Genomic DNA, 288358 nt, shown 5'->3' with positions numbered 1-288358 from the left:
TAATATACAATCAAAAAATATTAAGCAAAGTAAACACAAGTAAACCATGATTATACACTGGGAATATGACTGTAGCCAGGGTCAGCCCTACGGTTTTTGGCGCCCTAGGCAAAGTTTGACTTTGGTGGCCCTCTCCTGCAGTGATGCCATGCATAGCCCCAGCTTTTACTTGAGCCGTGCAGGCAGCTCATTCACCGAGTCACGAGATCAACCAGAGGCTAGCCAGCAAATGACTAGACCATGAAGGTTTGGGGATACAATGGGAGAGGAAAAAGAGTTGAAGCTCTCGAACTCCACCACCTCCCGCCCTTCCTCGCTTGCGGCTGTTCCTCTCCTCTGCTAAATGAGGCACCATTTAAAAGTGGTGATTCTCTTTATGAAGCTGGGGGAGAGCAGCTGGCCCTATCCAGCCCCAGCACAGCATCCCTCCAGTGGCTGTAACTGGTGCCTGTCTTATGTTACTTTTTAAGATTGTGAGCCCTTTGGGGACAGGTGAGCAATTTTATTTGTTTGTTTGTTTGTTTGTTTGTTTGTTTATATCTATACAAACCGCTTTGGGAACTTTTGTTGGAAAGCGGTATATAAATATTTATTTATTTATCATATTTTTTTATACCGCTTGATATGTAAATCTCTAGGCAGTGTACAAATTTTAATATTAAAAATCACAAGTTAAAACAGAATAAAAGCAATATAAGAGAAATTATTAAAATTATTAAAATTCTAATTAAAAGGTTGCGGGAACAGGAGAGTCTTGAGAGTCTTCCTGAAAACCAACAGAGAAGAAGATGCGCTTATTTCAGCAGGGAGAGCATATGCCAAAGCCCTGGGGCAGCCACAGAGAAAGCCCGGTCCTGAGTCGCCACCAGACGAGATATGAATATCCATCATATTGGTCGTATTCAGCTGTGCAGGACCTGCCATCCTCGGGGCCAAGCAACTTCTCAGCTGCCCTAAGGGGCAGCGTTTAAGGGTGTTGCAAGGAGCTTCCTTCTGTAACCAACCAGGCCCAACCACAGCCGAGCCAACCACCATGTGCACCACTTACTTCCTATTTGGGTCCATCCACTTGAGAAACCAGGATAGAGGTTCCTGCCTGAGCAGCCACAGCAGTAATAGAGTGGAGCAAGATGGGAGAGATGTGTGGACAGAGCACACTGAGTGGGGAGGGAGAGGAAGAGGAAAGCAAGGCAGAGACCAGCAGCGGGGGGGAGGGTCCTGCCCACTTGACTTCTGCCCAGGAAGCTGGGGCGCCCCACAAGAATTGGTGCCCTAAGCAACCACCTAGGTCTGCCTAGTGGACAGACCTAAAATATATTTAGGCACATCTTTAGGCTACAGATTAAGTCGGGGTTCCCAACCTGGGTTCCTCCAGATGTTGCTGAACTACAACTCCCAGCATCCCCAGCCACAATTTATGGAGAGAAGTTGGGTGGAGAATCTTAGGGCAAAGCTGGGCACATTTTGAGAGGTAACACTGTGTGCTTCATACTTTCATTTGGGGCACAATCTTCAAAATTTGTCTGGGGAGCATAAATGCCTTGTCCCAGCTCTGCACAGTGATATTGGATCATGCAAATGTATCACTATGCTATACTGATGAGAGAGGGAGGATGATGGAGTGGGGGGGTGTTGGTTTTGGCAAGAGCCCCATATCTGCAGCCCTAGCTCTGGCCTGGACTCCAAATGCAGCGGAATGAGGTGGACGAATCACCCGGCGAGAGAGTGGCTTGTACCATTTCAAACTTGCAGGGGGTCTATTTCATTTTTAAATACTCTCCCGTGTAAACACTCCTTGCAGATGACCAAAATAAAATAAAATCTAGCACCAGAGGGAGAAAAGCTCTACTCTAGCCCACTCCCTGCTGCGTTTTTTTTCTATATGCAGGAGATTTTTATTCCAAAGGAGAGCATTTAAAATATTTTTTCCGTCCCCCCCCCACCCCACGGGGTCTGAAAAGACACAGTCATTCTACCACCTGAGGGTTCTGCCACCTCATAACTATCACAACTGCTGCACATGCGGACCAGGCAAGTCAGGGAGAAGGCCCGGAGGGGGAGAACTTGTGCTCTTTTCTGGCTCAGATTTATACCCAGGCTCAGACACCTGGCTCGGAACCAGACAAAACCCCAGAGCTGGTCCAGTATTTGTGTAATTGGATCATGCAATGGGTAACTGCATAATTTGTGTAAATGGGTCACCACGACAGCATCCATGGCTTCCAGTTTGTTTCCAGGCAGTGATGTTCTGTAAAAGGTATGATGTGGAGAGAGAGAGAGAAATTTTTCTCCCTCCCTCATAACACGAGAACCAAGGGTCATCCCTCATAAATGATTGCCAGGATATTTAGGACCAACAAGAGGAAGTACTTTTTCACACAACACATAATTAACCTATGGAATTCTCTGCCTCAAGATGTGTGACAGCCACCAGCCTTGATAGCTTTAAGACTGGCTTAAACGAATTCATGGAGGACAGGTCTATCAGTGGCTACTAGTCTGAGGGGGCTATAGGCCACTTCCAGCCTCAGAGGCAAGATGCCTCTCAATACCAGTTGCAGGAGAGCAACAGCAAAGAGGGCATGCCCTCACATCTTGCCCATGGGCTCCCCGTGCACGCTCTTCATCGCCGGGTGGTGGCGGCTAGCACAGGTGGGCCTCCTTGGCCTGCACAGACCAGCCTCCTCAGCCTGCACATGCGCGCAGGCCAAGGAGACCGGTCTGCACAGGCCGAAGAGGCCCACCTGCGCCTGCCACTGCTGCCACCGCTGGGGGGGGGTGTGTGTGTGGCCTGCTCTACTCACCCACCCACCCCGGCAGTGAAGAAGGGGAAATAGCAGCGGTACGCATGGGGGGGGCAGCAGCAGCGGAGCATCAAGGCTCTAGGGAGGCCCCCCAGAGCATTGGGGGGTGGCAGGAGACCACGGACCCCCGCCTGTGATCCGTGCCTAAACATGCCACTGGGTAGGCCACTGTGTGAATCAGAATGCTGGACTAGATAGGCCTTGGGCCTGATCCAGCAGGGCTGTTCTTATGTTCTTATGAAATTCATGAAGATGCCTGATAGTAAGTCAAACCATTGGTTCATCCAACCTATTACTGTCCCTGATTTCCCCCTGATTTGAGGAAATCCCATTGGAATTAAAATGTCATCCTACGAAAATAAGCTCTGTGGAGCTGTAACAGCTGCACTCTGGAAAAGACAAGCCTCCTTCGGAGCACCTAAGGATTCGCCTGCTTTGCATGCTGTATATTGCATCCCTTCTGGGAAATCAAAACTGGAACCAGTCAGTAGTTGGGTGTGCCGGCATTAACTACTCCCCACTACTTTTTGAAAGCCCCATAGAGATTAAAATGGTATCATCCTTTTATGGTCGCTGAAAATCATCACTTTAGGGATCTATAGGAGAGCTGCAGGAGAAAGCCGTGAATCACAACCCCAGAAACAAGTGAGATGGATGTTCTGTTTAAACCACATCAATTTTAACAAGGCTAAACATAAGCACTGTCACATGCTACCGTTTATTTCTGGCACTAGCGAGGCATTTCCATCACGGCACACAGAAATTTTCCCTCACTCTGGTTTATGACCTCAGCCCAGTTCTTTCCATGCTTTCAGTTTCACATATGTTTGCCTCCAACTGTCCCTATATACCAGGGACAGTTCCTATTTCTTGCAGTCTGCTTCTGATAAACCACAACCCTCTTTTGTCTCTAATTTTGCCTCTTGGGGATGCCTTGTTCAATTTTTTTCAGGTGAGTTGCTGAAGTTACGAATATGAATACAACTATTTATATAACACTTTTCAACAAACATTCCGAAAGTGGTTTACATAGATATGAGAGAGAGAGAGAGAGAGAGAGAATGGCTCCCTATCCCCAAAGGGCTCACAATCTGAAAAGAAAAAATACATAAGATAGACACCAGCAAACAGCCACTGGAGGGATGCTGTGCAGGGATGGATAGGGCCAGTTGCTCTCCCCCTGCTAAATAAAGAGAATCACCACTTTTAAAAGGTGCCTCTTTGCTCAGTTAGCAGGGCAAAGGAGCCCCTGGTGGCGCAGTGGTAAAACTGCCGCCCTGTAACCAGAAGGTTACAAGTTCGATCCTGACCAGGGGCTCAAGGTTGACTCAGCCTTCCATCCTTCTGAGGTCGGTAAAATGAGTACCCAGAATGTTGGGGGCAATATGCTAAATCATTGTAAACCGCTTAGAGAGCTCCAGCTATAGAGCGGTATATAAATGTAAGTGCTATTGCTATTGCTATTGCTATTCAGCAAGATTTAGCTCCTTCCCCAGAGTCTCCAGAAATTAAATCTCCAAGTGGGTGGGCAGATGCATTGTATCTTTAATGCACCTGCATTTAAATGGGTCCACAGCACTAAGACACTGTGCAGTGTCCAACACATAAGGGGTGGAATCCAGTCTTCAGCAATGTGTAGCAGTGGATGGGAGTCTTGGGCAGTAATCCTTGGTATGAGAATTGTTAAAAGTGTCACCCTATATTCATCTGCAAAATGTTGAAGGCTGTGGGCTTGGCGCATCTATTTTAGTAATCTGGAACCATGTGCTCTGCATGAACGTCATTACCTGCTTTCCATCATGCTTGTAGTCAGAATTGTATGCCACACCTCCCAGGTTGTTTGGCCACATGCCCTAGCCCCTACACATTCACAGGCATGTCCTGGTTTTCACTGATATCGTGCTGGAGGATACTCAATAAATAGCCCACAATAGCTGGTACAGATCGATATTCACAAAGGCTGCATTCTCATGATGAGCAGGACTGTAGTTAGAGAGTTAAGCATGATCAGGGAGCTCCACATACTCCCATGAAGCATGGTGTGAAAATCCGGAATATCTGCGCTATCCCAGTCAAATTGCTGGAGTAATCCAGCATTTCACCAAGATCACTAACCAGTATGGTTATCGATCATGGTTAAATGCTGGTTCACTTCAGCAGTTCAACCAGGATAGCCTAGATATTCCAGATGGTCATTAGATGCTCAGCAAGAACATGTCGAGCTCATCAAACTCAGTTAACTCTAACCAGGATCGTGCTAGTTAGACACCCTCTGATAAATTTAGTCAGGGTGTCAGTCAGTTATTTATTCCAAATTCAGTACAAATTCCAACAGCAGATGTAAGGAGCTGTCAACATGATGTTCCGGGAGATTTTTTGCTACAGATGATGATGATGATGATATAATGTAATGTAATGTAATGTAATAACAGCAACAATATTGATAATAAAATTCAGCCATCCCAGGTCCTTGGGAAGGACTCGATGTCTGGATAAAACAAACCAGACAATAACACCTGTCTGACTGTGTAAACAACAACAACAACAACAATAATAATAATAATATACAACAATAGCAGCAGCAGCAGCAACAACAGCAGCAACAACCTTTTCCAAGTTATGTCATGTAAGTTCTTAGCTCCATCTGCTGGCAAATCTATGAAACGTTTTGTCTTTTTCAATAAAAACAGTATTGATAAGACCTGTCTTTTTCACAGTTCTTTCACAGAGAATCCCACCAAAGACCCTATAATGTACCAGGAGCAGGGGTAACCCAGAGATCATACTCCAGGAGGACGCCCAACCCAGGAAAATCTGTGAACTGAGAAATCTGATGCGATCTGACTGGACTCTTCCCCCCCCCCCGATCTGTGCCCAAAATGCTCACCTCCAATATCTTGAAGAGAAAAAGTGAGGAATCCAAACCAAAGATCAGATCAGGTCTCACTGCCGAGTAGTATCAGGGTGTCTTTGCCAATTCAAAAGTGCATGCATTCTCCAGGGCAGCCCCCATGGCCGAACCCACCTCGACAGCCAGAGAAATACTGGCACTCTGTCCCTGCACATCCCCACTCGACTACAACCCTGGAAGCATCCCTTTCAGAGTCCTACTCAGGAGGAGGAAGACTTTAGTACTGTCAAGCTGGGGCGGAAACAGCAGTTGTGGTGCACATTGGCACCAACTATGGTGGGAAATGCAGTTGGGTTAGGTTGGGTTACAGTGGTGGGGTTAGTTTTAAGGAGCAGGGAGGATGCTCTTCCCCCCTCCCCTGCCCGCCGCATTTCCCCTGCTGGCGCTGTGATAAAAAAAACTGTCTTGTCGGGCAACAGCATACTTCCTTGCTGCCCCAGTGCGCAATGGACCGGAAGTGCCCAGTGCACGTGTGACATGTGCAAGTAAGATGTGTGCATGCATGTGCGTGATGTGCATACATCATGTGCAGGTGATGCACACCAGGCACCTCCGGTCCACCACGCAATGGGATATCAAGGAGGTACACTGCTGCCCCGCAGGACCATTTTTTAATCACAGCACTAGCAGGGGGAACATGGGGAAAAGGTAAGAGCACGCTCCCTGCTCCTTAAAGGTAACCCCCACCCCACTGTCGAACCAGCCGAACTGCCGGAACTTCGAAGAGGTTCAGAGGTCCATAAAAGGGCCTCCAGACCAGTTCGTGCACATCCCTATTGGGAGATCCTGGAAGCCAAATTTAGGCTGCTAGGTTGCAGATTGAAGTCCAGGACCCACAGGGTAGAGTTCTCTGAAGTTCTACCTGTTTCACTCACAGGGCCAGCGAGACAGGCAGAGCTGAGGGGTCTCAATGTGTGGATAAGATGGTGGTGTTGGGAGGACGGGTTTAGATTTGTTAGGCACTGGGATACATTTTGGGGAAAGCAAAGCCTGTACAAAAGGGACGGGCTCCACTTAAACCGAGATAGAGCCAGATTGCTGGTGCTTAAAATTAAAAAGGTCACAGAACAGCTTTTAAAATGATATCTGGGCGTTGTCAACCAAAACTGGGTGATAGCTGGTTCAGCAAGCAAAATCCCCCAAGGTGTGAGAGTGCAAATATTTCAGATAAACCAGAAGGGGACAGAGTAGAGCCAGGAGTAGAGCAGATGGACAGCTGGTCAAAAAGGTCAGATGACAATAAGGGAGACAGCACACGCCAATGCCAGGTAGGATACTTGGCATATAGGTATCTATATAGCCATGCCAGAAGCCTCTGAGCCAAGATGGGTGAGCCGGAGTGCTAAGTTGCTAATGAAAACATAGATATAGTGGGAATAAGGGAAACCTGGTGGAATGGTGAGAATCAGTGGGACACTGTTATTCATGGATACAAACTCTACAGAAAGGTCAGGGAGGGGCAGATTGGGGGTGGAGTAGCACTGTATATTAAAGAAGGGATAGAATCCAATGAGCTAGAAAACTGAGGCAGACCGGAGTCCTAGGAGGACTGGAAACAGAGAGCAGGAATAAATGTGGGGCGTAGCCACCATTGTGCGAACGGGTTCAAAGAACCCGGGCTGCCAATGGAAAAAGCTGCTGAAGCCCCATGGCTCAGGCTCCAGAGGAGCCCAGAGAGAACTCCCCACACTCACGCCCAGGCCACCGAGAGCTCAGGCGAACTCTGCGCCAAGTGCTGACTACCCAATGGAACGGTATCCCCTTCCTCTCCCTCTCTGGAGGGAGAGAAAAGGGATAATGTCCTATCAGGCAGCCGATGCTGCCTGAAATGACGAGCTGAGAGCTCGTTCAGGCTCTCCACAGCCCAGGCCACGACCCCTTTGTGTGTGCAAAGGGGGCGTGGCCTGGGCTGCAGAGAGCTCTCAGCTCATCATTTCAGGCAGCACCGGCTGCCTGACAGGACATTTCCCCCTTTATCTCCTTTAAGAGAGGGAGAGGAAGGGGGAAACGTTCTATCGGGCAGTTGGGCGCTGCCTGAATTAACTGGCAACGGAGTTCGCCCGGGCTCTTGGCAGCCCGGGCATGGGAGATGGGCGTTCACTTTGGGCTCCTCTGGAGCCCGAGCCATGCCCCCATGTGTGCAACATCACGCACACGGGCATACTTGAACTGGAGGGGGCTGCCGAGCGGGGCTGGACCCAAACCGCTGCTTGGCTGACTCAGCGTCTGAATAAATGGACAGTATTCACAATGAAGGGAAGTAAGAAGTGGAGTCCCCCAAGGATCTGTACTGGGACCAGTGCTTTTTAATTTATTCATAAATGATCTAGAAGTTGGGGTAAGCAGCGAGGTGGCCAAATTTGCAGGTGACACTAAATTATTTTGGGTAGTGAAATCCAAAGCAGATTGTGAAGAGCTCCAAAAGGATCTCTCCAAACTGGGTGAGTGGGTGACAAAATGGCAAATGCGGTTCAATGTAAGCAAGTGTAAAGTGATGCATATTGGGGCAAAAAGCCTCAATTTCACATATACGCTGAAGGGATCTGAGGTGTTGGTGACTGACCAGGAGAGAGATCTTGGGATCATGGTGGACAGCTCGTTGAAAGTGTGCAGCTGCTGTGAAAAAGGCAAATTCTGTGCTAGGGATCATTGGGAAGGGGACTGAAAATAATATTATAATGCCTTTATATAAATCTATGGTGCACCCACATTTGGAGTACTGTGTGTAGTTCTGGTTGCCGTATGTTAAGAAGGACATTGCAAAACTGCAAAAGGTGCAGAAGAGGGCAACCAAGTTGATCAGGGGCCTAGAGCACCTTTCTTATGAGGCGAGGCTCATAAGCATCTGGGGCTCTTTAGTTTAGAAAAGAGGCGATTACAGGGAGACATGATAGAGGTGTATAAAATTATGCCTGGAGTGGAGAGCGTAGACTGAGAGAAATTTTTCTCCCTCTCTCACAACATTAGAAATAGGGTTCGTGCCATGAAACTGAAAGTTGGGAAATCTAGGGCTGACAAAAGGAAGTACTTTTTCACACAATGCATGGCTTTAAAAGAAGCTTAGACAAAGTCATGGAGGCCGGGTTTATCAATGGCTACTAGTCTGGTGTCTATGGGCCACCTCCAGCCTCAGAGGCAGGATGCCTCTGAATTCTGGTCGCAGGGGAGCAACAGCACGAGAAAAGGCATGCCCTCAGCTCTTGCCTGTGGGCTTTCCAGAGGCTTCTGGTGGGCCACTGTGTGAAACAGGATGCTGGACTTGATAGTCCTTGGGCCTGCTCCAGCTGGGCTTTTCTTATGTTCTTATGACATTTATGAACCTCTGACCATCACTGGAGCTGCTCCAGGGATAGGCTTGCCAACCAGGAATGAACAGGGGTGTGCATGGAACCAGCTGACCCAGTTCGGTTCGAGTCCGGAGTCCGGACTAGACTCAAACCTGACCGGCCAAGTTCGGTCTGGCCCCCATCGAAACCCCCGCCCAGTCCGGTCCGGGGGGTGGTGGTCGCGAATTTTTTTAAAAAATTAAAATAAATTTAAAATACCTCTAGCCCCTTCGGGGGGGCTTCCTGTAGGCTGGGGGGGTTGTCCGCAAAAGTTCCCCCTCCCCTGCCGGCCTCTTAAATCACCGTCGCGGCCCAGGAAAATGCTTGTTTGTGGCCCATTCTGGCCTCTGTAAGTGAGCACAGTGGCCATTTTGGCCACCGCCGCACATGCATAAATGGCATGGCCCAGGGCCTCACAGAGGTCATTTGCGCATGCGCGGTGGCCATTTTCCCCCAAACCTATCTGTGGTCCTGTATAACGTGGCTATGCAACCTGCCACTGAAGCAGAACCTCCCCTCTGGCTTCCCCCTGGAAGGATGGTCAGCTGGATGCTGGCAGGGGAAGGAAAGAGAGGAAGAGAAGCCGCTCGTGAGACCCAAGTGTTCTGAGTGAACAAAATGTTCCCACTGCTCCCTGGAACTTCGGAGACCACAACACATGCAAAAAAAAGTTTGGTCCCCAAAATAGTCTCTTTCCATGACTTGTATACATTCATGTGTAAGGCCCTTGACATTCGGCCCCAAAAGCTTTGTTATCAATCGGAGAATTGGCTATAATAATTCAGGTCTCCACACTCCTAATGCAAACAAGAAAGAAAAAAGTCATTTGGTCCCCAAAAGAGTCACATGTCCTCTAGGAAAGTCCCTAGTTGGCAACCCTATCCCTGACTCACTGTTTTATAGGGCCTATGGGAAGCTTCAGCCATAGGAACATAGGAACATAGGAAACTGCCATATACTGAGTCAGACCATTGGTCCATCTAGCTCAGTATTGTCTTCACAGACTGGCAGCGGCTTCTCCAAGGTTGCAGGCAGGAATCTCTCTCAGCCCTGTCTTGGAGATGCTGCCAGGGAGGGAACTTGGAACCTTCTGCTCTTCCCAGAGCGGCTTCATCCCCTGAGGGGAATATCTTGCAGAATATCACACTTCAAGTCTCCCTTTCATATGCAACCAGGGCGGACCCAGCTTAGCAAAGGGGACAAGTCATGCTTGCTACCACAAGACCAGCTGAACACTCTGCACAGTCTCCCTGGCACCATCTATTCCCCACCGTGCAGTGCTGCGCTTTTGCCCAGCACCTGTGGAGGCTCCTTTAAGGAACACCGAGCTCGCTTGAACGCCTGCACCATCGTGGAAGGCATGCGCCATCTTGTGGCCTTTCCCAGCACTTGCCCCACAGAGCTCTTAAGAGAGGGCTCCGTCTCTCTTAAAGGGCCCTTCCAGCACTGAGAAAAACACAGTACTGTGCAGAGGTCAGCACTGTGGGAAACCGCTCTCACACCAAAGGTTTTATACCAAAGTGGCCCCTACTTAGAAAATAGAGAAGATCACTGGTTTAATACAGCAGTTTAATTACATGTGGTGTGGCTGTGAATATAAGACCAAAATAAACCATTCAATTTCCTTCCTTTATCTCTCCGTTCCCCACTAGGTGGCACTCATGCTTTCTCTGATGCATTCTTCTTTTCCTTGCAGTTAACACAGCAGTCCCTGTTCATACAACCAATTTGTTTTGTTTATACTTAATTGCAGGTAGAGAGGAAAGCAGGATCACCCCAAAGGACCCGGAACCACAACATACACATGTCCAGTGGATGATCAGAACAGCAGCTGTATGCATGCAAATATATAGTTATTGGGTTTTTTTGTATATGCAGATAGAATTGTCCTTTTACAGGGTTCCTAACTGCACAGTCAGAGAGGTCATTCACACAATCAAAAACTGTGTTCTACCCAGGTTTGGTTGCTGTGTGCACTCCCAGTTTTCGATTGTGTGCAAGCAAGGTAGGAGGAAAACCTGGGCAGCTTTTCCTTCTATCTTGCTTCCACACAATCACTTCTACCCATGCTTCCCTCTGACCTTGCTTCCACACAACTGAAAATTGGGAGCACACACAGCTCCCAAACCTGGGTAGAGCACAGTTTTTGCTTGTGTGAATGATCTCAGAGCCTATGCATGTAGTTTGGTTGAAACAACATGCAAAGCATTCTTCTTTGCTTAAAGAGCGGTATATAAATATTTGTTGTAATAGTAGTAGTAGTAGTTCATATATACATATGGTCTTACACACAGTCTATTGCATGTGGGTAGGTCATCATGGGCAGGGCCTGATGTCTCACTCCGCTCGCCTGCCTCACACCTTCTCAGTATACATGCATTAGTTGTGTGCAGAGGCGTAACTAGGGAAAACGGCGCCCGGGGCAAGCACTGAAATTGCCCCCCCGCCGTGCCCCCCCCGCCGCCGCCTCCCCCCAGGATACATCTGACTGACACACATGTTTCAGAAAACTTTTATTTTAAAAATTTTAAAAATTTTAAAAATTACAAAAATTACCAAAAATTTCAAAATGCGATAAATAACCAAAAATGCGAACTCTTCCTCCAAGTAGCCCAGAGTGGTGCACTACATACTTAGGTTTTTCCTCACAAGCAACAACCCTGTGGAGTTGGCTTGTATCTCAAACAACAGAATTATGATGTAATGATGATACACACCACATTATACTTAGGTTTTTCCTCACAAGCAACAACCCTGTGGAGTTGGCCTGCATCTCAAACAACAGAATTATGATGCAATGATGATACACACCACATTATACTTAGGTTTTTCCTCACAAGCAACAACCCTGTGGAGTTGGCTTGTATCTCAAACAACAGAATTATGATGCAATGATTGATGATACACACCACATTATACTTAGGTTTTTCCTCACAAGCAAGAGACAATCTCCAAAGGTCCTGGCATATAACCCCTTCCCCCATTTTTCTTGCCAAACTTTGTGTCTTTAGCAGGATACCACAGGCACTTGTTAAAGCTAACACTGCAGGTTTTTCTGAGATGGAGCTGTTATAGGAGCACTTCAGCGTAAACTGAGATCACAAGGCAAGCTTTCACAGTGCAAAAATGAGCATGCCAGCAAGCAGAACTCATGGTAAAACTCTCTTGAAACACCTTGTAACAATGCACAGGCAGCTATGTTACACTGCTTGAGTCAACTCACACTGCTGTACTACCCAGGCTGTGGGAATTGACTCTCAGTTCCATATACATGCATGCATTTAAGATTGAGTGCCAAAGAATCTTTATGATTGTTTTTCTTTCTTTTGGGGCAGAGAGAGGAGCGTATAATGCAAACATTAACACCTGTTAGGCACCTGAGACCATAGTTGGGCAGCTAAATAAAAGCCTGATTCTTTAATATGTTTTTTCCCCACATGTGGCTTCTCTAGTTTTTGCAACTCATTCTCACCCTGACACTTGGTCTGCTGCTTCCACCCACCCGCCGCCGAATCCTTTCTTCCATGCCGGGTGTCCGTGTGTGTCCTCGTCGTCCTGCCTGCGCCTGCTGCAGTGCAGCCCCAGCACCAGTAACGACGCTTTCCTCCGCGATGGCGACCGCGCCACCACGTGCAGGTGAACAGAGGAGGACGGACACACCGCACGCATGCGCAGCGCGACTCGGCACGCCAGCCGAGTAGCGCGTGCGTCAATGACTAGAGACCCTCTGGATGGCAAGCCACTAGAGGGCCTCTTTCTGGCTGTTCCAGACTAAGCGAGCGACGGAGCGAGCGAGCCTCAGCCAAGGGCAGGCGCAGTGAGCAGCATGAAAGGCGCCCGTCGTGGTGCCCGCCGCCAAGCCAGACCACTGACTGGCCGCAAGCAAAGCAATGGGGGGGGCGCTGGCGGGCAGGCGCAGTGAGCAGCATTAAAGGCGCCCGCCGCTGCGCCCGCCGCTGCCAAGCCAGGCCACTGACTGGCCGCCAGCAAAGCAATGGGGGGGCGTGGGCGGCGCAGAAGGGACCGCTCGTGGGGGAGGGGGCGCCAACGCGCTCCCTTGACTGCTGAAGTGCTGCTGCACTGAGCAGGAGAAATATGTATTTTTAAAAATGGGTGTTTTTTTAAAAAAAAAATTGGTCATGGCGGCGCCCCCCATGTGACCCGAAAAGATGGCACCCGGGGCACGTGCCCCCCCTGCCCCCCCATAGTTACACCTCTAGTTGTGTGAAGAGGGCTTACATAACTAGCTCTAGAAACAAGCCCCTGAATTATCCATTCAGAAATATTTCTAGATTTCCTATTCATTATTTACAGAATCAGTTATTGGTAATCAGAATGAGTTATTGGTCTCCACTTTCTAAAGATTTGGCGCTCCATTTGAACTCCCCTCCAAACATCTATTTCTATATACACGCAAACTATTTTATTGTCTATTTTATATACACCCAAACTTTGAAATGTGTACTTTCGCTTTGCTTCATCACTTTGTTCTTTTAGATACCAGGTGAAATCATTTTTGTTCACTCAGGCCTTTTAAATTTTAAAATTTTGTCCAGATTTTAATTGATTTTAACGTCTTTTAAATTGTTCTATTGTATTTTGTATTTTCTCCCCCCCCCCCTTTTTTTTTTTTTGGTCTGTTATGATTTAACGTGTTGTATGTGTTTTATCCCATATTTTAATGTTGTAAGCTGCCCAGAGAACAATTTGTTTTGGGGTGGCTAACAAAATTGTTGCTGCTGTTGTTATAGATGGGGCAAGACTCTTCCTAAAGGAGCTACTTCATAGCGTGTAGGTTGGGGGGATACTCAAGAATCCACCACTGCTTTTGGACACAGGTTAATCCTGGATGCCCAGGTAACTGTAGTTGACAGCAACACCTGCTGTACCCCAAACACTGCCCCCCCCCCCGCCTTTGTGACTTCTGTGCTGGCTTAGTATAATGTGTTCTATGGAAGGGGAGGCTGTCCTTGAAGACCGGAGACTTCGGCTTCTAGAATGCAGATGCCTGCCTGTTAATGGGTATTGGTTGTTCTGAATGTATAGTTCGTTTACACCGCTCAAGCTGCCAGTTTCCTTGCACCTGCTCCTTCTCTGGTGGGGCCCAGGCTGATCTTCCCCTTGCCATGGTGTTCCTTATGGGAAATATTATTATTTATTATTTCTTGTTTACGTAGTCAGACAGGTGTTATTGACTGGTTTGTTTTATCCAGACATCGAGTCCTTCCCAAGGACCTGGGATGGCTGGATTTTATTATCAATGTTGTTGCTGTTGTTATTATAGATATCATAGCAGAATATAGGCTGTTCCCAGTAAAGCTGATTTTTGTAATTGGCTGATGGTGATTTCTGTGGCCCCTATGGTGTTGAGGTGCTCTTCAAGGTCTTTTGGAACTGCACCCAGGGCGCCAATGACCACTGGGATTATTTGGGTCTTTTTCTGCCACAGCCTTTCAATTTCAATTTGTAGATCTTTGTATTTTGTGATTTTTTTTCTATTTCTTTTTCTTCTATTCTGCTATCCCCTAGTATCGCTATGTCAGTTATTTTAACTTGTTTTTCTTTCTTCTCGACTACAGTTATATCTGGTGTATTGTGTGGCAGATGTTTGTCTGTTTGTAGTTGGAAGTCCCATAATATTTTTGCATCTTCATTTTCTTCCACTTTTTCAATTTTATGGTCCCACCAATTCTTGGCTACAGGTAGCTTGTATTTTTTGCAGATGTTCCAGTGTATCATCCCTGCTACCTTGTCATGCCTTTGTTTGTAGTCAGTCTGTGTGATCCTTTTTACAACAGCTGATTAGGTGGTCCACTGTTTCGTCTGCTTCTTTACAAAGGTGGCACTTGCTGTTTGTTGTTGATTTTTTGACTTTTGCTCTTACTGCATTTGTTCTTAGTGCCTGTTCCTGTGCAGCCAGTATTAAACCCTCTGTTTCTTTCTTCAAGTTGCCATTCTTAAGCCATTGCCAGGTCTTGGTGATGTTTGATTTTCCAGTTATATTGTGCAAATATTGACCATGCAGGGGCTTATTTTTCCATTTTTCTGCTCGGTTCTTGACTTGTTCTTTCTTGTAGGCCTGCTTTGTTTCATTGGTGTTTAATAGTTTTTCGTTATTGATCATTTTAAGCGCATCTTCTTCACTGTCCTCGATATATTCTTCAAGGCCTCTTTTCTCCTCCTCTACTGTTTGATGGACTTGTAGCATTCCTCTTCCACCTGAGCTGCGCGGGAGGTAGAGCCTATCTACATCACTGCGGGGGTGCAGAGCATGATTGATGGTCATGATTTTCCTGGTCTTACGATCTAGCGTCTCTAGCTCTGCCTGGGTCCAGTCTATTATTCCTGCAGTGTATCTGATAACAGGTATAGCCCAGGTGTTTGTGGCTTGTATGGTGTTCCTGACATTGAGTTTGGACTTGAGGATTTTTCTAACTCTCCTGATGTATTCACTTCCCATTTTTCTTTTAACTTCAGTGTGTGCAATGTTATCAGCCTGGAGAATGCCCAAGTATTTGTAATGTTCTTTCTCTTCCAGATTCTTGATGTTGCTTCCATTGGGCAGTTCTATTCCTTCTGTTTTTCTTATTTTCCCTCTGTTCATTATTAATGCAGCACACTTGTCTAGTCCAAACTCCATTGCTATATCGCTACTGAATATACGGACAGTGTTTAGCAGTGATTCGATTTCTGACTGGGACTTTCCATACAACTTCAGATCGTCCATGTACAGCAGATGGTTTATTTTACTTGATATTTTAGATGTTTGGTATCCGAGGCCTGTTTTGTTTAGTATTTGTGAAAGTGGAGTCATGGCGATTACAAACAATAGAGGGGATAGTGAGTCCCCTTGGAAAATGCCTCTTCTAATGCTAACCTGTCCAAGTGTCTCGCCATTGGCTGTTAACTGTGTGCTCCACATGCTCATTGCTTTTAAAAATAAATATCTTAATGTTTTTGCTGACACCAGTTGTTTCTAAACATTTTAGTATCTTTATCTTTATTATTATTATTATTATTATTATTATTATTATTATTATTATTTACAGTATTTATGCCCCACCCTCTCTAGTACACTGCTGCTGAGTACTGCTGGTATACCAGCTGAGGAGAGCTGGTCTTGTGGTAGCAAACATTACTTGTCTCCTTAGCTAAGCAGGGTCTGCCCTGGTTGCATATGAATGGGAGACTAGAAGTGTGAGCACTGTAAGATATTCTCTTCAGGGGATGGAGCCGCTCTGGAAAGAACAGAAGGTTCCAAGTTCCCTCCCTGGTATCTCCAAGATAGGGCTGAGAGAGATTCCTGCCTGCAACCTTGCAGAAGCTGCTGCCAGTCTGTGAAGACAATACTGAGCTAGATAGACTAATCGTCTGACTCAGTATATGGCAGCTTCCTATGTTCCTATGTTCCTCAGGGCAGCTCACAAAAATCAGTAAAACAAACGCTATAAAATGATATAAAATTAATAAAAATTAACTAAAAATAAGTCCCAGTTCAAACCAAATTTAAAACCACAGGTTAAAAAGCTGAAATGTTAAACAGGTAAAAACCACCAGATATAAGCTGCAGATGAAATGTTAAAATGCCTCTCTAAAGAGACGGGTCTTCATCAGTTTCTTAAAAACCCTTAGAGAAGGAGCATGGCACAGCTCTTCTGAGAGAGTATTCCAAAGCCGAGGGGCCACCACCAAAAAGGTCCTGTCTCTAGTCCCCACCAATCAGATCTCCATTAGTGGAGGGGGCAATAAGCAGGGCCCAAGATGCCGAACAGAGGCCCCTGGCAGGTTCATATGGGCAGATGCGGTCTGACATATACTTCAGTTCCAAGCCATATAGGGCTTTGAAGGTAAGAAATGACCCTTTGGTGGCTGCTGCCCTGATTGTCCATCCCACTATTCAAGGATGGAGAGGTGTGTGTGTGTGTTTTACCACTTTATGAACCATGGATAAAAAGCCACTGGAGTTATGTCAATGCCTATTTGCTGAGGGATGGCTGCATATACTGTGTGTACACAGGGCTCTCTCTGAAAAGCCTTTGGGATGAATCTTTTCTGACAGGCAGCCCCATCCAAATAAATGTTCAGTAGTCTGGTGGCAGATCTGTTAAGGCAATATTTATATAAAATCCGTAGACTCCCAAAAAGCCATCCAAAGTTTTAGCCATGAAATAGGACCACTGCTATCACTAGACACTAGCTTTGTTTTTTCTTGCTTTCTGGTGGCAGATCTGTTAAGGCAATATTTATATAAAATCTGTAGACTCCCAAAAAGCCATCCAAAGTTTTAGCCATGAAATAGGACCACTGCTATCACTAGGCACTAGCTTTGTTTTTTCTTGCTTTCTGGTTGCCCCAATAAACGTCTTGTGCCTGTTGTATGCAAAATCCCAGCCCAGGCACCAGGTTGTGGGAGCTCCTGGGGCAAAGCCCTACATTGGATTCCCTGATTGCCACATAACAGGTCAGTAACAGTCTGGAGCACTTAGTGGAGATGGCATTGCTGCTTAGCACGCTGGACCACGGCTGAAACCTGCCAAACCTGAAAGCAAGCCCCAAGGGTTATTGGTGGAGGGGACATACCTGGCTTGCAGGACAGCAGCAGTGCACAGTATTTCACAGTAGCCGCACTGACCACCTGTCAGAACCCAACCATGCCAGGACCCTGGCAAGGCTTCCTTGGGGCCAGGGGGAGGAGCAAACCCCAGCCAGACACCCAGCACCAAGGGCCACGGCCTATCTGCAAAGCCTCCTGCTGGCCAACTCTTGGTTTCTGTCATTAATCCACCATTTTTCAGTACTGCTGTATTTACCCGAACAGAAGACAACTCTGAATATATGGTGACACACACACCCCTTCTTTAAAAAAAAACAAAACTTACTAAATACAGGTTGTTAGCCTAAGGGAACAAGATTCTGAATATGATGACTCCCCAATTTCTAACATTAAAGAACTTGGAAAGAACCTAATCTTGGATTCGGTCACTGGAGTAGTGCTGTAGGGATGAGCAGGGAAGCAGTCCCAGTACTTTTTTCCCTCCAGGGTCTCAGCAGGGATGCAAATGCAGACTGCTCTTCTGGGTGAATGAGGTTCAACATGAGGTTCAAGCTCTGTGGGATTAGGACTTCTTGTGACAGAACCCACCCACCCCCCACCCCATTATTGCATTGAGTGGGTGGCTATAAAAGTGTCATGGAGAGCGCCTGCAGTTCTGAATTTGTGACTACACCACTGGATTCAGGTAAGTACGGCACTTTTCTGACAAATAGGGGAAAGAGTGGGTTAATCACAGAGAGCAAGGTTGGCCAGCAGGTGGAGCTGCAGAAATCACACAAGGTCCCTTCCAGCTGTGTCTGTGTTCAGTGCATAAAATCATGCTGGAAAGCTGCAGCTTGTCTGTAAGAGTGTGTGGATGCTGAGTGAGCTCTCACCCCCTTGCAAGCTCTTTTCTAAGTGCTCTTTATTGCTGTCTGGAAGAGCCCCCAACATGAATCCCTTGGGTATGCAGACTGTCAGCTTCAATAAGCCACACCGCAGGGGTCAGGTGACCTGACCTTCACCATCTGGTTGCATGTAATCAAGTCATTTGCTAATTAACACAACATCCATCAAAGCCATTGTTATGAACATGCTCTTTGGTCATGCAAAATGATTCCAGCCTCTAGATTTTTCTGTAGCCTGGCATGTGATAGTGGACAAGAGCATCCTGAATAATAGACTTTGATGAGCATTGGCTAGTAAGCCATTAGAATTTGTGTCATACTCCACCTGCCTGGCTGGGGAGGTGAGGGCTGAATACTTTTTTCCTTTTCTTTTTGCAGTTGGACTATGAACAGAATAAAGAAAAACTGTCTGAGTTTGTGGGTTGCTGGGGAAAGGTTTTGAGGAAACTTCTAACGAGGGAACAACTTTCAGGGATGAGGAACTACAAGGTTGCCTTGGCAGAACTCTTGCTGCTTTAGAACCACTGCTTTATGGGGAGGAGGTGTAGCTGAGTGGTAGAACAGATGCTTTGTATGCAGGATGAGGTCCCAGGTGAGGTCCCAGGTCCCTGGCATCTGCAGGTAGAGTGAAGAAAGATCTGTCTGCAACCCTGGGCAACTAGCTGGTCAGCTAGCATGAATGGTAAAGGTAAAGTGTGCCATCAAGTTGATTTTGACTCCTGGCGCCAACAGAGCCCTGTGGTTTTCTGTGGTAGAATACAGGAGCGGTTTACCATTGCCTCCTCCCGCACAGTCTGAGATTATGCCTTTCAGCATCTTCCTATATCACTGCAGCCTGATTTAGTACCAGCGGGGATTCGAACCGGCAACCCTTAGTTCATGATGAATTTGGATTTCCATAGATAGATAGATAGATAGATAGATAGATAGATAGATAGATAGATAGATAGCAAGCAAGCAAAGGAAAGAGGCTGACAGCCAGACAATAGTCAAGACTAGTCCCATTGAAATTAATGGGATGTTAGTCATGACTAAGTTGTTCTGTAATTTCAGTGGGACTACTCATGAGTAATTTTGTCTGGCGGTCAGCCAGAGATATTAAGGCCTTTGTCGGATTTTTGTATCCATTTTACTTTATATATACACAGAGAGAGAGAGAGATTCTAAACAGTGCAGTTCGAATGTCGACTTCATTCTTGCTTTGCCCATTCATTCCCTAGAACACAATGCATTCATTGTAGAGGGTGGCAGAGAAAGGAATTACACATTCTGGGCTGATTTCACTCCACCAAGCCCCAGTAGTAACAAAAGGCTCTTTAATATTAGCCTCTTCCCAAAATGTTCCCAAATGAGGAACTGCTTTATGTCTATGGGGGAATTCGTGAAAACAAAAAGAGGATCTCAAATGCTAGAACTGTGAAATTTACAGGATATTCCTGCCCTGTGAGCAGCGTCTTTAAAACACAGTTTCATAATTGTCCTCTTTTTAGTTAGACATCTACAAGTTAGTCACTGGCATTTAGGGCTTAATTCTTAATGAGGTGTGTTAGCTACAGCAGTGATGGCGGGGTGGGGAGGTGGGTAGAGCCTCCTTCTTGTCCTGGTTTATTGATTATCTGGCTCTGTTCCCTGCCAAGAAAAACCTGTGCTACAGGTTCTATTCCTACTTCTCATCACTATTGAAAAAATAAAGTTGTCCATAGCCATGGTAGCTAGGAACAAAGCAGAGGCAGAATCTGCTTACCAGATTTATATTTGTTTCTTCATTTAAGAACAATGGATGTTCTACCTCTCCAATCATCGGTAAGCTCAAGACAACTTACGATGAGAATCAAAAGCACCACAAATCAAAATTAAATAACAGAATTTAAACATATGCAAAAAGTAGCAATCCCCCCCGCTGCCACAAACACCCAATCAGAATGAGAGAACCAGAAAATAAGACTAAGAGGTTTCCTAGACGGCAGTAAAAAATGTTAAGAAAAGAGCTCGTGAATAAATTTAAGGTGAGCACTTGCAGAGAATCCAAACAGTCCCACAGACTGCTGAAGTATTTTGAGAGGGAGGGATCTGATGGGGTGGTCACATGGGAAGAAGGCTTTTGGCACGATTTACACTGCGCCTCCTGCTGGCCAACTGTTGCTTTTCGTGATTAACTACATTCACTGGAAAAGGCTTGAAAAGGGGTGGACTAATCATGAGTTAATCATGACAATCATTTATTTATTTATTTATTTATTTATTTAATCAAATTTGTACACTGCCCCAAAATTTTTGTCTCTGGGCGGTTAACAATAGCATAAAACCAGTTAAAAACATATACAAAAAACTTAAAACCATTTAACAATTTAAAAATAAACCAGAGCTTAAAATTTTAAGAGCTTAAAATAAAACCCAAAAAATTTTAGGAAGCTGAGAAAACTTGGGCAAAAAGATGGGTTTTCGGGTGTTTTTTGAAAATTGCCAGAGATGGGGAGGATCGTATCTCAGCAGGGAGCGCATTCTACAATCTCGGGGCAGTGACCGAGAAGGCCCGTCTCTGTGTAGCCACCAAATGAGTCAGCGGTAACTGGAGACGGACCTCTTCAGATGACCTCAATGGGTGGTGGGGCTCGTAGTGAAGAAGACACTCTCTTAGGTATCCAGGGCCTAAGCTGTTTAAGGCTTTATAAGTTATAACTAGCACTTTGTATTTTGTCCGGAAACCTATTGGCAGCTAGTGTAGCTCCATCAGTAAAGGAGTAACATGGTCTCTCTGAGATGACCCAGAGACCAACCTGGCTGCCGCATTTTGAACCAACTGGAGTTTCCGGACTACATACAAAGGCAGCCCCACGTAGAGCGCATTACAGAAGTCAAGTCTGGAGGTTACCAACAGATGTACCACAGTTTTGAGGTCACTGATCTTGAGAAACGGGAGCAGCTGGTGTATCAGCTGGGCAGATAAAACAGGGGCCACACGTGTAATGAAAAGCCAAAAACAACCAATAAACCGTGTGAATTCAAAAATAGCTATATAAACATGAAAGCTTAAGGAATAATCAATAAAATAAATAATGTATTATTATAAATGTACATATAATCAATGAAGATTCGTATATCCAAATAATGAGGAATGTGCCACAAGCCATCCAAAAATACTACACATAAAAAATGTTCCATTCATAGTAAACATGCATATTTCAAGATGAAATAGTACAGGTGCAATGTCCACTATATGGACTAAATAACAATGTCCATCCTCTTATATGCAGTGAGGTAAACACTTCTCAAACTTCATCTGAAGCTCATGGAGATGATTTTTGGTGCAAGTCATATAATTAGTCCTTGAAAAACTGTCCGGATTCCAGTGATTTTCCCTGAAGCTTCTTCATAAAGAACGTATATGTTCTTTAATTGTTCTTTATACAGACAGACACACACACATATACATATACGTATACATATACATATATACACACACTCGATTCCATGGAGTGGTCCATGGTCTGATGCTCTTGTGGAGACCCTGGCTCAGCTTGCATCAGGATCGTAAGAGCTTGTTACAAATAAATGGCTTATAGACGACTTAAGCCTCTCCTTCCAAATCCCAGCTAAATCCACACCCAGCTCCTGGCTCCCTGATCTGGTTCCTGAGTAGGCCTTTATTCCCAAGCAAGGTCATGGCGCATGATGAGGACTCCCTCTGGCTTCAGGGCACCAGTACTTGAGGGAACAGACTGCTGCTTGAAATATGCCTTCCCACCCTATTCAGCCTTTTGTTTTCTTCCACCATCCCTGTCTTGAACCCTGTTCGCATATCTGGATGCAAACTGGGCAGTGCTGCACAATTGTTTTATTTGTGATTGTTAATGTGTGTGTCTGTGTATGTCTGTGTGTCTGTGTCTGTGTGTGTTTTAAAGGTGGTGTGCACTATTTTTGAAAGAAGGAAACCAAATGATCAAGGGGACACTTTGCCCTCTCCTGGTCAGGCCAGCTGGAGAGCCCACAGATTACCATACAAAGCTTGAACAATGTTCCGTGAGAGCCTGATCATCCAGAGCCCGTCAGTGGGTATCGGGCAACAGGTATCGGGCTCCAGATTCAGATAACAGGGAGAAGCTGAGCTCTTCAGGTTCTGGGAGAGCCCCCTGGCATGACAGAGAGTTTTTTTGACAAGGTTCTGTGTTCAATGGACCACCCAAGCAGCAAAACGCGCTGGGTTATGGGTCAAAATAGACACCTTACATTAAATGCATTCCTTGAGCCTTTCAGCTCTCTCATTTTTTGAAGTGAAAATAGCACACACAGGGGCTCCAATCCATACCAGGACTTCAACACAGGGATGTCAGTTCTTTCCCACCATGGTTCCAGTCCAGATTTCCTAATATATGCCATTTATCTCACGAGGAAACATCTCTCTGAGTTGGGGTGGGGTCACATTCAGGCTGGGGCTATGGTGGGAGGGGGGAGTTAGTCTGATCTTCCACACTGCAGTCCCCATCTGGATCATGATATTTTCATTTAAAAAACAAATATGAAAGGTAAAGTGTGCTGTCGTGTCAGTGTCGACTCCTGGCACCCACAGAGCCCTGTGGTTGTCTTTGGTAGAGTACAGGAGAGGTTTCCCATTGCCATCTCCCGCACAGTGTGAGATGATGCCTTTCGGCATCTTCCTGTATCGCTGCTGCCCGATAGAGGTGTTTCCCATACCAGCAAGGATTCAAACCGGCAACCTCTGGCTTTCTAGTCAAGTCATTTCCCTGCTGCACCATTAGGTGTATAGCAGGGCTCAAATTACGTACAGTGGTCCCTCGACCTACGAACTACTCGACATCCGATGTTTTCAAGTTACGAGCGACAAAAAAGACCGGAAGTAGTTGCCGGTTTAGATTCAGCTTACTCGACCTATGAATTTTTAGATGCGGTTTCCTCGACTTACGAATGTTTCCAGACTTCCGTGGTGCGCTCTTCGACTTACGAAAATTTCGACCTCCGAACGTGCGTTCGGAACGGATTAATTACGTAAGTCGAGGGACCACTGTATTTGAAATAATGTGCTGGATTGACCCTAAAGTTTGCAGCCTTAACTGCTGTGTTAGACATTTTCTGAAAGAAAAAGTAACCATGTATTACACACTAATGCTTGCCTCCTAAACAAAAAATAAAATGAGCCCATGGAAGCAGGGGGGGAAGGGGGCTGCTTTTTCTGTATTTATTGATCTACAACAATAAAGCACACTGAGTATGTGAAAAGTGCCTTTCTTTTAAGTTACCACTTAAAAGGGTGATTCTCCCAACCCATCCATGTTGCACCTCCTATGCCAGGACTGCCGAACTCCGGCCCTCCAGCTGTTGTTGGACTACAACTCCCATCATCCTCTGCCACCATAACCAATTGCCAAGGATGATGGGAGTTGTAGTCCAACAACAGCTGGAGGGCCAGAGATGTGCAGCTCTGTCTATGCTTTCTGCACTTTAATTCATTTCCTTACTGACTTATTTTTAGATTTATAGCCCGCTTTTCCTCAGAGGATCCCAGACCAGTGTACATGGTTATGTTTATCCTCACAACAACCCTGTGAGGTAGGTTAGGCTGAGAGAGAAGTAGCTGGCCCAGAGCCACCCAGTGAGTTTAATGGCTGAAGAGATATTTGAACTCGGGTCTCACTTGTCATATATCCTCAAGCTGGTGAAAAGGAATTTAAGATACTGCCACTTTCTACACGTCAAAATCTGAACACCTCCTGAAACATTGAAATCATCAAGATGGGACTTATTCCCCACACTGCTTTGGGGCTCATTGGAGTCCCATGATGCCATCTGCATGCAGGCCAAAAAAACCCAAAAAACAACCCAGCACCCAAAAAACCCCTGACAATCTGAACGGAGGTTTCCTGTAACTTGCCAGTTGAATGAATTAGATCATTCTGGCGATGACTGCATCCCTTTCCCTTCTGGAAATGAATGAACTGATTTTCTGCTTGCATGCCCCAACATTAACTATTTTTTGTACTGGGCTTTCTCTGGCGTCCATTGAGTCGGCAGCTCCTGTGACAACCCCATTCACAGAAACAGTAATGGTTGCACGCAATAAATTAGATGTCAAATTTTCGAGCCGATAATGACTAAACTTTTGGAAAGGAAAGGAAAGGAAATGTGGGGGGGGGGGGGGAATAATCTTTCTGGGCTGCCGCAGGCTTGTACCTTTTGTTCAATGAACACTTGAGTTATTTTTATGAACAGCTGACCTAGATTCTCCGCCTGAATGAAAATGTTCCCCTGCAGTTCAGTAAAGTCAGAAATTCACATGTTGCCTGAAAGCTTTTCAGAACAGAACAAAATATGAGCCCCAACGCTGAAGGGGGGAAAGTGGTGCCCGTTAGTTTTCTGATAGATTTTTCAATATGCACATGGTGCACCACACATTTCCATGGTCTGTCGTCTCCATGTCTGCATGATTTGTGCTCATGTGTCGGGAGGCGGGGCAGGAAGTGACATGGAAACTTATCTCGTTGGGGAGAGCCCAATTCGCCCGTCGTGTGCCCCAACTGCTGTCCCGACACGAGGGGGAATGTTACCCCGATGGGGGCATTTTGGGTCCAAACTGGAACAAACAGAGAGGGATGTCCATAAGTGGGGCCAGAACTGGGGCCTTGGATGATCTGTGGGGACTCTTGCAAGATCTTGGGACGAGATCGCATTCCAGATCACGATCTCAAAAGAGTTGCCGTGATTGCCAAGAGCTATAAAGAGAGAGACTGGTGGGTGATGAGGGGCCAGTTACCGACAAGAACTCAGGCTGGCAGCAGCTCGTGAGTTGGTTCAAGAGCACACCTTGGAGGTTCTGTGAATGAATGTAGCCTTCATATAAGTGGTGCTCTTTATAACCTCTGAGACTAAACAGACCACAGACCAAAAGGGGACAGGAAACAACCTGGGAGCTACGAGACTTGACACTAGAGCAAAGGGATTATTGATGGGTGGACCACCTTGTAGGAAACACAGACTGGAGGGAAAGGACATGGCTATATATGGTACATATGCGAAACGCTGTAGGTCCATGGCTGACTTCAGTAAGGTCCCGTGTTCAATCCTTGGCACCTCCAGTTCAAACAGTTGGGTTTTCATCTGAAAAGGCTGAGGAAGACTCATGCCTGTGATGATCTTGGAGAGCCTCTCCCAATTGAGGTAGGCACGTGTTGCATGCAATTGTGTGTAACAGAACTCTGGTGTTGCTTCTTTGCGGGGAAGCAGCTTTGGGGAGGGGTGAGTGAGCACATATGTGGAGTGGAGTACAGTGGAGTACATTGGAAGCTTCTTTATATGAAGGAATGTCAATAGAGAGATTACACAGGAACTTAGGAAGCTGCCATATACTGAGTCAGACCATAGGTCCATCTTGCTCAGTATTGTCTACACAGACTGCCAGTGGGTTCTCCAAGGTTGCAGGCAGGAATCTCTCTCAGCCCTATCTTGGAGATGCTGCCAGAGAGGGAGCTTGAAACCTTCTTCTCTTCCCAGAGTGGCTCCATCCCTAAAGGGGAACATCTCACAGTGCTCACACATCAAGTCTCCCATTCATAAGCAACCAGGGCAGACCCTGCTTAGCTAAAGGGACAGGTCATGCTTGCTACCACAAGACCAGCTCTCTTCCTATTGATAGTCTATAGATAGACCAATAGTCCATGGCATCATTGGGACCAGACCTTAGGGCCCAAGTCCGAGGCACCACCTCACTGAGGGCCCCCATCAGCCCGTGGCCACCAGGAGCCAGCGCCAAGACTCTCTTCCCCTTCCTGGGCCGAGTATGGTGTGAGTTGTGGTTCAGAGAGGCAGCCGCTGCCGGCGCAACTCCTCCTTGCCAATGCCACCCTCTCCTGGGCTTTGGCTGCTCTCTCACGCTGCCAGCGTGCCTCATAAGGACATAAGAGCAGCCCTGCTGGCTCAGGCCCAAGAATCTAGCATCCTGTTCCACACTGTGGCCCACCAGATGCCTCTGGGGAGCCCACAGGCAAGAGGTATGTGCATGCCCTCTCTCCTGCTGTTGCTGCCCTGCAACTGGGATTTAGAGGCATCTTGCCTCTGAGGCTGGAGGTGGCCCACCAGACTAACAGCCATTGATAGACCTGTCTGCCATGAATTTGTCTAAGCCCCTTTTAAAGCCATCCAAGCTCGTGGCCATCAGTACATCCGATGGCAGAGAATTCCATAGATTGATGATGTGCTGCGTAAAGAAGTACTTCCTTTTGTTGGGCCTAAAGTTCCCAACCCGGACATCACTGTCGCCACCCAACCCCCCCCCTCCCGCTTGGCTCTTTGTGCTTCTGGGGCAGGCAGCTCCCCTCTTTCTAATACATTGCTTGGACATGAGTCACTCGCTTTTAGGGGCAGAGGCGCTCTTACCCCTGGACTTTGGGGCCAAAGTCCAGAGCCTCCACACCCCTTGGGGGCCTCCAAATCCTTTTTAGTCTGTCCCGGGGTGTGTGGTTGCATTAAAATGTGTTTAAGATACTGTGGGTGTGGGTGGGTGGGTGCAGGCCTGCAAAGGCCTTTCGGTCCAGGCTCCAAAATTACCTAAGTGCACCTCTGCTTAAGGGCAGTGGCTCAGCTGCACCGTGTTCAGCCTTAGATGGACCAATGGTCAGATTCTGTATGAATTTTCCCTTGATTTCATTGGGACTTTGTAATCAAGGATCAGGGGGTGTTGTGGGTTATATGGACCTTTTCTGTACCTTTGGTCAGGATCAGTAGTTTTTAGAAAGGACTTGGGACATTTGTATCTATTTGAACGAATTCTGCTTAGTTAAAGAGAAGGTGCCCATTGTTTAGTTTTCATCACAAGGGAAGTGAATCTGTTTAAACAGTTAAACATTGGCAGAAATGGTGAAGGTAAATGCCTCTGTTTTCACAAATACTTGGTGGCTGCAATATTAATGGAACCTGTGGTATGATATAATCCCCTGCTAACTAAGCAAAGATGCGTCATTTTAAAGTGGTGGTTCTCTTTATTGAGCAGGGAGAGAGCAACTGGCCCTATCCATCCCCAGCACAGCGTCCCTTCAGTGGCTGTTGCTGGTGTGGTGTGTGTGTTTTTAGATTGTGAGCCCTTTGAGCAGAGGGAGTCCTTTTTTTTTTTTTTTAATTATTTGTTAGTGCATTCATTCATTCATATCTATGTACGGTAAACCGCTTTGGGAGCTTTTGTTGAAAAGCAGTATATTAATATTTGTCAGATTCATATTCATATAATGGTATCATATAATGATAAAAAGCGTGTGATATGATATAGGTTTCAAGGTCACAGTGAAGTTTAGACAACAGCATAACAAGGAGTTACAGATAGAAGGAAACAAAAAGTTCTTGTTTATCCTCAGCTTGCATGGCTACATACATAATCAATTTTTGTTGTTATGTGCTTATTTAGTGATCTGTTGTGATTGACTGATTAACTGATTGATTGATTGATTGATTGATTGATTGATTGATTAAATGCCGTCAAGTTGGTGTCGACTCTTAGCGACCACATAGATAGATTCTCTCCAGGATGATCTGTCTTCAACTTGGCCTTTAAGGTCTTGCAGTGGTGAATTCATTGCTGTCGTTATCGAGTCCATCCACCTTGCTGCTGGTCGTCCTCTTCTTCTCTTGCCTTCCACTTTTCCCAGCATTGCGGACTTCTCAAGGGAGCTGGGTTTTCGCATAATGTGCCCAAAGTATGATAGTTTGAGGCTGGTCATTTATGCCTTGAGTAAAAATTCTGGAGTAAAAGTTGCCGAGCACTGGGCTCCTAGTGTGGCTGGGATGGCTTCTCTTTGCAGAAGAGAGGCAGGGAGAGGCATTCCCGGCCAGGCTGGGAGCTCAGCGCTGGCTGAAACCTCTAAAAAGTGGAGCCGTGCCTAGCACCCCAACAGTGGCCCTGCGCCTGATGTCAGACCAGGGGAGGGAGGGTGGCAGGGGCCGCCACCGGCAGCCTGGACCAAAGCCACCAGCGTCCTTGCTACGCCACTGCCTGGAGAACTGCTGACAGTCAGTGTAGGCTATAGGAGTTGGATTAACCAATGGTCTGACTCAGTATAAGACAGTTTGCTATGTTCCTGTGTACAGGTATGTATGTATGTATGTATGTATGTATGTATGTATGTATGTATTCTTTCTTTCTTTCTTTCTTTCTTTCTTTCTTTCTTTCTTTCTTTCTTTCTTTCTTTCTTTTTTAATATATTTGTATATCACCCAAACCTCAAGTCTCTGGGCGGTTTACAACAAAACCATAAAAACAACAAGTACAAAGGTTAAAACATTAGAACAATTTAAAATTTAAAACAACGATAAAACTATTAAAAACCATCAAACTATTAAAACAGTATCTAATTAAAAGCCTGGGTGAACCAATGTGTCTTGACTGCCTTATTTTAAAGTTGAGGGGGAGGTATCCATATTTGCCCTGGGTATTTAAGAGAATATCTTCTTCGTCATGAACCCCACCACCCATTGAGATCATCAGGAGAGGTCCGTCTGCATTTGCCACCGGCTCGTCTGGTGCCTACTCAGGGACGGGCCTTCTCCGTTGCTGCCCTGAGGCTTTGGAATGTGCTCCCGAGTAAAATAAGAGCCTCCCCATCTCTGACAATTTTTAAAAAGTCTTTAAAGACACATCTGTTCAACCAGGCTTTTAACTGATATTGTTTTAATTGTTTTAATGTTGGTTTTAGAATATCGTTTTAAATTTTTGTTTTTAAATTGCTGTGTTTTAAATTTTGTTTTTTGTTTTTAACTAACGTTTTATCTTTGTTTTTATCTGGTTGTAAACCGCCCAGAGACGTAAGTTTTGGGCAGTATAAAAATATATTAAATAAATAAATAAATATGACCCCGGAGTTGCCAGGCCCCAGTGGAGCAAAGAGCATGAGGAGGAGAGCTGGTCTTGTGGTCGCAAGCATGAATTGTCCCCTATGCTAAGCAGGGCCTGCCTTGATTTGCATTTGAATGGGAGACTACATGTGAGTGCTATAGGATATTCTCCTTCGGGAATGGGGCCATAGCTCATTGGAAGGGCATGCAGAAAGTCCCAGGTTCAGTCCCAAGTTTCTCTAGGTAGAACTGGCAAAGACTCCTGCCTGAAACCCTCGAAAGCCACTGGCAGGCAGTGTAGACAATCCTGAGCGAGATGGACCAATGGTTTAAGATAATACTGACCGAGATGGACCAGCAGTATAAGGCAACTCGCTATGCAGGGCTGGCCCTAGGAATTCTGGCACTCTAGGGCAAAGTATGACTGCGGCATCCCTCCCCCACCACTGCCACCATTCAATATTCCTCACAGCCCGGGCAAATGTGTGGCAAAGGATTATGGCTGAGCGCATCTCCCCCACCTGGCACACAATCATCTAATGGCAGTAGGGGACAGTTCCTCTCCACACACACTTCAAATACTACTTTGAAGCATTCATAGAGGAGTGGTTTGGATCAAGCACCCCGCATATGATTAGGCAAGGGTGTGGTGGGTGGGAGGAGGAAATGTGCAGGCCCAATATTTGTCCCTTGCATTTTTCTTGGGCAGTTCAGAGTATCATCCAAACCAGCCCTTACAGCGAGAGAAAGAGACGAAATTCAAGAACTGGTTCCCCCACCCTCGGCCCGCTCCAAGTTATTTGATGCTAGAAACTGAGAGATGGTCATAAATTCAGAGTCCTCTTCCTTTGGGGTAAATACAGGGATGGCCTGTATTTCACCTGTACCTTTTAAGGGGGTCATTTTCAATTCAGACTAGAGTCATCTTCTGTTCAGGTAAATGCAGTTCATGTTGGTTTTATACCAATCATCATGGCTTCTACTTCCGTTCTAAAATGTTTTCCTGGTGGTGAAAGGAATACATTGAGAAAGCCAAATGGATATTTGAAGCAGAATGTATCATAGGATTGGTGCCACAATCATGAAGGCCCTGCTCCTCTGTCCATGGACAGTTCTGGCCTCTGTGAAAAATGAAGCCACACCACCAGGGCCTTGTATATACTGACCTGCTGAGGAAATGGGGAGGTACATCTGGACTTGCCCTAGGCAAGGTGATCTATACATCTTGCAAACAAATGCATTTTTTGTGCTATAAAATGACTTTCTAGAAAGGCCATAACAAAATTCAGTCAAACGTAACAATTATTGTTCCCCCTCACAAGTTGTATATTTGCTAGCACTTGGATAATAAATTGCAAAGTAGGCCATGTATTATTTTCCTGAAGAACTTGCCAGAGAGCTGTTATACAGGTTTCTAAAACATTATACAGGTCTCTAAAAATAACATTCAGGATTATTTCTGTGTAGAAAAATGTGCTGAATATTTTGTTCTCTTCTGTCCCTTGCTCCACCAGCGCATCTCCCCTAAGTTTCTCACTTGGATAAGGCTTTCCTTCTTCTGAAATAAAGGCTTAAATTTAGAAGCCTAGAAAGTCCAAAGGCATGGATGCTCTGTCATGTACCCCAGCAAAAGAGGCTGTAAGTCAATGACTGCCTGACAGAATTATTGACAGCCAGGAGGAATTACAAGACAGGAAAAGGAGAGTAGGAGTTGAAGGAGCAAGTAGCTGCTTATCAGAGAAGGGTAAACACACATTGCCAGAGGGCACAACATAGAGAGAAGAAGCCACCCACTCACCAGCATACTGGAGAGAAACTTTGCAAAGAGGACAGAAGGAAAACAGAGCACATACTAGGAGTCAAAGGGACAAAGCAAAGTGACAACAGCCTAGCCCCGAAAGCACTCTAGAGCCTCTTGTTGATGGTGGAGTCATTTTTCAGGATTTATCTCTCAGGTTGTCTGGAGCAAACTGCTCACTGTAAAGCTCAATGCTTCTTTCCCTGCTAACTGAGCAAAGAGGCAACTTTTTAATGTGGTGGTTCTCTTTACTGAGCAGGGAGAGAGCAACTGGCCCTATCCATCCCCAGCCCATCTCCATTGGCTGTTGTTGGAGTCTATCTTGTGTTTCCTTTTTAAATTATGAGCCCTTTGGGGACAGGGAACCATTGTGTTTGTTTGTTTGTTTGTTTGTTTGTTTGTTTGTTTGTTTATATCTATGTAAACTGTTTTGGGAACTTCTGTTGAAAAAATTATATATAAATATTCATCATATTAGTATTCAATGTGGAGCCCCACAGGGATGTTTCACACTGGACATTTTATCCTCATGCACCACCTGCATGAATACTTGCAAAGTAGGAGGCATTAGTTGTGAGCATAAGAACTGCCTTGCTGAATAACAGCTGGGTCAGGTCCTGGTTTTCTGTGTTCAACAGCAGGCACCTACATTATCTGTGTGTTTTCAAAAAAGCTGGAAATGTTATGATCCTTGGTAAAGATAAAGTGTGCTGTCGAATCGGTGTTGATTCCTGGCAACCATAGGGCTCTGTGGTCACCAGGAGTCGACACCAACTCGACGGGGTTTATGATCCTTATGGACACATAAAAGGACCACCTGCAAGCAAGAGGGAGGTACTGGCACACTTGTGGTAACCTGCAGATATGTCAGTTTCACAAAACTCTGGAGGGGAGAAGCCCTAAGGGGGCACACACCAATGGAACAGAATGATCATGCTTAACAGACAACCAGGTGGGAATTCCCAGATGTTGTTGACTACAACTCCCAGAATCCCCAGCCAAAGGCCATTGCAGCTGAGGATGCTGGGAGTTGTAGTGAACAACATCTGGGAATCCCTGTTAGAGGGAACACTGGTGGAGCTAATGGGACTCAGTGGTGAGGGGTGGGGAGAAAGGCTTGAACAAAAAGACCAGGCAATTTCTCAGCTTGAAGATTACTCCCTCAAGACATTTCAACCCCTTTCTGCTTCTGAGAGAGCAAGTGCCTAAAATTTTCACTATGCTCAGGCACAGGCTCAAGTAACACATGCACACCAGGGATACTGCTCTGCATGCATGCAGGAGGTCCCAGGTTCAATTCCTGGCACCATCTCCAGGTAGGGCTGGGAAAGACTCCTGCCTGAGACCTTGAAGAGCAGCTGCCAGTCAGTGTAGACAATACTGAGCTAGAGGGCCCAATGGTCTCACTCAGTATAAGGCAATTTCCTATGTTCCTATGTACTGCAACATTTTGTTGTGGGTCCATTATTATTATTATTGGCTGACATCCAGAGCAGCAATCTGGGGGTGTCCCGTGCAAAGAGACTGCTCTTCTCAGCCAGAGTCTTCTCAAGCAGCAAAGTGCACATGTGGGGTAAGCAATTTTCGCTGTTCTCCCTTGCCTCTGGAAGTGCTCTTTGACTTCCAAAAAAATGTCCCTGAGGCTTGTGCAGCCCTCAGAGACATATTTTAAAGACATATTTTTAGAAGCCAAACAGCACTATTGACACAAGGGGAGTAGCAAAAACTGCTCCCTCCACACATGTGCTCTGCTGCTCAGGAATACTCTGAGTCAAGAGCACCCGCACTGCACAGGATATCCCAATATTGCTGCTTTGGATGTCAGCCATTATTTTAATATTATCTATATAATTAATTCTCCAAGACATGCCAGTCCTGGATGCGTGGGGATGCGTGGCAGAACTCTCGCGAGAGCGGAGGCACCACTCGCAAGAGTTCCAGGCTTTGGGCAGGAGGCAAGCACCGCTCAAGACAGGAGGTGACTGGCCGGCAAACAACAGGCGGAGAGGAGTTTGGCCGCTTCAGGAAGCGGCAAGGAGTTTGGTGGCTAGCAGCACAAGGGTGGCAACAGGAGTTTGGCCTCTTCGGGAACTGGCAAGGAGTTTGGCGGCTGGGGGTGGCTGGCAGCTGGCCGCACGAGGGCAGCAACAGGCAGCAACGGGTTTGGCCACTTCCGGAAGGAGGAAGGAGGAGGGGCGAGGAGAAGCAGCTGTCAGCGGGCTGAGGCAAAGCAGCCACTGGCGGGCTGAGGTGAAGCATGTGCTGGCGGGCCCAGTAAAAGCAGACACTGGTGGGTTGGCCGGCAGGCTGAGGAGAAGCGGCTGTTGTTGGGTCGGCCGGCAGGCCAAGAAAAAACAGCCACTGGCGGGTCAAGGAGAAGTGACCGAGGGGAAACGAAGGGCACAGATGCTCTGTGCCCAGTCAGCTTGTTGTTGTTGTTGTTTTCAATTTTTAAAAAGTTCGCAAAGCAGTTTATATAGCAGAAGGAATGAGAAGATGGTTTCCTGTTCCAAATGGCTTCAAAATCTAAAATGAAACAGAAAGAAGACAACAGAAACAACTACTGGAGGGACATTATGCTGGGATGAATAGGGACAGTTGTGATTAGAATTGAGATGAGTCGAGTCGAGCTGAGTTGCGTTGAGAATATTTGTATACCACTTTTCAGCCACTTAAATATAAAAAATATTATGCACCACTTTTCTTTGCCAAGTTAGCAGGGGTAAATGTATCTGTACACTCAGAAAGAGCTCATGAAGGGTATTCTCTTTTCTATCCCCCAGCATCTGGTAGTCAGGTATGACACCTCAGTACATGGAAGCTCCATTTAGCTATCAGCCATGGATAGCCTGCAGCCATGGATAATCTATACTCCATGAATGCATCTAACCTTTTTTTAAAAAATCATTTATTCTTTTTCAAAAACAGATATACAACTATAATTAAAATAATGTACAAAATAAAACATCCCTTATAACCCCTGCTAACTGGTCAGAGGCTGGTAAAGGTAATGTGTGCCGTCGAGTTGGTGTCGACTCCTGGCAACCACAGAGGCCTGTTGTTGTCTTTGGTAGAGTACAGGAGGGGTTTACCATTGCCATCTCCTGCGCAGTATGAGATGATGCCTTTCAGCATCTTCCTAAATTGCTGCCACCCAATATAGGTGTTTCCCCATAATCTGGGAAACATACCAGCAGGGATTCGAAACAGCAACCTCTGGCTTGATAATCAAATCATTTTCCCCGCTGGTATGTTCCCCTGACTATGGGAAACATCTATATCGGGCAGCAGCGAGATAGGAAGATGCTGAATGGCATCATCAATCTCATACTGTGCGGGAGATGGCAATGGCAAACCCCTCCTGTATTCTATCAAAGACAACCACAGGGCTCTGTGGTTGCCAGGAGTTGATGGCAATGACACACTGGCTGAGGAGGGTGGAAAAAGCTGCTTGGAAGCTTTGCATGCTGAGTGGGGCCAGCAGCCCACCAACCAGTTCTTAATAAATTGGGACCAGGCCACACGCAGTGGATTGCGCCCAGGAATTCCTGTTGTAAATAGTAGCTGCAAGGAAACACAGTGCAAAGAAACCACTAGGCCAGGGATTCTCAACGTGTGGGTCCCCAGATGTAATTGGACTTCAATTCCCATAATTCCCAACCAAAGGCCACTGGGGCTGGGGATTATGGGAGTTGAAGTCCAATAACATCTGGGGACCCACACGTTGAGGAACCCTGCACTAGGCTAAGGGAGGCTGCAGCTGCAAGGAGCCTTGATGCAGATCAGGACCACAGCATAAAGGGAGGGGGCCGTCATCCCTTGCCCTTCCCATGCACCAGTCCGGATCAGGCCCCAGCATTGGCCCTCAGAGGAACGTTTGCATTGGCACCAATGGGTGCCCATACGTTCCTCAGAGAGACGTCTGGATGGGGAACCCTAGGCCTGGTCCTTTTGGTAATTAGCCCCTTTAACAATACTTTAAAGGCTCTCTTTTCAGAAGCTACTTTTAGGCTTTGGGTGTTTAAAAAAAAATCACATATTGTTCTGAGTTTTCAGGATAGTATGTGATGAAACTATCAATAAACTGCTCCCTGAATTAGGTTCTTCTTAAAATTCTCCTCAGCTCCCAATGTGGCGCCCTCTGGAAGAACTGCGGTACTATTTCCACACACTCAGGCATGGTTACTGGTGCATAATCTTCAGCTCTAGCAGCCGTGCCCCATGAGGGCAACCTATTTCTGTGCATTCAGGATGCCTTGGTAACCAGCCGTGAGCACAATACAGGGGCGTAACTATAATAAGGCAAGGGGAGACAGTTGTCTGGGGACCCACTGCCTTGGGGGGCACCCCAGAGGCAAGTCACATGACTGACTCCCCCAGCTGCGCACCCACCCGGGCTTCCTTCAGTTGTGTTTGTTTGTTTGTTTGTTTGTTTATTATATTTGTACACCGCCCCAAACTTTCATCTCTGGGCGGATTACAATAGTATAAAACAAGTTAAAATATATACAGAAACTTAAAACAATTTAACAATTTAAAAATCAGACACGAATTAAAATCTTAAAAATTTAAAGAACAGAAAAAGCTTGGGTGAAGAGGTGGGTTTTCAAATGCTTTCTAAAAATGGTCAGAGATGGGGAGGATCATTTCTCAGTAGGGAGTGCATTCCACAGTCTCGGGGCAGCAATCGAGAAAGCCCGTCCCCGTGTGGCTACCAGCCAAGCTGGCAACAACTGGAGATGGACCTCTCCGGACAACCTCAATGGGCGGTGGGGATCATAATGAAGACGACGTTCTCTTAGATACCCAGGGCCTAAGCTATTTAGGGCTTTATAAGTTATGACTTATCCTCTCTAATAAAACGCTTGCTGTCTGTCCGTGGACAGACACCAAGCGTGTGTTCGTGCCTCCCTTGGTGGTTCTGGGCATGCACAGAGCGCATGCCCAGAACAGGCCGCGGCAGAAACGAAGACAGGGAACAGGTGGCCATGTTGGGCGGCCAGAAGCCGCCGCCCCGAAGAAGCCAGTGAAGCCCGGCCGAGGTGGCGGTGACGAAGCCGCCGCCGAGGCCTGGGGGCGCCAACATGGACGGGCGCCTGGGAGACCTTGGGCCACTTGCCACAGCCGATAACCGCCCTCCCAGCTGCCCGACTTCCCCTTCCCCGCACCCCCCCAAGGATTAAGGGCCTCCGCGGCCGCCGCCACAGCCGCTAACAGCCCTCCCGCCCTCCCAGCTGCCTGACTTCCCCTTCCCCGCACCCCCCCAAAGGAATAAGGGCCGCCGCCGCAGCCAAAAACCGCCCTCCCGCCCTCCCAGCTGCCCGAGCCCTCCTCACCCGAGTCAGCCCGCAACAGCCGGCCGAAGTGCAAGCATGTTTTTCAAAGGTAAAGAGAGGAGCTCGCGAACAGAGCTCCTCTCTGTGCTAAGCTTCTTCTCGAACTGGTGCTTGGGCAGCGAAGGACGCAATAGGCGTCAGTGAAGGGGGTGCCTTTTAAAATCTTGTCTCTGGGCCCACTCCAACCTTGCTACACCCCTGGCACAATAGCCTACCTCTGCCACACAGATGAGGCAAGGGTAAGCTTTAGCAAAAAATTAAAGGACAAAAGACCATGGCACAGTGTCTGGACTGCTCAAGGAAGGTGAGGGTTGCAAGTTTGACTTGGTAGATGTGCTTGTGGAGGCAGGTCTCCAAGCAGGGGCGGCCCTTCCTTGAAGGCAGGTGAGGCAGTCACCTTAGGCAGCCGGTTATTGGGGTGGCAGAGAGGCAGCAAGATGCCCTCTAGTGTCCCTTGCTGATATTAAAAGAAGGGGAAGAAGGGGAAGAGGTCGTGCATACCGGGGGGGGGACACATTTGGATCCCTTTCTCAGGTACACAGAGGTCTTGAGCTGCCAATGCTTCCCACTGGAAGTGACTCTCTCTTTTCTTTTTTAAAATCAGAAACAGCTGTGCTAATGAAGGCAGAACTGGTTCGGTGTGAGAACTGGTCTTGTGGTAGGAAGCATGACTTGTCCCCTTAGCTAAGCAGGGTCTGCCCTGGTTGCATATGAATAGGAGACCACATGTGAGCACCGTAAGATATCCCCCATAGGGGATGGAGCCGCTCTGGGAAGAGCAGAAGGTTCCAAGTTCCCTCCCTGGCTTCTCCAAGATAGGGCTGAGAGAGATTCCTGTCTGCAACCTTGGAGAAGCCGCTGCCAGTCTGTGAAGACAATACTGAACTAGATAGACCAATGGTCTGACTCAGTATATGGCAGCTTCCTATGTTCCTATGTCATGCTCCAGAGCTTTCCTACTGAAGGCCACCAGTTCTCTGCCCAATAACACAGATAAACAAGACTGTGTCTGCCCCATTCATATTCTTTATCTAAACCAGGGCTGCACAACTTTGGCCCTCCAGCTGTTTTTGGACTGCAACCCCCATCATGCTCAACCACAGTGGCCAATAGAAAAGGATGATGGGAGTTGTAGGCCAACGTCTGCAGGAGGGCTGAAGTTGTGCAGCCCTGATACACAATGCCTTCCCTCTGGTCAATTTCAGCCCAACAACTGCCATACCTTACATGGGACAGGTACATAGCTTGGGGAGAGTGGGCTCTGATCCCCCCCCCTCCCCATTGGCCCCAGCCACATCCCCTGCATGTGATGTCACATGCAGGGGCGTGGCCAGCACCCAGAAAGGCCACTGTGCAGCCCTCTGAAGCTTATTTCCCAGCCAGCTTTGTTGTCATCTGGGCATTTCCTTCATTCTGCTTGGAGTGAGGGAGGGAACAAATTGAAGCCAACAACAAAGCCGGCTAGGAATGAGGCCAGCTGGAGTTTGGAGGAGGGATGAGGCAGGCGGATCCCAGAAGCCTTGTGGCTGGGTTCTTTGAACCTGTCTGCCCAGTTATAGCTCTGCCCCTGGGACTGGAGTGTGCAAGGAGGGGGAGGCGCTTCCTTCTTACTCTGTGCCCCATTTCCCCACTGAAAATGCTCCCTGCCCCAAAGCTCCAGTTTGCTTCTGAAGTAACCATTTGGAAAAGATCACAGCTTCAGGGGCAAATCATGGCACTGGATGGGCAATTTTCGGAGGGAGAACAGAGTGCAGGGAACGAGTAAACTTCCCTCTTTCCATGTACTCCAGTCCCAACCAGTCCCCACCCCACTTGGCTATTTGCGGCCAAAAAGGGGGGGAAAGGAGAAACCTTTGGATGAAAAAAGTACGTCTCTAACACATGCTTTAGTGCACATGCATTGTTTGGCCCTAAGTCTGTGAAGTGCATATGGCCTTTAACAGAAGCTAAAATAAATAAAGTGACACTGAGCATATGGCTTGTCTGCAGAGATGGAATCTTCATTCTTCAGCCGCCTATATCCTGGTGAGATCACAGCTGGAGCATGAGTGAGGTCCACGACATGGCCCCTGCCTTTTAGCCCTTGTAGTGTGTCCCTCACAGCTGCTGCACGCGAGCCGAACAAGAGCACAGAGAACCATTTCCAAGCAAACAGACTGGTATCCCCAAGGTAGCTTAGGTGAGTGTGCTATTTCCTGTCTTCACTGAAGCACAGAGCCATTTGACTATGCTTACTTTTCTTCTGCGTTACAGCCAGGTGGGAGTAGAGGTGGCAGGAATGGAGGAGAGTGGGGTGGCTCCATCTCGTGCTGCTGCATAAGGTAAGGAGAAGGGGGGGTGGACATGCTGGGCTGGGACATGATGGGCTGGAGAGAGAGGGAGAGAGAGAGCGATGTGATGGGCTGGAGGATGGGTGGGAGCTAAGGCATTGGCAGCTGAGATGGGGGAAGAACTACATGGTGCAATTTACTGGATAAGTATAGAGGTGGGAAAATCTTTGGCATGCTTTGCACCAGGGCAGAGCTAAAATAAGATGGACAGGTCTGAAGAACCCATGACCCCTGCCTCCGGAGCAGCCTCACCCTGACACAGGAGCTGCCTTGCTCTAGGGTTGCCATATTCTGGCTCTTCAAATCTGGGCACCCTAATTTGCATTTTGGTGGACAAAACATGGCCGCCGGAAAAAATGGCCGCTGCACGTGCACAAATGGTCCCTGAGAGGCCCTAGGCCATGCCAGGCCTCAGAGAGGCCATTTGAGCATGCACGGCGGCCTCCAAAATGGCCACCGTGCCAGTAAACAGAGGCCCGAACGGGCCACAAAGGATTATTAAAACGGGCCGTGGCAGTGATTTAAGAGGCCAGTGGGGGGAGAGGGAACCTTTGCAGGGGGGTCAGTTCGGTCCGGGCGGACTGGGGTGGGTGGGTTCAGTTCTAACCTGAACCCCCGAACCAGTTCACACATCCCTAAATTAAACATCATAAAACAGTAATCAAACAATCACAACAATGAAAGAACCCTGAAAAACAGGTTACAACTTTAAAACAAATTACAACTATTTAAAAACCCTGGAAGGCCAGGCCAGACAGGCTCTCCTGAAGACCAGTAAAGAATTCAAATTGCGGATTTCTGCCGGGAGTGCATTCCACAGCCCAGGAGCAGCTACAGAGAAGGCCTGCCTCTGAGTCACCACCAGACAAACTGGTGGTAACTGGAGACAGACCTCCTCAGATGACCCTAATATACTGTGGGGATCATGCAGAAGAAGGCGCTCTCTAAGATAACTCGGACCTAAGCTGTTCAGGGCTTTAAAGATAATGACCAGCACTTTGTATTTTGCCTGGAAACATATTAGCAGCCAGTGTAACTGTTTCAAAACAGGCATAATATGGTCTCTCAAGGTTACCCCAGAGACCAATCTGGCTGCTGCATTCTGAACTAACTGAAGTTTCCGAACTACGTACAAAGGCAGCCCCACATAGAGCGCATTGCAATAGTCAAGCCGGGAGGTTACCAGCTGATGCACCAATTTTTTGAGGTCATCCTCTTCAAGGAATGGGCGCAGTTGTCGAATCAGTCGGAGCTGATAGAAAGCCTCCACCTGAGATACCATGGTGAGGCCTGGGTCTAGGAGTACTTCCAAGTTGCGCACCTGCTCCTTCCGGGGGAGTGTAACCCCATCCAGCACAGGAAGATCTAACTCATCCCTCAGATTCTGAGCCCCCACAATGAGCACCTCCATCTTGCTTGGATTCAGCTTCAATCTTTTATCTCTCATCCAGCACATTACTGCCTGTAGGCAGGCATTTAAAGAATGAGTGCCATTTCCTGAAGATGAAAAGGAGAAGTAGATTTGGGTGTCACCCACACACTCATAACACCCAGCACCAAAACTCCTGATGACCTCACCCAGCAGTTTCATGTAGATCTTGAAAAGCACTGATGACAGAATGGAGCCCTGAGGGACTCCATATAACAGCTCCTGTTTTGAGGAGCAACTGTCACCAAGCTCCACCATCTGGAATCTACCTGAGAGATAGGAGCGGATGCACTGCAAAGCCATGCCCCCTATCGCCAACTCCCCCAGGTGATCCAGAGGGATACCATGGTCGATGGTATCAAACGCCGCCGAGAGATCCAGAAGAACCAGCAGAGTCACACTCCCTCTGTCGATTTCCCCGGTAAAGGTCATCCATCAGGCCAACCAAGGCTGTCTCAACCCCATAGCCAGCTCCAAAGCCAGTTTGAAATGGGTCTAGATAATCAGTTTCCTCCAAGACTGCCTGGAGCTGGTCAGCCACCACCCTCTCAATCACCTTTCCCAACCAAGAGAGATTGGAGATTGGCCTGTAACTATCCATCGCTAAGGGGTCCAGGGAAGGCTTCTTTAGGAGTGGTCTAATCAATGCCTCCTTCAAACAAGGAGGCACCCTCCCCTCCCCTCAGTGATGTGTTTATGATATTAACTAGGCCATCTCCAACAATCTTCCTGCTAGATAGAAGCAGCCAAGTCGGACAAGGATCCAGAGAACAGGTGGGAGGCCGTACTGTCCCAAGCAGCTTGTCCACATCCTCAGGAGTCACAGACTGAAACTGATCCAATCTAATACTGCAAGAGGGATTGCTGGACACCTCCTCCATAGACCTTGCAGAAATGGTGGAGTCCAAGTCCGCCCAAATACAAGAGATCTTGTTAGCAAAGAACCCATTAAAAACATCACAGCAGAACGACCCCGGGGACTGATTTGAAGTAGAAGGAGCAGAGACTAAACTCACGGGGCCGGTTGGAAGTTCGAAGGCCCCAGGGGTGGCGCTTTAAGGGTGGGGGGGGGTATACTTACCCCTCCAGCCACTTTCCTCCACCAGCGTCATTTTTTTGTAAAACCTTCAGGGCGGCAGTGTACCTCCCTGCCGCCCCGTTGCCCTCCTCGGCTGGAAGTGTCACGCACGCCTGGTACTTCCAGCCACTTCTGGCCGAGGAGGGCAATGGGGGAGAAGTGGTGGTGGGAAAGCGGCGGGTGGGGTAAATGTTTTGGAAGTGAAGGACTATGCGCTGTCTCTTGTCTCAAAGACAGTGGAGGACAGACTAGTGAGTCAGAGGGCTAGAGGGTCAAGACATTGGTCATCCTTTCTCTACTGCTCTGCCACTATCCCTTTGGAATGTAGATTGCTACTCTCAGGGGACTTCCTTCCAGCCACTTCCTTCCTCCCTTCTCTTCCTGTTCCTACTACTTTGCAACATGCAAGCTCCTCTCCCTGCACCATGTGTGCAGAGAAGATGCAGAATCCATCTGCATCCAGCTAGCTAGCTAGATTAGAGATCCTAACTCCTCACTTTCCTATCTAGAATGGAGTTCCATAATAAATTCCTTATATATTTATTTGAAACTATGAACTGGCTCCAAGTTACTTTACTCTCAGCATACACACATGCCTTACCAAATTCCGCTGTGTTGTGCCTCTGTGCACTCTGCTGTAATGAAAAAGGGATTCTCTTACCAGAGAGAATTCCCAACAAAATGCACCCTCCCCCCGCCCTTAAAGCACCACCCCCGCCACTTCCGAAAAGCCCAGCCGCGGTTCCGTGCACATCCCTACTGAGGGCTCCTTGGAGGAAGCGGCTGGAATCATGGGGGGCAGTGTGCCAAGGATCCCTTGTAACCTGGAGCCAACCCTGACTAGAACTCCACTGAGAACTAGTGTAGTGTGGCAGCAATTTATCTTCCAGGGCAAAGCACCACTCCAAGGGGGTGGTTTTCATGAGGACTACAGTATAAGTTACATGATGAACCTTCCTCCCTGAGCGCTGTGGTCCCAATCTAGATTGGGGCGGGGGCAGCTGTGGCTGCTATTTTACACACACACACACACACACACACACACACACACACACACACACACTTGTGTTTCTTGTGGCATCTAGTGTGAGACTGATATCTGAATCAGGATGGAAATGCCCGGTTCAAATATCACATCTGGAAAAGAGAGAGAGGGAATCCCTACAACTGGGGAAATTATAAATTAAATTGTTTTCATATCACATGCACATGCAGAGATATGCAATGCAATACATTTTAAAATGTATGAACTGCATCTGAACGTGGCTACTGGTTAGAGGCAATAACCTGTCTCTCCTTCAAGAAATTCTATTTTTAGATCCCCTTATACTGCAGGATTGTCCAAGCTACATCTAATTGTACCAAAAGACAAAGTTCAGCATCTATTATGCATTTTCCAGAGACTTCTTGATAGCAGTGGATTGGTTACCATGGTAAATACAACCCTGTTTGAATATATAGAGGAGCTGCGAGGAGGGGACGAAGAGAGCTTAGCTAGATAATGCCATGCCAAAACTACATTGAAACCTTTTAAAGCATTTTGCAATGTTGCTCTCTAGAGCGGAAGTCAGTTCTTCGGAACACCATCCATTATTCACTGGCTTCAGAGGCCTAGGAGAAGAGCCAGTGCATGTGCTGGGAATAGAATGATTTAATTTTGACCAGGACAGCCTAGGTTTCAGTCCCTGATAAGCCATGACGTTCAGTGGGAACTTTGAGCAAGTCACTTTCTCTCAGTCTAACCTACCTCAAAGGGTTGTTGTAAGGATAAATAGAGCCTTAGCCCAAGGGCATTGTTATACTTAAAAGATCCGGGCCCCAGGCCCGAAGCCCCCCTTTTGATAATTTAGCTCACACATTTCTCCCCCTGCAATAATAATGAAGTATGTTTTTCAAAGTCTCTAATATTATTATAATGCAGCACCTATGAAAGTGGAAGCAGCAGAGAGCCAGGTGAGGTTAGGAGCTTTGAGCAATTTGTTGGAGGCCCATACCCCATGGACCACCCCCTAATAACGCCCCTGCCACAGCCTTGTCTTCATTGTAGCACAATCCATATTTAAATTTCATTGGAGCACAGTGAAATTTGTTGTTTTTGCTGAGCAAAAGCAAAACACAGACTTCAGTGGAAATTACTGTTTATATAATAATGGAATTTCCAAGCCCTGAAAGCATTTCCCCATGCATGATCTTGCTGCATTTCTTATAGCAGTCCTGTCACTTGGATGAGTATTATCCCCGTATTGCAGGCTGCAGTCCGGGGCTAAGAGAAAGAATGGCTTGGTCTAAGAACACCCAGAGAGTTGATGGCAGAGAAAATATCTGAAGCTGAGACTTCCTGAGCTCATTCTGCTCCTCGCTACACTGCACCAGTTCTATAAGGTAACAAAATGCTCTTTAAATAGGCTGTACTTTGTGTGCAGTGGCAAAGCAGCTTGTCTAGAATGCAAGAGGCTATTAGTTCGAATCCTCACTGGTGTGCTGCCCGGACTGTGCCTGGTAAATACATTTGTGGTCACCTATATTGGGCAGCAGAGATATAGGGAGGTGCTGAAAGGCATCATCTCATTCTGCGTGGGAGGAGGCAATGGTAAACCACTCCTCTATTCTACCAAGAAAATCACAAGGAATGTGATCGCTAGGAGTTGACATCAACTCAATGACACAATCTTCCCTCTACTTTCTGATTAGGGCAAAATACGTCAGACATTTCTGAACTGGAAACCTCATACAAAATGTTGGGGGATCTGACCAGTGCATACATAAGAATGGTTATATTTATACCTGACCAGTTGTGGATGGATGGGGAATGTGGATAGGAATGAGCATGCAAATTCCTTTTAAAAAACCCATCTTTTTAGCCTGACTTTTAATGCTATCTAGAGCAAAGTTTCTTAACCTTGGACCCCCAGAAGTTGTTGGACTACAACTCCCAGACTCCCCAGACATGGCCTTTGTGGCTGGGGATTCTGGGAGTTGTAGTGCAACAACATCTGGGGGCCCAAGGTTAAGAAACCCTGATGACGTTCTCATGAACAGCCAAGCCTGGGCTTGGTTGCCTGTGCAGAGTGGCTCCTGCAGGCACCTTGGCAGGAAACCCGCCTAGGGAGCCTGCCTCTTAGATGGGATGAAGGGAGCGAGTGCTCCCTTAACCCTGTTCACCTGATCGTGTGCCAGTGGCTGGCTGCTTTCAGCCAGCGCTGGGCAGATTCCCCACAATGCACCGTGCATTAACGCAGTGCATTGTGGGATCCCTGGATGCCAAAACCCTATAAAGCCCTAAACAGCTTGGGCCCTGGGTATTTAAGAGAATGTCTTCTTCGTCATGAACCCCACTGCCCACTGAGCTCATCCATCCAGAGAGGTCATCTGCATTTGCCACCGGCTCGTCTGGTGGCCACTCAGGGACGGGCCTTCTCCGCTGCTGCCCTGAGGCTTTGGAATGTGCTCCCTAGTGAATGCGCTCTCCATCTCTGACAGCTTTTTAAAAGTCTTTAAAGATGCATCTGTTCACCCAGGCTTTTAATTAATATTGTTTTAGTGGTTTTAATGCTGTTTTAAAATATTGTTTTACAATTTTTAAATTGGTTTTTTTTACTTTCCCATGAAATTTAATTTTTATTAATTTTTAACAATAATCATAACATCCATAATAGAAAAAAAAATAAATTGTTGTAAGGTTTTAAACTTTTTGTTTTAACTAATGTTTTACTTTCTATTTTTATGTTGTTGAAAATTGCCCAGAGACGTAAGTTTTGGGTGGTATAAAAATATGATAAATGAATGAATGAATGAATGAATGAATAAAAACAAGAAGTTCTGGCCCCGGATCCCTCCACCCTGCTCTGTGCTTCATGGAGCAGGGCTGCTCATGTGGGAACACAGAGCGCACTCCCACCACCAATCCTTGAATTGTCTATGGGGAAGGTAAGCTCACTGGTGCCTTCCCTACCCCACCCCACCTCCGCCCATCCCGCTCTCAGCGATCATGAGAATCACCCCCCTAGTTTTAATTTTAATCTGGTTTTAATGGTTTTATTATGTGTTTTTGATTTTAACGTAAACCACCCTGAGCCACTTTAGGCAAGGCAGTATATAAATCAAAGAAATAAAAAAATAAATGTGCATCTGAACGTGAATCCCATTGAAAGCCAGGCTGTGTGGAAAGGCAACATCTTCATTCAAAGGCGAGCAAACAGAAAGTTTCCACTTGCAAGTCTGAATAAACCTCAGTTTCCAGTTTCATGAGTTCAGATGTAATCGCAAAGGGACAGATCCCAGCAGTCCAAAAATGTATGGCAAACCTTAACATTTGCCACAAATTCACCCTTATTCTAGCAGTTGCTAGTAGACAAACCAGGATCTGAACCCATGGCTGGTCTCTGATTTCTTTGAAACTAAACACAGCTAGAATAAACCACAGTTTCCAGAGTTCAGATGCAATGGGAAGTTGCGGTTTATTCAAAACTTAACTGGAAGCTTTGAATCTCCTTCCCTTGTGAACAGATTGGGCAAGCCCAAGGCTTGCTGTGGCTCATTCAAGATCATCTTAATGATGGTGGGCAGGTGATTGTCTGAACTGGGCCTTTGAGTCACTTATCCTCCGTGAATCTGTCTACTTTTGAAATCTTATATCTATTTCCAAGAGAGCTGGAAATGTTATAATCCTTATGGACACCAAACTGGATCACCTGCAAGTGAGAGGGACGTACTGGCAGACTCAGGGTAATCCAACAGATATGTTAGTTTCACAAAGAGCTGAGTGGGGGGACCCTAAGGGGGCAAAAAGCAAACAAACCCCAAACTGCCCCAATGTAACTCAGTGGAGCAGAATGTTCACAGACTCAGAGGGTTAACAGACAACCAGGTGGGTGGAGCTAATGGAACTCAGTGGCGAGAGGAAGGAGGGCTTGAACACAAAGAGCAGGAAGTTTCTCATCTTGAAGAATAATCCCTTAAAACATTCTCAGCTCCTTCTGCTGCTGAGGGGGAAGGGTGCCTAAAACTTTCACCATGTTCAGACATACATACCCACCAGGGATATCCTACAACCAATAGTGGCCAGTAAGCATTGCTTCAGGGGGAACAGCAAGGGCAGCACAATATAACATGAAAAGCAGTGCCTCCAGCATGTGGTGTGCTGATGCAGCATCCTTTAGTGAAGGCACTTCACCTCATGGGATGCTGGGTTGACTGCCACCAGGGCACATAGCACGCCAGGTACTAGTCTGGAGGTTTTTCACACATGGCTGTATGCCTCGGGGTATCCGAAGAATGAATCTGCTTCACAGCAGATTTGAGGCATTTTAATTCAAGGGATTAGATGGACCATTCGCATAGCCATCAGCACCTCCTTCACATAGCCATCAGCACCTCCATCAACACCTTAGGAGAAAGCACCGCTGATTTTTTTACTCCAGACATAACTTGGTCTAAGCCAGAATTCGCTTTGGAGAAAAACAAAGCCCTGTCTGTCCTGGTCCACGATAGCCTGCAGGGAGGTTGGGTTAAATCCAGCGAATATGTGGACTGGCACACTCCAAATCAGGAGTGGATTCAGGGGAAAGCCCTGTCTGTAAAACCTCCAGGGGCATAGCCACACTTGTGCAGGGAGGGTTCAAAGAACCCAGGCCGCCGCGCCCCACGCAAATGGCACCCCAGCCATGCCCACTGCATCTGATCTTTGCAAACAGGGCCATGCCATATTTGCAGCACAGCCGGGAGCGCATTTTCTCAGCTTGGAAAGGCAGGGAGAGGTCTTCCTGGCCAGGCTGGAAACCCAGCACTGGCTGAAGCTTCTCAGAAATGGAGCCGCTCGGTCAGGAATGCCTCTCTCTGCCTTTCCAAGCCAAGAAAATGTGCTCCTGGCCATGCTGTGGCGCTGGCCGAAGTTTACTTGCAAACGGAGCACACAGCCCCATTTGCAAACGTGGCCATGCCCCCTGTGTCTGACGTTGGTGCGTCTGACATCAGACGTAGGGGCCATTTGATGTCAGATGCATGGGACATGGCTGGGGACCGCTGGCAGCAGGTTGAACCAAGGGCGCCTCTGGCTTCCCTATTCCACTGGTGCTGGCAGCAGGTAAGTCCACTATTTTTGCAGGCTGTATCCTGCTAGGGATGTGCACAGAACTGGCGGGAGATGGTTCGACAACAGGGTGGTGCAGCTTTAAGGGCAGGGGAGGATGCACTTACCCCCCCCCACACACACACACACTGCGTTTCCCCCACCGGCGCTTGGTTTCTTAAACATCCATCGGGGCAGCAGTGTAATTCCCTGCCGCCCTCTTTGCTACATTTTTCGGAAGTATCCAGAAGTAGAGGATGCACCTGCACACGCATATTGCACTCGCAAGCGCAAATGTCGGGCACACTCTTGCAATGTGCGCAGGTGCACAGGAGCATCCTCTGCCTATGGGTACTTCCGGAAAATGTAGCGAAGTGGGTGGCAGGGAGGTACGATGCCGCCCTGATGGATGTTTAAGAAACCGAGCACCGGTGGGGGGAATGTGGCGGGGGTAAGTGCATCCTCCCCCACCCTTAAAGCTGCACCCCCCGCCGTCAAACCCGCAGAACCACCCGCTGTTTGAACAGGTTCAGAGGCCCATAAAGGGCCTCTGAACCAGTTCCATGCTCATCCTATATCCTGCCACCCTCACTGCCCTCTCCTGGAGCCAGCAACATACATTGCGTTGCATTTTATTGCAGCATTTATTGCACCAGTATGTAACTTGTCTTACATACTGGCATCCTTTTGCATTCCTGGTTGGATTGCATCCAACCTCCAATTCCACCAGTGTTTTATTGGAAATATCACACCATTTCCCAGCCTGAAAAATTATTTCCTAAAGCCAAAAGAAATATTTGAGCTACAAACCACTAAAGCATTCAAAGAATTTGGCAGCCTGCTCCAATCACATGACCTTTGGCTCATTATGAAAGAGTCCAGCGTTTTCACTCTGCCCTGCGGCAGCTCAGCTCAGCTCAGCTCAGCCGCTCCTCCTTTCCTCCTCCCCAAAGCCTCCCACTGATTGCGAGAAGGGAGAGTGGCATGAGAGGCAGCCAGAGTACAGAAAGAAAACACCACGATTTAATAAGAAATGAAAATGGAAGGGTCAGCAGGAACAAGACGACACTGCACAAAGCAGAATATGTCAAGCATCAGTCAGTCGGGAAAAAGAAAGATGACGGAGGGCATACCAAGGAAAAAGGAGGGCATATTTTGGGGGTGCATGTCTTGGGTTCATCTGAAATGTTTTCATCCTAGTTTTTGTTTCTCTGTTTGGAGGTTTTTGCACACTTTGGGGGGGGGGCTTAGATCAGAGGCTTTCACAGGGGCATAGCTAGGGGAGAGGGGGCCCAGGTTCACCCTCTCCCGGGTGGCCCCTCAGAGTGAGGGAGATCATGAAGAAAATAGGGAGGGGCGGAGCTGGGGGGGCCCTCAGGACCTGGGAGGCCCAGGTTCTTTGAACCCATCTCTTACACCCCTGGACCGTCACTATTTTTCAAGCAGGGGTCACTTTGGCAAAAAAAAAAAACCCACCCCACAACATGAGAGCCATTTCCCATTGTGCTGACCTCCGCACAGTCTGCATTTTTCTCAGTGCTGGGAAGGCCCTTGAAGAGAGATAAAGCTCTCTGTTAAAAGCTCTAAAGAGGAAAGCAGGGAGAAGGAGCACACTCCCCAGAACTCTGGGCAGGCCTCCCAAGATGGTGCAGGGGCCCCAGAGGGCTCTGTTTCCCTTAAGGGAGCCTCCGATGCTAGGCAAAGCACAACACTGCACGGTGGGAATGGTGGCTTCCACAGGGTGCCACAGGGGGACTATGCAGAATATTCCGCTTTGGCTGAAGCTTCCCTGAGACCCAATAAACAATTAGTCAGGGAACGGCAATTAGGGTTGATGGGGGCTGCCACCGGCCCCCAGGCTGTACAATGAAGAACCCTGGCTTAGACATTAATTTTTGTCTTCATCCAGTTCTTTATGCACACTGTCACTTTGTTTTCCCTTTTAAAAACTGTTGGGGTTGCTTTCCCCCCAATCATATTCATGTTTAGCATTCTAATTGTTGAGTAATTGTGTTTGCAAGCACCAAAATTTACTGACTAATAAAATGTCCATTATGATGATGCATGAGTGTGTGTGTAGGACTTGCATACTGCATGGATCTTGAGGTGGGCAGTGAAATGTGTCTCTGCTCAGACTGAACACATCCTCCTCCTCTGTAGGATCCCTATCAGCGAAGACCAGGCGAGCCAGTGACAGCGGGGCAGGCTAGATTTCTCTCTTACCCCAACAGTATCCCTGAGTGTAGATGTCAAGCCCTACAAGCTTGGCTTTTACAACTGAGGTGGAGCTGTGAGTGGCAGCTGCAGGGTGGTGATGTGTGTGTGGCAGTTAGAATCAGATGAGAGAGAAGCCCTATTCACACATTATGTTCAGCACTTGTACAACAAATGTTATGTTGAACACAGGTACAGAGGTAGACTGCCAATTTGTGTCCTGCACTTGAGGGACCTGTAAAAAAAGGAAAGATTGTGCTGTCGAGTCGGCCTCGACTCCTGGCAACCACAGAGCCATGTGGTTTTCTCGGTAGAATACAGGAGTGGTTTACCATTGCCTCCCCCCACGCAGTATGAGATGATGCCTTTGCATTGTCACCGAAGTGAGCATCCGCCTCCAGCACCTTCCTTTATCGCTGCTGCCCGATATAGGTGACTACAAATATATATTTACTAGGCACAGTCTGGGAAGCACACCTGTACTGAGGTTCAAATTTTAAAATAAACACAGGTACTACAGTCATTCACATAAAAACATGTATGAATGTACAGACATCTACAAACTTGTACAACATTATGTCTGAACAGGGCTAGAGTGAGGGATAAGAACGTGTTGTAAGTGGACTGAGATAAGCATGTCAGGAAGAATTTGCAATTACTGTTAATTCATAAGCTGCTTTGAACTTTTAAAAATAATATTTTAAACTTTGGATTAAGCTGTCTTTGCTCTTCTATAAATTACTCAGGACAGATATTTTGAACTTACCTATGCCTAATACTCACTTTGAGTGGCACATCAGGGAAATGCTTGACTAACAAGCAGAATGTTGCCGGTTTGAATCCCAGCGGGTACTTTATCGGGCAGCAGTAATATAGGAAGATGCTGAAAGGCATCCTCTCATATTGCGCGGGAGGTGGCAATGGTAAACCCCTCCTGTATTCTACCAAAGACAACCACAGGGCTCTGTGGGCGCCAGGAGTCGAAGCTGACTTGACAGCACACTTTACTTTACCTTATATGATTAGGTAGAAGCAGCAGGAAGCTAGGGGAGGTGAGGATCTCTTTCCCAAGCTCTGTGCTGTGCCTCCACTGCTGCGCTTCCTTTTGGGAAGAGATCATGGACAAGCGAGGTGGCTGATGAGATTCGACTTGTTGGCACACTTTACCTTTACCTTATACTACACAGCATTTTATTTGGCCATAGGAACAGATGGCCTTTCTGCAAAAAATGACATCTGGCCACAGTCACAAATATGCCCTGGTAACATCTAGGTCAGAGTACTGCAATGCATTCTCTGTCGGGCTGCCCCTGAAGACTGCTCAACAACTACAGTTCATACAGTTGTAGTCCCAGAGCATGATCTAAGGGCACACAATATAGCCACCTTGCTGAAGCCAAGCAGGTCTTGGTGTGTTCAGTGTGTGGATGGGAGACCCATGGAGGCCACCTTTGGGAATGGGGCTGTAGCTTGGTGGTAGAACATCTGCTTTGCATGCAGAAGGTCCCAGATTCCATCCCTGGCATCTCCAGTAGGAATGGGTCCTAGGACAGAAAGTGAAGATGGGCCTCTGCCCTTCCTCCACCTTCTGATTCAGAGAGGTGTGAAGGGTAGAGCAAAGAGCAAGTTGCCACCTAGCTGGCGGGCCCCCTCCCTCAAGGTTCCCAGGGACATTTGACCTCCCCCCACTGCCTGCACTACGCCCCTGTCTCCAGGTAGGGCTGGGAATTTTGAAAAATAAAAAACAAAAGCAATTGCAAACTGAAATTGCAAATTGAAAACTGAGCTGCTGCAGCAGTTGTATTCCTTATTGTGTTTTGACCTAGCAACGTGGTGAGCTGCTACCCCAAAACAATAATTACTCATTTAATTGAGTCTTTTGCAGGAATATTACAGAGTGGAGGAACAGGCTTTATGGAGTTTACTCATCCTGACTCTGTGCCTGTGGTATGCAGCAGGGCCGACATTTGAGGCAGGCTCTTTTAACTTAATACCAGTTTACTATGCTGTAAAATCAAGGCTGACTGTGTGTTCCAGCATGGCTAAATCTTATTTTGGAAAGCTTGCTCACTGTGTGCAGCAGCAGCAAATGCAGGGTAGCAATTTCCCCTTTGTGCCATACAATGGAACAGTACTGGCAGGACTGCATTTTTTCACTACTGTAATTGATTAACCAGAAGTGTTGCATTATGAAACTGAAGGAGACATTCAGCAAAAAGCCATGCAGCACAGCAGCAGAGAGGTTTCCTGCTATAGCTTCCTTGTCTATCTCTTCGGAATGACTATTTTACCTTGCAACGGTGGCCTGGTCTTGCATATTTTTTGTAGGAATGGCCCAGGATTCAATTTAAGCTGCCGTTTTGGAGTCTCCACCTTGTGCCATGAAGGATTTTGCCGCACATTTCAAGGACATGTCGAAGATTTCCCTAAGGACCTTTCCTTTTGTTGTTAAGCCTCCCTAGCTTCAAACAGCACATGTGCATATTTTATAGATGGGAGTTCTGCTGCCTTAGATACTTGCTGTTTAGCCGGTTGGAAAGAGCTGTGTATCTAGGACAGCAGCCATGATGAAGGAGGGTCTTGCCTGGGAGCAGCTTTAAAGAGAGAAAACACACATTCATTCTCTAGCAATGGCAAGAGAGTGTTCAGCTTTCTTTTTAGGGGACCTACTTAATTTTCTGTGTGTATCCAGAGTATACCACTCAATTGTACCACTCAGGAATTACTCTAAAGGACTACTAAATTTCAATAGGACTTCCTCTAGTCCAGATGTCAGCCACAGTGTATAACTGAGGGGTGCAGAGCCTTCAGAGACATATTTTTGGATGGCACAGAGAGAAGGCTTCCTGGGGAAAGCAGGTCATCAAAAATTGTCCCTTCCCTGGTGCACTGGTACAGTAACTCTGGAAGTGCTGGTAGTCTGCTCCTCTCACTGCACTGGTGCTTCCTTGCTCTGGACACCAGCCACTAAAGATATTCTGGTTTTTATAGTTTTGTTTTCCAGGTAGTTTTTTATACCCAACTTTTAGTTCGCATCTCCTCCGGAATGGAGAAAATCAGCCAAATTTACCCCGGAATCCCTGCTTCACACACAATTTGGGTTTTTCATTGCATGTTAGAGCATAGCCCAATTTATATTGGGGTAAACAAATCCACTTTTTGCATCGTTTTGGGGGGGCAACTTCAAACTCACAGTAAATCCTCGCCGAAAACCTGCTGTCTGTGAAAGCTCCAGGGGGGAAACCTATTTTACTAAATGTCTCTATTTTTTCTTCTGCCAAACCAAAAAGATGCAAGAGTGAGTCAGACACCTCCTCCCATATGGACCTATCAGCGTGTGGCAGTCCTGAGGTGAGGCCTTGTTCCAGGTCTGTCCACTGTCCGAAGATTAAACAACACATTACAGAAAACATATCGTTTGGCCCTGTATGTGTTTACATAAACAGCAGCTGAAGCGAGGGGCAGTCCAGACTGAGACCACACTGTGGAGGAAGGCGGGTACCAGGACTGGTGTCAGGGGTTGGCATCATCAGCCAGTTGAACCCACTGCCCATCCCTGAGACCACCTCTGTGGTATCATAGCCTCCATGTGATGGCCGCAGGGCAATTCTTAATCAGGAGAGCCACTCCGTAATCACCTCCTTTCTCCCATCCCATCTGCCCAAGCAAGTCCTATCATGAAGCTTAGGCAGGACTCAAATAGGAGGGGGCCTATGCAAGGCAGTTTGCCAAGTGCTTTCCAAAACCTGGAGCTGGCCCTGCCTTTTCTCCTGCCATGGTCTTGGTCTAAATCTGCCCTCTAGCACAGCTAGGATGTGCCCCAGGTCAGAAACTCCTATGAACTACCATTGGGTGGGTATGCAAGAAAGAACCCTTTCAGCATGCTGTGAAATTCATTCCGCTTGGAGGTACTCCCAGATTCCACCCCCCACACACCCTGCTTCTTTTTAGGCACCAAATCAAGCTACATTGTGACCTGAGCAGTGCTTGAAAATCCTGGTTCTTTCATTCGTTTTACTGCTGTCGCTGTTTTATTGATATAACTGCTGTAATTGGCTGGCGTGCCATTTTTTCTATCTGAATTGCATCTGTTTATGGTTATTTGTGCTGTGAGCCGCTTGAATGTCCCTTATGGACAGAAAGACAGGAAATAGAAATATTTTAATAATAAACAAGCCAACAAATAAAAGCCTATTCACGAGAAATGTCATCTCTCTGCAACTTTGAGCAACTGTAGATAAGGGATAAGAAACACCCTCCATCCGAAAGCATCCCAATTTCTTTTTATTGTAAATGTAAATCAGGGCTGGCTCAAAATATTTTGGTGTCTGAGAGGAAAAATCTAAATACACACAGGAATGCACACACACACACCACAAATTATCAAGGGAAACAACCAACTGGGAAGTCCTGCACAAGCCTTATTAAAATTATCAGGAACTGCACAATAATATTACCCACAACCCACCAGAGGCATCTGTCTTAATGGGTCTTGTAGAAGTGGTTCCATTTATTGTCAACAGTTTTAAAGAAAAAGAGTGCCTTCCTCACCCAAAATTCTATGCTTTCTATTCTCAAATCAATATTTTAAAACTTGAAAGTCTTCTGCTGAGAGTATTCATGCAAAAAGAAGTGTGTGTGTGTGTTAGAGAGAGAGAGAGAGAGAGAGAGAGAGAATATGAGCGTGAGTTTGTCTGTCTGTAAAGAAAATAGGTGATTTATAACTTTTTAATAATAAAATCTCAGAAGTGCACAGCCTATGTTCTGGATCCTTTCACGTAACTGGCATTCACTCAATCCCCAAAAGGCTGAATTCCAGTTTTACCACACATAATTCCGGCCCCAGTCAGAGAAAAATTAAACAGGACCAAACTACACACTATGACAAGAATGTGATAGGCCCTTGAGCACAAGTTTATTTTCCCATAAATAGCAGCTGTGGAGGATGGCCTGATCAAGAGCGGGACCAATTTGTTCCGTTCTCATCACATTACTGCATTTCTGCTTTAATAAGTAGCAGGGGCTAAGAGTCTCGTAACTCAATATATTTTCTTAAGAAATAAACTGTAGAATGTTTTGTGAACAACCTTTATCAGATTAACAGGCCAGGTGGCAGACAAAGTGATCCAGGAGGTTATGTTGGTTCAGGAATGGTTCCTGAAGAGAAGGAAAGCTGAACAAGAGGGCAGGAGACTGTTCAAAGCTGAAGAATTAAAAATAGGAGATGTCAAGTGCTGAGTTTGGGGGCCTGTGGTCTGGTTGGATAACTTAACAGTGTTAAGTTAATTAACTAACTGTGAGCTATGATCTACCTAGTGTTTTTCAAGACGAATTTATGTCACAACATTATATGAAACAATTATTTGAAGAATGCCACGTTTCATGCTTGAGCACTTGGAAATAATCAAGATGGCTGCCAAATTAGTTTGGCATCAGAGCAAAAAACCATGAAGTGCTGTCCACCCAGTAAATGTTTCTGTTATCTTTATATTTCAGGTAGGCTTGTCACAAAAATTAATTATGCCACCTAATTATGCCACTTTATCAACACTGAGCAATTTAAAAAAACCCAGCCATTGTGTATATGATCTGTCAAAATATGTACAGTAGTTTTAAAGAATTTTGGGAAATGACCTGCCTAGCAAGCATGAGGTTGCTGTTTCGAATCCCCGCTGGTATGTTTTGCAGACTATGGGAAACACCTATATCGGGCAGCAGCGATATAGGGAAATGCTGAAAGGCATCATCTCATATCGCACGGGAGAAAGCAATTGCAAAAACCTCCAAGCACGGGTCTCTGGGGTTGCCAGGAGTTGGCACTGACTTGACAGCACACTTTGCCTTTACTTTTCGGTTAAGGCTAAATTCTTAAATTCTCATTAAATCTGATAGCTCCTATATTATCAGTTTATGTCTTGTCTGATACTGTCAGCTTATTTCTGTGTCTCTCCTATATTATGGACTTCATTCTTTGTCTGCGCTGCCCTCCAAATAAAAAGACTAAACCTGAACAAAAGCTGTTTATTTTCATTATTGATACTCTTTTATGTTGGTTGTTATTGGTTTTAATTAGCCAGGTTAAGTGTTTTTAACATTGCAGGTTATTGTGATTAGGCAAAGTTTAACAGGACATGATATTGGGGAAAACGGATTGTTTTTCAGTGTGACTGTAACAATTGCCAAAGTGATAAACTGATGAATTTATCTAAACTCACAAGAACAGTGTCTCAACAGATACATTAGCATTCCACAGTGAATGTTATCTGAAGACACACGGAAGCACAGGAGAAGTATCTCCTCTTCAATTGTCCAGGGTTTCAGACAAGAGTATCTCCCAGCCCTACCTGGAGATGCCAGGGATTGAACTTGGAGCCTTCATCATACAAAGCAAGTACTCTACCACTGAGCTGCAGCACCCTTCTCTCTTTCCCCATGATCTCGGTTTAAACACATTGCTCTGCCATCATCACATCTAGTTTGGTCCAAAGAGGCCAACAGATTGGACCAGTGCCCCATGTGAACAGAGTATGCATCCTCAAATATGTCCCTTGAACCTCTGCACTGCTCAGGAGTTGCTCAGCAGACAAGCTGATGTGGACAGGTCTCCCTGGACTTACTATGTGGGCTTGAGTACTTCCCATTCCTTTGCTACCAGAGTCTGGAAAAGAGCTGGGTGCAAAGGCAGTGTCCTATGCACAACACATGTAGCCCATTTCTTTTAGGGCTGAAGAACATAAGAACGTAAGAACAGCCCTGCTGGATCAGGCCCAAGGCCCATCTAGTCCAGCATCCTGTTTTGCACAGTGGCCCACCAGATGCCGCTGGAAGCCTACAGGCAGGAGGTGAGGGCATACCCCCTCTCCTGCTGTTACTCCCCTGCAACTGGGGACCCACAAGACTGGGTCTTGTTCTTCAGCCTTAAAAGAAATGGGCTACATGTGTTGCAGTACTAAACTGCCTTTGCACCGGGTTCTTTTGCATAGCTCTATTATCCCGGTTCTTTCTTTTTAAAAAATGCGTCTGTGATGACAATTCTGCAACTATTGTAACGAAAGGGTGGCTAACAAAGTCTTGTGGCACTTTCAAGACTAACACTTCCATCTGTGGAAGTGGACTGTAGTCCTCGAAAGCTAACGCTACACTACAATAAATGTATTTCTGATCAACGGCACCATTGCCTTTGCTGCATTGCAACAGACATCAGGGCTACTGCTTTTGAAGAATGACACAAACCCTGTAAACATTTTATTTGCTGAAATTCGTGGCAATAGCACAACAGGAGAGGCTGTTGTGGGAAGATTATGATCCTTGCGTGTTCTGATCCGTGTTTATGTGTACATCCACACTCTCTCTGAAATCATTCAGTAAGTCAGGCGAAAAAGCAGTTTGCAGTAAGATGCAAAGGCATGCAATGTCTACGAGGGGGTTATCTCTTTTAATTACCGCCCACACCCTCTCTGACAAACTCAACTTGCCCTCGCGTTAAGGCGGGGGCGGGGAGGGAAAGAACAAATTGCATAAAGCTCCCCCCTCCCCCCAGCACTGACTCATTCTTCCCCCTCAGCCCAACTCTCGCGAGCCTCAATCCCGCCTTGTAAACGCGATGTCCTTTTGGGCGCTGGTGGTGGTTCTTCGAGCGCCGCGGCGGTGCGGGCGGGGGGAAGGGGGAGGGAAGAGAAGAGAGAGCGCGAGAACAAGAGGAGGTTACTAGGCATCTTGAGTGACAGGCGGCTGGAGCCAATGAGCCAGACCCACGGGAAGCGGGGAGCCAATGGCGCCTCGGCACGGGCGCGGCCTCGCCGGCGGCTGATTGATCCCAGCCTTGGCGACGGCGTTGCTCAGTCGGAGCGAGAACATTCTAGAGGTAAGTGCTCGGCGGCCATTGCAGCCCTGCCCCCCCCGCCTTCCTCCCCCAATGCCGCCGCCACAGCAGGGTCCAGCTGTGCGCGCGCGCCCCCGCCGCACCCCTCCCCCTCTTCCCCGCGCGCCCCCGCCGCCCATCTTAACAATGCTGCCTCAGATGGTTGTGTTTTTTTATCCCCCGGCAGTGTGACCGGCCCGGCTGCTCCCGCTGACCCCCGCCCGCCTCAGGACGCTCGGACCCCCTCCCCTCTCCTGGCGGTTGCGGCGCCCGCCTCCTCCGCCCTCGACCACCGGAGAGACAAAAGGCGCCCCGGTGCCCGGTTACCCCTCCCAGCCGCCGCCGTCGTTCTCCTCGCACCGATTCGGCTTCGTCACAGCCCGGGGCGAGCAGCGTTGGGTTTATGTCTGTATTGGACGAAAACGGTGAGTAGGGAAATGGTGGTGGGGGGCGGGCGGTGGGGGAGGAGAGAGCGAGACTCCCGCGAGGCACCGAAGACCTATGGGGGACGGGGGGGGCAAAGGACTCGCCCGCTTACGGGGAAGGCGGCCTGCTCGTCTTCTTAACACTGAAGTCGCAGGGCGCGTTTGCTCTTTTTTTCTCTTTTAATTCGTACCGCGCCAAAAAGGGGGGAAAACCACCCCACGCAGCTCTTCCTGAGGGGCAGGGAGCCGAGCCGTGTCTTTGGCGGTGGCCCCGCTTTCCTCAGCCAGCCCTGCTCAAGGCGGGGAGCCCCATAGATAATGGGGGGGCGGGGAAAGAAAGGCAAACAGCAGACCGTAGTCCCCGCACATTTCTTTCCCCCCCGCCTTTCCCGCGTCGCTCGACAAGATGGCGGCTGCCAGACCCTTACGCGCCTCCCCCCTCGTGATGCCTGGGGGGAGGGGGGAGCGCCCTGGCTGGCTGGCGGGGGGGGGGGCGCGCTCTGTGGCGCAGTTCCTAAAGGCTGGGCGGGGGCTGCTCTCTCCCTGGTGGGGTTCGGCGAGCGGGCTGGGCGCGCGGTGGGGGGGGGGGGCAGACGCCAGAGGGCGGGAAGCTGGTCAGGCGCGTGCGCGGCGTGGTGCCGCTGTCGCCGCCTCCTGTTTTAAGGCTGACTCAGTGCTTAATTGCTGCATTTCTGAGTCATGCCGGGGGGGGCGGGTAGTGGGGACGACGACATGGAAAGCGGAAGTGCCGTTGGATAGGCGACGGCCTCGCAGTGGAAGAGGCTTTGCTTTTTCCGCAGGTAAAAGCAGCGCTCTCCCTTCCTTTCGCCTTTCTTCCCCCCCACGGAGAGTCTTCTCGCACCTTCTACTGGAGGCTGACCCGACTCTGTTTTTCCTTGCTGCTGCGCAGGGAGAATGCCTTTAGGTCACGTGGTGGGGAGTTGGTAGCTCCTCCCCTGCTTAAAACACTGATAAAGGGCTCTTGGTGGGCAGTACTGAAGAAAATGGGAGTGATTATCTGGAACGGGACCTGCCACTTCCTTTATCATGAGGGATTTGTGTAATGAAGGGGTCCAAGACCAGGATTAAGTCTTTTTGAGAACCCTGGGTTTGCTACTCATTTGTCCCATGTGTTAAGAGTTGCCAACACTCTCTGTGGTACAAGGTACCTTAGAGAGTTAGAAAGTGACTCAAATTGTAGTAGGTGTCTGCTGTTAAAATTCCTATTCTGTAAAACAGTCCTGCGCTGTGAAATATTAAACAGTGTGACTTCAAATGAAAACGTTATCTGCTTGACTATGGAGCTGCTATGTAGTGGAATGTGACACATGGTTGGTTACTGGTTCAAAGTCCAGAACTGGAGCAAGTCCACATCATGACTAGCTTACAGTTCTATCAAGTTCATAGTATTCGGGATAGAATTAAGTAGAATTAAATCTTGCATCACTTCAGCTGTTTTCTGTTAGGAAAATGCAGGTTTCATGCTAAGTAACATGATAATCTGGGGTAGAGATTATTGGAATGGTGCTTCTTAAAAAACAGTTACGTGGGCTATTTAGCTTTGGTAATGTTAAAATTCAGAAAATAAGCCTGTTCTGTGACCTGTTCTCACATAGCATTATGGGATACTGTTGGAATTTATACACAATGTAAAAATACTGGCTTTTAAGCAATATCTATTGACACGGGATCAGTCATGCTTGAATAATGTTTGTGCGGTGCCATTAAACTAAATTCTCGCTTTGTTAATCTTGCAGAGCTGTTGCGCAGCCATTGGTACCTGTATTGGGGAAATATAGCATACAAGCAAGAACCTCACAGCCTCGGTGGCGAAAAATTTTTCATGTCAGAGACCGAGAACTCTTGCAGTCGTTTATGTCATCACGTCTTCTCCAGACAGAAGATACCAAAAAGTTGCAATCAAAGATCTCTCCATCTTATTGATAAAGCTACTAATAAGCCAAAATGTCTGTCAATGTCAACCGCAGTGTTTCGGATCAGTTCTATCGCTACAAAATGCCCCGTCTGATTGCCAAGGTAGCTGCCCCACTACTTAATCTCAAGATCTATCTTACATTTCAGCATACTTAAGACTGAAATTTAGAGAATTATCATTTTAACTTAACTGTATTTGGTGTGTTTGAACTTTTTTCCTAGGTTGAGGGCAAAGGAAATGGGATAAAGACAGTTATAGTCAACATGGTTGACGTTGCAAAGGCGCTTAATCGGCCTCCTACGTGTAAGTTGTTGAACATAGTGTTTTCCCTAAAGTTTCCTTTTGTTAGTGCTAGTCACTGTAAAAGAACATAATAGAGATTGCAGGTATTTATATATTAGTATTTTTGTGCAAACATGACTTGCACAAATAAGCCGAAACGAAATGGCTGTATGTACAGCTTGTGGTGATTGCAGTGGCAAACTAGAGTGCACCTTTACAGTGCCACTACGCATGAACCTGATCGTTTGTGTCTCCCTCTTTTTTTAATAGGAACACTGAACTAACTTTATTATGTGGGCTGTAGTGATGTGTAGTTTGCACATTATGGGGAGGGGTGACTTGCAGCTGGTTCTCAAGTGGCAAGTTGTAATAAATATGCGTTCAAAATTAGAGAAATCTTGTTGTAATTACTACTTTTATGCAGTCAAATATATTAAGGGAGTTGAAGGAAGTTTCAGTGTAGAAGATACAACTAGGAGGGGAAAGACTTTGCACAATCCTTGAGATTCTTTCTCTTTTCTCTTGAAAGATCCCACCAAATTTTTTGGTTGTGAACTGGGAGCGCAGACCCAGTTTGATGTTAAGAATGACCGTTACATTGTCAATGGATCTCATGAGGCGAATAAGCTACAAGACATGTTGGATGGGTTCATTAAAAAATTTGTTCTCTGTCCCGAGTGTGAGAATCCTGAAACTGATCTGGTAGGTGGTGCTTTACCCTTCTCACATTTTGATACACAGCAATCCTATTTCAGGCAGGTAGATGGTTTTCCCAGGGTGTAGTGTGAAATTGCCTGGGAAACATATATATTTTTTCATTGTGGGCAAAAAGATTACATGTAGGAAGACTCTTTCAAACATGCTCCCTTGACCCCTTGGCAGAACTCTTTTCTTTAATGTGGCCAGACAAGTTTTAGAAAAGAAGCTGGCGTTAATGGCTCTTCTTTCTGTTTTTGGCAGCATGTCAATCCTAAGAAACAAACTATTGGTAACTCATGCAAAGCCTGTGGCTATAGAGGCATGCTTGACACAAACCATAAACTCTGCACGTTCATCCTCAAAAACCCACCTGGTAAGTGAGTACATCTTGTGGATTGTTTGGACTTCTGTTAATACATGTTAAATAGCTGTCTTCTGCTAGTATAATCGATCGACACCTTGCTTCATGAGGGGCCTAGCAAGGAAACAGACTGTCTGAAAACTTAAATTGCTTTAAAAAGCAACATATCACGTGTTTTACCTGGTCTGTAAGTGTTTGTCAGTTGATGTCTGTAAACATTGCCTTGACACTATTTATGCAAGCAACACTCTGTGGTAGATAATCTAATTCTCTGCCTCAATTTAAGCTTGCTATAGTAAACATAGTCTGACCTATTCCAGTGGTCTCTGTAGGTGAGGTCATCTGTTATATAGGCTTTAACATTCTTTAACTGCTTGTATTCTCTATTGGTAAATTTCAACTTGATACGCTAGCTGCATTTTAGCTGTACCATATTGTCACAGACTGTTTTTGGCTTGTCAGAAGTGGTAGGCTTAAGTTTTGCTTATGTTTCAGGCTATGATAAATCTAGAAAGGTATTACTCAGTAAGATTAGGAATGACACCTTTATGACTAATATCTGGCAACAACTTGTTTTGGTATTAGGATTTAGTAGATGCAATAAACGTGCTCACATTTGTATGCTTCAGTATTAGCATGAAGCTAGCATGCAGAGTTTACTTTGCCCTGTAAAGCCCACTGCTTCAAAAAAATTGAATGGTATTGGGGGGCCATCTTATTAGTATTAAAAATGCATGTAAAAAGTAAACAGTATCAGTATGCTATATACTCGCTTTATAGGGATGTGCATGGAACCAGCTGGTTCAATTCGAGTCCGGACTGCACTCAAACTTGACCAGACCAGTTCAGTCCAGCACCCCCTCAGAGAAACACACACACCCTGGTTCAGATCAGTTCGGGGGTTGCGGGTGGGGGGGGATGTGTTAACCAATTTTTAAATTATTTACCTTCTCCCTTTCAGTGGAGTTTGGTGGTGGGAGGTGTCTGCGGAGGTTCTCCTTCCCCCTGCCAGCCTCAGTAATCACTCCCTCTGGCCAGGTTTTTCAGTCCGTTCAGGCCTCCGTATATTGGTGTGGTTGCCATTTTGGAAGCCGTCGCGCATGCACAAACATGGCCCAGGGCCTCGCAGAGGCCGATTGCGCATGTGCGGCAGTTTCCAAAATGGCCAACACGCTGAAAAACAGGGCCGGAGAGGGTGATTACTGAGGCCAGCAGAGGGGAAGGGGAACCTCTGCAGACACCCGCCACCCCAATGAACTCTCCTGAATAGGAGAAGGTAAATAATTTTTTTAAAAAAATCAGTGAACCATCGGGTGGGGGCGGGGTTCGGTTCGACCCTGAACGGTTGAACTGAACAGGTTCAGGGTTGAGCCTGTTTGCACATCCCTATCACTCTAGAAGATCTGCTTTTGCTTTGTCCAGTGGCAGCTTTATAACATCTATTTTACACATCCTCCTTCACATAGCACATCACTCATTGAGTTTCATTCCACCAAAAATTATTCAAATGTTCCTTAGTTGCATGTTAAGATAGAAACATACTTATGACTGTAAGAAGCTAAATATCGATACCTGCAGTCAGATGAAACTTGACAAACCTGTGTGTAGAATTCGCAGCCAGCTGCGACTCAAACTGAAAGTTGGCAGGTGCTGAGATGCACTTTGATTTATAAACTGCTATTAACGTTTGCAGAGAGCTGTGATACTGGTACAGGCAAGAAAGAGAAGGAAAAGAAGAATAGAAAAGGCAAGGATAAAGAGAATGGTTCTGTGTCGAATACCGAAACACCACCACCACAATCTGCACCACCAGAAGAGATTAGCCCCCCAAATGTAGGGGTGAGTAGGTGTGGCCAAACTTGAATGTGCGAGTGCTCTGGTGTAGTCACAAGTGTCGTCATCAAACCTCTTTAAAACGTAACATGTACATTTAGCCAGGACCCCTGAATGGCTTGGGTCCAAGATATTTAAGAGGATGTCTTCTTCATGAGCCTCACTGCTTATTAAGATTATCTGTGGAGGTCCATTTGTGGGCTACTCGAAAACGGGCCTTTCCTAGGGTTCCTTCCAGACTTTAGAGCACACTTTCTAATGAAATTAGAGCTTCCCCTTCTCTGGATGTTTTTAAGAAAGACCTGAAAGAAATACCTGTTCAGTCAGGCTTTTATTTAGTTTATAGTTCTAAAGTTTTAGTTTTTAGCGTCTTTGTATTGTGTGTTTTAGTTGTGTTGATGATTTAATTGTTTAGATTGTGAACTGCCCAGGGACTTCCAAGGGTGGTATAAAAATATGTTAAAGTGTAGAATCAAACAAGAGTGAGTAATGAGCTGCTGTGTGAAAGTGGCTCTACTTGTTTAACCTTTATATTTTCAGGAGGATGATGACGATGACTGGGGTGAAGACACAACTGAAGAAGCCCAGAGGCGCAGGATGGATGAAATCAGTGATCATGCAAAAGTCCTCACACTAACTGATGACCTGGAAAGAACTATTGAGGAGCGAGTCAACATACTATTTGATTTTGTTAAGGTAAAAGTGTGTGTGTGTACTTCTAAACTCTCCTTCCTTGTAGCTTGTAGCCTGAAATGGTGTAACTTCATGATTTGACTGCTACTCTTTAAGGCATGAGAGCTAGTAATTGAGCTAATGTCTTAGATATAGACCACAGTTTTCTTGTTACATGGTGGCAAAATATCCAATCCTGAATGTCCATGCAAAATAGCCAGGGCTTCACTTTGGTGCCTGAATACAAGAATAGAACCCTTGCATCTTTTAACAGATTCAGAAATGTCAGACTATTTTTCCTTTCTCAGAAAAAGAAGGAAGAAGGTGTTATAGAGACTTCAGACAAAGATATTGTAGCAGAAGCAGAAAGACTGGATGTTAAAGCTATGGGCCCTCTGGTTTTGACTGAAGTCCTCTTTGATGAAAAGATACGAGAACAAATAAAGAAGTACAGGCGGCATTTCTTGCGTGTAAGTTCTCTCTTTTAAAAAACTTGGAAGTCTTTGTATGGCTGAAGCATGCATTCATCTGCTGAGGGAACAGAAACTGGGAGAACTTAGCTCATCTACAATTCTTGTATTGCCTTCATCTGCTTATAGCACCTTGTTTAACTATGCACACAAATGGCCTTCTGTTTCTCTAATCCATTCTCATTCACTTCATAGTTCTGCCACAACAACAAGAAGGCTCAGAAATACCTTCTCCATGGCCTGGAGTGTGTGGTAGCTATGCATCAATCTCAGTTGATTTCTAAAATTCCACATATCCTGAAGGAAATGTATGATGCAGATCTTCTGGAAGAAGAGGTCATTCTGGGCTGGGCAGAAAAGGTACTGTCAAATTCATAATCTGTTAACTCCATAATCTGTTAAGACTCCTCTCTGTGATTAATTGCAAAAAGGAAATGCCCTATTTAAAGGGTTGCTGTCTTTCAAGGGCTGCTTTCTAAAAATAAGCCTTTTACTTGCGTTTCTCAGTTTCTTGATGCCCAAGAGCAGCTGACTAGGGATGTGCACGGAACCGGGGTGGGGATGGGAGTGTGCGTCTTTAAGGGCAGAGGAGGGTGCACTTACCCCTCCCAGCGTTCTGTTTTGTTAAAGCCCCTTGGTGCAGCAGCTTCCCTGTCACTGCATCTCCCAGAAGTAACAGATGCGCCTGTGTGCACTGGGCACAGCCACACACATGTTGCTTCCAGGCGGCAGGGAGGTATGCTGCCGCCCTGAGGGGCTTTAACTAAACGGAGTGCTGGCAGGGGAAATGCAGCCTCCCCGGCCCTTAAAGATGCGCATGCACACACACGCTGGCAGAACCGCCCGCCTATCAAACTGGTTCAGAGGCCCATAAAGCGGCTCCAAACCGGTTCCGTGCACACCCCTACAGCTGACTACCTGATATGGACTGGCTGGCCAACACTGTCCAGCATCTTATGTGGTTTTCCTCTTCTGTGGATGGGTACAGCTCAGGATCCTAGGTCAATCTAGTAATGACTTGCCTATGTAACTAATGGGCAGTCCTCAAATTAATTTGGTGACAGATAAATGTGTAGAACTCCTATTCATAGGCTGTACAGATCTAAACTGTTTAAACTGACACTCTATTCTTCTATCTACATTCTTTTGTAGGCCTCAAAGAAATATGTCTCTAAAGAGCTTGCCAAAGAAATTCGTGTCAAAGCAGAACCATTTATTAAATGGCTGAAAGAAGCAGAAGAGGAGTCATCTGGTAATGAGGAAGAAGAGGATGAAGATGAAAATATTGAGGTAAGGCCTTCAGCTACTCCTCAAATAAGCAATCTCCTTCCTCTGGAAGCTGCTCTTAAGAAAACTTTGTGTTGGAAACTGAGCTACAAGTAGGGTGTTTGAGAGAGCCGCCATTGCAACCTTAAGCTGACTGGGGTCTGCTTAGCTCTAGGCTTCAAAACCAGCCCTAATGGAAATAAGGTGGCTTCAACATGCTACAAAGGAAATCTAAATTTGTGAAAACTATAGTTGTGGGATTTCAAGCCAGCATCTGCTGGAGCTGTGATACACCTTCTTGACATGTTGCATCAGTAAAGTCCATAAATAGAGAGTTTAACCCTATGGAGATTGGAGGATTGGAACCATCCCCCAATCTCCATAGGATTAAAGTCTCTATTTATGGTTTTGTTATTTGCGGAAACTGGCGAGAACAGAACCACCATGAATAACAAGGGACACCTGTATAAACAACTCCAGTGTGCATGCCTCTTTTTTGGTTTTGCTCCTAGTCAACAGGTAACTTGGTATTATAGAAGAGGCAGATGGGAATCATGTGGATCTTTCTATTGGAAAAGCAGCATGAGTGTGTTAAATAATGCGCTCCTGTTGCTATACAGCACAGGTGCCTGGACGTTTCTAGCTAGTCATACACTCTGGCATGGCCTAAGTGATTTCACCCACAGGGCATAATGGCTGGACAGGTTTCTAAAAGATGCCTTTGCTGATGGGACTCTGTATGTATTAATTGAACTCAACCTATCTGTTCTTGCAGGTGGTGTACTCCAAGACAGCCAGTGTACCTAAAGTTGAAACTGTGAAGCCTGCAAACAATAAGGATGATGACATTGATATTGATGCTATTTAAAGTGAATGAACCTAGTTCCCAGTGTTACACTGCATACCTCTCTGCATCTCTTGCCAGAAGTGCAACATGTGTGCCCAAGCTGCAATAGCTTAACATTGTGCTACACTTCTTGAACTCAAATGTATCTTACCATGATTGGTATTGTAACTAAGCTTAACAGATGAGAGGAATTAATACACCAGCAAGCTGATCCAAGTTTGCTGAACAGCATGTTTCTTTTAAACTTGTCTTGGACATAAATACCTGGAGCACATTTATACAGTTGTGAAAATAAAAGATTTGGTTTTGGAATCTTCAGTCATGGCTCACTCTTGGTGATTACTCACTAACACTAGCATCTCTGGGCAGTACAGATAGTTGATTTTTCACTTGTAAGGGACTCTTCCATAGGGAAGCACTCAATGTGCTGCTTCAAACTGCAGTATGAAATGATAGTTTTATGCAGCTCATCACTCAGTTATGCTGCATGTGTTGCCATGGCCTGAACTACATAAGAGTGCATAGCCTAAGATGCAGCATCCTCCAGGCCCATGGGGGAGACTTAACTGTTCCACAGCACAGTGCTTGAAAATGAGGGTCTGGGTGGCAGTTGATCCTCCAGATACATTTGGACTACAGGTACATTTTGACAAAGACACGCTGTAGCAATTTCTTTTCTCTGATTCTTAGAGGAAATATGAAGTCTGCTAACATCTTGCCACGTTGAAGTTTCCCTGAGTGATCACCTGGTAAAGATGTGGGTTTCTCCTGCCCTATCCTTTGGTGCCTGTGGATTAGTTTGCTTACATTGTTCAGAAGTGGCCCATTTACAGGTTAGCTTTTGACACCAATGCAGACTACTGTCTCAGCACACGGCCTCATTTTGGGGCACATGCTGGCTCAGGATAGGTCTTCTGTGCTGTGCAACTTGCCCTGACCAAAACAAGAACAGATGATACAAAGTAGTAGGAAATGCAAAATTATGCTACAGTTGCCCTCAAAGTGACTCAAATAAATCTCACATGTCACAGTGCATCATTAAGGAACTAGAATAAGCAACAAACAGCAAAAAAGCAATATGGAATATAAACAAAACAGATGCCAGCAGTTCTCAAACTTGGGTCCCGAGATGTGGTTGGACTGCAACTCTTTATCACCCCCAGCCCCAGTGGCCTATGGTGTCTGGGGATGTTGGGAGCTGCACTCTTGACAACATCTGGGGACCAAAATTTGAGAATCCCCCCCCCCCACTTCTGGCTTAAGAAAAACATAAGTTGCCATTGAAAGTGTGGATGAATTTAGCCAGGTAACAATAGGGAAGAAGCACCTGAATTAATATGTATGAGGAGAGAGTTCCATTGGTGAAGCCACCACAGAAAAGGCTCTCTTGACCCATCTAAGCTCCAAAGGCATACACACCTGGAGAAGAGCCTCAGGAAGCAGCCTTTTCTGGAGTCACACCATTGGTCCAACTACCTGGGAAAGACATCAGACTGGGAACCAGGAAAAATAGTGCTGGTCAGTGTATTGGCTGGTAGCAGTTACTCCAGGATCTCAAATCATGGCTCTTTCCCAACCCTAATGGAGACAGGGAGGAGAGCTGGTCTTGTGGCAGCAAGCATGAATTGTCCCCTTGGCTAAGCAGGCTCCACCCTGATTTGCAGTTGAAAGGGAGACCATGTGTGAGCACTGTAAGATGTTCCCCTTAAGGGATGGGGCTTCCCTGGGAAGAGCATCTTCATGCTTGCTTGCAGAAGGTTCCAAGTTCCCTTCCTGGCATCACCAGATAGGACCGTGAGAGACTCCTGCCTGCAACCCTGGAGAAGCCACTGCCAGTCTGTGTAGACAATACTGAGCTAGATGGGCCAAGGTCTGACTTGGTATAAGGGAGCATCCTATGATCTTGAAACTGTAAGGCCTGTGTTGCAGGGAAGAAAGAGGTTATGGAATTGAATGGTGGTGAAAAATATGTGATAAGTTGCATAATGCTAATTTTATAGGTTGACAGATGTATACTACTATTAATTAAATCTAATCTTTAAAGAAGTTCCTGTCTCCTCATTTGAAGGTAGAAAAACTTGCATTGAATGTACCACAGTGTGATACTACTGGGAAGCCACTAGGGGGCAATACTATTCACAGGCAGGCAAGAGCAGTTCCTCGTTAAGAGGCATATAAAAGTAAAGTGTGCTGTCAAGTCGATTTCGACTCCTGGTTGCAGACAGAGCCCTGTGGTTTTCTTTTAGTAGAATACAGGAGGGGTTTACCATTGCCTTTCTACCGTGCAGTGTGAGATGATGCCTTGCAGTATCTTCCTATATGATGCCTATATGCCTTACAGCATCTTCCCTGCCTGATATAGCACCAGCGGGGATTCGAACTGGCAACCTTATATATATATAGAGAGAGAGAGAGAGAGAACCACTCAGGTAGGAGTGTTGCTAATTGACATGAAAAAAAATAAGCAGCCCGGCTTAAATCTCTGCTTTCCTTTTAACAGAGCTCTGATCTGCAGTAAACAGCAAGTGAAGCTCTCTGTAGCATGAAGCTATGGTGCTAAACATTATCATCTTCTGGCTACGGACAAACTGATGTTGAAGGAACAGCTACAGGGCAATTTTCAAAAGTTGGCTGTTTTTTGGCACAGCATTCAGACAACTTTTAAAAATCAAATTTCAGCCCCTGACTCATGAGGGGTGTGTTTGAACGACAGTTCAAGCACTTTTGGGGAGCAAGAACTTCAAGAAGGAGGAAAGCAGGTCCTTACTTGCTCTCCACCACTCTGTGCAGCTTCTCCTGGGGTGGCGTGCACCCCAAGCACCCCTGTGCAGCACCAGCATGCACATGGTTCCCGCTCATGCTGGCACCATGCAGGGGTACTTGTGAAGCACACTGACCCAGCAGGAAGATGCATGGGGCGGTGGAGAGCAGGTCAGGACGCGCTCGCCTTCCCACTCCCTCCTCCGAAAAGGTACTCGAACTGCGCTCCATGCACACGCCTACTGCCCCAGGGAACTTACAGTTTGGCCTGGTTCACACGTAATGCAGAACCTCTGAAGTATGCCAAGGCAGGAAACTGAAATTCACCCGGAGGCTTTACAGACAGGACTTTCCCCTGCGCACACACTGGAATCCAGGAGCATAGCCACCATTGGATGACCGGGTTTAAAGAACGCAGGCTGCCGCCCTTCAGGGGCCGTGCCTCGCGGCCCCAACACACACCCTGCGTCTGACGTCAGACTCAGGGGGGCTATTGGGGGGCCAGCTTGACTCAGGATAAGACAGCTTAGTACATATTCTAACACACCTGTGGCTCATCTTCCTAAAAAACAACCCACCCCACCGCAACCTGTAGAAGAATACGTTGTATCATAAGGCAATGGGCCCCAGACTCGGGCTATCAGGGACCAAGACAGACAGGGCTTTGTTTTTCTCTGAAGGAAGGCATTGTGTTCGGGGTAAACAAATCCTCTATTTCCAGCAGCTTTTGAAAAAAGAAAAAAGAAACTCCGGGGCTTCTGCTTTCTCCGAAGGTGTTAATGGAGGTGCTGAGGGCTATGCAAATGGTCTCTCTAAAATCCCTCAAATTAAAATGCCTCGAATCTGCTGCAAAGCAAAATGTATTGCCTGCCAGCTTACTTTATACTAAACATTTTGATCCAAAAGAGAAAAAGAGGGAACATAACATAAACAAAAGAACATAAGAAGCTGCCATATACTGAGTCAGACCATTGGTCCATCTAGCTCAGTATTGTCTTCACAGACTGGCAGCGGCTTCTCCAAGGTTGCAGGCAGGAATCTCTCTCAGCCCTATCTTGGAGAAGCCAGGGAGGGAACTTGAAAACTTCTGCTCTTCCCAGAGCAGCTTCATCCCCTGAGGGGAATATCTTGCAGTGCTCACACATCAAGTCTCCCATTCATATGCAACCAGGGCAGATCCTGCTTAGCTATGGGGACAAGTCATGCTTGCTACCACAAGACCAGCTCTCGTCTCCCATGCCTTTTGCAAAGAGCAGTAAATTGGCCACATGTCTGGTGATGTACTTTCCAAGAAGCAAAGAATTTGCAGTTCTCCCAGAATTACCAACACACACAAAATAATTTGCTCAAACATGAAGGACACTCGGTACCATCTGGGAGCCCAAGAAGCGAACTTTTAAACAGCTAAGGCATCACTTTTTATTTCTGCTCCTTTTCACCTTTGGCTGTCTTGTGTCGAACTAACCTGTGCAGGTTGATAAAGGTGAATTTCATCCAGATGTGAAGGCTGATGACATCTTAACTTTTCCAACCACCATTTAGTTGTGCAGAAGTTGAACATGGGCAGGAAGGCTAATAGCCCAGACTGGGGCCCATTGCCTTATGATACAACGTATTCTTCTACAGGTTGCGGTGGGGTGGGTTGTTTTTTAGGGAGATGAGCCACAGGTGTGTTAGAATGTGTACTAAGCTGTCTTATCCTGAGTCAAGCTATTGGTCCATTTAGCTCAGTGTGGCCTGCTTTGATAGCAATATCTCTCCAGGGACTTTTGCACATAGCAGGTTTTACTATGAGTTTACTGGGAGGCTTGACTGCAAACTTGAAGTTGTCCCAAAAATCCAATGCAAAAAGCAGAATTTTTTTAACCCCGAATATAAGTCAGGCTACACTCTAATGCGCAGTGGAAAACCCAAATCGTGTGTGAACTGCTCCCTGATAACTGGCAGGGATTTTGGGGAGAATCTGGTCGTTATGTGAATGCACACTCTCCATTCTGGAGGAGATGCGAGTTAAAGGGCTAAAGCCCCATGTATAAAACTTCCAGGGCATTTTTCACACAGCATGCTTTACTGTGAGTTCAAAGTTCCCCAAAAAAAACTGAGACAAAAAGGGGATTTTTTTCTACCCTGGGTATAAATCAGGCTAGACTCTTAATGTGCAAAGACAAATCCGAATCGTGTGTGAAGAGCTCCCCGATAGCTTGCAGGGACTTTGGGGAGAATCTGGTCATGTGAATGCGCACCCTCCATTCTGGAGGAGATGTGAGCTGAAAGCCCCATGTGAAAAAGGCCAGGGGAGCGGTTTCCATTACTTGCTTCAATTTCTTTGCATTACTTGCTACTTGATTCTCTTGAATGGAGATGCCCAGGAATTAAACCTGGGACCTATTGTATGCAAAGCATGAGATCTGCCACGGAGCTATAGACTCCTCCAGCATTCCTCCTAACAGGGAATTCCAGATGTTGTTGACTACAACTCCCAGCATCCCCAGCTGTGATGGCCTTTGGATAGGAATTATGGGAGTTGTAGTCAACAACATCTGGAATGTCTCTATCACAGTTTTTAGAAACCCAGGCTTTTATGATTGTCTCTACTGCTGCTTCTTTGTATTTTGTATGGTTATTTTATGCTTGTATTTTAAATCTTTTAAGGCAGATCTATGTTTTTATATTCTAGCTTAATATCTTAATTGTGTAATTTTTATAGTCTTGATGTAATTTTTCTATGTGAACTGCCTTGAGATTGTTTTAATGAAAAGTGGTATACAAATTTAACGCTAAAATAATTAGAAATAAAATATCCCCATTAGGGGATGAGGCTGCTCTGGAAAGAGCATCTGCATGCTTGCATGCAGAAGATTCCAAGTTCCCTCCCAGGCATCTCCAAGAAAGACTCCTGCCTGCAACCTTGGAGAAGGTTGCCAGTCTGTATAGACAATACTGAGCTAGATGGACCAATGGCACATATGACCAGAGTACATATGACTCTGTATATGGCAACTTCCTATGTTCCTATCTTTGGGATTTCTCCGTTTTTTCCTTGGCTTTTCAGTGCTGTGTCATTCCTCCCACCCCCACCTTTTTTCCTTCCTTTAGCTATCTCCTTTAGTTTTGTGTCATCTGCTGATCTGATAAGCAACCCCTCTGCTCCCTCCTCCGCATCACAGAAGTGGTACTTTTCCTTTATCTTTGATCACAGAAGATGTGGATGCCAAGTTTTTCCATCAGCAGACTTTACATGTGAACTGATAAAGAACATCTTCTCATACAGGTGGCATTCTGTTCCCCCACTCCTTTATCAGGTTTTTTTTGGTCTGCCAGTGGGAAAACACTACTGACTGGAGTTTTGGAGAAAATAACCCCTTAAAGTTTTTAATAGTTTTAATTGTTTTTAGTAGTTTCAATGTTGTTTTACATTTTAAATTGTTGTAATGTTTTAACCTTTTTAGTTGTTGTTTGTATTGTTTTGTTGTAAGAGACTTGCATTTTGGACTGTATAAGAAAGAAAGAAAGAAAGAAAGAAAGAAAGAAAGAAAGAAAGAAAGAAAGAAAGAAAGAAACTATCTTCTTACCACAAAATATATAATCATATTTTCCCCAGAGCTGATTTCTTTCACCTTGCACACTACAGGAATAAATCGTATGTTCCTTCAGGTGCAATGAAACTTTCTAGACCATTCAAAACAAGAAGTGATGATTTATATAGCCTGGAAGCAGGTCTTAAATCACAGACAGTTCCTAATTTCATTGCAGAAAATGGGTTTCAGTGGGGAGGGGAAGGACAATCAACCATTCCTAGGAAGGAAATTCATACTGCGTGCAATACTGCAAGAAGGGGAAACTCTGAAGCTCTGGAACAATTCTGAGTAACCTTTTCATAAAGGGAAGCTATTCTCTTCTTCTTCTTTTTGTTTCCCCCACCCACCCATTGAAAAGAATGACTTTGCCATTCACTTCTGCATTTAAGAAAAATCTGAACACTCAGCATCCAGAATAATTGGGACAAACCCTTTGTTCGAGTCCAGGAGTTTATTGTGGCTGTGGCTAGAACCTTGTTCTAGTCTTTAACTCTGTTCAACAGCCAAACAAAAATAATAGCATGTTTTTCTTAGCTCAAAGCCACCTAGTGGTCCGATGACATACAGAAATCGTGTGTGTGTGTGTGTGTGTGTGTGTGAGTGTGTGTGTGAGAGAGAGAGAGAGAGAGAGAGAGAGATTAGAACAAATGGATGCCACAAAAACTGATATTGTAATGTCTCCATTATAAAGTTGCTCTACCTTCCAGGAGACCCCCAGCTTTCGGGGATAGAGGGGCATAGCTTACAGCACAAGTTTTCCCTGCAGAAGGTCCGCGATCCAAATGAGCAGGGGCGGCGCCACTATTGAGCAAATGGGTTCGAAGAACCCAGGCCACTGCCAATCAGGGGCCGTGCCTGGGGCCAATCAGGGGCCCCGCGGCCCCGTTTGCAAGCAAAAATACGCCCCTGTGTCTGACAACAGACGCAGGGGCGGGTCTTTGTGTCTGACATGAGGACTGCATGGTGTGTTCACATATCGGCCAGATTTACCCCAAGTCCCTGCGAGTTATTGAGGAGCAGTTCACACACAATTCGGGCTCTTCACAGCACATTCGAGTGTAGCCCAATTTATATCTGGGGTAAAAAATTCCACTATTTGTGTCATTTTGGGGGAACAACTTCGAGTTCCCAGTAAAGCCTCCCAGTAAACGTGCAGTAAAGCCTTCTGGGTGTAAAAGTCCCTGGAGAGAGAGACACTTCCTTCTTCTCCCTTTTCTCACTTCCCGTATGTAGCTAGCAACAAGGCATGTAGGCCTTATCTATCTCTTTGTCTAAATAAACTGCTTTATTTAGAACTTTAACTCCATGTCTCCAGACAAAATTAATTAGCACTGCTCAACTTACCTACACTTCCGCTGCAGCTGGGAAAGATAAAGACATCTTCCCTCCAAGCTTTCTAACACATTTCCCATGTGGGAATTGTATACTGTAAACAGACACGTAAAAAATCTTTTTTCTGCAGTCCTGTTGCTGATAAAACACACACCTTAAGGCACATTGCCACATGTAATACATCTTATGCGGTTTATGTGATTGAGTGTCCCTGTAAATTATGTATGTGGGGGAAACCTCCAGAAATCTGAAGAAACCTAATGTAATATTAGGTAGCTACCTGACCTGGCACAGAGCATCTGTGCCCCTAGTTCTCCCTGTCTCCCCCCACTTCAGCCCCAATTTGTTCTCCCCCCCACAGCTCATTCTCCCTCTGCGGCCAGCTGGCCTGGCCACCACTTGCCCTCCGCGGCCAGCCTGGCCACTGCTTGCCCTCCGCGGCCGACTGCCGCTTCCCCTCCATGCCTACTTCCTTCTGCCTGCCGCCCTTTTCTCCAACAGCTGGTCGGCTTCCACCACCGTCTTTCCCCCCGGCCGGCACCACCGCCATTTCCCCCCCCATCCCCCTGGCTAATCGGCAGCTGCTCATGAACTCTCACGAGAGCTGCCACACATGGGATTAGCCACAGGTACGTCTTAGAGAAATATATCTATCTATATATATAGATAGATAATGTAATATTATTTATAATGTAATAATATTAATTATGTAATATTATTATCGGAAAAAACCTAATGTAATATTCAGAATAAACATAGTGGAGAACCACTAGTAGAACATTTTGTAGAACACAATCATAAATCCACAGATTCCATTTTCTTGGTGATAGAACAAGAGAGGAATCAAAATGACCAGCTGCTGCTGCGAAAAGAAATGTAATGGATTCTAAGACTTCAAGATTGTAACACCTAAAGCATTACATGAAGGACTGGATTATGTTTCTCTTTTAAAACATTGAGATACTTCTGATACTCTTTTAAAAAGTTAATTACCTCATTAGTCCCCTCCCCCCAAAAGCAACACATTAACAACAGGTGCTTGCACATCGGGAGTGTCTTTATTTAGAAAGGTGTTTTGCATCCGTGGTTCCTAAAGAGCCAGAATTGACTGCGGAGGTCATTTCTGGTGGCCATTTTGTCTGTGGAAGCCATTTTTGTGGCTCATTTCACCAAAATCTATATACTTATTTCTTGTAGACGGGCCATGCGTAGCTACGTGGTAGGAAGGAGGCGATTGGCTGAGTTTGCAAGCAGAAGCACCTGATTGGGCAGTGGGGATTCTATATGCAGAGTTTGCAAGCAGAAGCACCTGATTGGGCAGTGGGGATTCCATATGCAGATAGGGAGAAGGAGCCTGTGAGAGCAGAACCACCATGGTGATTGGGCAGTGGGGATTCCCTATGCAGATAAGGAGGAGGGGCCTGTGATGGTTTAGGTCGACAGGTCATGAGGGAGGAAAGTAGTGGTGTGCATGGTTTGGTAGCAGCGTGGTCCGGCACTTGGGGGGTGTCTCTTTAAGGGGGGGTAGTACTTCCCACCCCCCCGCCGCCGCTCTTCCCGCTCCGGCGCTGGTGCTTTTAAAAATCTTCTTGGGGCGGCAGAGTTCCTCCCTGCCACCCCTGCCCCCCTCATTGTCCATGTATGCCTTCAACGAAGAAGAGCTGACGGAGCACATGTGCCCTTCGCAGCGCATGCGCTCATCTCCGCCGCAGGCGGGCGCGCACCACATATGTCACGCTGCGCGCGTGCGCCCGCAGCAAAGGCAGGCGAGCGCGCCACAAAGGGCGCATGTGCTCCACCAGCTCTTCTTCGTTGAAGGCATACATGGACGACGATGGGGGCAGGGGCTGCAGGGAGGGGGAACGGTGGCGGGGGGGGGGTAAGTACTACCCCCACCACCCTTAAAGAGACACCCTCCACCCTTCTGAACCGCCCGACCGCCGGAATTCCGGACCAGTCCGGTGGCTTTCCCAATGGGTCCAAACTGAACCATGCACACCACTAGAGGAAAGAGCCCCTTCAGGAGAAGGAGGATGCCATTGTGTAAATGAACAAAATCTGTTAACTCAGGGAGGGAGGAAGAAAAAACATGAAGGGAAAGGGAAGGAAGAGTGGAGAAGAGCGAGTGGAGAAGAGAGAAAGAGAAAAAGAAGGGAGGGGGAAGAGAGACAGAAGGAAGGGCAAGGGATGGGCCTGAGCATGTCAGCAGCCTGAGGGGGATGAGTGGCCATGGTGGCACTGGCAGCAAGGAAGGGTCCAGGCAACCACTGCTGCTGTTTGGGGCTACTGAGGCCATTGTAAGAGGGAGGCAGTCAGGCAAGGGATGGGCCTGGGCCTGTCAGTGGTCTGAGGGGAACGAGCGGCCATGATGGTGGCAGCAGCGAGGAACTACCCGGTCAACCACTGCTGCTGCTCTTGGATGGAGGAGCAGGAGCGGGGCTCAGGTGAGGGTGGGGAGGTCTCTGGGGATAGGGGGCTGCAGCTTGGCCAATAGGCAGCAGCAATGCTGCAGCCATGACCAAGAAGGGTGAGGAGGATGGAAGCAACGGGATGGAGGAGGAGCAGGAGTGCAGCTCAGGTGAGGGTGGGGAGATCTCTGAGGTGAGGGGAGCAATCAAGTACTAACGTGCAGATGCTCTAGAGTGTGCAAGAGTTCCAGCATTGAAGCGGAGAGAAAGAATGGCAGCGGTCAGGAGGATGCAGAGGTGGAGGGCCAGCAGGCAAAACTGCTCCGGCCAGAAGAGGTGGGTGGATGGCGAGCAAAGCCCTACCAGGAGGAGAAGGTGGGAGGCGGTGGTGGGATGGCTTGGCCCCGGCCCGCCCAATGGGGAGAGCTGCGGGAGGGGAGAGCGCGAGCGAGCAAGCTGCGGGGGGGAGAGCGAGCGAGCAAGCTGCGGGGGGACAGCGAGCGAGCGAGCTACAGGGGGAGTGAGCGAGCGAGCTGCGGGGGGAGTGAGCGAGCGAGCTGCGGGGGGGAGAGCAAGCGAGCTGCGGGGGGGAGAGCGAGCTGCAGGGGATGTCACAGGCTCAGTACACAGCTGCACAGATGCTCTGTGTGGGGTCAGCTAGTAATAAATATTTTTTAATCCACGATATTTGGGACCATTGTGGGGGCCTTGCTTGATGCCAGGAGACCTGTGGAGCACTGTAGAACATTTTACCTGGCCTGTTTTTGTGGGTTTTTTGGTGTTGGGGTGGTTGGTTTTTTTAGGTCTGGGACCCTAACCCTGCATTCCCATAGACTCAATGACTCATTATTCATAGTCTTTGTTAATATGTGGGAACTGAACTCCCGCAGATAATGAGACCCACCTGTAAATGTTTTGATATTAATGGCTTATTTTTAACAGCATTTTTTTTTGTCAACAATTTTTAGACAACTGCATTATGCACTGATAATTTAATGTTTTAGATATAGAGGGTTTTTATAGTTAGGGAAGTTTTTAGTCGTGATTATTCATATGTTATGTTTTTGCAGTTGCGCATGAGGAAGAGCAAAGCTCGAAATGTGTCGGGCTACTGAATAAAGACAATATCGACTTATTCAGCACCTTTAGGTTTCTTTCCCTCTTCTTTCTTTCCGTCTTCTTGGGTCCCCAAATGTCATTGGATTCAGCTCCCATCATCCACAGCTACAACGAATGAAGGCCATTGTAGTTGGGGATGATGTGAGTAGTAGTCCAAAAGCACCTGGTGGCCTAGAGTTGGGAAGCCCTGGCCAATGAAGGAGCCGAGCAGCAAGAGAGAGAAATACACAAATGTATTATCGGCTTCGGCTGATTTCCTTTCTATTCCTGATCCTGGGACTGGTACAGCACAGTGTATGTTCTGATAACCTCTGACATGACAAGCTTCAAAAAGGGGGCTGGATTCGTGAGGGAGGGGGTTCCTCTGGCTGGGTGAAAACTTGCTTTTGCCCTCCCCCTTGCATCTCAGGGCAGGAGTGCTGGCTTCCTTTTGAATGACCATTGTCCCCAGATGTTGACTACAACTCCCATCATCCCCAGCCAAAGGCAATTGAAGTGGGGATGGTGGGAGTTGTAGTCAGCACCATCTGGGAATCCCTGTTACATGGAACACTGAGAGTGACAAATCTACGTTTAGCCTTTTTGGAGACATACTATTTAAGGCTATCTTTTTTATTTTTTATTTTAATTATTTTATTTAAAATATTTCTATACTGCCCCAAACTTGCGTCTCTGGGCGGTTAAAAATTAAAATCATTTAAAACATTAAATCTATTAACAATTAAATTTATTTAAAAGATTAAAAACAATTAAAACTCAGTATTAAAATTATTTAAAACAATAAATCTAATTAAAAGCCTGGGTGAATAAATCTGTCTTTAGTGCCTTTAAAAAAGTTGCCAGAGATGGGAGGCTCTTATTTCAACAGGGGGCACATTCCAAAGTCCAGGGGCTGCAACAGAGAAGGCCCTTCCCAAGTAGCCGCCGGATGAGTTTGCAGCGGCAGCAGGCAAACCTCTCCTAATGATCTTAACAGGTGGTGGGGCTCATGGCAAAGAAGACGTTCTCTTCAGTACCCAAGGCCTAAGCTGTTTAGGGCTATATAGGTAATGGCCAGCACCTTGTATTTTGCCCGGAAATGTATTGGTAGCCAGTGCAGTTCCTTCAAGACAGGAGAAATATGGTCTCTCCTAGATGACCCAGAGACCAGCCTGGCTGCCGAGTTCTGAAGGAACTGCAGTTTCCAGACTACGTACAAAGGCAGCCCCACATCGAGTGCATTGCAGTAATCCAGCCTAGAGGTTACCAGCAGATGTATCACTGTTTTGAGGTCATCTATCTCAAGAAACGGACGCAGCTGGCATATCAGCCGGTGCTGATAAAAAGCACCTCTGGCCACCATCTCAACCTGGGACACCAGGGAGAGGTTTGGATCCAGAAGCACCCCCAGACTGCGTACCTGTTCCTTCCGGGGGAGCGTGACTCCATCCAGAACTGGCAGATAAAACTTGTCTTCCGAGTTGCAACCCCGCACAATAAGTACCTCTGTCTTATCTGGATTCAGCCTCAGTTTGTTATCCCCCATCCAGCCTATTACTGCCTCCAGGCAGGTATTTAGGGAGGTTATGCCTTCTCCTGATGATGTTGACATGGAGAAATAGATTTGGGTGTCATCAGCATATTGATAACAGCCTGAACCATATCCCTTGATGATATCTCCCAGCGGTTTCATGTAGATGTTAAACAACATCGGAGACAGTATGGAGCCCTGAGGGACACCATATGAAAGTTCAGATTTTGAAGAACAACACTCTCCAAGAGACACCATCTGGAATCTGCCCATGAGTTGGGAATGGAACAACTGCAAAGCAGTGCCTCCCACCCCCAATCCCCTCAGATGTTCCAGAATACTATGGTCAATAGTATCAAAAGCCGCCGAAAGATCCTAAAGGACCAACCGAGTCACATTCCCTCTGTCAATTCCCAACTGGAGATCATCCATCAGGCCAAAAAAAAGCAGTCTTCACCCCACAGCCCACCCAAAAGCCAGTTTGAAATGGGTCCAGATGATCAGTTTCCTCCAAGACTGCCTGGAGATGGGAGGCCACTACCTTCTCAGTCACCTTGCCCAACCATGGAAGGTTGGAGACAGGCCTGTAATTATTTAACTCTGAGGGATCCAAGGCAGGCTTCTTCAGAAGCAGTCTAATTATTGCCTTCTTAAGTCAGGAAGCCATCCTGCCCTCCCTCAGAGAAGCATTTATAATCTCTACCAGGCCCTCTACAACAGCCGCCCTGCCAGATAGTATAAGCCATGTCGGGCAAAGATCAAGAGGGCAGGTGGTAGGCCGCACCATTCCAAGCAACTTGTCCACATCCTCAGGAGTCACAAACTGAAACTGATCCAGAGTCATCACATAAGAGAAGCTGCTGGACACTTCCGCATCAGACTCTGTAACAATTGTGAAGTTTGAATCTAAGGCTTTGAATTTAGGCATGCTTTATATGGTTCGTGTTTGCTTTTATTAGTACTCAGTTGGAAACCAAGACATCCTGCACACTTTCAAACTTTGCAGCCTTGAGGACTGGAAATGTTTAATTTTTGGAAGCTGAATGATATTCTGGTATCTTTCTTTATCAGCTGGAATGCAAGGCCATTTTTATAGCTTTGCATTTTGATTGTACACAGAGAGCAGACTCAAACCAACCGCCACCCTAGTGATTAAAGCACCAACACACTGCAGGTGACAAATGTAAAACAGCTGCTCCTGTTTCTGCCAAATCATGCTGCAGCTTGATCCAAGACAGCAACATCTGGTGTGAAACAACCACTTGTCTATGCAAGTGCTTTGCATAACGGGATCTTGAAAGTCCTTTGCAGGCTTTATCAGTGGACCAAACAGTAGTAGCCAGTTCCCCATTCAGACTCATTCATGTCATACACCAGTGATGGTGCAAAAACCATCATTTGTAGCTTTCTGTGGGGCTCTTCTCTCTCCCCACTGTAGCTTCATCTGAGAAGATCCAGTCTGAGCTGGCTCATTGAAGAATGGAGACTTTTTCCTTTTGACTCTGTCTTGTCTCAGACTGGGGCCTTGGAGAGTCTTCCAGGGGTGTGTCCTCCAAGGGTGAGTCCTCCAAGGAAAAGTTCTTGATCAGCCAACTGCCTGATCCAGAGGCCGTGACCAACCAATTAAAGAGAACGCCTCCTTTATACACCCTGCCACCTATTAAGATCATCAGGGGAGGTCCAATTACAGCTTCCACTGACTCAGTTGGTGACTACTCAAAACCGGGCCTTTCCTAGGGTTGCCTGGGGACTTTGGAACATGCATTCTAACAAAATTAGAGCCTCCCCTTCTCTGGATGTTTTAAAGAAAAATCTGAAAACGTATCTGTTTAATCAGATATCGTGCAGCCCCATTTGGGAGGGAGATTGCTCGGCCCTGCTGCATTGGCAGCAAGACTAGGAGCAGCTCTCCCTGCTTTTAAGGGAGAACCAACACAGCGCAGGCCGATTTCGGCTCCAAAAGGGGCCCCGTGGCCCCGTTTGGGACTGAAATAATGACCCGCGCTTGACATCAGATGCTGGGGGCATGTCTGGGTCTGTGTTCGTGGCCCCTGATTGGTGGCGGCCCGGGTTCTTTGAACCCATTTGCCCAATGGTGGCTCCGCCCTGTTTTGGCTGTTATGCATTTTGTTTCAAGCTCAAAACAGATTGCAAAATCTGTTTCATGCACATCCCTAATCTGGGGAGGGCTGGTTACAGCTACCACCAGCGCATTCAGTGGCTGCTCACGACCTGGTCTTCTATGTGACTGCCTTGGGGCTCTGGAATGTACTCTCTGTTAAAATAAGAGTTTCTCTGATTTTTCCATGCTATATGGAAAAAGTCCTTGAGGAAGACCAGCAGTCAGAAGTTGAACTACGTCTGACTTGTTCCCGGAATTGAAACATTTGACATATTTGTGGACATACTGAGGAGAGATGATCTTGTGGTAAACGTAGTGTGCCATCGAGTCAGTGTTGACTCCTGGCGACCAGAGAGCCCTGTAGTTGTCTTTGGTAGGAAGGGTTTACCATTGCCTCCTCCTGCACAGTATGAGATGATGCCTTTCAGCATCTTCCTATATAGCTGCTGCCCAATACAGGTGTATCCCATAGTCTGGGAAACATACCAGCAGGGATTTGAACTGGCAACCTCTAGTCAAGTCATTTCCTCACTGCACCATTAGGTGGTAGCAAGCATGAGTTGCCCCCTTTGCTAAGCAGGATGCACCCTGGTTTGCATTTGAATAGGAAACTACATGTGGGTGCTATAAGATATTCCCCTTAGGGGATGGGGCCGCTCTGGGAAGAGCATCTGCCTGCTTGCATGCAGAATGTTCCAAGTTTCCACCCTGGCATCTCCAGATAGGGCTGAGAGAGACTCCTGCTTGTAATCTTGAAGCCACTGCCAGTCTGTGTAGATCAGGGATTCTCAACGTTGGGTCCCCAGATGTTATTGGACTTCAGTTCCCATAATCCCCAGCCACGGTGGCCTTTGGTTGGGCATTATGGGAGTTGGTCCAATAACATCTGGGGACCCAACGTTGGGAATCCCTGGTGTAGATGATATTGAGCTAGTGGTCTGACTCATCAGGACATTCATTCATTCATTCATTCAGCAGATTTATTGACCGCCTGACTTACTTAGACCTGAGGCAGTTTACATTAATTAAAACAACAACAAAGACAAGAGAAGAAGGGGGGAAATGGGGGGAAGAAAAGGGGGGGAATAACCCCACCCTCCCCACATACACACGTTAAAAACTAAAAGCCTGGCAAAATAGATAGGTTTTCAGGAGCTTCTTAAAGGAGAAAAGAGAGGGGGCATTATGAATCTCAGGAGGCAGAGTGTTCCATAAGGAGGGGGCTGCCACAGAGAAGGTATAACTAGACAGCTTCCTATGTTCCCATGACTTTTAATACCAAGGGAAGTTATGATAGCATTTGTTTACTAGCCTTTGAAAGCTTTTACACCATCAAGACCCTTAGCATTTTTATTGTTTTATGTATTAACAAGGCTTTATGAAAACTTATATGTACTAAACAGTTTTTATGGAAACATATTTATGAGGATAAAGCTTTGTGAGTAATGTCTTCTTAGAATCTCGATAGACATATATTTAATTACATTTCCCCACAACAACCCTGGGTACAAGCGAACCTGCAGATGGGAAGTGGACCGCTATACCTATGTTCAACAGAACATGTGAATAACTGTACCTGTGTACACTGTACACTCATTGTACAAGTGTTGGACATAATTTGTCAGTCGGGCTTTCAAGTCTCCTGCTAACTTGGCAAAGAGGCACCTTTTAACGTGGTGATTCTCTTTATTTAGCAGGGGGGGAGTAACTGGCCCTATCCACCCCCAGCACAGTACCTCCAGTGACTGTTGCTGGTGTCTGTCTTATGTTCCTTTTTGGATTGTGAGCCCTTTGGGGACAGGGATCCATCTTATTTATTTGTTATTTCGCTGTGTAAACCGCCCTGAGCCATTATTGGAAGGGCAGTATAGAAATCGAATAAATAAATAAATAATGTTGGGAAGGGATCGAGCAACTGTCCCTATCCAATCCCAGGAGATTGTGAGCCCTTTGGGCACAGTGAGGGGACCATCTTCTTATTCTTCATGGAAACCACTTTAAGAATTTTTGTGTTGGAAAGTGGTGTATAAATCGTACTGGTTGTCGTGGTCATCTTCTGCAAGAGTCTGCATCGCCTTTCACGTCACGATCGAAAGCAATGCTGGAAAAGTTTTTATGGCTTGATATTGTGAAAAAATATTGGTGAGGTGGAGTGGAGCGGGATATCCACGAACAGCTTCAGTCAGTCGGCAACCCTCTGTCCGTGTCAGGAAGTCAGTGCCACTCACGTCACCCAGTTCTTCCTAGAGACAGCTGGCTTGATGGAAGCCAGAATTCTGAATGAGATGTGATATAAGGCAGGTTTGCATAGCTACACAAATCCCTCCCTTCATTCTCCTTGCAACTTGGCTACACACACACATACACACACACATACACACACACTTTTGGCAAATAGTGACATTTGCAGCATCCTAGGATAATTACACTTTTTTTAAAAAAAAAACTACAAGGTTCAGCTCCTGCTGCCAGAAATAGCCCTCTCCTCTTTTGGAGAGACGTGCTGTTTACAGTTGCCCTCATGTGGTTCTAATTAGCAGTGTGTCCTATGAGCAGATGGTGCAGTGCCGCTAATGTCTCCATCCCTGTAGCAAGAACAGCATCCCTGGGGTTTGGTCTCAGCATGTGGGCCAACACATCTTTTCACCCAGGCTTTTTAGTTTAACTGTGCTTTAAACTGTGTTAAGGTTTTTCTTTCTGTGTTTTAACTGGTTGTAAACCGCCCAGAGTCGTAAGTTTGGGGCAGTATACAAGTTACATAGATAGATAGATAGACAGACAAACAGCCTTTCAAAACACACACACACACACAAAAAAAAAAAAAACACAACCCCCAAAGATCTGCTTGGCTTCACCTGGGACATTGCTTTGAATGATATCCCTGTTAACAAACACACAGGAATGGAATGAAAAGAAAATCTGAAGTTCCTCCTCCTTAACCCCTCTTTTCTTTCTTTCACTTCTAGCCTGCTCTTCCTTTGGGAAGATTCAGGTTCCTTGGGAAATCATTGACCAAACTGAAAAGCTGCTTACAGGAGCGTTGGGAAGCCGCCAGTGGCCTCTGTTCAGCTTGCCGCTGCCCCCCCCAGCCACGCCCCCTGCATCTGATGTCAGACGCAGGGGGTGTGGCTGGGGCGTAGGCGACAGCCCCTGAGTGGCTCCACTCCTGGCTGCTTAGCCTTTAAGCCAACCTAGTAAAAGTAACCAAATTAATCACAAACTCTATTCTCCCCCTTAGGGGCACTGACGGCATTGGGCCACCTGGGTATATACCCTAGATTCATTCTTCAGGGCCCTGGTCCTCTGCGACATCCTGATGTTGCTGGATACATTGGTAATTAATGGCTTCAAAAACTGGAAGAGAGCATTGGACCGTAAGATCTTCTTCAGAGGCCCTCCTCCAAGTGCCCCTGCCAAATGAGGTGAGGTAGGTGGCAGTTTAGGGAGAGGGCCTTTTTGGTGGTGGCACCCTGTTTATGGAATAGCCTCCCCAGTGAGACTCAACTGGCATCATCACTGTGTGTTTTTTAGCTGCCAGATGAAGATAGATCACCTTGTTCACCCAGGCTTTAATTTTTTTAAAAAAAATTTAATTTAATTGTAATTTCTTGTATTTAATGTGTTTTTAATCATATGTTTTATTCCATTGTTTTTGTTTTTGTTGTTTGAACAGCCCAGATAAGAATAATTACTATGAGAAGGTTTAATTATCAAAATGCCAGAGTGAGGGGGGGGGGCAGAGAGAAGGCTGTGGCTCTGGATCTCAGATTTTTTAGATATTTAGCAACAACACTGCTCCTCATTTCACCGCTGCCTCAATTTCTCCCCCGTGGTATTCCCCGCATTGATATCTGGATCAGGGTTTCCCAAACTTTGTTCCCCAGATGTTGTGGGACTACAGCTCCCATTATCCTCTTCCACAAAAGCCAAAGCCTGATAGGCACATAGGAAGCTGCCATATACTGAGTCAGACCATTGGTCTATCTAGCTCAGTATTATCTTCACAGACTGTCAGTGGCTTCTCCAATGTTGCAGGCAGGAATCTATCTCAGCCCTATCTTGGAGATGCTGCCAGGGAGGGAACTTGGAACCTTCTGCTCTTCCCAGAGTAGCTCCATCCCCTGAGGGGAAGATCTTACAGTGTTCACACATCTAGTCTCCCATTAATAAACAACCAGGATAGACCCTGCTTAGCTAAGGGGACCGCCAACCCTTTTAGAAAATTAATTTCTACAGCTTTGCCTTCTTGTAACCAAGCTTCCCAGCATATCATGGTGGAAATGATCGGACTGGTAGTCCCACAACATCTGGGGACTCAAGGTTGAGACCCCCTGCTTCAGGGTAAATGAATCCCTAGTGCAAGGCTCACAACCTCAGTCTCCAAGTTTATAACCCCAGGTAGTTTTAACTGTCCTGCTGTGGCTCTTTTGGGGTTAGAAATCGTTTTAAAGGCTTTTGTATTTGATGTATTAAAACTGTAACCCGCTCTGATGGCTTAGCTGATAGAGTGGGGCATACATTGCCCAGGAAATAAATATCCCTAAGCCGTTCTCTGGACCCGATTCTAGGAATGATGGATGACCAGCTGGTGCTGGTTTGGGGATACAATGGGAGAGCGTTCCCAGTCTATTATGAGGGCAAAACGCCAGAGGCGAAAAGATGCTGCTGGGCTATTAATTTGGAAATCTAGCCCGAGATCATTTCTTTTCAGAAACAATTGCTGAGACAACCCATTCATATTCAGGAGAGGGAGTGCAGCTTATGAGACTAGCTGTTTATCGGGGGGGGGGGGGGGGGCTGGGGTGCAATGAGCAAATGGATCTGAGGGTGCAGAATGTGCAGTCCTTTTGGTCAGCAGGGTGCAGTATTGCATATTACATTCTTACCCTACTACTGCTATGTAGTACTTCAGGGATGCAATACAAGAGGAAGAGAGAGAATAATGGGCAGTGCTGTGCTAGGAACATAGGAAGCTGACTCACGCAGAGTCAGACCCTTGGTCCATCTAGCTCTGTATTGTCTACCCAGACTGGCAGTGGCTTCTCCAATTCATATATATGCCCTTGCCAAGCCCTCAGCTGCCACTTCTTTTCAGACCCCCACCCATCCCACTCCTCTCTATCCCATGGCCCCCTCCTTTTCCCAAGCCCCCTTTCCCTGGCCTCTTCCTACAAACAATGTTCTGGCATGGTTCATGTCCCCCAAAAACTGGTGCCCAAAAACTTGTGCCCTGGGTGACCGCCTAGGTCTGCCTAGTGGATGGATCAGCCCTGAGCTCATAAAATGTTGGAAAGAGCAGTAGCTGGGGGCAGAGCTTCTGCAGAGCTTCACCTTTCATCTCCTAAAGATAAAGGACAGTTGTATGTTAAAGCCTGCTACTCCATGCAGGTTAAATGACTTGACTAGCAAGCCAGAGGTTGCCGGTTCAAATCCCCGCTGGTATGTTTTTCAGACTATGGGAAACACTTATATCGGGCAGCAGTGATATAGGAAGGTGCTGAAAGGCATCATCTCATACTGCGCGGGAGGAGGCAATGGTAAACCCCTCCTGCATCCTACCAAAGACAACCACAGGGCTCTGTGGGCGCCAGTAGTCGAAATCAACTTGACAGCACACTTTACCTTTATTCCATACAGGAGATGTTTCCTGTTGGCTAAGAGGGGCCCTCGCAAGACCACAGGCCAAGTGCCACATCATCAGGCAATGAGTGTCCTAGAGAGAAGTGGGACCCCTAACAATACCACTAAAGAAAAGGGGGCTCTCTCTGTCCATGTGCTTCACAGCTAGCATTGCCAACAGTCCTGCCTTCTGCGAGATGTCCCGCATTTTCGTGGGAAAGTGCCGGTCCCCTCTGGGAGGCAATTTTTCTCATTTTACCACTTTAAAAAAAGTACACACACACACACACACACACACACACACACATATATATATTTAACCAAATGAAACAATATGAATGGCTGCTGCCTGCTGAGCTGCTCTCTGGCTGGGGCTGTGGGGGTAGGCTCGTTGGGAGGGAGGGCCTGGCATGCTGAACAACAGAAAGCAAAGCACTCACCAGTGAGTGAGTAACCCACCAACTGACCCAGCCTAGCCAACTGAGGGAGGGGCGGAGTCTGGGAGAAGGCAGCAAAGGACTGCCTTCCTCCGGCCCGCCTTCCTCCAAACGAGGCAGACGGGCCGATTTTAGGCTCGAGGGGGAGGGGTTTACTGAGACAGAGAGAGACAGAGAGACAACCTGGCCAGTCGGCCACTCTAGTGCCAGAAAAAGGATAAGAAGGTGGGATTTTTCAACATCGACACCATGAGCTACAGTGCCTGGAGAGAAGCACATGCACACGCCCACAACCAGAGGTGCACCTAGGTAATTTTGGAGCCTGGGTCTAAAGGTCTTTGGAGCGCCGCCACCCCCCAACCCCCGGCAAGTTAAGCATCATCCCCCTACATACACACATTGGTTGTCGTGTTTTTGCATATACTTTTTATTCAATTTTCACAACATCAAAAGACAAACACAAATAGTACAAACACTCACAAACACACACAATAAGGACTTCCATCTCATCCTTGGAACAAGTGTTGTTAACAATAACCAGGATCTTGCCTATAGGTTAAACATTCTCTCCCCAGTAGTTCATATAACGATATCTGTTAATTGTTATCAACACATCTGCATTGGCCCAAAACATCTATTCTCATATGCGTTTTATGTCTATCTAAAAAGGAAGTCTACTCCCTCGCATCTAAGTTTTGATTCTCCATATGCCATGTAAACCAAAGTGCTCAGCCATATTGAAAGAAAACTCTTGGTGATTTCCCATCATTTCCCCTCAAATCTGTTGTATCTCTATCAGCCTACGTTGAGACAATTCCATTAAGGCCTCCCATTAATATAATCTGTTGCCTATCTATCTCTGTTAGTTGCTTTTCCAATTTTCTATAGAATTCTGCTTTTGCCTCATTGGGGGCATATATGCCCAGTACTATGTACTTTGGATCTCCAACCTTTATTTCTACCACCAATACTCTTCCATAATCATCTTTATATAACAGTTTTGGCCCCCTACATACACACATTGTGACACACATACAGTATTTTAAACATGCAGGTTCTTGAGGGCACAAACAGCAACTGAACTCACAAGAATGTAAGAATATAAAACAGCTATATTTATGCAAATATGCATTAGCAGAAACATTTCAACACACAGCGTTGGGTCCCCAGATGTTATTGGACTTCAACTCCCATAATCCCCAACCAAAGGCCGCTGGGCCTTAGTGCAGGTTCTCAAACTAAGTTGAAGTCCAATAACACCTGGAGACCCAACATTGAGAATTCCTGATCTAAAGGATTGGGGGGGGGCACAGCAGGTGTGGAGGCCTGCCCAGGAGTCCAGGAGTAAGAGCACCTCTGCCCACAACCATTAAAGCAATCTTCCCACTCAAATTTGTATCCAGGATACTCTTCCTACATCCTCATCCGGACTTCTAAGTCCTGGACTGTCCAGGCTAATCCTGGACATGTTGCAACTCTATGTTTGTGAGCCTGTGCAAGAGCTGATTAGTAGTAGGTTTTCTGGAACATTTTGATGAACTTTATTTAATTTGACTTCTTTCTGATCAATATCCAGGAGTTGCATAGAACGTTGCAAAATACTGTGTTGCAATATGCATAAGACAATGAGAGTTAATTAAGGATTTTACTGGACAAAGGTTGTATGCTCCTTACTGTATTTGTAACTTTACTGTATCTGTGCGTGCAAGTTTGTGAAGTTGGGCAGAGACCTCTGCACCATGTTTTTACTGAGCTTCTGTATCGATATCTTTCAGGCTAAACCCCTGAATTATTTTATTTTATTTAACATATTTATATACTGCCCAAAACATATGTCTCTGGAAGGTTTACCATGAAACAGTACAAATTAAAACAAAATTAAAATATTAAAACAATAACATAGTTTAAAATTTAGCACAATGTTAAAAACTGTGATAGCTCTTTAAATGCATCACTCTGTGAAAAGTTGGCACTAGGAAGCCTGATTGTGGAAGGTAAGTTACCTATAGGGCACCCAGATTCAGTCCTTGATGGGACACAGAGACACCTGCCTAACAACCCCTGAGCTTGTTCTGGTGCTGTGAACAGCTGTGTGTGGATGTCAAACAATCCCCAGAGACTTCTACAATAGTGAAACCCAAGCCTAATGACATGTTGCTGGTTTAGATTAAACAGGCCGATTCAGCTGCTAGTATGAGGCAGGCCCAGATCCTAAACATTAGCACAGGCTTGTCGGTAAATATAACAAAATTGCAATGGCCTGTCAGACCATATGTTCCTGCTTAAGGGATACTTCACACTCTGTGCAACAGAGTAAGTTGCTGTGGGTACACTAATGTTTTCTATAGCAAATGTTATATATGCCTGATCTTCCTAGTTGCCAGGTACAGTCCGATCTTCTAGTCCCTGCCCATGTTGTTTACCTTTTAAAGTGGACTTCTTTGGCTTTTACTAATGCAAGTCACCATTATTTAGAGAACCACTCTGTCCGTAGGAGTTGCATTTCTGAGTCTTGTCTCTAGTGTACATGTATAGAAATGCATGCACATGAGCACTAAGGCACTAGACAGCACACAGCCTACCATTTATTCATACACACATACCTCGCTCTGTAGGGGAAGAATGGCAGTTCAGTCTCCAAATAGCAAAGCCAGTTTGCGAAAGCAATAAAGCAAGAGGTCTTGAGGCAGTTCTTTAGTATTGAAGAACTACAAGGATTTATTTAAAGAAAAGGTTAAAAACAAATGTGAAAAAGCCTGTAGCTTAATTTCAGCTGTAGCTTATGGCTTAAGAGAGAGCACAAAACAATGATCTCTGGAGAGATAAAATGGAGACTAACACTGGAAGAACAAAGAGGGGAGGAGTCCAGAACTTTTATCCATGACCCTAAAAAACCCCAGTGGTCACTATGAGACATGGCAGCTGGTAGCTGATGCTGCCAGGATCCTAGCTCCAGCATGCTCTTCCTCCAAGGAGTCCAGAATGGTGTACATGCTTACACCATGTGTACCCTCACAACCTGCCCTGTGAGGTAGGTTAGGCTGAGAGAGAAGTGACTGGCCCAGAGTTATCCAGTGAGTTTCATGGCTGAACAGGGTTTTGAACCCTGGTCTCCCTGGCTGTATTCCCACATACGGACTCTGGTCCTTTCCACATGCTGCTGACTTTCATTCTGAACTGTTGATAACAACTCATGGGACAATTATGTTTTTTCTAATACAGGGGTTCCAGACTTGTGGTACTCCAGATCAGGGTTTCTCAATGTGCAGGTCCCCAGATGTTATTGGACTTCAACTCCCATAATCCCCAGCTACCTGGCCTTTGGTAGGAATTACGGGAGTTGAAGTCCACTTACATCTGGGGACCCACACATTGAGAATCCCTGCTCCAGATGTTGCTGAACTACAGCTCCCAGCATGCTTGGCTACAATTGTGCATGCAGAGTGGCTACTAGTTTACAGCCGTCACCTCAAGCCACGTTGGTAGGCCAGCCCTGCCAAATACAGTCTTTCAAACGAAGTATTGTGTGTGTTTTAAAGAAGCATTTATTTTTAGGCTGGTCACAGGAGGATGCCATAGGAAATCTTATGTCAGATGGAACTGAGGAAGGAGGGTGGGGGTCGTCCCCTGATTGTGTTACATAGAGTAACTGAAATGTGACCTATTAGCTGTTGTTTTTTAGAAAAAACAAACAGGGACTATAAATACTTACTCCAGCTGTACCAATATCCCCTCATCCCTCTTTCCTTCAAGACACCTGTTGACACGAATGCCCTCAGTTAAGATTAGCTGCAGAGTAGTGCTGAATTCGTAGCGTCCATAACGGCTAGCAGGACAATCTGTGTTGTGGCAGACACTTGGCTGCCCCATTTCAGAAGATTGCTGGGGGGCAAAAGGAGGCAGGCCAAGAAGACCAGCCACATGGCACAGCAATTCGCCAGCAAAAAACAAAAAACCCAGGTTGACTCCAGAACGGAACTGTGAACTTCACTGTTTTTCAACCTTGGCAAAAACCCTCCCATGTGGGAGCCATTTCCCACTAGGCTGAACTCTGCACACAGTACTGGGCTTTTCTCAGTCCTGGAAGGGCCCTTTAAGAGAGGTGGAACCCTCTCTTAAGAGCACTGTGGGGAAAGTGCTGGGAAGGGCTATGAGGCAGGCCTTCCAAGATAGTGCAGGGGCTCAGGAGGACCTCCTTTTCTTTAAAGGGGCCCCACCAGCACTGGGGAAAGTGTAGTGCTGCATGGTGGGAACAGTCGCATTCACATGCTGACAGGGGGACTGTGCAGAGTATTCAGCTTCAGCCAAAGCTTTGCACATGCCCAATAAACAATTTGTCAGGGAGTTGTACTCGGGCATTACAATGAAGAACACTGGTCTAGGGGAAGTAGTTATCACATGGTTACAGTGTGGGTTGGATGGAGTTCAGGAGGGCCACAGTGGGGGGAAGGGGGTCTACTGCACTTAGGGCTCACACAAGGCACCTCTGGGCACACATCATGGGTCTGATCATGAAGGGCCATCTGTGACTTGAAATGCACGGAGCTGCTTTTAAAAAATTATCTGCATTCTTTTACAAGCTGTTTTTGTACTGCACTCATTTTGGAAGCTTCCCTCTAAGGCAGGGGCTCTCAGATGCCCAGATTTCGTTGGACTACAACTCCCATCAGCCCCAGCCACAGTGGCTGAAGAGAAGATGGGAGTGGTAGTCCATTCACATCTGAGGAATCAAGTTTGAGAACCTGCACTAAGGCCATCAGGAGAGGCTCTCTCATACACACACACACACACACACACACACACCCATGCAAGTTGCAATTAGCATAGGGTTATCATGTCCCCCAGAATTTAGGGTAGCTCCTGGATTTTGGCTCCTCCATCCAGCTGCTAAATTACACCCGGATTTGCACTGATTTCAAATGTGCTGCCCAGATTGCCCGGATTTTACTCTGGGAGGGCAGAGAAAGAGGGGAAAGTATACAAATCTGCCAAATAAATAAATAAATAAATGCAAATTAGTTGCCACATAATTTACATAATATGCAAATTAGGCCACCTGGATTTGGGAAGCTTGAATATGGCAACCCTAAACTAGCAGGAATGCAGCACCCACCCTTTGGAACTCCCTGCCTTGGCCTCTCATCATCACGGGCATTCCACCACAACCTGAGACATTTTTGTGTTCCAACAGGCCTTTGCCTGAAATGTCATTTAACTTTTGCTAGCTTTTTGTGTGTGTGTAGCAATGATAAGTTCTTTGTCACTTTAACTCCTTGTGCTTTCTGTCTGCACTTTTATTATGATTTTGTAATGGCGGTTTCACTTTTCTTTTTTTAATGTTAGCCCCCATGAGTGCATCATGGCTTTCAAACTAAAGTTAGGATATATGTATTCCAAGTAGATACTGTGCCTGTTTCTGTGTGGAATGTGCATGCTGGGGTTGAATGCATAGCAAGTTCCTTATAAATATCTAAGGCCTAAGAGCATTAGCAGCCTTTATAAGGCCCTAAAATCACATTTTTGTTTAATCTGGCATTCAGTGATTTTTAAAAATTATATTATTTTTAAAATTGTTTTAATGGGTTATTTATTTTGTTTTTATTTGTGTGAACCACCTAGGAAAGGAAATACTGTGCCGTTGAGTCGGTGTTGACTCCTAGCAATCACATAGATTAGTCTTTCCGTGTGATTTTCTTGGTAGAATACAGGAGGGGTTTGCCAGCGCCTCCTCCCATGCATTATGAGATGATGCCTTTCAGCACCTTCCTATATTGCTGCTGCCCAATATAGGTGACTACAAATGTATTTACTAGGCACAGTCTGGGCAGCACACTGGCGGGGATTTGAACTAACAGCCGCTTGCACTCTAGGCAAGCTGCTTCCACACTGCGCCACCGCAGATGCATTTGAATTAAGCGGTATAAAAATTTAATAAACAACTTGCCTAAGGCCACCCACTGAACTGAGCAGCTGAGACTGGGGCAGGAGAATTTCCTGGACTGGCTCACATCACAGCCGCTCTACTGCATGGATAAGTTTGTATTTTTAAAAGCAAATTAGAGCTGTATGCAACATTGCCAGGCGAGCATCACATGTCCTTGGGCTGTGGGTTAGGAACATAGCAACATAGGAAACTGCCACATACTGAGTCAGACGATTGGTCTATCTAGCTCAGTATTGTCTTCACAGACTGGCAGTGGCTTCTCCAAGGTTGCAGGCAGGAATCTCTCTCAGCCTTATCTTGGAGAAGCCAGGGAGGGAACTTGAAACCTTCTGCTCTTCCCAGAGCGGCTTCATCCCCTGAGGGGAATATCTTGCAGTGCTCACACATCAAGTCTCCCATTCAGATGCAACCAGGGCAGACCCTGCTTAGCTATGGGGACAAGTCATGCTTGCTACCACAAGACCAGCTCTCCTCCAACTGACATTTTAATGTTGCTCACACAGGCATCAGCAGGGCGCTTTCCCGACTAGCTGCTGGGACAGCAGCAAAATGCCTCAGTTCGGGCAAGTCGCATTTGGGGTGTAAACAGCAGGGGGAGCAGTCTCGCAGCAACTAGAACCCCCCCCCCGCCCCACACACACACCAGCAACTTTTTCACACTAGATGTAAGATGTCCTTGCTCTACATCGCAGTGATTAAATTCGAAACAAGGCATTGGAAAGGTAAACGGCACCCTGCTGTCCCCGTAGGGACTGCGGTGTCACAATGCAGGAAGTGTGGAAGCACACTTCTGAGATATGTCCTGACCCTGTTGTAGGGTCTAGTCTGGAAAGCGCCCAGCCCAGTTTATACCTATGCTGGGAGTGTAGAATTACACACACAGGTATTTGTTTCCAACATATTTGGTGTCAAGTTTAAATTAAGCCAGGACTGCTCAACTTCAGCCCTCCTGCAGATGTTGGCCTGCAATTCCCATAGTCCCTGGCTATTGGCCATTGTGGCCGGGGATTATGGGAGTTGTAGTCCAAAAACAGCTGGGACACCCAAGTTGAGCAAGCCTGATTTAAGCCTTAGCCACTATGCTGGGGGTTTCCAACCTTGGGCTCCCAGATGTTGCTGGACTACAACTCCCATCTTTCCCAGCCATAATGGCTGCGTATTCCAAAGCCCCAAGGCAGCCACAGAGAAAGCCCACTCCTGGGTTGCCACCAAATGAGCCGGTGGCAACTGTAACCGGACCTCTCCAGAAGATCGTAACAGGCGGCAAGGTTCATGACAAAGGAGGCGCTCTCTTAACTACCCTGGACCCAAGCCATTAAGGGCTTTATAGGTAATAACTAGCACTTTGTATTTCACCCAAAAACATATCGGCAACCAGTGCAGTTCCCTTAAAATTGGCATTATGTGGTCCCTTTGAGTTGTCCCAGAGGCCAATCTGGCAGCTGCATTCTGCACCAATTGTAGTTTCCGGACTAGGTACAAAGGCAGCCCCACGTAGAGTGCATTACAGTAGTCAAGCATGGAGGTTACCAGCATACGTGCCACTGTTTTAAGGTCATTCAGAAATGGATATAAGGGTGATATAATGGATATAAATGGATATAATGGATATAAATGGATATAAGGGTTCTCTAAGGGTGATTAATCACCTGGTGTTCCAGTCTGCCATGCCTTGTGTAATAGTTAACAAAGTTGTGGCCCTTTTCTTCCATACTAAGTCTACGTGTTTTCTTGAGCTGGGGTCTGGGGACAATGTTTAATTTTTGTTTTAAAATGTTTTTAAATTGTTAGTTGTTGTTTTGTTGTTTTTAATTTGTTTTCGCTTTTCATTGTTTTATAAGTTGTTTTAATTGTAAACCGCCCTGAGCCATTTTGGAAGGGCGGTCTATAAATCAAATAAACAAACAAATAAATAAATAAATATAGCTGTTGTATCAGCCAAAGCTGATAAAAAGTGCTCATGGCCACTGCCTCAACCTGGGAAACCAGGGAGGGCTTTAGGTCCAGGAGCACTCCCAAGCTATGTACCTGATCTTTCAGGGGGAGTGAAACCCCATTCAGAACAGGCAGATATAAACCATCTCTCGGGTCCCGACCCCCCACAGTCAGTACCTCTGATTTATTTGGATTCAACTTCAGTTTGTTATCCCTCATCAAGCCCATTACCGCCTCCAAGCAGGCATTTAGAGAAGATATGCCATTTCCTGATGAGGTTGACATGGAGAAATACATGGGGTGTCATCAGCATATTGATAACACCCAGCACCAAACCTCCTGATGATCTCTCCCAGTGGTTTCATGTAGATGTTAAAATGCATTGGAGACAGTATGGAGCCTTGTGGAACTCCACACTTTGGTTCTTGCTTTGCAGAGAACTAGATTTGTATATTCCAGATGGTGCTGAACCACTGTAACACAATGCCACCCAATCCCACCTCCTTTAAGCGACCCAGCAGGATATCATGGTCAATGGTATTGAAAGCCATTGAGACATCCAAAAGGATCAGCAGTGTCACACTCCCTCTGATGATAGCCAGTTGGAGATCATCCATCAGGCTGGCCATGGCAGTCTCAACCCCATAGCCCGCATGGAAGCCAGTTTGAAATGGGTCTAGATGATCTGCATCATCCCAAACTGCCTGGAGCTGAGAGGCCTCCACCTGCTCAATCACCTTGCCCAACCATGGGAGATTGGAAAAAGGTCTGTAATTAGCTAACTCTGAGGGATCCAATGCGGATTTCGGTCTAACGCGGTCTAATAATAGCCTCATTAAGACATGGAGACATCCTGCCCTCCCTCAGAGAAGCATTTATAATATTTACCAGACCCTCTCTGATAATATAATTATCAGATGAGATAAGCCAAGTTGGGCAAGGGTCAAGAGAACAGGTTGTAGGATGCACAGTCCAAAGCAGTTTGTCCACTTCCTCAGGAGTCACAAACTGAAAATGACCCAATCTAATCCCATAAGATGAATTGCTGGACACCTCCACAGTAGACTCTGCAGTAGTTGTGGAATCCAGCTCGGCCTGAATTGGAGAGATTTTATCCGCAAAAAAGGTCATTTAAAACATCACAGCGGGTGACCGACAGTTCCAAGTTTAAATTCAAGGGGGAGGGGGTACATACTAGCTCCCTCACAACTCTAGACAGCTCAGCTGGATGTGACTTTGTGGAAGCAATGCAGGCAGAAAAGAACCGCTTCTTTGCTGCCCACCTGCCAGAGCGTAGATCTTCAAATGTGCTCTGTGTTGTGCTTGATCAGACTCACGCCGAATCTTCCTCCACTTGTGCTCTAATTGTCTACCTCGCCACTTCAGTTCCCGTCATTTTTGCAGATAGATGATGGTTTCAAGCGTGATAGAATAAGGAAAGCAGAAAGGAAGTTTTTCTCCCTTCCCTTGCATAATGGAAGGGTGGGACGGCACATCTGTACAGGTTCTTCCTGTTTGCTTTTATGGTTTCAAATGCATTGTACAACAATGCTTCACAAGAATGTTCTAGAAAGAAATATGTTCTGCCACCCCATCTTTTCCTCTCCAGGAGATTTAGTCTTAGTCATGGATTTTCCTTTAATCCAGGGGATTTTAGACTTGGGTCCCCAGATGTTGATCCAGGCCAGCTTTTGAACTGTGCTTTAGTTACTTTTATTCCAGTCCTGGTGGGGCTAACTAACAGCCAGCAGCAAGAGCATGGAAAAGCAGTCTGCACTTGCCTCTCTGTACATAATATCTATTTCATTAATTTATTTATTTTTAAAATTTTTACATTTTATATCCTGCTCTTCCTCCAAGGAGCCCAGAGCGGTGTACTACATACTTATGTTTATCCTCACAACAACCCTGTGAAGTAGGTTAGGCTGAGAGAGAAGTGACTGGCCCAGAGTCACCCAGCAAGTATCATGGCTAAATGGGGATTTGAACTCGGGTCTCCTCAGTCCAAGTCCACCCCACTGCCTTGTCGTTCATACTACCACTCTTTCCCGTGGCTTCTACATACTATATCTCGTATTATCCTCAGCCACAATGGCCATGCTGGAGATTATGAGAGTAGTAGTCCAACTGCATCTGGGGTCTCAAGCCTGGGAAGGAACCCCTACCTTCACTTGTGTGCATTTGACTTGATTACATGAACTAAATTAAGGATTTTCTTCAGTAACATTTTCCCAAGGCTGCCTTTCTTGTCAGGACTGCTATTATCTGCACAACTGAAATGTATGCTAAATAATTAGATTAATTGCATACGAACACTATACCTCTATGACTCACATGCCTTGTTCCTGCATGCTGCTCCTTGCAGTGATTGTGTAACCCAGTGAAGAAGATCTGTACAATTGCAACTATGTGGATTCACGTAGGGGGTGTCTGTTCTCAACTCCAAGAGAGAAAATATATTTTATTTTATATCTGGTGGTCATGGTTATTAGAGAAGAATAAGAAGCACTCGAGGGCCACATCCGATGCTGCATTTTATGTAACCATAAAGGGATGTGGGCAAACAATTGATAAAAAGAAATGAGGCTTTCTCATGCAGTAACAGTCAAGTAGGAGCCTGAGATGTAGGAACAGCAGAGAATGGGAGGAGAGGTGGTATTGAGGTAAAAGTGTCGTTGAGTCGGTGTCGACTCCTGTGGTTGTCTTCGACTCCTGTGGTTGTCTTTGGTAGAATACAGGAGGGCTTTACCATTGCCTCCTCCCATGCAATATGAGATTATGCCTTTCAGCATCTTCCTATATCGCTGCTGCCCAATATAGGTACCAGCAGGGATTCGAACCAGCAACCTCAGGATTGCTAGGCAAGTCATTTCCCACTGCGCCATTAGGTGGCTTGTATTGTGGTAGAAAGCATGAATTGTCCCTTTTGCTAAACAGGGTCTGCCCTGTTTGCATTTGAATGGGATACGTGTGAGCACTGTAAGATATTCCACTCAGGAGATAGGGGGCACTCTGAGAAGAGCATCTAGGTTCCAAATTCCCTCCCTGGCACCTCCAAGATAGGTCTGAGAGAGACTCCTGCCTGAAACCTTGGAGAAGCTGCTGCCCATCTGTGTAGTGCTGAGCTAGATGGACCAATGGTCTGACTCAGTAGAAGGCAGCTTCCTATGTTCCTAATGTCCTTACAGCTTTGAAAGGTCCTTCTACGATTACTGGCTGACATGCAGAGCAAAGAGGCACCGGTGCAGTGAGAGAGCAGCCTAGCAGAATTGCACTGGTTCAACAGGGGCCATTTTTTATGCCCTCTCCTTCCCCAGGAAGCCCTTTGTGCCATTCAAAAATATGTCCCTGAGTATTGTGTGGTCCACAGGGACATATTTTCAGGTGGTCCTTTCAGGTGTGTGGTCCTCGGGGACATATTTTCAGACATTTCCCCCCTGTATGTGATATTGGGAGCTGCACAGGATTGGTTGATTGCCTTCAGTTCTTTAGCTGAATCATGGTGTGGAGTTGTATTTAAGAACAAGACTCAGCCCCCTTTGTACAGCATTGATGTCTTACATCGAAACGTTTGCTATTTTGCTACTGTACATCTGTGGTTTAGTTTTTAAGTTTTTAAACTTTTGAATGTTTTTAAACTTTTAACTTTCAATTGCGCATTAAAGAGGGTCATTGGAAAAAAGCTTTATTTTCAAGTGGCAAAGACGACTTCATGCAGAAGGGAAGGGCATCGAAAATGGCCACTTCCCTACAACACCAGTGCAGTTAGTTGGAAAGTTGTGTTAAGCTGATCTCTCGCTGCACCAGGGCATTCTTGCTTTGTATATCAGTCCCTGATTTAATCATGTCACTGGGCAGGCTCAACTTGCCTGTCCCTGTGGCATTCCACATGGCAAGTGACAGTGCCCAAGCATCACTGGCAAAGTTGTAACAAGGCCCTCTCGCCTCCTGCCGAACAACCTTGTCTGTTTTGAAAAAGTGGATACTTGATTGGTGTCCTTTAGCTTCGTTATGTCCCTCCTTGCATTCCTGGCTACCTGATTTGTGTTTATAGCCAGACATGGAAGTAGAACATGTAATTAATTATATTATATTCATAATATAGACATTTTATTAATTATATTGGGTAGCATTCAGACTATGTTTGTCAATTCAGAGGTTGCCCTGTTCTGCACCTTTTCCTTTTCTGTCTGTCTACCTTCTGCACTCCATGCATAATTTTATACACTTCGATCATGTCTCCCCTTAGTCACTTCTCTTCTGTCCTCCATGAATCTGTCTAAGCCCCTTTTAAAGCCATCTAAGCTGATGGCCATCACCACATCCCATGGCAAGGAATTCCATAGATTAATTCTGCGCTGTGTAAAAAAGTAGCCAGCATGGTGTAGTGGTTAGAGTGCTGGACTAGGACCAGGGAGACCTGAGTTCAAATCCCCATTCCGCCATGAAACTAGCTGGGTAACTCTGGGCTCATCACTTCTCTCTCAGCCTAACTTACTTCACAGGGTTGTTGTGAGGAGAAACTCAAGTATGTAGTACACCGCTCTGGGCTCCTTGGAGGAAGAGCGGGATATAAAATGTAAAAATAAAATAAAATAAAATAAAATAAAATAAATAGATAGATAGTAAAGTACTTCCGCTTGTCGGTCCTAAGTTTCCCAACCTTCAGTTTCATAGAGTGACCCCTGATTCTAATGTTGTGTGTGAGAGAGGGAGAAAAATTTCTCTCTGTCCACCCTCTCCACCCTATGCATAATTTTATACACTTCGATCATGTCTCCCCTTAGTCGCCTCTTTTCCAAGGTAAACAATTCTCGCTATTAAATATATCCTATTCCACGTTCCCTTGCCCTCCCCACATGAAATAAAACTCATGTCAGAGCCGTGTCTCTTGATTTTCTGGCTAACTTTTGTTTTTTCACTATGCTCAGCCACAGGCTGAGACAACACTTCCACTCCAATATTTTATACAGAAATATTTTGTTGTGGGTCCATAATTGTTTAATCAATTAACCAGCTAGACACATCAATTTAAATATAGGGGAATGTATCTATAGGGGGAAATGTGCAAAACAGCTGCCAATCTCCACTGTCAAGCACTCTTTTCAATCCCAGTTAAAAAAAAAAAAAGCAGGGTTTTAATATTTGTGTTCTTTCTTTTAATGGTTGTGACCAAGTCCAGGAATTCTCTCCAGCAAACGTGGCAACCCTAGATTGAATGCTCACATGAATCAAGGCTTCCCAGACATCAGACTCTGTGACCTGGTCCCTGACTACAAAAAAGAACAAGTAATGTTTTCTGGAAGTGCTGAAGTTTATTGTACTTTATTGGCTATAGTCTGAGGTATTTGCTTTTTTAATGTTTCATCAAAGTGAATAAGAAGTGCAGCAGTAAAGTTTTAAAAAAATGCTTCCCAGCAAGACAAATTTGCATTTGAGCTTACATCAAAAGAAGAAGAAGAAAGGGAAATGATATACTGAAGAAAAGCTTTGAAAACAAAGAAAGAAAGGAATAGATTATTTAGTGCTATTTATATCAGCTAGTCCAAGTGGAAAACGTACTGTTCAAATGCTTGAAGAGACTGGTGGGTAAAATGAGGACATACTAAGGCAGAATGAATCATGATGAGAGTGACTGTCTAATTACTTAAGCCCAAAGATTCCACATTGCTTCATCATCATATTGGAGAAATTTTTCTCCCTCTCTCACAACACTAGAACCAGGGGTTCTAGTGAAACCAGAACAAGGGGTGAAACTGAAGGTTGTGAGGACAGGTCTATCAATGACTACTAGTCTGGTGGCTGTGGTCCACCTCCAGCCTCAGAGGCACGATGCCTCTCCATACCAGTTGCAGGGGAGCAACAGCAGGAGAGAGGGCATGCACATACCTCTTGCCTGTGGGCTCCTCAGAGGCATCTGGTGGGCCACTGTGTGAAACAGGATGCTGGACTAGATGGGTCTTGGGCCTGATCCAGCAGGGCTGTTCTTATGTTCTTCCCAGAGACGTAAGTTTGGGCGGGGTATAAATTTGATAAACAAACAAACAAACAAACAAATGTTCTTATGTTTGTTGTATGACTGTTCGTATGCATACAATGATCAACAGATTACCAGATTCAGTGCTCAACTTCCCCCTCTGTTCCTTAGGTGAATTTATGCACATACAGTTGTTAAGTTATTATTGGTGCCCCATATCAAGAACTTAAATGTGTCAAACACTTGCCCCTTCAGAAGCACAAAATATGTTAAATGACTGGTGATAAAACTAAAGAGCTTTAGATACCTTTCCCTTCTCCCTCAGAAGCAGGAGTTGTGAGTGTGGCTGTCTTGAGGGAGTATTCTTCAAGATGAGAAATTTCCTACGCCTTTTGTTCAAGACTTTATGCGTCCATAAGGATAACTACATTTCCAACTCTTTCAGAAATAGATATAAGATGTTGCAAGTTTATTGAGCATACATGTATATTTTAGGTACCCCCTTGTTCTTCTTTGTCTAGCAGTGACTAAATAAACTCGTAAGTGTGTGAATAGAAATGGCTGACATGTCCTGCAGCATAATGTGGCAGTGCAGACTTGCTTGCATTGTTGCAGGGCTCTAAATCATCTGGTGACACTGCTGTGTGAAAGGGTGGTATCAGCACTGCTGACTCATGTGCAATTGCACATTTTGTGCTGCTACTTCCATTATTCCCAGTGGAAATGGGTGGATCTGCATTGTGCTGTGTTACACTGTGGGACATACAAGCCAATATCACAACTCCCCCCCCTCCTTGGAAGAGAGTCTGAGTAAATATTAAATTTTAAGTAATTTTTAAATGTGGAAATAATTGCTATTGGTTTTTTGTCCCAGTAGTTTGCATACATCCGGGAATCGGTCTGGCTGTAGCATCTATGAGGCTGATCAAATTACATTTTTAAAAAACCAAAAACCCCTTCCTCTTGCTCTTCAGCTTAATTAAGTTATAAACTGGAGATTTGGGGGCTTTCCTATCATGTCCCATTTTTCCTCCCCAGTGCCCCTTGTTTTGCATTAAAATTCAGTGGTCTGATAAAGCCCTGTGGAAAAGCTGAAGGCTTACAACATCATGAATCTTAGTTGGTAAAGGTTATTATGATATGATGGCATTTGCTTTCTCCTAATGGACTGACAAGGTTATCTACAATTTGTGTAATCTCACTTGACACTTAGGGCACACTGCTTGTTGTGAGCAGTTTTTCTTTGTAACTAGCTGAAAAATGGTCCTTAAAATCCCCCGCCCCCCCAGACAATCCATCCCAGTGTTGTTCATTCCAGCCACTGGAAATCTGCTCCTGGACTAAGGAGAGAGTTCTTCTTAACCTGAAAGCTATGACACAATCTTCCCCTTCGCTCTAGAAGCAACCCCTGCATTTAGCTGGAAGACTCATCCTCTTTCATGAATCTTGACTTGGTCAAATACCACCCCAGTTCAGGAAAACTTCCCAAGTTCTGGTCCTTTTCTTTGACCTGGTTCCAGGGCTTTTAAAAAGGGAAATTCAGAACTGCACAATGGTACATGAATGTAATTCATGTGCATTAGTATGAGCTGCTACAGCACCCACCTGAGCATTTTCCTTGTCTGTGCGCACACTCTTTGCTGTCTAGAGTCACATTCCATGATATTTTGAAGCGACACAGAGTGGAAAGGAGCCTCAGATCTGGGAATCTGACAGTACTGCTGCAGGAGAGTGATTTATTTATTTATTTGTTTGTTTGTTTATTAGCCTATTTATATACTGCCCCAAACTCGCATCTCTGGGTGGTTTACAATAAATTTAAAAAAGAATTCAAGCATCAAGTCATTAAACTTTAACACAATTTCAAACAATAACAGATTCTATAACTCTAATTAAAAGTCTAGATGAATACATGTGTCTTTGCAGCCTCTTTAAAAGCTTTCAGAAATGAGACAGCTCTTATTTCTGCAGGGAGTGCATTCCAAAGCCCCGGGGTGGCAACGGAGAAGGCCCATCCCTGAGTAGCCACCAGATGAGCTGGTGTTTGGGTGCATGAGGCAAGCAAAGTATGTTTGGTTTGGGTTCAGTTCCAATTTGCAGCAACCCCCCCAAACCCCAAAACAAACAAACAAAAACCCCAATCCTTTCTGCACCAGTTTTTGGGTGTGCAATTGGTTCAATTGATTCCCTGGTTTGAAATCATTGTCCAACTGTTGTTACTATTTTTATAAAAGAGCTTAGGTTGCATCTCTCATGGCCACAGGATAGGTTCCTTCCTGCTAATGTGCAGGGCCATCAATTATTAATGTGCACTTTTAAACATTACATGGGCTGGGGCCATCTGTAGTCTTTCCCATCAGTGTGAATGGAGTCTTTGATTCAATATTAACCACACAGGAAATACAGAGTAGGTGGAACAGTTACATGCCTGACTCAGAAGGCAAAGCTTCCGAAAGGCTTTATGTCTGAGATGAATCTCTACAGAGGACATGCCATGGTATGAACAGACGGCCTCTATAAAACAAGTTCGTTAGTTTTAAGCACGTTGGGCAAAACCCATTATTAGCATCACCTCTTCGCTTCAAAGGAAGGAGACCAGGGAAAGTTTGACCTGCTGCCCTGAAGAGCGTTTGCTCTATTATGAATCAGAAGTGTTCGCAGATTTATAGTGCACTACATAAAAGGCATGTTAAGCCTACAGTCCAATCTTAAGCACGTTTACTTGGGAAAATATGACTCGTTTAATTTCAACAGGCTTACTGTGTGTATTATAAAATGCGCTTAAGCCAAGGGGTCTCCAGCGTGGGAGCCCAGGTGTTCACAGGATAATAGAATGTTAGAGTTGGCAGGGAGCTTGGAGGTCATCTGGTCTGACCTGCTGCTCTGTGAAGTAAACTGTTATAGCATCCCTGACAGATTGGTTGCCCAGCCTCTGTTTGAGAACCTCCAGTGAAGGAGATTCCACCATTGCACAAGGCAAGCTGTTCCACTGCTAAACAGCTCTTACACTTATTGGTTTGTCTAAAGCCTAGCCTAGATCTGCTTCCTAGTAATTTCAATCAATTGGTTCCAGTCCTGCCCTCCGGAGCAATGAACAGAGAAGACGTCTGTTCCTTCTTCTATGTGGCAGACCTTCATATATTTGAAAATGGCTATCATATCTCCCTTTAGTCTTCTCTTCTCCAGATTTCTCTAGTTCCTTCAACCATCCCTCATAGGACTTAGGAACATAGGAAGCTGCCATATACTGAGTAAGACCATTGGTCCATCTCGCTCAGTATTGTCTACACAGACTGGCAGAGGCTTCTCCAAGGTTACAGGCAGGAATCTCTCTCAGCCCTATCTTGGAGATGCCAGGGAAGGAACTTGGAGCCTAGATGCTCTTCCCAGAGTGGCTCCATCCCCTAAGAGGAATATCTTACAGTGCTCACACTTCGAGTCTCCCTTTCATATGCAACCAGGGCGGACCCTGCTTAACTTAAGGGGACAAGTCATGCTTGCTACCACAAGACCAGCTCTCTTCCCTGAAAGTAAAGTTGTGCCATAGAGTCGATGTTGACTCCTGGCGACCACAGAACCCTGTGGTTGTCTTTGGTAGAATACAGGAGGGGTTTACCATTGCCATCTCCCGCGCAGCTTGAGATGGTGCTTTCAGCATGTTCCTATATCACTGCTGCCCAATATAGGTGTTTCCCATAGGAAATTCCCATAGTCTGGGAAACATACCATCGAGGATTCGAACCAGCAACCTCTTGCTCTCTAGGCAAGTTACTTCCCCACTGTGCCATTAGGTGGCTGTTAGGTGGACTTGTGAGGAATGGTTGAAGGACTTGCGAGACACCCCCTTCAACATCTTCGTTCCCCTACGCCGAACTCATTCCAGATTACCAATGTCCTCCTTAAAATGCAGGGTCACGGTATTATGCACTGGAAACAGTATTCCAAGTGAGGTCTGACCTATCAGGGTCAGAGCTATCGGGGAGCACTTAACAAACTATTCAGGTTTTTCATGGTGAGAGTGTAGCCCAATTTATATCCAAGGTAAAACAAATCCACTTTTTGCATTGGTATTTGGAGGCATGAGAACAGCCCTGCTGGATCAGGCACAAGGCCCATCTAGTCCAGCATACTGTTTCACACAGTGGCCCATCAGATGCCTCCAGGGAGCGCACAGCCAAGAGATATCTGCATGCCCTCTCTCCTGCTGTTGCTCCCCTGCAACTGGTATTAAGAGGCATCATGCCTAAGGCTGGAGATGGCCCATAGCCATCAGACTAGTAGCCACTGATAGACCTGTCCACCATGGATCTGTCTAAGTCCCTTTTAAAGCTATCCAAGCTGGTGGCCATCACCACATACCAAGGCAAGGAATTCCATAGATGAATTATGCGCTGTGAAAAAGCACTTCCTCTTGTTGGTCCTAAGTTTCCCAACTGACCCCTGATGCTAGTGTTGTGAAAGAGGGAGAAAAAATTCTCTCTGTCCACCCTCTCCACTCAATCATGTCTCCCCTTAGTCGCCTCTTTTCAAAGGTAAAGAGCCCCAGATGCTGTAGCCTAGCCTCATAAGGAAAATACTCCAGCCCCTGATATTTTTGGTTGCCCTCTTCTGCACCATTTCCAGTTCTATAATATCTTTCTTAAGATACGATGACCAAAGCTGTTATATATTTTTGCTAGGAGATTGGCCGTTTCATGTTTGGTTCCTTCAGAACTCTTGGGTGGATGCCATGTGGCCCTGGCGATTTGTTAATTTTTAGTTTTTCAAGACACTTTAGAACATCTTCCCTTGTCACGTCAAATTCACCCAGTTCCTCAGCTGCTGAACCTGAAAAGCTCCATTCTGGAGAGGCGATATCGTCAATATCCTTTGCGGTGAAGACACATGCAAAGAACTCATTCAGCTTCTCTGCAATCTCCTTATCCTCCTTAATAATCCCTTTCACACCCTCATCATCTAAAGGTCCAACTGCCTCCCTGGCAGGTTTACTACTTCTGATATAATTAAAGAAGTTTTTGTTATTCCCCTTATTCCTCAAACTCTCTCTTTGCATCCCTTATTGTGCCCTTGCATTTCTTTATGTTCCTTCCTGTTCTCTTCATTTGGGCAGGACTTCCATTTTCTGAAGGAATTATTCTTCCCTTTTATAGCTTCCCTGACCCTGACTCTACTTGTTTTTGCCATGCTGGCGTCCTCCTGAACTTGGTGGTGCCTTTCCTCCTTCTTGGTATACATTCCAACTGTGCTTCTAGTACTGTGGTTTTAAATAAGCTCCATGCTTTCTGGAGTGATTTGACCCTCCTGACTTTCCCTTTCAACTTCTTTCTTACCAGTCCCCTCATTTTTGAACTTCCAACTCACAGTAAACTCGCTGTGAAGCCTGCTGTGTGAAAAATGCCCTTGCCCAACCAAGGGAGGTTGGAGACCATTAAGCATTTTAACCTAGCAACAAACCATGCAAAATGCTTTGAGAGAAAGTAACTTTACAAATCCAGAGAGGATACTTTAAAATGCTTTCGCACTGTGTCCACACAAATATCAAATGTTGACACTGCAGTTGCTATTGTTATGTGGTATATGAAAATGAGAACTGAGAACAGTTATGTTCCCAGTGGGTTAATTCAAATGTCACTTTATAGTAGGTACTCCGGAAGCTAGAATCGCTCAACCCTTTACATAGCTGCCAAAATATCACCCACAAACCCAAGATACCACATTGTAATGATGGAAACGCATACATTTTATGCCTACTCAAATCTGTGGATCTCCTGTGTTAGTGTTTTAAAATAGAAGTTATTTCCTTTCCCAGAGGAATAGCATTTTGCACATTTTCAGGGGCATGGAACCCGTGAAAGGAGAGCTGGTCTAGAGAGGAGAGCTGGTCTTGTGGTAGCAAGCATGACTTGTCCTCTTAGCTAAGCAGGGTGTGCCCTGATTGCACATGAATGGGAGACTAGAAGTGTGAGCACTGTAAGATATTCCCCTCAGGGGATGGAGCCACTCTGGGAAGAGCAGAAGGTTTAAAGTTCCTTCTCTGACTTCTCCAAGATAGGACAAGATATTTTTTTTTGATAGGACAAGATTTTTTATTGATACTCCAAGATAGGGCTGAGAGAGATTCCTGCCTGCAACCTTGGAGAAGCCGCTGCCAGTCTGTGAAGACAATACTGAGCTAGATAGACCAATGGTCTGACTCAGTATATGGCAGCTTCCTGTGTTTCTATGAAGCCCCCTTTGTTGTTCTCCCTGTGGAAAAGGTACTCAGTCATGCTCAGAGTGTTTGAAATCAGACATTGGCAAGTGATCACCAGTTCAATCTTTGGATAATGCTGCAGTTCTAAAACACAATACTGAACATTGAATAATAATGACATTGAATAATAATAATATTGAAGGAGTTAATGGCTAAACTAGAATCTACAAGCAAGTGTGATTCTATTTGTTTAGGAGTCAACCATGTCAAGAGATTTCTTTTCCACTACAGGTTAAAATCAAAGCTAGGAAAATTGTGTTCCTGTTTGGTACTGCTGTGGTGAATGACTGCTGTGAATACCTTTGGGCTTTGCACAGAAATGGTAGTCTTTACCTCTTGCGTTTCCCCCCTCTGTAGCTATGATTCCAAACACTATGCATGTCCATATGTGGAATAATCATTAAAAAGAGAAAAAAAGACCCAAGGGCAAAGTGCTTCTGAACATGTGCAAAATACCATTGCTTTAGGAACTGAAATAGCTTATCGGCCGTCTGAGGATAACATTTAATGCATCTGATGAAGTGGCCTCTCTGTTGTTCAAGAAACCTTAAACCACAGTAATCTGCAAGTCTTTAATAAGGTGCCACAGGGTTCTTTCTACCGTAAATTACGTTTAGGATTGGCCTGCCAAAGCTGCAGCAAGTTTGATTATATGTGGCTGCTGCTGATAGGATTGATATGATTTTTGTGCTGCTCTTTATAATGGAGCGATTTTTATTGCTTTTATTTAGGGTTTTTTTAAAAAATGATTGTTTCTATATACTTACATTTTATTTAAAATGTCTTTTGCATTTTAAAATAAAGAGAATCAAAAGCCCTCCTGAAACGGAAAGAACTCTTTTCTGGATAAACCCCAGTTTATTCACAGAGCAGACGCGTTGTTGTCTGTATGTGTGTGTGGCGGCGGGGAATCTCAAGGATGAAGAAATGTGCCATAAGCTGTCCAAGACGACACGAAAGCGGCCACCGCCAGAAATGTGTTCCTCTTTAAAGTACGACTGGATGCTTGACCCTAATTTCATTTTGTACCGGGCGGGGAGATGTATTAAAAGCTTTATTATGTGAGAACGTGGCCATATTCCAAGGCTCTACTACCCAGGTGTCATCCTCTAATGGGGAGAGACGAAGGTTCCCTCTTCACAGCCAAAAAAATGGAAAAAGAATTAGGACGGGAAAAGCGCCCCCAAAGCCCGTGCCCCTCCCCCACCCTTGCCAAGGGACCTTAGCAACAAGAGGTCCGAGAGCGCGCGGGACTGCGCCTGCGCACTGTCGTGCTACTCCGCCTCCGCAAGCCCGGCCGCCCGTCTCAGAGCAAAGGGGTGGTCTCTTCCGGTTCATGTCGGAGCAGAGGAAGCCGGGCGGCCATCTTGGACTATCCGGGAGCGGCGGCGGTGCTGCTGCTGCCTGAGGGGGAAGCGCGGGAGCCTGTTCGCCTGGGTCTCCGCGCCTCACGCGTAGAGCGCGGCCCGGGGCTGCGGCAAGAGCGCGCTGGGGAGTTGCGGCCCCGCTCTTGGCCTACCCTGAGCCCGCCCTGTTGAGCCCTGCTGCCGGAGGAGGAGGAGGCGGAGGAAGGCGATTAAGCATGAGAACCGCGGCCCGGTGAAGAGGGGCTGGGGTCCGGGGAGAGAGGCTGACGGGGAAGAAGCCGCCCTGAGTGGCCTCCGCTGCTTCCCCGGCGGGGTGCCTGAGGGAGGACGGTGGTGGAGGAGGAGCAGAAAGCGGGCCGGGGCGGCGGCGTCCCGCGTTCCCATCCTCTCTCCACAGCCTCTTACTTGGGCTGCGCTGCAGTGGCTGCAGCGCCTCGCACCCCTCCTCGCCCGCAGCCCCGTCCCTCCCTCTTGCAAGCTGCTGGCCTCTTCTCTCCCCCCAGCCCCACTCTTTCTCACACACACACCCCGCCCCATTTTGCACTTCATCAGACTCCCTCTTCTCTTTAATCCGCCGCCGCCACCTTCTAAGGATCCTAATCTGCCTGTAGGATGATCCTTGAAGACTCCTATGGGGATACAATGTTCTATGAGCAGACTGGAATATAGATGAGAAAAAGGGGTCGTGGTGGTGGTGGAAACAGCTCAAATTTCCCTCCCCACGCTCCCCGTTTCTTGATGGTGACACTGTGTAACCACTATCATGCATTAAAATCAAGATTTTTTGGTAAATATATATATACAAGTATTCGGGCGGAGGAGGGTGTTAGGATTTTTGGGGGTATTATTTTTATATAATATATAGCTGGGATTTGCCATCACAAACGGTGCTTCAGCACAAGTGAATGAAAATGTCCACTAGAACTCCGTTGCCCACGGTGAATGAACGCGACACTGAAAATGTGAGTGTACTTCAGGATTGTTCATTGTTAAACTGTGACTTGTACAGTAACTGAATGCCTTTTTAACAATTGGTGTAGAATTTCCCAGCATATAGCCCAGAATATGTTGCCTCCATTTTATGAGGTGTATGCATGATATAAGGGGTTATTAAACTGTTTTTTAAAATTGTATTTCTGAAAATTCTGCCATTTTTCCTGAAAACTCTAAAATCTGCAGTTGTATGCAATCTGTTGTATATAGTCAAAGGGTAAGGTGATAATTAAAATCCCTTCAAAGGGCAGCTTGAAATTGCTCTCTGCCCCTACTGTTATGACACTCCTTGGCTGACAGCTGGACATCTGCTAACAGATGTTTCACAGGTTGTTATGAAGAATGTTATCAATAGGGAAGCTGTTATTAAGGCCTCCTACAGGAAGCTTCTGTTCCAATTTAAACTTACACACACACTCTCTCAATTCTATGTTTCCTATTAAGCGCCCTATATTTCAGCCATACCTCTTCAGAATGCAAGGGATAAGTTAAAAATCCAACAGATGTTCTTGTGTGTTAAATGTGTTAATCACTGAAAGTGAAGCATTAATAAACACACAACAGGAAAGAATGGGTGCTTTGCCTTGGCAAAGAATGGATTGAGTGACCTAGATAACATGTCTTTCAAATCTGATTTGTATTTCTCTTAAGTGACAAATTAAGCTCTTGTGCTGGAAAGCAGTGACAGGTGATTTGAATGAGGCCTTGTCTGCCTTCAGACATAGCATTTGAGTGTTGGCTGCATAGATGCTAAAGAAAACTGCATTGCTTTTTAAATAAAAATTGTCAAACTGTTTTTATTTAGCTGTATTAAAGTAGATGTGAAAGTTGAATGTTTCTGTGGAACTTGAAAAATAAGTTGGTGTATCTGCTAAGGCACGATCAGCATGTGGTGTCACTTTAAAAGGGAAGACCATTGTGGGAATTCCTTTTGTCTAAGAAGTGTAGGGGGGTGACCATTGATACAGGATTTGTGACAAGTTATTGATTTGTCAAGTTTAATGTGGACTTTTATAATCTGTGATAGGCCCCAAGAAAGAAGACTATTATATGCAAGCCAATATATCCATTGTCATTGATTTAAAACACTTGCAACAAGCTTGGATACTGAAGTGGAAAATATGCTGAACAGAACAATTGCTGTATTGTCAAGACTGGTTTATTGGCATATTAGAGAAAACTTCACTTTAGCTCTTTATGCAGCCTGCAAAGTAAAGGCTATATAATTTATCCAAAGTTGAGTAATCAAGTGTAGAATCTTACGTGCTTCCAGCGTTGATAAAAATCAACATTTTTTTTAAAAAAAAATGGGTTTAAATGGATTTTTAAAGTTTTTAAATTGGATTTTAATTTTAAAAATTCATTAACAATTTCATCTATAGGGATGAGATATAACAGACCTGATCAATCTTATTCTGCAGGTGGTGTACATCCAGCACGCGTGCACATGCGCGCACACACACACAGAGTCAAACCCTTGCCTCCCTTCTCCCTTTAAAAGTGCAATGTCAAAGTGGTCAGTAAATGAATTGAGCAGGGGGGTGGGGGTGGAGTAGACCTGAGAGAGGAGGATTTATAAATTATTATAAATGCAAGGTTTGGGAGTGGGGAACAGAAAGTGAAAACAAAACATTTTCATGCAATTCTGAGGAAATGTTTTTGGAGCATATCATCCATTGTAGAAGGGAAATACATGACAGCAGGCTGTAAAAAGACCCCATTTGGGACTATTTTAATGAAGTTTCTGTGGGTAAGACAGGCATGTGTGCAAAATGCAAACAGTGCAACAAAGAAATGTAAGCCATGGTTGCCCAAAAGAAACAGCATTATGAGAAGTGTGTACCTTCTAAAAATGAAACCTACATCTATCTCTGTGTATTGTCTTATTAGACAATAATGTACTTTTACTAGAAAATGATGATTTTCCTGACTAGTGATTTAAATAATTAAAATTGAGTCTCTCTGTGAAGCTATTTAAATTGTGAAGCAACCCTGTGTGCTTCAGCCCAGGCCACCAAAATTTTATTTTCCAGAAAAGTATTCAAAATTGGTCACTTCTGTAATTGTCAGTATTTAAGTTTATATAAATAATTTGCCTATCTGCTTTTTGGCTAGCTAAACCACCCTAATTTTATTTATATCAGCAAGCTTATCAGGCTTAGAAATGTTTGGAGACTGCTCAAATACAGTTCTGCTGGCTGGTTATTCAAGTTCTAGACTAGAAGATTTCTTAAATTGATTTAGGGTGGTTATATATTTCTGCTTAAATGAAGCAAATGAAATGTGTGTGCTCATTTTGCACTTCTGGAAACATGTCCTGTTTTGTTTTAAAAATATAAAATGAACTCAACATAGTGTTTGATTACTTGCTTCTGGTCATATTATTACTTTGATCATGTACGAGCTTGCAGATTGAGCAAAACTGGGTTGATTGTTGAGGGTTTCCATGTGGGTAGTTGTACTGGTTTATTAAGTACCATTTGTGTTAAGGCCTGCTCTTGATCACAGAAGTATCAGACTGCAGAATGATCCTTGGCATGACTAGAGTACATGTTATTTCTCTCCTGATTGCATTTCCAGTTGAGTATAGGCATTCAAAATGTATACTTGTATTTATCCAACTAAAGTTACATGTTGTTTCCTCTTTTAATTATAATGTTCCTTTTGTACGAACTTGATGATCTTGCGAGTAAATAATGGATCTTGTTCTTGATTAAATTTTTTGCAGATGCATAAACAAAAAGTTCCTGAATTGTATTTTAGTTCAAGGGTCATAGTACCTTCAGTACTTCTTCACACTAGGAAAATATACTAATTTCTTATACCAGGAAGGTATGTAATTGAGCCAGTGCTGAGTTTTCCAAGGGTAGTTATCACCAACATCTATTGGCGAAGACAAATAATGTTTGTTACAGTTTCATAGTGGTGTCTAGAAAAGTGCTGAATGGGCATTGTTCTTGCCTGTGCTTGAAGTTGAACCACGTTGAGTAATTTTTAAGGTGAAGACAAATCCTACAAGCGAGTGCAAATCTCCATTTTTCTTCTCTAAAATCACTTGGCACAATGATATCCTGTAAAAGTGATTTAAAGTTCATATTGGTCAACTGTGAATGACCAAGGATAATTTTGTGTGCTCATAATCTGAATCACTAGCTTTGAAATCTGTGGTTCTTGATCCCTAACTCTTTATGGCTGCTTCGGTGTGTGTATAAGTGAGTTTAATCCTTGTGTTTTGGCTTATGTCTGGCTTTGCTGAGAAACTGTGTACTACACTACAACACTTGTTACTGGTATGTGAATTTTCATTTGTATCATCTCATCAAAAGAAGTGTAGAACAGGCCTTCCTTTTAGAGCTGTTCACACATTTTCTCTACAAGCAGCAACTTCCAAAGATAGGAAAACACTTGAGTGGCTTTTTACTAATAATGGAGCACATTAATTTTATTTATTTATATTTGTATGCTACCTTTTGTCCTAGGAGCCCAGGGCAGTGAGCAACAGTTTAAAAACAGAACCAAATAAAATTTCATTAAAAAATAAAGCAGAAATCGCAGACACAACTACAAGCATCTATTGGGGAATCAGAGAGGAGCCATTCATTGACTAAAAACCTGGGCAGTCTTTAATCTCTGAAAGATTGGGAGAGAGAGCCATGTGAATCTCATCTGTGGGTGAGTTCCATAGCCTAGGGGCAGTCACTGAGAAGGCCCTACCTCATATGCTTGACAAATGAATTTCAGCAGGTGGCTGCATGTGAAGCAATGCCCTCCCAGCTAACCTAGTTATGGGTAGATTTAGTTGGGAATAGGTGGTCCTTAAGGTAAATGGGGACCAGGTCGGGGCTTTAAACGTAATAACCAGCACCTTGAATTGTACCCAGAAACAAATTGGCAGCCAGTGCAGTGTCTTCAAGATAGAGTAATATGAGCATGGGAGGTGGCTCCAGATATTACTCTGTAGTAATATAGTATATACTATGCATGTTGTGTGAAGCAACTGAATTTTTTTCATTGGATAAAGTTCATTCAGCAAGACATGCACGCACACAACATCTAAGTAATTCAAGTGACTGTTACTTGTTGCATGGAATATTTCTTACATTTATATCCTACACTTTGTCCATTATGAAGGCACCATAAATGGGATTCCAGACAGTCACTTGTCCAAAGTCTGACCAGGTTTAGACCTGCTTAGCTTCAGTAAAGTGGCTGTATCTTGTACCCTCAGATCATAACCTAAGATATTGCCCATGAAATAAGTTAGTACTATTTTTACACAGGTTCACCAGCAGAAATTTTTTGACAGCTTTTTAGTTGAAATAATTAAGATCCTTGTGGAGTGACTTAATATCTTTGTATTGACTTAGGTTGACTCTGAAAGCATTATTCTAAATAGACATCTAGGAACATAGGAAGCTGCCTTAAACTGAGTCAGACCATTGTTCCATCTAGCTCAGTATTGTCTACAGCACACAGACTGGCAGTGGCTTCTCCCAGGTTTCAGGCAGGAGTCTCTTGTAGTCCTATCTTGGAAATGCCAGGGAGGGCAAGGGCATGCCTCTTTGAAGTGCATTCTGAACATTATCAAGGTTCCTACAAGCAACTACACTTATCCAGTCATCTAAGGAGTCACACATCTAGTAATCAAGAAGACACATTTGTGATGCAAAATAGAAGAAACTGGTAAAGTCAGAGCTTGTTTCACCACAGTATTTGGCAGCCCAATTCTTGTACTCCAGTCAGAAGGATGAATTTAGCTTTTGTTGCACAAGTGAAATAGCATCTTTTGAATGTGTATTCAAGATTTTCTGTGCAATGCATTTTAGTACAGAGTCTTCCTATACTAACTACAGGAAGAAACTACAAGTCAGTAGTTTTCATAGTGCTGCACTTATAATGCAGTACAGTTTCATTGATCTTTGCAAAGAGGTCTGTTTGTATGACTATCTGCAATGATGCTTTTAATTGCAGAGATTAGGATATTGCTATAGGTCCCAATCCACACTGTTCCTATTGCTGTGACATACAATGTTCTGTGTTGCTGCCCTGTCTATCTTGAAATAGTCGTGCTTGTCACATTTCTGTTTCAGGAAATTTCAAACTGCATGTGTGTTTGCATAATCCATATGTATGCATACGTATTTTACAAAATAATAATAATTATTATTCTTATTATAATTATTATTCAATTTCTCTACCATCCTTCCAAAAATGGCTCAGGGTGGTTTACACGGAGAAATAAACAAATAAGATGGAACCCTGTCCCCACAGAGCTCACAATCTAAAAAGAAACATAAGATAGACACCAGCAACAGTCACTGGAAGTACTGTGCTGTGTGTGGATAGGTCCAGTTACTCTCCCCCTGCTAAATAAAGAGAATCACCATGGTAAAAGGTGCCTCTCTGCCCAGTTAGCAGGGGTTCAGCAAGGTTCAGGACATCCTCTAGTCTACTTTGTGATGAGTGAAAAATGATGCCTGATGAGCAAAAAAAATCCTGACTAATAATTTACCAACATAGCTCAACAAGTACCAACATTTGACCCCTAATATATGAGAATGGCTGTACAGATGTCTTCTCTTCAGTCTGAGTTATATATCTGACACTGTAATCAGGTCCCAGACACAAGTATCAACTCTGAAAAACAGCCACTGTGTGACCCTCTATACTTTACAAAGTATGTGCCACATTTTCATTCATGAATGTGGATCTGCACATTCTACAGCCCTTGGTTATATGTTTCATGGCATTTGATTAAAGAAGCCATATCCTTTTGGGTTTAAGGTGTGACCTTTAGACATACTGAACTCCCAAAACTTCTATTACAGAAAACCTCTAAGGATCAAATCTTTCAATTATCTTTTGGGCCAAAATCTTGACTACTTAAAAATAACATCTGATTACGTCAGTGGCTCAAAATATAAATGGGGGGTTTGTAACACATTTCAGATCTTTGACCATTGGGTGTCCTCCTAACTTCATACATAATTACAAACAATGGCTATATGGGAATTGGACTTAGCTGGCAGTTTTATTGATGATTCAGGCTTGACTGTGTCTTGCTCTTCAGCTGCTATATTTACATTTCAGTGCTGATGTCAGTAAAAACTTGTTTTGACCAGTGAACAAAGTCAGTGTGACTTGGATAATATAGTCAATCTCAGATACAGATAACGCAGACTACAATTTTCTCCTTTGTTTTGAAAAACATCTGCTCTGAAAGTTCTTGCACTACAAAATAGCTGTTTTGTTTATATCTGGATAGTTCCTTATTCTGGAGGTATCACTTCTCCTAGCCTCTAACTCAGGATAATTCTTTATCCTTTATGACAAAAATATTCCCTTCCCAAGCACCCAGATACTCAGAATTCTGCTGTATACCAGTATATCTCTAGTATCAAACTGTGATGTTCTGTGACTAATAGTAGGTAGAATAATACTAATTACTTACACCATGGCAATATACAATATTGTTGTGATCCAAACCATTGATTGTTATTGCTGATGTAATTAAGCAGGAGCTGAGAAAAAGATAAGTACTAATGAAATAAGAAATTTCAACACTATAGTAGTCCTTTGGTCTTAAAGAGATATTTAACGTCTTTTGACTGCCAAGGTTTAACAAGCTGTTCCCATTTCTGGCTCCTTGGCATGATGATGCCCCACTCTGTCACTCTTTCCCAGACTGCAGGTTGGCGGTAGATGGGATTCTAATTTTGGAATATGTGTGCTTGCCTTTGACCTACACGATTAGACCTGCATGAGAAATACAGTTGCACTGACACATGAAAATATTACAGGAAGAAGCAAGACCTTGCTGCATATGCTGATAGCTCAGTGGATCATATACCTAGTATTTGGCAGGTCAATATTGTTAGTCCTCAAGTTAAGTGGTTGCACTAGTGTCCTGGTGTGTGCTCCCCCCCCGGTGTGTGTGTGTGCGTACATGCATGCACATACACACACCCCTCCCTTCAAAGGTTTTATTTGTTATAGTGGCTGTTTTTTCATGGAGGTAGACCAGTATAAAGATGACTGATCTATTTGTAGATTATATTTCCTCTGCTGGTTATCTTTTAAAACTGATTGTTTGGCAAGTGTGACCTGGTTAAATTGACCAATCAGTTTAACAGTCTTCGAAGCTGGCCTAGAGTATACAAATTGTATTTGCACAGTAAAATATCTTGTTTATCACTCATGTTGCTGTATGGGTTCTGGTTAACTATCTGGCTATGCCATTATCTAGCTCTTAAGTAAATTCTGCCTCACTTTCTTTTCACATTGAGATGGAGTGGAGTAGTCCAAGGTGTGTGTCTGTCTATAACATGTCCCCTTGACTCTAAAAATAGAGGCTGTTTTGTTTACAAAAGGACATTTGCCCCCACCCCCAGGATACAACAGCAAATGAGAGAGAGACTATGTAAATAATGAAAATCTTTAGTAGAAACAAGTTGTTAGTGCACGCAGAAGGGCAAAGAAGGCAAAGATACTTTATTAGCAAAAGTTTTCACAGCAGTCATGACTCTGGTAGAAAGACATATTGCACTCTCTCACTTTTGAGACCTCAAATCTCCATATAGATGTCAAGCCACCAGGTTCTGTTAACACATTTGCAGGAGTACCACATACTTGATTCATAGCTTAAATCAACCTCTTGTTTATGAGCAGAAAATATAAACTGGGGGAGAAAATTCCCCCAAGAGTGCACAAAAGCCCCAAAGTATCCAATTGTAATAAAATCCTGAGAGACCTCTGTCTTCAGTTTATTGAAATTAACACATCTCCATTTGAAGCAAAGTTGTAGAGTTTCAGGACGAGAGCATGGTAGAACACAAACTAGAATGATCAACAGTTTAGTGTGTCTGGGGTAGGGCGTAGTATAGAGAGGAGATTGAAACTGGCTGGTCACCAAGATCCAACTATAAGTAAAGCTTGGAGGGAAACTCAGGAAAAAGCACTCAGTGGTCCATTTCCAGGTGCCCTGCCCTGCTACACAGGTGATGATTGGAAAGGGCAGGACTTGTGCTCCTTTAAAAAGGAGTGGTTTGTCTTGCCCATCATTTAATCATTAGGTTTCACTGACCTGGACTTCCAAAAAGCTTTCAACAAAGTTTATCATCAAAAACTCTTGAGAAAACATAGCAGTCATGGGATAAGGGGACAAGTACATGTGTGGATTGATAACTGGTTGAAGGACAGGAAACAGAGGGTAGGGAAGTAAGAAGTTGGGTCCCCCAGCGATCTGTATTCAGACCGGTGCTAGAATTTGAGGTAAGCAGCCAGATTTGCAGATGACACCAAACTCTTCCGGGTAGTGAGATCCATAACAGATTCTGTAGAGCTCCAAAAGGATCTCTCCAAACTGGGGGAGTGGGTGACAAAATGACAAATGCGGTTCAGAGTTGGCAAGTATAAAGTGATGCATATTGGGGCAAAAAACCACAAACTAGCTTCAAGTATACTCTGATGGGACCTGCGCTGTCGGTAACTGATCGGGAGAGGGATCTTGGGGTCGTAGTAAACAGCTCATTGAAAGTGTCGACTCATTGTGCGGCAGCTGTGAAAAAGGCCAATTCCATGCTTGGGATCATTAGGAAGAGAATTGAAAATAAAACTGCTAATATTATAATGCCCTTATACAAAACTATGGTGTGACCACACCTGGAGTACTGTGTACAATTCTGGTCACCACTTCTTAAAAAAAGACATTGTAGAACTGGAAAAGGTGCAGAAGAGGGCAACCAAGATGATCAGGGGCTTAGAGCACTTTCCTTATGAAGTCAGGCTATAACACCTGGGGCTTTTTAGTTTAGAAAAAAGACAACTGTGGGGAGACGTGATAGAGGTCTATAAAATCATGCATGGTGTGGAGAAAGTGGATAGAGACACATTTTTCTCCCTCTCACATAATGCTAGAACCAGAGGTCATCCCACGAAATGGATTGCCAGGAAATTTAGGACCCACAAAAGGAAGTATTTTTTTCACACAACGCATAATCAACTTGTGGAATTTTCTGCCACAAGATGTGGTGACAGCCAACAGCCTGGAAGGCTTTAAGAGGGGTTTGGAAAACTTCATGGAGGAGAGGTCTATCAATGGCAACTAGTCTGAGTGCTATAGGCCACTTCCAGCCTCTAAGGCAGGATACCTCTGAATACCAGTTGCAAGGGAGTAACAGCAGGAGGGAAGGCATGCCATCAACTCCTGCCTGTAGACTTCCCAGCAGCACCTGGTGGGCCACTGTGTGAAACAAGATGCTGGATTAGATGGGCCTTGGACCTGATCCAACAGGGCTGTTCTTATAACTTCCTCTAAAATTATTTAAAATCTGCCCAGTCCTTTTGTGGGGAAGCTCCCTTAGAAATCTAGGAATGTATTGGCTCAACCTATGGATAATGAAATTCTTCCAGGTAGGCATACTGGTGACCATGGTTCTGGTTCCCAGAATCTCAAAATAAAGTGTGCCATCAAATCAGTGTTGTCACCTGGCGACCACAGAGCCCTGTGATTGTCTTTGGTAGAATACAGGAGGGGTTTACCATTGAGATGATGCCTTTCAGCATCTTCCTATATCGCTGCTGCCTGATATAGGTGTTTCTCATAGTCTGGGAAATATACCAGTGGGGATTTGCACCAGCAACCTCTGGCTTGGTAGTCAAGCCGTTTCCCCGCTGCGCCATTAGGTGGCTAGCTACCAGAACCTACTCAGTCTCTTCTAACAGTTTTGAAAACAAAGGTTCAAATCATGAGCAGCCTACTAGCCTAGCAAGCATAATGATTTGAACCTTTGTTTTCAAAACTGTTAGAAGAGACTGAGTAGATTCTGGTAACTAGAGCCACACCAGTATGTCTACCTGGTAGAGTTTCATCAGCCATAGGTAGAGCTACTCTGGTGACAGAAACCTGGAGGAAGTTGAGACCCTTTGATGAAAAGGACTTGAAAGGAAGGAGGAAGAGGAGTCTGAATGTCATGGTGTTGGGGACAAAGGAAGTCTTGAGAGAAGGGGAGTGTAGGAAGATGAGAGGAGGATGAGTAGTGGATAGAGTGTGCTGAGAGATGGGAACTGTGTGAAAAGCTGCAGGTATGAGGTGGAAGCAGATGACAATCTGAGTGTAAACCTAGTATGTAACCCATGACCTGAGCAACTATGATGTTGCAATATTTGGGAAAGAGAAGTTCATCTTGACCTTAAGAATAGAAAGATCTGGGGTTTTTTTCCTCTTGGGAAGAGTTCAAAGAGATGGGGAAGCCTGCACTTTCTAATAAACCTTATTCAAGAAGCCATTTCCCCCCTGAATTCTTATTAATTTCCAGTTTTCATACTCTGCATATGTGATTATGTAAGAACAGTCTTGTTGGATCAGATTTAAGGCCTGTCTTGTCCAGCACCCTGTTTCACACAGTGGCCCACCAGATGCCCCGGGAAGCCCACAAGCAGGAGATGAAGCCATGTGCCCTCTCCTGCTGCTGCTCCTCTGCAACTGGTATTTGGAAGCATTCTGGAACTGAACATGAGGGTAACCCTTTAATAACTATCAGGATTAGTAGCAATTGATAGACTTGTCCTCCATGAATTTGGGGCTAATTTGACTAAGCCCCACTTAAAGCGATCCAAGCTGGTGGCCACTGTCACATCACTTGGCAAAGAATTCCATACATTAATTGTGCACAGTGTGAGCACTGTGTGAAACAGTATTTCCTTTTGTTGGTCCTAAATTTCCTGCCAGTTTCCTGGGATGACCCCTGGTTCTAGAATTGTGAGAGCGGAAGAAGAACGTCCTATCCATGTTCTCCAAATCATGCATATGTCTCCCCTTTGTCATGGTTTTTCTAAACTAAAAACCCCAAATGTTGTAGCCTTACCTTGTGAGGAAGGTGCTCTAGCCCCTGATCATCTTGGTTAATGTCTTCTGTACCGTTTCCAGTTCTATAATTTTTTTTTTTTTTTTGAGATACGGCGACCAGAACTGTACCATATATGCTGACTATTCTTAAATACTATAACTTTGGTATTTCTCAAGTTCATGGTTTTGCAATACTTGGAATGTTTTAAATAGGGAATAGAAGTCAGAATAAGGATTCAAAATGCTCTTAGCAGGCTCGAACACAGAAAAAAGCAGCAAGATGAAATTCAGCATAGAGGAATGTACAATCTTGCATTTAGGTAAGAGAAATCAAATGCACAAGTAAAGGAAGAGGGAGACCTGTCTTGGCAGCAGTACATGTGAAAAGCATCTAGGTGACTTCAAGGCTCACAAGCTGAACTCAAACCAGCATTGTGATGCAGCTGCTGGAAAAGCTAATGTGATCTGGGCTGCATTAACAGAAGCATAATGTCTAGATTACAAGAAGTAATTAGTCCACCTTATTCTGTTTTGATCAGATCTCACTTGGAATACTGTGTCCAGTTCTGGGCACTGCATTTTAAGAAGAGCATTGATAAACTAGAACAGGTTCAAAGGAGGGTGACAAAGATGGTGAGAGATCTGGAAACCAAGTCCTGTGAGTAATTGTTGAAGGAGCTGGTTATGTTTAGTTTGGAAAAGACTAAGGGGAGACATAAATCTTCAAACATCTGAAGAGCTATTGCATAGAAGGAGTAGTGGCTCTGTTGCTCCCAAAGGTAGGAGTAGAACCAATGGGTTGAAATCACAAGAAAGCAGATTTAGTCAAGCCACTAGGAAGAAATTCTAGGAGGTGTTTGCCTCCTCCTCTGGAGGCTTTCAAGAGCTGAATAGCCATAAGAAGATAAGAACAGCCCTGCTGGATCAGGCCCAAGGCCTATTTAGTTCAGCATCCTGTTTCACACAGTGGCCCACCAGATGCCGTTGGGGAGCTCACAGGAAAGAAATGAAGGCTGTCGACTAGTCTCATAAGGAAGGTGCTCCAGGCCCCTGATCATCTTGGTTGTCCTCTTTTGCACCTTTTCCAGTTCTACAATATCTTTCTAAAAATACAGTGACCAAAACTGTACACAGTGGTCCAGCTGTGGCTGGCCATACCATAGATTTGTATAAGGGCATTATAATGATAGCATTTTTATTTTCAACCCCCTTCCTAATGATCCCTAGCACAGAATTGGCCTCTTTTCACAGCTGCTGCACACTGAGTTGACACTTTCATCAAGCTGTCTACCACGGATCTCACAATCTCTCTCCTGGTCAGTCACTGACAGCTCAGATCCCATCAGCGTATGTGTGAAGTTGGGGTCCCCCCCCACATATGCATCACTTGATGCATTTGCCATTTTGTCACCCACTCCCCCAGTTTGGAGAGATCTTTTTGAAGCTCCTCACAATCTGTTGTGTATTTCACTACCCTAAATAGTTTAGTGTCCCCTGCAAATTTGACCTCTTCACTGCTTACCCCAACTTCTAGATCATTTATGAACAAGTTAAAGAGCACTGGTCCCAGTACCTATCCCACTTCCTACTCCTCTCCATTGTGAAAACTGTCCATTTATTCCTTCCCCGTTTCCTGTTCTTCAACCAGTTACCGATCCACACATGGACCTGTCCCCTTATTCCATGACTGCTAAATTATACTCAAGCCTTTGGTGGGGAACTTTGTCAAAAGCTTCTTGGAAGTCCAAGTATACTATGCCAACCGGATCACCTTTATCCACATGTTTGTTGACACACTCAAACAACTCCAAAAGGTTAGTGAGGCAGTACTTGCCCTTATAGAAGCCATGCTGTTCTTCTTCAGCAAGGCATTTTCTATATGTTTAACAATTTTGTCCTTAAGTATGCTTTCCTTCTATTTACCTGGCACCGAAGTTAAGCTGACCAGCCTGTAATTTCCCGGATTCCTTTCTGAAAATTGGAGTTACGTTCGCTACTTTCCAGTCCTCTGGTACAGAGCCTGATTGTACAAGTTATATATTTTTGCTAGGAGATCAGCACATTTGAGTTCCTTCAGAAATCTTGGGTTCCTGGCGATTTGTTAATTTTTAGTTTTTAAAGATAGTTTAGAATATATTCTCTTGTTACCTCAAATTGCTTACTTCTTCAGCCTTTAAACCCGAGAAGCTCAATTCTGGAGAGGGTATATGGTCAGTATCCTCCTCCATCTGGGATGCCATAGTAAATTCCTGTACTGAGCAGGTGTGGACTAGAAGACCTTGGAGGTTCTTTCTGACTCTAAAATGCTGTGATTTTTTGCAAATGGAGAGCTCAGTATTCAGGGCCTTGCAGGGAAGATTGGTACATAAGACCAGGGGTTGCATGGCATTGTGTCCTCTTCTGGACACAATTACTGGGTACAATTTCAGTGGAAAGTACACCCAGTCATTTTTCATATAGAAACCTAATGTAAATCTGATGCAGTGAGAGACTGGAATATAGGGAGAAACTTGTACTGCCTCCTGCATCTGTCTTTGAGAGGTCTTATCACATACTGCTTATAGATGTTTCCCTGCAGTCTTGGAGCTGGAATAATGTAGAAAATGTCTGGATACCAATATCAAATTTGTATGCACTATCATTGCACTTCTTAGTGTCTGGGATTTGTCATTTACTTTTAAAAAAATCAATTGTCTATATCTGGTGGTGGTGCAGGGAGGAGGGTAATCAGACTTTGTAATATTCAGCTAGATTCTGTTTTGAGTGTACAGGCCCTCTGCCTATGGATCTTCTTGTATAGCCAAACAATTTCTATCCATATTCGTGGGTACAGCTTGTGTTATTTTGCTCTTTCTTGCAAGTATCATTATAGTGTGATGTATTTTTTTTAACTTCTGTAATAGACGCATTTGAGAGCCTAACTAATATTGAGAGATAAAGTGAAAATAGGTCCCTTTATCTGTATTGTACACTAAATGAATAAACTTCTATTTTTAAAGCTTGATTTTAGTTCGGCTCTCATATGCTTTTGTGATTTTACATTCTTGTAGAACTGCTTTTTTTTTAACTTGCAAAATCACAAAAACATATGAGAGCTGAACTAAAATCAAGCTTTAAAAATCTGTATCTAGTAGTGAAACGGAAGTGATTGATAGCTCTTTTTGTTGTTGCCAGCAGGTTCTAAATAACAGCTGTAGAAACTAGGGAGAATTATTCAGTGCTCACTCTGGTATAGACTTGAAATGGGGAGTTGGAGGAAACAACTGATAGAGATGTTTGCATACTGCGTGCTGTTGAGAAAGAACATAAAAACAGTCCTGCTGGATCAAGCCCAAGGCCTGTCTAGCCCAGCATCCTGTTTCACACAGTGGCCCACCAGATGTCCTTGAGAAGCCCACTGGCAAGAGATGGATGATGGCATGCCCCCTCTTCTCTTGGTACTTAGAGTCCTCTTGCTTCTGAGGCTGGAGGTGGCCTATAGCCACCAACTAGTAGCCATTGATAGACCTGTCCTCCATGAATTTGTCCAAGCCTCTCTTAAATCCATGCAAGCTAGTGGCCATCACCACATCCTGTGTCAGATAATTCCATAGATTAATTATGTGCTGTATGGAAAAAGTACTTCTTTTTGTCTGTCCTAAATTTTCTGGCCTTCAGTTTTATGGGATGCCCTTTTGCCCAAAAAGCTTCACATGCTCCCTAGTCAGTGCTTTGTCTCAGAATCAAATGCTTTGGAAGAAATCATCCCAAATATTAAACTCTGTAATATAATATGATGTTTCTGGATTAATGGTTTATGTTGGAGATGTAACTTCCCCCTGGCCCATAACTCCAACAAATCCAATATCACACTCTCAATGGGGCAGACCTCTGCCTGTGAAATTGTTTCTGTCTGTAGAGCAGACAGTGTACATGTGGTCAGGGCAAGCATAGATGTTACTTGGTAGGGTGGAGCAGAAGACACACGCAGTCCATCCAAAATGATTGTGCACACTTGCCCTTAGATGTATATTACATCTTCGCGTAATCACACAGTATTCTGGAGTAACTAAACGTACTACTTTGTTCTGGAGGTGAACTACTTGCAGATATTCTCTACCCTGCTGATTAAAATATTAAGATTCATGTAGGCTTTTTACTGTAGATTAAGTATTCGAGAGATAGTTTTAGGATAGCAAGTGATACTCTTCCTGAATATATGAATCTGCTCTTGTGTAGTGTTGCATGTTTTGGTGAGCATTTATTTATTTATTTGTCAAATTTGTACACCATCCCAAACTTTAGTTACTGGGTGGTTAACAATAGCATAAAACCAGTTAAAAATGTATACAAAAAACTTAAAACAACTCAACAATTAAAAATAAACTAGAGATTAAAACCTAAAAAATTTAAGAAGCTAAGAAAGCTTGGGTGAAAAGATGGGTTTTCAGGTGTATTTTGAAAATTGCCAGAGATGGGGAGGATTGTATCTCAGCAAGGAGTGCATTCCACAATCTCGGGGCAGCGACTGAGAAGGCCCGTCTTTTTGTAGTCACCAAACGAGTTTGTGGTAACTGGAGACGGACCTCCTTAGACGACCTCAATGGGCGGCGGGGCTTGTAGTGAAGAAGACACTCTCTTAGATATCCAGGGCCTAAGACATTTAGGGCTTTATAAGTTATAACTAGCACTTTGTATTTTGTCCAGAAACCTATTGACAGCCAGCTCCATCAGTAAAGGAGTAACATAGTCTCTCTGAGATGACTTCCCTACAGAACACAATTTAAAACAATTCTGATGAGTAAATATATTTTTCCAAACCTGCTCACAAAGTTTGTTTTGTAATAGAGATTTTCTGTTGCTCTAGTGGGTGTATAATGTGTCGCTCAGGTTTTCCATCTTCTAGAACCTCTGTAGAGTAGCAGTCAATTGTGAATCTTGCTAGCTGATTGATGTTATCCTTGTAAGCTGTTGCTAATGCATGACTATGATTATGCTCGCAATATGTACAGTTTTAAAGTAAGCACAAGTATTGCCCAAAGAAACATCCACTGCTGCCTTACCCATGGTTTTTATTTTTACGTTTCCCTTTTTCTCTTTCTCTATCATGCTTATTTCACATTGAGAAAGGATGCTGGAACATCGGTAGGGGAAAGCTTTTGTGAAAAGGTGGGTCTTAATTTTTTCTTCTAAAAGCAGACTTTGCTCTGTTACCAATTTATTTCTCTTTTCTTTGTTGCCTTTAGTCTTATCACTCCAGAAGAGAAGATCTTTGTCAGTTGCTGACAGAGAAGTAGCTTGTGAAATTGCTAACCCTGTCCATAAGCATTGTGTAGACTTCAGGTTTTGGAACTGAGACTATGACTCCTTCACAAGGACAAGGCCTACAACCCTTCTCTTCTTGGGATTGCTCTCCTACAAGCAGAGCTTGTCAGCTTTTATCTGTGCTACTCTATCCTCGTACACTGCTGACTTCTCACTACCTGCCTGAGTCAGAGATTCTGGATCCATTTCCTACTGGGAAAAATTTGAATAGAAATGAAAGGAAGGAGTCAGCTGTTTCATCTTATTTTCAATGTTGGCTCTCCCTGCTTTCAAATCCTGTATCCTGTCTAGTTTCCATATTTTGAATCTGAACCCCAAAGAGATGCTCATGATATCTTGTTGCCTGTGGTTCAAAATCCAAACAGCAAGTGTCCCCCCCCCCCCCCCGTGGTACAATTCTAAACTAGACAGTTTGCATTTAATAGTATCCTTAATTATTGCCCAAGAAACAAAGCCTTGGCTGCTTCATCTTGTCTAGCCGTAGCAAGCACTATAAGAAGATGGGGTGATGGGCATCATCTCTTCGTTGTGCTGTGCCCTGGCTCTTAGCTTGTATTGGACATTCAAGATTTGCTTCTCCACTAGCGTGTGACCCACTGATTACTTCCATTGGCATTGCAAGACAGAAAATGTGACACTAAGTTCCAGCTACTGAATGAAGACGATTGAATACAGTGCAATAATTATGTAATATTTATTTACTTTGAGTAGGTTTACTTCACCTTTCAATTGAATGATCCTCAAGGCTGTTTACAGCAGGTTTCAGTAATGTGTACAGACACATGCCACTCAGAAGCTTTTCTTACTCTGGCCAGAGGAAAAAGCCAAGTGTGTGTTTTCCTTCAGTGCTGCTGGAGCAGAATGTTAGGGTAGGCAGGACCAAACTCCTTCTTTGGCCAGTGGATGGAGCCAGACTGGTCTTCCATTGCCCTGATGCTCTATTGTTAATAGAATGTTATTACAGCTACAAATATTATGTGATTTATTTATTTTTTGCTTTAAGACAGTCCACTGTTTTCTTGTTGGTAACTAAAAACAAACAAAACCCCCTCTGCATCTGATGGAGGCATAAGTTGGGTCCATCAGGTTGGGAAGAGATAGGTGATATGCGAGGATTGTGAGGAGAAAAAACAGGGCAGACTGTTTAGATTTGGATACTGATTGAGAAATTTAAGGTCCTGATTGGAGAACAGAGGGGAAATTCAGGGATGAGTAGATTTAAAAGGAAATGGATGAAATTCTTCTAGTGTTTGGCTGCAAAACTATAAAGGCACACATCATCAAAGTGGAAATATTTCACAATATTTCAGAAATGGGAATATTTGGGGCACAACACCATTACCACTGAACTGAAGGTTATACAATTGCTTTGATAGTTACTATTCCCACTAGTGCTCTAATATCCAAGAAAGTTGTATAAAAGACCTGGGTTATAGTATAGAGAAACTATTTTTAGATGCTTGTTTGAGTTTATGTACCCCCCCTCACTCTCACTCTCTCTCTCACTCACTCACTCTCTTTTTAAAGCTGCAAACAAAACTCTATATAAGTAGTTTCTGGATCCCAGAAGGATGCTGCTAATCAAAAAGAATTGTGGTGTGTGTGTGTGTGTGTGTGTGCGCGCACGCGCATGCGTGTTTATGTATACTGTGTGTGTGTATGCGTCTGAAGTTGATGCCTGTAGTGTATCATTTTTAGTCCTTGATGGGAGGAGAGCTGGTCTTGTGATAGCAAGCATGACTTGTCCCCATAGCTAAGCAGGGTCTGCCCTGGTTGCATATGAATGGGAGACTTGATGTGTGAGCACTGCAAGATATTCCCCTCAGGGGATGAAGCCGCTCTGGGAAGAGCAGAACGTTTCAAGTTCCCTCCCTGGCTTCTCCAAGATAGGGCTGAGAGAGATTCCTGCCTGCAGCCTTGGAGAAGCCGCTGCCAGTCTGTGAAGACAATACTGAGCTAGATAGACCAATGGTCTGACTCAGTATATGGCAGTTTCCTATGTTCCTATGACTTGTATTATACTACACTCTAAATAGGAAATTGTAGGACACTTTTTCTATTCTTTATATCTAACCAATGTTGCATGACATTTAAGAAACAGGAAGTGTAGAAGAAGGCTGCTTGGAAGAGGAACAGTGGCTCAGTGCCAGCTCCAGACAGTCTGTCAATGTGCACAGTGCTTTACTGTGTAAAAGAAGCAGGCAAGTCCATGCTCCAAGGAGGTTATAGTCTAAACGTTGAAAAGAGAATCAAGGGAAGAGGCAAACTTAGTATAGAAACAACAGGGATGTAAGAGCTTAGGGTAATGGAATGAATGCTGGCAAATGCGATTATGCATACTAGAGCAGGGATGGACAACCTGAGGCTCTCCCAACTGTTGGGATACAACTCCCATCATCCCTAGCTGCAACAAATTGCAGCTGGGATGATGGGAGTTCTAGTCTAACCACTGAGCATCCTCAGGTTGGTGGTTCTGTTTCAACTGAGGAGGTACTGTAGACCAAAACAAAGTCTAAGTATCTTTTACTTGCTCACATTCTTTGTTATCCCCAACTTGTTTGCCAAATTCTGAAAAATGTTGATCAAAGAACAAAACTAAGATATGGTTCTCAAGAAGCTGTAAGAACACTACAGCTCTTAAAGTTGAAACTGATGTGTAAGTCTTGATAGGCTTACCACCTGCTATTATACTGTACTATGCAAAATGTCATGAATGTGGACAGAGTATGGCTTTGAATAACTGTTACTGCTGGAAAATATTGTTTCATTTGTATTGCTAGTTCAAAACATTCAGTATCAAGCCTCACTTAAAACTGGTGCATTTTAGCCTTGTTTGTAAATGTATGTTACTCAAGGCTGTGGTTAAGAACCTAAGAAGAGCCCTTCTGAGATAAACCAAAGGTGCACCTAGTCTACGATTGCCCAACTTCAGCCCTCTAACTGTTGTTGGACTGCAGCTCCCATCATCCCTGACTATTTGCTGGGGGATGAGGGAAGTCCAACGAAACTGAAGGACCGAAGTTGTGCCCCCCAGATCTAGTCCAACATCCTGTTTCCATCAGTGCTCAAAAAGATGCTCCTGGGAAGCCCACAGGCAGACCATGAAGATAACCTGTTTCCTGCTTGCCTCCAGCAACTGTTTTTCAGAGTTACAGCCTCTGAACATGGAGATTCCCTTTTGCTGTCAGCTAATGTCTATTGGTAGATCTATCCTCCCTGAATTTACAGCCATTTTTATAGCCATTAAAGCTATTGACCATCACTGCCAATCAAGCAATCTTTATTACGATCATAGACCAGCATAGACCATCACTGCCCTTTGTGACAGTGGATTTGATAAATCATTCTGTGAAAGTACGTGCTTCTGTCTGTCTGCTCCTTCAGCTTCCCTGAATTGACCTTAGTTCTAGTTTACTGGCCTCTGTGCCCTTTTGTCATATAGGACAACACCTTCTGTAGTTGTGTATTTAAATGTTTGTGTTTCTTTGTTAACAGCACACCTCCTCTCATGGTGAAGGACGTCAAGAGGTTTCCTCTCGGACTAGTCGCTCCGGGGCCCGCTGTAGAAATTCTATAGCTTCATGTGCAGATGAGCAACCCCATATTGGGAATTACCGGCTTCTTAAAACTATTGGAAAGGGGAATTTTGCAAAAGTGAAACTGGCCAGACACATCCTTACTGGCAGAGAGGTAAAGTGTGCTAATACTCTAAACCTATTTGAAATGGTATTTTAGCATATAAGCTCTTTAGGTTTAAAGCAAAATCAGACTCCTACTGTAATAATTCTAGCAAGTGGAAAATTGTGAATTTGGCACAGTTGTGTAAGCTCAGCAAAAGTAGAGAGTCTTTGTATTTGTCATATGTATGCATTACAAAGAAAGTGGATTTACATCTGAAAATTGTAATTGAAAAGTTGCGGATGAAACTTTTTCAAATCAAAGTACATGTAAACTGGGATCCTGTTTAAAAGCATTTATGCTTTTAATTTGTTGCAGTGGGATTTCTTTGGCTTGTATAGATTTTTTTATTTGCCCCACAAATATTCCTAAACAAAAGCAAGGGCGATCACGGAACTACAACCAAGCAAAACAGAGGGGGGATAAAACCCAGCCGTGACTAAGGTGAACTTGTATGAAAATTATATATAGCAAACAAACAGAGATATGTATTAATATTCAATAGGCCACTAGTAAGGTTATCTCTGATTTCTAGCACTGATAAACAATTGATGATTAAACCAAACATAACAATTCAAAACGGAACAAGAATAATAACATGTACAATGATGATCAAAGACTTCCAGAGGAGATATAACTGAGCAGAGCTCAGTTATTATTATTTTTTTAAACCAAAAATGACATGTGAAGCCTGTATTCTTCCACAAGGGCATGAGTGGGCTTAGTTTGTGATTGATGTCACTTATATTTTATTGAGGCTACGCTTGATTGGTTTTTTGTTATTTGCTCTTTTGCAATCTGGAACTTTCACTCCTGCATGGATGATATTGAGCCTTGCCCACTTAATCCAGCAGCCCCAATTTTGCACTGCTCAGTTACATCTTGACATGTTAAGCTTGCATTCTCCCACAAGGGCATGAGTGGGCTTAGTTTGTGATTGACTATTTCCATACTCCATTGAGGCTATGTTCGGTTTGGTTTTCTTGTAATCTGGAACTTTCACTCGTGCGTGGACGACATTGAGCCTTGCCTACTTTATCCCACAGATATTCCTAGCAATTTTTAGCCAAGATATATTTGTATACCTTTTCAGCATCTGTCATTAACAGTAGATTTGGGTGGTAATTGACCAGGTTTGCTGATCAGTGCTCTCCCTCTGAAGTAATGGAGGATTTCAGTGAGCACACAATGTTTCTGTGACCGTAAATCACCTTGAACTTGTTAAAGCAGAACATAAACTAACAGAGGCTGTTTAAAAGATATTGTTGCTATTCCATCTCTTCTATTTATTTTTTTATTTGCTACATTTATAGACTAGCTTTCTGCTGAAGCACTCATGGTGATTTACATTTCACAGTGATGGTTTATAATCTTAAGTGACAGGATATAGAACAAAAAGGAAAGAAAGGGGGAAATAAGCATACTCGGGGACCAACCCTTTCATCCGGATTGCATAATGATGAGGGGAATGGCCCTTCAGGACACATTGAGGGGAGGAGTGATATAGTAGTTGGTCCCAGTCAAGGCAAGAGAGGGTGTTTTTGCTGTCTCACCTCTCAGATGCAGCCAAGTGAAATGCAAATCCAGATGGTTGCCTTTTTGATAATTTTAGGGTTCTTTGCCTAAGTGTGATATGCACTGAAGAAAATATCAATAGAGAGCTTTTTTTTTAATGTGGCATTGGGCCATTCTCCTTATTCTGCTGTATCAAGATTGTGTGCAGAGTTTAATGTAGCAATGGAAATCTTCTTAGTCTGGGTCTTCACTTTTGATATTCATGACAGTGTCATGCTTTAGCTTTTAGATTCTTTGTGCATAAAGATACTACAGAAGCAGATGGGTAACATAATTTGCTGATAAATTCAAAAAGTGCCTGCCTCTTCCCAGAGAGTACTAGAGATAATACAGATCTAGAAAGTTATTGTTGCATTCATCCAATAAAGGTTATAAGCGGGCAGCAGGTACCAACATATTGCTGCCATACTTGTTTTCATGGTGAGCTCTGTAGTCAAGGATTCCCAGCATTCAAAAATATTTATTTTTGAAATTAGCCCTTAAAAACATATTGGAAAGACGTATGATAGGTCGTCTTGCAAGAAGAAAATAACAGGTAGCTTACCTTCTACATTAGATGTTTCTGAGTAGGTTTGCCTCATCCCCCCACCCCCAGCATATACTATGCAGTGTTACAGTTAATCCAGACTAGAGGTGATAAAGCCATGGATCAATGTGCATCTGGTGAGCAACAGAAGGAGGTTGCAACTAGTAGTTTTGTGTTGGGCTTGTGAGGATGAGCTGGCACTGCAGTGTGAAGATATTCTGTGTTGAACACATTGTCAAAAGTTGAATCGAGGTGAAGAGGTTATTGCCCAGTGTGGGTTGGAGGGTGTCTTGTGTTAAAGGTAATCGTTTACAACATACTTATATATTGTGTAACAATATAGAAGTAGAAAGTCCAGTGTATGCTGTGGGAAAAGTCCCCCACCCCCGATCAGTTAAAAACCTACATGATGATTGGTATATGTAGATAGACTTAATACTGAGAAATAGTTTAATCTTCCTTTGGGATGAGCTTTTTGAACAGAGCAGCAATCAATAGATATCATTAGATGAAAGTTGCATAAGTTTGTTGAGGTGAAATGGGACAAATTTTGTTCCAAAGAATTTCATAAATTTTCATGTTCCCTTAAGAGCAGTTTTGAGATTGGCCTGCTCTACTGGGCAGCCTCTAATACACAGAACAGGTAGCTATGCATTTGCCACTTTCCTGATCACCCACTGCTCTTCTCTTCTACTTATTCAGCATTGCTGCCGCAGTTGTTTGTGCATCTTTTCCTGTTCTCTCTCCCTGCTCTTCAGAACTTGTGCAAGTGTGGAGTGAGAGTATGTTGCAAACTCCAAATGTGGGGAAGAGTTTGAGATGGAAACTTTTTTGTGCAAACTGTACTGAAAACTTGCTTGATAAAAAGCATTGTATAAATATTCTTAATTATAATTCTAATCTGATATGTTGTTTGAAACGTCTTCACTTCCCCCCCTGCTGAATTCTAAAGGATGTAAAATAATGAACTAGTCCTGTTAAGGCCATTTCTTAATTCCTCACCAGTGTTCTCTCTCTCTCTCTCTCTCTCTTTTTCCCATCTGTGTGAGGAATGGGTTTTGTTCTAGTCAGCAGTATCAAAGCAGTATGCGCACACATATATTCAGAGTGGGGCCTTTCTGATTCAACCTGAGTGGGATCTAAAATTAACTGAGCAGACATTAAAAAACATGGGAACACTTTTCCTCTCACACACACTCACACACTTTGTCACCATATTTCTATATTTTGATATTTGTGCATCTCTTGCACTGAAAGTAAAGAAATGTTGCTTAAGCTTTCAGTTATTGAAATAATGTAAGCAAAATATTTTGAATACCTTTGTAAAAGTATAAAAGTATATATATCAGTAATTGTATTTGAAAGGGTCATGTTTTCCCCTCATGAATAAATGTACTGATAATTTGTCAGTATACATTTAGGTCTTGCACATATGTCCTTTTAAAAATATGTTCCTTTATTCATTGTTGCATCTAAACCTCTTGCAGATGTTCAGATCTCAGTGGGGAATTAATATGACTCCTAAATTATTTTGTTGTCTGATTTTATTTTGGTGACCATATGACTCTTTTAGGAGTAAATATATTTCATTCTAGCTGTTCAGGGTCCTGATGACCATCTCCATGTCAAGTTCCCACAATCACAACTGCTGAATGAATTGCAAAACCCTTGGTTGAATTCAGCTTACGATTTGTCATCGATGGAGATGACAGGCAGTATTCTTGCAAACTGTTGGTTTAGATCCATGACAGTTTTGATCACACTGTTCTGGCTTTAAATATATTTCAGTTTTTGAATCTTTTACACTAGATATAATTATCTATATAGTTAATTCTCCTGGGTGTGCCCTGGAATGTGCATCCTGGCGCCTGATTGGCTGAGGCACACTCAGGAGGATTGGTCGCCACCACAGGCCTGGCTGCGGAGGCCAGAGGCAGTGGTGGGCCTGGCCGCGGAGGCAGGCAGCGGCGGGCCTGGCAAGACCCAGGAGGGGGGAAAGAAGGGGGGCAGAAGTGGTGGTGGGGAGGAGAGGTGGTTGGGCCCGGCATGGGCCAGCCGTGCTTAGGAAGCAGAGACTGGGGCAGAAGGTGGTGGGGGCAAGAGGTAACTGCTGGCCCCAAAGAGCACACAGATGCTCTGTGCAGGGTCAGCTAGTGTATTCTAACTCTAAAACTCACATCTCTTCACTTTATTGGTTCTGTAGGTAGTATTCCGTTAACATCCCCAACATCTCTGACTTATTAACTTGACGAAACTCATTCTGAAATGCATATTGATGGCCTTCTTCCTCCCTTCTAGGTTGCAATAAAAATAATTGACAAAACTCAGTTGAATCCAACCAGTCTACAGAAGGTAGGGCTATTTCAAATTTTTAATTACTTGAGTATGCTAGCTCATTTCCTTATGTTCTTCTCTCCTATTGGCTCTGCCTGAGTTTATTTAAACATTGCATGCTTTATATTCACAGAATTGCACACTCGGTAGAGGTTTCATTTTAATACTGACTTGTCCAATGAACACTTGGGGGATGGGAAATTATGCTGTCTCATCAGATGAATCTGAATTTGAACTACAAATGCACAAAAAAGGGGCTGAAATAACACTTGTCAGTCTTATTTCCTTATTCTGAAACCCTGAACTGCTGCATAAACTGAACAAGATCCCCTATGCTGCCTGCTATTTTGTCTCATAGACAGAATCTACAAAAGTGACATCTAAGGGGTTCACTTTCTTGAGCCAGAACAACATAATGGATGGCAGTTTTGGTGATAGAAGAAGGATTGTTGTGTGGGTTTTTTTTTTTAGGGGAAAGTGTGGGAGGATTTAGCTCTCTGCTTACTGCTTCCCTGCTGGTAACCACCCATCCTCCCCTTCTGCCTTTCAGCTGTTCAGCAATGACTGGGATTGCTTGCAGGATGTATAGTTCCAGTCTATGAAACTGTTCCTTTTGAGCAGTGAACTTTATTGCTAGAATTCCTGTATTTTCTACTGTTTTAGGAATGCCCTGCTGTTTTGCTAATGTCTGAGAGGATAGTGGTTGGTTTAAAATAAAACCACTTGATTCCTCTGCTGCCTCTTGTGTTAAGAGGAGCTTTAAAAAAATAATCAAGAAATTGCTTGAGAGGACCAACCATCTGTACTCCTGGGTTACTTGAAAGAATGGAAGGGCAAAACACTGCTTTGTAGAGGATTACAAGGTATTTTGCTTCCTAGGAATCAGAGACTTTGTATTTTTGGGAAGCCTCCAAAGACTGGCTCCCAATCTTCCCCCTTCCAGTTTTGCTCATTTTGTATTATCAAACTTACTTATCAATGTTAATGAGTTATTCAACCTGCAGTGGAAGAACTAAAAATAATTTAACATAGGATTTAGATTTGCCAGGCATTCATTGTGCTCTTACTTCAAGGCAAAGTACCCTAGCAATCAGTGTTCCCTCTAACAGGGATTCCCAGATGTTGTTAACTACAACTCCCAGAATCCCCAGCTGCAATGGCTTTTGCTTGGGGATTATGGGAGTTGTAGTTAGCAACATCTGGGAATCCCTGTTAGTAGGAACACTAACAGTGTAGAGCAATAATAGTTTTGTATTTTTTTAAAAAATGAAAAGAGATCCATCACCCTCTTATGTTTATGATAAAACTCTTATTGTAAATAATCAGATAAGAGTAGCAAGAACATTTTTTTAAAAAACTATATAAATAGCAAAACCAGTGTGTTCCTACAATTTCTAAAATATATTCCTCCTTCAAAAGTAAATAATAGGTTTGTGCAGAAACTACTTAATTCAGATATTCAGAATAAAGGTGGAAATAGCTGATGGGCTGCTTCTGTTAGGATGTTCTCTGGAGCAGGGTGGCATATGGCATGGGAAGCTGCAGCAGGGACAGTCAAATAAGGGGAAATTTTCTCTCCTCCCTGCACAAATGGAGCCACTTCTGCTTGTGCTATGAGCTTGCTAGGAATATAACCCAATGAAGTCAAGCTAAGTCTCAAAAGCAGGGGAAAGAATAGCATACATGTTAACATACCTATTACACCTGTAACTTATGGAGAAGGTTTTGTTTATTTTGTGTAATAAGGGCTTCTACAAATATAGGACACTTTAACACCATCCAAGCTTAACCTGTAGATCCCTAAACTCTAATGTGGTTTGTAGCCTCAATTAAGCAGATTCGTTCTAAAACAATGCACTGTAAGAAAGTAATAGCATCTTGGCTAGAATAATATTCTGAAAACTGAAACAAGACCCCATGTTAAGTTGGACTTTGCATACTGATACCAAAGGCCTATTTGGAATATGATTGACTTTTCACTGAGAGACTTGATAATTTATCTCATTTAGAATTGTCTTGTTGCATCCTAGACTTCTAATTTTAAAGGTAATATGGTCCGCCTTCCTTCCTTCCTTCCTTCCTTCCTGGCACTTGGGTATCCACTCCCCTCACCTCTTCAGCTCATCCCCATTTCACTGGTCAATCTGGTCATTGCTTCCTAGTTTTGGAACAGAGACCCTAAGAAACTCCCCCTGCCCCCAATTCATAGAAATTTAGGGTTGGAAGTTGCTCGATGAAGGAAATTGCTGCAATATTTCTGACAAACAGTTGTCGAGCCTCGTTTGAAAAATCTCCAGTGAAAATTTTGACCACTGCATGGCACAGACTGTTGAACAGCTCTAACATTTAGGAAGTTCTTCATAATGTCTAGCTTAAATCTGCTGCCTTGTCATTCCAACTTACTGGTTTTAGGCCTGCCCTCGAGAGCAACAGAGATTGTCTACTCCTCCTGTGTGACAACCTTTCAGATATCTGAAGACAACTATCATCTCTCCCCTTAGACCTCTCTTCTCCAGGCTAAGCATGCTCCATTCCTTCAGCCATTTCTCATTGGATTGGATTTCCAGACCCCTCACCATGTTTGTCGCCTTCCTTTGAACCAGTTCATCAAAACCCTTGCTTAAAATGCAGGGCCCAGAATTGGACACAGGATTCTAAGTGCAGGAACTTAAGAATATACTGAGTCAGTCCCCATATACTGAGTCAGTCCATTAGTCTATCAAGCTCAGTATTGTCTTCACAGACTGGCATCAGCTTCTCCAAGATTGCAGGCAGGAATCTCTCTCAGCCCCTATCTTGGAGAAGCCAGGGAGGGAACTTGGAACCTTCTGCTCTTCCCGGAGCGGCTCCATTCCCTAAGGGGAATATCTTAGAATGCTCACATGTGAACTCCCATTCATATGCAACCAGGGCGGACCCTGCTTAGCTAAGGAGACAATTAATAATTGCTACCAGAAGACCATCTCTCCTCTCTGAATAGAGTGAAATGATGACTACTTGTGATCTGGACATTATTCTCCTATTCATTTGCGTTTTTAGCAGCTGCTTCACACTGCCGGCGCATGTTCAACTTGTCCATTAAGGCACCTAGATCCCTTTCACATGTATAAGTCTCCCCCATATTGTACTTGTGCATTTGATTTTTCTTATCCAAAATGCTGGACTTTACATTTGTCTCTGAACCTAATCTTGTGTTTGGCCCAATATTTGAGCTTGTCCATATCAGATTGAATCTGATATGGACACCCTACCCCAGCACTGTGTCCTCTTCAGATTTGATATGCAGTCCCTCTATCCCTTCCTCTAAGTCATTTGTGAAAATATTGAATATCACAGGGCCGAACCCTGTGGCACTTCATTCACTACCTCCCTCCAGGGTGATGTGGAACATTAAGAAGTACTTCCTGACTAAAGTCATTCAATGAGCTGTGAATTCACCTAACAGCAGCATCTAGCCACATTAAACCTGTTGACGATACTGTGGGAGACTGTAAAGTGCTTTGCCGAAATCAAGATACACTATTAGGCTATGCTCATGAGCAACCCAGGCTAGGTCAGCCTAGTCTGGATTGGGGTGCTTGTGTGGAGCATCGGGATTGTTCCTTCTCCCACTGCTTCTGCCTCCACTAGCCTGGCTTGCTACTCCATCCCTTAACCAGGGTTAAAGGGGTTAAATTCCCCTTATCTCAGGTCATGTGTATGCTTAGACTGCAAGCAGACGCACAGCCGGGTTCCTTAAGCACCCAGCTAAAGGGGGAATCCCCTCAATGCACTGCACTGTTCACGTGATGCATCTTGGGGTTCCTGGAGACTGGAACTCATTTTCCCAGCCTCTAGAGATCTGTGCTGCTCGAAGCAGCATGGATCATGTGGCATGTGAGCTGCTGCGCTCCACACAGGAGACGATGGATCGTCTGAGGGGAAAGCATGTTCAGTGCAACCTTCCTCCCCTTCCCTGTAATGGTCATGTGAACGACCTTACTGTCTATAGCATTGCCATGATATACTAAACTAGTGATTCTGTTGAAAAAGGAGATGAAATTAGTCTGGCACAACCTGTTCTTGATGTGTTGTGCACCAAAGTTGCCATGGGGTAGAACAATGGATTTGGATCAAGATACGTTGAGATCCATAAGAATGGGTAGGACCTTTCTAGAATATTAATAAGAATGTTGCAGCTCATCAAGGCAACTGAGCCCTGCCTCCACACCTACAGCGTGCTATTTAAAGACGGGCCGGGCACCATGTTCTTCAGTTTTTTTCCAACTGTCATTGTGTTCAGTACTTGGGCTGTCGCTTCTCCTCAGTAAATTTCTTTATTGTGAGTTCATCGGTTTTTAAAAAAACCCCACCAGATTGTTAATCTCGGACTATTGACTCAGTAATGGCTTCCAGACTTCGTTGGCTTAATTCGGCCTTGGAACAACAGACTTGGACTATGTGTTTTGATATGGCTGAGGAGAAATGAAACTTTAAGAGGTGTTAGGGCTGTAGTGCCAATCTTCCCTCAAAAGACCTTCACAATCTATGTCTGATCTGCTTAGGGGAGGAACACAACGTATCCTCTAGTAAGATATGCTTATCGTTTTCTAAGTAGACATGCAAGAATTGGGCTCTGCAACTTCATGCTGCCATTTATGACGAAGTGTTAAGCCTTTTGACACCGGGTGAACCCCTCCCTGCAACATCGACTTCTAAAGACTCGTTGCCAGCAACTAAGCCTACTTCCTCGAAGTCGTCGCAACCTTCAACATGTATATCGACATCGACTGCTTTCAAAAACCTGAAAGTTCCTTCGAGGTCGAATCTACTTTCAGCACTGAGGCATTAAAAGTCTAGAGAAAAGTGGCTGAGATTGGATACTCATTCATCGTCTCTGCGACCAAAGAAGGCCAAGTTTATGGACTTGGCATCATCTCTGTCCGGTCTGCGATGCCTGCCTTCAAAACCCTCTACAGCCATCGAGGTCGACTGCCACTGTTTGACATAGAGAACCTCAACGTTGAGGAAAGTGACACGACAGTCTTCAGAGATACCTGGACAGGAGAAACCTCACCACGTGGACTGATCTTCGACATTGGGATTGTCGCTGTCGAGGGCCTGATCTCCCTCTCCAGCTCTAACTCTGGTCGATTCCTCAGCCCCGTCGATACCACCTGATCGATGTCGAGAGTCTCTATCGATGCCAATGTGCCTTCCATCGACACCAGGAGCATGAGTTCCAGTTTCAAGCTTGAATACACCTATGTTGTCGGCTTCAAGAATGGTGACTCCTCTATTCCACACCCCGATACTGACTTTTGATGTCGAAGAGGAGGACAGGGAGACTATATTGGACCTTGCTACTGCCCACACCTTGCTTTCCATACTGGATTCTAATTCAAGCACTCCTTCAACATCCATGTTCAAAAGTTTCCCTTCATGGGCTACTGGGGTGGGAACTCCTAGAGAGTTGGTTGCGGCTCAATCAGTTGACTGTGGTACTGCTGAACTATGTGCCCTGACTGCTGCTCATTTGGCTGGCCCTTCTCTGTGGCATTCATGTGGTTTCTCAGATTCGTTGGCTGCTGGTGCAACACTTGCTTCTGCTGCTATGGGGACCAGATCTTCGGGCTTCCCTTAAAATTTTCAGGAGGACCAGCTCTGGAGATCCTCACAGTCTAAGTCATAATTACCACTAGCGTCCGCTGTGATTCCAGTTCTAACTGTGCAAGCCCGGACTGGTGGTGATGGTCCAGCCCTGCCAATAAAACCTGCTGTACAAAGTGTTTTTATTGCTATGCAGATTGCCTAGCTTCCTGAAAAAAAACTTAGTCAATACAGCCATACAGACTATGTTTAGTGGTGTGGATATTGAGACAGAAACTCTGCCTATTCCCACACCACAAGGCAAGACTACCATTGAGACCCGGACAATGGGTCTCCTCATTCCTATCCATTGATTAAAACAGCAGATTATTCAGCTTGTACAGCAAAATAAAACCATGGCATATGGGAGGATCTACAAAATGATTTGGACATCCTGTCTCCAGAAGAATTTAAGAAGAAATCCCAACAGACACTAAATAAATCGGTGGTGCTTACTCACCAACAATTAAATACTGCCAAACACCTGGCCAAGTCAGAATCACATTCCCTGACTGCTGCAATCTCCCTGAGGAGGCACACCTGGCTTCACTCTACTAATCTGTAGGGCAACATGAAAGAAAAATTTGAGGGCTTACCATTCATTGTAAAGGCCTCTTCAGTGAAGATACAAACTCGACTATGGAGAGAGTGAAAAAACCTAGGTTTACTGCGAAAACTTTCACTACCTCTGCATCTGCCTCTTCCTATAGGTCCAAGCATTGTTCTTTTTCAAGATAGAAACCCACATTCAGACAGCAGGAACACCATGACTTTAGGAAACAGTACCATTCTTACCATAAGCACACTTATCAGAGCAAAGGGAACACTAATCAGTCTCAGTGTACGAAACAAGTAGAACCTCAGAGCCATCTTTGAGGTTCAAGCCCACCCACTGTCACCACTACACTCTTCTCCCTTCCCATCACTGGGGGCGTTAACATCTTGGCACACGAAGCACACCAGATTTGTGAACCCTATACTCTTACCAGCATCCAACATGAAGCTAGCATGCCATGCCCCCGCTTGGCACCACATAACATCAGGCCACTGGGTCCTGATGATCATAACTTTGGGATACACCATAGAGTTCAGGACAACCCCAAGATTTTCAGGGATGTGTTTCATTCAACCCTCCCAGGTGTTATTGGAAGAAGTGAACAAGTTGTTATCAAAAGGGGCTATCACCCTGGTGCAGTGGGTACACAGGCGGGAGGCTTTTTATTCCCACTATTTAATGATCCTGAAGAGAGATGGCTGGATTCGGCCCATCATGATCTACGCCACTTGAACAAATTTGTCCATGTGAGAAAATTCCGCATGATAGCGTTACAGGAGATCTTGCATCTTCTATACCTGTGATCACTGGGGGATGCCTTCCAGTTGGACTTGCAGCAGATCTCGTATATGTTTCCTCCATGGCCATTGCATCCAGAGGTTCTCACTCTCCGTCTAACAACATGGCAAATCAGCTTTTGAGTAAGATCCTACTTAACCAAAGGAAGTCTTCCACCCGACGTAATTACCTTGTCAAGTGGCTCCGATTCAAATCTTTGTGCAAGAACGCATGGTTTCTGCCTAAACGGGCTACAATCAGAGATGTACTCCTCTGCTTGACTGATCTAAAATCACATGGGCTGGCGAATGTATCTTTGAAAGTGCATCTGGCAGCACTCTCTTCAAAACATCCAGGCTGTGATGGGAAGACTCTCTTTTCACACCCAGATAGTAAGGCTTTACTGAAAGGCCTCTTGAATTTCTTTCTGCCCATCTGCACTCCTGTAGAACTATGGAGCATATCCTTGGTCCTTTCAGCTTTAATCGAGGCCCCATTTGTACCAATGAGTTCTGCATCCATAAACTAGTGGCTTTGAAAACTATGGCTAAATGTGTTAGTGAACTGACAGCATTGTGGATTGATTCATCATACGCCAGGATCTATCCTGATAAAGTGCTAATGTGTATGGACCTAAACATTTTACCCAAGGTGGTATCTGACTTCCACCTTAACCAAGATATCGTTCTCTCTACATTCTTCAGGGACCCGTCTACACCTTTAGAGCATGCAGTGCACTCCTTAGATGTGCGAAGGGCACATTTTATATTATCTGGACCGCACGAAGGGCCTCAAATCCACCAAGCATGCATTCGTAGCTTACAAGGGCTCTGTGAGAGGCTTCTGCATTTCCAGACAAAGAATGTCCAGATGGCTAGTTGAACTCATTTTGCTGACCTAAAGGTCACAGAACATGCAACCGCCTGAAGCAATCAAGGCCCACTCCACCTGTGCCTACACTTTATCAGCTGCACACTTACCGGGGGTAACCTTCACGGACATCTGCAAAATGGCAACTTGGTCCACTGAATTACCATTTCTTGATCATTACACCATAGATGTGTGCTCTGCTGCAGAGGCAAGCTTCAGGAGAAGCGTTTTGAAGCAGATATTAGAATAGCTATTACTGCACCCTCCTCCATTGGAAGCTAGCTAAACACCCATTCTTCTGGATCTGGGTGGATCTTGATCCAGATAAACAATTACTCACCTGTAACTTTTGATCTGGTAGAGATCCATCAGCATCCACAAGACCCTCCCAAACCACCCCTCTGCAGTAGTGCTACGCTATGTGCATACTGAGTGTGCATGCTATTCTCTTTCGATGCTGGACTCACCTGCTTCTGGATGATTGTCCTCCTTGGCGGTCATCCAAAAACAGAAGAACATGGCACCCGGCCCTCCTTTAAATAGCACGCTGTAGGTGTGAAGGCAGGGCTTGGTCACCTTGATGAGCTGCAGCATTCTACCACAAAGGTCCTGTGCAGGGGCAGTACCCATTCTTATGGATGTTGACGGATCTCTATCAGATCAAAAGTTTCAGGTGAGCAGCTTGTTTTTCCTGCTAATCACCAGGTTCTTTTCTAGGTGCTCATAGACAGAATGCTTAATAATCTGTTCTAGGATCTTGCCAGGTATCTGTGTCGGATCTATAATTTCCTGTTTCCTCCTTCCCCCCCCCTTTTTTGAAGATAGGGACATTTGCTTATCTCTAGTCTTTCAACAGCTCACCCATTCTCCAGAAGTTCTCAGAGATTACAAACAATGATCTGAAATCAGATCTAAAAATACCTTCAATAGCTGGGGATATAATTTGGACCTTTGTTCTTCTGCAAACATTGTTCATTCATACACACACACACACCACACACACACACTCACACACACGTACACACACACACACACACACACACACACACACACGTGGACAAATTTGTTGGTACCCTTACAGCTCATTGAAAAAGTGTTTTATGCCTCCTGAAAAGCGATTAAATGAAAAGCAATTGTCCCATGTATACCTGCATGCCTTTGATATGTCATTGAGTAAAGCAAAGCAAGTGTGAAAAGAGATAAAGTATTGCTTATTCTACAAAGATATTCTAAAGTGGCCTGGACACATTTGTTGGTACCCCTAGAAAAGAACATAAATAATTGGATTAGAGTGATTTTTCAGATTAGCTTTTTTCTTTAATTAGTATCACACACGTCTCCAATCATGCAATCAGTCATTCAGCCTTTTAAATGGAGAAAAGTAGTCACTCTGCTGTTTGGTATCATCGTGTGTCCCACAATGAACATGGACCAGAGAAAGCAAAGGAGAGAGTTGTCTGAGGAGATCAGAAAGAAAATTATAGACAAGAATGTTAAAGGCAAAGGCTAGAAGACCTTCTCCAAGCAGTTTGATGTTCCTGTGACAAGTTGCAAATATTATTAAGAAGTTCAAGGTCCAACCTCCCTGGACACGGCCGCAAGAATGGGTAGAAGGATAGTGAGAATGGTAGACAAAAAGCCAAGGACAACTTCCAAAGAGATACAAGCTGAACTCCAAGGTCAAAGTCCATCAGTGTCTGATCGCACCATCTGTCGCTTTTTGAGTGACAGTGGGCTCAATGGAAGAAGACCCAGGAGGACTCCACTGTTGAAAGAACAATATAAAAAAGCCAGACTGAAATTTGCTAAAATGCATATTGACAAGCCACAATGCTTGTGGGAGAATGTCCTTTGGATGGATGAGACAAAATTGGAGGTTTTTCATAAGTCGCATCAGTTCTATATCCACAGATGAAAAAATGAAGCTTTCAAAGAAAAGAATACCATACCTTCTGTGAAACATGGAGGAGGCTCGGTTATGTTTTGGGGCTGCTTTGCTGCGCCTGGCACAGGGTGCCTTGAGTTGTGCAGGGAACAATGAAGTCTCAAGACTATCAAGACATTCTGGAGCGAAATGTACTGCCCAGTGTCAGAAAGCTCTGTCTCAGTCGCAGGTCATGAATCCTCCAACAGGATAATGACCCAAAACATACAGCTAAAAGCACCCAAGAATGGCTAAGAACAAAACATTGGACTATTCTGAAGTGGCCTTCTATGAGCCCTGATTTGAATCCTATCGAACATCAATGGAAAGAACTGAAACATGCAGTCTGGAGAAGGCATCCTTCAAAGCTCACACAGCTGGAGCAGTTTGCTCAGGAAGAGTGGGCCAAACTGTCTGTCGACAGGTGCAGAAGTCTCATTGAGAGCTACAGGAATCGCTTGTTTGCAGTGATTGCCTCTGAAGGTTGTGCAACAAAATATTAGGTTAAGGGTCCCATCATTTCTGTCCATGCCATTTTCATTTGTGTTATTATTTGAAATATTCTGTTGCATCAAAACTCTAAAGCAAAGTATGATTTTTATTAAATGCAGAAAAAACAATGATGGGTGCCAATTACTTTTGTCAGTTTCAAGTTATTTCAGACACAACTGTGGGGGGTTCTTTTTTCATGGAGGGGTACCAACACATTTGCCCACATGTGTATATAGAGGGGGAGAGAGAAAAGCATCTCAAATTTTCCCTTACAGCTTCCATATAGTCTAGATCACTTCCTGTGCAGCTGTCTTTTGAATTAGTCTGCTGCTGTTCTTTATTTACATTGTGATGTGGAAAAGCAGTTTAGTTGAGGTCTTGAGCTATGTTGTTAATTCAATGGCATTTTATGAAGCTTCCTAATAATGTGTAAATGAGCAATATAAACTAGGATTGAAAGAGGGGATCATGCAGTCTGTGGAGAGTGAAAGCATCTTGAGTCCCCTGGGAGTTGTCTTCATTAGCAAGACTTCGTGTACACAAACAATCACTTAAATGGGGATGGAGCCAAACTTGTGTAAACTAAATAAAGCTCACTCAAAGGCGCTTCCCCACTCCTGCTCCCTGTAGAAGCACCCATCTCCCCCGCTCCTCACATGAGTTTAGGAGACTTGTGGGAAAGGGATGAGATTAGATGTAAGGGATTGCAGGAGGAGGGAGGAATTACCAGAAATTGGGTATAGACACCTTCCACAAGTAAAACTTCCCTTCAAGAAGATGTGTGAGCTTTGCTGCTCTCACTCAAGTTTGGAGCCAACCATTTGCATTGTATTGTGCTTACAGATTCAGTAGAACAATGCAAACTTTGCCCATCCTTCTAGATCTCTGCCTCAGTTTTCACTACTAGAAAATAAAATTACGCAACGAAAAGATTTTCTCCTTTCCTTGCCCATCACCATTTCTAATAAATATTTGTGCTTGCTTGTTGGCAGAATCACAAAAATCATTGTGTAACTTTTTGAGATAAGCATTTTGATTTTGACCCAGAACTTATCGAACAGTATTATTGCTGGAATGTTCATCTGGCACTTGGAGCACTAAAGTATTTCAGGAGTTCAAACTTGGATAACCTACAAAAACCTGGAATGTCCTTCTGAAGTAACTCTGGAGCGTCAGCTTGCTAAGGTCTTGATTCAATGTGTGTGGCTTGCATTCATTTAAAAAGGGGGTGGATAGGTGGGCTCACTTTATTCCAGTTCTTTTCAGATATAGTTGTAGTGCTCCAAGCACCTTGAATGTGATGGTAGCCTTTTAAAAAGAAAATGTAGTCTCTGGACAGTTTTACCATTAATTTTTGTATTTTCTGTTCTGTTCTAGCTATTCAGGGAAGTAAGGATAATGAAGATTTTAAATCATCCCAATATAGGTAATGCATGTCATAAGGTCTTTCTTCCATATATATACATATATCAATGCATGAAAGTGTGCCTGTGACTTTATTAATATGTAAAAATTGAATGAGGCTTCTCTGTTTGATCCCACTTACAGGTTACTTTGACTAGATTCATGATTTGCTTTAAGCAGAATTAACAGGCCTCATATGCATTGCATCTTAAACTGAAATATTAAGTTGTGTGTGAAGTGTTGTTTGTTTCTTTACTCTTCTGGTTCCATGCTTATGCATGTTGCAGTGTTGCTCTTCATTTGTATTTGAATATGCTCCAAATGAAGCTTTAACCAAAATATTAAATTTAGGGGTATATGATGATTTGCAAGTTCCCAAACATTCTTCTGCAGAAAACAATTTTAATAGTCTCCTGCCATGTCATGCTCTCCTCTCTCCAGAGTTTATGAAACTCTCAAATAGCTCACCATGCTACACTTTCATATATCTTAAGATAAAGCAGTTTATGCCCTGCTGGGCAGATGGACTCAGTCACATGATTGACTGTATTGTGGCAGTTTGGAAGGAACCGGGAAGCTATAAAGTTCCTCCATGAGGAACATAAGGAAACTGTCTTATACCGAGCCAGATCACTGGGCCATCTAGCTTTGTAAAACACTAACTGGCAGCTGTTCTATCAGCTTTCAGATGGATCTTGCATCTGAAGACACTGAGGATTGAACCTGGGACTTTCTCCCTGCAAACCATGTGTTCTATCATTGAACGCAGTCCCTCCCCTAGTGCCCTTCTCCCTGTCTTGCTGCAAGGCCAAATAGTGCATCTATGGCATCAACCCTTCGGTTATAGTGATGACAAGCAGGAATAACCAGTTAGCTCCAGATAATTCAAGCAATTGAGGCAAGTCCCGTGCTGCAGGGCAAGGCAGTCTTTCCCAGGGCCACTAGCAGATCTGGCCTCAGTGCACATTTTATTGCTAACAAACATGGCCTGGCAGATTCTGAATGTTAGCAAGGGCAGTCCACCAGCTTGTCCTCAGAGGGAAATTACTGACATCTCAGATAGCTTGTTCTGGAACATATTGAAAAGGATAATCAAGCTACTGTACTGCACTTATTGGCAATTGTTACAACTATTAAGGGGTAAACTGTCTAAAGTAGACATATTACAACTGATTTGAAAACCTCTTGTTGAAAAGTGATATAATAATATAACAGTCAGCAAGGCTACCTTCCAACTTTGAGGTTGCCTTTGCTGAATGGGATTGAGAGTGAAGATGGTGTGAGGTTACAAAGATGTACTCTCTCCTAAACACAAGTCTTCTTGCTTAAAGAATAAATCCCATGTCATCTTAATAAGAGATTCAGCTATTCCCTGACTCGGCAGTTTTAATCTCCAGACTCGGCTCAGGTTTCTTGTAACAGCCTCTACATAATCCCTAATACCTCCATCACACTTATGAAAATGCAAGTCAATCTAAAACTAAGCCCAGTATAAAAATAAGTTGTAACTGATACTGTCACTTATAGTGATGGTTTCTGAGAGCATTCCTATGTAATTCAGGATTCTTGATACAAATGTAGGTCTAAAGTACTACTAAAACCTTTTAGTGTTCAGAGTTAATGGAATATTTAGTAATAATGTGTACATACTGACTCACATCCTGCACAGTGAAACGCGGATGGTTCAGCACCACTTGCACTGCTGCATGTGTCTAAAACGCTGTCTGCGGTGCTGCAGAACAGGACTGTTCCGCTGCGACTTAAAATGGTGTAGTCACAGTTGCACAATGCTACCTCCATTGGGAATAACAGTTAGCATCACACAATTGCGATTGTGCAGTTTGCAGAGGAACAGTCCCGTTTCACAGCATGTGTCATTGAATTCAAAATCTGAGCAAATGCCTTGTTGCATATAGTTCAAGTTATGCCACCTGTAACTGGAATGCAAAAGTGGCTATCAAATCTCCTAATTAAAATGACTTAAGACTCAGCATTTGTATAGCACTTTTTGAGTGTCCAGTATACCTGGCATGCATTATCTTGACATAAACCTTAACCTGAGCAGTAGGTAAGTAGCATTATCTCCATAGAGCAGCTGGTAAGCTGAATCTTAGAGTGTGTGGCTTGCCTAAGGCCACCTAGTAGGTTTGTGGCAGATATGAGACTTGAACTGGGAAAGTCGTGATTTACTGCTCAGCCCCTTAGCCAATACATTAAGTCAGCTATGCTTTGATTCTGCTTTGTATGTTTCATTGGGTAGGATAATGGCTCTTGTTCATCAGTATGAAATGAGCGATAACTAAGATTCAGCTGCCAAGAAATCATTGTTAGATTACAGTGCAATGATAAACATGTTTACGTTTCGGTCTCGTTGAGTTCAATGAGACTTACTCCTTAAGTATGCTTAGGATTGAAACTTTAATCTGCAATTCAATCAGTACTGATTACATTAAACTTCATAGACAGATTTTTGAATTAAACTATGAGAGTTTGAAAATCTTTTATTTATTTATTTTAAAGTGTTTCCTTTATAATGGAACCTTTTTAATGTCCTTAATATACGTTATAGTATACTTTGGAACTGGCTGACTTGTTGCTTTAGCTGAGGAACAGCCAGTTCAGAAAAATTCTATTGCATGTCTTGTTTTCCAATCTGTTTTCATTTTGCAATATGAAATATATTTTTACTAGTAGTTTCCAGTACTCGGGTGCAATCAAATTGCACAATTTACAGGTTGGTTTGAAAGGTTTGTTCTTTAACAAATTGTACAGATTTAATGAGTTGAAAAAACATTGCAGTATAATACAAGATAAATGTAGTATGCTAGCTTAACATATCAAAGGAAACATATACATAAAATTATGTGAGATGACTATACTGTGATATTGAAATTCCATGTAACATTTCTGTAAAAAATTCTTCCAACAGCTATATGTGCTCTACTCTATCCAAATGAATCTATAAATACCCATCACTTTAGCATCTAGGCACAAATTGTACTCTAGAATGAATAATTCAATAATGATGTTGCATGCATGTATTATGCAGCTAGGCAAAGATTTCCCTTCCCATTTTCCTTCAGAAGACCCTTCTGATTTGAAATGGCTTTAATAAGGGTAGCAAAGGAGAAGGTTGTTAAAAAAATATTCTGAACTTTTACCATCCCCTGCTAACTGAGCAAAGAGGCACCTTTCAGAGTGGTGATGTATATAGCAGAGGGAGAGCAACTGGCTTTATCCAGCCCTAGCTCAGCATCCCTCCAGTGGCTGCTACTGGTGTCTCTTATGTTTCATTTTTAGATTGTGAGCCCTTTGGTCACGGGACCATCTTTATTTATATTTATATTTATTTCTTTGTGAACAGCTTGGGTAACCTTTGTGGAAAGCAGTATATAAATATCAGTAGTAGTAGTAGTAGTGCCATTAAGATTAAAATCCACCGTCTTTTTAAAATGCAGTAACACAGCTACCTGCATTGTTTGTGAGCTGAAATTAAATTCTACTGTTGTTTTAGACATTTAACACAGAAATTTAAACTTCTGCAAACATTGTGAGTGGACTAGCTGTTGACAAGACTGTCACTTCTCTGCAACTCCTAGAATTTATGGCATGTTAACGTTTTTTCCAGTTAAACCTTTTTTGCTGTTTTTAGTTGACAACTGAATTAGTTTTCCAATTTAGATAGCTTTCGAATAGCCTGTTCTTAGTTATTTGTGAACCTTAGGAAAATGAGGGACAAGATATTATTGTTGCAGGACTCTGGTTTTACAATGGTATCATAACATCCTACAAATAAAGTTAATGTTCTCAGGAACAAGATCTTGTGCTATTTTAACCAAAAGACCAAACTTAATCCAGAGCACATTTTAAGCATGCATACATAGCCTTATTGATGGCAGTGGGAATTGAGCCCTTGTAACTGAACACTGGCTTGTTGTGAGAAAAAGGCAGTCCTTAAAACATGATGCAATTTCTGAGGAACTGTCCAAAAGCAGCGTTCTGAAGGCCAAAAGAACAACTGAGCTATTTATCATACACAGAGCAATTCAGCAACTAATGATTGGGAATGAAGCCATAATTCAGTAGAAGAGCATATGCTTTGCATGCAGAAGGCCCCTGGCACAGACCCCTATCTAAAACACTGGAGAGCCACTGCCAGTTAGTGTAGAAAGTATTGAGCTAGATGGACCAATGATCTGACTTGCAGGAAGGCAACTTCTTATTTTGGTCCCAGGGCATGGTCTGAGGATTCATGCTAAAGCTACCATGTTGAAACAAAGGTCTGGTCAGTGCCTCTATGGGTGTTCACAGCATGCTGCCTTCAGGTTCATATATAGGTGGAAGATAAAATAAAGTGGAAATACGTTACAAGCTTTGTTTCTTCGACATGGTCTCTGTGCTTTACATGAATGGGCTTTGCGCCTGCGTAGAGACCACATCGGAGCTTCCAAGCTAGAGTTCTGCTTTTTGGCGGTAACTCCACCCCCTTGGTATATAGGCCGCTGCGCAGGCTTCCCTCTCCAGTCTTCTGAGTCCGCAACCTGAAAGAGAATAGCAGAAAAGACATGAGAAGAGGGGAGGATGGGTGGGCGTGTAAGAGCACAGATGACCACTAGAAGAACGCAAGTTACAGGTAAGCAACCTGTCGTTCTTCGACGTGGTCTCTGTGCTTTACACGAATGGGCGCATAGCAAGTTGCACCTGTGCCATGCTCACCTGGAGGCGGGATCAGGCAAAGCCCATTCGTGTAAGAGCACAGATGACCACTAGAAGAACCCAAGTTACAGGTAAGCAACCTGTCATTATGTGAGCTTATATTGGAGTAGGACTGGAAGTTAACAATTTACTTTGTTTTGAGGATTCCACAAATGACAGCCTTGAGATTGCACCTGTTAATGAGTAATTTCTGAGGCACTGTTCTCTTACTCTTGCAGCATATATATTGGAAGAGGATTATTCTTCAGATCATAAATACCTAAAACCATAGCAAACACTTATCCACTATGTTAAAAGCATCTGTGGATGGTCATATGGAATAGTGGAATTGCCTTGCTTGGATGTTTCAACATTAGTCTTTTTATTTATGCTCCTGGAAAAAAGAGATACTTCCTGAAACCACTTAGAGGACTTTGCCTCATTGATTTTGTAAATGGGTTTAAAACTGCAGCATTACTCTGTGTATCATCAAATACATAACTAATAGCTATACTGCAATCCAGAAAGCTCACCAAGTTCATGCCTAGTGGGACATCTTATTTTTCATTGAATGGTCTCATGTGCCATTGCAAACTGCTTTTGAGACTCCCTCAAGTTTTCAGTGTGGCTTGTTGTATAATTTGGAACTATGTTCAGGAACATGTTTCCTGAAAGGTGAAAGCTGATATAGTAGGGGGAAAGGCCAGTCCTCTTCTCTCTTCTGTGCATGTTTTCTACTTGCAGGGTTTATTTTTAAAAAATATTGTGGGTATCTTCCACCCCCTGCCACCAAATCTATAGTTTGAAAGGGTCATCCTGAAGTGGCAGAATTGCTTCATATGTAGGTCTAAGGAGTTAAGCTTCAGGTGGTGGAATGACATGCAATGGGAGCCTGTGGAGAAGATGACAGAAATATTAGCAAGATTGAAAGAGGGTACATCAGATACAGGATCATCAGTGTAAAGATAAGATTGATGGCTAGGTATGTCAAGAATAGATGTGAAATGAAGCATGTAAATGGAAAAGGTAGTTGGGGATCCAGAAGATGTACTTTGAACACAAGCTAGCCAAGGAAGGAGAACAAGTCATTACCAGAGGAGCTGATGTGGAAGACTGGGTGAAGACCCGACAGCAGGAAAAAACTGAGTTGGAGAAATCTAGAGTGAAGCAGGAGCAATGTGTGGTTTAATGGTGTCAGAGTTCAGAGGAGCGTTCAGGAGGAGAACCAGCGACTTGGGATTTGGCAATAATTAGTGGCTGACATACCCCATAGTGTGGCACAGGCAGTTCAGAACTAGTGATGTGCACAGAACCGTCTGGCCCACTTCGGCTTAAATCCAGACCAGATTCGAGCTGCCCTGGACAGCTCCGGCTTCGGCTCAGTTGAGCCCAGCCAGGTCCGATTCCGCCATCAAACATGGCTCAAGGGGCTCAGTGGCTATACTTGTAAAGGGGAATCCTGCAAGGATTTTCCTTTACAAGTAAAAGGTGGGGGGTTCTTTGTTTTTACCTTCAGAAATCACCACTGTGCGGCTGGATGGAGGTAGGGACGGAGGCAGCAGCGGAGACTCCTTTCACCCTCCGGCCTGCCTCCCAAATGACAGCCCCGGCCAGCTGTGGGCCTCTCGGTGCATCATGCAGAAACCCGAAATGGTCCACAGCAGGCCTGGGCTGTCATTTGGGAGGCAGGCAGCAGGGTGGAAGGAGTCGCCATTGGCACTATCCCTGCTGCTGCAGCCGCCACCATCCCACTGCACAGCAGCAATATTTACAGGTAACAACAAATAACTTCCCTTCCCCCCACCACAGCCCTTTACTTGTAAAGGGGAAACCTTGCTGTATCCCCCTTTACAAGTATACCATTGAGCTGGCTTGCGAGGCAGAGGCTTGGCTTTAGTCACTGTCAGACACCCCCTCTCACCCCCGTTTGGCTCGAGGACGAGCCAGCTCGATTTTGACCCGGTTCGCACATCCCTATTCAGAACCATCCACACTGCTGCAGAGCTCTGATGCACACCTGCAGTGCTATGTGTGAGGACTGTTCTGGTACAACTCAGCCTTGTATAATTTCATGTGTGCTATTTGCAAGTAGTGTGCAGCTGGTGATTGCGCAAGGGCGGGTTGTACTGAAACAGCCTTGTGTGCAGTTCCATGGGCATTAGAGCCCCACAGCAGTGCAGGCACACTTCTGAACTGCATGTGTTACACTGCAGGGCATGTCAGCCACTGGTTTGCATCAAAATGATTCTGGCTGTATGATGGGAGCAGAAGTCAGATTTGTAAGGGCCATGGAGAGTTGAGAGAGAAGCAACAGATATTAGGAATTTAGACATGAAAAGTGGTATGGCAGCAAAAACAGCTAAAGATAAAGGATCAAAAAGTGTTTTGTTTTCTTACTTAAGAAGCAGGAGCAATTTTGGAAAATTGTTGCTCAATCAGGAAAAATGGTAGGAAAAGAAATGGGTTCTTCGACGTGGTCTCTGTGCTTTACACAGATGGGCTTTGCACCTGCGCAGAGACCACATCGGAGCTTCCAAGCTAGAGTTCTAACTTTTTGGGCAGTAACCCCGCCCCCACGGTATATAGGCGGCTGCACAGGCTTCCCTCTTCAGTCTTTCTTCATCCACGATAGAAGACGCATTGTTGAGCACTCCTTGCTAGATCGCACTGTTAAGTATCTACCCTTGCTGGTTTTTACCTCATATTTTGTTTAGTATTCCCCTTCATTGCGCTTTTATTTCGTAGCCAGTACCCGCCCCACCTCTACCTTCATAGTTTCCTTGGATTTTTGCTGTTCCGTCGTGGCCCTCGGGCCCAGTGTGCTATGGTTTACTTGGTCCTTCACCGGCCTATGGCCAAGACTACAAACTTTAAGTAGTGTGGTCGCTGTAGATCTAAGATCCCCTCGACCGACGGCCACAAACTTTGCCTCTTTTGTTTGGGCGAGGCCCATAAGTTCTTGCCCGCGCTGTGTGGCCTTTACCAAACAGGCACGCAAGAATCGAGCATCGCATCTTCGTTCTTGGCTTTGGGAACAAGCCTTCAAGTGTTTGGGCTTGGACAAACCGCCTACTATGCAGGCCTCTTCGAGCGCTTCTCCTTTGGCCCGTTTCCTCCCCACCAGGGATCTTGGTGAACACACCAGACAGAGGCCAATGTAGTGGTCGATCCCATGGCTCAGACTTCGACCTTGGTACCGAAGAATTCTGTGGCAGTGTCGATCTCAACAGCGGCACTCATTGAACCGCGCTCCATCCAACCGGCCAAGAAGAAAAAGAGAAAGAAGACCCGTCATGCTCCGGCGGAGCCCCCTAAGAAAAAGCATAGATCAGCGTACGATGCTGATCACCGATCCCGTACACTCCAGACGGAGACTGTTGTAGATGCTGAGGTGGCTTATGCATTTGGTCCCACAATCCCATTTACGAATCTGAGCGGGATTCTGAACCTGAGGCTCTTCCACAGGAACAGCCCTGTTGATGGTCTAATCGAGAACTTGAGGCAGCCCTCAATGAGTGCTACTCCCGTCAGGTTGAGGATGAGGCGGACTATTTTTATGCCCACCAGGAGCTTCACCAACACTGCCGAACCCAGGCAGCTACTGAACTGCCCTTTCGGCATTCTACCTCTCCCCGGCTGTCTGCCTCGGTACCGGCATCGGTACCAAACCCTCGCTCAGAGGCTACACCTCTTCCCCCTCTGCCTCCACCCCGAACCACATCTCTGCTACTGCCGCGGGTTCCACTGAGGAGTTCTCCCATGCAGGCAGCCACAGCTACAATCACCCCAGATTCTAGACCACCTCCTACTTGGCTTCGAATCCGACCCCTCCCTCCTCCGAACTCGGGCGACTCCTCAGATTCGTCTTCGGATGAAGAGGGACCAGAGTCCTCAATTTCAGACAAGATATCGTTGGGTTCTTCTCCCCCTACACTCATTATGGAACCAAGGCCTAGCTCTCCTTCGGAGGATTTCCGAATATACACTGACTTTGTCTCCCGTATGGCTACCTCCCTGGGAGTTCAGCTTTTCCAAGGGGATAAGTCAGAGCCAGATCCTCTCTTCCAATTGATTGAAGACGATGCCCGTCCTTCGGTCTAGCTTCCTTTGAATCCCTCCATCCTCAAGGTCACCAAGGCGTCCTGGTAAAAACCCTCCTCCCTTCCCCAGACATCGAAGAAACTTGATTCCTTCTATAGGGTGCACGCTTCCCCTGACCAGGATGACTCCTTTCTAAAACAGCACCCTTCTACTGACTCCACTGTAGTAGAGTCCTCACTCTCTAAGTTCTGTGGATATACCTCTTCCACCCCACCCAACAAAGAGGGGAAGAAACTGGACACATTTGGGAGGCGTTTCTATTCAATTTCATCTTTATTGACCAGAATTGCAAACTATCAGGCTTACTACGCCAAATACCAGTCTTTTCTGTGGGACCATGCTGCCCCCTTCCTGGACCATTTGCCTGAGGAACAATAAGGTCCAACTAAAGTTTTCCTGCGTGAAGCCACGGAGGTCTCAAAACAGGAACTTCACGCAATTCGTCACTTAACAGAAGGCCACCTCTAAGGTGATGGCATCCTCATTTGCTCTTCGCCGCAGCGCCTGGCTCAGATCTTCCGGACTGACGCCCGACGCTAGATCCAGAGTGGAAGATCTTCCCTTTGATGGTTCATCCCTATTTGGAGAAAAGACGGATGATACCCTTCAGAAAGTGCAGAAACTTCGTAACACGGCCCACTGTATGGGCTCCAGCAGTCCTCATCCCGGCCCTATAGGCCCCAGAAATGGCAGCAACAGCCATACTCCTCTAAATACCAGTACTACCAACCACAAGACAGGTCCTTTTGTTCTACCAGGTATCAACCTTACAGAAAGTGTTCCACCTTCACCGGCTCCAAGCAGCAGCAGTGCTCTAAGGGGTCCCAGCCCCATACTAAGAGACAATGACTTGAAAACCCCTCCCAGATGGGGCACCAGGCTCTCCCCCTTCATCTCCACCTGGGAAAATACCACCACCGACTCCTGGGCTCTTACCATCGTGAGAGTCGGCTATGCTATAGAGTTTGCATCCACCCCACCATACAATCTTCCACTCCCCACACCAGTTGCCCCGGCTCTCCTCTCGGAAGTAAACTCTCTACTCGCAAAATCTGCAATAGAACTGGTTCACAACCCACAATCCCCAGGTTTCCATTCCCGATACTTCACGGTAGCCAAGCCGGATGGCTTCCTCCGTCCCATCCTGGATCTCCGGGAGCTGAGATGTCACATACTGGAGGTTTTATATGGTCACCATTCCCACCATCACCTCCCTCCTGCACAGGAATCAAATTTTTCCATTCCTAGATGTGTGGTAGCCGACAACCCGCAATCCCTACTGAGGGATCTCCACACAGTTATCAACCTCCTTTCTAACCTGGGGCTCCAGGTGAATTACGAGAAGTCGAAACTCAGTTCTTCCAGAACCATATAATTTTGGGAGATCATCTTCGACTCCAATCAGTCAAAGATTTTCCTGCCTCAGTGCAGGATCCAGGCTATCCTGGATCTGTCATCCCATCTCCTCTACCACCTGTAGCAGTCTGCATGTACAGTCCAGCGCCTGCTTGGCCACATGGCCTCCACCACCTACATCCTACCTCACGCTGTTCTGCGTGCCAGGACTCTTCAACACTGGTTTCTCTCCATATTCTCCCCACACAAAGATTCCCTCACCCGCACCCTTACGATCCCGCCTTAAGTCCTATATTCCCTCCTGTGGTGGACGGACCTTGCCAACCTCAGCGTCGGTTCCCCCTTCCAGCCTCCGCGTCATACCCTTCTACTCACTACGGATGCATCCATGCAAGGCTGGGGTGACCACGCCAACAACCACAACATCCACGGCACCTGGTCCCCAGCCGAAGCCGCTCACTATATCAACTACCTTGAATTGCTGGCTATCTTCAAGGCTCTAAGAACTTTCTCCCTCTGATATGAGACTCTCACATTCTGGTCCAAACGGACAGTACTACTGCCAAGGCGTGCCTGAACAGGCAAGGCGGCACCTCCTCCAGCTCCCTCCTATTCCTAGCCATGGAAATGTGGTTCTGGTGCACTCGCCACGGCGTCACCCGCAGTCCATATTCAGGGCCAGGACAACATCACGGTGGACAGGTTGAGTAGGACTCACTCAACATCTCATGAATGGCAGCTACATCCCCCCCACGCTCTGCTCCCTCTTCCGCCGCTGGTTCCTCCCAGAAATAATAATAATAATAATAATAATAATAATAATAATAATAATAATAATAATAATATTTCTTGTTTACACAGTCAGACAGGTGTTATTGACTGGTTTGTTTTATCCAGACATCGAGTCCTTCCCAAGGACCTGAGATGGCTGAATTTTATTGTCAATGTTGTTGCTGTTGTTATAGATATCGTTGCAGAATATAGGCTGTTCCCAGTAAAGCTGCTTTTTGTAATTGGCTGATGGTGATTTCTGTGGCCCCTATGGTGTTGAGGTGCTCTTCAAAGTCTTCTGGAACTGCACCCAGGGCGCCAATTACCACTGGGATTATTTTGGTCTTTTTCTGCCACAGCCTTTCAATTTCAATTTGTAGATATTTGTATTTTGTTAGTTTTTCTATTTCTTTTTCTTCTATTCTGCTATCCCCTGGTATTGCTATGTCGATTATTTTGACTTGTTTTTCTTTCTTCTCGACTACAGTTATATCTGGTGTATTGTGTGGCAGATGTTTGTCTGTTTGTAGTCGGAAGTCCCATAATATTTTTACATCTTCATTTTCTTTTTCGGTTAAGCGACGTTTCTTCCAGTAACTTTGCAGTCTCCAGCCCTGGTTGCTCAACTGGAGATCCTGAGTCCTGTTGCCCACTTGCCACCAGATGTCCAGGGACTACAGCACCTGGCGCGGTCCTTTTTGACACAGGCGACGATCGATCCGGTATAGATTTATTAAAGTTACGTCTCACCATATTGTTGATGGGAGAGGCACTCTTTGTCTGGCTTCTCTGGTGAGACCTGTCCAGTATGGTTGGACCTCTGGCATAGCTCTCACCTTCTCACAGTATTATTATTATTATTATTATTATTATTATTATTATTATTATTACATCACTTATATCCTGCTTTTCCTCCAAGGAGCCCAGAGCGGTGTACTACATACTTGCGTTTTCTCCTCACAGCAACCCTGTGAAGTAGGTTAGGCTGAGAGAGACATGACTGGCCCAGAGTCACCCAGCTAGTATCATGGCTGAATGGAGATTTGAACTCTGGTCTCCCCAGTCCTAGTCCAGCACTTTGACCACTACACCACACTGCCTCCTTCACATCAGAGACAAATGTGCAGTGTCACCTGTATTGCTCTAGGTCCGGGATCGGGCCCAATTCCTCCCTCAGGGACGTGTTTGCTATGAACTGGGCAGGACTTCGGGTCTGCACCTTTCCCCCGATTCCTCTACTTCCTCTACTTCCTCAAGTTCTAAAGAAAATCTCCCAGGACCGACCACACTGCATACTCATTGCCCCGTGGTGGCCCAGGAGGCCCTGGTTTCCCCGCCTCCTCCACCTCTCCAATCATCAATACCTCTGCCTGCCACACAACCCTCGCCTCCTCTCCCTGCAGAACGGTCACATCCTCCATCCAGACCTACGTCTCCATCTCACGGCTTGGCACATAGTCCCAACCTGCCCGTAGACCTACAGAGAATAGTTAGTGCTTCACATAAACCTACTACCCTCACCTCCTATTCCCATAAATGGATATATTTCCAAAACTTTCCAAAATGGATATATTTCCAAAACAGGAACGTTCCCTTACACTCTGTCTCTGTAGAACATGTTTGTTCATACTTACTGTCCCTCAGGGAGGCTGGACTGAAAATGCCTTCCTTGCGAGTTCATCTCGCAGCCATAGTGGCTAACTCTCCACCGTCTACGCCATCGTGGTTCCAACAGCCCATGGTCAAGCGTTTTCTGAAAGGCCTCACCCACCTTTACCCGGACCCTCCGATCATGGCACCTGCATGGAACCTGACCTTGGTGCTCTCCTCTCTCATGCACCCTCCCTTGGCCACGATTTCTCTGGACCTCCTTTCCTGTAAGGTGGCCTTCCTTATGGCTATCATTTCCGCCAGGTGGGTCAGTAAACTCAGAGTACTGAGAGTTGACCCTTCTTACCTGGTTTTCCATAGAGAGAAGGTCGTCCTTAGACCAGACATTGCCTTCCTCCTGAAGGTAGTTACGTCCTTTCATTGCTCCCAACCGATCTCCTTACCTGCGTTCTTCTCTGAACCATCGACTGAGGACAAACGACGTCTCCACACCCTTGACATTCATAGAGTGCTGGCCTTCTACGTAGACTGAACCTCTGCTCTCCGCACCTCTACCTCTCTCTTCATGCTTCACTCTGGACCCAACGCAGGCAAGCAGGCCTCTGCACAGACCATATCCAGATGGGTGGTTCGCTCCATCACTTTAGCATACCAGCTCTCCAAAAAGCCTCTCCCAACCTCCATCAAAGCATACTCAACAAGGGCTGTCGTGGCTTCCACTGCCTTTGACAGGTCCATTCCTTTGGACGTCATCTGCAAGGTGGCTACGTGGGTGTCAAAGCACTCCTTCATACATCACTACGCCCTGGATGTCCAAGCCAGAAAAGACACGGTGTTTGGCAGGGCGATGTTACAGTCCATCTTTGCCTGATCCCTCCTCCAGGTGAGCATGGCACAGGTGCAGCTTGTTATGCACCCATTCATGTAAAGCACAGAGACCACGTCGAAGAACAACAGGCTGCTTACCTATAACTTGGGTTCTTCTAGTGGTCATCTGTGCTCTTACATGCCCTCCCATCTTCCCCTCTCTTAATGTCTTTTCTGCTAGTCTTTCAGATTGGCAGACTCAGAAGACTGAAGAGGGAAGCCCATGCAGCCGCCTATATACCGTGGGGGTAGGGTTACCGCCAAAAAAGTTAGAACTCTAGCTTGGAAGCTCCGATGTGGTCTCTGCGCAGGTGCAAAGCCCATTCGTGTAAGAGCACTGATGACCACTAGAAGAACCCAAGTTACAGGTAAGCAACCTGACGTTATTCTACAGCTCTCACTCGCTCTCTCTCTCAAACGCACCCACACGCACCCTTTACTCAATCCTGGGCATGAAAGAAGCAGTACAAGCAGCTAGTGAATGACTATTACTTTATTGGGTTTAAAGGACTGTTAATGGAAGATTTTTCCCCAGAGGTTTTCCAGGTGCTTTGTAATTCAGGGCCTTGTCCTTCAGATAGTTCCCTGTCTTATCCATAACATTATGTCATAGTATTGTACTTGCTAATGTCAAATCAGAATAATTAAGAACATAATAGACTTGCTGGATCTGACCAAGAGCCTGTCTAAGCCAGCATCCTGTTTCCAAAATGGGGCCATAGCTCAGTGTTAGAGCATCTGCTTAGTATTCAGCAAGTCCCCAGTTCAGTCCTCGGTATCTCCAGATAGGGCTGGGAAAGATTCTTACTTAAAACCTTGAATAGCAGCTGCCAGTCAGTGTAGACATTATTGAACTAGATCGAACAAGTAAACCAGCTTCTTGTCTAGCAGCTAGCTGAATACTTTTTTTAAAAAAAATTTATATCCTGCTCTTCCTCCAAGGAGCCCAGAGTGGTGTACTACATACTTGAGTTTCTCCTCACAACAACCCTGTGAAGTAGGTTAGGCTGAGGGAGAAGTGACTGGCCCAGAGTCACCCAGCTAGTATCATGGCTGAATAGGGATTTGAACTCGGGTCTCCTCAGTCCTAGTCCAGCACTCTAACCACTACACTACGCTCTGAATACTTCTGAGATGCCCACCAACAGAGCAAGAGGGAAGCAGCCCTCCCTGACTTGCTGCCCCTCCCAAACTGGTATTAGAGGCATATATTGCCTCTGAACCTTTAACTGTTGTGGCTAATATCTGCTGATAGACCTGTTCTCCGTGAAGTTGTCCAACCCCCTTTGAAGCCAGTGGCAATCTCCACTTCTTGTTGATATGTATACCATAAACAAATTGTGTTGTCTGTCCTGAATCCATTGCTGATCCATGCCACAATCCACCCCTGTGGGGGTGGTGGACCTATTAGGATGGTCTGTCCAAAAAGGCTGCTGGACCCAGTATGGTTCTAAAAAGCCTTGGAGGGTTTTGATGTTGGTGTGGCCAGTGATTCTGTCATTGCCCTGGTGGGAACCTGGAATATGGAACTCACCAGGGCAGTAGACATGATTGCTCCTAAGCGTCCCTTCCAGCCTGCTTCAGAAATAGCCCATTGGTATACTGAGGAGTTGCAGGGCTGGAAACAGCTGGGTAGGTGATTGGAACACAAGTGCAGGAGAATTCTGCTCGAATCTGACAGGATGCAGCATAGGACCCATTTGAAGGCTTATGTTGCGGCATAAGTTATTTTTAACTGTTAGTTGATTTTAATTGTTTTTATTTTAATGTCAATCACCCTAAGCCATTTTTGGAAGGGTAATATATAAATATAAACCACTGAGATACCTTAAAGGCCAAGTTGAAGACAGCTCATCCTGGAGAGAATCGATCTATGTGGTCACTAAGAGTTGACACCGACTTGACGGCACTTAATCAATCAATCATATATACAAATCAAATAAATAAATAAATTGGCTGTCTCTAGGTTCCAGTACTGAGTTGTTTATGAGAAACATGCTTAACCAGTGTTGATCACTAATTAAATTCTTTCATTTCTTTTTCCAGTTAAGTTATTTGAAGTAATTGAAACTGAAAAAACACTCTATTTAATCATGGAGTATGCAAGTGGGGGTGAGTACAAAACTGTTTCAATTAATGCTGGTTTTTTATCGGACTACAGTCCAGATGATACTTTTCCCAACATGTAATTTTAACATTTGAAAACCACCTCAAATTATTTTCATTATAAATTTAGAGTATTTAACTATTTTCAGAGATCACTAGGTACTTTCCTTCATTACCATCTTAGGCTAGCAAGTTGGACAGCAACCGTCAGATTTAAGTCACTTCAGTTGTCTTATAGTTGTTGCTTTCGATCAACACTTCTATATTTATTGATTTGTTTGTCGTATACAACATTCCCATTCTTGGAATCTCATTTGTTTTATTTTTTCCTATATTGCCTTATGTATTTATATGCTTACCTTGATTTTTTTTTAACCTGGGAAATGTAATAGGGGCTGCAACATATGCACAAAGCTTTTGGGGAAAATAGGAGAGAATTTAATATAATTACTCCCATAGAATTAGAAAAGTAATTATGTAAGCACTCATAGCGTGAGTGGAAGAAGTTCTGTTCATTCAAGGTGTAGGGGCAGTTTTCAGTCCTTCCTTCCCTTTGCAGCTCCCTGTGCCCTCCAAAACTCTATGCTTGAGGATTGGGGTGCTCCAGATTTCTGTTTTATATTGTAATTTGTTCATATCTTGTTTTATGTGTATTTTTGTTTTTTACGGCTGTGTTATTGTGAACCACACAGAGAACAATTTGTTATGGGGCATCTGATGATGATGATTTATTAATGGAAGGGAGAAATTACTTCTTGGAAGAGTGGAGCTTCAAGCACTTCTACATCTTGCTATGGACAGGTGTTTCTCCCCCCCCCCTCATGTTTTTACGGTATACATTTTACAAATACCTACAACTGAGGTGCTGAGCACCTGAGCAGGTGCTGATTCCGTGCTGAGCAGTATGCCCTTCATGTTGACCTCTATCTCATATTTAATTTTAATCCCTTGGTGTGTCTTACATGTTTAGGAGCTTTAATTCATTCCTCATATTACTATGTTACCACTGCTAGTTGGGCAAAGAGGCACCTTTGAAAGTGGTAGTTCTCCGACACTTAGCAGGAGGAATAGCAATTGTCCCTATTCAGCCCAGTAGGCATCCTGTGGCTGCTGATGGTGTCTGCCTTGTTTCTCTTAGATTGTGTGTTCTTTGGGGGACAGGGAATTTTTTTTTAATGAAAAGCACTTTGAGAAGGTATATAAATATAATAATATTCCAGCCTCTCCCCAATTATGATTGAAATAAAGCTTCTGAATAATCTTTACTACACATTTCTACTAGATAGTAGCCTTATTCACATATTATGTTCATCACTTGTATTATGAATGTACAGTGTATACAAGTACAGCTGATCATACATTATGTTGAGCACAGGTACAACATAAAGTTCCTATATGTATCATGCAGTTGAGGGACCTTTATCCAGGTTCACTGTTAAAATGAACACCATTACTGTCATTCACTCAAAAACATGTATGTTCGCACACCATAATGTCTGAATAGGGCTATTGTGTCTCCTGAAAATGAGTGTGCACTTCATAGTTGGTATTTTAAGGCTTTGATTTTCCACTGGATAGAATACAGAGCCAGGATTAGAGCTGGCTTTTATTTAGTTATTTATTTATTTATTTATTTATTTATTTATTTATTTATTTATTTATTTATTTATTTATTTAAATTTATACCCTGCCCAAACTTACATCTCTGTGCGGCTATATCCCCAAACTTTTGCATGTGAGACTTGAAAGAATTCTACTTCCAATTCTGTTCTAGAGCAAGCCATCCACAGTTGCTCTTTACTATTGAAATGAGAAATTCTGACTTATTCTAATCAGTGTGTCAAAATGAACCAAGATCTGAACCTGGAAAGCAGGTCTGGTCCTGATTTTGCTCATTGTGTCTAAATCTGACCACTATTCCGTTGAGATGTTATTTCCAGATTTTTTGTGCCAAAGCTGAGTTCTGCTTATAAAACTATCTAGAACATTTGATGTGGAGGGATGTAGTAAAGATGACCTCTCAGTTTTTTAGTATACATTTTTTTAAAAAGATAATATACATACATGCAACTGGACTATACACTAATAGTTTAAATTATTTATTATGGACATATGGGTCACAATCCTCTTCCCCCCCCCCCAGCATTTATTTCATTGTTACATAAAGTGGGGAGGCAAATAATTTAGATCTCTACTTCATGGGGCATTAAAATACAATGAGAATTATAATGCACTTATTAGATTAAAAGTGCTTATAAATTCTAGGTGGTGATAGTGGCAGCTAATTAACTTGGAACAGTTGAGCAGATGGTAAGCTGCTTGTATGTCCAGCATCTTGTATCCATAGGTAGTAATCATTTCCTTTTATTTTCCGTGTGTGTGTGTGTGTGTGTGTGTGTGTGTGTGTGTGTGTTCTAGTTCAAAGTAGCAGTAGACATTCTCTCTCAAAACCATCAGAAAGCGATTTCAAAAGCTTAGAGGGGTTGAGAGCACAGGGCAGACCTACAGAGTGTGTGACTTCCTGAGCTAAGCTGCCATTAGTAATACGTTGTGGCTTCAAGGTCACAACCACACTGTTTTTTATGGTCTTGGGCCAGCAGTAAAGAACATGAGACTGCAGCTGGTGCACTATCAGTGGACCACAACTTACGCAGGCCTGAAATTGAGCTACTCTTGCTTTTCGTCTCCAAAATGTGAGAAGTAAAAATTTCTTGCAACATTTCTGTGTTGGTTCGTTCAAAGAAGGTTGGCTGCTAGATTTGTAAGGAGTCCCAGAATTCTTAACCTTTCCTGCAAACTCCCCAATTGTTGAGACAAATTTTGACTGGTTTTGGCACTGGAGAGGAATCATGTAGTGAATGGCATAGTTAGGTACACTGCTGCCCTCTGATGGAGTTGTGGGCTAAAGAGGGTGGCCCTATTGCAGGCCAAGAGCTGGAGGGCTGAAGTTGTGCAGCTCTGCCCTAGTGCCATCTAGTGCCTAACCTAAAGGCTACTATAGGTATTGGACACTTTAGCTAAATCTGTATAAGGGCTCACCTTCCCCAGTGCTTATATGGGTTGGTTTGTGCCAAATTACACCTCTATGGCTCATCTAGAAGCCTAGTTCTGATAGCCTTTCTTTGAGGAGAGGAGAACTGGTCTTGTGGTAACAAGCATAACTTGTCCCCTTAGCTAAGCAGGGTCTGTCCTGGTTGCATTTGAATGGGAGACTTGATGTGTGAGCACTGTAAGATATTCCCCTCGGGATGGAGCCGCTCTGGGAAGAGCAGAAGGTTTCAAGTTCCCTCCCTGGCTTCTCCAAGATAGGGCTTGGAGAAATTCCTGCCTGCAACCTTGGAGAAGTTGCTGCCAGTCTGTGAAGACAATACTGAGCTAGATAGACCAATGGTCTGACTCAGTATGTGGCATTGGGATTCTTGTTTTCTCACCACCTTTACACTGTTTTTGACTTGCACCCCTCCATAATATGCATTGATTTCAGTGCTAACACAGTGGTATATATTCTGTTTGAACTATGGGGGGTGTACATATGCAAGCAGGTATGTTTGTTAGCACTCCTGTGTGTATCTAATTCCCATTCCACATCACCACTGCAAGAAATATAAAATTTTCATTTGGTGACTGTGAAAGACAAGCCCAAAGGATGCATACTGATTTGTCTGACAACTACTAATATCACTGACTGCATTTGTTGAGAATTTGCTGTCTTGAGTGTCTGTCTTTGAGTGAATCACTTAATTCCTGCAGTATGGTGATTGTAGTCCTCTGCGTGCATTCTTAATTGGCTCCTATGACTTGTTAGATTGACTGAAGCCTTAGGAATTTTGGTATTGTGTGCCAGTTGTTTGCCTGTCACAGATCCAACATGAAACTTTAAAAGGCTTGTGAGAGAATAGTGCCTCCCCCACCCAAATATTTAAATATGTTTCTGCAGATCACGCTGCAGTGGGTAGCACTCCATGTCAAATGGCAGTTTCTGTTAGAAAATAACTTTTATTGAGGCTTTTAATGTGCTACTCTATCCACATAATGACAGTTTTAAATTTTAGTGACTATGATAGCATCTGAAATGAGTCCTGACTAAACACTGTTGAAATCAATTAGGCTCATTAGTTGTGACTAAGTCCCATTAATTTCAATGGGACATAGTCATGACTAACTTAGTTTGGATTCTGTCCAGTGTTCATCTAGTAATGAAGTGATCTTTAAAACTATTTGTTTCAAACCATTATTGGCTTGGTCAGTGTTCAAGCAATTCATGTTTCTGTGATGCTCCTTTTAGAAATTGTTAGAACTTCCAGAAAAACACTTTATAGGAATGCAATTTAACATTGCCTTAACCTGATCATTAAAATTGTTTTGATATAATACATAGAATTATTACTGAATAATGTTATAAGATGTAGTTATGTCAAATTACATCTTATTCTGTTATGATTAATTGAACACTGAGCTTGCATGTCTTCCCACCACCCTTTCCTCCATGTCTGTGTGTGCAAAGGAATCCTGGTTTATGAAACCACAGTTTGAACCTGGTTTAACTGTGGTATAGAAGCCAGAATATATAACCAGGATTTTATCCTTTGTATCCTGGATGTAAATCTTCTTTTAAGCTGCTGTTTCAGATAACTTGTGGAGCTATGGTTTAACAAACTGTTATTTTTGTATCCTAGCCTGAACCATGTAAGTACAGTTGTCCCTCGCCAACCACGGGTTTGCCAATCACATATTTGAGTATTCACAACTGGCAAACTGCCAACCCCCTTGCCAACCATGATTTGAGTATTCGTGGTTGGCGCCATTTAATTTTTAAAAATGTTGGGGGTCAATCCGAGAGTCAGGGGTCATTTACGGGGATCAGGGGGTTATTTTGAGGGTTTGGGGGCATTTATGGGGGTCAGGATATCTGTTCTGTGGGTCAGGGGATCTTTTCCGGGGGTGAGGGTGGATTTTTAACCTTTTTGGGGGGTGGATTTTAGGCACTTTGGCACTCACAATTCCCCTAATCCCCTGTTTACAATGTAATCCTATGCCTTGCCAACTGCAAATTTGCCAACCGTGGGGGTTTCTAGGAACAGAGCCCTCGCAGTTGGCAAGGGACAACTGTATTGAGAGCACGTAGGCTCATGTTTCACAATTCAGCAAACCACGGTGGTTTGGGTGATCGGAATCCAGCCTTTTAATCCAGCCTAATAATCGAATTATGATGATGGTGGTGGTGATGGTGATGGTGATGATTATTATTCTCACCAAACTAACTGTTAAAGTTCCCATACCTTTTGTATGGTTCTTGTCATAAAATATGTTAGTGATATTAAATTCTCTTATTGCTGTATGAAGTAAACTAGCTGCTACTTGAAACATTTGAGTGAATCTGTTTCATTTTGTTTGTGTCTTATTTGCAGGGGAGGTATTTGACTATCTAGTTGCACATGGAAGAATGAAGGAAAAGGAGGCAAGAGCTAAATTTAGACAGGTATGTATGGCCTACAATACTAGACTTCTAAACTTCTAGGTTTATCAAGATTTTTCCCAACCAGTTGCTTCTGTTCCTCTAGAGCAGGGCTTCTCAACCTGTGGGTCCCCAGATGTAATTAGACTTCAACTCCCATAATTCCCAACCAAAGGCCACTGGGGCTGGGGATTATGGGAGCTGAAGTCCAATAACATCTGGGGACCCACACGTTGAGAAGCCCTGCTCTAGAGAATGGGTAATGCTTCAGTTTTTAGGGTTTTATTGTATTTAAATTCTTTTAATTATGTTAATATTTTAATGGTTTTATATTGTGAATCACCCAGGAACTTTTTGTATGGCGAGGTATACAAATGTACTAAATAAATAATAAAAATAATGCTGTGAGAGGGAGAAAATATCCATAGAACTGGCCCATTCAACAGGCTGTTGCTGTGTGAGATTAGGAACTGGTTCCTGTGTAGTCCAATGTGTATATGTATAAGAGGGAGGCCCTCAACTTTAGTCTGAAGTATACTTCTGGAACAGAATCTTATGCAGGCTTTTCAGAGTTCAGAGCCCCTGTAACCTTGATCTATGTTAGTCACATAGAGGACAATATTGAGCACAAAGGGTTTCAGAAGAAATGATGGGCTGGATCACCAAACCATGGTTTACCATTACATGAGCAAATCATTGGGTTCCCACACTCCTCATGTAGTCCAATTCAGTTAGTTACTTACTGCACAAACTTAGCACAAACTGTAGCTTGCATCTGTATTGAGATCCATCAGTGTCCATAAGAATGGGTTCTGCGCCTGCACAGGAGCCATGCAGTAGCTATGCCTGAGCTTGTCGAAGCGCCCAGGCCATGCCCCCATGCTGCAGCGTGCTATTTAATGTGTGGCTGAGGCGCGAAGTCCCTCTACCAGATCATCAGTTACAGGTAAGCAACCTGTTTTACTGCATCTGAACCAGCAAACTATGGCTCATCCTCCAAATGGCTATTGCAAACTAGCTTCAAACTTCAGTGTGCAGTCCTGATTTGAAAGGCCAGTGCAAACCTTACTTGGTTCCAGTGTAACAATAAACTATGGTTGGTGGTAAAGAGGAAATAACTAATTCAGTCTCCGTGAATGAAAAAAGGGAGAGAGAGAGCATAAAACTTTGTTCATGTAGCACTAAACCATGGTTTGGAGCTACGTATCTGAACTGAGCCATTATTTCTTAAATAAGGCTGCAATGTAATGAAGACTCATGAGTTGGGAACAGCTCAAAGAAAGAAAATATTGGCAGCGGAACAGCTTGTCCTTGGTCTGAGTTCCTCCTCTTTTGGATTGCAAGTCTCCTTTCTCTTTATCTTGTCTGCCTCCTGTTTCAGATTGTAGGCGAATCTGCAGCAAAGGCTATGAAAGTGTGCAGGGAAAGTAACTTAAAAAAAAAAAACACCTCAAAAAATCGAAATCAGGGGAAGGGGAAGCTTGCTCCCAGCTAGAAATAGAATTCATGAGTGAGGTGGTTGGCAGTTCTCGTGAAATTGATAAGTGAGGCCCTCCCTGGATATCACTTGTCGTTTCTTAAAACAGGTTTCAGCCTTGCTGAGATCTTGGAGAAACTAATCCTTTTGTTCTGCATAATGTTAGAGGTGCTGGATATAGTTAGTGGCATTGTGTTGGAAATTGATAGTTGCCAGGACTGATCGCTGACTCAAATAAAGCCCTGCACTTCTGTTTACCCAGTCTAGTACAATCCATACAAGTAGTTTAAAATGTGAGTGGCGTGTAGGAGGGATTGAAATGTGTTGATTTTGGGGTAATACGTACTTCATGAAGTTGGTGCAAAACATTAACAAAATTCTTCAAAGAGGAAATAGAACTGAAAAACAATAATTGGGAGATATAGCATTTGCTACTGTTAGACCTTAAAATGGTTCATCTTGTAACCCATATTCCACTATAGAAAATCTGGCATATTAATTGATTTTTTGATCTAGTGCGGCCATAACATTCCTGACTGCAGAAGTAGGCCATGGGATCAGACACTCCTTCTGAGCACAGATTTGTACCACCAGTGCTCACCATGGTTAACAACTATGTCGGCATCAATAGCAATCCTAGTTGATACTAATCGGGGATCCCCTTTAACCCATAATCTGAAACCTGATTTGGACTACTGCTCAGTCTTGTGATTTAAGCAGTCGGGAAAACTAAATTTGCACCACCTTCACCCCAATTCAAAATAATTTACCCAGAAAATATAAAAAGTAGGGGAAATCTTAGGGAACACACATAAGCAGCATTAATGAGATTGTCTTTCTTGGCACCTGTTGTCTGACTGATTGTTAATCTTGTTTATCATAAAGAGAAACCATAACAATCTTCTTGAAGGGTAACAGTAGCCTAAGGTTTGCCTTCAATTGTCACTTTGACTCTCACTCTAAATGCACTTATTTTAATAATTCTTATTGATTTCAATGAGACTTACCCACAATTAAGTGTATTTAGGCTTGGGGCTTTTGGTAATTTTGTTCCATATAATGGGTATTATACTGACTTCTTAATTGCTTCCTCATATTAACTGCTACTAAAATGTATCCTTGCAAATCTATTTGATTTATTTCACTTAATATAATTGAGCCTGTTTTCTATCCAGATAGTATCTGCAGTGCAGTATTGCCATCAAAAGCATATTGTTCACAGAGATCTCAAGGTAAGGAATAAACCCCCCAAATGTATATGTGTGTTTTGTCCATATAGGGTATTCTTTCTGGATTTATATCAGGCCTGCTCAACTTAGTCCCCCAGCTGTTTTGGACTACAACTCCCATAATCCCCAGCCACAGTGGCCAATAGCCAGGGATTATGGGAGTTGAAGGCCAACTTCTGCAGGAGGGCCGAAGTTGAGCAGCCCTGATTTATATCAATGTATGTTTGTAACTTAATTTACTTTATTGAGGGAGGGACCCTTGAAATACCTTTCATATTATCTTCAGTTAGGCATGTTAAAGCTTCAGATATCATTTGAGAAGCTGGTACAAAAAGATCTTGTGGAGATGGTGTCCAGTAGTCATTTCTCATTTTGGTTTTTCTTTGAGTGATGGGGAAGGAGAATTGTCTACCTGTCTCTGGGATCAACTGCTCTTCCCCAAAGAGAAGAAGCAGTCCCAGAGATAAAGCCCATTTTATGGAATTAGACGGCAGCGGCAGCTACTGTTGTACCCTTCCCCATTCTTAGAGCTGCCTCTTCTCTTGGGCTCCCTGCCCAAATTGCTTTCCATGCCCCTCGCATTCTCTTGTCTCTCTCCCCCCCCACCAGTTTAGCCTCTTTTGGGGAGGAGAGTTGGTCTTGTGGTAGCGAGCATGAATTGTCCCCTTCGCTAAGCAGGGTATGCCTATATCACTTCTGTTAATTGCATAAACTAGAACTTGGAGATTATCAAATAGAGGCACTGTTGTCTTCTGGAGGAAAAGGTCTGACATTGTGTTACACATTCTTTTCCCCCTAGGCCGAAAATCTATTGCTAGATGCGGACATGAACATTAAAATAGCTGACTTTGGTTTTAGTAATGAGTTTACGGTTGGAAATAAACTGGACACATTTTGTGGCAGCCCCCCATATGCTGCTCCAGAACTCTTCCAAGGCAAGAAGTACGATGGACCTGAAGTAGATGTTTGGAGTTTAGGTGTTATTCTTTACACACTTGTCAGCGGATCGCTGCCTTTTGATGGACAGAACTTAAAGGTGCACACCTAATTTACGCTTAAAGGGGTGGAGGTGGAGAGTACTTAGAATGTTTTTCAACTGCAATACTTGCTATACAGCCACAAGTCTTTTTAACTTTCTACTTGATTTGATTTAATTTAAGGAACTGAGAGAGAGAGTGCTAAGAGGGAAATACAGGATTCCTTTCTACATGTCAACAGACTGTGAAAACCTGCTAAAGCGTTTCTTGGTGCTAAATCCAACTAAAAGAGGCACTCTTGAGGTAATGGTAGATCTGTTCATATTTTCCCTTTCATTACAAGTAATACAAGATCTGAATTTTGAAATGTACTCAAACATCCAATGTGATGGAATATATATGGTTTTAGCTAATATTATGCTGCTTACGAACAAGTGGTTACCCTGGACCTCCCCAGTTCTTTTGCCTCAGCAGGCAGCAACTGCATATTGGAGATTCATTCATTCGTTTATCATATTTCTGTACTGCCTGATATGTACATCTCTAGGCGGTATACAAAATTTAAAATACTTAAAAGTTACAAATTAAAATACATGACAATAGAATAAAATAGATATTAAAACAAGGTTTTGAAATTATTTAAATAATTCTAATTAAAAGCCTGCAAAAATAGTCTTGAGGTTCTTCCTGAAAACAAACAGAGAAGGAGATGCTCTTATTTCAGTAGGGAGCATATTCCAAAGCCCTGGGGCAGCCACAGAGAAAGCCCAGTCATGGGTCGCCACCAAATATGCTGGTGGCATCTGTAACCGGACCTCTCCAGAAAATTGTAACAGATGGCAGGGTTTATGACAAAGGAGGTGCTCTCTTAAATAGCCTGGACCTAAGCCGTTAAGGGCTTAGCAGCAAAATGATGCCATTTTGTTGAGGAGTATCCAGGCAAACAAAGCCTTCCCTGCAATAGTCATACAGTCACTCCCTCGAACCCACACAAAAGCTACCTCCTAGTAACTGTTGGGTTGTTAGTACAAATATCAGATTGTGTTGTACTAAACAAAAATCATACTATCATTCAGCTAATAGAAATGCCTGTTGTAGCATCTTCTAGTCTCTCCTCTTGGTGCTTGAGATTGCCATGCATGTTATGAAAGTATTGTGCTCCACCTAGAGGGTGTTCTTTGTGTTAATTATTTAAGCCAAGTAGCTCTCTGCATTAGGCATATCTGATATCTGCAAATCATGGTGATTTTCTTCTTGTCAGTACACCCTTTATGAACAGGAGTTTCAGGCTTTGGCTCCAAACCTCTTTCTGGGGTTTTATGTTGCATTTCTTCCTTTTTGAAACATTTAAAATATTAACTTGTAGTTGAATAGAAGCCAGTCTTTTAAAACTAGGTTGCTATGAAGATATGATTGTTTCATTTAGAGGCATGGCCTGATTACTTTTGAAGTTTAGCATGTGATATTGACAGAGCATGTGTGGGTATTGACAGAGAAGCCAGATTTCTAGATATGCTAAATGATTGTGCCTAAGAACAGTGGCTCGTGGAACCAACCAGAGAGAAGGCGTCCTTGGAGTTAATCCTAAGTGATGCCTAGCACCTGGTGTGAGATGTCAGAGTTGTAGAATCATTGGGGAATAGTGACCATAGTGTGATCCAATTCAGCTTGTATGCGAGTGGAGCATTGCCAAGGAAGATGTGTTGGACTTCAGAAGAGGAAACTTCTCAAAAATGAGGGGACTGGTAAAAAGGAAGCTGAAAGGGAAAGTCAGGAGGGTCACATCATCCCAGAAGGCCTGGAGCTTATTTAAAACGTCAATAATAGAAACTCAGTTGGAATGTATACCAAGAAGAAGGAAAGGTATCACCAAGTTCAGGAGGATGTCAGCATGGCTAACAAGTGGAGTCAGGGAAGCTATAAAAGGGAAGAAGAATTCCTTCAGAAAGTGGAAGTCCTGCCCAAATAAAGGAACATAAACTCTGGCAAAAGAAATGCAAGGAGACATAAGGGATGCACAAATAGAATTTGAGGAGCATATAGCTAGAAATGTCAAAGGGGATAAAAACTTTAAATAAGCAGAAAACCTGCCAGGCTGGACCCTTAGATTGATGAGGACATGAAAGGGATTATTAAGGATAAGGAGAATGCAGAGAAGCTGAATAAGTTCTTTGCATCATCTGTCTTCACGGTGGAGGATACTGACCATATACCCACTCCAGACATGAGCTTCTCAGGCTTGCAGGCTGAAGAACTGGGCCAGTTTGAGGTGATGGGAGAGGATGTTCTAAACTGTCTTGAAAAACTACAAATTAACAAATCTCCAGGGCCAGATGGCATCCACCCAAGAGTTCTGAAGGAACTCAAATGTGAAAAAATATGTAACTTGTTGCTACAATCAGGCTCTGCAACCAGAGGACTGGAAAGTAGCTAATGTAACTCTGAAAGTTATATTATAAGTTATATTTTCAGAAAGGGGATGGGGGGGTGGGGAGGGGAGGGGCTGAATCTGGAAAATTACAGGCTGGTTAGCTTAACTTCTGTGCCGGGTAAATTGGTGGAAAGCATACATAAGGACAAATTTGTTAAACACATAGAAGAACAGGCCTTGTTGAAGGAGAACCAGCATGGCTTCTACAAGAGCAGGTCTTGCCTCACTAACCTTTTGGATTTCTTTGAGAGTGTCAAGCATGTGGATAAAGGTGATCCGGTTGACATAGTATACTTGGACTTCCAAAAAGCTTTTGACAGATTTCCCCACCAAAGGCTTTTGAGTAAACTCAAAAGCAGTCATGGGATAAGGGGACAGGTTCATGTGTGGATTGGAAGGACAAGATAGATAGATCTTTTTATTTCGGTCATTGACCAGCAGTAATAAACAGACAACAGCTACCAACAGTAATCAGATGGTGAGTTCTTTGCAAATTTTACAAACTACATAGCAGAACTTGGCCACATTCCAAGACACCGCGTCTCTAAAATTTGACAACAAATAATCTAAATCAAACTCATCGGTGTGGCCAGGAAATTCCATTTAAAAAGAAGAAATAAAATATAATTCAAATATCCTTGTAAAATGTACAAAAGAGTTCTACATGTGCAGTTGTTTCTATAACTCCCGAACCACAAGGACATAAGTGGGCTGAGTATGGTAATATCTTAAACTTCCCCTCTAAAACTGCAGTGGGAAGTTCATTTAGCCGAGCAAGTATCACAGCTCTTCTAAATTTTGCTGCTGTTAGGTTGATTAGGTATTCAGCAGGTTTTACAGTTGAAAACTGATTACCTATATAAATCCCTCTAGGCAGCTTGGCTAACTCTTCTTGCATTTCCATATCAAATACATGTTGTTTGGTGACCCGTATTGCTTGATCATACCCCATCCTAATAAGCTCCTTCTGGGAAAGGCCCTAAGATTGTAGCTTCTGTCTTAAGATCAACTTCCATCTCAAAGTGTAACTATCTATAAAAGTTAGGGAAGCCAAGCCCACTTGGGAAAATAACAACTTCAACCAAAATACAAACGTACTCAGCCAGAGTCTTATTTCTAATCTAAAAACCCCAGCCTCATATCTGAGAGCTGTATTGGAAACCCAGCATGGCACTTGAAATATTGCTCTTAAAAATTTGGTTTGGACTACTTCAGAGGGGTAAAATTCTTGTAGGGGCCGAGTTGGGCACCATACAAGAGCTGCGGGCAAACTTTAGCTGTGAAAAGCTTTATGGCAGCCGGAATGAAGAGAGCTCCCCTGGTGAAATAAAAAGACCGAATAGCATTGGCCTATTGCTGGGTATTTTGCGTCACGTTGTTAAGGTGCACTCTTTGTCCTCCTGCGGAGTCGAATACGACTCCCAGATATTTAAAGGTTCCAACTTGTTCAGTTGCATGGCCATTCATAGACCATGAGTAGGTCTTAGGTCGTTTAGCAAAGACCAGCACCTTTGTTTTGCAGTAGTTTACTTCCAGCGCTGCTTCAACACAATGTAAACTCAGTGAGGCAAGCACCTGCCTCAGCACTAACAGGACCATATAATCTGTATAAAGCAGGATCGGCAGATGTTTATTTGCCAATTTGGGTGAGTGAGTATCTGGTTTATTCAGGTGGGACACCAAGGGATTTATATAGAAACTAGCTGACCCTGAACAGAGCATAGGTAGCATTTTGAAGTCCAGGACCCCCAAGGTAGCATTCTCAGAAATGCTACCTGTTCCACGTGCAAGTACAGTGAGACAGGCAGAGCTGAGGAGTTTCAATGCGTGGATGAGACGCTGGTGCTGGGAGGAGGGGTTTAGTTTTGTTAGGCACTGGGACACATTTTGGGGCAAGCAAGGCCTGTACAAAAGGGACGGGCTGCACTTGAACCAAGATGGAACCAGACTGCTGGCGCTTAAAATCAAAAAGGTTGCAGAGCAGCTTTTAAAATGACACCTGGGGAACAGCCGATGGGAGCTGGGCAGTATCCCGTTTGGCAAAAGCCATCCTTTAAAGTGTGAGGCTGCAAAGAATTCAAATAAAACAGAAGGGGACAGAGCAGAACCGCATAAAGAGCAGACGGGAACCTGTGTCAGCAGGTCAAAGAGTCAAAAGAACAGCATATATTAGGGGAGAGATTCAGTGTATAGGTGCTTATATGCCAATGCCAGAAGCCTCCGAGCCAAGATGGGTGGGCTGGAGTGCTTGGTTGCTAACGCAGAAATAGATATAGTGGGCATAACAGAAACATGGTGGAACAGTGAGAACCGGTGGGACACTGTTATCCCTGGGTATAAACTCTATAGAAATGACAGGGAGGGGCGCCTTGGAGGAGGGGTAGCACTGTATGTTAAAGAAGGGATAGAATCTAACAAGCTAGAAAACCTAGGTGGACTGGAGTCCTCCACTGAAACCCTGTGGGTGACTATACAAGGCCGGAAAGGAAACGTGCTACTGGGGACGTGCTATCGCCCTCCGGATCATAATGCTGACAGTGACTGGGAGTTGCAGGAGGAAATCAGGGAGGCGTCAAGGAGAGGCAGGGCTGTAATTATGGGTGATTTCAATTACCCACACATAGACTGGGTAAATTCACATTTGAGTCAGGACAAAGAGGTCAGATTTCTAGATACGCTAAATGACTGTGCCCTAGAACAGTTGATCATCTAACCAACCAGACAGAAGGCGACCTTGGATCTAGTTCTGAGTGACACCCAGGACCTGGTGCGTGATGTCAGTGTCATCGACCCTTTAGGGAACAGTGACCACAGTGCCATCAAATTCAGCATACATGCGGGGAGAGAATCACCAAGGATGTCTAACACAGACATTTTGAATTTCAGAAGAGGAAACTTCTCCAGAATGAGGAGTATGGTGAAAAGAAAGCTGAGGGGGGAAATCAGGAGAGTCACTTCGCTCCAGAGTGCACGGAGTTTACTCAAAACCACAATACTAGAAGCCCAGTTAGATTGTATACCCAAAAGGAGGAAAGGTACCACTAAGTCCAGGAGGATGCCAGCATGGCTAACGGGTACTGTCAAGGAAGCCATAAAAGGGAAGAAGACTTCCTTCCACAATTGGAAGGCCTGTCCAAACGAAGAAAACAGAAAGGAACACAAACTCTGGCAAAAGAAATGCAAGGTGACAATAAGGGAGGCAAAAAGAGAGTTTGAGGAACATTTAGCCAAAAGTATCAAGGGGAATAACAAAAACTTCTTTAAGTACATCAGAAGCAGGAAACCTGCCAGGGAGGCAGTTGGACCATTAGACAATGAGGGAGTGAAAGGGATTATTAAGGAGGATATGGAGGTTGCAGAGAAGATGAATGAGTTCTTCGCATCTGTCTTCACGGCAGAGGATACTGAGCATATACCTGTTCCTGAACCAGGCTTTTTAGGGATGGAGGCTAGAGAGCTGAGTCAGATAGAAGTGACAAGGGATGATGTTCTAAGCTGTCTGGAAAAACTGAAAGCTAACAAATCACCAGGGCCGGATGGCATCCATCCAAGAGTCCTCAGAGAACTCAAATGTGAAATTGCCGACCTCCTTGCTAAAATATTTAACTTATCCCTGGAATCGGGCTCTGTACTAGAGGACTGGAGAGTAGCAAATGTAACACCGATTTTCAAGAAGGGATCCAGGGGCAATCTGGGAAATTACAGGCCGATTAGCCTAACGTCCGTTCCAGGCAAATTGATGGAAAACATCCTCAAGGATAAAATTGTAAAGCACCTAGAACAGGCCCTGCTGGGAGTGAGCCAGCATGGCTTCCGCAAAGGTAAATCTTGCCTCACCAATCTTTTGGACTTCTTTGAGAGTGTCAACAAGTGTGTGGATCAAGGTGATCCAGTTGACATAGTCATAGTCTGGACTTCCAAAAAGCTTTTGACAAAGTTCCTCATCAAAGACTCCTGAGGAAACCTAGCAGTCATGGGATAAGGGGACAGGTACATGTGTGGATTGCTAACTGGTTGAAAGACAGGAAACAGAGGGTAGGTATAAATGGAGAGTTTTCACAATGGAGGGAAGTAAGAAGTGGGGTCCCCCAGGAATCTGTACTGGGACCGGTGCTTTTTAATTTATTCATAAATGATCTAGAAGCAGGGGTAAGCAGCGATGTGGCCAAATATGCAGATGATACCAAACTCTTCCGGATAGTGAAATCCCAAACGGATTGTGAGCAGCTCCAAAAGGATCTCTCCAAACTGGGGGAGTGGGCGACAAAATGGCAAATACAGTTCAATGTTAGCAAGTGTAAAGTGATGCACATTGGGACGAAAAGCCCCATCTTCAAGTATATGCTGATGGGATCCGAACTGTCAGTGACGGACCAGGAGAGGGATCTTGGGGTCGTGGTGGACAGCTCGTTGAAAGTGTCGACTCAATGTGTGGCAGCTGAGAAAAAAAGCCAATTCCATGCTAGGGATCATTAGGAAGGGGATTGAAAATAAAACGGCTAACATTCTAATGCCCTTATACAAAACTATGGTGTGACCACATTTGGAGTACTGCGTACAATTCTGGTCACCACATCTTAAAAAGGACATTGTTGAACTGGAGAAGGTACAGAAGAGGGCAACTAAGATGATCAGGGGCCTAGAGCACCTTTCTTCTGAGGCAAGACTACAACACCTGGGGCTTTTTAGTTTAGAAAAAAGACGACTGCGGGGAGACATGATAGAGGTCTATAAAATCATGCATGGTGTGGAGAAAGTGGAGAGAGAGAAATTCTTTTCCCTCTCACGCAACACTAGAACCAGGGGTCACTCCATGAAATTGATTGCCAGGAGGTCTAGGACCAACAAACGGAAGTACTTTTTCACACAACGCGTGATCCACTTGTGGAACTCTCTGCCACAGGATGTGGTGACAGCCAACAACCTGGATGGCTTTAAGAGGGGTTTGGATGACTTCATGGAGGAGAGGTCTATCAATGGCTACTAGTCGGAGGGCTGTGGGCCACTTCCACCCTCAAAGGCAGGATGCCTCTGAGTACTAGTTGCAGGGGAGTAATGGCAAGAGAGAGGGCATGCCCTCAACTCCTGTCTGTGGCTTCCAGAAGCATCTGGTGGGCCACTGTGGTAAACAGGATGCTGGACTAGATGGGCCTTGGGCCTGATCCAGCAGGGCTGTTCTTATGTTCTTAAGCTAACTCCTTCTTCTTCGACGTGGTCTCTGTGCTTTACACGAATTGGCTTTGCACCCATTCATGCAAGAGCACAGATGACCACTAGAAGAACCCAAGTTACAGGTAAGCAACCTGTCGTTCCCTTAGCTCTAGGTAGCAGGATGGGAGAGAGCTTACACTGACACGCCTCCCCACTCCCTTTTCCTTACGTCTGCTGGGCAGACAAAGGTTCTAGCTGCTCCTATGTGCCCTCACCTTCTGAGATAAGGCAACTGGCAAGCCTCAACCCCATCCTTGAGGAGAAGGCAAAAGCTGTTTAAATGGCCCAGACTGCTCCTTCCTTTGAGGAGATATCACTCCCCGCCCGCCTGCCCCCCCATGCCTATCTGACCACAGCAGCAGGCCCCTCCTCCTTGGTTGATCTAAGGCTAAGCAATGGGTGGGCAGACTGCGCTGGACCAAATCAGCCCATCTTTGGGGCTCTGGGGTACCAGACACTGCCTTTCCTCCCCTAACAGGTGGCTGGTGGGTGGCCACATGGTCTGCAGGAGAAGAGCTGGCTCATGGGGTCATGGTGCTTCATAGCTCAGAGGTAGAGCATCTGATCAGCATGCGGAAAGTTCCAGATTCAGTCTCTGACATCTCCAGGTAGAGTTGGGAAGGACTCCTGCCTGAAGCCCTGGAAAGCTGCTGCCAGTCACACTAGACAATACTAAGCTCAATGGACCAATAGTCTGATTCAGTAGATGGCAGCTTCCTGTGTTCCTACTCTAACCTGAATTGGTTCTCAGGGTATTTTTTTTTTTTTGCTATGAACAATCTTTCCACTACTAGAATTTAAAATCTCCCCCTTGTGCTATAATACTCCTGACAATTTGAAGCTTAGGAGTACAAATCTGGGAGAAAAGTATTATTGGCATAGATTTCAAATGTGCTATATATATTTGTTTCTGTGGTGAAGGGAAGAGCAAGTACAGGAGAAAATGGAAAGTCCTTTGTGCAAGACATGTTTACTTGCTTTCAGTTACTCAGCTTAAAATAAGACCTGACCTTTACTAGTATTTTTGTTACTGTTGTGCTAATACAAATCCTGTCCTTGCAGCAAATTATGAAGGACAGATGGATCAATGCAGGGCATGAGGATGACGAACTTAAACCTTTTGTTGAACCAGAGTTAGACATCTCGGACCAGAAGAGAATAGGCAAGTACTGGAAAACACTGGCAGGACATACTTTCTAGTGCCTATTTGTGTGCATTGTGGTGTGAAGTTTTATTGCTTGCTTTAATGTTCAAATTAATATAGACTGGAGATGAGTCTTAGCCAAAACATTGTTTTTCATAGCAAGATGTTAAGTTCTATTATTAAACAATTATGCTGTATTCCTATGAACTATATATTAGTAAGTATATAACATAATTGTAATCAAACTTTCATATTTCAGACATTATGGTTGGAATGGGATATTCTCAAGAAGAAATACAGGAATCCCTTAGTAAAATGAAATATGATGAAATAACTGCTACATATTTGCTACTGGGGAGGAAATCATCAGAGGTGTGTGCTAACATTAAATGTTGTTGCCTTGAATTGAAATATTCAGGATGCTTGCAACCGTATTGCCTCTAATCACAGTGCAGCATGTATAATCATTTTTTAACTGTTCTTCTGTAAAAGTTCTTCAATTTACCACTGGGCTGTCTTTAATAGCTCCAGGTTTATAATCTGTGTTCAGGAGTTCCTAAGATCTAATTGGACAAGAACTTCTCACTCACCTCTATACTTGATGTGAGTAGGAGAGTCTTGAACTTCTTGTGATATAAATATGGGATCTCCCAATCAGTGACCTGTACGTGGAGAGAGGGAGCTACAAGAGCCACCCACTGAATATGGGGTGTATTGTACTTGTATCTTGCTGTTACATGGGGCTTCCTGTCGGCTGCCATCTAAGAGGACTGATCAGATCCACAAATTCTTAGCTTCAGCAGTGTTGTAGCCTCGCCACTGTTCCCTTCCCTGCTGATACCTTAGGATTGTGAGTGTGGTCTGCATGCTTTAGCTATCAGACAGGCAAAGGCAATGAGTCTGGTAATTTCCCCCCTTCCAGCTTTATCTTGATTAGCAAAATCCAAAGCAGCCCAAACCTTGTATAGCTCAACTATCCTAAAATAATGGACAGTGTTAGGAAAGCATCTGTGATTATTTCAAGCCTTCTCAGTTTGACCTCTTGCTTGCCTAGGATTGGAGTGAGTTGGTTGCCTCAGGGTAACCATTAAAATAAACAACATCTTAGTTAACACTGCTTGTAAACTTGTGCAAGAGAAATGACACATGCTCAATAATGGCACATTTATATTACTACAGCTCATTGGAATTGGCCACACATCATGTAAATGAATAGTGTGCAGGGCTTGCAGGATTTTATGCTGTAGTGAATATTCTACAGGGTGAAGTACTCTGACAAATCATTGCACCTGCTGTTTAGAACATCCTCCTAATGATCAAGTTAGAGAAATATATCCTCCTTTTTATTGCTTTTGCAACACTGCATGCTTTGATTTGCTCCTGATTAGAGCAAATTTGTATTGAAACCCCATATTTTAAGGCTCTTTATCTTTGTTTTCTCAGTGAGCCAGTAATCTGGAAAAAAATCACTCACTCTAGGCATCTTCATTATATTTTAAAGCCTTAGGACATATGTAACAAATCCTGTGGTACATGGCACATCCTGTGAGAGTTCTGACAGCACTCGGGGAGAGGGAGGGGTAGAGGCTGAGGGAGAGCATGGAGCGGGAGGCTGAGGAGTGGATGGAGGGGCAGCTCCTGCCAAGAAGGAGCAGGAGGGACGAAGAAAGATAAGCGGCATCACTCACTCACTCAGCTCCAACCGCTGGCCTCTTGACGCTTCACCGAGTCTCCTCGCAAGGAGGACGGCCAAGCCGAGGCTTCTCATCCAGTCTGCACGGATGGCCCTCAGTACTCCCTGCCCCGGCTTGGCCATCCTCCTCGTGAGGAGACACAGCAGGGTGTCAGAAGCCAGTGGTTGGAGCTGAGGGAGTGAGTGCTGGTTGCGTGAGCCTGAGAGAGTGGGGGAGTGGAGGGGTGGCTGTGAGTGGAAGTGGGGGAGTAGGGGTGGCAGCAATTAGGGTTGCTGAAAGTGGTGGTGGGGAGGAGGGGTGGCTGGGAGTGGGAGAGTAGAGGGGGTGGCTGCAAGTGGTGGTGGGCAGGAGAGGAGTGGCTGGGAGTGGGGGGAGGGGTGGCTGAAGGTGGTGGGGAGGAGTGGGGTGGGTGTGAGTGGAGGAGAGGGGTGGCTAAGAGTAGGGTGGCTGTGAGAGGGGAGATGGGGGGGTGGCTACAAGTATGGGAGGGCAGGGGGTGGGTGAGAGTAGGGTAGCTGACACTGATCAATAAAGCAGGGGCTGTGGCTGGACTGTAGGGAAAGCAATAAAGTCCGAGTGCGCAGATGCTCTGCACAGGGCCAGCTAGTATAAAGAGAAGCTTTCAGCTGAGTAACTGTGATCTGTATATCCCAGTGCTTTTTCAACAGTGGTGTTGAAAAGCAGTATATAAATAATGGTGGTAGTAGTACTAGCCAACCCTGACTGCATCCTCACTTCAGGGTTTTAAGGAGAGGAATTTCCCATCTGGGTTTCTTAAGATTCTTTTAAAGCTGCAAATTTATCCTGGGGCAGTCTAAGTGAAAAGTTTGCAAAGCTCATGTGAAATGTTACAATTGCGAGCCTACCTCAGACTTCAAGGACTGGGAATGACCAGTTGCTTCATGTTGTAAAGGAGTCTGAAAGAATCTGGCAAGCGGCTTTATATTCTCAATATTGATTCTGCTGTGCTCCAATCTTTCTCTTTCACTTCATGCAGTGCATAATTTTCTCTGCACACTAAGCTTCCCATTGAGTTCCATAGTACAAAAGAGTGTCATTTCTATCACTGAAATGTTAAATAATAGAAACTGTTCATCATTGTGCTTTGCCCTCTGGACGTTCAAGAAGTATTAGACCAATCTTCCATTATTAACCTTTCTACACTCAGAGCCTCTGTTCTGGATATTCTAATTTGTATCCTGTCTGCAAACTTATGTTTAGCTGGATGCCAGTGACTCAAGCTCCAGCAGCAACCTTTCACTTGCTAAAGTCAGGCCAAGTAGTGATCTCAACAACAGCACTGGACAATCTCCACACCATAAAGTGCAAAGAAGTATATCTTCCAGCCAGAAGCAGAGACGGTACAGTGACCATGGTGAGTGTCCCTTTCTCCTTCTCATTGCCTCAGAACCTATGTTGCAGGAAGTTAGCAGTGTGGCTATATTTTTTAATCTCAGCCTCTAAAAGTAGAAGAAAATAGTGGTTGAAGATTGAGTTTACATGTCCTAATCAATGGTTGGGGCAGTTAGGTGGAATTCTTTTTTCCTGGGAGTGTACACTTCTGACAGGCATGTCTTTCAAACCCACCAGAGTCCAGTTTGTGAGCCTTCTGCCCAATATTTTCCACCCAACTTCAAATGTAGGTTACAGCTAGGTGGAGTTTATTCAAGAAGTCCTAAGAACCAGTCTTTGGCGGGTTTGGCTAATATATCATTCATTCATTCCCCAGGAACCAGATTTCCTAGCCATTCTCTGAACCCATCCATAATTTTTTAATTTTATTTATTTATTTTATTTAAAATATTTATATACCGCCCAAAACTTTTGTTTCTGGGCGGTTTACAATTAAAATCATTTAAAACATTTAAAATCCAGTATTAAAAATTTTAAAACTATAAATCTAATTAAAAACCTGGGTGAATAAATGTGTCTTCAGTGCCTTTTTAAAAGTTGCCAGAGATGGGGAGGCTCTTATTTCAACAGGGTGTGCATTCCAAAGCCCAGGAGCAGCAACGGAGAAGGCTCCTTCCCAGGTAGGGATGTGCACGGAACCATGGAGGCACGGTCCGGCACCCGGGGGTGTCTCGCTTTAAGGGCGGGGGGGTAGTACTTACCCCTCCCACCGTTTTCCCCCCTCCGGCGTTCCACTTTGGAGCAAAGTTTTTGGGGCGGCAGCGTTCCTCCCTGCCGCCCCTGCCCCCGTCGTTGCGTGCGCACGTGACGTGTGCGGCATGTGTGCACGGCAGCAGACACGCGAGCACCGCAATGGGCGCATGCGCGGAAGTAACTTCCGCTTTTCCAGGCAACGACAGGGGCAGGGGCGGCAGGGAGGAAAGCTGCTGCCCCAAAAACTTTGCTCCAAAGTGGAGCGCTGGAGGGGGGAAAGCGGCGGGAGGGATAAGGACTACCGCCCACTGCCCTTAAAGCGACACACACACACACCCCACCGGACCGGCCCAATTCTGAACCAGTTCAGAGGCCTCCAACATGGCCTCCGGACCGGTTCCGTGCACATCCCTATTCCCAGGTAGCCGCCAGACGAATTGGCAGCAACCACAGACAAACTTCTCCAGATGATCTTAGCAGGCGGTGGGGCTTATGGCGAAGAAGACGTTCTCTTTAATACCCAGGGCCTAAGCTGTTTAGGGCTCAGGTAATCTCAGATGTTCTTGCCGAGTAAATCCTAGAATGAGACAATAGCTTGCCATAACTTTTGGTAGAAATGCCACATCGGTGTAAACGCTGCACTAAGGAAAAAAGGCTAAAAAATTGCAGAAAGCTACAGAAACGCCGCATCTGCATAAACGCCACAGAGGGAGACATCATGCTTTTTAAAATTGTGTTGAACACTTAAAATGTTACTACCGTACAGCTAAGTTTAAAATTTTACTACAGCTAAGTATTGTAACCCATATCCTCGTCAGTTTTAACACAATGAAAGGAAATGAATACAATAAAAGGAAATTAAGACAAAAAAGCTGAACAATTTTTAAAAATTTAACACATCACATTTCAGAAGTAATTTCCCATTACACTTCATAAGAAACCTTCTTTTATTCATTTAAGCACATCACATTATAAACTCCAAATTGCACTTCAAAAGAAACATTGGTTGCCTCCCCCATCACATTCCAAAAATTATAAATTTCATATTGCACTTCAAAGGAAACATTGGTTGGTTCCCACCCCCCCCTCCCCATCACATTCCAAAAATTATAAACTTCATATTGCACTTCAAAGAAAACCTTCAAAGTCCAAATTATCACTCTCTGAAATAAAAAGATTTAACAAGGTCTTATCTAATTTTCCAGGATAGTCTGCATCCTCAATATTTTCATCCTCTTATGAAAAGTCAGCTGCTTCGCTTTCAGCATTTTCAGATTGTATAATTCCAACTTCTGTGGAAGCAGAAATCACTAAAGTTGTTCTAATAGCTTTCCATGCTTCCAAAATCCATTTTAGGACCTCACCGTAGGTTGCTTTGTGTATTTTCCTGCCCTTTGTGAATGTATGCAGGCCTTTCCTCATCCAGTTTTCCCAACGCTTTCACATTTCACATTTAAATGCCTTGTTCACGGATAAGTCTAAGGGCTGCAATACTTTTGGCCAAGCCATGAGGAATTACATCTAGCGTAGCTGATATCTTTTTGCATTCATTTTTAACTGAATTCAATAAGTGTGCATGCATCGAGTCCATTCTTAAAATGCCACATGGTTGGAAAAAAGCTCCTTTTCTTTTCCGCCAAATTTGATTAAGTCATTCTAATATGTCTTCGCACATCCACACTTTCTCATTAGCAGGAATAACAGCATCCAAAGGAAAATTACCTTTTGGGATAGATTTCCATTTTAAAATTAGCATTGGTTTTAGTTTGTCGCCGTTTGTGGCGCAGGCTAATATGCACGTGAAAGAGGTCTTCTCATTTCCGGTTGTCGCTATGGAAACTGTTTTTTCTCCTGTTTCATTCACAGTCCTATTCGGGGGACAGTCAAACGTCAGTGGAGCTTCATTCATATTTATTATTTGATTGCACATATTTTCCCCGCTCAATAGCTTTTGCAACAAACTTTAAAAACACTGATTTGCCCCCCCACACACACACACCAGTCCTTCGGCAGCTGCTGTCTCGTTTTAGTGTGCACAGATACATTCTTTCACCTCATAAATCTATAGCACCAAGATTGGCTACCTTTAAAGGCAGTTTATTCCCATTTGTTCTGCCATTAATTTTGCTTGTAGGATGATTTTCACAGTAGAGACTGGCAGTCCTTTTTCTCTCTGCCCTTTAATCCACTCAAGGTTATTCTCCAAATCAGGCCAGGCTGCAACACCACTTCTCCTTGCATATTTTGATTTCGGCATACTTGCCAGGTCATTTTTTTCTGATTTGCACCTGTGATTGCAGTTTTCATCCAATTCAAATACACAGGCTACAGCTCTCTTTCTGATCTGTTCTGCTCTTAACACAGCTGTCAGCTTGATACTAGCAGTGTAGCTCTTATGCTGTTTGGACACCATCCCCCACCCCACGAAAACACTGCCAGAAATCCCACCCGGAAATCTCGCGTAAATATCCCATCGGTGGGAGCACTTTTTCAGCTTGCACCCAAATTCTCATGTAAATGCTGAATGCTAAATTCTCACATAAATGCTGCACGTAAACACCACAGGTGGCGAAAAACAACTTACTCACCACAGCATTTCTTCCGAAAAGTACGGTGCATGTGATGTATTCTGAGAAACATTGGGGTCAGAACTGGTTGGAATATGCATCTCCCTCCTACATACACAAGGCAGGGTGATAGGCAAAGGCTTCCAAGGCTGCTGCTTCAATAACATAATGGGAGAGGACTGCAAATGCTCACCCAGATGATGCCTGGTTTTACTTCAGAATTTTCTCCTGCTAAGAAAGACTTATGAAAGCTTCTGCCTTGCACATGTATCTTGTTAGAACTATTGATTACTAGATAATTTTTTTTTCCTATTCCTAAATTTTTAGGGAATTGCATGCCTCAGGCTTTTCCAGGCCTGCTGTTGACCAAACTTGAATACTTTAAAACAACAATAACATATTGTATTAATAATTCTCAAAAAATGGAGAGCTCTGAAGAGTTCTAGTATTCTCTAATTCTCACTTCCTTTTGGGGGGTCCCAATAAAACACAACTCCCATCCCATCTCCCAGGTTCTGGTCTTGGATTCTGATGGTGATGCTAAGCAAGGAACTTTATTTTTTCTGAAGAGTTTTCCTTCCAACAAAAGGAACCTTCCTCATTTTGCCCTATTCTGCTAGCTAATTTTAATCTACACTTTATTATCTTTACATATTATCTATTATCTATTACATGTTATCTTTACATAGAAGTTTCTCTTAGCATGGCAGGTACTTATCATTAAGAAGTTTAATATTAGCCAGTTAGAAAGGCTAATTTTAATTTCTTGTTATGTCAAGAAAACTTGGCTTATATCTCATCTCAGTAGCAAATATGCTACTTTACACTGATCTCAAAATTACCAAAACCATTATATGTGCGCCTAGGGGGACTTGACGTATTTTGTAAATCTAACTAATGAAAAATTGGAGATATAGGATATCCAAAATGAAATTGTACAAGTAGATCCCAACTATGCGGAATCAAAAAGTTTTCTTTAGACCCTTGTTTTTTTAAACATTGTTTTGTGTTAGCAAAGATTAATATTTATATCACGTAGCACTGTTGGTTTGGCTAATGAATTGCCTTACCTTGATCAGTTAAATCATGTGTGCTTATGTTGCCAGTACTTCCCCTGGCATTCATGATTGTCTGAGGAAGATTTAATAAGAAGCAAGATTTCTTAGAAAAAGCACAAAAGTCTCTCTCTTCATCCTACTCTGTGTGTGTGTGTGTAGCTTTTGTTTTCTTTTTGACACTATTAGGTCAGCTTGTGTTTAAAAGAACTTGGGGAACTGTGTGTGCACCAGTATTTCTTTGCATTTCCTCTCTCCTGAGGGGCTGTCATCTCTTCCACAAAGACTACTAGTTATGCAGAACAACAACACAAAGGCTTCTTGCCTTGTATGACCTAGTGAAAGTGATCATCTTCTGATCTGAATGCACTGCAAGGCTTAATCCCAACCTGAGAAAGGTCAGCTTTTGCTCATCCAGTCTCTTCAGATCATCCGGAATGGTATGAAGTGGTTGAAGAAAAGTCAAGCTTCATTTTAAAAAGATAAATGGCATGAACTATTAAATATACAATCAGATTTAAACTACAATACCACTAAATATAGAAGTTTCTCATCTTCTAAAATTACAGTCTAAAAGCCAGGTGAAAGTGAAAAGTCTTCAGATATTTAAAAACAAACAAAGAAGCTTGGTATAGCTTTATTTATTAGAAACATTTAATATTCCACCCACTCCAAAGACTCCGGGTGGTGCACAAAAACATGCAAAACAAGACAACTTTAAAAATTACATTCTAAATTAAAAACTAAACTAACAAAAAAAAGGAAAAAACAATAGGTAAAGTATAGGGCAAAAGCCTGGCGAAAAAGAAAAGTCTTCAATAGAGATTTAAAAATCAGTAAGGAAGGGGCTAAATGAATCTGAAGGGGAAGAGAGTTCCAAAGAAGTGGGGCAGCAACCGAAAAGGCCTTTTCATGGGTCCTAGCACCCCGAACCTCTTGGAAATCAGGGACCGACAAAAGGGCCATCTGAGATCTAACTGGACAGGATGTAACTGGATGGGTGAGGCGGGTCTGTAGGTAGACGGGTGCCAAACCCTGCAAGGCTTTGAAGGTCAAAACCAGGACCTTAAATTGAACGCGGAAGTGAATAGGCAACCAGTGCAATGACAGCAGGAGAGGTGTTACCTTGTCATATTTTCTGGCACCCATGAGTAGATGAGCCGCTGCATTCTGGACCCGTTGTAGCTTCCCGATTGTTCTCAAGGTAACCCTAGATAGAGAGCATTACAATAATCTAAGCGGGAGATGACAAGGGCATGGGTCATTGTCATTAATGCCTGCCGATCAAGGTAAGGGCATAATTGGCGAATCAGATGAAGCTGGGCAAAAGCACTTCTGGCCGCAGCCTCCACCTGCTGTTCAAGCAGGAGGCGCGAATCCAAAAGGACCCCCAAATCACGAACAAGCTCCTCTTGGGGCAGCACCACCCCATCTAAAACAAGGTTCACATCCAGCTGTTGGCTGGTACGGGGGCTGAGTAAAAGTAGTTCAATCTTAGTGGGATTCAGTCTGAGCTTGTTTTGATTCATCCAGACCTTAACACCTTCCAGGCATTGGGTAAGCACAGAAACAGCATCCCCAGAATGGTCTGGGATGGCAATATAAGCTGAGTATCATCAGCATATTGATGAAATCTCACTCCATACTGGGAAATGACTTGACCCAGTGGCTTCATATAGATGCTAAAGAGGACAGGAGCAAGAACTGAATCCTGGGGAACTCCATAAAGGAGTGGCCATGGGTCAGAACATCTGTCCTCAATGCATACCGACTGGATGCTAAGGTAAGAACGGCCCCGATACCCAACCCACGCAGGCGGTCGAGAAGGATAGCATGATCGATAGTGTCAAAAGCTGCTGAGAGATCTAAAAGGACCAAGAGAGGGACACTACCCTCGTCAAGGTCCCAAAGAAGGTCATCTACCAGAGCGACCAGTGCTGTCTCTGTACTATGCCAAGGCCTGAAACCCGATTGATAAGAATTAAGATAACTAGTTTCTTCCAAGATCCTTTCAAGCCGGGCACATAAAACCTTCTCCAACATCTTCACTAAAAAAGGGAGGTTGGAGATCAGTCTATAGTTGTCAAGGACCTCAGGGTCCAGGGAGGGTTTCTTCAAGTGAGGGTGAACTATTGCCTCTTTAAGGGCTGCTGGCATGAAACCCTCATGTAACGAGGGATTAACCAACTCCCGTAGCCAAGAATTAACATTCCCACCGGCTATTCTAACAAGCCAGGAGGGACAAGGTTCCAAGCAACATGTTGCCTCACCCATACCCAAAAGAATTGTATCCGTATCCTCGACCAATTCAAAGGTGTCCCATGTAACATCACAAGGCAGAATCTCCTCTATCTGATCGGATCCTGTAGAAGTAGAGTCCAACTCTAGCCGAAGGCATGTGACTATCAGCAAAGAATCGAGCAAATTGATCACAGTGGCCAGACTGAACATCTACCGGATCCACTCTCCTAAGAACGGAGCGGGTAATCCGGAATAAGGCCTCTGGACAAGAGTCATCTGATTTGATAAGAGCAGAGAAATAGTGAGATTTTGCCGCTCTTATCGTCCTAGAATATTCCCGAATATGAGCAAGTAATCGCATTCGGTCATCTTCGGCACCAGTTTTCCTCCAATGACGTACCAAGCGTCTTTTGGTCTGCTTCATCTCCCTAAGCTCCTCAGAGAACCAAGGGAGCCGGGATCCACAAACGCTTGGGAGTGATTTCATCTAACACGTTTGTGGCCTCAAGATTCCAAGAGCTGCGTCGGAGAACTGCCCACCAGATTACAAGGAGTGTTCCCAAAAGCCTCCTGAAATCAGACAGGATCTATAAGGCTCCTGGGGCAGACCATCCGTGTTGACATGCTGTCCCGGTGGAGACAGAGGGCCTCCACAATCTGCATATTAACCAGAAAATGATCGGACCATGGCAGGCAAGAGATGACAATGTCTCCCATGACCAGATCCGCCTGCCATTGCCCCGAGAGATAAACCAAGTCCAAGGTATGTCCACCCACATGAGTCGGGCACAAAATGATCTAAGATAAGCCCATGGTAGCCATAGAGCTCATGAACTCCCAGACCATCGAACCCCATCAGGAGCCGGAAGATTGAAATCCCCCAGAACCTTAAGTCTAGGGGTCGTAATCACAGACCTGACACCAAATGAAGGAGCTCGGAAAGGGCAACAGATGGACAACGAGGAGGTAGATAAACCAGGAGAAGCCCAAGTTTGTCACGTCGACCCAGACATACAGAAAGACATTCACACCCCGTCACCTGTGAGGTAGGGCCCCTGATCAACATAAGATCTTCTTTAAAAATCACCGCAACACCACCACCCCAACTATGACCTCGGGGATGATGAAACACAGAGAGCCCAGGTGGACACATCTCAGTGAGGGGAACACCCCCATCCGGATCTAACCAGGTCTCAGTGATACAAGCCAAATCTGCCTGTTTATCTAAAAGGAGATCAAAAATGGAAGAAGATTTATTACCTACTATCTCCCTGTGGGGGGGAGAGTTCCAAAAAGCATCAACTCTGGTACCTGCCAAGCATATTCCAGATAGAGACAGACCAGAGAGCAGGTCCTCCAAGGTTGATCTGAGGGCCCAAGCAGGTTTATAGTGTTCGTTCATGACCTTGAAAAGAAAGGATAGCATCTGCGTGGACACCTGTATGCTTAAAGCTGTCAAAAATAGTAGAACTGTTTAAAATATTGATCAAGACTATTATATTTTCTCACCCAAGAACCTGGGGGTTAGCCATTATTTTGCAAATGGAAGGTGGTAGGTGCAGGGACTTAAAGAGGTGTGGGCTTTCTAGCAAGAAATTGCCGTTTCTCAGGAAGCATACTGCATTTATTGCCCTTTTGCTTTCCGTTTGTGCAAGAACCCAACTTTTTTTTAGTGGCTGACCAAGCCTGCGAGCTCTTTTCCTTGGATGAAGTGCCTCTAATCTTTCCTCCACTCACAGACAAATTTCTCATCAGCTGAAAACACATGACCTGCCGCTCTGTTCCCTTATGATTGATTGATTTGATTTGATTTTGATTTGATTTGTATACCGCCCTTCCCAAAATGGCTCAGGGTGGTTTACAGCATGATAAAAACAATTAAAACAAGTTAACAATTAAAATCAAATACATTTAACACATTTTATAACTGAGAGCTTAAACTCTGCAGTGTACAATTTGCATTTACCCTCTTTTTTCCCCTTTCTTTTCTTTTTTCTTTTCTTTTCTTTTCTTTCTTTCTTTCTTTTTTTTTTTGCCCCTGGGAAGTGCTTCCCTGCACTAGATAATTTTTAGAGAATCCCTGGATCACAGGTGCAGTGAAGCAGTTGGAATGCTCTCTCGCTCCTCTTCCTTCTATAGGAAGCAGCAGACACCATCACACCAGTCGCCTTCTCCACAAGCAGCTAATATGGGGAGTAGAATTTTTAGAGGATCCCTGGAGGCAGCTGAAATGCTCTCTCGCCCTTTGCCACCAAGTTCATCAAAGTTAAAAACTGGGGGATCATCTTAGGTTCAGGGTCCTCTTCCTTTATATTTTTAAGGGAAGTCATCTTAAATTCTGGGTCATCTTTGATTTGGGTAAATGTGGTATTATTATTTCTATCCCAGTTTAATTTCACAAATATGTTAACATAGTATAGGCATTGTTGGAAGTGTAGACTGTAGATGAGACACTGGGATTAAAAAAGCTGTAACTGAAGATGATTAAAAGGAAGAAGGAAGCACAATTTTGTCAGAGAAGACAAATACATTCTTGCAGGAAATGCATAAAGTACATACTGCTTCACGGGATTAATATTAAGCAAAATATTTGCAAATTAATGGACTAGCCATTTGTATAGAACATGGTTAGCCTTCTAACTTGGACTCTTAAACTCTGATGGTAGATTCTGTTAAAGGAACCATATCTTGTACAAAGGTAACTTTAGTTTGCATAAATTAGGGGTGTGCAGAACGTTCCAAGGTTGGAATGTTCCAACTTGAAATTGGCCTTTTTGAGCATTCAGAGGTTGGAACAGAATGCCCATTGAAAAAGGGTCCTGTTCCAAGCTTGGAACAGAAAAATGGAACATCCCGACCCCAGTTAGAATGCCATTTTGGACTGGAATGGTCTAGTGGGACGGGAGTCGTTCTGTCAGAGCAACTGACTCACCTGGTTGTTCTAACTCATATCACACATTTTGTGCACACCCCTAGTTTGCATACATAGGCCAAATTAGGATGCACATGGATTTTATTCTTTGCAAGTGGTTAATCCTTTATAGAAGGAGAACTGATAGCAGGAGAAGGTCTCAACAAAGTAGTAAACTCTGTTCTTAATAGGCTAACTAAAAGAAGAACTCAACTAAATTCTGTATCTAGTAGATTTCTAAGGGTATTGAAACCTCCATGGCAACTATGGGCTTGCTGCAATTAATCTCGGCTCCGACTCACATTGGCGGCCACACATGGGATCTTGTCTTTGCCTCGGAGCAGTGGTGACGTGATCTGAGGATGGGAGATATAGTCGTCTCACCCTTGCCATGGTCAGATCACTTCCTGGTATGTCTGCATATCACTGTGGCTCCTGTACTTAACAGAGGCGATGGACCCATTTTATTGTTCTGCCCCAGGTGCTTAATGGATCTGGATGGATTCCAGAGGGCACTTGGGGAATTTTCCAGCAATTTTGTGGGCAGCTTTCCAGCGTGACATGTTGAGGCTTGGAACATCGAGGCCATGAGGGCACTGGCTGAGATTGCTCCTAAGCGGCCTTTTAAAGTCTGTGGGTCTCATGACCCTTGGTTTTCAGAGGAGCTAAGGGGCATGAAACAGGTCAAAAGACACCTAGAGTGATGCTGGAGGGAAACTTGGAGCGAAGACGATTGAGCACGGTTGCATTCCTATATCCAGGAGTATACTGTGTCAGTGAGAGTGGCAAAGTCTGCTTATTTCTCCGCTCTCATTGCATCAATGGAATCCCGTCCAGCAGCATTATTTTGGATCATCCATAATCTTTTGGGGAAACAGGAGAAGGAAGACCTTCCGAAAGGCCGCTGTGACGTTTTTGCCAAATTCTTTGCCGATAACGTCGCTTGTCTCTGCTCTTATTTGGATTCTGATTGTCATTGAGATGACAGAGGTAATGTGATGTCATTTGGGATACGTTTGAGCTTATGGAGGCTGATGTGGATAGGGCTCATCTTGTTTGTTTGATCATTACCCCTCCTGGTTAATTTGTTCGGCCAGGGTGTGTGAGGTACTGGGTCCAGGAGCTAGTGAATTCATCACTCGGGAAGTGGATTTCTTTGACCCTTTTCAGTCAGGGTTTAGGCCATGGCACAGCATGGACACTGCATTGGTTGCTCTGGTGGATGACCTCTATCGGAGCCTCGATGAGGGGAGCGTGCCTCTCTTGGTTCTGTTAGATCTCTCAGTGGCTTTTGATACCATTGACCATGGTATCCTTCTGGATCATCTGTGGGGGTTGGGAATCAGGGGGCATAGTGTTGTGCTGGTTCCATTCCTACCTTAGTGGATGGTTTCCAACAGTTTGCTTTGGAGGTGAGTGCTGTAACCCATGGCCTCTCGCAGAGTGCCGCAGAGCTCAGTCCTCACTTTTTAACATCTATATGAAGCCACTGGGTGAGGTCATCCGTGTTTGGGGTGAGGTATCATCAGTATGTTGATGATACCCAATTGTACATCACCATCCCGGGCCGATCCGGGGATGCCGTGAATGTGTTGACCCAGTGTCTGGAGGCTATAAGGGTTTGGATGGGCCAAAACAAGCTCAAGCTTAATCTCTACAAGACAGAGTTGCTCTTGTTCAGTTCTCGATCTGGCCAGGTTCCGGTTTCAAGTGTTTCCCTTGATGGGGTTGTGCTCCCATTGAAAGAGCAGGCTCGCGATTAGGGTGTTACCCTGGACTTACAGCTCCTACTAGAACAGCATGTGGAAGCCATGGCCAGGGGAGCCTTTGCCTAGTTTTGTCTGCTGCGCCAACTTCAGCCTTACCTCGACCGGCAGGACCTGGCAACCATAACTCGTGCCCTCGTCACTTCTACGTTGGACTACTGCAACCTGGGGTTGCCTTTGAAGACTATTCGGAAGCTTCGCCTGGCCCAAAATGCTGCAGCCCGGCTGCTTACGGGCATCAGAAAATATGATCATGTTTCACCTTTGCTGAGCTCGCTGCATTGGCTGCCAGTTCGCTTCTGGGTCCAATTCAAGGTTCTGGTTATCGCCTATAAAGGTGCCTGTGTACCTTCAGGACCTCCTCTCCCGTCCAACTTCAACCTGCCCTGTGAGGTCACCTCAGGTGGGCCTTCTCAGAGTTCTGGGCCCAGGGGAGGTACGTGGGGCCCGGGGTCATGGGAGGGCCTTCTCTGTTGCAGCCTCCTCCTTATGGAACACTCTGCCTCTTGAGATTCATAATGCCCCCTTTCTTCTGTCCTTTAGGAAGCTCCTGAAAACTCCTGAAGTTTTCTGAAGCTCCTGAAGGCTTTTAGTTTTTAACGTGTGGGGGGGAGGAGGGTTCTTTTTCTTTTCTTTTTTCTTTTCTTTCTTTCCCGTCTCCCCCCCCCCCCTTCTTCTCTTGTCTTCGTTGTTGTTTTAACTTATGTAAACTGCCTCGAGTCTGAGAAAGTCAGGCGGTCAGTAAATTTGCTAAGTAAATAAATAAAACCTCCAATTGATAGATTGGAACTTTCCTTACCCTAGATGGAAAAACTGTACTCCCCCCCCCCTTCCCACTTCTGAGCAATTTGCAAATTGACATGATCTTGATGATCCCTTTAATATTGTCTCAGACAGAAGCTGAAATGAAGTGGGTGGCATCCAGATAGTTTGGCACAGTGGCACACTGTTAACAGAAGCTCCTTCTGCCAAAGCACACTGCTGCACCTAAGATTTGGATGCCACCCGACTGTCACTAAGAGAGACAGTCTGTCACTGACTATTTCAGAATTTCAGTATTATTTCAGAACAAATTGCTTCCTCCCCCCACCTCCACCCCCAATTGGACATTGAATACACTTTTATTGCAATAAAATTCTTTAAAACCCTAATAGTTTATTCCGGTTTTCCAGCTTATCTTTGTATGAGAACGCAAATTTATCTTACAGTCGTTTTGCAGAGGCTTCTTGCATCTCAGAACATGCTCCATGAGTCCTCAAGTGTGGGATTGACACAACTCCTCTTAGATTTTGTGTCAATATCACACTTGATGTCCCATGGAGTACAGTCTGAGATATGAAAAAACCTTGTTATATGAGGAAGTTACATCAATAAAATACATCAATGTTAAGAAATAAGAATAAGTAGGTTGAAAAGACTAGAGCTATGTGAAAATAATTTGAATATTGAAGACTGAGCAGGGCGGCACAACTCCACCCCACCAGCTGTTGTTCGACTTCCACTCTCGTTATCCCCAGCCATAGTGGCCAGTAGTCAGGGATTATGGGAGTTGTAGTCCAACAGCAGTTGGAGTTGGCTGAAGTTGTGTAGCCCTGTTTTAGAGGAAACTAACGGACTTTTGGAGAGAAAACTTTTGAGAGAGTTGCTTTATTCTTGCTGCTTGCTTTATTTGAGGTAATAAAACTGACTTGCTTGTAGATTGGCAGGTAAATGCAAAAAGAAATTAATGCCGCCAGTCATTGTAAAAGAATGCCAACCCTCAACTAATACTGATGAGGAGCTTGTAGCAGAACTTCTATAAAGAGCTATAAAGAATTTATCTTTATGACATTCTTCTCAGACATTGAAATTTCAGAATTGAATTAAGGGCATAAAACTCTCCTTGGAACCATACAAAAGATAAAACAAACAAAGCTTTGAAAAGTGAACCAACTGTTATAGAATGGTACAAAGAAGTTGAGAAGTGCTGTGTAAAGAGTGTCTATGAAATCCTTGCCATCAAATCCCCAGACAAGGCGTGAGGCAACAGTAATAAAGAAGGGAAGGACCCAACACTTACGGAATTATATCGGCTGTTGCTGAATCAAGATTGGCAACTTTACAATCTTAACTATAACAGAATTAACGTTATAAGGCAGTTTACTGTGATTATTTATTTATTAACATATTTTTATAGCGCCCAAAACTTATGTCTCTGGGCAGTTTACAACAAAATAAAAACAAAGTAAAACATTCATTAAAACAAAAATGAAAAGTTTAAAACATTACAATTTAAAAATTTTAAAATAATATTTTAAAACAGCATTAAAACCATTAAAACAATATTAATTTAAAGCCTTGGTGAACAGATGCGTCTTTAAAGACTTATTTAAAGCTGTCAGAGATGGGGAGGCTCTTATTTCACTAGGGAGCGCATTCCAAAGCCTTGAGGCAGCAGCGGAGAAGGCCTGTCCCTGAGTGGCCACCAGACGAGCCAGTGGCAATTGCAAATGGACCTCTCCAGCGGATCTCAGTGGGCAGTGGGGTTCATGACTATGATTAGACAAGATATACAGCAGGAAGATTACTCTGAAAGCACAAGCTTGAAACAAAAGAAAAAAGATGATAGCTTTAATGGTAATGCTGAAAAGGCTTTTGATATAATTGAATTATTCCCAACTCTTCACCATTTTAAGTTCATAGAGAGAATCCTAGTGAGTGAGTGTATACACACATACATATATGGAGAGGGAGCGCACATGCCATACCTGGGCCTGAATCACCACCGCTACCATCTGCCTGGGTGCATCCAAGTAGTGTGGGAGGGCAGTGCTGGAGATATGTCCTTTAGGGGTGTGCATGGAACCAGCTGGCTTGGTTCGAGTCCGTCCCAAACCTGACCAGGCCAGTTTGGTCCGGCACCCCATCACACCCACCCCGGTCCAGCCCGTGGGGGTTTGCGAACATTTTTTGGTAATAATCTTTTTTAACTTACCTCCTCTGGGGGAGTTGTTGGAGGAAGCAGTGGGCGGGGGTCCATGGAGGTTCCCCCTCCCCCCGCCAGCCTCCCTTGATGCCCATGCCGGCCAACTGGCTCTTTGGCCCATTTGGGGCCATTTTGGAGGCCACCACGCCTGCACAATTGGCCTCTGCATGTCCCAGGCCAAAGAGCTGGCTGGCCAGCTCTTTTTTTAAAAAAAGAAAAATGTTCGCAAACCCCTCAAACAGTTGCGGGGGGGTATTCCGTCCGGGGTTGGACCAAACAGGGGATGGTTTGGTTTGACCCCAAACCTTAGACGCTGAAACTGTTTGCACATCCCTAATGGCCTTTAGGCAGCAGACCTGTGCATCCTTCAGGGTGCCACTCACAGGCTCCCTACTTTGGGGATGGCTGTCTTTGGAGAGGGGGTGCCATTAACTGAATGCACCTCTCTGAAAAGTTACAGTCGCTGCTGCCTGATGAATATATTGGTATAATGTATTTTTAATACTCTCAGTGTTAGGTGTACACACCTGAAAAATATAGCATGAAAAGATCATTAGCCAGAAAAAATTATTGACCATAGTATCTAATGTTACACTGTCTTTTGTTCAAAATCTGGTTGTCTCAGGTAATAACCCACGAAATAGATCCTTCTCTCTCTCTCTTTTTAATTTGATAACTTCCTTTTTTGTTTATAAATGGATCTAGGACTATTATTACTGCTTCGAATTAAGTGTTTAGCTTTTCGGACATACCTTGGAATCATGATATGTAATAAGTTTGTTTGTTTTAGCTGGTCCATCTATTCCTCCGGTTGTGGCCTATCCAAAAAGAAGTCAGACCAGCACTACAGACAGTGACCTCAAAGAAGAAGGGATTCCGTCACGGAAATCTAGCAGCAGTGCTGCTGGAGGAAGAGGAATTGCTCCTGCTAGCCCCATGCTTGGGAATGCCGGCAATCCTAACAAGGCCGATATTCCTGAGCGTAAGAAAGGCTCTGCTGTTCCTAATGTAAGTATGGCTTTTCTTTAAATTATAAGAAGTCTTGACATTTTTGAAAATATGAAAGATGCTTAACCCAGTGATTCTTCACTGTTTGCATACATATATGTCCGTCTTGCTCTCTCTTAAGTCTTATTTATAGAAACAACAGTTTTTAGCAAAATATAGTCAAGAAGCATTTATTCAGTCAGAAGCCTTGTCAGGACTTCATGGGTTTTTTATATTCTGTGGAATAAACACTTATCCAATCACTTAGTTCAGTAAGAAACTTCTGCCATGAAGTTGCACACACAAAATTAGGTTTACTTAGAAAAAGCTTTGAAATATACATGATTATCTATTCCTATTGTTTTGTTTCCTTCTGCTCTATTTTACATCAGTGTAGATTTCATACAAATTATCCTTTAGTTAGAATAAACCTAGTCTACACTTTTCCACTAAATTTTGGTTGATTCTCTGCTTCATTCTCTGCTTTTTTATTCTCTGCTTCAAAAGAATTACACTTGGCTTCTGTTAATCTAGCTGGTAGAAATATTGAAAATTTCATCATCTCCCAACTATCTATTTGGCCTCCTTTTTATTATATTGGAGGGGGGAAGGCAAGTACTTTTTAATGGTAACAGAACTTACATCTTTTACAGTACTATTTTTGATTACCACCTCTGTATAGATTTGGGAAATAGTATGTCTGATACTTTGCTTTTATAGACCAAAGGGTACTGAATGATGCAGGTTTTTGAACTATTGGCAAATGTGAAAACAAATTCCTACAATCATTGATTTTGTAGTAGAATATATTTTAAAATTATCAAAGCAAATCTTTACAAATCTTGATCTTATGTTAACATCATATAGGAGTGTTGGGTTTTTGTAGCTAGAGTGAGACAAGGATAGCTCACTGCAGACTCCAGCTCAATCTGTTATCTTTCTGGGCCCTACCTTTTGAATACCCTTGCTACCACTTTCAGTGAAGTATACAAAACATCTGAGTAGGTGGAAGCTTGACAATCCTGGTTCATTCACATTCCCTTGTGTCCCTTCCTGATTCTTCTACTGTTCAGTTTGTCTTCATCGATAGCCCAACTAAAAACTAACCTTTTTCCTTTTTAGGAACTCTTATCTACTGAAGGAAATAATTCTTGAATTTTCAGATTGGCTTTGAGCTTTCATTTAACTTCTGTTAAGCATCTTGTGTTTTTAATCATCTGTGTAACAGTGCTTGCTCTTGGCTAGTGTAGATGATTTCATGCAGTGCTTGAAATTGATGCTCTTGGGACACCTAACCTTGTTTCACACAGAGATTATTTTTTCCCTCTTTGCTCATCTCTGGGTCACTTTTAGACTTTCCATTTCACTAATTAGCACTCTTCAAGTAGCTCAGGATGCCTGATACGAACATATGAAGCTACTTTATACTGAGTCAGACCATGAGGTCATTCACATGACTGGGTGGGTGGAGGAGGCTGGTTAAACTCGCCTCCCCACTGCCTAGTGCTGTTCTGTTGCTGGAAGCATGAACCACACTCCCAGACAATCCACGCTACGTGCCACAGCACGAAACCCTGGAGGCCGGGATCACTTGTCCTGGCCTCTGGATATGCGACATGTGTAGTGCATTGTGGGATTACCCCAGGAGACAGGTGCTCTAGGAGCCCGTCTCAGAAGAGGGTTTTATCCGCTGCATATTATGGATTGCTTCAACCTCCTGCTCCAAAACAGGGTCTGTCACAGAGCTTTGTCTGCACCTAGAAGGGAGGAGCAACCCCCTCAACTTCAGTTTTTCGCCCTGTCTCACTCCAGCAGGCACTGCTATTGTAGCTCCATGTTAAATCCTGATCTTGAAGAGTGGTTCTGAGCAGTGTGTTCTCTAATTTTTTATGTGTGCAGAATGAGTTTTATTCTGGGTAGCAGTATCAAGGCGGTGTGTACACACATGCATTCAGAGTGCGGCCTTCCTGACTCAACCTGAGCAGGATCTAAGTTAACTGAGTAGACAATGTGTGAGCACGCACACACATGCACGCCTTAGAGGAAACACTGGTTCTGATCTCTGTTCATTTTTCTCCTCCCCACTTCACCTTCCCTGCATGTCTTAATGCTAGTCAGGGGGAACCAGGGAGCCGGATCCGCGTGTTCGCAACTCTTATATTTATCAGGGAGAGTCTGTCCCTATGTAACCCTAGCACAGCATCCTTCCAATGACTGTTGTTGATGTGTACCTTGGGGTTTTTTTTAAGGTTATGAGCCTTTTGGGACAGGGAATCATTTATTAATTATTTATCTATCTGTGTGAACCACTCTGCAAACTTTGTTGAAAAGTGGTATATAGATAGTAGTAGCAGCAGCAGTAGTTTTGGCTATTTCCTCCGCTGCGGCATTTAGTGCGTTTTCTCCAACATGGCCGCTGACGCCTCACACAGCAAGAGAGAGGTTTCTTCCTCTCTGAGGATTCTGTGGTGCACTTCATTGCTAGGCCTAGTGGTTGGCGGCAACTTATCCTGCACCCGACGCCCAGACTCCAAAGGCCACAAAGGAAAAGATCGCAGCAGCGAGGAAAGTTAAGAGGAGCTTGGTGGCATGTAAGGCTCTGCTTCAGGAGGGGTTGTCAGCCAGAAGGGGAGCCAGTGCCTTGGCATCATCCAAGGGCAGTCGGCCTTTGCCCAGCATGTCAAGGGAGGAGATTGAGGACCTGAGTGCGCAGGCTTCAGTCGAAGCCTCTGGTGCTTCGCCCGCCAAGCATTCTTGCCCCTCCGAGGCCTACCAGCAGGCGGCTTAAGCCGAAAATGATGAGGACATCCCTCTGAGCTTTGTGGCTCTGCTCTACCACATTATGGCAGAGGAGTTTAGGAAATTGCCCTGCCGTCCATTCCTGCCAATTTGCCGTTTTTACCTGTCCTAGGGGCTGCAGCTGCCATTTTGGGGAACAAGGGGACTAACACGGGCAGGGATCTCGCTGCTCACCTATTTCCCGCAGGAACAGGGGCCGCCTGTCTTGTCTCCACATGGATCTCCTGTCTCTGTCTGCCCTGCAGTGTCTTCGCTGCCTCTTGGGTCCGACACGGTTGATCCTTCAGAGTTGTCAGATTTGGGAAAGGAGGAGGGGAGCTTTTGGGGGAATGAGGAAGAGTACAGGTCTTCCCAGCATCTCCCTTATTGACTGTTCTCGCAGACTAATTTCCCGTAAGAGCCTTAGGTTGGAGGGGGATGGCTCAGGCTGCCCCTGAGAAGCCCGAAGGGGAACCAGCAGTACTTCCCTCTCTACAAGCACCTCGTGTTTTAGTGCCTTGCCCGCAATTATTTTTGGATATCATACAGGCCAAATGGGATAGGCCTACTGAGAATAAGCCCCTCCCCCTCAGTTAGGCATTTTTATAATTCAACCAAGCCCATAATGGAGAAATGTAGGGGGCCACCCATAGATGCCGAAGCGGCGGCCTTAGTGACGGGAGCCATTCTCCCAAGGGATGGGGATGAAGTGCTAAAAAATGTGGATGACAAAAAATACGGGGACGCCTTGAGCAGGTTGCGTGAGGCTACTGCCCTTTCAATGCACACTTCTGTGTCCAATTCCATATTTGCTAGGGCTTCGATAGATCATGGAATTACTGCCGCTTGTCCCTCCTGAACTACCCAGGTTGCGCCAGGGACTTAATAAGCTGGTCAAGGCTGCTGCATTTATGGCAGATTCCTCCCTTGACACCATGCAGTTGTCAGCCAGAGCAATGGTGTCAGATGTTACGGTTCGCCAGATGCTCTGGCTTACAAATTTGGAAGGTGGACCAAAGGTCTAGGAGCAGTTCGGCCTTCAAGTTGTTCAGCGAGGTTCTGGATCCCATACTGGCTGAGATGAAGGACAAAAAGAAGGCCATGCCTTCTAGTAGTCATAGGGAAGAGCGTAAGTCCTTTCCGGCCACGTCGTCTAACTCCAGGGGTTACAAAACTGGATTTCATCCCCACCAAACTAGGCAAGATAAGTTTGCTTAGTCCAAATCGAAGTTTCCTTTTTGGGACAACACACCCCGCAGGCCCCAGCAGGCTGGTCAGCAAGCCAAGCCTGACTACAAGCACAGTGCCGACCAATGACTGCTCTCCTGGAAAGTCCCTGTTGCATCTCCAAGTGGGGGGCAGGTTGCAGGCTTTTGCACGAGTTTGGACACCTGGATTCACCAGACCATGTCCCAGGGCTACTCCCTGGAGTTTTCTTCCCAGCCCCTGGACCGTTTCCTGTCATCTCCTTGGTCCCACAAGGGGTCCAAGCATGCCCTGATGATGGAAGCCATTCAACATCTGACTCAGATACAGGCCACCAAACCTGTCCTATTTGAGGAGATGGGGTGGGAAGATTATTCCATCTTATTCCTAGTTCCAAAAAAGAATGGGAAATGGAAGGCCATCTTGGACCTCAGATTCGTCAAGTGGTTCCTGAGGAAGGAGGAGACCCTCCGTTCGATTCTGATGGCCATCCAGCGGGGGGACCTCTTGACATCAGGCATGCAACCGCGTCCCCATTCATGTCCAGGACAGGCACTTTATCTGCTTTGCATACAACTCCCATTTCCAGTATCACACACTCCCCTTCAGTCTCTTGACTGCACCATGAGTGTTTCCCAAGATCTGGGTCAAGATCCATCGAGATCCATAAGAAGTGGGTACTGCGCCTGCGCAGGGACCATGCGGTAGCTATGCCGAAGCTTGTCGAGGCGTCCTGGCCACGCCCCACGTTCCATGTGTGCTATTTAAGGGCGGCCAGGACACACGTTCCTCAGTTCTTCTCTGACCGCCTTAGCGTAAAGACCTCGGTCTGCCGCTAGTTGGGAAGTTCCTCATCCTTCTCTTTGTGAGTTTGTGATTTTTCTTCTCCAACGGACTGCTTCTTCGTTTTTACTGACTCGGACTAGCTGACGTACTCTCCCCCTCGTTTTGAACTCGGACCGGCTGACGAAATCTCTCCCTCCTTCTTAGACTCGGACTGACTGACGGAACATTCTAGCTCTCTTGACGGACTACACGATGACTGAGGAAAAGAAATCCTTTAAGAGGTGTGAGCGCTGTAGAGCGAAACTCCCCTCTAAGGACTTACATGACTTGTGCCTGATCTGCTTGGGTGAGCAGCATAACGTAGCCGCGTGTAAAATATGTCTGTCTTTCTCCAAGCAAACCCGTAAAAATCGCGCGCTTCGTCTTCTGGCTGCTATTTATGATGACATGCTAAGCCCCTCGACGCCAGGGACACCTTGCCCTTCAACATCGGGAAGGCGGACTCCCCCTAAATCCTCCTCGGCTCCTCCATCGACACGCCTTCGGCGATCCTCGATTCCAAGCCCGGGCCGTCGTCCTAAAGTTGTGTTGAGTAAATCTAGCAAAAGACCCGTGACACCACCTTCCACGTCGACAGCAAGAACGTCGACGTCAATGAAAACGCCTACATAGGCGCGTAAGGCGAACGGCCCATCGACATCGACCACAACACCAAGAGCGACTCTTCCTTTGATGCCGACAACTCGCCCTTCGGCATCGACCACGGTACCAAAGACGACGCTGCCTTCGATGCCAACAACTCCTAAGCGTAAACATGTCGATCGTCTCTCGACACCGAAAGAGAAACGCCAGAGGCTTATCGATCTAACAGCGGAGCGTACCCCATTGCCTTCAGGCGTACACCACCGCTCCCCTCTGTCAGAGCCTGCCGACACCAACACCTCTCTGCAACCTCCGGTGGACACCGAACCATTGGCGCCGACACGAGAGACTCTGATACCAGAGGTGGGAGCTCCGAGGGCTTTCTCCCTCTCGCCGGCTCCGACACCAGTTGCCTCTTCTCCTCCGCCCACGCCGAGGACTTCAGCCCTTCCACCTTCGACACTTAACACTCCGGTGGTCTCGATATCCAGGCAAGTCTCCCCTCGATGCTGATCGCTGCAACCAACTTTTGACGTCGAGGCTGAAGCTCCTGTTGATTCTGCCATACCTCTCGACACATCTGAGTCAAATGCTCTACTTACCTTACTAGACTCGACATCGAACACTCCATCGACGTCGACGTTTTTGGGTTTTCTCCCAGAGAATTCGACAGCTGCATCCTCACTGCCTTGTCAGACTTCTACACTAACAGCGGCACATCTGCACAGCCCCCTGTCATGGCACACATGTGGTTTCTCTCATGCAGGTCCTGTCCAGTGCCTAGACTCTTCCTCACGGGCTGCCACTTGCGTGAACACCCCAATGGGACCGGGGAGGCTTGTTTCCCATCTTGCCCAGCCAGCACCACTAGCTGCACGCCCGGGACACACCACAGCTTCAACACAGACCGCTGTTGTTGCTATAGTACACCAAGCCTCGCAAACGAAATCTCTGGGTACACGCTCCATATCTACCCAAACGGATCTTCCCCCTCTCCAAAAGTCTGCTGCAGAGACGCAGACTCTTATGCCAGCATCGCCCTCCACCTCGCATTCTGACCACGCAGGCTCCTCTGATTTTGTTTCAGACCAGGAGGAAGAAGGAGAGGAGATAATTGTGGAACCACCAACGGAGGTAGCCCCCGCCACCTACGTGTCACCAAACGAAGAGCTCAAAACCCATCATAAACATGTACGAGCTATGGCTGAGGCTTTGGGTCTGGACCTCCGTTCAGAATTGGCTACCATTGACGATCCGGTCTATAACTTCATGCTCAAGACCCAATCAACGGCGCCAGTTGCCTTACCCATGCTTCCTGTGATTACGCGAGCCGCCAAATGTGTGTGGGAGGTGCTTCACACCTCCACCCCGACATCAAAGCGCCTAGAGAGCTTGTACCGAATACAGGACAAGGACAACGCCTACCTTCACAAACATCCTGCACCAAATAGTTTGGTGATTTATTGCGCCGCCATGACAAAATCTGGAAAGCGCTACACAGTGCCATCTGACAAGGAAAGCAGGAAGTTAGACCTCCTAGGTAGGAAAGTTTATTCAACCTCCTGCCTCTCTATTAAAGTGGCGAACTACTCCGCTTGTACGGCGAAATATAGCCACAGCATCTGGGAAACTTTGCTCTCAGACTTTGACACACTGCCCCCAGATGGATTTCGTAAAAAATTCTCCCACACTTTGGAGCGATCCAGTGATCTAACCAGGCAACTCCTTAGCATTGCGAAACACCTGGCAGAAAGTGAGTCCAGAGCAATGAATGCTGCAATCACCCTACGCAGACATGCCTGGCGGCGCTCCACCAACTTACAGCCCGATATGAAAGATAAAATTGAAGGGCTGGCCTTTGATGGCACTGGACTATTCAGCGACACGACTGACTCGACAATGGAACAACTAAAAAAGTCGAAATTTACAGCAAAGACCTTTGCAAGTCAAGCCTCCACCTCGACCACCTACCAGTCACGGTTCCGTCCTCCTTTCCAACATCAGAGGCCTTCGTACCACCGCCAAGATCGCCGAGATTACCGTAGACCTTACAGCCAGTTCCAAAGTCGTAACTATCAGGCCAAATCTAAATCAGGCCAGACACAACGGAAGTCCACCGACGCCCAAAAGCGTCCCTGAACCATCTCTCCGCTCACTGACACCTCCTCTTTCCCCGTCCCTGCCTGCGGGGGCTCAACCATCATCTCTACCGCCACATTACATCAGACTGGCGAGCCATGCCCCCGCATGGCACCGCATAACATCGGACCGCTGGGTCCCGAAGATCATATCCTCGGGATATGCCATCGAATTCAGAACGATACCACGGTTCACAGTCATGCGGTTCACCCCTCCGACGTGGGCCTTACGGGAAGAGGTAAAGGAGCTACTGCAAAAAGGAGCGATAGCCCTGGTGTCGTGGGCGGACCGGCGAGAGGGCTTCTATTCCCGCTACTTTCAAATTCCCAAGCGGGATGGGGGACTCCGCCCCATTATGGACCTCTGCCATTTGAACAAGTTTGTGCGCGTCCGAAATTTTCGAATGATGGCATTGCATCAAATTCTCCCCCTCCTACAAGGAGAAAGGTGGCTTGCGACGCTGGATCTCAAGGACGCCTACTTCCACGTCAACATCAGACCTCAGCATCGGAAGTATCTGAGGTTCACTGTAGGAACCCAAGTATACCAATACAATGTCTTACCCTTCGGACTGTCTACGGCCCCGAGGGTTTTTACGAAATGCATGGTCCCAATAATTGCCCATCTGAGGACACTGGGGATCACTGGGGATAGACGACTGGCTCTTAACCTCAAGGAGCAAAGATGAGTTACTTTCGCACATCCGTTGTGTGTTGGACCTACTCTGCGACCTGGGCATCCAGGTGAACTGGAAGAAGTCTCATTTGGACCCAGTCCCAGTAACCATGTACATTGGGGATGTCTTGGACACGAACGCCCAAAGGGCATACTTGCCAGAAGAACGATATCTGCGCATCTAAGACCTAGTGCATGTATGTCAACGATTCCCTGTCCAATCGGCTCACACGATACAGCGCCTTCTGGGCTTAATGGCATCTTGCAAAAATGTCATCCGTTTTGCGCGCTTAAAAATGAGGAAGCTCCAATTATGGTTCCTCTCTGTCTTCTACCCGGCCAGACACAGCCAACGCAAACATCTAAAACTTCCGCCCCAAGTCCTAGACTCACTCACCTGGTGGACGTTGAAAAGGAATCTCCTTGAAGGCGTACCCTTCCAAACCCTGATCCCAACAGTCTGGCTGACAACAGATGCCTCTCTTCTGGGTTGGGGAGCACATTGCGACCACCTGTGGACACCAACACAAGCCAAACTCCATATCAATTTCCTCGAATTACTCACAGTTTTTCTTGCACTACAAGCCTTCCAACCACTCCTCCAGGGCTCATCCGTGCAAATACAACTGGACAACACAACGGCTCTGGCTTACATAAACCATCAAGGTAGAACAGTGTCCCGCAGCCTGTGTGCCCTCGCTGTTCAAATATGGAATTGGTGCCTCCGTCACCAAGTCTCACCTGTAGCTGTCCACATCAAGGGGGTGGACAATATCCTAGCGGACGATCTCAGCCGGGTCTTTCCACAGGACACGCCCCACGAATGGGCGCTCAAACCATAGTATATCACCCCCATCTTCAACCAATGGCTTCAACCGATGGTGGACTTGTTTGCAACATCCCTGAATACAAAATGTGCCCGCTTTTGTTCCAGAGCGGGACACGACCCACTATCTTTGGGGGATGCCTTCCAATTGGACTGGACAACAGAATTACCATACATGTTTCCGCCACAGCCAATAATAGCCAGGGTTGTGGCCCGTCTCCTAGCAACCCCCACCCCCTGTATCCTGGTGACGCCGTGGTGGCCAAGACAAGCTTGGTTTCCACAGCTACACAGACTCTCCCGGAACAGGTACCAACGGCTACCACAAGAACCTGACCTACTCTCTCAGGACAACGGCCTCATCCTTCACCCGGACGTTCACACCCTGAGGCTGACCGTGTGGCGCGTGGGATTTTGAAAAATGTCCTCCTAAATTGCAGGAAGCAATCGACAAGGCGAAATTATGCCAACAAATGGCTCCGTTTCCAGCACTACGCAAAGGCCAGAGGATTTTTGCCCCAACGGGCATCTGTTAAGCAAGTTCTACTCTACCTCTCCTCCTTGAAAGCCCGGGGCCTGGCTAATGTTTCCCTGAAAGTGCACCTGGCTGCCCTGTCCTCCCGTCACCCTGGAGCAGATGGCAAGACTCTCTTCTCTCACCCGGACAGTAAGGCCTTCTTAAAGGGCTTGACTAACGTTTATCCTCCGGTCAAACCACCAGTGGAACCTTGGAGTCTCTCCTTGGTTCTTTCCACGCTCACTGAAAAGCCTTTCGAACCCATGGCAACAGCGCCTCTGAAGCTAGTCTCCTGGAAGACCGCTTTCTTAATTGCCATCACATCGGCCAGGCGTGTTAGTGAGCCAGTGGCTCTACGGAGTGACCCCCCATACACTCAATTCTATCCTGATAGGGTCCTGATGCGTATGGACCCCACATTTCGACCTAAAATAGTCTCCAGTTTCCATCTGAACCAAGACATTGTCCTTCCTACATTCTTTAGAGACCCGTCTTCAGGGCTAGAAAGATCCATGCACTCTCTCGATGTACGCAGAGCGCTCCTTTTCTACGTGGAGCGTACAAAGTCGTTTCGAAAGACGGTTCGGTTATTTGTGGCCTATGCGGGCTCTTCCAAAGCGACCTGCATCTCCCGTCAACGTCTATCCAGATGGCTAGTGGACCTTATATTGTTCACGTATAAGCTTCAGAACCGAATCCCTCCGGAAGCCATCAAAGCCCATTCTACCAGGGCTCATGCTTCCTCCGCTGCACACCTCTCCGGAGTGACCTTCGTGGACATCGGTAAAGCCGCGACCTGGTCCTCAGAGACAACCTTTGTGAAACACTATGCTAAAGATGTACGCTCTGCTGCAGAGACTAACTTTGGGAGGAGTGTTTTAAAAAGGGTGTTACCTTGATTACTACTGCTCCCTCCTCCTCTTTGGAGCTTGCCAAACACCCACTTCTTATGGATCTCGACGGATCTCGACCCAGATAAACAGGTTGCTCACCTGTAACTGATGATCTGGTAGAGATCCGTCGACATCCATAAGACCCTCCCTTCCTACCCCTCTGCAGCAGTGTGCTAGGTGTGCAGCATCTGTTTCCATAAAGATCTTATGTATGTATTGAAACGAAATACCTTCACAAACTCACCTGGATGGTCGTCACCTTGCGGCGGTCGTCCAAGAACTGAGGAACGTGCGTCCTGGCCGCCCTTAAATAGCACGCACGGAACGTGGGGCGTGGCCAGGACGCCTCAACAAGCTTCGGCATAGCTACTGCATGGTCCCTGCACAGGCGCAGTACCCAGTTCTTATGGATGTCGACGGATCTCTACCAGATCATCAGTTACAGGTGAGCAACCTGTTTATCATTGTGGCACTTGTGGAGCACTTGAGGACCAAGGGAGTCCATGTGTATCCTTGGACGATCTTTTGATCAGGTCTTCATTGGTCCAGAGAAGCCTGGGGGACATCCAAGTCACACTCTCAGTGCTGGAAGCTCATGGCTTCATCGTTGCTAACTGGGCAAAGAGGCACCTTTCTAACATGGTGATTCTCTTTATTTAGCAGGGGGAGAGTAACTGGCCCTCTCCGTCCACAGCGCAGCATCTCTCCAGTGACTCTTGCTGGTGTCTGTCTTATGTTTCTTTTTAGATTTTGAGCCCTTAGGGAACAGGGATCCATCTTATCTATCTAATCTATCTATCCATCTATCTATATAAACCACTTTGAAAACTTTTGTTGAAACGTGGTATATAAATATTTTTATTTTATTTATTTTTATTTATTTAGTTTACATTTTATATCCTGCTCTTCCTCCAAGGAGCCCAGAGCGGTGTACTACATACTTAAGTTTCTCCTCACGACAACCCTGTGAAGTAGGTTAGGCTGAGAGAGAAGTGACTGGCCCAGAGTCACCCAACAAGTATCATGGCTGAATGGAGATTTGAACTCAGGTCTCCCCAGTCCTAGTCCAGCTCTCTATCCACTACAACATGCTGGCTCTCAAATATTTGTTGTTGTTCATTATCAGTTTCCAAAACCGTTCTCACGCCTCAAACCAGGACTCTGCACTTGGGGGCGTTCATCGACATTGTTCAGTCACTGGTCCCCCTTTCTCCTTAACGCAGATGCAAGTTTGTTTCCAAGTGCCAGTCACTAATATTGCGCCCGAGGTCCGACATTCTGTCACTAAGTCAGCTGCAGAGGGTTATGGTGTCGACCATAGGGATAGTTCCATGGGGTCGCTTCCATTCGCGTCCTCTCCAATGGTTTCTCTTGCCTTGGCAGGACCAGGTCATGGAAAGGTCAAAGCTCAAGGTCAACTTACTGGAACATGTACGGCTGTCCCTGGGTTGGTGGACAACCCCGGCCACGTTGAAGGGGGTTATGTTTCTCCCGGTAAACCGGATCCAGGTAATGACGGATGCCAGTCTTCAAGGCTGGGGGGAGGGGCACTGTCAGTGACTCCTATTGCAGGGCCTCTGGTCCAAGTCAGAGAGGGTAAACAGCATAAATTGGCTGGAACTCTGGGTGATAAGGTACATCCTCAGGAAGTTCTTGTCCGCCCTCCAGAAACATCATGTCCTGGTTCAAACCGACAGTGCAACTGCCAAGGCACAACCGACAGGGAGGCATGAGGTCCCAGGCCCTGATGAGGGAGGCGAGAAGTCTGCTGGCTTGGGCCAAGGCCAATTTCTTGTCCCTCAAGGCAGACCACGTAAGCGGGGTGTTGGGCACTGGCGGACTGGTTAAGGCACTCTCAAATAGATCAGGCAGAGTGGTCGCTGAGCGATCAAACATTTCAACAGATCGTTTAGAGGTTCAGCCAGCCCACAGTGGATCTGTTCACCACTCCAGCAGATGCCAAGCTGCCCCCAGTTCCTGTCCAAGTACCTAACTCTTGGAGCCAAGAGGGTGGATGCCTTGGCCTGAAGGGCTTTTCCCCCCCTGACAATAATCCTACAGACCGTATGGCGGATATGTCAAGAGGGCGCAGAGGTCATTTTAGTAGCTCCACACCGGCCTTGGTTTTCGGTCCGAGCTGTCCATTGAAGCTCCAATGGCCCTGGGAATTCAGAGTCACCTCAGGCAGGGGCCAGTCTTCCAGCCGGTGCCGGAATGGCTCAGTCTCTTCTCTTGGAGATTGAGCGGAATTTTTTAGTGGCCTGCGGGTATTCTCAGTCGGTTCAAAGCACCATCATGATCTCCCAGCACCCTTCTATAGTTAAGATATACCAGTTGACCTGGAAGGTGTTTTCTCAATGGTGTGCCACGCAAGGAGTCATACCATTATCAGCCTCAATAGCTCAGGTTTTTGCAGAAGGGCCTCGATAAGGGCTTTGGCCCAACACCCTTCATCACCAGGTCTTTGCCATTGCCTCAGTCTTAAACATGCAGGGTGTGCCTTCTCTATTGGGGCACCCACATATCCAGAGGTTCCTGAGAGGGGTGGTTATCCTAAAACCACCTACGGTTCATAGGCTTCCCACTTGGCCCTTACTAGGGCACCTTTCAAGCCCGTAAGGACTGTGTCATTGAGACTCTGTCTCTTAAGGTGTTGTGTTTGGCTGCGATTACACCCGCTAGGCAAGTCTCTGACTTGGTTGATCTTTCCGTGAAGGAGCTGTGCTTGGTTTTCCCAAAGTATGTGTTACTTCGTACCGACCCTACTTACTTACCAAAAGTGAATTCCATTTTCCACAGATTCCAGGAACTGATGCTGCCATCTTTTTGTCTAACCCATCTTCACCTAAGGAGAAATGGTGGCATGCGTTGGATGTACATAGAGCTCTAAAAATTTACGTAAGGCGTACTAGCTCCTTCAGGGTCTCTGAGTCTCTCTTAATTTCCTTTAGGGACTGTCCCCTTGGCAAGAGGGTCTCCACATGTACCCTGGCTCAGTGGATCTGCCAATGCATTCAGTTGGCTTACAGCTCTGCTGGTGTATCTTCTCCAGGGGGAATCATGGCTCATTCATCCAGAAGCGCTACTTCCTCGGCTGTTCTTTCCACTCAGGCTCCATTGGTAGACATTTGCCAGCCTGCCACTTGGGCCTTATTGTCTTGCTTTGTGAAGCATTACAAGATAGAGAACTTTGCTTCAGTTGATGCTGCGTTTGGCAGGAGGGTCCTGCAACAGGTGGTTTCTATCTAGGGACCAGGCTTTTACAACTCCCACCTGAGTTTTGTCTGCAGGAGCTCTGGTAGGTCCCATAATATGTAGTGGATACAACCCTCTTCTGCGGGAGAATGAATCGTTGACACTTACCTGAAGGGTCATTCTCCTCAGGAGTATGAGTTGTATGCGCCCCGCCCATTTTTTGTCTGGTCTCTTTTTCTCTTCTGTCCTTTGGTCCATGGGCAGCGTTCCTTTCCGGGGTGGACTGTTTTCCCTGGAGAGTGTTGTGTTAGTACTAGGAAATATCCCTTGGGGTTTTGTCCTTACCCTTGCAAAGGTTATGTACTTTGTTCACAGTCTGTTCTTGTTTTTCTGGCCATGGAGTGTTAGAGAGCTGAGGTTGAGGGGGTGCTTCTCCCTCCTAGTTGCAGGCAAAGCTCTGTGATTGGCCCTGTTTTGGAGCAGGAGGTTGAAGCAACCCATAATATGCAACCGATACAACCCATACTTCTGAGGAGAATTACCTTTCAGGTAAGTGTCAACTATTCAATCCCAGAGCCCAGGTTAAGAGCTTGCTCAAGCCCTTAACCCTAGCTAAGAGCCGGTTTTCAAAGCAGGCCATGCAACACTGCCCCACTGGGAGTGGGCCCAATCCCAGCAGTTCTCACATGTAGCCTAACTCAGGCTGGGCGTGATATAGCCTTAGTGGATTCATCTAGCCTTATACTGGCTATTTTCATTAGTAGCAGTTATCCAGGGCCTTAAGCCAGGGGTCTTTCCCAGCCTTGCTAACCAGAGATCTTCCTTTCTTGGTTCTGTGTTGGGAATTGAACTTGGAACTTCCTCCATTCAAAGCATGTGATCTGCCACTGAGTTGTGGGAAACCCCCACCCCCACCACATATGGTCTACCATTGACTTATGATCCTTCCCTTAAAGGTAGAGAGCTTAGAATTTGAGCTGGAAACATCAGGGGCACATTCCAAGCAGAACTATCATGCTTAACTGACTAAACCACACTTTGCTAGGGTAAAGGTACAGTCTTTCCTACCTCTTCCTTTAACAGAGGAAGTGTAACTTGTCCCTATCTAACCCCAGCACGGTATCCTTCCAATGACTATTTCTGGTGCCTGCCTTGTGTTTCTTTTTAGATTGTGCACGAAAGGAAAGGAAAGCATCTTATTATTTTTCTATGTAAACCACTTTGAGAACTTCATTGAAAAGTGGTATATTAGTAGTAGTAGTGATCCCCCACCTTGAAGTGGCAACTGTAGAAGTCACACAGTATTTGCTCATCAGCTGGCACACCCGAGAAACTGGGGAAAGGATGAGTAGTCACAAAGCTGATATAGCAGGATGTTATCTTATACTGAGTCAAGACAATTGGTCCTTCTAGCTCAGCACTGTCTGCTCTGACTGGCAGCAGGTTTCCATGGTTTGGGGCAGAAATTTTCCCATCCAGTGATATCTTTTTAGTTGAGTATTGAATCTGGGACCTCTGTGCATGCAAGGAGTATGCTCGGCAACTGATTCGTACCTCTTTGAATTGGAGCTAGGTGATCATCTCTCTCTACAATGGAAGGCTTCTTGCTTAATTATTTTGTACATAAGCACTTAAACCAGGCTAAACCTCCAAACACACACACTGCAGTTCCTCGGGGTAGCAGCTATGGCTCTTACCCATGATGTCTTCATGAAACCCTTCATGCACAGAGCCACTAACCTAACCCTAACCCTGAATACCAGTTTTGGGGGAGTAGCAATGAGAGGGGGCTATTGCCTTCAAGCCCTGCTTATGGACTTCCTAGAGGCATTTGGCTAGTTACTAGAATCAGAATCCTGGCCTAGATAAACCTTGGCTCAGATCCAGCAGGGCTCCTCCTATGTTCTAGCAATTTACTTCAGAGTGTTAGCAAATCCTAAAACTTATTATAGACATTCATGCCATTTTATGTTTATGCCGTTTGCCTGGTCAGATGTTTTGTCCTCAGGATTGTTTATTCTCAGGAAGAGATTAGGAACAGACATTCAGCTTCTGTGCTTTCCTCTGCTTTTAACCTCACCATGGAGGGAAGTGGCATGTAAGTGTGGGGTCCCATTTGATGATCACCTCTTCCTGTAGCAAGGAGAGTTCATGAACCAGTCTGAGGCCTGCTTCTGATCTGACCCCAGCAACAGTTCTGTGGGGAAAGTACTACCTGGAAAAAGGCTTAATATGTTTGACTCAGCCTAGGCTAGAGCAGCTAGCACTATAACACTGTATGGTAGTAAAAGTTGTGTTTTCCTTCGTGTCTGACAGCACAGTTTACAGCAGTCTATGAATTCTGCAAGATTCCTGGGACCTTGTTAGATTTTATTGAAGTTTCTTGTTGTGCAAACATTTCTTATGCCATGTTGTTGCCATAAGAGACCTCACCACTGTTTGAATTCCTCCTTTCTAACGTAAAACGTGTATGTTACTTTTGCCAGCATCTGCCTCATACCAGTGTTTCTAGTTTCCTTTTACCCTTTATTTGGTGCACACTACTAAGTTAATGGTATGTGTCCAGCCTTGTTTAAATGTCCTCTGAATTTCCCTATTTGTTGTAGCAGTAAATCTCCAAAGGACTCCAGCAGGTTAGTTGAGCATGGTGTCTCCCTGTCTGTAATCAGCCTGTCCTTATCAAAGTGTTTGCTTAGTATATATCTTAACTAGATTTCAGTGAAAATAGCCCTTGCAAAACTTCCCTCAACAGTGAATGCTTGACTTGGTGACCTCTATTTCTCCTTATATTGTTCCCTAATAATTGGGTAGGGAAAGGGAATGGCCGTGGAATGGCTTGTTGCTTTTCTAGTCGTTGGAATTTATCCCATTCTTGACTCGTTGCACCATTCAAGAGGGAGAGAGTTTGAAATGTGTTTCCTCTGAAGCCTCAGTGGGTGCATGTTTGTCTTGACCATATACTTATTTTCAGTGCATCTAACACTTTTAAAAACCATTCTGTTGTCTGCTAGCTCTTCTGTCATTCCTGGAAAATTGATCACCGGCTTGGGCATATCTCCACACTCTTTCTCTGTAAAGACAGAGGCAAAGTAATTATTTAACTTTCTTTGTGCTCCTGCCCCCAAACAAAATGTACTTTTTTGAGTGGCCTCTTGGTTCTCTTTTCCTCTGTGCATATGTGTTTACATATTTGAAAATCCGTTGTCCAGCTCTTGAAGTATACCTTTTCTCTTAATTTATTTTGTGTTAACTGTATTTTCTTTACAGCCTTGATTTCATTTTTGTGTTAAAATTCTTTTACTTCCCAGTGTATGTAGTAATAATGCTTCCATCCCACCCCCCATTTTTACTAGTCACCTGAATTGTGCTCTTCCTTTACACATAATTTAGTATTAGAAAGATTTGAGAGATTAATTCTGTTGTTTTAGAAGACCCATAGAGTGTGTCAAAATAGAGGAGTTCTCAAATTTTGTTTCAGCATAATTGAACAGCCTCAATTCAGTTACTTTTAGTAGGGTAGCTGTCTTACATTAGTAAGTAGCTGTGAAAAATGTGTGTGTTAAGCCAAGATGCAGCCTAAGTGTAAGTTTCCCATGCATAAAATCTTGGGCATCCTTTTTCTCAGAAAATTAACAAAAATATTCTGTTTCTTTACAGAACAACACTGCACCTGGAGCCATGACACGGCGAAATACATATGTTTGTAGTGAAAGAACCACTGCAGATAGACACTCAGTTATTCAAAATGGTAAAGAAAGCAGGTAAGAGTCTTCTGAAGGGAACACTAGCTGTGTTTTAAAAGAAATAGTTCTATTCTTCGGAATGCCATTCATTGAGAACATGCAGCTTCACCCCTACCCCGAAGACAATAAGCATGAACACAAACCATGATACTGTATTAGAATTACTATCTTGATAAATCCTAACTTATTTTTGAAAATAGAATACAGAGGGCATGAATGATCCAAACACAGTTAAGCACCAAAGTCCTTTTTCTAATGGGAGACTTAAGCATGTACTTAACTATGATATCCACATGACTTAAAAGTGCTTTAAGTTTAAGGCAGTGGCTGGCCTGTGTCCATGGTCTCTGCAGATTTTAGCATTGGTATTTAATGTTGTTATTGCTTGCTCTTGTGCAAAGTGGGATAAAAGGGATTACTTGATTCTTGGACCTTTCTGCAGGTTTTACTGTATTTGACCCCCCCCCAAAAAAAAAAACCAAAACCCACAGGCTTCTCCTTTCCTTCCACTTCAGGAGAGCAACATCAAAAATAATTAAAGCCTCCAACAGATCCTCAGAAAATAGAAATCTATTTTGTTGTGTAATATTCTCAACACATTGTATCTGCAAAGTGCTGTAGGTGAATTGGTGCAACAGGACTGTATACAATAATATTGTATAAGATTTTCTCTCTCTCTCTCTCTCTCTCTCTGAAGAAGACAGTTAGTCAAAATGTGTTAGGTATATTACACACTTCAATAAACTTCTGTTATCTTTCCAGACTCTCTCTCTAAGCCTTCAAGTTAAAAGTTAAAAGCAAATGTTTCTGTTTTGCATTCAAGGCTGAAGAAAACCAATGTGTGGTTTCCTTTGTATGAAAATAGTGTGTTTATCCAGATGCTCTTGTATACTGCATTCCTAAATGTCCAAGTTTTCCGTACAAAGTCATTTTGTTTACGTTCACATCCTGGATCTTTGCTTTGTTTCAGGCATTGGAGGCTCGGTACTGTGTCACAGTTTTGTGAAGTGCTAACACTTCGCTTACCATGGACACGTACAGGAAAAGAACATTTTAAATTCTGTTCTGCCCAGTTACCTTTCTGGTTAGTCCCTGGTCACAGTCACTTCTTCAGCCTTCTCAGCCTGAAGTCCAGTGCTCCTTTTCTCAAACTTTTTGGAGTCAAGGAAGTCTTTTGCTGAACTGCAAAGAAATGGCATATCATGAAGCAACATGGTGGGAAGGGAAGGAATTAATTCCTTCTCCTGAATGACTAAATTGCAGGTCATCTCCTACCCAAAGCCTGTAATCCTTTAGAGAATATTCAATTCAAACAAAAGAGGAAGGTGGCAGAAAGGAAGCAGCGCGAGCAATTTACTCTGATAGCACAGAGAGAAATTGACTTGACTCTCCAAGAAGGTCTTAACTTTCACACCCTCTCCCTTGGAGAATTTAATGCATGTGAGTTTAAAGGCAAAACTGCTTTGAGTGACAGTTGTGAATTTTTATACAAAGTCTACTGCACAGAGTAGTCCACAATAAGCTGCTTATACTGTATTAGAGGTTAAAAGAATCCTGGTGGATAATAGAGGAAAGATGAAACCACATTCCTCTAGTAGAGGGGTAGGCGTGCACTCTCCAGATGTTGCTGAACTGCAGCTTCCATCATCCCCAGATATAATAAATTGTGACTGGGTAGGAGTGATGGGAATTGTAGCTGGCAACATCTGGAGAGCCCCACATTCCTTACTCCTGCATCTAATACATCCTTTTTGCAACATCTATATGTCAAATAAGATCCCTGGAATTAGAAATTCCATAGTTATGGATTTTGCATTTATAAACCTCCTTTCATAATGATGTTTGAAGTCTAATTCCAGAAGGTGCCCTACTTGTAATTATTCAGAATGACAAGGTGAGGTGAGGTGGACAAAATATAACTGGTTGTGTTTTGAACTGGCTAGGGCAGATTTCACAGAATTGTGGGCAGTTTAAGCTGAACAGCAGGAATGTTCTGAAGGAGGAAAGCTCTATTTGTCTTTGCGGTTGTGCAAAATAGGTCCTTCTAAATTGAAAGTTTTTATTGCCAGTTATACATACAGGAGAAGAAACGTTTTATTCTAATTAAGAATAAAGACTTTCAGATAATCTCCTCCACTGGTTGATATGATCGTTGGACTAATCAATAAAATTCTATTCTATTCTGTTCCTCCTCTGGTACTACAAGAAGCTGCTTTCATTTAGACAAGGTTTTAGCTGTGAGCCCCATCGAAACATTTGATTTGGTTAGTTCTTGTTTACCTTGAACACTGCTGTCATTTACCATAATGTACCTGAAGAGAGGATCATGCTGTTAAGACCTCTCTCCTGCTAGTTAATCATCAGCTCTAATAACAAGGACTGATATAATGCTTTAGTTAAGGATATGAGCAATGAACTGATTGAGATCTCAGGCCATGAACTTGGATGGTAGCCTTTGGCAAGCTCCATCCTCCAGACTCTTCCACCCATAACATGCCTGTGGATTAACATGTTATCAAGTTGATGGGACAGGTGGTTGAGGGTTTTTTATCCTGTTATATAGTGGAACCTAAACCAGTGTTCCCTGTAACCAAGGTTCCCCACTGTTAAGTACAACTCCCATAATCCTCATCCAAAGGCCATTGTAGCTAGAGATGATTGGAGTTGTAGTCAACGGCAATTTGAGCTTTCGTAACCTTTTGAAGAATGTTACCCTGTTCAGTGCCCCTGAACCACTTTCAGAGCCCTCTTGATCGTAAATATAATTGTAAAAGAGTACTGCAGACTATGGGACTGAAGTGAGTAAAGTCTGATTGATTGTGAGAAATGGCCAGTTGTGGGTATGTAGGTGCATGGTTCAGACTTGCAGGAATTCTCAATGTTGGGTCCCCAGATGTTATTGGACTTCAGCTCCCATAATCCTCAGTGCCCTTTGGTTGGGGATTATGGGAGTTGAAGTCCAATAACATCTGGGGACCCAACATTGAGAATCCATGTTTCAGAGTATCCAAACATTTGGCCAGACATGCTGTTGTAGTGTTTATGCAGAATTGCAGGTTAATCATAGCCATCATCAGCCATCTAGTGCTTTATGTAATGGATTTTCAACACATGCTTTTTTTCACCAGTAGCATTGGTAAATTTGTAGTATGTGCTTGCTTTGTCTTCATGGTTACGAGGGAGTTGCTTCCTAGTGAATGGCAAAACTACAGCAAGCCACAGAAATGTTTGAGTTGGCATAGTATAGACAATTGCTTAAGTTTCTCCAGCAGTAATATCTCCATTGTGGAAAAAGATAAGTGACAATATTAACTTAATTATAGCAAGGGAATATTCTCTATCCTATTTCATTTTGTTGGGATTGCCTTCTAATGTAGAAGGAATATCCCTTAATCAATGGAAATGGCTTACTAGGGTCTTTCTGGTGTCTGAACGTATTATTCTGCAAAATTGGAAATGTAAATACTCTCCAGATATTGAAAAATGGCTCTTTGGTTTACTTACTCTAGCAGCCAGTGTACGTTCTTTTTCCAAGTATGAGGGGATTTGGTCTGAGTTTTTAGAATTTTTTGCATTGTAAGTTTCTCTAGCAGAGTGACAGTGAAGTCATTCTCTTTGGTCCTCCTCCACATGGCCATTTAAAATAACTATAGAAGGTAGTTGGGGTGTGTATGAAATGATTTTTGTGTTCCGTTCCGTGTCCAGAACTGACTCAAAAAACTCAGGATGTTCCGTTGGCTCTGACGGAATGACTCCCATTCCAGTCAGAATGTCCCAGCTGCCATTTTGGAATCCAGAACAGGGTTTAGACATTGCAGCCGGAACAAGGTTCCTTTCTGAGCTCAGAACAGGACTCCTTTTTAAAGGGGGTTCTGTTCCGAGTTTGGAACGGCCCATGTCATAACATTCTGCACACCCCTAGAAGGGAGGTACTATAGCTCCGAAGTAGAACATATGTTTACATACACAAGGGCCCAGATAGGGAGGGACTGTAGCTCAGTGGTAGAGCATCTGTTTTGCATGCAGAAGGTCCCAGGTTCACTTCCTGACATCTCCAGGTAGGGCTGGGAAAGACTCCTGCCTGAAACCTTAGAGAGCTGCTGTCAGGTGGTGTAGACATTACTGAGCTAGATGGACCAATGGTCTGACTTGGTACATGGCAGTTTCCTATTTCCCAGATTCAATTGTTGGTCATCAGTTAACTAATTGTCATCAGTTAAGGTTTTCAGATAAGCAGAACTAGAAAACTAAACAGTATCACTTCTCTTTTATTTAGCAGGAGGAGAGCAACTATCCCTGTTCATCCCAGCACAGCATCCCTACCAATGACTGTTGCTGTTCTCTCCCTTGTGTTTCTTTTTGGATGTAGCCCTTTTGTGACAAAGAACCGTAGTCTCATTCTCATTCATTTTGCTATGTAAACTGCTTTGAGAACTTTGATTGAAAAGCAGTGCATACATATTCTAAAGAATAGTACTGGGCTAGATGAACCAGTGGTCTAACTCAGTGTAAGGCAGCTTCATACATTTGTGATCAGTGTTCCCTCTAACAGGGATTCCCAGATGTTGTTGACTACAGCTCCCAGAATCCCCTGCTGCAATGGCTTTTGCTTGGGTTTTCTGGGAGTTGTAGTCAACAACGTCTGGGAATCCCTGTTAGAGGGAACACTGTTAGTGACCAGCATGTTATTTGTGTGTTTTAACCAAAAACCTCCAGCAGTGGTCCCTTAACTGCTTGTTGGTTTGACTGTGAGCGTGAGCAGTTGACCAAAATAAAGATGTGCATGGGAGGAAAGGACAGGTGGTGGTTTTACTTACGGTAGTTTCCATGTCTGTCATTGGTCCATCATACTGTTCTTTCTGCCTCTGCCTAAACCCAAACCCTCTCACAGCCTGACAGAAATGTTCGCTTACGCAGCTAGCCCTGCTACAGTTTGTACCACACCCTCCACCAGTGTTCGGCTGCGACATCAGAAGTCGATGTCCATGTCGGCCTCTGTGCACGCGAAGATGATGTTGCCTCCAATAAACAATGGCACAGATAACTTCAGGTCTATGTAAGAAATGCTGACGTTATTCTGAAACTAACTGGTATCCACTGCTGCTTAACTCTGTGCTGTGGAACCTTTAGTCATAGATTGTGATAGAAAATCATATCTGTGAGGTGCGTTTTCCTCCCTCCTTTGTCTTGTGGTGGTCAAAGTTGTAATTGATGTGATCCCTTCCTAATGAACATCTTGAGTGTCCCTTATTCCTTTGATACTGTCAAATCCTCCTCCTACCCTGCTAAATATTATAATCTAGTCTTCATATAACTTTAGAAAAGATTAAAATTAATATTTTAAATTAGAGGCTTCTTATGGAACTTCTCTTTCACAGAGACTTTCAAATTATCTCCATGGGTAGAGAACAAAAGAAAGGAAGATTCTTGCATTTATATTTATAGAAAGAAGTTGCACTGATAGTCTACTTTCTTGTGTTACTTGTCAGGGGGGAAAAATCCTTGTGAAGTTCCCTTAGACTGAGCTTTTCCCCTGCCAATTACCTATTTTTAGATTGCCTGTTTGTTTCTATTTCATTGTAAAATATTAAACAATTTATGTGCTTCCTTTCAAATTGTAATCTATAAACAGTGTTTTGTGTACTGTTGTAAAGTTGTATCCTCTTTCTAAACATGTACCTTTTGTCTTGAAAAGTGTGAGTTTCTGCAGATATATATATATATATTTTTTAATTCACCTGCCTTATTCTAGCACTATTCCTGACCAGAGGACACCAGTTGCTTCAACTCACAGCATCAGCAGCGCCACAACGCCAGACCGCATCCGTTTCCCACGAGGAACTGCCAGTCGTAGTACTTTCCATGGCCAACCGAGAGAGAGGCGCACTGCCACTTACAATGGGCCCCCTGCCTCTCCCAGCCTGTCTCACGAAGCAACGCCGCTCTCCCAGTCCCGAAGCAGGGGCTCCACCAACCTGTTCAGTAAATTGACTTCAAAGCTGACAAGGAGGTGTGTATTTTTAAAGAATAGCAATATATAGTGACGTTTGCTCAGCACAGACATTCTTGGTAGACAAGAATATACAATCTAGTCATGTTTTATGTGTCTGTATCATTTAAACTTAACTTTTGTGTAATTCTGGAATGTGAGGTGTGAAGTGCTACTTTTGAAACATTTTGGTACAGAATTTCCAAATGCTGGAAACATATTTGTGGTATGGTAAAACTAAGCGTGTAACACCTTGCCTTTCTTTTCTTTCAAACCTTTATGAATGTTCTCCTCAGATGAGTGTGGCATGTTGAGCTCTGATCCAGCCATGATGATTGTAGTTTGCACTTTTAGTCTATGAGATTGAGTTAAAAGGGAGAGGTTACAAAAGCTGTGTTAAACTGAGCCATATTGAAGATACCAGAACTGTTGAGGAATCTGGACTTCAGCAGTGGCATGCAGTATTGCAGTTGGCCTGTGAGTGAAGCTTTAACTTAGAAAGTCTCTTAAGCAGAAGCCCGCATCAGCTTCATTCAAGAAGCAATCCTATTTTTTCCTCTCACACACTTGCCAGTGTAAGAGCAGCTGGACATTTCGGAAATCTTGACGCTTTGAAGTCTCATCAAGTCAGTGTATACTTACAACCTGCTTCTTTCTTCCAAAAAGACCCATCTTCGCAATAATCCTGGTTCACCTCTGTACTGTACACTCAGGAGAGTGAAAGCAAGAACCTTTTCCCCTGGGACACTTCTGTGGTGAGCATGGGGAGCTAACTATGGATGCCTTGCTAGAATCTGGTGCTTCACGTTCTCATCTATAGAGAAAAGCACACAGGCAGTGTAGATGCTGATATGCAGGACTGAGAGTGACATTCTTAACAGGAGAAATTCAAAATATAGTTTGAAACCGATAAAACTTATGCCTTGCTAGTAGGCTTTCAACTTTATTCAGTCCATGTCTGAAAAAGGCAAACCCTCATGGGCCTCTGCTTAGAACAAGATTTGTTATAGGGCACCACCTATCCAAGTGGCCCTCGTTACAGTTTCATGTGTGCAACTCCATTAAATGAAGAGGTCATGAGGCATAGTTGAGTGGTAGAAAGCTTGCTTTGTATGTGCAAGGTCCCAGGTTCAGGCCCTGGTGTCTCCCAAGTGAAAAGGATTTTGGGGTAGTTATATACTTGAGAGCTTGAAGAACCACTGCTAGTTAGAGTAGACAAGACTGATTAATAGACATTTTGTGTGTTCATGGTGCCACTGAGAAGCTTCTCTGGAAAGCACTGAGCCGTCTTGTTGTAACTGTCAATTTTGCAGAACCATTGAGGCATACTTAACTGAGTCCTTTCAGGTATGTGAGTTCTTTTCAGTTATGCCAGATTAGTATGTAATATAGTCATACCATATTAATCCTTATGCATAGACATCATAATCCAGGTAAGTCCAGCATCTATTTCTGCCTTCTGGTGGATGGGAGGGGATGCCTGTGTGAAGCATCCCACACATCTGAATGGCAGAGAAGGGATATTCAGATACAGAACGCTCATGACTGAAAATAAGAGCCCTGTAGAGGAACCTGTAGGTCACCCTACTTAACATAGTCAGAGGTTTTCCTAAGCACCAGGGACTTGAATCTGATATTCCAAATACCTTAACAGAGACCTTTTTTTTTTTGATACAACAAACTTACATGGCTATTCCTCCTGAAACACACATTCATAATATCCATTTGAAACGTGAAACTTTAAAATATTTTTGCAATAGGCCCCAGGCTGCTTTTTTACCTTGCCTGTATTGACTTGTGAAGTGAAATATCATTTACACCCCCAAAGTGATAATGGGGAGCTATAATTGTTGGCATATTCCTCACACACTTTGAGTAAGCTGCATATTTGAATCAATCATCCCTTGAGAAGTTTGACAATATTTGTAGGTAGATATCAATCTTGTGATAGGCTAGAGTTTTCAGAGTTCCGAGTTCAAAAATGGTGTATCAGCTGGGAGCCTTGTTGTAGCTAATAAGATTTTAGACACATCCAATTACAATAGCACCCTTTTTTTTTCTATTATCAAAGGCCTCGGTGTCATTTATCAAGTGAACAGAGCTATGTAAACTGGAAACCAAAATGCTAACTTTTCACTTCAGAATGCAGCAATTACATACTCAGCATAATTTATGCAGATTTCCCAAAATTAAGTGTGAGTTGAAGGGTTTGGGCTGAAAACGAGACAAAGGTTTTTGGACATGCACTAAAAAGCTATGGGAATTGACATAATTATGCTCCGTATGAATCACAACTCCTGTTCCTAGAAGATAAGTGTCTAAACCCCAGGCCTTTGAAAGATTCTGGGCTGGTTTGGACAATTTGTCTATACCAACCTCATCCTCATGCAATAAGAGACATACGCATACATGATCTCCCTCCCAACATACAGTTACACTTCTAATTTCATGGTGGGCAGGTTGTCAGAATCGTATGCAGCTTCAATCATATACCAGGAAATAGTTTGGATGAAACCTAATATTTTTCTATTTTGAGAAATGGAACGGCATGCTGGAAGGTGGAGTGAGATATACACATCCCTGTCTCATTGCACGGGAGGTGGGGCTGGGCAGATGCATCTTCCAAAGCAGCTCATTGTGTTCAAGCTTTCTCCTCTGGCATGGTAAGGGCTAGAAAAGCACAGACTGTCTTCCTCAGTGTTCAAAACGGTATTCACTGCATCCAGACAACCCTTATGCAAATTGGACTTTGCTTGACTGTCAGATTAAGAAAACAGAAGTGATAGAAGGGGATTATTGGTCTTATAGGAGAGGGACTGGATCTCCCCATTAATTACCTACTAAGAGCACTTCAAGAAGCAAAACATCATTTTTTTCTTAAAACATAAACACCATCCGATTCAATAACCAATCTTTATTTCCAGAAAAAACTTGAAACTATTGTTTCCGTATTTCATTGAGTCAGTCTTATCATTGTATGTCTCACTTATTGAATGGATTTTCGATTTATTTAATACCAGCACATTTTATTAATTATAATTTTGGCTTAATTTCTTTTAGAAACATGTCATTCAGGTTTATCAAAAGGTAGGATTTTACTTATATTCTAAGAACCAGCTCTTGCAATTAACATTGAATTTGGCTTTCTAGCCTTGGTTTTTCTTTAAAACAAACAAAAACTAAACTTTCTGCTGAGAACTAAATACTCTTCACGTACCCAAAATATGAAAAGAAATTCATTAACTAATGATAATCCATAAGGATCTCTGGCACTTGAATAATGAGATGCAAAGCATGCCTTGTGCGCTCTACTTACTTTGATAGTACCAACAATAATGTTGTTCTTTATACTAATACACTTAGCATGCTTATGGTTGAAGAATGATATGCTTAGTAACCTTGATTAAAAGTGTAATACAAAGGTAAGTAAACTTGTACTTGCTTTCTCAGTCTTAATTTTAGTTTAAGAACTGGGTTGGTTAGTTTACCACCGGCCATAATATATTTGGGACCTGATCCTAGGTTTTTGTTTTTTCTAATGGTTTGCAAGTAATGATATGCTGGAACAGGGACTGTCAAGCACTGTTCCCTCTAAAGTGTGCACATGTGCACACTCACACATTTTCTGATGTCTGCTCAGTTCAATTTAGATCCCGCTCAGGTTGAATCAGGAAGGGCCCACTCTGAATGCATGTGCGCACACACACTGCCTTGATACTGCTGCCCAGAACAAAACTCATTCCTCATGCAGATGAACAAAATTAGCGAGAACACTGCTGCCAAGCTGTGATATTCCAAATGTTGCTGAATCACAACTCCTCCTACCACCATAAATTGTAGATCGGAATTATAGTTCAGCACCATTTGGAGTACCACAGGTTGAGTCCCTGAGCTAGAAATCTGTTCTGATACATAGCCAGAATTATAAGCATCTCTTGTGATAGTAATATTTTCAAGTACAGTCATCTTTCGTTTGGAATGGACAGTGTTTCCTAGCTTCTTGAAGGAGAATTATTAAAAATGACTGTGGCCTCTGCTGCTTTACTTGGTAGACAGGGGTGCGGCTAAAATTGAACAGGGAGAGGACCAGTTGGAGGGTTCCACAAGTTGGGTGACAGCTTGCTCTTTGCTCCCCCCCCCGCCCCCTTCACCTCTCTAGAGGAAGGCAGGGCAGGGGTCCACTTTTTCCCCACTGTGTTTTTTTGCCCCAGGGTCCACTCCAAGCTTGCTACACGCCTGTTGGTATATGTAAAAATATTAGGATTAGATCTAATTTGACATACTGAGAACTACAAAGCCTCAAAGTTCCATATATTAAGGTAATAGTAAGCCAAGCAGTTCATCTCTTTCAAAGTGCAAGCAGTTAGTAATATGCAAGCCATCCTGGATGGATGACATTGCACTTAGCATGCATGGCTTTGGCATGTAAACTCAATGCTTCTGGCACTGCAGGAAAAAGGTGTTTTTTTCCAGCTTTAAGTAGTTCTCAGTTTCTAAAAGGTACTAATGCACACCCCATTATACGTAAGATTATACTTCTTAGGTTTGGAGTTGCTTGACATTCACAAAATTTCTCGGTGGTAGAGCTAGCAGGGCTGCACCACTTTGGCCCACCAGCTGTTGTTGGACTACAGCTCCTATCATCCCTGACTATTGGCCTCTGTGGCTGGAGATGATGGGAGTTGTAGTCCTTCAACAGCTGGAAGATTGAAATTGTGCAGCCCTAGACTAGGGTATAACACCTTTGCCTATACCTGGAATAGTCTAACTTCTTGCGCTTAACATTTAGTGATCTTCTGTGGTCTTCTGGATTTTGATGTACACGTGAATTTTCCTCATTGAAAACATCCCCTTTGATTTTTGTGAATGGTGTAGCTCTGCATGGGTATCTCTTTGCATATGAAGCTACCTCCCTTGGATGAATGGAACAACGTCCATCAGGTCTGAGTTGAAATGACTGAGTTCAGTTCCCAACAGGCCAGGGATTCAATATTGTATAATTTGGCTGCATATTTGCAGGCAGCTTCAGACATTAGAGTTGTACTTCTGCCTCCTGTAAGTACCTTGGGCTCTCCAACAAAATGCATAAGCCCTCAATAGAAGCCCCTTCCTTTTTCTATCACATCAAAAGTTACTTTCAGACAAAAGATGAAGTTCCTAAGCTAGGTTCACTCTAGGCACTATCTGCTTTTTAATACAACTGAATGTTCACATGTATACAAGAGAGTTGGTTATCCTACTTAAACCTCCAAGATAAATAACCCAGTCAACTTCTAATAATTCCAAACTGTGACGTGAATCAAAGAGAGTCTTTTTAATCTTGAAAACTAACCACTCCATGCATAAGCATGATAATGAAAGCACAGGAACACACACTTTACCTTCTTTGTAAATTGAAAGCAGTTATGTTGAAGTTGAGATCATTCAGAGCAGAATGTGCCACCATTTTATTATTAAAGTGAGTACATTACCAAGTCAAAGCCCAGGCTCTCTGTTTTTAAACCTGTTGATCTATCAGTTGGCTCTTCTGGAATCCAAAACTAGATTATTTGTACTGATTCTGTATGTTAACTGGTAAAAGGCAGCAAGGGAATTGCAACAGTAAATAAATGTACTGTTACTTAGAAGTATAAATACAAAAAAATCCATGTTCTGTCTCCCAACATGTAATAGATGCTGTAAGTCCTTCATAAAACATCCCTACAATGTCAGCACAAATGCCGTAATCACTTATGAAACTTGCATTAAGCTGAATAAGCTTGAGCAGTCATATTTTCCCCAGTCTTTTTGGATGCATGAAATTCACAAGAGCCCTGGCTTGTGGTGTTTGGTGTAGTAGTTTTTATCACGACACACTTTCACTTTGTACTGTCTACAGCATTCCCTCTAAGATGTGCGCATGCTCACACGTTTTTTGAGTGTGCTCAGTTAATTTTAGATCCTGCTCAAGTTGAATCAGGAAGGCCCCACCCTGAATGCATGTGTGCGCCCACTGCCTTTATACTGCCTCCCAGAATAAAACTAATTCTGCTCACAGATGAAAAAAATTAGAAAGAACACTGACTGTCTAATACTTTGAATCTCCTGAAAATAGAATTTTAGCTGACCTGATGACAGCATTAACATTTTAAATCCTCACAGAACATTGTATTCTACTTACTTATTTTTATATTTCTGTACTGCCTTTCACGAATATAATATTAGTGATGGTATCACTAATAAGCTGTTTTCAAGGCGGCTTAAGACGTTGATTGATTAAGTGCCGTCAAGTTAGTGGCGACTCTTAGCGACCACTTAGTTAAAATTTAAAACAATATAAAACAAAAATAATATAAAATTAATTTAAAAGCAGACAAGATTAATACTGCTACAACTCCATAGATAACCACATAAAGTCATAAAATGCCATGCAACAGTTTTTCCCCATTCCCTGAAGGCACACCTGAATAATATGATCTTCCATTGCGTAAAGAAGGGTAGGAGGCAATTGAGGGAGCAGACGTCCCCAGGGGGTGAATTCCATAGTCTGGTGGTAGTTGAAGCATGATTGTGCTGAACTAAGACACTTTTGAGAGAATTTGTAATCTTTTTTTAATAGTTAGTTTTTGATACTAGTAGCCTGTTTCAATATGTGATCACTATCCTAGAATATTGTTGTAAAATGAGGTGTATCTGGTTCTCTCCTGAGTATTTCAAGAATTTAATCCTGTATTGTAAACTTTATTGTGTGTGCGCGCGCACTCGTGTGTGCATATAGTTGTGTAGATCAGTGGTTTTCAACCCTTTTTTGGTTGAGGAACCTCTGTAACATGCAATACCCCTTCTGCCTGCCCACCACCTCTCAAAAAAAACACTCCTTAGCAACTAGAGAAATATGAAGACGGATATTTATATCCCACTTTTCAACAAAAGTTGGAAACATTCTGAACATTTCAGCATTAAAGGACTGAAGGTTGCAAAATGTGTCATGATACCCAGCTGAACCCACATGTACACTCCTGCTCTCGGAGTGGGAGTGACTGGCCAAAACAAGATGGGAGGTTGTGAAGTCCCTGGGGAATGTTTGTGAAATCAGAACGTTTCATGGGATAGTGATAGAAACACGCTGTAGATGCAATTACTGAATTACCAGATGTCGTTTCATTAGCTTAAATGGAATGCAAATCCATGCTGAAGCCTACTGTGTTTTGAGCCCATCCTGCTTGAATAATCAGCAGCTAGAACCTAAGTCTCGTGAAAGCCATATATCCTTCTGGGACCTCTCTGAAGTATTTATGTTCTGTCTGTTTTATCATCCCCTCTAACCTTGTTGAGCCAGTCTTATTTTGTGGGTTGACTGGAAATTAATCGGTGTCTAGCACATACAATTTTTGCTGTTGCTAAATGATTTAAAACAAACCCTTGACATCTTTCCAATATGAATTATCTTGCATAACTCAATAGACAACAGTGGGTTGTGGGCTAAGATTACCTCCAGCATTTCTCTTATTTGCTTCTGACCATTTTTTAAGTACATCATATCTTGGCTCTCTGGAAAAATAGTACAAATGTGCAGATGAAGTTTAGCCTGTGTTGCTGTACTTCATTTGAGTTGTGTAGGGCTGTTAACAATGTTAAATAGCCAATGAATCACCCAATAGTGTGCCAACATCAGATTTTCTCGCTCTGTCACATTGGACTTAAAAATTCTTTCAAGAATGCAGCCAAAGCCAATGTATTGCATAGTGCTGAAAATTCAGCACACTGTGCTACATGATATTCCAGAGAGAGAGTGCAATGCATTGCAGCTTGTTGGTTTTCGAAGTTGGAGTGCAGAACCTCAGCTGTCCCTCAGCTGAATACTCTGAGCTAAAATTAAAATTCTGCACCTGGTTAAATCCAATTCTATAGAGGACCACTAGGGTGGCATTGAAATTGCATATTAGGGATAAATTCTGTAAACAGACTTTGTTACTAAGGTGCTTTCAGTTCTGTGTGTAAGTAAGAGACAGTGTGAGAAAGAATATACACGTGTGTGCTTGATGGAGTTGAATTAATACAGAGGAAACATTTCCCACTATTTTGTTGTCTGTTTACCTACCTACACAGCCAGTAGAAATCATGTTATCTGTAGGCAGAAATTAACTGTGGACAAGAACAAAGAAGGAAAAGATGGTGGTTTTATAAACATAATGTACCTGTATTCACTAGGAAACTTGTATTAAGTGCACAGGAACCTTCTTCTATTATGTCTGTCATTGCATTGTTCTTTCATTCCTCCTTGCAACTGTTCATAATTTTTTTCTTGCACAATTTCTGTTTCTTTTGTAAGTTTTATACTTGATAAGTAAACCAGAGGATGTTAAGTGGATGGAATCATATAGTGGATAACATTTCTAGCCAGATACTGTACTTTAATATCTGGAGTGCAAAGCGGTTAGCCATTATTGTTCATGAGCTTATTTAAAGAATCATGAAGATGAACCTTTAAGCATTGCAACATGAATCAAACTGCTGGAACTTGATCTCCCCCCTGCCCCATCTGTCAGCTCCTTATATGAGCAGCAGGGTCTTCAGTGAGTGCCATTGTGGCACATTGTTTCTGGTGAATTGGGCATTGTGTCAGTAGGATCCTCCTGAGAATCACCCACAACTTTCTTCTTCTTCTTTGTCAGTATGTACCCCTAATAGCAAGGTTTCCAAATATATTTTATTTGGACAAAGATGCTCGTTATTATGACTTTACTGATCATGTGTGTGTTTAACCCAGGCGCTTAATTGCAATTGTAAACTGATTGAGAGATCACTTTGCAGTATTATGCCAACCTTATTCATGCTAGCGTAAGATTTGTCTTCTTTCCTGCTTCCTTTGTGCTTCGGCATTCTTTTCATTGAGGCTCCCGACTGAATATGAGAGGAATGGGAGATATGAGGGCTCAAGGTGAGGGCAACTATTTTTTGCTTAAAACATTATCTTCATTGAGTTTAACTCCTTTCTCCACTCCCTTGAGTGTCCTAAACAGGACACTGGTGGTGGTATCCTTTTAACAAATATGTAAAACCAAAAATACCTCTTACCTGTCAAACTGTGATCAAATCACTTACATATGACTGATTTCTCACATATATGTATCCTGCCCTCGTGCCCCCCCCCCCCCACAAACATCCGTCCCTGGCTAAAACTAATGTCTTAGGACTGTAATGGTTCTGGCATTTCATCAAGATGGCTATCATATTACTGGAGTCTTCTAAAATGACATTTCCTTCCTTAGCCTGAGACCATGGCTGAAAGGAATTATCTCTCTTTATTAAACAAATAAATGATATGTGTAGTTAAACTCCCAAGTTTTATATTTTCACTTTTGCTGGTTACCACAGCACAGAAATCAGTTTCATTTGATGTGGACTTAATCACAGTAATGCCAATAAGAGAGCCTTGGGTGTGAACGGTGAGCTCAGCTCACCTACAGAAGTTCTAGGATTTCATTGCAGATCATTCTTCTTTTTTAAAAGAACACAAAACTGACTATGTAAACTGGGATCCCCCTGTTAGAAAATATCAAGTGCTAGATCATTAAACGAAGTGTGCTTCTCTCCGGGGCACCACTTGAACAATAATGAACTCTGAAGTGTTCAGTGGCTGATTCCATGCACAGAGCTTAATATTACTAGATAACCCTTTTCCTAAAGAGTGTTCACTCAGAGATTACCTGTTTTCAGGTCACTCCACCACTAATTCACAATCTGCAGCAGAAGAACAATATGAAATTCTAGAAATTTCTGTAATTTTTCATTTTCTTTCAGCCCTTCTGAAAAGGGCAGCATAAATTGTGATGGGGTAGGAAGCAGAATAGAATCTGTTTTTTGTGTGTTTCATATAGATGCAAGCGTGTTTTGACACAGAAAGGCTGTGATCTAGAGAACTGCAAGCAGAATCCATGCCATCGCTGCCGTAGTTGTGCTTGCCTTATAGGATCGCAGCCATTGTGTTTTGACCATTTTAGTTCTAACAATTGTAGTTGAAACAATAGATTTTTGTTGTCACTAATACCTTCCAGTGTTTGTTCTAAAGCTGCTAAACTTTGACACTGTACATAACTAGTCTTTCTAACTCCAAGATCCCTCTTGGAGCTAAACATACGTGTCACTTTTGCCCAGAGTTACTAGTACTTAAAACAAAAATGTGATGGTTTTTTTCAATTTGTAGGGAGGTGGGGAAGTAATTGCAAAAGGTTTTAGCTTCATGTGCATCCCATAGTGTCAGAGAACAAGACCTTTTTGATTGGCACGTTAAGTAGTGATCAAGTTATTGTGCCCTCCATTGGGAAGACTTAAGTGATCAAACTCAGATTCCACTTTTGGAATGATACACAGATTTGGCACATTTGCTTGCATACATCTGCATAATATGGGTTTTCTTTGGAAGGGTTGTATATACATGTTTGATACCTCGTCAGAAAGGAAAGCAGCTTGGGGTGTGATTCAAAACACAGAAGCTGTTTGCCAGGAAAAGATTAAGGACCACCACCCACCATTCCTCCATTTATTTGTTGGTTACATTTTGATACTGCCCAAATTGATGATCTTTAGGTGGTTTATAATCTTAAAACGCACCTCTCCTTCCCAGAGCAGCTTTCTACGTGAGAACAGGGGCCGTTGGAGACAGAAAACATCCCTGCATGCTGTATGTAGTTGGCTCTAACTTTATAGGCCTAGTCTTTAATTCAGCAAGTGCCTAGCAACAGCAGGAGCTCATATTCCAAGAGTAGGCAACCTTGGCTCTCCAGTTGTTGTTGAACTACAATTCCCATCATCTTCAGCCACAATAAATTGTCACTGGGGGTGTTGGGACTTGTAGTTCAACAACAACTGGAGAGCCAAAGTTGCCTACCCCTGCCTTATCCAGTGGGGATTGGTAGCATCTGCTAAGATAACACACTTAACAGTGCATGCTGCAAAAGATGCTGGCTTTTACTAACATAGCTTGAAAGGAAACTGCTTAATCTGATGAATACTAAACTTTCATTTCCTTGCAGTCGTAATGTGAGTGTTGATCAGAAGGATGACAACAAGGAAGCCAAGCCTCGTTCACTGCGGTTTACGTGGAGCATGAAAACCACCAGTTCCATGGATCCTAACGACATGATGAGGGAAATTCGCAAGGTCCTGGATGCCAATAACTGTGACTATGAACAGAGGGAGCGATTCTTGCTTTTCTGTGTCCATGGGGATGGCCATGCAGAAAATCTTGTGCAATGGGAGATGGAGGTGTGTAAGCTTCCGAGACTGTCACTGAACGGAGTTCGCTTTAAACGGATATCGGGAACATCCATAGCTTTTAAAAACATTGCTTCCAAAATTGCCAATGAATTAAAGCTGTAATGAGAAGAGCAATCAAGTTTGTAAATTTAAGGTAGCAATTTCAAGTGGTTTTTTTCCCCTCTTTTCTTTTTTTTTGGAGAACATCAATGGAAATGTATAGAATAATATTTAGGGCAATAAATTCTGCATCTTCTGAATCATGATATTAAAAAAAAATGAGACAAGCTGCTGAGCTGGGAGGGAGAGTTGGACTTTTTTTTATAAGTGCACTACAGCATTAAAGTTGCCTACTATGTAAAATATTATTCCCTTCTGCTTTATTTCCATTGCTCTGAGTCCTGATGGGCAATCTAAAACACAATATATATACATTTGAATATGCCTCCTGTTTGTGTGGATGTGTGAATGTACAGTACGTGTGTATAATTATAATATAAAGATATTCTATGTAAGCAGTTCATTTAAAGCATCGGAGCTGTACCAGTACCTCTTTTTTGGGCTAATTTTGGTGCTAAAATTGAAATGGCCAAGGTGGAAGCACTTGAGAATTCTTTACTTGAAAATAACTGACAAGTTAACTAATAATGCTGGTTTTGCCATTCACTGCTGTGTTTGAGATTAGTATAAAGGGTTTGGGTTTATGGTTGTGAACATTATTCCTGTGGTTTTTTATTTGATCTCATGAGGTAATTTAAAACTCATGTTTTTTCTCCAATCTTGCATTATTTTTCCCACCTATTTATTATTATTTAAGTATGAATCAAATTAAACCTACACATTTGTGATAATTAAAATTGTGGGGAAACGCTTCAAGTTTTTCTTTTCCTTACTAAGCAGAAATTGAGCATTTTGCCCTCTTGATCTTTTCACATCAAAGTTCTTCTTAGTCCAGATTACATTTTTGTGATTTATTTTGATAACATGGGTCTTGCACAGCTCCTATGCATTTCAATGGAGTTGGTGCAGGTGAGCTTCCCGGTGGGACTGTGCCCTCCACCAGTAGCCCATAGCATTGAGATAAACTGTTAAATAACCATATTGAGATAACCATATTAAATTTCTTTTTAATATGTCTAAGTGGAGGAAGAAATATGTATTGAAATTCTGGCTTGCTGGAACTTGCCCCTCTTGATGACATTTTCCATATGACTGAAGTTTGAGCAGTAAAATAGCTCTGCTGCATTATCCAGAAAGGAGAACAAGTGTGCAAGCTCTCAGATTTCAATTAATGGTAAAATTCTAGTAAGAATTGCCCCAGGACCAAAATGCCAACTGTCTTTACATTCTTTTCAGCCATTTAAAAAGAAAGTCATCCAAAATACTATGGATTGTAGCCAAACTCTGCTGCCTTCACACACTACCTAAGATAGAAACATAGGAAGCTGCCTTATACCAAATCAGACCCTTGGTCCATGTAGCTCAGTATTGTCTACACCAGGGTTTCTTAACCTTGGGCCCCCAGGTGTTGTGGGACTACAACTCCCATAATCCCCAAGCAAAAGCCATTGCAGCTGAGGATTTTGGGAGTTGTAGTCCAACAACATCTGGGTACCCAACGTTAAGAAACCCTGGTCTACACAGACTGGCAGTAGCTTCTCCAAGGTTGCAGGCAAGGAGCCCTATCTTGGAGATGCCAGGGAGGGAACTTGGAACCTTCTGCATGCAAGCATGTAAATGCTCTTCCTTTGAACTTTGGCCTCATCCCCTAAGGGGAATCTCTTACAGTGCTCACACACGTGGTCTCCCATTCAAATGCAAACCAGGGCAGACCCTGCTTAGCAAAGGGGGCAAGTAATGCTTGCTACCACAAGACCAACTCTCATCTCCCTTCTGCTCATTTGGAGAGAATCACGATGTCACATGGTGATTACCAGGGTAGGAGACATCTCCTACCCTAGGTTAGAGTTGTGTGCACTCTTGATATTTGATAATCTGTGAGAGGAAAACAGGGTTGGAGGTACTGACAGTGATCATATGGAAAGCAGCAGCTGTAGCTGCAAAATATTTTTGGAGGGAGATGGAGAGAGAAGGGGTATTGCAGGGGGTGGGGGGTGGAATCTCACATGAAAAGCAGGGTTTCCCTTGTGTACACTTATAAGAATAAAGTAGCACTTGTCCAGTCAGTCTCCATGTTCCATTGGTCTGTGCCTTGAACATCATTACATTTTCTTTATTGGTCTGACCTTCCACCGCCAACGGCTGCTTTTGCAATCCATACAAGAGGTTCTTCTCTACAGACAAAAGTCACTGAAAATAGCACTCTGCCTTCCAACAGAGGATGTGTTCTCTGGTATTACATGGGTATCTCAACTTTAAGGGTTCTATTTGCACACGTGTCCCATATTCTGTGGCCAAGAAGCACAGAGTTTAAGAGTTGGAAGAGATTGTGCAGATCTGTTTAGGTATAAATGCTTTGTTCTCTTGCAAAATTTGAGGTTTTGCATATACAGTGGGTATAGGAAAGAATCACCCCCTTTGATAGACCTTAAATTCTGGCTCCCTTACATCCTGAAATGAAAACACAAAGAAAATTCCCTTCACCAGCTGTACTTCTCCAATGCAACCTATAACATCCAACTGAAAAACATCACAATTACAGTCCAGAAAAAGTGTCAGAAATAAAAAACAAGAATTACTGAGATTGAAAAAGGATCACCCCCCCCCCCAATGTCAATATTTTGTTGAACCACCTTTTGCTTTAATAACAGCCTTGAGTCTGTTGGGATACTTCTCTATCAACCTTGCACATCTAGACGGAGCAATATTTGCCCTCTCCTCCATACAGAACTGTTCAAGTTCGGTCACATTGGATGGTAGGTGTTGGTGGACTGCTATCTTCAAATCTCTCCACAGATTTTCTATGGGATTTAGGTCTGGGCTCTGACTGGGCCACATGAGGACGTTCACTTTTTTCTCCTTCAGCCACTGTGTGGTCAATTTTGCTGTGTGCTTCGGATCGTTGTCATGTTGAAAGGTGAATCTTCTGCCCATCCTCAACTGTCTGGCAGAGGGTAGCAGGTTTTCTTCCAGAATCTGACGATATTTTGCCCCATCCATTTTTCCTTCTACGCTAACGAGAGCCCCAGTCCCTGAGGCAGAGAAACACCCCCACAACAGGATGCTGTCACCTCCATGCTTCGCTGTAGGTATGGTGTGTTGTGGATGGTGAGCTGCGTTGGATTTACGCCAGGTGTACTGTTTGGTGTTGAGGCTAAATAGTTCAATCTTGGTCTCATCTGACCATAAGATCTTTTTCCATTTGGCATCAGAATCTTCAAGGTGCCTTCTGGCAAAGCTCAAACGAGCTTTAATGTGGCCTTTCTTGAGAAGTGGCTTTCTCCTTGCGACCCTCCCGAACAAGCCACATCTGTGGAGCGCTCGTGAAATTGTCACATGCACAGAACAACCACTCTTTGCCACGAAGTCCTTTAACTCCTTCAGAGTGGCCATTGGCCTTTTGGTAACCTCTCTTACCAGTTTCCTGCTTGCTCTTCCATCCAGTTTGGGGGGCTGACCGGATCCAGGGAGGATGGCAGTCCACCAACACCTACCATCCAATGTGACCGAACTTGAACAGTTCTGTATGGAGGAGTGGGCAAATATTGCTCCGTCTAGATGTGCAAGGTTGATAGAGAAGTATCCCAACAGACTCAAGGCTGTTATTAAAGCAAAAGGTGGTTCAACAAAATATTGACATTGGGGGGGGGGTGATCCTTTTTCAATCTCAGTAATTCTCATTTTTTATTTCTGACACTTTTTCTGGACTGTAATTGTGATGTTTTTCAGTTGGATGTTATAGGTTGCATTGGATAAGTACAGCTGGTGAAGGGAATTTTCTTTGTGTTTTCATTTCAGGATGTAAGGGAACCAGAATTTAAGGTCTATCAAAGGGGGTGATTCTTTCCTATACCCACTGTATTCACATCTGCATTTTTTAAGACTGAAGGTAGAGAGAGAAGAGAAGACTGTGTCACATGGCATGTGGTGACGGGAAAGGATGCATCAATTGCAAAATTTTAATATTGGGCTGGGTGCAGAAGTCCAATGCTTGAGCCGTATCCAGACCTCTCCAACCTTTGACATCATTTGATCCAGAACTTTTCTGGCTTTCTGTGCAGTCTTAATGGCTAGAAACTGGCTGACCTGCAGCCTTAGTGGCAAGATGCCTCTAAATACCAGTTGCAGTGGAGCAACAGCAAGAGAGACTTCTTGCCTGTGGGCTTCTTGGAGGCACCTGGCAGGCCACTGTGGGAAACAGGATGCTGGATATGTAGGCCTTGGGCCTGATCCAGCAGGTCTGTTCTTATGAACATGGCATGTGCCAAAAATGTTTCGTGCATGTAATAGCAGGGAGAGGCGATCTTCCATCACCCCTTTCCTATGCAGCCCACTGTGCCACTTGAAAATGTGTGTCTTGCCTGTGCTCAGAAACATATTTCTGAGAGGAACAGTGAGCTTTATTGGGAAATAGAACACTTGTACTCATCATGAAGGTTTCTTCTTGCTGCTGTAATTGAGGTCACCCTCAATTGTGGGTTATCCCCACCCACTTGCTCCAGAAGGCTGGACCAGGTAAATGAAGAGATCTTTAAGAGGCCCCTGGTGTGCAGATCCCTTCAGTTCAATTGAACAACACAAACACTAAAAATGACGTTAAGAAGATAGAGGCACATGTAGATGAAAAACCGTAGCGGAGGTTTCAAATCTGAAGGCTGATTACTCCTAGGGGGAAACTGGCATAAAAACTCTTACCCTTGGGTGAACTGAATGAGGGCAAAACGATGGTAGGTATATGTCTTCCGGTCTGTGAAAGTGAGAATTTACTTGAGGGATGAATGTTTTATTTGAGTTTTACTGCATCCCTTGAGAAAATACAGAGATGGTCCTTGATAAGAGACGGTCTGCAGCTATAAAACTTCTCTAGCCATTGCGATAGCTGTAAGGAAGGCCACCTTTTAATTCGCAGAGGCACCTTATGCCCAAACGGGGGCAAATTCAATACTCTCAATACTGTGTGCACGCCCCATATAGGAAAAGGGTGACACAATCATGGTGAGAGGAGGGATGCACCTTTGAGAAACCTACATAGCAGTGGATGATGGGAAATGGGAGTCTCCAAGTCCAAATGGCATAAAATAAACAGAGCTAGCCATGAAGCCTGGTGTTTCAAGGTGTTCATTTTTAAACTCTTCTCCAGGCTTTCCTGGAGGAAGGACAGAAGCTCTTTAAGGCTGCAACGAGAAACCTGCAAGGAACAGAAAACATTTCCATGTAAATTGGTAGATATTATTAGTGTTCATAACAGAGGGGGAGAGACCCCTACAAGTTAGTAAGTCACGCTCAACCTCCAAGCAGCTATTTTTAGCCAATCTGGGTTTGGGTGGTAGATTGGACCCTGGAGAAAAAGATCCACCCTTTGTGGGAGGAAAAGTGGACCCTGCACTGCTAGGTTCATGATGTCTGAAAACCACAGCCTCCTGGAAGGAGGGCTACTAGAATCACCTTGGCCCTTTCTCAATGAAGCTTCCTTAGATATCTCTCAAGGAGTGGAACTGGAGGAAATGCATAAAGCAGCAAGAGAGGCCAGGGAATCAAGAGTGCATCTACTGCCTCCCCCGCCTCAGCTTGGAGTTTATGAGAGATGCAAACAGGTCTACTTGTGCTTGTCCCAGGCTCTCTACAATTTTCATACAACTTACCATATACCTGTAAGTAGAAAGCCAGCAATCAGTGTTTTGGAGGAATACACTGCTGATTTTCTAACTGTACATGCTTGACTCATGATTGCATGCAGTACACTTAACAAAAGCAAAGGTTTCTTACCAGTGGCTGGCATCACATCTGTTTTGTTCTGGATTTCTGAATGCACATGTTTGGAAGACTCCACTACTCACTTCTCTCTGTTGTGAAAACTTAGTATTTTTCTCCTGTGCTAGTTGCTGTTTTAATTTCATGACTGCTAGGCTTATGCAGGAGCCTTTGGCTTGGGACTTTTGGCAAAAGCTATCTGGAAGTCGAGCAGTATAACATCTAGCAGATTACTCCATTTACAGGTAAAACTCGGAAAATTAGAATATCGTGCAAAAGTCCATTAATTTCAGTAATGCAAATTAAAAGGTGAAACTGATATATGAGACAGACGCATTACATGCAAAGCGAGATAAGTCAAGCCTTAATTTGTTATAATTGTGATGATCGTGGCGTACAGCTCATGAAAACCCCAAATCCACAATCTCAGAAAATTAGAATATTACATGGAACCAAGAAACAAGGATTGAAGAATAGAACAATATCGGACCTCCGAAAAGTATAAGCATGCATATGTATTCAGTACTTGGTTTGGGCCCCTTTTGCAGCAATTACTGCCTCAATGCGGCGTGGCATGGATGCTATCAACCTGTGGCACTGATGAGGTATTATGGAAGACCAGGATGCTTCATTAGCGGCCTTCAGCTCTTCTGCATTGTTTGGTCTCATGTCTCTCATCCTTCTCTTGGCAATGCCCCATAGATTCTCTATGGGGTCAGGTCAGGCGAGTTTGCTGGCCAATCAAGCACAGTACACTGTATACTTTTCAGAGGTCCGATATTGTTCTATTTTTCAATCCTTGTCTTCTTGGTTCCATGTAATATTCTAATTTTCTGAGATTGTGGATTTGGGGTTTTCACGAGCTGTACGCCATGATCATCACAATTATAACAAATTAAGGCTTGACTTATCTCGCTTTGCATGTAATGCGTCTGTCTCATATATCAGTTTCACCTTTTAATTTGCATTACTGAAATTAATGGACTTTTGCATGATATTCTAATTTTCCGAGTTTCACCTGTATGTTTGACATTCTCTTAGGCTGGCCTTCCCTTTGCAGAATAATAATAATTATAATTAATAATAAACTTTGTTAGCCACCTGTAGTGATCAGCTTCTCCTCCCTCTAAAGAGTTAACCGGAAGCGAATCCTTGTCTTGAGTGACAGGCTGGTGAACTCCAGGGCTCAGCCAGTCAGCACACCAGGTGGGTGGGACCTAAAGAGCTGTTGCCAGGAAGAAGGGAGTTCTTTGTTTGAGAAGCTAGGCTGGATGTACACAGGACAACATGTGGCCATGGAGGGTGGCTGCAGGAGAATAACTCTGCAGGTCCTTGAAAGACAGGAGGGCAAGAAGCTTGAATTCTCATCAGGAGTGTGGTGAGTTCAAGGCAAAGAGCCAGGGCTTATAACATCAGGAAGTTTAGCATAGGGAAAAGTTTGTTTAGTCAGACTTTGCATTAGGGATATTATATTTTTTTTGGTCTCTGTGTGTGTGCTTTTGCATATACCTGATTGATTAAGTGCTGTCAAGTCGGTGTTGACTCTTAGCAACCACATAGATAGATTCTCCCCAGGATGATCTGTCTTCAACTTGGCCTTTAAGGTCTCTCAGTGGTGCATTCATTGCTGTCATAATCATGTCCATCCACCTTACTGCTGGTTGTCCTCTTCTTCTCTCTTGTTCAACTTTCCCCAGCATTATAGACTTCTCAAGGGAGCTGGGTCTTCGCCTAATGTGTCCCAAGTATGATAGTTTGAGCCTGGTCATTTGTGCCTTGAGTGAAAATTCTGGATTGAGTTGTTCTGTGATCCATTTGTTTGTTTTCTTGGCTGTCCATGGTATCCTCCAGCACCAAAGTTCAAAAGCATCAATGTTTTTTCTATCTTTCTTCTTCAAAGTCCAGCTTTCGCATCCATAGAGTGTCACAGGAAAACCCTTGTTTTCAGGTCTGAACGATTCTAATCTTTGTAAGTGTAGACATGTAACGGCATCAAAATATCCTTTCCAAGGCCTTCATTGCAACTCTACCAAGTGCTAGTCTTTGGTGTATTTCTTAACTGCTGGATCCTTTACTGTTGATGGCTGATTCTAAAAAGCAGAAGCTATCCACCACTTCAATGTCTTCATTGTCAATTCTGAGGCTGGTTGCTGTACCCATTGTCATTAGTTTAGTTTTCTTCACATTTAATTGTTCCTGTCACTGTTTTGTTATTGTTTACCTGAAACATAATTAAAATAAGAAAACTAGCCTATGCCCATCCTACCTAGGATGTTGCAAAAAATTCTATAAAAATTTAAGTTTACAGTAAGGCAACCTATTGTTGTAACCCTACTAAGTATTCTCAACAGTACCTAAAAGCTCAGAAAGCCTCAGATGGAAGCAGTCTGTAGTAATTGTATAAAACCTTTTTAGTTCTTTTCTTTTTATAAGCCTCTCTGAGCTGGTTTTCAACTCAGGTAAAGGGGGCCCCAAAGGGGGATTCTTCTGGTGCAAACACGTCCTCAAATGGTCAGAAGCTATCAGTTTTATCATCACATGTAGGCTGGCACATGGAAGATTTTTGTACATGTCCAAGAGCCAAATTAAGAGTGTTTTTCCTGGGTTATCCCACCCCAAGCCCAGAGAATTTTTGTAGAAAAAAGGGGTGGTGGCGGCAGCATTTTGAACCTACCGATAATACAGAATAGTTTTAGGAGAAGCCTTGCCAGGTAGCTCAGCAGGGATGATTCAGCATTTCTTTTCTTCACATGAGCTTGCTATGAGACAAAGGCTTTAATCCACTACATCACCTCATAACAAATTGTTCTCTGGATGGCTTACAATAGAGGATTATAACATACTATATAAACACATAACAGATGAAATCATAACAGACAAAAAAGAAAAAAGAAAATATAATCAGATCAAATCTGAAAACCAGAATTTAAAAGGCCTGGGTGGACAAAAAGATCTTTACCTTTTTGACGCAAGTTTTGGATGGTGTGTGTGTGTGTGTGTGTGTGTGTGTGTGTGTGTGTGTGTGTGTGTATAACATTAAATAAATAAATAAAATTTACCTGCTATCTAAAAGGACAAAGTGACAAAGCCAGGCAAACCTAACTGGGGAGGCTATTCCATAAAGAAGCCATGCTGAGTCTTCTACAGCAGGTCTGCTCAACTGTGGCCCTCCGGCTGTTTTTGGATCACGACTCCCATAATCCCCAGCCACAGTGGCCAATAGCCAGGGATTATGGGAGTTGTAGGCCAACATCTGCAGGAGGGCCGAAGTTGAGCAGGCCTGTTCTACAGCAAGGCTTATCCTTCATATGTAATCTAGTTTTAATGTGTCCATCCAAGAGAGGTTATCCATTCTCTTCAATGAGAAAGAAAGTTAAAACAGTCCTTTATTTATTTTTTCTATTTAGTAACACAGCAGCTAACACTAATTCCCCTTATCCATGGATAATTAAGTATACTTCTATGGCTATGGTTTTCAAGCTGTGCTCCTAGGAACTCTGGGAATTTGCAGAAATTTGCCAGAGATTCAATAGTAAGAGGTTCAGTAATGGCAACTAAGATTCCCTGAAATACCGTTTGTCCACTACCACCAATTATCTCATACAATGTACCAGTTACAGAATTGTTTATTATGATGTGCTTTCACTTCAGAAGGGAATGATGGGGGCAAGATGCAACAGTCCTACATTGGAACAAAGAAAGCTGACTCGTATGCACAGAGAAGGTATACCCAGTAACCCTGGCAACACTTGCATTTCTTAGCGGAAAAATTAATGCAGAAAAGATTCCCTGATAGTAGGAAGTCTTGAAAAACATTATTCTCTATTAAGATGTACATTGAATATATGCATGTAAAGTGTATTATCGTTGCTGTGGAAACCAAAGCTCTGCCTTTCCTGATGCTTCATAAGTTCAGCAGTTCAATGTTGTAACTATGCAACAGTTTGTTCACTGGATACCACCCCCAAACAATTATGCCTTTTGTATTTCACTATACTCGAGCCACACACATATATGAAGCTACCAGGACCTTGTTTAAACTTTTTCATATGACCAGAAATGGACTCACTTTATTCATGGTGCTCTTCTAATGCTGGTCCTGTTCTAGCAGCAATGGTGTGAGCTTCCTTCCCCATATAATGAGGTGGGAGGGGGTTTGTAATGGAAATGTCACCCGGATTTTTCAAAGTAGTTACTCTCGCACACTGTACTACTATGAATATTTATATTCTGCTTTTCAACAAGAGTTCAAGGTGGATTACATAGAGAAAAATAAGATGGTTCCCTGTCCTAGAAGTGTTGGCAATCTAAAAAGAAACAATGGAAACACCAGGAACAGCCACTGAAGAGTTACTGTGCTGGGGTTGGATAGGGCCAGTCGTTCTCCCCTTGCTAAGTATAAGAGAATACCACTTTTTAAAGGTGCCTCTTTGCTCAATGTCTATAATGCTTAAAAGGAAGGGAAGGAATTAAGGTTGAGGAACTCTGGATATTGCCATCAGAGCCTTGCCTGTAAGACCAGCTATAGAATTGAATTTCAATCAATCAATCAATCAATTAATTATCCCGTTCTTCCTCCAAGGAGCCCAGAGCGATGTACTCCATACTTAAGTTTCTCCTCACAACAAACCTGTGAAGTAGGTTAGGCTGAGAGAGAAGTGACTGGCCCAAAGTCACCCAGCAAGTATCATGGCTGAATGGGGATTTGAACTCGGGTCTCCCCGGTCCTAGTCTATCACTCTAACCACTACACCACGCTGGCTTTCTAATTAACAGAATAAACCGCCTATCTAATTTAGGAGATCAGTGGATATATTTTATTCAGTACTGGAATTTGTCTAATAAAGACGTAACACTGAAAATGCACCTAGTTTTTGTAATTGCTTTTTGGTCTTAATAGAAGCAGACAAAGAAAATTACGTCCCCATTTTTTTGGAGAAAAAGAAATGGAAGCAATAAAAACAGAGCCCCTGGTCTGCTTGTAACTCAGGGTGCGATGACTGAAGGTGACATCACTGACTGGGATGGGGAAGGAGCTAAAGGATTCTTAAAGCTTAGTGGCCAATTGGATGTTGAAAGGTGTCACAGAGCAGGCTTTTCTGGAACCTGCCTCTGTGCCACTCAGGTTTGAGGGGCATGTTTCTTAAGGTTTCTTGCCAGAGGGGTAACTTTGACAGCAAAGTCAAACCTGAGAAGTTGTGATGACTGCAATGGCCACACGGTGTCTCCTGGATGCAGAAACTTGAAGAGGCTGCTACAGTTCGGTTGTGTTCTCATCTGCTGGAGAGCTTCCAGAAGTGCACTGATAAAATGTTAGAATAGTAGGAGGGTTAACTGTGGATTAATTTGGTTGACAAGAGTGAGGAGTGCTGGTGTCTTCAACAGCTGGGGAAGAGTTGTGGCAACCATTTTGTCCTGCCAGATTTGGAGTTGGGATCAAGGCCACAACTGCACCTAATAGTGAAAGCTACAGGATGTCAGTAGGAGGCTATGCAGCAGTGATCTTCACTATTTTCCAAGCAGAGGCCGCTTCGGCAATAAAGAAAGAAAGAAAGAAAACTGTGAGAGCCCTTTCCCACTGTGCTGAACTCTGCACAGTGCTGCAGTTTTCTCAGGGTGTGTGTCGGGGTGGGGCGCCTTAAGAGAGATGGAGACCTCTCTTAAGATCTCTAGGGCGAAAGCACTGGGAAGGGCTACACTTCCCAGCACTCCATGCACACCTTTCAAGATGATGTAGGGACTCAAGAGGGTGCTGTTTTCCTTAAAGAAGCCCCCCTGAAGCTGGGCAAAGCTCAGCACTGCATGGTGAGAATGGTCATCTCTGCCTAGAGTGAGGGGAACTGTGCAGGGTGCTTTCCAGATTACATGGTAATGCAGCCATAGTTTACTTCAGCTTAGCAGAATTGTATTGAAACCATAAATAAAGGATGTTGCACAAAGCCAGCACTATAACAAGCCACACCACCATAGTAGCTTCTCAGTCAGCCATAGGCTCGAGCAGGTCATGTGCTGTTTATGAAACGAACAGGAGTTATAAATGCTCTCCTCTGTTTACCTACATATAAATGTTAACTAAAAGCTCAGGAGATTAAAACAACCTTCACCTAGTGCTTCAAGGATAATAAAGTTGGCACCAGGCAAGTCCTGTGGAGAACATTCCACAAACAGGGTGCCATTACTAAGAAGGCCCGGCTCTGGTCACCACCAGAGTGACTGCTGGTGGTGGGAGCACTTGGAGGAAGGCCTCTGGTGAAGATCTTAGTGAGCAGGCAAGTTCATTCAGGGGCAGAAAGGATCAGTCCAGGATAGCTGAAGGACGAAACCAAATAGAGCTTTAAGGCAGAGGTTCCCAACACTCGGTCCCCAGATGCAGTTGGACTATAACTCCCATCCTTGAGCACAAAGCCCAGGGTATTATGGGAGTTGTATTTCTGGTGCCCATTGTGGCTGGGCATGATGGGAGCTGCAGTCTAAGGACAGCTGGCAACCCCCTGCTTTATGGATCAAAACCAACATCTGGAAACAAACTGAAAACCAGCGGAGATCTAATACCAGTGAGATACAATCCACTATATCACACCAGTATGGTGCAGATTAGAGTGTGAGGCCAGATGCAGGGAGACCTGGATTCAGGCTTACCCACCCACCCTCACCCCCAGCCATGAAGCTGACTGATAATTTTGGGCCAGCCACGTGCTTTCAGCCTAACCTGCCTCACAGGGTGGTTGTTATCAAATGGGAGGTGGGGGGATCTCTACATGCCACCTTGAACTCCTTGGCAGGAAGGTGGGATATAAATAAATAAATAACATGGCTATCCTCTTCCCTGGCAGCAAAATGACCAGTGTCCCCTTAGTTACGTGGGAATTTAGTACCATTCAAGGTCAGGGCCAGGGCTAGCCATCCCTAAAAAGGTGCCACCATCGTCGCCATATAAGAAGAATGCTGTCTGAAATGACTCTTATTTGACTAGTTCCCATGGCAACAGGAGCTATGCCCTCTGGCTTTGCTGTTCCTGCAGCTGGGTGGTGGTGGGTTGTGTTCTTTTTAAAAAAGTCTCGCTACTGTTTGCATGTGCCTGACAGCAATGAACTAGTCAAATGATAATCCGTTTGGCATCCTCAGTCTGTCAGTTCAGGACTGCCTCGCCGCTGCCGCCCCCCCCCCCCCCCCACCGCGGCTGAGTTGAGAATACAAAGGCTTCCACGCTGCTGCTCACAGCTAGAAGAAACTGGTGTGTGTATAATATATATGTTGGCTCTGCCAAGCTTCTCTAATCAGAAAGCAGAACACAGAGCCATACATGGAAGCAAAGTCAAATCTGGGCTGGCACATTGAGAAATAAGCTGTAACAGTGAGAGAGGGTGGTAACCTCACTCTCTCTCTCTCTCTCTCTCTCTCTCTCTCTCTCTCTCTCTCTCTCATTAAGATTCAGAGGTTGGTTTTCTGAAGCCCAGCAAGCAAGCAAGCAGGCAAGCATTGCATTTAAATGTGGTGATTTTCTGCTGATTGAAAAGTAATTCTGGGTCTCCTTCCTAGTTGTTCATTTACACCAGGCCTGCTCAACTTAGCACCCCCCCATCTGTTTTTGAACTACAACTCCCATAATCCCCAGCCACAGTGGCCAATAGCCAGGGATTATGGGAGTTGTAGGCCAACATCTGCAGGAGGGCCAGTTGAGCAGCCCTGATTTTCACTCTCTCTCTCTCTCTCTCTCTCTCTCACACACACACACACACACACACTCTCTCTCTCTCTCTCACACACACACACTCTCTCTCTCTCTCTCACACACACACACACACACACACACTACTCTGAACCACTGCTATCCTGCTACTTGCATGCAGAAGATTCCAGGTTCACTCCCTAGTATCTCCTGTCTGATAACTTGGGGAGCTGCTGCCAGTCAGTGTAGATAGTATTGAGCTAGATGGACCAATGGTCTGACTTAGGGATGTGCACGGAACCAGTTCAGAGGTCCTTTTGTGGACCTCCGAACCAGTTCGGAGGTGGGGGGATAGCTTTAAGGACTGGGGAGGGTGCTCTTACCTCCCTGCCGCATTTCCCCAGCTGGTGCTGTCCTTAAAAATGGTCTCGTGGGGCGGCAGCGTACCTCCTTGATGCCCCGATGTGTGTCTGACCAGAAGTGGCCGGTGCGCATGTGCATGTTGCAACATGTGCACCCCGTGACATGTGTGCACACACACCAGGTATTTCCAGTCTGCAATGTATTGGGGCTTCAAGGACGTCCACTGCCACCAAGCAGGACCATTTTTAAGAACAGCGCTGGTGGAGGAAATGCGACAGGGGAGTGAGGAAGAGCACTCTCCCCAGTCCTTAAAGTTATCCCCCCACCACCACCTTTGAATTGGCAGTCATCAATTCAGCCGTTCCGTGCCCATCCCTAGTCTGTCTCAATATTAGGCAGCCTCCTATGTTCCTACATTCTTATGTACTCAGCCACTGGGAGGCTGAGGGTGACTCTTCACCCACACATGAAGGATGGGAATTGGCCAAGTATGGACCTCCAGTCCCCCTTCAGCAGCCCCTCAGCGATACGGGGAACCCTGTCGCATCAGGTCTCACTTCTGGGATCCCAGCAAACTCCCCTCCTTTACATAGCCCCACCTGAGTATTCACTCTGTAGCTGGAGAGCTCACCCTCTCCACCCAGAGAATGAAGCCAGTTCTCTCCAGTCTTTCCTAGCTCCTTCACCCAAACCCCTTCAAGGTTCTCTCTTTGTCAGTTCTGCTCCCATCTCCAATTCTTCTGACCAGCTTTTCTTCTATCCAAACTTGTTCAAGTCTTGTCCTCTCCTCCTGCTTCCCTTTCCAAACCTCTAAATCAATTCAATTTACTTTCCCTACCCAGACCAATTTGGGTCTCCTTTCCTCTCTGTTCCCCTCTCTTTCATGGATCTCTTGACTGACTTTACCTGCTAACTTTACCTACCCAGACTTGTTTGTCTCCCTTTCCCTCCTCACCCTGCTTCTTCTCTGGATCTCTAAACCGGTTCCACCTGCCCTCTGTACCCAATCTCATTTGGATCTCTTTTTTTCTATCTCTCCCTTACAACCCTCTGTTCTTTCCGCTTCCCCACTCCTCAGTACAGTATGTATCATTAGGAAACTAATATAAGCAGAGGTAAAGTTCAGTAGTCCAGACACAATAAACCATCTTCCAAGTCTGTGTAATGTGGGAATACCTGCATGTTCAGAGTCAAGCTTTCTACTTTGTATTCGAGAAAATGTATTTCTATTTGGACTTTGAAGCCTGTGGTTGTAACTTTGTGGGAAACTGCCTGCTTTATAACCATCATGGCTCAAGGGTCCCAAGAGCCGCTCACCAGAACCCCTTGTAACAACTTCATAATAAGGAACACTCATCACTCCTACATACTTCATACCAATTTTCTCTTTATGGAAGCTGTGGAGTTGAGTCATATTTGTCATACTACCTACTGAAGCACGAGGATTTGAGTTTTTTGACAACCTATTTAGGCTTCATTTTCTGTTGCAGAACCCTGAAGGCACATGAATCTGCTCCTGGCAATTATTACATCTACAAGATACCCCTGTGTGCATTTATCCAATCCCATTTAAGGCCATTGAAGAGATTTTCTATACTGGGGTTTCCCAGATATCATTGGACTGCCAGCTTCCATTGTCTCCAGCCACAAAGATTGAACCATTGTGACTGGGGATGATAGGAGTTTAATTTATTTATTTATTCTTTCATGAATTTATTATTATTCATTTAGCACATTTATATACCATCCCAAACTCATGTCTCTTGGTGGTAAAACAACACAAATCAAAAACAATGTTGGAAAAATTAAAACAATGCTAGATTATAGATTCTATATATCTAATTAAAAAACTGGATGAATAAATGTCTCAACAGCCCTTTTAACAACTGTCAAGAGATGGGGAAGCTCTTATTTTGACAGGGAGAGAGTGCATTTCAAAGGCCCCGAGTAACCACCAGACGAGTTGGTGGCATCTGCAGTCTTGGTTCCCTGGATGATCTCAGTAAGTGGCGGGGCTCTTAACAAAGAAGGTGTTCTCTTAAATAGTTGTCATCCAACAACAATTGGGACTCAAGTTTGAGAACCCCTGTTCTAAACCAGGGGTTCCCAACCTGGGGTTTTCCAGATGTTACTGAACTACAGCTCCCATCATTCCCCAACCTGGGGGCTGCCAGATGTTGCTGAACTACATCTCCCATCATTCGCAGCTGCAAAGTATTTATTGTAGCTGGGGATGATGGGAGTTGCAGTTCACATCAGGGGGTGGGAAGTTGGGAACCCGAGGTCTATACCAGGGATTCTCAACTTTGGTTCCCCAAATGTTACTGGACTTCTGCTCCCATAATTCCCAGCCCCAATTACCTTTGGTTGGGGGTTATGGGAGCAGAAGTCCAACAATAGCTGGGGACCCAAGGTTGAGATCCCATGGTCTAGACAAATTGATCATCATGTAGCAAACTCATTCCTGTCTGTACTGCTTCTAACTGCATGTGAGAAAACTGCAAGGTGGGGTGGAGGTGGAGGGGAATCCTAAGAACCTAGCATGTCTGAGAAAGAGCTAAGGTAGAAGATATCTCCCTGAGATCAGCCAGATTCACACATAACATGGAACCTGACTTTCCCCCAGCCCAAGATATGGAGGAAACTTGAAGCTGGTGCTGCAGTCGCACATCTCGGTTTCTTGGAAATAGTCGAGTTGAGCCAGATATTCGCCCCTTGGCTGGGCCTCACAGGCTAGGCCCCGGATGCAGAGGCGTATCTATGGAAAGTAGCACCTAGGGCAAGCACTGAAATTGTGCCCCCTGTCCAAACATCTGTCACTCATCTTTCAGATAACTTTACCATAATATCAGCTGAAAAATACAAGTCTGAAGATCACATACAAGTCACATATCTGAATATGTGTATAGTGACTTATATTATATTATTTTTTTAAAAAAAATACCTGTAGCCCCTTTGGGGGGCTTCCTAAAGGCCATGGGGGGGGTCTGCAAAGGTTCCCCCTGCCCTCGGCTGGCCTCTAGGGCCTCATAGGGACCATTTGAGCATGTGTGGTGGCCATTTTTAAAAAATAATTTTTAAAAAATGGCCGCTGAAAACAAAATGGCCACCATGCATACTCAAATGGCCTCTGTGAGGCCTGGCATGGCCTAGGGCCTCACAGAGACCATTTGAGCATGTGTGGTGGCCATTTTGTTTTTGGCAGCCATTTTTAAAGAAAATTAATTTTAAAAAATGGCACCCCCCTTCAAGTGGTGCCCCGGGATGTGCCCTGCCTACCTCATGCTAGATACGCCCCTGCCCAGAGACTATCCTGGCATGCCTTGCACTTGCAAGCTTTCTCTACATCAGTGCTGCTCACTTTTGGCCCTCCAGCTGTTTTTGGACTACAATTCCCATAATTCCAAGGCACAGTGGCCTATAGCTAGGGATTATGGGAGTTGTAGGCCAAGCTCTGCAGGAGGGCCAAAGTTGAGCAGCCCTGCTCTACATCATCCACTTTGCAGCCAATGGCCCTAATGGCAAAGAAGGTAGGCTCAGCTGAAGCAAACCAGAGGTTCATGAAGAGTGTGGTTTCAGAAATAAACATGCACCTCAGAGTGAGTAGCACTTGGTTTGGCAAACTAACTTCAAATCTTGGCTATGCATTTCAGTTTGAGGCCTTGAGTGAATCTCTGGTTCTTGCCTTGGCATGAGTTCAGATGGTCACAGCCAAATCAATTACCAACTTTCCAAGTAGGTTCCATTGTGTGTGTGTGTTTTCAGGGAGCATTCAATCAGGTCACCCTCACCTGGTGTTTGAAGCAACAAACTTCAGGAGCAGCATCAGCACATAAGCTGGAAGGGTGCTTCTAAGGAAATGGCCATCACAACATCTTGCACCAATGAATTCCATAAATTATGAAATAGATTCTTGGTTTATTTTGAGCCTAATATTAGCTGCATATTTTATTTATGGACCTCACTGTCACAATATTTGATTTTTTAAGAAGATATTTATAAAATATGCATAGTATGGAGAAAGTAGATCAAGAGGAGCTTCCTATCCCCATAAGAACATAAGAACAGCCCTGCTGGATCAGGCCCAAGGCAGCCCATCTAGTCCAGCATCCTGTTTCACACAGTGGCCCACCAGATGCCGCTGGGAGCCTACAGGCAGGAGTTGAGGGCATGCCCTCTCTCTTGTTGTTACTCCCCTGTAAATGGTATTCAGAAGCATCCTGCCTCTGAGGCTGGAGGTGGCCTGTAGTCCCTGACTAGTAGCCATTGATAGATTTCTACCCCATGAAGTTATCCAAACCCCTCTTAAAGCCATCCAGGTTGTCAGCTATCACCACATCTAGTGGCAGGGAATTCCTCAAGTTGATTATGTGTTGTGTGAAAAAGTACTTCCATTTGTTGGTCCTAAATTCCCTGGCAATCAGTTTAATGGGATGACTCCTGGTTCTAGTGTTATGTGAGAGGGAGAAGAATTTCTCTCTATCCACTTTCTTCACACCATGCATGATTTTATAGACCTCTGTCATGTCTCCTCGCAGTCATCTCTTTTCTAAACTAAAAAGCCCCAGTTGTTGTATCCTTGCCTCATAAGAAAGGTGCTCTAGGTCCCTGATCATCTTGGTTGCCCGCTTCTGCACCTTTTCCAGTTCTACAATGTTCTTCTTTAGATGTGGTGACCAGAACTGTACGCAGTACTCCAAGTGTGGCCACACCAAAATTTTGTATAAGGGTATTATAACACCAGCAGTTGGGGTCACCCAGTGAAACTAATGGTCAGTCAGTTCAGGCAAGACAAAAGAAAGTACCTCACATAATGCATAATTCACTTATGGAATTCTCTGGCACAAAATATGGCAATGTCACCTGGCCTAGATGGCTTTAGAAGGGGATTGGACAAATTCATGAAGGAGCAGAGATCTAGTAAGGGCTATTAGTCATGATGATGGTGGACCCGCCCTGTTCAAAGGCAGTATACCTCTGAATACCAGACGTTGAGGGGGTACAACAACAGGGAAGAGCTAATGCCTTCATGCCCTGCTTGGGAGCTTCTTGAAGGCATCTGCTTGGTTACTGTGGAAACAGGATGCTGGATTAGCAGTTCTTTTATTGCAGCCATGGGCCAAACAGAAACAAAAGTGACAATAACACAACCATTCAGAATTACGGTAAATAGAGTAAATATGATGATACATATACAGATAAACTAAAACGACCATAAAATCAAACCTATAAAAGACTGTGGCGAGATGTCTGTCTCATCGCCCCATAAATAAATTTGGCTACCACTTTGGTGACTTCATTGTTGGTATCCGCCAAGCAGTAGTTAAGATAGAAGGAATCAGGCCTACCAGGGAATTGCTCTAGTAATGGATACAGTAATTCACTCCTCGAATCACGATAAAGGGAGCAGTATAGAAGAGTATGAGTGACTGTTTCCAGGCTACCCTCCCCACATGGACATAACCCCGAAACAGGAAGTTCTTTAGAGAACCTCCTTCGGAGCAAAGCTGACGGTAGTACATTCAGCCTAGCCCTAGCAAAGGCCGACCTAAATTTAGCAAAATGAAGAGTGGTTAGATATCTAGCAGCCTGGTTCCCAACTGGAAGAGAAATGCCAAGATATAAAGGGGTATGACATTTATTTCCAAGGTCAACTAGGTGTTGGTACTCAATGTCCTTTAGACGCTGAATGACAATAGCCTAGCCTTCACCTTTGCAAATCCCAGGGAAAAAATGTAAGAGGGAGAAAGCTCCATGCCCAACATTTTATTGGTGACAACGGACAACCATGGGTTAGGGAAGGTGTCTCTCCACATATATTGGACATATGAAGGTCGCTGAGGGTCCAAACAGAGTTTAAGCCAGCATGTCAATGAGGCCTCCCAAGCTAAACAGGAGATCGAATAGGAACCAGTCTCCAAACATAATGCAGCATAAGAGACACATTTGGGGACTCTAAAAATAGCTCTAAGGAACCTAGACTGGATTGATTCGATATCTGAATGGGCACCTTGAATCCAGATAGCTACTCCGAAGAGCATTTGAGCCACAATCTAGGCTCAAAACACTCGCAAGGCCATAGGTATAAATTGGCCACCTTTTCCATCTAAAAAGCACAAAAAGGCATATAGTGTGTTACGAGCCAGGGAAATAGCATGTAGCCACTGTGATTTCCAGTTCAAATTGGATTGAAAATAAATCCCAAGGTATTTGAACTTGGTGACCTGCGGATGCTGGACTATGAGCCTTTGGTCTGATCCAGCAGGGCTGTTCTTTTGTTCTTTCAATGGCAGAATATATGGGATTCATTTCTTCACACTGTTGTGGAATCAAGCCATTTTTGAAAGAGCAAAAGTGAATTGGAGCACACCACTATCAAGGCACAGAAGTGTGACAGCCTATACATAATCCATGGCTTTGCACTGGCTGAGGAGATTGGCCCATCTGTAGCAGGCATACAAAATGCAAGCCAGATGGAATCCTCGCAGATTTAAACAGCCCAGGTGGAACAGGAAAATGCACTTTAGGTGCCACATCGGATGCATTTTTGAAGTTGTTCTCTTGCAGTAACTCTCCCAAAACTTCAGCTGTAACTGCTCCCGTTCACAGGGTTCAGCCTGCCCATTAGGCAGACTTGGATGGTCACCCAGGGCACCATTTCTTGAGGGAGCGCATAAACAGTGCCAAAATATAGCACTGCCCAATTTTCTCTCCCTTTCATGTTGCCCTCCTGAAATCCTGCACACTGATGTAAGAATTTAATATACAACCCAGCAATCTTATCCCCAGAGGGCCTGCATGTTCTGTACCCCAAAATACAGAGTTGTCTTTGCACATTTCACCTCAGCCCCCAGGAAACACCTAGTCACATAAGCTGCTGTCATCTTCTAATCTAGCAATCTTTTTGTTACTGGAAGTTTGTCCCTGTGGGGATCCTGTAGAGAGTGGGGGGCGCAGTCAGAAAGGAACGGGAGGGAAAGGAGAAGTTAAAAATGGACTTGTTTCTGAATAAAGCTTAGTTAAACAAGCATAAGATTGCTTCTAGTTTGTCATCCCTCCCCCCCCCCAAAAAAAAAAAAAGAATTGCCTGCCTCAGCATTCATTTCCAAGAAGAAATTATCTCGGACTGGATTTCCAAATTAACAGCAGCATCCTTTCATCTCTGAAGTGCTGGTTCTGCCCCCATAATAGACATGGGAACTCTCTTCCACTGTCTTCCAAAACCAGCATGGGCTAATCATTCACTGGTCATCTGAGCAGGTTGGTCATGCAGCCTGCCCAGCTCAGGGTAAAAGCCAAGGCTCCCACTTCTTGGCTGAGGTGGGGTAGCAGGGCAGGATGGCCAAGGTCAAATTTCACCTAGGGCACTAGAAACTCAAGGGGCAGCAGCTGTTAGACAGTTCCATTGTGATTTTAAAAATATATAATTTCCATGGTTTGTCTCCAAGACATACCAGTCCAAGACATACACTGAGAAAAACAAACCAAAGTCTCTGCCTCTGCATGTCCATTGACTCTGATAAACATCAACTGACATTTTGGTAATCTCAGTGTGTCTTAAGAGTTCATTCTCTTGGCACTCATCAGACAATCTCCAAGTCCCAGATGTTGTTGGACTGCAACACTCATCACTCCCGGACACAATGGCTTGGGCTGAGGAGGAGGGGAGTTGCAGCCCATTTGGGGACCCCCTGGTCTAAAAAGACTCAAACTTCCCAGTAAGCCACCCAGACTTGGAGAGCATGCAGCATGCTGCGACAAACTAGAGGCCCTCATTTAATACAAAATATTAGTCTTGTCAAGTGACAAGTGATGGGTTCTAACACACTTGAATTACTGGGGGCCGTGCAGTGGGGGCCTAGGCCCTTGCCATTTGCAGTGGCCCACTTAAGTTACTTGGGGTTATGATCTTGAGCAGTGGCTCCCAGCCACTGATCTAGAGTTATAGGGAGTCAGGTTGGGAACCACTGATCTAGAGTTATAGGGAGTCAGGGGTACACTTTGGATTTCATCAAAGGCATCCTTCGGTTCTCTTCCCTCTGCCCATAAACGAAGCACTGAATCAGCTGCTCAACCTGAAGAGGCAGCCACTGTATTTGTTCATAGAATGCCTAAAGAAAGAAGGCGGACAGAACATGGTAACTCAAGTAAAAATCCGTCTCATCTGAGAGCATGGTAACATCATTCATGTACACACTGTTTTAAATCAAAAAACCTTCAGGGTTGATTTCAGCTTCTTGGCATCTTGACTTCCAGAGCCCAAGTGATTTGAAGCCCAAGGAGAAGTCGCAGGCAAGGTCACCAGGAGATCATCTGCCGCCCTTAACCTTTTCATGAGACTTGGCCTGCTCAGATCTGTACCCATCTGCTCTGTAGGCACCTCTCTGCAGTACACCACCAGTCCATGAGCCAGGCCCACAAATCTTGACCACTGGTATCATCACAGGCAACTAAGGCCTATAGTGGTTTGTGGAAACATCCAAAGCCCAGAGAGGGCAAATAGGTGATAACGCAGGAAGCTGTAAGTGCAACAATACTGTCGCCCCTTCTTTATCCCAGCACATGAACAATGAGGGTAAAATCTGAGTCATCTTTGCACAGAGGAAAGGATTAGGCTAAGGGTAACAATGAACAAGTTGTACTCTCTGCATAGACTAATCTTTGGAGAACATGCCTGCCAACTTCTATTTCCATCCCTCTGACAACATTGATAACGTTTTGTAGTAGTTTGTGTTTTAGCCAAATACACCATTGCCTTCCCTAATCCCTAGCCCATTACCTCATTTTAGAAGGCGGGTGTTGAATGTAACATAGGAAGCTGCCATCTACTGAATCAGACCATTGGTCCATCTAGCTCAGTATTGTCAGTATTGTCTACACAGCAACTTCTCCAAGGCTGCAGGCAGGAATCTCCCTCAGCCCTATCTTGGAGATGCCAGGGAGGGAACTTGAAACCTTCTGCTCTTCCCAGAGTGGCTTCATCCCCTGAGGGGAATATCTTACAGTGCTCACACATCTAGTCTCCCATTCATATGCAACCAAGGCAGACCCTGCTTAGCTAAGGGAACAAGTCGTGCTTGCTACCATAAGACCAGCTCTCCTCCTCCTCCTCCATCAGTATGACACTTCAGCAGCTGTTTACGCATACTGCCACCAAATAACTGCATGAGGCCATTTCCATGGGAAATAGCTCTGGGGAAATTATTTTTGTATTTACCATTGCAAATTTGACCACTGCAGGCCCAATGGTCATGACAATAAAACATAAACACACTGAAGGTATTGCAGTGCTATCACCTATTTTCCATCTCTAGGGGTGGAAGATGTAAACTTTGCCAAATCACAATGAGCCTTGTTGTCCCCCCCCCCACCAATGGTAGCAACTCCCCCAGTTGCCTCATTTAATATCTCATTGGTAGCAGACATCCAATCAACCTGGATTAGATTAATGGGATGAAAAGGGTTCACAGTTACCTTGCAATAGGATTTAAGCAAGACAGAAGGACCAATGGAGGCTAGTTTTAGGGGAATCCAAGTTATGTTTTATAACAGGTCTTGACATGTTCTTGGGCTGTACGAGTCAGCCCAAATATTTAAGAGCCCAACAATGGACCCTTAGCAAATGACCAGTCCTGGTGATGGAAATTGCAGTTCAATATCTGGCATCCAAGAGGGATAATCCCTGACCCAGAATGAAATGGGGCACCTGGAGTTGAAGACTGGAGCTGCTATAGGGGTCCCAAACTGCAGGCCAACATCTGCAGGAGGGATGCAGACGAGTCCTGTTTGCTCCGTTTCTCCCCCTTAGTATGAGCCAGGAACATATTTCACAGCAAAACGTCTAAACTGAAGGATAAGAGACATTCATCAGGCCAAACAATGGTTTATTTCAGTTTCTCAGTGACATCTCAGCCATCAAAAAAATAAACTCTAACACATATGGATGGAAGACTTTCTACAAGTGTTACTAAGTGGGGTTTTCTTTTGCCTCCAGGGTTTTGATTGGAGCGTTTTCTTGTATTATTCATCATCCAATAAGTTAGGAAGCAGCATGAGGAGGGGTTAAAGTGCTTTTCATTTCTGAGCTGGGATGAGGTCGTCAATGGGCTGGCCTTTCTCAAGGCATTTCTCCATCTCAATCAGGAGCTTCACTCCGTCCACCACCATTTGCACCAGCTCCACCTCCGAGAAGCCAAGGCGGTCAGCATTGGAGACGTCAAACACTCCTCCCACAGCAGCGGTGTCTACACCACCTAAAAAAAAAAAAAAAAGCACAGGAAACCAGGATCAAGTTGAGAGTCCTCCATATAAGGCTTTCCAGGGGCTGTAGCTCAGGAGAGTACTCAATTTACCCAAATCCAAGACTAGCACTGTCGCCCCCCGCCAAATTATTTCATGTTAGAAGTCAGGGGGACATCTTAATCCAGAGTCCTCTTCCTTTTGGGTAAATAAGGGCATAGCCTGTATTTAACCTGCTGCAGACTTCTGCACTACTTCCTAGCATGATCTTACCCTCTGTATACAGGGACTGCACAATTTCCACACTGCCACCTGCTGGCCAGCTCTTGCATTCCAAGAACTCCCCATCTTTTCTCCTAGTTGCCACAGAAGTGGTCATGAAAAAAAGGTGGGTTCTTCTCAGAATGCAAGAGCCACCTGGCACGGGGTGGGGGAGGTCATACAAGGTCCCTGTTCAGAGGGTAAGAACCTTCTAGGAAGGAGTATAGAAGCCTGCAGAGGTGTGGGGAGAGTGAAGTAAGATTATGCTATAGTCTGCATTTTGCAAGTGGCCCCAATAATGCTCAAGGAGTATCCCATTCATGGAAGAATGAAATCAAAAAGACGTTTTAACAGTTGCCAAGTTGTTACATAAATCCCGTTATAGAACATTGTGAAAGAAGAATAAATATTCAAATGAATACATATGCAATGGCATCAGGAGGTTCTTCAGATAAACACCACATCCGAGGAAACTGGAGGAGTCCACAGTATTTCGGAGTAACACAGGGGTATTCTAACGTGGCATCTCAGATGTGTCTGGGGATGATGGGTGTTGTAGTCCAGTCACATCTGGGGTGCCAGGTTGGAGAACGCCTGTGCAGCAGAGGGAGGTTGTACATGCCTATTACCATACTGCAACCAAAAGGACTCTCTACAAGACTGCGAGAGAAGCAATGAAGTCAATTCAGAACTCCCATGTTCACCATTCGCCCCAGAACCCATTTTCACTGCCAGAGATCAGCTTTGGATTGTTAAGTAGTAATAAAAAGGGAGTGTTCAAAAGATGTATTCCCTTGTTTGCAAAGGGTGTTTTAACTCACATACTTGTACAGGAGCTTTTTCAAGACTGAAAAGCCTGGGGCCAGAATATTCATTTGAGCCCCACCCCACCTCTCTTCTTTCTGGCCAACATGCTATGCAAGGTTATGCTCGCAATGTTTGCACAAGAGCACTGTTGCAAAAGCACAAAAATGGCACAAACCAAGTTGTACAATGGTGCAGCCATTATATGAAATGGCTGCACAACTCCATTTGTGCAGTTTTTGCACTTGTGCAATTGCTCAAGTGTTACGTTCCATGTGTGGTTACATTGCACAGTGTGCCGTTTGAACCTTTTGGAGGTGGGAGTGGGCTAACATATGAACTGCTTGACCAAGTTGCGCCAAACTCAGTATACATGTTAAGATTATAAAAGGACATTAACTCTGGACATCCTATAAAGGAATTCCAAACCCATTTCAAGATGGCAGCTGTGAGAGTCCGCCCCCCACCCTCAACAACTTTGCAATATTTGGACCAGTTCGAATCACACATTTCAACAGTGTGTTTTAGGATGTCACTATCTCATTGCCATCCTTCATCATGCATGGTGCACTCTGTACAGACAAGGCTCTGGCGACTACTGTTTTACTGTCATTTCATATTGCATTTGGTGTTAAACAACAAAAAGTGCATTCATTTGAAGATGGTAATCAAGGTTATAGTGAAAGGAAACCAGAACTACTTTGAATTTTAACATATTCATGTTACTTTCTCAGATAAAGAGGAGCAATATGATCATTACAAATACTGAACCATAGGGGCATGTGTGAGGGCCTGGGGCGACCCCCTCTCCCACTGCCCTCTTCAAAGGTTCTGGTTGTAGAATATCAGACTTAGTGCAACTTTGAGTAATTAGAGTGTATTATAAGAACAGCCCTGCTGGATCAGGCACAAGGCCCATCTAGTCCAGCATCCTGTTTCACACAGTGGCCCACCAGATGCCTCTGGGGAGCCCACAAGAAAGAGGTATGTGCATGTCGTCTCTCCTGCTGTTGCTCCCCTGCAACTGGGATTGAGAGGCATCGTGCCTCTGAGGCTGGAGATGGCCCAGCCATTAAACTAGTAGCCATTGACAGACCCATCCACCATGAATCTGTCTAAGCCCCTTTTAAAGCCATCCAAGCTGGTGGCCATCACCACATCCCATGGTAAGGAATTCCATAGATTAATTCTACTCTGTGTGAAAATGTACTTCCGCTTGTCGGTCCTAAATTTCCCAACCTTCAGTTTCATGGGGTGTCCCCTGGTTCTAGTGTTGCGAGGGGGAGAAAAATTTCCCTCTGTCTACCCTCTCCACTCCATGCATAATTTTATACACCTTGATTATGTCTCCCCTCAGTCACCTCTTTTCCAAGGTAAAGAGCCCCAGGTGTTGTAGCCTTGCCTCATAAGGAAGGTGCTCCAGGCCCCTGATCATCTCAGTTGCCCTCTTCTGCACCTTTTCCAGTTCTACAATATCCTTCTTAAGATACGGTGACCAATGTTATGTTAACTAGCATGTTTTACTCGATCCATCAGTAAAACTGGTTCATAAAGCAGAGATCCAACAGTAGACTTGCAAGCCCAAACACTTGTAGCCCATCACCAAGCTTCCACCTCCAGCGCATTTGACTCATCCTGCCCAGCTCCGGGGCTCAAGTGCTGGGTCTCTGCATCTGGGAAGCCAGTTACAAAACAAGAGCAACCTTGCACATTATGCAGAATGATCTCACCCCGGGAGATCAACGCAGCAATTTTCAGCCGGTCATCTATGAACGACATACAAGCAAAAGGAAGGAGTGCTACACCAATAGCAGTTACGATGCCCTTTGGTGCTTCAGCGGTACAACACTGCATTTCACTCAGGTTTGCTCCTGTACTTCTTGGTTCCATGAGAACTTGCCATATGTTGAGTCAGGCCATTGATCCAACTAGCACATTACTGTCTACACTGACTGGCAGCAGCTCTCCAAGGTTACGGGCAAGAGTCTCGCCTAGCCCTACATGGAGATATTGCCAGGGATTGGCAACTTACGCCACATCTCTTTAGCCAAACCTTTTAGTTATTTAGTAGTTTCTATGGGCATTTTAATTTTTTTAATTGTTAAAATTGCTGTAAACCACCTAGGGACTTCATTAGAGGGTGGTATACAAATATGTTAAATAAAATTTTAAAAAGTTGAACTTGGGACCTTTTGCATGCAAAGCAGTAGTTTTACCACCAAGCTGTATAGCCCCTTCCCCTGTTCATTTGTGTCAACATATGTGAGGAGAGCTGGTCTTGTGGTAGCAAGCATGACTTGTCCCCTTAGCTAAGCAGGGTCTGCTCTGGTTGCATATGAAAGGAGACTAGAAGTGTGAGCACTGCAAGATATTCCTCTTAGGGGATGGAGCCGCTCTGGGAAGAGCAGAAGGTCCCAAGTTCCTTCCCTGGCTTCTCCAAAATAGAGCTGAGAGAGATTCCTGCCTGCAACCTTGGAGAAGCCGCTGCCAGTCTGTGAAGACAATACTGACCTAGATAGACCAATGGTCCGACTCAGTATATGGCAGCTTCCTATGTTCCTACGACGTTGCTTTATGCCACGACAGAATCTCAGTCTTCCTGGCCCACTGCTGTCTGTCCTGACCACCAGCAGCTCAAGCCAGGGTTTCTGGCAGAAGTCTGTGCCCCCTGAGCTTTTTCGGACCTTTCGGCATGCAAATCAAATGCTACAGCCCTCACCCTCTAGAGTCGCCTTCTGGGCTTTATGCAGCCTGTAGTTTTGGTGTTTAGAGCTAAAAGGTATATTGTATCTATTTTATTGTTGTGAGCCACCCCGAGCAGTAGTATACTGGAGGGGGGAGGAATGGTATAAATATTTTAAATACTAAATAAATAAATAAAATAAAAAAGGTCACACTGCAAAATATTTGCACTTCCCCAGTTGAACTGGCATATATTTGTGGCCCTGGGAAAGAGACAGAATGATCCTGGGAGCCCCCCAAAAATCACTAATGATGCAGATAAGAGCTGCCTATATTCACCAGCTGGAAATCTGCAACGCCAGAGCAGTCTGCGCTAGGAAGAGGTGTGTGTTTTAGCACAGCTAGCTGGGTCATCCGCTCCCAAGGCAGAGCCAGGAAGGATTGGCTGGCCAGCGAGGAATAGCTGCCTGTTGCATCTCTGGATGAGTCACTGCTCTGAGCTCTACACCTTCCAATCAGCCTTCCTAGGGGTGGGGGTCACTCAAGTCGGGCAGTCTCAACCTTGGGTCCCCAGATGTTGTACTACATCTCCCATCATCCCCTGTCACAACAGTGTGGCTGGGGATGATGGGAGTTTTAGTACAACATCTGGGGACCCAAAGTTGAGACCGCAGGGAATTACTATCCACCCCTCCGAGGAAATTCCCATAATGCCTCTGCACAAGCCATCGCTTTGGTCTGTCCTCATTCTGAACAAGAGGCATACCCAGTTAGACTCTGGAGGAAAGATGTGGGGGTGGAATAATTCAGTCAAAGGCTTTTGCAGTGCAAGTGTGCCTCCCAGCTTTAATTCTGGACAAGGAAAAAAAAGGCGCATTTCTATTTCCAAAGTTCTGGGATCACAAAGTTAATTAGTCCATGCCTTGAAGCATCTCCAGAATCAATTCAAGCAAACCCTAAAATAAACTAGTCTCCATGGCAATTTACTGCATTAGTCTGCAGGAATTCACCCCTCCTGTTTACATGAGGCTACTGCAAATGTAATGCTATCACATTAGCTTTTCTCCTCGATTAGTAAAGTGTCGCTGCCCCAATTCATTCCAAGTGTGCTTTACTGATCAGGCAGCAGAGTCAAGGTTACCAGAGGCATGGCATTTGCTAGGCACTCGGATAAAAGCGGCTCTTTCTGAACATTCTCCGTAGCCAGTTATAGCCACAAGTTAGGCACACAACTTAGGAGCAAGGAGTTATTCCAATCTACAGGATTAGGTGCAAGAGGCATAATGAGGTGGGAAACCCATGTCTAAGTTATGCAGACAGGGTCTCTTGCTTGGCAGAATTCTCCATTTAAAAAAAAAATCCATGCATATAGAAAGCTACTGGAGAACACAGAAATGTATTTCTGTATACAGAAAGACATTGGAGAATTGTTGCGGCTTAGCCTCCTCCCTGAAGTTTAGCTTTCTATGTGCAGGCAAGAATGGAGGGAGGGAGGGAATGCACCCAGGCGAGTGCTCCCATGCACATATTAGTCATGCAAGCCCCATTTTGCAGCAGTAGTATAACCAAGACAGTCCGGATTTACCATCTCATTAAATACTAGGCCTAGGAGACAAAACAGCAGTTCGTGCGATTGGTACATGGGCATCCTACCCCAGTTCTGGAGCTGTGCGCACCTGTTTACCAAAATCCAAGGTGGGAGTCAGACTCTGTTAAGTGGCAGGTGCATTCCGTCCTACTCGGCTCTAATATGGTAGGAGGAAAAGCCCTCCTACCCAGCTACTACTTCACAGCTGATTTTGTTTCTCACTCACATGTGATCAGTAGACAGGAGTGTGCATAGCTCCTGAACTTGGGTAGGACATGTCTCCTAACCAAGCACGGGTCATGTCAACTGCCCAACAGAGTCACTGAATCCGTGGCTCTTGGATCCAGATCTGCTAGATGCAAAACCAATACTCCAGAAGTGTCAGGCAAACCAGTTCTGGCATGTGATACAGCCACTTGTGAGAGCACGATACAAACATGTCATTGCCTTGCAGCAGGAAAACAGTTAAGGTGGGGTAGGGGGGGAATTCTACATCCATTGCAAGCTGTCCCAAAGTCATTTCCATCTCACGGTGCTTCCAAAAGAAAGCACACAAGAACCAACATTCCGCTTCTCACCTGTGCCACGTTTCTGCAGCCTCAGCCTCTTGAGGACTTCTCCAAACTTCTCATGCTTGCCAAGGTTGGGCAGCTTAATGTGAACTCCTGCACGGAGACCCGTGCCGAGGTTGGATGGGCAGGTCAAGATGTAGCCAAGGTGGGAGTTCCACATAAACTCGTAGCCTTTGGACTTGAAGAGTGTTTCAATCTAGGTGGGGAGAAAAAGCCTGTAAGGAGAGATCCTCTTCCTTTCTCCAAGTGGAAGAACTACAGGTACTCCTCTGAGTACTCACTCCCACACCCCTTAAAGTAGCATGAATACAGTTTAGCTCAATCTCTGCCCCAAAAATGGTTCAAGGGAGAACTGTCTCTCTTGAAAGAGGTGAGAGAAGATTGCAGGAAGTCATTCGCATGATGCAATTTTGGGGGACTGCAGGTTGATAGCAGGGAGCAGATTCCAGACAAGCACAGTGTTTAAACTCATGGTGGGAAAACCTGAAGTTTTATAATCCAGACCTAGGCAAGACACTCGCCTCCCCAGGGCACAGCAGCCAAATGCTAGACAGGACTCTTGAGGTGCACAGTCTCAATAAACAAGGCATCTTCCTATCCTGGCAATATTAGGGAGTCCTGCCGTGTGCATGGCTGCTTCTGGCACGTGACCAGCTATTCCTTGGAAACACCTGCATCATTAATGTAGCATTAGAGTGCCCCTGATAACCGAGTACAGACACCTTTTAAAGTGGTGGTTCTCCTATTTAGCAGAAGAGGAGCAACTGTCCTTATCCAATTCCTGCACAACATCCCTCCAGTGGCTGTTGCTGGTGCCTACCTTGTTTCTTTTTAGATTGTGAGCCCCTTGGGGAAAGGGACCCATCTTTTTCTATGTAAAGTCATTCTGGAAACTTTTGAGAAGTGGTATATTTGTATTTACTTCTTACGATGCATTTACATGGACCTTTTGGAAGGAGAGGTGTGGGCTCCGCTTCCTTCAACCTTCCAACATATCCATGTGAATGCATCTTCAGCCAACATATCAAAATACTGTATACATCACTTACACACCACTTTTCAACAATAGCATTATCAAAGCAGCTTACATAGAAACCAAAGAGAAGATAGTTCCCTGTCCCCAAAGGGCTCACCATCTTAAAAAAAAAAAGGTAAGACACCAGGAGGAGACTATCTTATTTATGTAAAGCGCTTTGAGAACTTTGGTTGAAGAGCAGTATATAAATATTCGGAGTAGCAGCAGCCACCCTGGGGGAATACTGCGCAGGGTTGAATAGGGCCAATTGCTCTCCCCCTGCTAAAGAAGGTTTCAGTCTCAAAAGCAATCTGCCATTGCTTTTTGTTGTCCATCTGTAGACATGCAATACACATTGGAGTGCTTCTTCAAACCAAGCAAGGGTGTTGGAACTGCAATTCTGAACAAGAGACTCAGAGGCAGATCTTCCTTGTGGGAGTACATGGACTAGGGCAGCATGCTCAGGACTTTGCTCCTCCAAATACAGAGAGGGCAGCTACGCCAGTGCTGGCAGACGGACTCCACTGCCAGGACAGATTTGCATTCGTTCCTCCAAGCGCAGTGCACCACCACCTCCGCCTGAACTGGGAATTCAGCGCCACAGCGACGCATGCTGCTGCATTCATTTCCGAGCCAGAACAACACACAGTCAGCACTTTTGAGTACTGCAGAGAAACCTGCACCAATTCTCCCTCTGGAAGCTTCCTTCAGCAGCACGTACCTGCGTTAGGCCAGTGCAGAAGCGGCTGAAGACGTCCCTCATATTCCCACCTTTCTGCATGGAAATAACTCTAAGGTGGTCTTCCTCGTTGATCCACACAAGGAAGGTCTTGTTGTCGTTATGCCTGAAGAGACAAGCCAGGAAAGACTGAGAAATCTTCAGGTTTCTTCCCTCCTCACAAAGTTATAGATCTAGTCAAAACAGCATCATTTTAGTCTATACCAGAAGTTCCCAAACTTCAGTCCCCAGATGTTGTTGCACTACAAACTCATCACCCTCAGGCTCCAGTCATTGTGGCTAGGAACGATGGGACTTGTAGTCAAAGACATCTGGGATACAATGCTGGGAACCCCCAACGTAGCATATGAAACTGCCTTACATGGAATATTGGTTCATCTAGTCCAGAATTGTCTAGTCTGATTGATTGTACGTTTCCAAAGTCTTGAGGGAGAGGTCTTCCCCATCACTCTTCCTTAACGTAGAAGACCTTTGGAGCAGGTTCTGAGTTTGGACCATCTGCATGCACCATCACTGAGCTATAACCCTACCCCAGGGCTGCTCAACTTCCGCCCTCCTGCAGATGTTGGCCTACAACTCCCATAATCCCTGGCTATGGACTACTCTGGCTGGGGATTATGGGAGTTGTAGTCCAAAAACAGCTGGGGGGCCTAAATTGAGCAGGCCTTAATCCCTATCAGTAAATGAAGGATGCAACCACCACCTCAGTATCCATTTGAGCACAAGCTACAGAGGACTCAAATACAGTAGTGCCATTGAGGCAAGAGCTGATACAGGCATAGGATGGGGGGAAAGTTCTCAACTCAACTCCATTTCCACTCTATTAAAGCAGAGAGCTTTCCAGCCATCTCTCTAGCCTTCCTTACCAACTTCCAGAAGACACATCATTGCTTGCCCTTATGAGTCTGCAGATGTGCGACTAAGGAGGAAGTTCTTTAAGGCCTGCTGAAGCTTGCCTCCGGATCAGTATTTCTGACTGCCAGCTACCATGGACAGCACTATGTTTGATTTGTCCTGCAATGTGATAAAACTTTGTGCCCACAATGAAGGTTCAATGGAAGGTTCCATTAAGAAGCTGAAGGCTTCCAAAATTCATAGGTAGTGGTTATTGTAAGATATTGCATTACTAGATCGATGCACATGAAGAATGGCCTTGAGTGTTTTTTTGTCGTGTTTTTTAAAGTAAAGTTCCCTACTTTCTACTACTAAGAAAAGCCTTAAAGTGTATGATAAGCATCTGGCAAAGCCGCTAGAGGAAATAGAGGCTCTAAACTAAAAAAAAACCCCAAAACATTTTATTTAGTTGCATTCTTACAGCTTAAGCACCAGCATGGCAGAGTGGACAGCACATTAAAGTCTCACCTAGGAGATTTGTGCTTGAATTCTAACTGGGTTGTCTTTTGCAATAACTCTCAGTTGATGCAAGGATGAACGGGTGATTCCTTGTGTGCTACTCCAAGGTCACTGGGATCCATTTGTTGAGTTTTAAAAGTTGTTCAGATGTCAAGTTAAACTCACCAAGAGATGGTACCGTACAGTAACACCATAGAGATACTTTCCTGTTTCCCTTTACTATTAGTAGTTAAGCCCCTGAGAACTAGGTACTATATAGGACAACTAGGAAGGGATGCCTTGCCCAGAATAGGCTAACAAAAAGGTACAAAGTTAGGTAGGTTGGGAGGAGAATGCCAAAATGTTAACGCAAACTGCAAGCTTCCATTTATTCAGGTTTAATTTGCATGCTCTTAATTTCATTTGTTTATAGCAAGGCCGCACAACTTCAGCCCTCCAGCTCCTTCCCATCATCTCCAGTCATGGTGGCCAGTAGTCAGGGATTATGGGAGTTGTAGGCTAACTTCTGCAGGAAGGCCAAAGTTGTGCCACCCTGGTTTATAGGACTGACATTCCGTGGCATGTTTGGCTTTTTACCAAATCCAGAATATACATAGTCCTGGCGACAGTCTCCCTGGCTTGCAAATGCTTAGTACTGCTGCTATTCCTTTCAAGTAGCAAGCCAAATCTCTGGAGAGTTCTGCTGAATTCAGAAGAGTCAGCTCTTGAGTAGATGGTCCTCTGGTTGATTTGTGAACAGCTAGCCAGAGTAGGCTGTGAAATGAGATGTGTCAGGTGAGTGGTAGACATATAGCCCAGCTGAATCCTGGCTTTTCTGGGATAGAAGATTATAACCTCACTGCATCATAGGAACCAGTAGGTTTACTTGGAATCCAGTTTCACTAAATTGGATTGGCTACAGTGTTTTTGGAGCCCACTGGAGTGGACTAAAAAGGAGTGTGTGTATTCATGGAATGATTTTCCAGTATGCCAATACCTCATGTAACATATTAACACATAGCCCTTAATGGTTTGGGCTTGGGGTACCTGAGGGACACCTGCTCCCAAGGGTTGCTGCCCGCTTGACGAGGTCATCTGAGGGGGCTCTGCTCTGGGTGCTGACAATGAGGGAGGCTCGGCTGTCGTGCACTCGGGACAGGGCCTTCTCTGTTGCTACCCCCAGACCCTGGAATGCTCTCCCAGTGGCCATTCGCTCCTCAGACTCCATCACAGTTTTTAGAAAGCTTGTTAAATCTTGGCTTTTTATCCAGGCTTTTACATGATTGTTTTTATTGCTGCTTCTATGTGTTTTTACCCGTGTATATTTTTTATGCTTGTATTTTATAGATTTTAAATTTGGTTTGTTTTTATATTTTTAGCTTAATATTTTTATTGTCATTTTATTGTATGTTTTTTTAACTTTTGTAAACCGCCTTGAGATTGTTTTTAATGAAAGGTGGTATATAAATTCAACAAACAAACAAACAAAATATTGTTGGTTACTCAAATCAAAGGCCAAGTATGGGAAAGTTTTCAATTCTCATCTGAGAATTTTAGCAGATAAAGAGTTTGAAGACCAGCCCTTCTCCCTTTAGTTTAGGTCATCCCACTCCACAAGACTCTCCTGGAAGATGGCCACCATACTAGGCAGGCTATACCAGAATATCCTTTGCTCCAGGAGCACTTTTATACATGCAAGATTTCCACACATCCTCTCTACTGGAGTGGGGAATTATCTTCCAGGGTGGTGGTGGTGGTGGTAGTTGGAATCCTAAAACCATTTCACACATTTTAACCAAGTTTAATAGAGAGTAGTCTTGGAAATGAGTGATGGAAGCCACCATGGAAACCACCAAGTTAGTCTATCAAGAGATTTGATTCTATTCATTCTGGCTTAAGTCAAGACAATTTCCGGACACATTTCCAGGCCAATTAAAGCTAAGAAGATTTCATGATCAGTTACTGCCATTGGGAAACACTGCATTCTTCCATACCACTTACAGCCTTCAGCCAGGGATTCTCAAATTCGGATCCCCTGGGGAGGAAGGGAGCCATAGTCCAAGATCAACTGGGGAATCAAAGTCTGAGAATCCCCAACTTGAGGCAGAGTTGTCAGACAGACAATCACTTGCCTTTCATGGCCATCTGACACCACCATTCTCCCTGCATGCACCCAAGAGAGCTCGTCTTGTGGTAGTGAGCATCAATTGTTCCCTTTGCTAAGCAGGGTATGCCCTGGGTTGCATCTGAGTGGGAGACTACATGTGAATGAATGCTGCATGATATTCGCTTTAGGGGATGGGGCTGTTCTGAAGGAAAGGATCTGAGGTTCCAAGTTCCCTCCCTGACATCTCCAGATAGGGCTGAGAGGGACTCCTGCCTACAACTGGATAAGCCACTGTGTAGACAAAACTGAGCTAGAGGGACCAATGGCCTGACTCTGTTAAAGGCAGCTTCCTATGTTCTATCTACCAAAAATAAACTTGCATCCAATGATGTTCATGAAAGAGTGCCAAACTCTTCAAGGACTCCTTTAAGACAGACAAACACTTTGCCATCCTCAACATTTGCTTCATTGCACCTGCCGTTGGCCAAGTCAACGTTGGCATCTCCACCTCCTCCTGCCAGGAGCAGGTGCACCATTCCGAGGCGTTACTCACCAGATGCCCCTGCCATCCGGCCAGTCTCGTGCCATCCCAGAGGCCAAGAGCAGAGGAGAAACCGGCTTGTCAAACAGGAAGTGGTCATCAATGAGCTGCTGCTGCTCGGCATCTGTCATGTTCTTCAGGGCATAGTACCGCCCATTGAGATCCCCTTCCAGGCTAGCCAGAGCTGAAAGGGAAGAGAGAGGCTCGCCATTTCAACACAAGCCTGCAAGCGACAGTCCTAGAGAGGCATGTAAGCCAGACTCATTTGGGGCTTTTTGCTGGGTATTTCGTTTATGCTTCTAAACCACTCTTGGTTCTAAATTCCAGGGCAGTGCACACAACACATTAAATATGCAACAAAACAGTGCTGAGATACCCCCAACACTTAACATAAGAACATAAGAACAGCCCTGCTGGATCAGGCCCAAGGCCCATCTAGTCCAGCATCCTGTTTCATACACTGGCCCACCAGATGCCACTGGAAGCCACAGGCAGGAGTTGAGGGCATGCCCTCTCTCCTGCTGTTACTCTCCTGCAACTGGTAGTCAGAGGAATCCTGCCTTTGAGGCTGGAGCTGGCCTTTAACCCTCCAACTAGTAGCCATTGATAGACCACTCCTCCATGAAGTGATTCAAACCCCTCTTAAAGCCATCCAGCTTGTTGGCTGTCACCACATCTTGGATGGCTTTAAGGAGGATTAACTTAACTTACCAAAACGCTTAGAACCACCTCGGTATGCTAAGAGAATGGCAAAAGCAAGTCCAATTGGGCAACCCAAGGACGTTTTAACCCATTTATTCTTCAGCAGAAGAGTTTCAAGAGGTCATGGCTGAGGGAAAGGAAGAAGAGAGTAAACCCAGCTCCTCTCTCTCAGCAGCCTTTTCCTTCAGCGGCTCCCCAAGTCAACATGCCGTGGCTGGAGACTGATGCATCGTGTTTGTTTTCTGCTCTCAGGTACAGGTTGCAAACAGAGGGAGGATCCTTGGGACCCAGCCAAGAATGATTCAAGCTTGTCGGCTTTCACATGCTTGATCCAAGAATGTGAAAACCAACAAAAACTCCCACAGCCAGATTCCTGTTCCCGGTGTAGCTTGGCTTGCTCCATTTGTGAAGTTAAGTGTCCTGTTCAGTTAGAGGACCATCCGGTATAAATGACAGAGACAAACGATCCAGTCTAATGTTGTTCCAGTGCAAGGATGTTGCACTCGGCAGTTCCACCAAGTTAGAACTTGTGCTCCAACTAGTGCTGCACTGGTTCAATGGGGCACACTCTGCCTCCATCACAAGAAAAATCCTGCTGGATCCGGATCCACAGCTCCATTCAGTCCAGCATTCTGCCTCACACAGAGGCCAAGGAGTTGATTCTGCAGCAGAAGAGTGGGGGCGGGAGGAAGAGGGCAACTGCCTCCTCCCATTGGTGCTTCCCTCCCATTGGTGCTAGCCCCTCCCCTCCTGGTCTTTGGGGCATGCCCCTCTGATCAGAGATGCTCCTGGACTGTTAACATTTTTATGTAGGCTTCTACGGCGGCCAGAATTATATATGCACAGAAACGGAAGAGTAATGAACTGCCTTCGAAAGAGGATTGGCTGATAAAAATTTTGGAATATGCGGATATGGCAAAACTTACAACACTGAAGAGATCAAAAATTAGAAGGCTTCAAAGAAGATTGGAAACCATTCTTGTTGGATCTAAAGGATAATTTTCCTACTATGGACTTTACAGCAGGGTTTGAAATTTAGTAAAAAAACTGCAGGTTGGGTAGATTAACTGTGTTTGTAAGGGTTTAAATTTATGTTTTGAATTATTATTATAGCAAGGGTAAACTCTATAGCCGATGATTCACGAAAAGATGTGTGCGGGAAGTCCACTTTTGTGTATATTGTAATGAATGACAATATTATTATTGTTAAAATCAATAAAAATCAAATTTGAAGAAAAAAAAGAAAGAGATGCTCCTGGACTGGGCCACAGGGATCTGGCCCGCTCCTCGCCGCCAGGGAGGGGGCCTCCAGACGCTCCCTCCCTCCCTCGCCGTGGCAGGCTGCGCCACCCACGGCAGTCCCCCAGTCCTTCTCCCCCCACTGGCAATGGCAACCAAAGAGTGATGCAGGGCCTGCTGTTCAGCCCGGCGTCTCTAATGAACTGCGAGGTGTGCCTGCACAGTTCATTCGAGCTTGCCACAAGCCCATGACATCACGGGCTTGCGACGAGCTCTCACAATTGTGCAGGTGCGCTTTGCAGTTCATTAGAGACACTGGACTGAACAGCAGGCCCTGTGTCGCTCTCCAGTCACTGCCGGCATCGCCGGTGGGGGGTGAAGGACCACTGGCATGTCCCAGCAGCCACCCCTCGGCCATGTGGTGGCTGGAATTTTTTTTTAAAGTATGTTCAGCACAGCAGGGCGGGCACAGGAGGCCCCCAAAAGTTGGCTGGGAGGATTTGTGCTGGGGGGCCTCCCGCCAGGGGCGATCTGGACACCAAAATGACCCAGATGTACCCCTGCCTCTGATCCTGATGGGAAACTACAGCTATCCAGGCTGGTAGCCACAGATAACACTGTCCTCCATGAATTTGTCCAATCCCCTTTTAAAACTATCTAGATCAATGGCCATCACCACATCTAGCAGCAGTGAATTCCACAGCTTAACCACAGAGTGTGTAAAGAAGTTCTCTCTTTTCTGTCCTGATTTTCTCCGTATTCAGCTTCAACAGATGACCCCAGGTTCCAATATGAGATTCTATTCATGGGTTACAGGAAAGGATGCCGAACTATCCACTATTCTCCTTGTACAAGTGAACCAAGAGCACGAGAAATTGCGATGAGTCTTTCTTGCATGGGTGGGTGTATCTTTGGTCCTTGCACTGGTGCATCATTTGGCTGGATGTTAGACAGAGACTTAAAAAGGTACCATGGACTAGGTGTGCACTGAATTCCAGTTTCATAGCTGTTGCTAAGTAATTTAATTTGGTGCACCCTAGAGGACAGCCAGACAGTCTCGGGCATCTCATGCATTAGAAACTAATGGCATGAAATAGGATCAGCCATTTGCCCCTTTCACATGCTTCATTGTCCCTTTGTAGGGACAATGAAGTGTAGCTTCCTCAGTTTAAAATTTTAGTTTGAGTGGTGGTGTTATCAGTTAAACCTCTAACTCTAAAGTGCATGGAAAACCTCTAACTCTAAAGTGCATACACCCACCCATGCAAGAAAGTCTCATAGCAATTTCTAACTGTATTATGGATTTAAAATGATTTCCCCACTTTTGTTTCTCTTATTGGGATTTTGCATAATTGTGTTTTATGTTTGACTTTGTTTTCTGATCAATGATCGAAATAAACAATCCATCCCTTCATTCTGTGCACGTGATAAGCAGCAAGCAATGCTCGACTTTTACCTTCCACAGAAAGCTTCTCAATTGCACGTCTCTCTCCTCGGCTACAATGAGGGGGAAGGCAGAACCCACGAATGCTTCTGCCGGTTCGGACACGTGAGCTTAGGACATAGTTGGGATCCAGATCATCACCACCCTGTAAGTGAGAAGAAACACTGTAGGTAGTCCCTTCACAAGAGCAGAAGATTCCTCAAGTTCGGCCTTGATTTATCTACTGGATTAATTAAATGCTCTGCGTTTAATGAGCACAACCAAGTATGGCTTTGGCACCAGCACAAGTTTTGTTAAACTCTACGCCAAAGTTTTTATGGCTTCCCCCATAGCCATTAATTATAGATGCTGGGCAGGTGGATCTCAGCCAGCGGCACACCAGTCCTCAGCTGCCTCCATCCGCTACAGTCATTTATGGAGGAGGATCCAGTTGATGTATTTGCTGGAAGCAGAGGATCAGCTTTGTTTCATGCTTCCTCCTTCAGATGGTGTGAGCAAGGCCAACTCCTAGCTGAAACTGCGACTCTAAAGCAGGGATTCTCAATGTTGGGTCGCCAGATGTTATTGGACTTCAACTCCCATAATCCCCAGATAATAATAAATAATAATAACAACAACACCTGTCTGACTGTGTAAACAAGAAATAACAATAATTCGATTTCAAAGGCCACTGGGTCTGGGGATTATGAGAGTTGAAGTCCAACAACATCGGTGGTCCCAACGTTGAGAATCCCTGCTCTAAAGCCCTACAGAAGGAAATATCTCAAAGTATTGGGGTGGGGGAGACCCTTTGAAAAGGCCTGTTTCCCTTGCTCCTCTTCAAACGAGAGATGGGATGTCAGAGGGCATGGCAGATGGAGAAGGCTAACAATGCTCTTGCAAATGTCTCACTGGATGCGTTTGCTTCATACTCATGTGATTAATTGCTCTAGGAGGACATACTTGACTCATTTATTTTTATGTATTTATTATTGTTAAATTTATATACCGCCTTTCATTAAAAACAATCCCAAGGCGGTTTCATCATGCATGCCAACATGCATGCCCGGCAAACCGCTACAACATGTTTTTATATAGCTCTTCCCTCTCCTCCTCAGGTGCTTCATATGTGTATTCTCTCAACAACATGAAGGGGAGAAAAGCTATCCCCACTCCAACATGCAGCTTTGATCGCGAGCGAAAACCTGCTATTATAAAAAAGCACTTCCAATAGCAGGGAGCTCTCTCATGCCTTTATAAAAAGTGAATGTCTGATCTTTCAGGATGGGACTGGAGCAGATCACATCCATGCTGCTTGCAACCCTTTCAGTTCTATAGGAATGCTTCTATGGAAGAGCATGAATTGTCTCCTTTGCTCAGCAGGGGCTGCCCTGGTTTGCATTCGGATGGGTGACTATATGCAAGTATTACCCACTGTAAGGTTTTTCCCCTTAAAGGATGGGGCTGCAGCTCAGCATCTGCTTTGCGTGCAGAAGGTCCCAGGTTCAAGTCCTGGCGTCTCCAGGCAGGGCTATGAGAGACTCCTTCCTGAAACCTTAGAAATGCAGCTGCCTGCCAGTGCAGACAATACTGAGCTAAGCAGACCAATGGTCTGACTCTGTATAAATGCAGCTTCCTATGCTTCTCAGAGTATTGCAGGTTATTCTGTTCCAGAATTTTAGAATTTAGAGCTGGCTGTGACCTTGGAAGTCTTCTAGTTCAAGCCCATCAGAACCTGCTCATGGCCCCACCACTAACAGAGTTCTGGTTGGCAGGGACTAAAGACAGGGCCTTTTCGGTAGTGGCCCCCCGGCTTTGGATCACCCTCCCTGAAGAGCTTCGCCATGCTCCCTCCCTCAGTGCATTTAAAAGACAATTTAACACACCTTTTAAAAGATGCTTTTAAATGCTCTATCTGGTAGGGTTTTTAGTTCAGTTTTTAACTTTTTATTAACTTCATTTAAAAACTTTTAAAATTTGTAATTTTCAATCTGGTTTTAGCCTGGTCTTAACTTGCTTGACTTCATTTTTTTTTTTTTAACTTTACATTGTACTGTATCTTTCGTTGACGTTGCAAGCCGCACCGAGCAGTAGTGTACTGGAGGGGCAGGGTATAAATATTTTAAATAGATTAAATAAACCCCCTGCTCAGTGCAGGAAACTGCTACAACATCTTCCACAGGTGGCTGTCTAGCCTGTCTGAAAGCCTCCAGCCAAGGACAGCCTCTCAGGGCCAAAGGCAGACTATTCCACTACGAACAGCTCTTGCCATTAAAGAGACTCTTCCTAATTTCTAGCCTAAATCTGCTTCAGCCTCCCTGACGGACTGCTATCCATCTGTGAAAGGCTCGAGCAATGGAGAGCACACCACCGCAGGAGACAGGCAGTTTTAGAGGCGAAGCACCCTGTAACAGCAACAGGGTTTTGATGGTAGGCTACCTTACAAATGAAGCTCAGGTCCACCACTTCCTCAAACAAGTCCTTCCAGCAAATCCAATTGCTAACCAGGCCGACAGGTCCATATGATCTTGGAAATGCCAAGGTCATCCCAAGGATGTCCTCAGTGAAGCCTGTCCCACTATTGCAGAAGAGCAACCAAATGAAGCAATCCGTGGGCAACATTTGGCTGCTCTTGTGGTAGCAAGCATGAATTGTCCCCTTTGCTAAGCAGGGCCCACCCTGGTTTGCATTTGGAGACTACATAGGTGAGTACTGTAAGATATTCCTCTTAGGGGATTGGGGCTGCTCTGGGAAGAGCACCTGTATGCAGAAGGTTCCAAGTTCCCTCGCTGGCATCTCCAAGATCAAGCTGAGAGGGACTCCTGCCTGCAACCTTGGAGAAGCCACTGCCATATTGGGTAGACAATACTGAGCTAGATGGACCAAGAGTCTGACTCTGTATATAGCAGCTTCCTATGTTCCTAAATACATAGGATGCAATGCCAGCTCCGTTGCTGGAAGGCCCTTGGACAAAATATACTAGGTGCCCTCCTCTGCCTCAGAGCGCCGACCTCCTCCTCTTTGCCAGCTGCTGCCAATCCTCTCCTGTTAGCTGAGCTTAGACACACCTTTTAAAGAGACGATTCTCTAACATTTAGCAAGAGAGCACTGCCTCTATTCAGCCCAGCACAGCATCCCTCCAGGGGCTATTGCTTGTGAGGTCTAAAACCTTTCGAGACCGTGAATCATTCTGTCACACTTCTTATGGGAGTTAAATAACTTTAATATGAAGTTTTATTTGTGGTAATTTTAATCTGTTTTATGATATTTGGGGGTGGGGGGTTTAGCTGCTGCTTAGATTGTAAGCCACCCTGGGATTTTATATAGGGCAGAATATGAAGGCGTTAAATCAAATAAATAAAATATGATTTGCTATGAAAAACTCTTTTGCTGGAAAGTAATAATATATGTATTTTAAAATAAGAGTATGGCTCCTGCTCACCATCATGAGCTCTCCCTCGCAAGCAGCAGTTTTTCCTTGCTGGTATTGTCCACTTAGAGAGGAGAGCTGGTCTTGTGGTAGCAAGCATGACTTGTCCCCTTAGCTAAGCAGGGTCTGCCCTGGTTGCATATGAATTGGAGACTAGAAGTGTGAGCACTGTCAGATATTCCCCTCAGGGGATAGAGCCTCTGGGAAGAGCAGAAGGTTCCAAGTTCCCTCCCTGGCTTCTCCAAGATAGGGCTGAGAGAGATTCCTGACTGCAGCCTTGGAGAAGCTGCTGCCTGTCTGGGTAGACAATACTGAGCTAGATGAACCCTTTGGTTTGAATCAGTATATGGCAGCTTCCTATGTACTCCACCCGTCTGGACCAGAGGACAGGCAGCCAAACACTGGTGATGGGGTCATAGCTCAGTAGTGGAGCATCTGCTTTGCATGCAGAAGGTCCCTACCTGGAGAGCTCTGGCATCTCCAGGTAAGGCTGGGAAAGACTCCTGCCTGAAACCCTGAAGAACTGCTGCCAGCCAGTATAGAGTACAATACTGAACTAGATAGACCAATGGTCTGATTCAGTATACAACAGCTTCTTGGGTAAACACATGCCAGTGGCAACTAGGAGGCCTTTGACGGCAGGCCCCTTGTGTGGCTGTGGACTACGACAGCAGGTGGCCAACCGTGCCAAGCCAAAAGTGACACAATCCGAGATTTCAGGTGCAGAATAGCAAGCAAGCAGGGAATAGGTAATCAGCCAACCTGCTGGTTTGATCAGTGATGATTTGTTTTAAGAGACTTCTCTACCTGCAAGTTGTCGGCATTCAAATCCGTCTTGTGCTGGTCCGAAGGCTTGTAGCCTCCATGTCGGTCCTCAATAATGGGATCAAAGAGCTCCTGAAACACATCATAGGACTCCTCGTCGCCAGCTACAGCACCTACTGTCAAGATGTAGGGATGGCCTACAGGGGGCAACAAGTCAAAAGAGTCAAGGTTTGGATGATGCTCAAACACAGTCCCAGATACCAGCAGCTCCACACTGGGTTGCCAAACATTTCAGTAGGAAGGCAGGCTACATATTTTAAATTTCAACCGCTTTATGAGGTGTAAATAAAGACCATATAAAGACCATATTTGGCTACGACTCCAGAGCCCAGTTCAGTGAGAATCTGTAGTTTGCATACAAGTTAGGATGGCCATCTGGTGCACGGATTTGTGGAAGTAAAATGTGAGAACTACTAATTTTAGGAGAAGGGTCCAGATTTCTGTTGCGAGTTGCACAAATTTGAAGTAACCAGAAGCTGGAGTTCTATAATCACAGTGTATTGTGTTTGTGGATTAAAGCAAGTATTGTAGAAAGCAAGGCCTTCGTAGGTCCCTTGAACAAAAATGGTAGCTTATAAGTAGCCAAGAGAAGGCAGTTCTGTTTTTTCCCCACAGGCCCCTTGGACATATTGCCTATGTATGCTGTTTACGATCCTGCACCTATGCAGTCCAAAGTCTCCAGCACTGGAGATTTTGTATTTTGCAGTATGCATTTTTTTTAAAAAATGATGTTGTTGATTTAATCATAGTGTGAGGGGCGAGGAGCTGTGCAGAGCACCAAGCCTCCAGCCAAGCAACTAGAATCTCACTCAAGGGCCCCTTTGAAGGTCAAATCCCCACAGAAATCCCCATTATAAACATTAAGCAAGTCCAGTTTCTCAGGAACCCCAAGCCTGCATCCAGTACTTCTATGCTCTCACAGAATCACTGCATACACACAGTCCTGCTCTTTTAACGTAATCTCATTAAGGGACTGCTGCTCTGACTTACACAGAACTGTTTACAACCACAAGTACTGCTTTTGAAAGACAAGATTATCTAAACTCAAGAGGAAGTTGCAGTCACCAACCACAAGCACTCCACCTACAGTTCACAGGCCAGTGGAGGAGAGCATCAAGGTAATAGCCTTCCTGCATGGTTCCTCCCCCAAACCTGGCACTCAAGGGCAGACTGCCTTTGGATAGGGAGGTAGCAGCTGAGAAATGCATCCTCCATGAGTTTGTCCAATCCCCTTTTAAAGCTATCAGCCGTCATTTTGTAGTAGTAGAAAGGGATTGTTTGCAAGTCAAAAAGTGGGGAGGTCACAGGTATTTCAAAGAGCCATCATATAGGATAGGGTTAGACTCTGTTGCAAGCAGTTTGGTGCAAGTTCTTGTCCCAGCCACTGGGCATTTCAGTAGCTACAATTCTCACTCACACACTCCACACACACGCCACATCCAAAGCCACCACTATATTAGCTGGTCCACAAAGAGGAGAGTCTGGAGGCTTCTTTACCAGGATTATCAACCCCAGTCTGAATGATATCATCCACGGTGAAGCCACTTGGGGTTGTTCTGTCTCTCAGTTTCTGGTACAACTCCGGGGTCAGAATCTTGGCCATGTGGTTGTTGTGGGTGCTCAGGTCTGGGTATTCCTCATCGGGAGGCAGTTTCTGGTTATTAAATGGGGCCATTTTGATATTGCTAGAGTGACAAAAGACACACACACACACTGCAGTGTTAAGTTAAATAGCAAAGTAGAACCAAGATCTGTTCCCCCTTTATTTGCCAAAGAAGTGCTACAGAGGTTAATGCAGGGGAAGAACCCAACGCCCCTGCTTGCAAGGCTTTGCCACTACAACATCTTGTGTTGTGTTGTTTTTTAAGTGCTTCACTGAGCATCAGACTGAATATTTAGCAGAGCAGTTACATGGAGAGCTTTTGCAAGGGATGGCCCATGTCAGGATGTTACATGCATTACGTAATCATTTTGCATTCCTCCAGAGCAAGCCCCCTTTTTAACACATTTACTGGGCAAGGTTTTTGCACCAGTATTCAAAGTGTTTTTAAGTCGCTAGGCCTCAAGGAGATCTTTCAGATGCCATTTTCAAAGCAGCACTTCCTCATTAATCAAGGGAGAACAGATCCGGATCAAAGAAGGTGACCCTGTATCCTTTACCTGGGTTGTCAACCCCAGTTTGAATTGCATCATCCATGGAAAATCCACTAGGTGTCTGTTTACCCCTCAACTTGGCATACAGTTCCAAGGTCAACACTTTAGCCATATGATTGTTGTGTACACTCAGATCTGGATACTCGTCCTCCGCAGAATACTTCGTCTTCAAGAGGTTGTGGCTGTTTGAGAATGGCATGGTGGCAGACACTGGCTGCAAGGAGCTAGGGGAGAAGAAGAAAGGGGAAACTTGTCACCTTGCCTCCTCCAGGGCATTGGCAGGCTCTTTCCGGAAGGAAGCTGGGCCCTGGAACAAGGTCACCTTGCTATTCGCTCTACCTGCCCTTTCCAATACTTTGTCTCTATAGCACCTGCAGTTGTGGAAGCCTGCCAGGTACTTTGCAAACATTGCTCCATCTCCTTCAGCCTCCTGACTCACCTTGCTGCCAGGGCTGAGGAGCACAGTGGGAAGCCCAAGTTAAGAGATTTGCCCAAGGTCAACTCAGTAGATCAGTGGCAGCGCCAGGAATAGAAAGCAAGGCCTCCTGCTTCCTCTACCCGTGTTTGGAGTTTTGTTTTGTTTTTTAAAAGGCTTCACTATGGAGCGCCTCCCTTCCTTTCTCTGCTCCCAAGGGGTCACCTTCAAGGCAAGGGAGCAGACATTTTCTCTCTGTGTGTGTCTGTCTCTTTTTCGCTCGAAGGCAGAAAGGGATCTCTGAGCAGGCCTCCTGAGGGGCAAGCTGAAACTCGCGGCCCCCCGCTTGTTTACCAAGAGCCCAGGAAAGCCCTGCAGAGCACGCAGGAGGAAGATCCGCCCCTTCCTACCCCGCCACCAGTGCCGCCGCGCGCCTCGCCGGCTCGCCTCCCTTTCCAAGGCAGAAGGTCAGGGATGCAGCTCCTTCCTTGGCACGCACAAGCCGGGAGGAAGGAAAGGGACGAGGGACGTCTCTCCGCCGGCAAGGAGCTCCTTCGAGGAGCAGGTGGAGGCTGCTGCATCCCCATCACGCAACCGGGAGGGGAGGAGGAAGCGGCGGCGGCGGCGGCTGGAGAATTCGCGTCTCTTGCCTCGAGCAGGGCGCTGGCTCCTGCCAGAGCGCACAGGCGCTGCGCCTCAACCCTCACTGCCCCGCGGAGATCGGACGCTGCAGCCCCTTCCCTCTGCCCTCCTCATGCTCCCATTCCCCGCCGAGAGCCAGGGGCCAGATTGCGAGCCCAGTCTAAGGGCTGGGTTTCGGGGAGTGTGTGTGTGTGTGGGGGGGGGGGGGGACTAGGTTCAGTTAGTCGCCTGTAGCAGCGCCGCAGTCGGAGAAGGAGACCCGTGTGGGAAGGGTAGATTCCTACGGCTCCTCGGCCGCCTCTCTTCTCGCCCCCCCCCCTCCCCGGGAACAGCTCTCCTCAACAGGGCAGATCCAGATACTTGTCCTTGCGCCCCCCACCCACCCAGCCAGCCAGCCAGCCCCTAACTCACTAATAGGGTTCTTTGGGATCGCTCAAGTCTAGGAAGCAGCGGAGAGTAGAAAATCACAGCTCCATTATATAACAAAACTCTTACTGGCTAGGCTAGCTTAAGCCTCGCTGAGGGATGGATATATGCAAATGCCCTGCTAAATACTCGTTAAGCTGGATTTAGGCGATCCAGATCCTGCAGGCAACATACCCACAGCCTGAAGATTTTTGGAAAGGAAAAAGCAACCGCTGGAGTCTCCTGTTCCTTGATTGTGTCCTACGCATCCATATTTTGTACCGTTGGTCTCTTCTCCCCCCCGCCCCCCGCCCCTCCAGTCTACAGTAAAAAAATAGACTGCAAGAAGATTACAAGACCAAACATCTTCCAGCTCGATGTAGCTTGCGGGGCGGGAGGGGGGGTGTCCCTATCCATCTATCCCCCCTACCCCAAATCTCTTTCTTGCTTCTTGAAAACCAAGGTTATCATCAAGCTGGAGCCCCTCCAAGGATGCCTGCCCAACTAGATCCCAACCCCATAGCCAGAGAGCGCAACAGCAACAAGCCCCAACTACTTACCGAGGACTTCTGAGAAAAAGAAAGGCTAGTGCTCCTCAGCGCGCTCCCAGAAAGACCTGCCCGGAGTGGAACCTCACCCCCACCTCCTCATCAGTTTTATACACAGCCCAAGCTGGCTGCCTATTGGCTAGTATTTATATTCCATTCATTCCATTGGAGCACCGCGCGCAAGGAGGAGTGCATTTTCTCGCTCTCTTCTGGTCCAGCTTTCTGGCTCTCCCCAGTCTGTCGTCGGGCCTCCCAGTCAGATGCTCGAGGGCAGGGGCGGGTGACTGAGCCCCAGACTTCCACTCTCCCTGACAGGCGAAGGAAAGGTCCGCCAATAAAGGGAGGCTTCTGCGGCGGTCCCATGCAGGCTCACTAGGGAGCCAGCCCCCACTGAACACCACGGGGCTTACTCCCGAGTAAACACGCACGGGGCCAGACTGCCGCTCACCAGACCCCACAACAAATGCCACTTATTCATCAGGGTGGCTCCTGAGGGGGTTAGAGCTTTGCCAGGGTCACGGCAAGGTTTCCCCATGCAAAACAAGCGCTTTAAGGGATTGGGGCCAGCTGGACCTCAGACTCAGAGTCATGTGAGTCATTAACTGGCTCTCTGTGAAGACTTGATCGAAATTATCAGCAAGAATAATCAGGCTTGCCCTTGCGTTGTCTCGGTCACTTGTATGCGGAGTCTGGGCAGGCTGATTCAGAAGGAAGGGCCATTGGTTTCGATAGGACTGACTCCCAGATGCTGCTGGACTCCAACTCCTATCATCCCCAGCCACGAGGGCCTTTTGCTGGGGGGTGATGGGAGTGGTAGTCCAACAACAGCTGGGAAGCTCTGCTTTAAAGAGAGACTGAAATGTAAGTTATTTCTTGAGCCTTTGGCTATTGTGGCTGTGGATGATGGAAGTTGTAGTCCATCCAATAACATGTGGGGTCCTAAGATTGGGAACCTGTGCCTTAGCTTCTCTTCCAAATGGGTTCGCCTGAGAGGTCTTCTGGGTCTTGAGGGGCTGCATGAAAAGTGAAACCTCATCCAGTGCAGCTAGACATAAGTGAGGATATTGCTCCTGTATCTTTAACAGTTGTGCAAGGTTTAAAAAAAAGTTTGAACAGGTGCAAAGGCCTAGTCAGCAACTCGTTTTTAACAGGGCTGTGGTGTGAGGGACTGAAGGGCTAGCAACATGCCCATTTGGCTCACTCCCTGACCAGCAGAGATGCAGGCAAAGAGGCCCTTTAACCCCTTCCACCCCATGTGAAAAGCAGCCGTGACCTTGGCAGAATTCTTCCCCCTGTTTCCATAATCTGCTGTTTTGACAGAACTTTTTTTGCTGTTTTGAACCTGGGGAGAAGGGAGTCATATAGCCTTTGAATTTTAGTCCTGATCTACCTATGCAGCAGATGGTAGAAAAACAAATAGCACTTTATTCAAACAGTGTGTGTGTGGGGGTGCGGGGGTATCATTTTCTTAAAATCTCCTTGCAAGTAAAAAAAATTAGCATATCAGGAAGAAGCTAATCCTTCTGTATTAGCTTTCTTGTTGCAGGGAACATTCACAACAACATGCCACAAAATGAGGTGGTAGAATAGACTGTACCACATAAGGCTTCATAGTCCTCTTGGTGGGGGTGGGTACTGTCTGCAAGGAGAAAGCCATTATGGTAAGGAACTGGTTCTCTGTTTGCAGGAAGCTTTTTTTTGTTGAGCAACATTTTAAAATGGTTCTTCCCCCCCCCCCCCTGTAATCTGAATGTCTCACTTCATTCTGCCACTGCATTTTGTTACATGTATAGACCCACTGATGTGCATAATCGGGCCCCTTTGAAGGTGGGGCTGGGAGCGATCACCCAGGGGTCCCCACACTTCAGTACAGCTACAGAGACACCTATGGGGCCGGAACAATCGTGATTCATCATAATGGGACCCCGCAAACTCATCTTGTGTTGAGTCCTGCAGAAGTTAGAGACATCCCTGTATATAAGAAGGAGGTGGTCCTGTCAAAACACCCAGGGCTGTTCACACTGGGAAGGGGTGGATTAAGCATCCCTTTGTGTAATGAGGGGATTATTTGGAGTAGGGACTCTTCTGGGGGTCACAGCCCTTGGTGCCTAGGACACCAGTTTTTGAGGAGCACCAAGCTGACCCCTCAAATGGCCATGCATGTTCATTGGCCAGGTGTGTGGTGGGGGTGGGGTGCATGGATGGCTGAGCCCTGGGCTGCCAGTTGCCCCCCCCCTTTTTAAGGGAAAGTAATCTGATGATGATGAGAGAGAACACAACTTTACCTTTAAGAAGTGCTTAGGACATTTTGGCATGTACAATTTTTCTCTGTCCTGCATCTGCAGATATTCTTCCTGCAACACTTAATGGTTCAGAAATTCTCCTCTTCTTTGCATCTGGTCTTCCTACATACAGCTTCATCTATACCGGCAAAGTTAAGATGCAGGAAAAGACACACTTGGTAAAATTCTCCCTTCTGTGCATCCTTTAAAGATATAGGAGCTTTCTTGTGGTCTGGAAAAGGCAATTATATCTCCATTTGTTAAGAGAAACAGAAATCCACAGCTCAGAGTGAAATGGTTGTGGATGAGAGCAATCTAGAAACCACTTACATATTGATTTATATTGTTGTGGGTTTGGATTTCTTGTGAACGGTCAGGGATTTCCCAGAGTAATGATAATGGAATCTCTGTCCAGTCTTGGATTGCAACACCCCTCAAAGCCTGAGAAAATGACACCCACAAGCTTGTGAGAGAAGGAAATGCTGATGCAAGCTTAGAAGTTTTGCTATCTGCTGTTGGAGTGTTGATGTACTTCCTAGTATATAATATTTGTAAATAAAGCAAATATTACAAAGAAACCATAAGTCTCCAGCATTCTCTCATCCCTTTGCAGGGGTCAGGTCGGTCCAAAGAAATGCTCCAGGCTTTAGCTCAGTGGTCGAGCATCTTCTTGCATGCAGAAGGTTCTAGTTTCAGTCCCTGGCATCTCCAGGTAGGGCTGGGAAAGACTCCTGCCTGGAACCTTGGAAAGCCACTGGCAGTCAGTGCATGTAGACAATACTAAGCTAGATGGACTAACGGTCTGACTCTGTATAAAGTGGTTTCCTATGTTCCTGTCTCCTGTGGGTGTCCCAATCATTTGCCACTGGAGGCAACTGCTTCACCTTGCCTCATGAAAGAGTCGCCCCGCCAGATGAAGCATTCGTTAGGAATCTGCAGAAGTGTTTGTGCAGGCTGATAACACCAGGCAGCTCCATTATCTGACCAGAGCAATCAATTTGTGTGTGTAGTAGAACTGAGTCCTTGGCCAAACTTTGCACAGGGACGTGACAATATGCTTTGTCAACAGTTCTGCTGAATCAGTTCTTACTAATTGTATTTCATGTTGCCCAGAAATGCAAGCCTTGCTTAATGGCAGGAAAGTAGGCCTGCAAATCTTTTGCAGGATCAGGGCCAGCAGCTTCCTAGTTATCAAAGGCCAGGTCTTCAGAAGTGAAATCAATGGGGTACAGCAGAGGTTCTCAAACTTGAGTCTCCCGATGCTGTTGGACTACAACTCCCATCATCCCCAGCCACAATGGCAAAGGCCCCAGGCTGCCCATCATGGTAGTGTCCACTTCAGATGACCCTGGTAACCATGAATACCACAAGAGGGGGAGTAATTGACTCACACACACACCAACAGCTGTACACAAGCTGCCTGCAACCTTGGAGAAGCCGCTGCCGATCTGTGTAGACAATACTGAGCTAGACCGACCAATGGTCTGACTCAGTATATGGCAGCTTCCTATGTTCCTTAATATAATGCCTGAATAGGGCTGATGTGAATGGGGCTAATCTCTATCTAGATCAGGGCTGCTCAACCAGCCCTCCTGCAAATGTTGGTCTACAACTCCCACAATCCCTAGCTATTGGCCACTGTGGCTGGGGATTCTGGGAGTTGTATTCCCAAAACAGCTGGAAGGCCAAAGTTGTTCAGCCCTGCTCTAGATACAAAGTTTGCTCTCTACTAAACTACGTTGTTAAGGATCTTACACTTATCACAGTGAGCCCCTGGTGGCGCAGTGGTAAAACTGCTGCCCTGTAACCAGAAGGTTGCAAGTTCGATCCTGACCAGGGGCTCAAGGTTGACTCAGCCTTCCATCCTTCCGAGGTCGGTAAAATGAGTACCCAGAATGTTGGGGGCAATATGCTAAATCATTGTAAACCGCTTAGAGAGCTCCGGCTATAAAGCGGTATATAAATGTAAGTGCTATTGCTATTGCTATTATCACAGACTTTGGCGTTCGAAGACTAAGCGCCGGGAACTCCTAACACACGGCTTTCACTTCTACACAGTTAACCAAGGCCCACCATCATGAAGGAGAACAGTGTCAGTGCTGTACACATCTGAAGAAATGTCGCCCCAGTTAGGCCTGCCACCTTTTTATATGGGTCGGCGCATGGGCAGCAGCCAAAGCATTTCTGGCCATTCCGTGCTGGGAAAGGATCCAGTATTTCCACTTAGCACATAAACAGCACTAAAAGGCACAGCAACCTATCCACTGAAAAAGGTGGCAACCCCTATCCCAAACCACATTGTTAATTGAATAACTTTTACAAATGTAGAATAGATTTCTTCCCCACTCCCCACTCCTATGCTATCAAATGAAATATGAGCAAGCCCCTCTGTCATCTTAGCATAGCTCCTGCTGAGATAATTCCCTTTAATTCTAGCTTTAAAGATCGCACTAGGTTATCTGAGGTTATTTCAGAATAACTAAGTTTATTTCATTTTACTGACCTTCCTTATAACTCTGGTCAATCAGCTCACTTTGCTTTCCAGTTCCTAATCATTCATCCAGTCCTGTAAAGATGTTGGTTCTCCCCCCCTCCCCGCCCCCGGACCTCCATTATTAGCCATCATTTGTCCGGAGGCTACGCAAAGATGGGCCTTCTCTGTTGCTGCCCCATACTCTGGAATGCACTCCCCACTGAGATGAGACTGAGAGCTTTCCCATCTCTGATAACTTTTTAAAGAGCCAGCGTGGTGTAGTGGCTAGAGTGCTGGACTAGGACCGGGGAGACCTAAGTTCCAATCCCCATTCAGCCATGATACTTGCTGGGTGACTCTGGGCCAGTCACTTCTCTCTCAGCCTAACCTACTTCACAGGGTTGTTGTGAGGAGAAACCTAAGTACACAGCTCTGGGCTCCTTGGAGGAAGAGCGGGATATAAAATGTAAAAAATAAATAAAAATAAATAAATAAGAAGTCATTAAAAACTTACCTTTTCACCCAAGTTTTAAAGAATTTAATTATGGTTTTAAATGGTTTTAAAGTTTGTTTGTTTTTTTGGCTTGGTTTTATGTTGTTGTAAGTCACCCAGAAGTGGAATTTTTCTTTTGGGGAGGGGACATACACATTTGATAGATAGATAGATAATTAATATTAATAGTGGTGTGTTTTGTTTTTAAACTGGGCCGGCTTTTGTGTCTTACAACATGGACCCACATATCTAGGTTTGGCTCACTAGCCAGCCCTTATTTGTGGTTGCCACCCATTCCCTCCCTCCTCATAGATCTGGCATACAGGCAGAGGTCTTAAGAGAGAAGGGAGTCTTCTGTCATTTGCACTGGAAGATGGCAACAGTGGGAGCCTTTTTCTTCTGCTCAGAAAGGATTCCTGCTGGGTTTTTTGCCTTCTCAAAAATGGCAGTAGAAGTGAGACCTCAGGGAGGAGATCTGTGTGGTGCTGGGGTTTCTGCTCACCAGAGGGCTGGGGGCACTCACCCCCGACAAGCTGGCAGGTAGACTTGTGCATGCCTGTCTAACATACTGAAGTTATGATACTAAACTACTCCTCTCCCACTGCTTGTCTCTTTGCTCAGAAAACCTTCACCTGCTCATTTTCTGGGTGTGAGGTTACACCTAAAGCTACAGAGACAAGTTTTGAAACAGATGGTGCTTGTCCTAATTACCACCATGTCTCAGCAGTAGCAATTTTGTATTTAAAAAAAGCAGTGAAACAGAGCAGGTTGCTACAAAGTAAGACTAACCCCAGACTCGATGGCTAACCCCAGAACCTGCCCTCTAGGATGTTATCTGAGAGCCAGGCTTCACTAGGATCTAGCAAAATAATAGTAAAGAAGGATAAGCATATTGGAAGCTGCCTTTCCCTCACCAGGGAGTCACTGCAAGCAGCCCCACCCATCTGGGATTAGGAAAGACTAATTTGCACATCAGACTGAGCCTCCGTCCCTCTCATTCTTCTAAGCATCAAGCACATCCTCCTCTCCTATGTTAAAAGAGTGTTGGCAAGGAGAACGAGGCTCCAAGACATTTCATACGGTAGAAGAAAGCATTTCAGCAGGCCCGTCTTTTCTTACCCCTGTCTGAATGACAAGCGGTATGACAAATGTGTCCAAACTACTCTCTTCTATGCGGCTTGAAAGCGACTCTTAGGAACTCTGTCTACCTTTGCCCCTTGGTCACCCTATCCTTGCATCACAAGCTGCTATTCCTCATCAAGTGTCTGGTGCTCTGCTGGTCACCTAACACTCAAAAGGGCATTCAGTATCATATGCCCTGCAGTTCTCTTCAAGCTCCTGAGATCCAGGGCTCTCTAGCCACTCACATGCTAGTAGCTTTACTAACATTTTCCTGGTTCCTGTACCTTTGGTGCCATTATTGCAGCCTGCCAAACTTACAGTCGCTGAATTTTTTCCTGCCGTGAAGCTGCAGTCATGTGAAAAGCTTCACCTGCCCTGCCTGGAGATGCCAGGGATCAAACCTGGGACCTTTCGCCTGCAAAGCAGATGCTCTTCCAAAGAGCTATAATAGCTGTATCCCCATGGAGATGTGATGGCAACAGGAGAGCTGTCCTTTCATAGCAGCCAGTTATGGGGAAAGCAGTCATCACTGGATTTCTACCTGTTGTGCTACTCTTAAAGGCAGAGTGGGGGGATGCCCCAAAGAGGTAGCAGTCCTCTGGATCAAATATTTGCTCTCATCATGTTTCCCTGCCGCAGCCTCTTAAAGAGAGCTGAAGGCCATCCGCAACACAAACTGTCAGCCTTGTTGAGACCAGCTGCAAATACAAGGAAGTCCATGTGCTTTCTCTTACATCAGTCTATCCAAGCCTCCCCTGTGGTTTAATTAGAATTGTTGTGCGTTCAGGTCCCATGTTTCAAACACAATGAGAGTTGGACCATTTTCCATCTGCAAAGACGCACTTTCCCTTCTCGGCTTGCTCGTCACAGCTCTGGGATAGGAGGTGGCATTATATCACCTGTGTAAGTGCCCTGTTGAATTATAGAGCAGATGGGTCTGAATTATAGAGCAGAAAGCACGTTGGCAACCCAAGACGGAGCCTTCAGGTAATTGCTCCGCGGATTTCTAACACTGAGCTATAGAGGGGGGAGGGGAAACCAGGAGAGAAGTGACCCGGGGGGCAGGCTATTAAGCTTCCCCAGTGGCATAATTATAAATGTTATGCACTAAGTAAGCATGATAGGGAAGACATGTTGCCAGTACCTCAGAAATGATCCAGGAGAATCTATTCCTACCAAGAATTAAAGGTAAAGTGTGCCATCAAGTCGATTTTGACTCCTGGTGCCCACAAAGCCCTGTGGTTTTCTTTAGTAGAATACAGGAGAGGTTTACCATTGCTTCTTCCCACGCAGTATGAGATGATGCCTTTCAGCATCTTCCTATATTGCTGCTGCCCAATATAGTACCAGTGGGGATTCAAACTGGCAACCTTCTGCTTATTAGTCAAGGATTTCAGCGCTGCACCACTTAATCCATAATGCATCCTATGTAGGTATCCTATGCAAAATGTATCTGTCAGCATTTCTCAAGCCTGGGTCCCATATATTGTTGGAGTACAATTCCCATCATCTCTAGCCACAGTGGTCATTGGCTGGCGGTGATGGCAGTCCAACAACATCTGGAGACACATTTGAGAAGAACCCCTGATTTAAGCATGACTAACTTTGCCTAGAGATCTGGGCAGCTGTGCCCCCGATCTTGGAATACTTAAATGAGCATCAACGAGAAGTAAATTTCGAGAAGTGAAATGGGAAATCCAGGAATAGTATCTTCCAAGTTTTTAAAATGTTAATAGCAGTTGAACAGATGATTTGGATTGGAACTACAGTGTGCTGGGGGACAGAGGGTTTAACCCTTTCCTCCTGTGCCTTTTTCCGGCTCAAAATCGCCCTATTTCTCTGCAAGGTAAAAAGAGGTATCACATTGAAGTCTGAATGATGTGCTGCAAGGAGCTAACAGCAAGGAGGAAAGGTGAGGGGGGCTGTTTTAATTAGGAAAATGGATGGGGAAAGGGGCATAACCCCTTTCTCCTAGCATTATTTATTGTTACATTTATATACCACCTTTCGTTAAAAGACAACCCCAATATTATGGTCCGTATCCAAACTGGGAGGCCCTTTGCAAGCTATAGGAGATCCTATTCATGAAGATCCTACATTGCATCGACTTTGGCTCTTATGCACAATGTTTTGTTATTCAGGGGTGCCCAGCTGGAGGTCCAGAGCAGCCCCCATATTGGATCTGACTCCCAGTGAACCTATACATTTTTAATTAAGGTATGGTAACTAATTTTTGTTCAGTTTCCATTTTGGAAGCAAAGGAATAAATGAGCCTGCCTAGGGCCGTGGTGGTTAGTTAGAGTAGGAGTTCTCAAACTTGGGCCCCCAGATGTTGTCAGTAGTACAACTCCTATTACTCCCTGCCATTGTGGCAGGGGATCATGGGTGTTGTAGTCCAACAACATCCAGGGACACAAGTTCGAAAACCCCTGGGTTAGAATGTTGGACTAAAATGAGAGAGACCCAGGTTCAAATCCCTACTACTAAGCCAAAAAGCTTAGGATAGTCACTCTCTCCCAATGTAACACACCTCATAGGGTTGTTGTGAGGCTAAAAATAGGGTCAAATTGCATGCACTACCTTGAGCC

The 288358-nt window shown here is 44.7% G+C and overlaps 3 protein-coding genes, 1 long non-coding RNA gene and 1 other non-coding gene across 13 annotated transcripts; 3 read left to right on the top strand and 2 right to left on the bottom strand.

Annotated features, from left to right (window-relative positions):
• The first annotated feature begins 57270 nt into the window (after positions 1 to 57270).
• Positions 57271 to 66534, top strand: EIF5 (eukaryotic translation initiation factor 5). 2 transcript variants are annotated; one of them, XM_053281330.1, is made up of 12 exons: positions 57271 to 57428; positions 57613 to 57850; positions 59608 to 59887; positions 60008 to 60089; positions 60598 to 60770; positions 61029 to 61140; positions 62822 to 62967; positions 63502 to 63657; positions 63942 to 64103; positions 64299 to 64463; positions 65256 to 65393; positions 66145 to 66534. In XM_053281330.1, the coding sequence occupies exons 3-12, from the start codon at positions 59816 to 59818 to the stop codon at positions 66235 to 66237; spliced, it is 1299 nt and encodes a 432-aa protein (XP_053137305.1). In that variant the 5' UTR covers positions 57271 to 57428; positions 57613 to 57850; positions 59608 to 59815; the 3' UTR covers positions 66238 to 66534. The 2 variants fall into 2 exon arrangements, with proteins under 2 accessions (XP_053137305.1, XP_053137312.1); XM_053281337.1 differs by lacking the exons at positions 57271 to 57428; positions 57613 to 57850 and adding an exon at positions 58526 to 58650.
• On the top strand, positions 61368 to 61492 carry LOC128341379 (small nucleolar RNA SNORA28). Its single transcript, XR_008314384.1, has one exon. It is a non-coding gene; the product is annotated as a small nucleolar RNA SNORA28 (small nucleolar RNA).
• Positions 66535 to 108522: 41988 nt separating the features above from the next.
• Positions 108523 to 232202, top strand: MARK3 (microtubule affinity regulating kinase 3). 6 transcript variants are annotated; one of them, XM_053254305.1, is made up of 19 exons: positions 108523 to 109539; positions 125526 to 125564; positions 129216 to 129410; positions 133798 to 133851; positions 145458 to 145506; positions 160932 to 160997; positions 166400 to 166470; positions 169099 to 169155; positions 169952 to 170188; positions 170313 to 170432; positions 178834 to 178933; positions 179175 to 179287; positions 181831 to 181984; positions 197011 to 197228; positions 214522 to 214625; positions 220360 to 220617; positions 223657 to 223683; positions 229472 to 229516; positions 231612 to 232202. In XM_053254305.1, exons 1-19 carry the CDS (start codon positions 109483 to 109485, stop codon positions 231955 to 231957), a joined length of 2310 nt encoding a protein of 769 aa, XP_053110280.1. In that variant the 5' UTR covers positions 108523 to 109482; the 3' UTR covers positions 231958 to 232202. The 6 variants fall into 6 exon arrangements, with proteins under 6 accessions (XP_053110280.1, XP_053110301.1, XP_053110291.1 ...); XM_053254326.1 differs by lacking the exon at positions 125526 to 125564; XM_053254316.1 differs by lacking the exon at positions 223657 to 223683.
• Positions 232203 to 236630: 4428 nt separating this feature from the next.
• LOC128340382 (uncharacterized) lies at positions 236631 to 244649 on the bottom strand. Its single transcript, XR_008313664.1, has 3 exons — positions 244581 to 244649; positions 242894 to 243007; positions 236631 to 237142 (listed from the first exon to the last, which is right to left on the bottom strand). It is a non-coding gene; the product is annotated as an uncharacterized LOC128340382 (long non-coding RNA).
• Positions 244650 to 255604: 10955 nt separating this feature from the next.
• On the bottom strand, positions 255605 to 279568 carry CKB (creatine kinase B). Of its 3 annotated transcripts, none has more exons than XM_053274729.1 (8): positions 279413 to 279568; positions 277397 to 277614; positions 275219 to 275373; positions 271015 to 271147; positions 267630 to 267801; positions 263620 to 263743; positions 261890 to 262079; positions 255605 to 255990 (listed from the first exon to the last, which is right to left on the bottom strand). In XM_053274729.1, the coding sequence occupies exons 2-8, from the start codon at positions 277587 to 277589 to the stop codon at positions 255812 to 255814; spliced, it is 1146 nt and encodes a 381-aa protein (XP_053130704.1). In that variant the 5' UTR covers positions 277590 to 277614; positions 279413 to 279568; the 3' UTR covers positions 255605 to 255811. The 3 variants fall into 3 exon arrangements, with proteins under 3 accessions (XP_053130704.1, XP_053130714.1, XP_053130724.1); XM_053274739.1 differs by lacking the exon at positions 277397 to 277614 and adding an exon at positions 276734 to 276921 and having other exon boundaries at positions 279413 to 279564; XM_053274749.1 differs by lacking the exon at positions 279413 to 279568 and adding an exon at positions 276734 to 276830 and having other exon boundaries at positions 277494 to 277589.
• Positions 279569 to 288358: the final 8790 nt, after the last annotated feature.

Source organism: Hemicordylus capensis, chromosome 1 (genome assembly GCF_027244095.1).
Source record: "Hemicordylus capensis ecotype Gifberg chromosome 1, rHemCap1.1.pri, whole genome shotgun sequence".
NCBI lineage: Eukaryota > Metazoa > Chordata > Lepidosauria > Squamata > Cordylidae > Hemicordylus > Hemicordylus capensis.
Note: the sequence above shows the minus strand (reverse complement) of the source record. Positions and strands in the feature narration are given on the sequence as shown.

Excerpts from the sequence above, each read along its gene's own strand:
- CKB (XM_053274729.1), bottom strand. The coding sequence starts at position 277,589 with ATGCCATTCTCAAACAGCCACAACCTCTTGAAGACGAAGTATTCTGCG. Across the intron at positions 271,148-275,218 it reads TGAATGCCGACAACTTGCAG|GGTGGTGATGATCTGGATCC; the intron begins GTAGAGAAGTCT and ends TCTCACTTACAG. Across the intron at positions 263,744-267,629 it reads CCGGATGGCAGGGGCATCTG|GCATAACGACAACAAGACCT; the intron begins GTGAGTAACGCC and ends TTGTCTCTTCAG.
- EIF5 (XM_053281330.1), top strand. The coding sequence starts at position 59,816 with ATGTCTGTCAATGTCAACCGCAGTGTTTCGGATCAGTTCTATCGCTAC. Across the intron at positions 59,888-60,007 it reads TGCCCCGTCTGATTGCCAAG|GTTGAGGGCAAAGGAAATGG; the intron begins GTAGCTGCCCCA and ends CTTTTTTCCTAG. Across the intron at positions 60,771-61,028 it reads AGAATCCTGAAACTGATCTG|CATGTCAATCCTAAGAAACA; the intron begins GTAGGTGGTGCT and ends TGTTTTTGGCAG.
- MARK3 (XM_053254305.1), top strand. The coding sequence starts at position 109,483 with ATGAAAATGTCCACTAGAACTCCGTTGCCCACGGTGAATGAACGCGAC. Across the intron at positions 125,565-129,215 it reads GGGAAAGCTTTTGTGAAAAG|CACACCTCCTCTCATGGTGA; the intron begins GTGGGTCTTAAT and ends CTTTGTTAACAG. Across the intron at positions 166,471-169,098 it reads CAAGAGCTAAATTTAGACAG|ATAGTATCTGCAGTGCAGTA; the intron begins GTATGTATGGCC and ends TTTTCTATCCAG.